Consider the following 240283-nt stretch of genomic DNA (forward strand, 5'->3'; position numbering starts at 1 on the left):
AACGGACAGTGGACAGCGCCAAAACGGGACACCAACTTTGAAGCGCAGGGAAAATGGCGCGACGCAAGGGCAGCGGTCGAGGCAGTAAGTACATTTCCCTGTTAATTATTCAAATCAAGCGTGAGTTCGAAAATATGCCAGCGAAATTCCGGGAAATTGCGTCTGCTCAAGGATATTAAGCTGTTTTGCAGTTTCCATAAAGTGCTTACAAGGAAAAGGGACCCAATATCTATCATTTCTATGCTGACTTCTCTTTTGAATCCTATTGTAAAATCGATTACCCTACTGCTTTTTTTTTGTTAATTAATAAAAGAAGTAATAGAATTAGACTTGAGCTCAAGGACGTCGAGTTTCACAGCTGCCATATGGCAAGACAGTGAGTCCTTGCTTCAAAGCAAAAGAATCTCGTCAAGTGCAGTGATTTTTTCTTGGCGGCTCAAAGGGAAAAACATGTAATTAAGAAAGTATGTATTATTCAGCCACGCCCCCACTCGAAACCTCTGGCTGTATCTATAAGATATATATTTTTTGCATTATTATTTGTGCCATGAGTGCTCCACTCGCAACAGAGAGAGAGAGAGACAGAGAGAGGGAGAGAGAGTGAGGGAGGGCATGCATAAAACATGAAACAACAGCGTCAGTAGTCACTTTTCATTGCATTGCGCCCACGCCCAACCACCCACAGCCCCCTTATCATTTCAATTCAGTTGCGTTGGCGCGCGCGCTGCAAAATGTTGGGGATTCCCTTACGTAATCCCCCAGCGCACACAAAAGGCAAACAAACAAACAGGCACACACACACAAACGCACACTCACAGGGGCAGCGGCAAACAAAACAAAAACACAAACGAAATGGGCAAAAGAAAGGGGAAAACAGTGAGCTGAAATAAAGGAAAACAGAAAGCGGGTGAAAAGCAGAGAGGCTGAAAAACAGAGAAACGTAAAAACAGACGCAAACAAGGCAGCTTGTTTGCCAGCCGCCCGTCGCAATCGGAATCGCCCCATGTAAATGGTCTGAAAATCAAGCTCAGCCAGCGTCATGAACTTTTGGCGCAGCTCACCCGCTCAACAGGCAGCCTAGCACACAGATGCGCAGATACAAAGATACAGATACAAAAGGCACACAGTCACAGATACTCGACTTGCACATCCACAATCGCTCCATAGCTGAGATACTTTGCGTCACGTCACGCCGCCTGTTAGTCAAGTTGCTGCGTTACTCATGCCACAGTTTGAACCTATTAAAAAGCCAGATACTTTCTTGTGCCCGCCCCGCCCTGCGCCATCCCCAGATACTTTTGCCAAATGAGATACAAGTGTGCTGGCTGGATTTTGATATATGCCAAGTACTGCTCGCTGGGCGGATACAGTGCGCATTCCCAGCTCTTGATGCCTGCCATCAGCTGCAGCTACATGCTTTAAATGGATTTTCTTTTCATTTCAAAACCAAACAGACTAGGCAACCATTCAATCAATCGATTTTTTAATTGCAACTTGATTTAATTAATCTATCACAACGTGAGCATTTAATTCCGCTTTTTTGGAAAAATTAGCCAGTAATTAAATATAACATTCTTAAATAAATATAAATCATTTAAACTAAATCATTTTGAAGCAATTATGCTGAAATGTAATAAATATTTATATTTATGTATCAAAATATCTTTCGAAATATTATTGTTTTAATAATAACAATATATAAAATGTAAATATAAAAATAAAAATATAAATAATATATAAACAAATTAACTTAAAATAAAAAGAAATTAACTTTTAAACAGTGAGACTTTATCTCAACTATTTTCTTTTGTAAACCATGACTAATTGAAAATACTTATAAACTTGGAGAGAGATTTTTTGAACATTCAAATGAAAGTCCTTCCATGGGAGTCCCCACTGTAGCAGGCGCAACTTGCTCAAAGAGTTTGGCTACAACTTGACTTCCAGCTGCCGATGGGTTTTGCTTTTGGTATGCAGACGACTTTGGGTATGGGTTTGAGTATGGGTGTGGGAATGGGAATGGGAATGGGAATGGGTATGGGTTTGGGTTTGGGTTTTGAGTTTGATCTTTGAAGTTGGGGAGCTGGGCCGAAACACTTAAGCTGGCTTTGGCTTTGTCTTTGTCTTTGCCTTTGCGTTGCCAGTGAGTTGGCCGTAATCTCTTTTCGCCTTCGTCTAACGACGTCAAAATTAAAATAGACTTTGCTCAGGGCTCTCGGAACCGCGCTAGCATTGCCTTTGCCTTGGCTCTGGGCCATTGTGCGGATAATTTATGGCTGGGGACTGGGGAATGGAAATGGAATCGGAAAAGGAGTTGGGTGAGGAAATCCCACCCACTCCCTGCGGCTGGCATTTCCCCGCACTTTTATTTTGTGAGTATTTTCATTCCATCGCTACCTTTGTTTCTGTTTCCCTTTGCCAACTTTGCTTGGCCCGCTCGCATTCCATTTCCTTTTTCGAAAAGAAAAGAAAAGCCTTTAGTTTGCGTAGTTATTGCCATTGAAGAGGGGTTGCTTTTCATTATGGCCGCCAGGAAGGAAGTGATGCAGGGCGTGGGCTTCGTGTTTTGGAGTCCTCTCAAGTGCTAGCTAGTAACTGCCTATGTAGGTCTAGGTGTGGCCTAAACGAAGCCCATTTCCATTTGATGATTGCTCTGATTCCGTTTGTAGCTCGGTGTTAACTGGTTTGGGTTAGAGGGAAGCTCCATTTGGCTTCAAATCAGATCGTTTCAATAGATTGATACCTTTGTGGTCTTATGTTTAGAGTCTTATCATTGTTAAATGATTCATGAACTTAACAATATAGTTTTAAGTGCATATACTTATATATTAATCTTGCTTAATTCAATTCAATTTACAAAAATCAAGCAAAACAATCCCTAAACGATTACAATTTCCTGAGTCACAGTTTACCCATTCTGCCAAATTGGTTAGCCTCTTTCTTTTTCGGGCCATATCATAGGCGTAAAACAAACACTCCACTTCTGCTTTTCCTGGGACGCCTTTTAGGCAACTCTTGTGGGCAGCCACGCCCAGAAAATTCTCTCTTCTATCATTTCGCCCGCCCACCGCCCCCTCTCGACCACTAAAAAGGTCATGGCAGCGGGAGGGCAACAAAAAAACCAAAAAAACGCGGAGGAAAACAAGGAAAGCAGCGAAAATAAAAGGGAAATAAATAAACGTGAACTGAAATCCAGGGCCCAACTTTACGTATGAGTTTGAGCAAAAATAAAACCCCATACCTGTAGCAAAAGGACCTGCTACACAGGACGAAAAACGTACATACTTACAAACAAACGTACGTACATATTTGCAGGGCAATGGCAAACAGAAAAAAAATAAAAACAAGAAATTAAGGGAAAAGTTGGCAGCTGGCAAAAAAAGCAGGCAAAAACAAGGAAGAACTCGTGTGAGTGTGTGTTAGTGTTGGTGTGTGTGTGTGTGTGTGAGTGTGCTGGCAAGCCTCTTCATCACCCAAATACATGCACAACACCCACACATTCAAGGCAAGTCTATGAAAGCGCAGGGCTTCCCCAAATGATAAAGTTTTATTTGCTTTTGCGGGCGCACATTGGATTCTTTTCTTTTTTTGTATATTTTGTGGGGCAGCTGGCGGCAGAGAAGCCGGCGTCGCTGTCGACGCCAGCAGCACTTCACCACAATAAAACGAACATTGAACGATGATGATGATGACGACGAAGATGGGGCGTTGGGTGGGTGGGTGGCGCTGGATGCGGATGATGACGTTGCCACAGAAAGACGAACATTAAACCAAGTCAACCACTGGGGAATTGCCCAGAGATGAAGCGAACTGAGGATACCCCATAAAATGTGATACATTTTAGCCAGGACACCCAAGCATTCTTATAGTATATAAATTATCCTGTGAATCTTACAAAACAGTTTTAATTATTCCTCTTTGGCTAATAAAATGTTATGTATTGAAAACTGTTGGTATATCCATATTGTTATGTTTCAAACTTTAGTCTGAGATTCTATTTTTTGACTGCCAATTTATGGCTACTAATTACTTAGAAAACTTGCCAATTCCCTAGCCACGTTGATAATACCCGTTTTTAGAAACTCTGCTGGGTAGCGACAAGCTTAACACAAATGAGTAGGCAACCAGTGAGAGAGATAGAGCGCCACGGAGTGAAAGAGAGGGTGCGACAGGGAAATGGTGGAAAATGTTGGAAAATGGGGGGTGTGACAAGGAAACGTGAGCTTGCCCCCCTTAACAACCCGATGTGTCACGGGTGCGAGCCTTGTTGGCTTGACTATGGCCAATGTAAGTTGCTGCTGCACTGAAAACAAGTTCGTATCATAAGAAGCAAATCTGTCAATAATAAAATGTTCCTTAAAGGTGTACAAAAGTAGGCAACATTATCTGAAATATGGCATGAAACTAATATTCACTGCATTTCTGTGGACAGCTTCTTAAATGCTTGCAACAATTTGAATACTTTGTTCTATATTAAATTAATATAATAAAATTATAATAAAATACAATAAAAACAAATATAAATAAATATTTGCAATTCGATTGAAGTAGTTCATGGTAGTTCAAAGGTCAAATGAACAATTTCAATGTTTTAAAAACCTTTTCAAACTGTAAGAAACCTTCCCGAACTATTTAAAACAAAAGCTTCTGAGTGCTTAAGATTGCCTTTGTGTTATGTTATTTTCGTAGTAAGTACTTCCTTATTAAGTATTAATGAACTCGACTAATTTCTTACCGTGTACGAGGTTGTTGCTGTGGCTGAAAGCAGTTCCTTAGCAACAACAAGGACCACAGCAACAGTGAGTGAGTGACGGCAACGACCGTGAAAGGCCATTTGCCTTCCACTTCAACCCTTCGCCCCATTTTCGACCCACAATGGGTGTGCTAAACACACTGTTACTGTCTATGTGTGTGTGAGTGAGTGAGTGTGGCAAGGATAACCTAATACAATTTTTGTTTTTGTTGCCTAAGGACGTGCCGGAATTCGTTCGTGTATCTCTCGATTGCTTCGTCATGGGGCTGCGGCGTTGGGTGGTGACCTCCCCGATGTTCCCGCATCCAAAAGCCGCCAAAGTGGCGTTTCCTATGGCAGCTGCCTGGGGATTGGCGACCCTTTCTGTTAGAACAGCTGGCTGGAAAGCATTTCACTTGTAATTGAAGTGCATAATTTGAAAAGTATTGCCATTCTTGGGCGGCTGAATAGTCAGCAAAATATTAAAGCAAACGCCTGGTTAATTAATGCTGTGGATTTTCCATGCAATTTTGAGCAACCGAAATGTGTAAATAATTTCTGGCTAGTATGCATTCTAACTAATTAATTGACAAAGCTAAGTTCCGGGGATTATGAACAGAGATTTCGGTTTCAATCTGAATGCCTTTTCACAGAATGCCCAATTAATTCAAATTGATGGCTACACTATTTGTGGAACGCACCAATTACGTACTTGATTTTACGAGTGAAGTGAACTGTTTATTTTCGTAGCGACTGATAACCTTTCCGCAGCATAGGTCAATGCTAAATACGGTCAATGCGTTTGTTGTTTATACGAACCCATCAAACTTGGCCAGCTTATGGCGATAATGTGCCGGGGAAGTCAACTAAACTTTAGTTGAATGTACTCATTATTCTTGAAGCAGTATCGCTTACTTATGAATTTATTTATTGAAGATAATAGCAGCGATTAGAAAGCTAAGACTAGCATAACATTGATTCAGTGCTTCACATAAACTTAGATTTATGTATCTGTGTTGTTATGTATCAGTGTTGGAAACTTCATTATTTCTAGATTCTTAAACTTTTAAACACTCTGCGCTAGATCTCTATACACTAAAATTTACATATTTTATGTTCTCTATTTATAAATGTGTATATTTGTTAAACAACTATATAAATACATTTACTATTTAACTAAGTAATTAAATTCCCCATCAAGTTCAAGCGTTTTCGCTTATCTTTGTAAATAAATACGAGTTCGGTAGTTCAAACAAGCGAAATTTCAGCCAAATCAGCTGCCCAAATAGGCGTTTTTTTAAATTTCTTTAGAAAACTACAACGAAAAGCGGGCATTGTTCAGAAAAAAGACTAAAAAAACACAAATTTTTTATGATATTTATTTCGTTTTTAATTTCTTCTAATTTCTGTTTGTCTACGCAAACGCACACAAACACAGGCACTTAAAAAACGAACGTGTTGAATTTGGGTTTACAAAAACAAACAAAACGCAAATATGCAAAGTCAGAGAAGAGCAACAATAAAACCAGCAGAAAATCAAAAATAAAATAAAACAAAAACCAAGAAAACGAAGCCCGGCATCACGTCATACCGGTTTCAGTTTAATTCAGCGTCGTCAGCTCGACTTGGCCAACGTTTATGCATATTGTGTTGCTGCTGCTTTTGGCCCGAAAGCGAAGGAAACCCGAACCAGAAACAGAAATATGGGGGAAGCTCACGAAAGAATGAATACAAACACACACACGCACACTGGGCCCAAGAACCCAAAGTCCGGCACAACAAGAGACAACCACGCGCGCACTTGGCAGCGATTTTGGCTCGCATTTTGGTTTTGGGGCATCCACGGGGGCCAAAGCGACGCAACTGTGGCTGCAACCAAGCAGCCAAGTGGTTGCAGTTGGCTAGCTGCTTAGGTGCACGATGAAAAAAACATACTGGGAATGCAAGCAAAACTAATGCAATTTAGGTGTAATTGTGCATAATCACTTTGAAATGTTTTCATTATCTTTGAGATACATTTTTTGCTAGCTTACAAATCTCAATAGAGATTTAAATTTCTATTCAAGTAAGCTTTTAAAAAGTATGTTAACTCTGAACTGCAACAAACGATTGTAAGCATTATTGGTGCAGCTTACCTTCAAACACTTTCTTATAGATCTTTACTAATCCTTCAGATACTTTCAGTTGCGTGTATCAGCTGCGTGTATCTTTTGTGCTCTAGTGAAGATTCTACTGAAGATTCTCGAACGCTCTGAATGAAGTTAGTATCTCAAACCAAATTCCCAAACTTGTATTGATCTTTGGCTGTGTTTTGATTTAGAAAATACCACTTTGATTAGTTACCCAACTATTTGTCGCTGTGTATCTGCCTTACAATGCACCAATAAAAGCACATTCTGGCACTGTTAACCTGTTTCAGCGTCACTCGACTTGCGGCGGTGCTGCGATATAGCTTAAGACTTTATTAAATCGCTCTCGAAGCTGCGGTGGTGGTGCTGGTGGTGGTGCTGGTGGTGGTGCTGCCGCCGCACCCACTCGTCCAACAAGCCCAAATATTAGCACACAGAACCGCCTGAGTGACAGGTAGTGGTGCACTGTTGTTGGCCGGATGATTCACCTGACGGCGTTTGCGTTTGTGCGAGTGTGTGTGTGTGTTTCTATCAAGTTTTTAGCTGCGCACCGCTCGACCCGCCTATTGGCCATTTTCAAACGGGTTTTATATCATCTTTTGCCTTTATTTCGCTGGGCTCTATCTTACTCACCGGCCGAGCTAACTTCAAATTATCGCAGCCAATTTCTTGGAATTTCATTTCGGCCCGTTGGGTGATTAATCGCCGTAATCAATACATTATCAGCACGTATCAATTTATTTTGATAGCCGCCTGCCAAATGCACATTTGTTGTTTGCCCACGTCGACTTGGTACTTTCGGCAGACTGCATGTTGCTCGCAGGTCGCTGCCTAATTGCAATTGGAATTCACTTTGAGTTCGCCCACTTGGTTGACATGCGGCGGTAATGAGAAACCAGAAATTCTCAGTCCAACTGAGAGTCCAAAATTGACTTAAAGGTCACTTTGCTAGACTGCAATATATGCATCTTTAAATACTTTACATTCAAGTAAGCCACAAATGTAATTTGGCCAGCTATAGATAAAAAAATCTGAATAATCCTTTGATTTACAACAAATGTACTGCATTAAATCAAACACATACTCCCCTCAATAAAAAGGAAGAGCAATCTATGAAATTGAAGCATAAATTCTCACACAAACACACCCATCCAATCGAAATTCGCAGAAGAACGAAAAAGGTGATTTCCGATAAAAAGTTAAGTGCCCCCAAAAGTCCAGAAGACAAACAAAAGCGAGCAACAGGGGCAGGTTGAAAAACTCCTTATGTGCACCTCAAATATGATTACGATGCAGTAGACCAGGCCAAGAGAAAGAGACGGCTGCTGTCGGGGAAGCGAGAGGGCGAGACAGGGTAAACAAGGTAACTCCGTCAGGTAGTCCCTTCTCGCTGAGGAGGCTGCCCAGGGATAGAATCAGGCAGAACCACAAACGCTGAGGCAACCACTCAACGCCCGAAAGCGCAAAACAATAAACAAGCCGGAATCGCAGGCAGCGAGAAAGAGTAGGAGACACTCACGCAGAGCGAGATGACATAGTCTGCACTAGTGGAGGAGACGGGTTTGCCGGCTCATCAGGAACAAAAGGGTTCTCCACTCGACCGAAGACTGCGCGATGTGAAGAGGGTCGCCACTCTCAAGTTCAAAATCGGGCATCATCGATAGCACCAACCATGTGCACCGAAAGAAAAACCGCTCACCTACCGAAAAATTTGAAAAAAAGAACTTATGATTCAAAAACGAGAATGGAAGCTATGTATATAACCTTTAAAAAGCAACTGTCTCTTTTATCAAAAAATTATTAGTTCTAAAAAGTGTGTAAAAGTATGCCACAAATGTTCGAATAACATTTAGATTTATTCATTTAGTTTGTATCTTGAAGATACTTAAGTATCTGGCATTTGCACCTTTGGTTTTTATCTGCCGTATAACATTTAGATTTATTCATTTAGTTTGTATCTTGAAGATACTGAAGTATCTGGCCTTTGCACCATTGGTTTTTATCTGCCATCTATTTCTATCTTAATTTTGCATCTGATATATGTGACTCTTGTATCCTTATCTACACTTTGTATCTGCTATCTGTGTGTCTAACTTGTTGTATCTTGTTTTCCTCTGTTGATTTGAAAGTGACAAACTTGGTAATGAATCAGACGACGACGACTATATAATCAGGTATTACGAATGCCACGATCAGTGGGGAACTATGATCTGCTCTTTTTTCCCGGTGTGACATTGATCGGCTGCGTTTTGGGTTAAAGACCCATGCATGGTGATGGTGCAATCCCCCGTCCAACTGGCAGCGTCGCCATCTCCAACTGCGACTGTCTGGCGACGATGTCGTCTTGTTGTCTGGCGACGGCGGCGTTTTCAAAGCGATACAATCCCGGGATGCAATTGGAACTACGAAATGCTCGTAAAGTGTGGACCTGGAACAGTGGAGGGAGGTGGGAGGGAGCTCTGTGTAACCAATATACGAGAATATTCCGCTCAACTTTGAATTACTCGTTACAGCAATATTATGCTTTCCGATGAAAAATGAGCCGGCCAAAAGTTTTCTTATGTAAAATACTTGCCCAGAGCTTTCAGCTAACAGGATTCTGGGAAAATAAATTTAAAGTTAAGGGGGGACGAAAGACAATGCGGAGTGGGGGGAGGGACAGAGCTGGAGGGGGGATGGGGCCTGCAAAACTTTATATTAAACGACAGAACCGCAAATTTGCTCTCTTGCCGTCTTTCTCTTACACGCCGCCCCTCTCTTTCGCGCCGTGGGCCATTTATTGAAGGAAGTCACGTTACGAATGTGGCACGTAGTGCGCCCAGCACGTCGGGCACTTCGGTGAGGCGCCAGCATTTAGAATTCTGTTTATAGACCGCTCCACGCACAGCCACCTCTCTCTCTCTCTCTCCCTTACTACCCACTCACTCACTAACAACTAAACCCCACACCCGATAGCCCCACGCCCCCTTTTGCGACAAGCTCGTGCTGCAGATACAATCGGAGCGAGAAAGCGAGTGACAGAGAACCGAAAAGTAAAGCAACGTCAAGTGCTACGCGTATCTTACAGATACAGTGAAGTATCTGACAGTGAACTATCCAATATGCAAAAAATTGTTTAGAAAAAACCTTATTTTAGCTAGGTCAGTTTTTATATTTTTTAGTTGATAAGCACATTGTTAATATTAATATTAATAACATATTACAAAAATCTTCATTATGAAGTGTCACTGTACCAGAAACAGCAGACATTGTAGAAGGTGTGGAGGCAGTTGATTTAGGATTGTCCCAAACACACACACACACACAGGGAATAGCACACACACACACACACACACACAGAGGCAGACAGATTTCGTTTTTGCGCCTTTTTCTTGTCGAACACGAAAGTTGGCAGCTGTTGCCGTTGCCAGGATGCTCCGAAGTTCGAAGTTGGCAGCAACAGATACTTTTATTTTTCGCTGGAACCTGTATCTTAGTATCTTTCGCCGGGCAGCAGATACATATACAATCGCTGTGCAGAACCGAAATGGCACGATACACAAGCGCACGCGGGCCAACAGGCAACAATGTTACCATGGCTATGACGTAGTCGTCTTAGTGTGTGCCCGTGTGATTTTAGCCAAGTCTTTGGCTTTGCTTTGTGCTTTGGCTGGTGAGCTGTAATTTATGTTAACGCAGATCGAGAAATAAATCTTTATTTATTTTTCCACGACTTGTTGTGGCCCTTTTTTTATACTATATTTCCCCCAGCCGAAGGACGCGATAAATTTCTGCACAAACAGGGCCAGCTCGAAATTGCGATTGCTGGGATAAGGTCGAGGAATACAGAATATAGTCGGTATTTAACTTTCCTAACTGGTTTTGGATTAAGAATTTTCTCTGACTACAAAAAAAGTTTGAAAAACAACTAAAAAGGTTTGGCTACGCACCACTAAAGTTAATAAATTCAACTTCAAGTTGAATAGAAGCATACACGTAGCATATACAAGATACGCCCTTAAACCATTTCCCCAAAAATGGTAAGGTTTTCAATTAATTATCGATTGCCATTAACTTGCCCCTTTGAAAGTCTTGAACTTGAACCGATTTCCGTTTGTTCCCATGCTTGTAATAATTTGTATCTAGTGAATAGGTGAGACAGCTTTAATCGGGCGACTAACGAAAAAAAGTACCCGTGAAATCTTATCGCTCGTGAAACGGAGGCAAAAACATATACTAGGCAATTAAGGCACGGACTACAACAACAAAAACAACGAACGCTAATGATAATCGACCAACAACAACAGCAATAAACAGTCAGCCGACTAGGAACAACAAATGGATTGAATATACATTCTGCTCAAAAGCTCTCTTTCAATTTCAATTTCTGCTTTCAACCAGGGAATTCCCTCTCTTTACGGTTGATCGGCAAATTGAAAGCACTTGAAAGGGAGGAGGAAGCGAGAAAGAGAGAGAGCACCATTCAAAGGAAATTAAGCATAAAAAGTGAATAACTTTTGATAATTGCGGTGTCAGCGTTTTGGCATTCCATTTTGCACTCATTCAACTAGACGAGCATAAATTTAGATGGTATATGTAGTGTATGTATTTCTGATTGCATGAGTGTGCTGAAGCGCACAGATTTGTGATGTTTTAATATTATACCTGGTACTTAGAAATCAATAAGAGTATATAAGTTTTCTGTAGATTAAGGTTGGTCAAATTCCAAGCATAAAATATAAATTCCTGTTCAATAATAATCAGCCAAAAACATGTAATGTTTCAATATGTTGAAGAATTAATTTAAAGATTTGAAACAGCTTATATAACAATTATTGGAGTACTTCTTAGTGAGCAATGCTTTTAATATAAGGTATTCCTTGGTCGGTATATTGAACTATAGATACCACTTGTTTAAATTAATAGTTTTCTAGCAACTTTTGATTATCACTTGAAGTCGAGCACTCTTCCGCTTTTTTTGGCCCCTTATCTCTTTTATCATTTGCATAGTCACATGTCCTTGCCCACCCACGCCCTCTTTTTATATTTACATATATGTAAATAAATAAACACATAAAATAATTCACTTGATATTGCCGCTTGAACCATTTTTGGCGTATTTGTGCTAATTAATCATTTCGATATGGGAATTCCAAATTGTTGTCCAATTCTTCGAGCGAAATTCAAACTTTCCAGGAAGTTTGTGGACTTGCAAATTAGAGATACAAAATTTAAAAAAAATATGAATACACCTTTGCCATTTTTAAATATATGCATATGGTTAAACTTAGAATAGATTAGTATTAAATTCTTTAACATCTACTCCCTAAACTTCACAACTTTTAATTCTAACTTTTAAATCTTTCATCAATCTGAATATTAAATACTCGATATTCAGATTCAGAAAATATGCAAAAGCTCTTAATGAAGTGTAACACGTAAAATGCAGCCAGACTGAAAACTAACAAACAGAATTCGAAATTCGCTCTTGAAGAAGGCGAAACTTTGTTAGGTAAATCCTGCTCGAGTTGCTGGTCTTATTGGGATTAGCTTTCGCCCAAAAATGCATATTAAAGTGCTGCACTCAGGACAACTAAGATCCTCTCAGTCGAAAGTTCTTCAAGGAGAAATAAAACAATTGAAATGCCGTTCAGTAGACACTTCAGTACACAAAGATAGTACCGAATTGCTCTAGATGGTGCAGCCACAAAGTCGAGTCACAGGAATTCCAGCACTCTGCTCCAGTTGCTCACCATGTCTGGGAAGTCGGAGCCATTTAATTGTCGGGCAACGACTGTGTAGTACCCCTTACCCCCTCGATTCTGGGTTGTGCCAGTCCCACACGCACACGGGCGAAATTCTTGGCATAGTTAGGCAAATAGTTCCATGTGGGTCGCACTCTAGATACTCACATGCATAGATACATATGTATCTATATCTATGAGTACATATCCAAGACCCCGCTGAAGTCACAGAGCCAACTTGAACAGCTGCCCAAAGTGGGTTTTCTGTGGCCCATGTGCATATCCATAACCATATTCTTTTCTATATCTTTTTTGGCATTTTGTTTGTCTTTAATAAAATGTGCCAGCAGCTGCAAAAAATTGGCAGGCGCAAAAAATGCTCGAAATGCACTTTTATTTGCCATTAATTTATATTCGGGTATTTGCGCTCCTGTATTTTATTGTAGCCAGCCACAAAGAACTCAACAATTGTTTGTTTCGGAGAGAGCAGAGTGTTCAAACTCGGCTGAAATAAATGAAATTAAAATGCAGCAGCACCAATAGATATTACGCAATCAACAGGCAAATACGTCACGCAGTGAGTTGCGAATGAAATTGAAAACGACGAGAAACTCAAACCGATTGCGGGTGTGAGTACTCATGAATACATGTATGTACAGATGAATGTATGTATAGTATGTTAGCGTAGGCCGATATGCAATATTTCGTCGCTTCCAATTGAATTTTTATGATCGTTCTTTGGTCCCAGTTTTTTGTATTTTTTTTTACAAACTGTCAGCTGATGATTGAGTTTCTAACACCAATCTTCTAAGGCATTTCCTTTGTCGCAAAATGAAACAAATTTATATGAATAAAAAATTCAATTATTGTATAATCTATGTACATATATTCCGTTTGGAAGAAAAACCCCCTCTGTCATCTGGAAACAATCTTGAAGTTTGTTTATAACAACAAAAATCCCACAGAACACATCTCTGCAAATAAAACGCCAACAGTAAATGGCTGAATCATTGCAGTACTCGGTAGCCACTTGAAGGAACATTACTCATACGCCCCACTGGCTATGATCGCATCGAGTTGAATCGCATTGAATCCGCATCGCATCGAATTGATTTGAATTGAATCGCTTCTCAGCTGGCTGAGCTCATGCGCTCCAACGTATGCGTAATGAGCCGCAAATGTTAATTGTTCTATAAACATTCGAGCCAGCAATTAGTAAGCCAGCAAAAAAAAATGCGAAGACCGCGCGAATGAGAGGCTTCCCCCAATCACACACACACATATACACATTCACTAGTGAATAAGCTGAATAAACTGAATAAGCTGGTAAACTGGTTGCAAGTCGTAACCAGTTTTCTCGAGCAAAAATAATTCAACCTGGTGCAAGAGCCAAAAGAAAAAGGGGCTCAAAAGGCGATGACGACGACATGGCCAATTTCAAACTGCCATGCACGCAGAAAAAAAACGTGGTAGCTTAGATATCATATTAAATCATTTAAAATGATCAAAAAGTATTCATTGAACCTAATACATCTAATACATCATTCTAACTCATTAGCTCTCTTAATACATATTGGATATGGGGTTTCTACCATTTTCCTCTATACTTGCCAAACTTTTTCTCTCTGTGTGGCGGCTGATGCGCATGTTTCCGCTTTGGCAGAAAAAAAAGAGGAGAATCCGCAGCTAAAGCCAAAGTTGGTCGCCAACAAGTCGCGGCCATAAACAAGTGCGGCAGGTGGTAAAAACGCTGAAACTTGCAGATGCGATTGGAGATGCGTGCGCAATCGGGCCGCGTTCTCGGCTTTCGCGGCTACCTGGGCCAACTTCTTTTACGTTTTCTGCACTTGGCCAGGTTTCTTGGCCAAGTCAGCTGTGCTGCCTGTCGGCCTGCCTCGCATTGCTGTTTGCCTGGTGCCTGCTTTAATTTGCATGCAGGTTTTTTTCCCTCAATATCTCGCTCTTGTATCTCTACTCTTTCAGCACAAACTGAAATTCTAGCTTGCATATTTACGGGGGCTCGGGTTTTCCAGAGGGTATCAGAAATTCTTGGCTTATCGCTGATGCGTTCAAAGTGCAGAGCCACTCGAGGCGATTTAGCTCGAGTGGCTTACAACTTGGATTCTATAAAGTTGACCACAACCGATAAGCAGTCGGCAGTGCCCATTCAAGAAACCACAATAGTTATAAAATGCTACAAGTAGGTTATTTCCTGAGTTTATAAACGTCCAAAAAATGTTTATTTTAAGACGTAAAATGTAGAGTTTTAAATTGATAATAACAAATATAGTAGTCCCCACATCGGAAACGCTGTATTTTTGGTCCCTTCATTGGGAATTTCGCCACGAATTGGCATCAGCATCTCGAGATATTTTTGGCCACTCGTCAATGCGTTTTTCACGTTCACTTTGCGCTGAAATTTAGCAAAATATTTCAAATTATATCGGTACGCGCAGAAAGAAAATTCGCCCACAAGGCGTGTGTCTATTTTAAAATTAGCAAAGAGCGCAAACGAATTGGCTGGTAAACATTTTGGGTGGAAATGAAATGGATTTTCAGCTTGGTTTGATGGCCTCCGTCTGCCGCCAGTTTGGATTTTCCTATTCCTTGCCCCCACCTACCGTGGAAATTGGCAACAGTTGGCTCTGCTTCTTTTCGGTTTTTCCCCCACGCCATTTCAATACTTTATTGACTATGAAAGTGTATAAATGTGTATCTGTGTGTCAGATGTGCTTTCCTCGTTTCGATTTTCCCCCACTCTTTGGGTATTGGTATTTTCCTGGCCTTCGTTTTTGACGTCACCAAGTGAAATGCCAGCGGCAGTTTCGCTCGCCAGCTTTGTCTCAGCTATAGCATTGAAAATGCACTTGAAAATGTGTACATTTTATACGAATATTTTCTTATATCTTATGTTTCTTATATTTTCAGAATCTACTGTGAATTCACGCAAGAGTGCTTTAGAAACGGCGCGAGAAAAGCCCAAAGGTGAGTTGACTTAAAAAATCACTTTAAAACTTATTCAAATATTTTCTAAATCAGTAAAAGTTTTTGAAATGATGTCACATGAAAACCATGACTCACAAATAGGGTTTACCAAGCATAAATTTTTGATCAGCCGCATATCTCCGCGCTAATTTTCCATTCCCAAGTGTTTAGTGTAAATCTTATTTCTTGTTTAGCTTTTGGCCTGATAACTCAATCAATTTATTTACGATAAATCAGGAAAAGCCGGCAATCTGTTGCCAGCTATCGCATATTTATTAGCCAAAGGCACATTATAGTTTTCAATCGAATCTAAAACATCTACGATAGGGAAATATTCCCGTAGATATAGGAATGACCTTCAGGGGTCTACGGGTATCAATAAAGTTTCCTGGGAAAAAAAAGGGGGGAAACGTAATGTTTGTCTATGGGCGGTCGGAGTGGGGAAAGCAGATGGGCTTCCACTCATGTCGAATAGGCGTTTAATACAGTTGTTATGGGTGCCAAGCACAAAGCAATCTCACAGATACATAAGCGAGTGCTTAGCAATATTGATAAAGTGCGTGCCCTGTACATAGGCATGAAGTAATGAAATAGAGCCGATGAGCGTTCGGTTGATAAGGCCAAATGGCGTGATTCACGACGATACTTGTGGCACATACATACATATATACTCGCAAAACTGTATATACAAATCGGCAACAATAAAGTATCTGCGTACCTTAATATGTGTGTGTGCAAGCGTATCGGAGAAGATTATACGATTATAGATACTTTGCCAAAGTCAGCCGCATTTCACTTTCATTCCGATGAGCCCGAACGTGACGTAGATGCCAATAATAAAGATATCACTGCGATAAAGTTAAGAGATTTACCTATCCAGATACGCAAATAAAAGGCTTTCTAATATAAGTCTATTTAGAGTTAAACTGCTTTGAAGAAGTTTGCTAAAACCTAAGCTAAGCTAATTTAAATTATATCCCATTTGCGAGATCACAGATACATTTGTGTGAAGAAAAACCTGGCAAGGATTTTCACCAGAAGTGTCCTAGGTCATCTATAGAACTACCTGACACTTTGGTTGTAATTTGAATTTGCTGCCGTGCCATTTTTAATTGCTGCCAGCCGAAAAGTCTGACCTGTAGGGGATTTAGGCCCTTTTGCTATTGGCCTAGCGCCAGGCTTAAGTGCGTCAAGTCAAGTGGCCAAAGTAAGCCCCGAATTATTGTATATCCCTTTTGCTGGCAGGGTCTATTGATGATTTTATGGGTTTTACCCGGGAAATTCTGGTGCACGGCATAATGATGCCATTCCGTCTGATCTGGCCATATTGTGTTTTTGTACCAACCATTTCGTTCCGGCCAGGTAAGCGCCGCCAGCAAATCCATTGACGCAAGTGATTAATTAAGCTGTCTCGGTGATGTCTGGGCCAGCAGAAAAGCAGAAAGGCAGAAAGCAGGCATAGGTAACCGATTCAATTAGCTGACATGTGAAACTATAAACAGCTGCTGGCGTATGCAAATATGCGGCCATGATGTGGCCCAACAACAAGCCCAAAAGCCCAAGCACTTATAGACAAGAAAATCCGATTCAGATACAGATTCGGCAGCAGATTCATTTTGCAGATGCAAATTTCGAGATATATGCGTATGGGCGACAATCAGAGATCTTAACATTCCACGGCATATTTTCGTTGGCGTCGCTCGTCTGCGATCGCCGCGCTTGGCGTTTTATTTACTGCTCTCGGCGCTTAATATAAAGCGATTTTATAGACGCTACAAGTACGCCGACAAGCGTCGTGCCGAAGAATGTGTACAGAAGTAGCTGTAGCTGTAGCTGTATCTGTATCTGTATCTGTATCTGTATCTCTGGCCCCCGAGAGTGTGTATCTCTAGCTAGCAGTCGCCAAACTGGCGATTCCCAATCAGCCGCGGCAGAAGCCAAAGGCATCGACTCTCGACTTGTGTGTACACAAACTTGGAAAACGGGTACTAACGAATTAAAAGTACCCTAAGTACATATATTAGGCTAGAGGCTAGATGGATTATATTCCTATATTACAAGTATCTGTTTTAATTCCTTGCCATTTCTTTAGATAGCTTTTACTACAGCTACGTATTTCCTTAATTGCGATTGAGATGGAACTACGTGTGTATGTAAATTCCACTTGATTCATAGTTTGCGACCCTCTGGGACATTTTCTGATTGTTGTTATTGGACAGTTGAGGTTGGGCAAATAAACTAAAATAACTGAAATCCGTACGGCGCGGCTGTTATTTCGCTGATTATTCCAACTCAGCCGGCGATGTGTTACTCACGCCGAGTTTTCAGCTGACTGCCAACGGCCAAAAGCCAGTGTTGCGTGTCAACAAATGAGCAATCGACAATCGTCTAATGGCCAAGTTAAGCGGCTCCCAACACCGAAAGCGGTCAGTACTGTTTGGGCCCACTATGTATATGTATATAACGTCGCAAACTTGTAGTTGGCAGTTGACTGAGGTCTGGGCGTCCACGTTTATTTATTCAGTGCTGACGCATTCAGTCACTTTCAACTCGAATTGGATCCACCATTACCACCACCACCACCAGGCAGTCTGACTAAGAAACTCTGGAACGAATGCGATAGCCTTTCCGTGGAAAGGCCACGTACTGATAGTGCGGATCGAACTGCCCAGATGGGGATGATGTTCTTCGAAATCAGCTCTGATTTTTCAGAAACATTATAAGCTTATCTCCTGATAGTGCCATGTTCTTTTTTTTGCACAACAAGTGGTTTCTTAATTCGTTGCCGATTATTTTAGTCGATTTGTTAATCTGTTTTATATACACACAATGAATGAGATACTTTTTTCTAGTTACGCTTGCAAGATGTTTTCAATTCGAGCTTGGTAGATTGCAGATGATTTATTAATATATATTTTTAGAAATAACATTGTTGCATTAGTTCTCGAACAAAAACAAAAGATATATTTAGAGGTAGAGGTATTTAGAGGTAGAAGGGTTCCCCTTTAACAGAAACCCTTTCCACACTTCATAATATTACTGAACCTTTGATAAGTAAGCAGTTTAAATCCAAAAACCCGATTATTTAGAACGCATTTTGTTAATGTTATTTGTTTTTGAAAATTATCTTGCGCATGTTCTTAAATGGAATTAATAGCCACTCCTTGGTAAATGGGAACTCCGTTGATCAACGGAAGCATTACTCCTGCCGGAGGCACTCCCAATTCGTCAACAAAGTGCTCCCTCCGGAGTTTCCGCATGGCAACCGGCTAGTAGTGATTCCCCCATATAGACGCACGTGGTCCGGCTGGCTTCTGGCAGCCCGGTTTGATCAACTTGGCATTGGGTGTGTGTAAGCGGCTTCCAAAATCGATAACGCCCATAACTATGCAATGCGTAATTAGGCTGCTTGTTATGTGCCGTGCAACTACATGTATGTGAAACAGAAATCGGTTTAGGATAAGCTACTTATTAATGTTGCATGGTAACAATAGGTAAAATTTAACATATATCCAATATCACGGTACTTAAACAATAAAAACATGTCAATTGTAGAACCAAACTCTTAAAAGTTATGCTTTAAAAATCAGTCAGCTATAAATATTTCTTAATTTTATATCTATTAAAAAGTATTGAAAACGTACGATAACAAAAAAACGATAATAATCGATTTTTATTTATAACTAAAAGTTAATGCGTTTTAGATACATTTACAATCTATGTAGGGCTTACGAGTTCAGGAAAGATGGAATTCCTTATAAATACCCTTATACCATATAATGATATACATCTATGTATATTTTTCTCCGTGAGTTTACCCAACGGCAATCCATCCTGCGTCGTTTATCTCGAAATGGCTCTTTTTTGCACTGTGCATTCAATTAGTTTTGATTGTCGCTTCGCTTTTGTATCTCGCACGTTGCCGATGCTCAATTAAAGAAGTTCGCTCTATTGATTACGTTGAATGTCGATGACGAAGACAACTACCGCCCCTCACTCCCCACCCCCTGGAACACCCCTGGCACTGCCCCTTCCATCGCTTGGAGAAGCCTCCTCCGCCTGGTTGGCGACTCCCAAAAGCGGTTCAAGTGAATGGTCAAACCTGTTTGCTCTGTGGACAGCGGAGCGGCAACATCGAATCGTGGGCAGTTGGGGGCATGTGCACGAGCGGTAATCATAACAAAGTTGGAGCCGCCGAGCGGCGACGGCGACGACGACGACGACGTCGCCAACATTTGCTGAACGGCTGAACGAACTGCTGAACGGGCCAGACATGATCACGTCGCCGTGTTGTTGCTGCTGCCCAGCTCTCTGATTGTTTGCGTTGTCTGTCTGCGCCGGAGTTTGGAGCCACACTGTTGCACTGAGAGAAAATCCAGTAATAATAGGAATATATCTTGATTTTAACATGATAACTTAAAGGGCAGAAAGTCAAATATACTTATGTATCTATATTTGTATTTTCATACTTATGTATCTAAGTTACAAATTTACATATGTATCTATATTTGTATCTTTATACTTAAGTTACAAATTTACGTATGTATCTATATTTGTATCTTTATACCTATGCATCTAAGTTACAAATTTACGTATGTATCTATATTTCTATCTATATACTTATGTATATAAATATTTCAAACTTTAAGATATCTTAAATACAATTGGTAAATGCATAAGAGTACAAATTTTTCTGCCTGTGTGGCACTGTCGCCAGTTTGGCGGCACTGGCGATCGTAGCTTCTGGTTGCAATGTTTCCAGCGTCGCCCCAGCCGCTCTCCATGCCCCTCCGCACCCCCTTGACCCGCGTTTGGCCCCGACTTCCCCGACGTGGACTGCTTTATGTAGCGCTTAATGGTTTCATTTGGCGGCTGAGCAGCGTTTCTCCATGTGTGTCTGCGAGTGTATCGATTACCCAATGCGTGAATGAGTAAGAACCCATCGGGGGCGACGTACGCTGGCTGTTGTTGTTGCTTTGCTGCACTTTTGGGGCCGGCCACTTGTGCCTATTTATGTTTGCTAGACTCGCAGATACTTGCCACTGCCACAGATACACCGCAGCGCGCACAGATACACAGATACACGGACACAGATGCCCGGTTAATTGTTGCCGTGCAGCCCAATTGCCGATCATTTGGGATGGCTTTGAGTGACTGAGAGTGTGTGTGTGTGGGTTTATATTTTTAAATCAATCGATGCGATAGACGTTTTATTGCTGTAATCAATCGTCGCGTGCATGTGGCAGCGTCGCCTGTTCGATTAATCGTACGAGTTCGACCACGAGTACGAACAATTGGTATTACACAGATACGGATACCGAATGCATGCGCCTAGAGATACTTCAGATACTTTTTTAGCTATGTGGTATTATAGATCTGGATCTAAAAAGGACTAAGCTGTGAAAACGGAATTAAACAGAGAAGAATCGATTTCCTAGATAGATAAATTTATTTATGATTACTATCGAAACCATCATAATCTTATCAAAAACTTATTGCACGATTGGGAAACCATTTCGTGATGTTTCAAAATATAAATCTGATGTCACAGGATGGACTCATGTTTGACATAACAAAGTGCCCGAATCAATGACCAATTTGTTTCCGTGTACATTTCAACGCGTATGTAGACTCGTCTACTTCTATACATATGTATGTACATACGTGTTGCTTTCATAGATGAGTGCGTACCACTCGTCCTCGCTTGATTGTGTTTATTGATTAGATTGTTTACCTTTCTTCGTGATATCATCGCCGACCAAGTGCCGAGCGTTGTTATCGTACGTCAACTGTCCAAATAAATGTACATCTGAGCACACATCGAAAACTATTCCTATGGCATGGAATATATTCCACACATCTGTATGTATGATGGATTTTCCATATTGAGAGCGCTTGTGTGTGTGATGATAGTTCTTATCGAATCGCTTCCGTTCGATTTGGCACAGAAAGTTTCAGACTTCGGGGTACTTTCAGCGTTTCTGATACCATTGTTGTTGTCAAGCTCTTTGGGCAATTCGCTGTTCTTATCGTAGATGGATTTTTAATCGCTGTGGGAAAGGGGAAAGTGATTTATGAAACGCTTTTACGGCTGCCACAAATTAATATCCATATCGAACTGATTTTGTTAACAGTTCAATGGGTGTGCTTATTGTTAACTCGAGTTTTTCATTCAAAATGCAACACAATTATAGTATGTGGAGTGTTTTATAATACAAAATTAATACACACTTAAAATGTATAACAAATATTTTGCACAATTTCCTCCAGTTTATAAATAACATTCAAACTACTCCAAAATAATTGCTGTTAATTGAATGTGACACCTATAAAGCCAAAATCAATTTCGAACCTCGCGTTCTGCAATTGCCCAACCCAAAAACAATCTTCCACTATAAATTAGCAAACAAAAACTGTACGCTGAAAATTGCGCGGAGCGGGGTAAATAGAATATAAATTGTATAAATAAACTCAACAAAAAGGCAGCGCAACAGTACGGAGGCAAAAAGTGCAAAACCAATTGATCTAATAAGCCAAGAACGCGGCGCTCACTTTATGCGTTCTTCTTCTTCTCTTTTTTCTATTTTTTTGCTTTTTTTGGTTTTATTTAACAAAAGCAAGAGCAACAATAACAATAGCACATTTTGCGGGCGTGCTTCCCTCGCTTTAGAAAAATACGCAGCGAAGAACAACAGAAACCAGAAGGAATGATACATTAGTTGCAGTCGACAGGCGAATACCCTGTGTTAAGTCCGTACTACTGAAACAACATACAAATGTAAATGTTTGTTCTATTTTCTTTTATCTTTTTATTATCACCAATTGCAAATAATTATGGTCTTAACATAACATTGAGTCAATATCATAATTTTTAAAGGGATTATCCTATTATAGATTTGAGTTAATTTGAAATATTATACCTCGCTATGCCATGGTATTGCAAGAAGAAGAAGCAGGAGAGATGATGAGAAGGAGGAGGAAAGTGATTTTGCTCATTTCGTGGAAAGAGAGCGCAACAGCAAGTTGGCCGGAAAGAGATGGCAGGCCCTCAGAACACCACAGACGCAACAGTCGCGCTCACTCACACTCACGCACACACACACAGGCACGGTGACGCCGACGACTTGGCGACGCCAGTTCACTTGTTGTTCTTGTTGTGTTCTGTTTCTCATTTTTTTGTTCTTGTTCTTGCCGGGTATTGTTAATCATTCACCCAGGGGCGGTTCAGGCGTTGTGGGGTAAGTTAACCATCCGTTGAATGATGCAACGGAATAATGTAAACGCAAAGCCATATGCTAGCCATTGAGCATAAATACCTAATGGCTATAATAAATTGTGATTTTGGGTGCAGTGCGCGAATTGATCCACAAATATTTGCCCACACTGCGACGTTTGATTGAAACAGTTGATCGGTTCCATTAACCCTTGGATGTGTATTTTATAGTGCACAAATCGCAAAAAACATAGCCTTATTTGCTAACATATGTGAAATAATAGAAATGTTTATAATATGTGCTTTTTTGTGTCGTATTTCCTAATGACTAAGAAATTATGCCATTATAAATATGAAGTCATTTTTTCATATTTTCATATTTCATATTCATATTTTAATAATAAAAAATAAACTTTTAAGTAATCCTTATATAAATACGAAAATTAAATAAACTAAATCATGATAGCCGCGTTAGAACTAGAACTTTATGATCAAGATCAACCGAGAGTTGGCACCTGCACTTCGCAGCTCTTCGAAAGTCTACACAAGGGTTAAGCGTCGCTGCCTGCTGCGCTGCCCGCGTCGCTGCCACCGTCGACGGCGAAAAAAAACAGTCGAGCCCCGCCATTCTTCGATCTTTCGTCGTTCGGTGCGGTTGTTCGCTTGTTCGGTGCGGCGTGGCTATTAGTTAATTATTCGGCGATGCGATGAATTAATTCGAACAAGTCGGAATAAACAACAACGCAGCACAACATAAACAAAAGGCAGAAAAGAAACCACAAAAGAACGGAACAATCGCGCGTGTGTTTGTGCTCAGCATACTTGTGTGTGCACGTATGTTTGTATATAATAGTGTGTGTGGGCGAGAAGTGCGAGTGCAGCCGCCACAACAAGTTTTGTATTAATCAAATTAGATCATAGCGCGCAAAAGAGTGCACAGCAAGAGCCACGAAGAGGAAAAGGTTACAGCGAAATGAATGTCATAATATGCTAATTAGCTGCGGTGCAAAAGCGAAAATAGTATACGAAAACACGCTCGGAATCAAAGTGCAAATTTCACAGTATCTCTCTTAAAAAGTAAAGGAAATAGAAAAGAGAGCGAGTGAGTAAGTGCGTGCGAGTGAGCCAGCGAGTGTGGAAGGAATTCCAAGAAAAACTGTGAAAATTCAAAATAAACAAAAGTCGAAAGAGCGATCCCCCCACCCCCTGCCCCCTCTCTCAAGAGAATACAATACCGAAGGAGAAGCAACACAAAAACAACACTCAAATCTGGGCAACCCCGCGCGGCCGGGCCGCAATATCTCTCAGATTAGTATTAGTGTTAGTTTCTACAGCAACAAGAGGAGCAACGTGTGCGGGTGAGTGGATGGATAATCTCTGCATTGGTGTGGGTAAAAAGGTGCATTGGCTGGTGTGCGTGCGCAAGCGGGAGAGCATGCTGATTGGACTTGAACTACTTTGAGGCGTTTTACCTGCCGTTTACCTTTACCTTTTCGTAAATTAAGCCGGCGCCAGGATACCTGGCTAGGTAGAAAGACAAACAAAAGGCTTGCAACGTCATTGACACGCCAGCAGCGGCGGCTGCAGCAGCAACAACAACTAGCTCGATGTGCAACGTGAGCAGCAACAACATCGATACTAATGCAACTTAAGGTGGAAATCCACTTAAGACTGCACCACGGGGCGTTCAGCCGAAATCGCTGTTGCTGTTCCTGCTGCCACAGTGTAAACTTCTAGCATGACACCAATGTGTTGCAAGTTACGAACCGAACTCACACATTTGCTGCTTGAAATCTTTAGAAACTGTGCCACAGAAGTTATATTAAGCATTCACCGATTTTTAGAAACTATATACAATCACTTAGAAATCAGATTGTCAGTACTTCAGTTTGCGGTTCCCCATGGCGGAGTTTCACTGTACACGTACATATCTCAGGGTCTTAAGACTGCGCTGCTCTCAAGTGTTTTGCGAACAATTAAACATGCAACAGTTATAATACGTTCCGCCTTTTGCTGCCTGTGTGCCGCTTGTGAGTTTTGAGGAATGCCCTGCCGCCTGGGGAATGACGACACATGTTTATCGACGGGGCAACCCCTAAAGAGCAGTCATGACCTTGACAACAGAGCTACAGAGCAACAGATACTCCGCACTCACAGCCACAGACACAGATACAGATACATATACTTTGGGTGCGAGTCTGGAAATCTGTTACCATTTTTTTTTTCACGCCCAATGCGCATGCCTGTGCATACATTTCATCGGCTCAATTCGAATCGAATCAAATCGAATCGAAGCGAATCATTCGCATAGCCCCATGAGTTGCCTACGTAAGCGCTTTGAATTTATCAAAATTTTTGTGTATTTATGGCTATTTCTTTTTCTCACTTTTTGCTAATATGCAAAAATTCACAACGCCGCCAACGTATTTCCGTCCTTCAAATGCCAAAACGCCAAGACAAACAGAAAGAAGAAAAAAAAACCGAAAAAAAAGAAAAGAAAAAAGTTTCAAGAAAGAACAACGCACACAATTTGTGAAAAATTATTTTGATGGCTTGGCGCTGGGAAACATTTTTGTTTGCGCTCGAATGCACGATTTGGAGATTCTTTTCTTTAATCGTTTGTTTTGGTGGCCTTTGATAGAGCACAAGTATTTATAAATAGTTTACTTTAATTAGCCCCCGAAATACGAAATATACGAAATAACGTGACATTAGAGCAAAAAAAAAAAATACTTTGCTTTTGCGGCGCCATAAAGTTTGAAATATCAAAAATGTTTCAAGATTCGAAATTGAATTATGATCGTTATGGGCTGCGCCAAATTGCGTAATCGAAGTGATTCGGGTTTTCCATTTGACTGTCATAAAGCATAATACAAATAGATAATATTTAACAAAAATGTGCTAACGCAAAAGGCCAATAGAGGCAACTAAAAATATTTATGCAGATATATAGACGCCAATGTGTGTATATATATAGACGACTAGTTGGCTCTATACCGTCTACTGTCTAAAATAAAACACTTGAATGTCGTCTTACGTAGTTGGAGCATTTAAAAATACTTTTCTAGCGAGGCGGCGGCACCAAAACAAAATTGAAAATCAAGAAAATCGAGAAAATCACATTCTATCAGCCAGCAGAGCAAAGTCAAAAGTCAAAGACAGTGGAAAATAAAAATAAACACAAATTATCGAACGATTTCTGTCTGCTTTTATTGATCGCTTTGTGTGTAAACAAAAAATTGTTGGCCTGGCAATTATTTAACACTTTTGGCCACGAATTCCTATATTTAAAGGGGTTCTCATACAAATTTCGCAATGGGGAGAAGGAAATAAGTCGATATTTACTTTGAACTCATTTCATATTTACGATTATCGCGCCCCCCCAAGCAATAATCATAATAATATTCGGAAATATATGACTATTCTTTTGGAAAATTTAATGTTTTTTTTTTTTAAAATTTTAAAGCTTTTCCTTTAGGCAACTTAATTAAATTAAATATATTTTAATAGTGTAAAAAGTGCTAAATTATATCGTTTAAACTGTTTTGTTTCGCTGTGCCAAAAATCAATTTTGTTTATACAGATTTTTCACCTACGTACAATGTAAACCCAGAGACCTTGGCAATCGGAAAACATTTCAGTACCGAAAGAACATGATTTCTACTCTCGAGAAATTTTTACAAATTTTCTCTGCTGACGTCAAACAAAATTTGGGAATTTCCGTGCTAATGTGAAAAGTGTATAATATGCCGAGAATTTTGTTGTGTACACCAAATCGCTTAATATATTGCTTACTCATTCGACGATAGATAAACGAAATGGATCTCCTGCAAAGAGGCTTATAGACCTAGACCCAAACAAATATTCCATCGAAATGTCTTATCTATTTACCAATTTCCGTAAGCGTACCTTGACCTTTCACTTTCCACGAATAAAGAGTCCACGCCTCGTCGATTGATAAGCCTCCGAAATCGAAATCTATTTCTTGAAAAGCACGCCAGATTAGTCAAGAAACCGACGTCAGAGCACTTTTCGAGAATTGTTTTCGCAATTCCCCATAATATATCGCCCGTTTGGCGCTGTGCTATCAGTATTGCTATATCAATATTCTGCACTGGAAACCCATTTTAAATAAATAATAAATAAATGAAACTGTATACCGATTTGGCTCGAATCGCTTTCAAACTTATCAGCAAATGACAAAGTTCTGCTCAAAGGCAAGATGTCTTTGTCCTAGCCTTATCAGTTCTTGGACACTATGGGTTGACCAGTAAATAATACTTAGTTTGTGTACATTTCAAAAGGAAAAAATTAAAAATAAATCTTATTAACTTTCCTTTTACATAAAAAACTAATATTACTGTTCAAAGCATGTTTCAAAGTATGTTTTGTTCAAAAAGATAGAGCATAGCTATACCATAAAAGTAAAAAAACTATATATAAGATAGGCAAAGGATAGACTGTAATTATCATCGTAGGGTATCAATCTTCTGAATGCCCCACTTAAGTAGTCATCTTCTATCTTCCGTCAAGAGCGATCGTCACTCTCTCTCTCTTTTTATTTTCGTTCGAGAGCGCATGCACTCGCTCTTTAATCGCCTTAATTTGATTTCCTATAACACTTCAGCACGGCTGAGTGGGCAACAACAATAACAGTGAGACACGGGTACGTCACAGCCGCCTACCCTTTCCCCTTGTCATACAATTTCCAAAGAGGGAGATGGCGCACAAAGCGCTTATCAAGCTCTTCTGTTCGTCGTTGTGTAAATGTATGTGTGCATGAGTGTAAAATATTATCGCAGTGTCCAAGCTGGAGCAAGAAGAAGAGAAGACAACGACTAGGAAGAAGAAGAAGAAGACTGAAGAAAACAAGTAGCCGCACTGAAATACATACACACACACATCCAAGCTCAACAAGCTAAACTCGTTTTCAACCACAACATCGGGCAAAATTATTAAAATTTTTAACTTGATTCATGCTCATGCCAACACACCAGCAGACTCACATGCATATAATACACAGGCATGTGTACGTAAATAAATACGGCAGCAACAACGATATGGCGGCGGGTTTCCTCGTTTCTTATGAATTGACTCAAAAGCAGCAACAATTCCCGACAGTGTTGTCAAGTTGTTTGGCTTAGTCATGTTCGCGAGCGAACCGCTATTGGCATGGAGCGGGGAGCGGGGGAGCACTGGCTCGGGCTGTGGGGCTTCGTCGCCACATGGCAGACAGTGCTGCTGACATCGAAAAGTAGCCAGATCTAAAAAAGCTAAGAATACCTGCAGATAATTAAGGGATGCCGTCTAGTAAATAACAGCTTACTATTAATGTAAGTTCGAATTTTACAAAACCAGACGTGTTTATTAAAGGACATTCCATGTCCTAAATGATATCCTCTACGATAATCCTAAATGAATTACAAAAAAAAAGGTTAGCTATAAAAAAGTTAAGGTGATACACAGATGGGCAGATCGTGCTGAATTGGTTGATTGGGGATGGAGTGGGGGTTGCTGATAGGGTTTCTCTCTCGCAGCTAATATGGCAACTCTGGCCTGCTCTCTCTCTCTCGCGCGCGATCCGTGTGCGCTGTAGCAATTATTATTTTATTATCACTTTTTCCGTTGCTTCGTTTTGTGCTTCTACGTTTTAAATGCTTTTGTTGTTATCGCGCTGTGCTTTTTAGCCTCTTTTTGCTGTTTTTTTTTCTGCCTGGTGCTCCCCAGACCTTCCTTAGTCAGCAAAATTTCGCATATTTGTGCGGGGGAATGTGGTCGCCGATGGGGTCGTTTGTTGGTGTGCGTGCGCGTGTTTTACGGAGCGCACTTGTGTGTGAGTGTGTGTGTGTGGGGTACGTAATCAACAATAGGGGGAAATAACAACAACAACAGCAACGTCTGACTGGCTGGCGACAGTCTTTCATTTCGATTCGTTTCGTTTCATTTCGCTTCATACTTCGCGTCACCTGTTGTTGTTTAATTTTTATACTTTTTTTTTAGTCTTAATTTTTGCTTGATTTGATCATTTCTCAGTGGCTGCCGCAAAATCAAAAGCTGAACAAAAAGAAGTGGCGACCCTGTGCTTACATTTGATTGACAATTGCGAATGTGTGTGAGGAGATTGAGAGCACATGTGTGTGTTTGTGTGCGAGTGTGCGGGGGGCGACGACGAAGCTGCCGCAATTATTTGATTATTGTACTTTTTTTTTTGCTGCCTGCGCTGACGTCGCGCCTCTTTAACACTCAGTAGAAATAATACATGGGTATATTGCATTTTTAAAATAGGAAACTATATTCCAAAAAATGGTTAATATTATAGGAATTATTAGATTTACCAAGAAACGCTATAGCAGGAAATCTTTCCAACTATATTTGACTACAGCTGTATTTTCAATATGCGAATAATTAATAATCTAAGGATCTAATAGAGCTACTACCGAATATTCTGGAATATAGACTGTTTTAGCATTATACAAAATTTCTTTTATAATTTTTGGGCATATAGACTTTCTTACTTCAACTTTTCTACTGGTAAACTCAAATCAAAATCGCAGAATGCAAAAACTTTTAGCCTATTACAACTTATTATACGTACATTTGCAGTTAGTATAACTTTTAGTGCCACTCAAGGGTATATTGTAGTCGACTATTGCGACTTTGGGCTTCTTACTTGTTGTTTTTGCCCCGTTCGGTCGCTTCTTCGTTTTCTTTTCGCACACACCACACACATGCACACACGCTGAGCACACTCTGAATGAATTTCGCTGGTCGCCTCGTCTAGTTGCCTTAAATGTTTCAGGCGCGTCGGTTGTCGTCGATTGTCGATTGTCGCCTTTTCGATTTCGTGCACTTCCAATTGTTGCGCTTCGAGCCAAACGAACAACAATACCAACTATGCAAAAGAGCGGTACAGGCGGAAAAATGCGTGTGGTCACAATTAAACTTGGGTATGTTTCCCTTTACCGTTTGTGCCGTTTTCGTCATTTTTGTCGGGCATTTCGCATTTCGCATTTTGGACGTTCGCTGGAATTTCGGAATCTTTTCCGCGAATTTTTTTTGACGTATTATACTATACATATGCGTTTTTGGTTCGTTCTGCTCAACTGCTGTAAAACGCTGCCTGCTAATAAATTATAAACAATTGCCAAGTGGGCGAGTGCTTAGTGCTTTTTGCACTGCGATGACGTAGTCGTCATCGTGCGGATTGAGCGAATGACCGAATGACAGAGTGACGGACTGACAGACTGACCGTCAGACAGATGTGTGGACTTTGTGGCGCCGTTGCCGCCGCACCTCGTTGATTTTGTTATTTATTTTTCATTATTTCGCTGCGCTGGTGTGGGTGTTTTTATATGTATTCTCGTTTTATTATAATTTCGAATTCAGGCAGTCACTCAGTCAAACGCGAAATGCACTTGTGACGTAGGCGAGATAGCGTGTGCTCAATATGAGCAGCAAACTTATCAAGCTTTTCTACACCAGAAACAATGCTAACGCCAGAATTTCCATATGATTCCAAAAACAAACTCTGAACAAATGTAAATATGATTTAATATAAAGTGAACATATTGTGATTAATGTATGTATTTTAGATATTCATGAAGTTTGGCGCGGAATTGATGAGTCAAAGTGGGTGTTTAAAACCTAACCTTAGGTGTTTATTAGCTGGTTAGAAGTACTTCTAATTGCAACCAACTTTTCGATATTTGTAACAGTGTACCGAGCCCTATTCGATTATTCGTGGCGCTTTATTTATTGCACTTTGAACAGGGGCAATTGTATTTCGCTTGGCTCAATAAAAATGTGCATGCAAATGAAAATGCCAATGCAAATGCAGTTCCAGTTTGTACACATGCATATATTGAAATACGTTCCCATGTGTTTCGCGTTCACTTGCCGTTTTCACGCCTCAAAATGCTGGCAAACAGGCGTAATTAGAAGCCCCCCGATCGTTAAACAAAAGTTCGTGATAAAGAAAACGTAGTATTGATGATATTGGCAAATGGATTTACCATACGTGGCTAACAATAAACTAAACGGTGGATAAACGAACTTAGGATGATCTTTAAACGTCACTATGCACTTTGCGCTTCTTGTTTGCACATTGGTTGTGTGGGTATTTCCGCATATGAAAGTATTCTGGTTTTAATTGCTGGCGTTTTTATAAGCGCCTACTTCTGATTAGCTTATCTTCTTTATTCGCGCTTGACTTTATTGTACTGTCGTGACTGTTGATGATGACATTAGTTTCGCCAGTTTCTGCAGTATAATGTATAGCCCACTTTGTGATTATGTACAGTTGAACTTCAGTAGTTTCTCGCACAGCGAATGAACACACAGATGTAAATATTATTTCGAAAGACAGATTCTGAGCGTTGTGTTATTAAACTTTATTCTGCTTATTTAGTCAAAATGCTCACACTACGCTTTTGTTTCTACATTCCTTGTAATCGCCACACATATGTATGCATTTCAATTGTGGCGCAGTTGGCGCCTTGTAATTGATCCACTCACTCGTTTTATTAATAAGTCGAGTGCATACACATATTTACTACACACGATTATGTAATTAGGATTTGTATCCCCGAACAGCTAATCGCAAGCGAATGCCACTTAATTGCCCAATGAGTTGACAATCTGATATAGCCCCTACGATTGCGAACGAATAGTACTACGTATCGGATAACTGACGTCAACGCGTCTGCACTCCGGCAAATTGGCAATCACTTGGTGGCTTACAATGGGGATCGCTTATCGTTTCTGCTCTGTTTCTGACTCAGGCGCACGATAGTCCCCACTGATAATGAATCTGGCAAACACACGTACCGAAAATACTTACTTACCGCCTGTGCATGTAGAGCTTGGCATTATCAATGGAACTTTTGGGAAATTTTTTGTCTTTTTTTTTATTTATTTATTTTTTATTTTTTGCGGTCGCACGGATCGAAAGCCTTATAGCGAGCCGTGCTTATAACAAATTGAGTAAACATTGGTACGCGAAGAGAGTCGCTGCGATCGCATAATGCCGTATAATGTGTATAATAATAACGCTGAATGCTAAACAGTCGTCGCAGTCGAGTCAATTAACGCGACCCAGCTCGGTTGCCGTGAGCTTTTTTTTTTGTGTTCAGTCTGTGTGCGATTGTGATTTGAGAACTGCCCCGGCTTACTAATCGCCCGACAGCCCAGCCGGACGAGTCATGTAATACCATCTATGCAGACAGTGGGGCTCACATAAATAGCAGCAAAAGTGGGCACTTTTTTAAAGAATTTTCCAGCTTTTTGTTGCGTTTGTCATGCACAAAACAGAGAATTTACTAGAGATTGCCTAAATTGTTTTTCAAACTGAAGCCTTAATTAATGCGAGCAAATTTAGTTCTCAAGTATCCACTCTTCTTCATATTTGGCAACACTTTATAATCCCATTGCTAATCACACACCTGCCTGCCAGCAGCTTTACCGTACTGATACGCACTGTTGTCACACATGTGTGCACGAGCGGTGATAAGGAAGCCCCCAACAACAAACGAAATGCCAGCGACACCAGTCATTACAGTTCTCTGGTCACTTTTCTTGTATTTTTGTATCTTTTGGTCGCCTGTGTCTGGTTTTCGGCAGGTTGGGTCTGAACCCCAGCTAAGTTGGGAATTCAAAATAGAAAGTTGATAAAAAGAAACAAGGCGAATATATGTACGTATATGTATTCGTATATTTTCGCCACTGTGCTTTATCGATGTTGACACGTTCACAGAGTGGGAAATTGATTTTCAATAGCGCACAGGCATTTGCGAACTTGTGATTCACCTGGCGGATTGATCGCCATGGAGAGAATTAGCGTGCTCCGTATCTGGCATTCTCGGCTACGCGTTGATAAGATTGAGCCCCCCAATTAGTGCTGATAATGGGTGTCGAAATAAAAGTGTACTATACTCGTCTTGGGAAACCCAAATGCAAACCGCACATGTACATCGGCCAGGGGGCAAGGGTGTATTTGATGAAAGTTAAAATATTACATATTTAATCATCCGAAGATTTGCAAATTCTTGGTCAGATGTGGAATAGCTAGCAGGGATATCAATGTATATAAATGGGCTTATCATGAATGTATCAATTAGCACTGCCATTTAAATTAAATTATGCGAAACACATCGAATTAATTTGGTTTTTCTCTCTCTCTTCTCGTTTCGCTATAGATGAGCCCACTGCAAATACGTCACAGGATAATAAATTCGATAATAATATGGAAAATGCAACCACCACAACGGCCAAGCATTACAAAACCGCAGGCAAACAGTACAAGACCAATAAAGTGAACAATACGCGACGTGCCACAGCAGCAGCGGCAGCAGCAGCAGCAGCAACCACAACAGTAACAACAGCAGCAACGCCAACCAAGAAGCGGACATATCGGGAAACTGCAACAGCAACCACAGTCACTCAGAGATCAACCAACAAGGCCAACATCGCTGCAGCAATTGCATTGGCAGCAGCAACAGAGGCAACAGCACCAGCATCAGCAACTGCAACAGCAACAGATGCAACATTAACAGCCTCTAAAGCTGCAGCAACAGCAGCAGCAACAGATTCTGCTAGTGGCAACAGCAACAGCAGCAGCAAACCCAGCACAAGCACACGAGATAAGCTAGGCGAGGTGCCGCTGCCGACTGTTGACAGCAACCACATCATCAGCAACAACAATAATAATAATAACAATAACAACACAAATAATAACAACAACAACCACCACAGTGATAATAGTATTAGTGAGAATAGTTATGAATTTAAGAGTAGAGATAAAGCAAGTCTAAGTGATAGCAAAATGACGCTACAACAGATGGCAGCAGTCAGCAGCAACCAGGAGCCAGTGGCTCCCAATGTGGCCAACACGATGAGCAACTCGAGCATCATCAGCAGCCAGCAGACCACCGTAAATGCCGCACCCGCCACCGATGAGGCTCCGTTGGGGGATCGGTCAAATATTTCACGCTATCTGCACAAGAAGTTCAAACGTTTGGCCAGCACCACCGAGGTGGACAGCTGGAGTGCGACGAATGGCGGCGGAGCACTGCAAGCAAGTGGCGATGCCGTTCGCACCACATCGCTGTCCTCAAACAGTTCGCTTTCACCGCCACCAACAACGCCGCTGGCCAACGGTCACCATCTGATGACCCAACAGCAAAGCCACCAGCAAGTGCAGCAGCAGCAACAGTCGCCGCCGCCGTCAGTAGCAATACATGAATTCAGTGCCAATTTTGTAAATAGCAATCATGTCAATGCCATTGGTCATGAGGAGAGCATCATCAGCAATAGTGGCTACAAAGCGGCGGGAAGAACGCGAACGCCTCTAGCCAACAGCAACAGCAACACGAACAGCACCAGCAACAGCAACCATGCAGCAAATGCCACACTGTCACCGGCCTCATTTGCCCAGCATCAGCAATTGACGCAGCCAACAACAGTGAGTCCTGGAATTCCAGGCGGAGCAGCAGCGCCAAATCCTGCATGCGAGAAGTCCGGACGATACGTTTGTCAGTACTGTAACCTGATCTGTGCCAAGCCCTCGGTGCTGGAGAAGCACATACGGGCCCACACGAACGAACGGCCGTATCCCTGCGACACGTGCGGCATTGCGTTTAAGACGAAGAGTAATTTGTACAAACATTGCCGCTCGAGATCGCATGCGGCCAGAGCGCGAGGCCTGGAAGTACCAGCCGATGCCGACGATGGTTTGTCCGATCAGGATGCAGAGCTGAGCAACAGTAGTTCAGAGTTGGTAAGTTAAATAACTGAGATTGTTATCGGAAACATACATAACTCCTTACGTTTTTGCAGCCGAGTCGCGCTGGTTCGCCTTACGACGAGCCAATCAATTCGCCCACACCCTCACCTTCCACACTGTCTGCGGCCAAGAGCGCATACATCCAACAGCCTCCGCTGCCCACTTACATGCAGCAACTGCCTCTGGGCTCGCCGGCAGCGGGAACATTGCCACCCACCACAGCGGACAATTACCACTCGGCCACTGCCCAGCATCGCCAGTCAATCGACTACAAGCCATATAAGCCCAAGTTCCACAATGCCTCGTTGTACTCATGTAGCAGTAAGGAGCTGCAACAGCAGCAGATACAGCAGCAGCAGCTGCAGATACAGCAGCAGAAACACCAATTGGCGCAGCAAAAGCTGTCCATTCAGCTTCCTCTAGCGCAGCATCCGTCACTGGCGCATCCCACACTTTCGCCAAGCACGCAGATGAAGATGAAGCACCACATTAACTCGCATCAGATCCAGTTGCAAATGCAGCAGCAGCAATCCCTGTTGGCCCAGCAATCACTGTTGGCTGCCATGCCACCTGGCGGGGTGTATTACCTGGGGCAACCTCCATACTACAACCAAGATGCAGCGGCTGCCATTCACCAGCATGCGTTAGCCATTCAGCAATTCCAAATCCACCTGGCACAGCAGCAGCAACAACAACAGCAGCAGCAACACCCACCGTTGGTCAAGCCGCCACCACCAATGCAACAAACTCCGAGTCTCCCGCCGCAACAGGTTGGTTTAGAACGGTTGTTTTTGAATGCGGAGATTAATTATAATCTATATAATTTTATTGTTTACAGCTAGTGCGTGCCAATAGCCAGATTTCCAGTGTAGCAACAGCACCAGCCACTCCCACTCCCGCCGCCAATCTCAGCACTTTTGCCAGCTCAAGTGGTGGCAAGCAAGTAGTGAGTGTTGCACTAAAAGTTTATTTTCACAGCAAAACTAAAATTGGTTTCATCCATTTCAGAATGTGGCCAAAGTGCAGGAGCACATTTCCAAGTTGATCTCTCAAAATGAAGCCATAGTTGAAAACAAGGAGATATTGCTGCAGAAGAAGTACCCCAAACAGCTTAGTCGTTCACGCAGTTTCAACAATGCCAACAGCAATAATGTTTCGCAGCACGGGAGCAACGCGTCGGCATTGCATGCAAACAATAGTCACAACAACACCAACGCCCAGATGCCGGAGCGCGAGACTAAAGTGAATTTGGCACAGGCCATCTTCCAGAAACAGCAACAGCAGCTTCAGCAGCAGCAGCAGATAACCCAGCAGCAGCAGCAGATAACGCAGCAGCAGCAGCAGATGCAGCTCGAGCAACAGAACTACTATACGTACATCCAACAGCAACAGGAATGCCAACAGCAACAGATCGAACCACCAAATGGGGTGGTTAAAAGGAATGCCTATAAGCCCGGAGCAGTGATGACTACGCCGGTGAAGCAGCAGCAGCAACTTCCGCCACCGCCATCCCCATTGCCCATGCAAACATTGCAATATCGCCAGGATCCTGCAACACCAGTTGCAAAAATTGAGCAACCGACGACGGCAGTGCCTGTTATGCCTCTGAATTTATCAGCGAAGCCTAAACCAACTCTGGTCACTGTGCCCGTCAGTTCCTTGTCCACCAGCTCTCTGGCACCGACTCCAACGACTTCTACCAGTTCGACTAGTAGCTCCAAAACTGCTCCACCACCTGCTCAGGTCAATAATTCGATAATTAAGAACCTACTACTTAATGCTCGAGGATTGGCCGTGCCGATTGGCGAAGGCGATGATGCTGTTTATTCGTGTCCCATCTGTGCAAGCGAATTCCGCAGTGCGGACGATCTGAAGCTGCACAACAGCACTTACTGTCAGGATGCGAGCTCAAGTGCACCAATGAGTCCAGCATCTTCGCCCTTCCGCTCCAACTCGATCTCGTTGAGTCTACCGGAGCTGAAGAGCCACATGGCCAACTCGAAAAATCCCTTATCTCTGGCCAAGTTGGCCTGGTCGCAGTTGAAAACCAAAAGGAGTAGTTTGGTATTAAGTCGCCTAAGTGCAGCACAGACGCCAGCAAGGACATCAACTGTAACAGCTCCCACTGTAACAGCTTCTGCTCCAGCTCCTGCTGTAGCTACGGTCACTGCTCCATCATCAGCGCCTGCCCCCCAGATTGAAGCACTCCGCTTTGTGGATGCGCCTCTACCGTCGCCTGGTCCATTGTTGGGAAAAACTCCCCTAGTGGACTATGTTCAGCAAAGTGCACCACGCAAGGCCCAGGATTCTGTGGTCATAACCAAAATGCACGAGGATCGGCAATTTGTGATTGAAGCTCAGCCCGCCAAACGCATCAAGACTAGCGATTTGGTTGTAGCATCCTCCTCTCAGCAATCGACAAGTTTCAACTTTTCTTTTAATAATCAGAATAGCAGTAGTAGTGTGCCGGTGTTGCAGTCCTCCAAGGAGGAGCGACTGCGCAGATTCACCTCTTCGGGAGGCAGCATGATACCCATTTCGGAGTGCCCAGACTTGGACAACAGCCCGAAGATGATTAGAACACCGTTGCTGTCCGGCGGAAGCTTCCAGGATGTTTCAGTCAAAGTCAACAACGAAACAGGATCATCCAGTAAGGAGCGCAAGCTGATGGCACTGGTCAGTGGCAGTGGACTTCTCGGCGTTAGCTCAGGTCCGCAGCACTTTCAATTTCCGCCCATTAACTCAATAACTGCCTTCAATCCGCTAACGCTGCCCCCGATGAGCGGTGGAGATAAAACCACTCCAGCAACACCAATACCTCATGTGCCTGGAATGCCAGGACCCGGTAGTCTGACACCACAAATGCCTCTACTGCCGCCTCCGCCACAACAGCTGCAACTACCCATTCCCTCTAGTCGAGGTCGCAGTCCAAATCGAAAGCAACCCAGCCCGCTGCTATTGGGAGGAGGATCCGGTGAACTGAAGGCCCTATCGCCATTCGGTGGAGTTCAGAATGTGCCAAGCGAGTTCAGTCGACAGCCACCAACTCCTGCCCAGCGGCAAGCGCTGCAGTGGAATAGCAAGGAGACACCGAAGAAAGCACCATTTAACTTTCTACGCATGGCGGATAATGTGAAGACCACTGATCCTGAAGTAAGACACTTTAATCTGGAAAATGTGATTGCTGGGAAACAGCAAGAGCCTCTAACCCCACTACATGTAGATACTCCCAATGGAAACGCTCCAGAAGAGACCAGTCCCGTAACCAGTTCCTCAGCATCGGCGAAGTCCAAGTTTCTGCGGCCCACTAGTTTGCCACTGAAACCCGGTACTTTTACTCCTAAACGCCATCATGGCATTACACCGACAGCTAATACATTGCCGCTGATCTCGCCGGAGACCCCCAGGCCGTCCAAATCCTGTGTGCAACTGTATCTCAATGGACACGCCTACACATATCTGGGCCTCAAATGCAGCACAAAGATGTTTTACTGTACGGTGAACTGTCCACAGCCTTCATATGTGGCAGGAATGCACAAACTATCGATGTATAGTGTATGGCAGGTTTGCGAGGAGAACCAGCCACATCCACTTGGATTCAAACTAAAGCAAGTTATGGCACTTTACGACTCCCGTCAAAGGATGTTAGGAAATGGCAGCTCCACCGCCATGGCTGGATCGGGAAAACTTAGCTACAACTTAGTCGCTTCCCAGCAAATCGTGTCCTCACCCTCGACGTCCTCCACCAGCAGTGCTTTCTATCAAGGACCCCTAAAGACCCCACCCACTGTCACGATTGCCGCTCTCAGTGAGGCAAATGTGGCGGCCAAGGCAAATGAGGAGGCACAGGCCAAAAAGTTGGAGACAAGTCCATCCGGGCAGCCCCTGGTGGGTGGCTACGAGTCTCATGAGGATTACACGTACATCCGTGGCCGAGGAAGGGGAAGATATGTTTGCTCCGAGTGCGGAATTCGTTGCAAGAAGCCGTCGATGCTCAAGAAGCACATTCGCACTCATACGGACGTGAGGCCATTCACATGCAGCCATTGCAACTTCAGGTGAGTCATTGCATTTTTTGCATACTTAAAAGATTACTTATTATAAACTTTGTACCATTCCACAGTTTTAAGACCAAGGGAAATCTGACCAAGCATATGCAATCGAAAACTCACTTTAAGAAGTGCATTGAACTGGGAATAAATCCGGGACCAATGCCGCCAGACAGCGAGTTCTTGGATGTAGATATGGACTTTGACCAGCAGTCATCCACTTCGGCAGGTGGACGCACATCATCGATGGCTGGGGAATCGGATTCCGATGACTACAGTGATAATGAATCTGAAAGCAGTGGTAAGAAAGAAATCATATACACTTTTTTGGAAAAATCACTGATTTATTAAAATCTTCTCACAGATACGGATGAGTCCAAGTCGCGACTGAAAGAGCACGAAGCAGCCAGAGGCCTACTCTCGTTGTCAATGACGCCGCCCATTCCGCAGAGCGTATCGCCCTATCCGCAGTTGCAGGATACACCCCTACCAGCGGCCAGTCCTGCAAACAGCATTGGCTCATCGGGCTCGCAACCTAAGAGATTAGTGTGCTCCTTTACATCGCCGAAGCCACCTTTCGACTACCAGAAGCAGGAACAGTATTACTCCAATCCGGAGGAGTCCAAACCGAAAAGGGGTGTGGCCAGCGAGGAGAGTGCTCCCATGGATCTCACAAAGCCGCGCGGCTCCATCTTATCGATTTCCCCCTCGCCTGTTTCGCTGCCCGTCCCCGATCTTCCCAAATCGCAGGCCCAACAGATGCACGATGTTATCTTTGGAACCTCCGGCAACGAAAGCGGTTTCATGAAGACTCTGATCTCGGTTTCGGACAAAGTGCGAATATCTGCCGAAATGGAAGAGCAAGCCAAGCACGAGGCAGAGGGCGAGGATGTTAAACTACAGACCTACATTAAGGAGCATGCGCTGCATCAAGCCAAGATAAAGCAGAGTCAGTTTAGCCGCAGCTATCTGATCAACACATTATACACAGCGGCGTCTCCTGTCATGAGCAGTAGTAGCACTCTTTTTACCGCCAACAGCAGGCCCGTTATGAGCGTAAATGAGGTGCCTAGCATCGAAGTGCACGAAGTAAAGACCCCAGAAGCCATTGAGGCACCTCGTAGTGCACCTGAACTGGCTCCGGTTATTCTTGCTCAGATTGCCCAGGAAGAAAACGAGGAGCCTAATATCGCAGAGCCACACAATGCCAATCTGCCTGCTGCAGTGCAGCAACCGGATGTCAATGATTTTACTGGAGTACTTGGAAATCCGACTGCACCACCAACAGCGTCTGTGGCTGCTACTTCAGTAACCACAACAACAGCTGCACCTGTGGCACCGTCATCCACTGCCAACTCCACTCAGCCCGCCCAGCGTACTGTGATTGTGGGTGAAGACGGCTTCAAAAGCTCTACTCCCACTAGCAAGAGCGGCGATCTCCAGCATGTATCGTATGGCAGAGGAGTGCCGCCAGCTCCCATTGCAGGTGATGCACGTCCCACGTGCACCATCTGCACCAAGACGTTCCAGCGGCAACATCAGCTGACCCTGCACATGAATATTCATTACATGGAGCGAAAGTTCAAGTGCGAGCCATGCAGCATATCCTTCCGCACGCAAGGACATCTGCAGAAGCACGAGCGATCGGAAGCGCACAAGAACAAGGTTATGATGACGTCGACTTTCGGTGTTCCAACCACCTCGAATCCACGACCCTTCGAGTGCACCGACTGCAAGATCGCCTTCCGCATCCATGGGCATTTGGCCAAGCATCTGCGCTCCAAGACGCATGTTCAGAAGCTGGAGTGCCTACAGAAGTTGCCCTTCGGGACCTATGCTGAAATTGAACGTGCAGGAATTAGTCTTACTGAAATCGATACAAGCGACTGTGAAAACTCGCTGATATCACTCAAGTTACTGGCCCAGAAACTGGTGGAGAAGGATCCTAGTAAGCTCAGTAGCTATACCACACCTTCTGGCATGATGCAACTGGCGCAGGATGCAACAGGTCCCGTCTCGCAGGATAGTGCGTCCGAGGATGGCTTTAGTGCCGCAATTGCCTCGGCTATAGCTTCGCTGGACAACGACAGTGCTGGCAATACACCCAAGCGAGCCAGCTCGATGTCCGAGGATGAAACGGTGGCTAATGGCCTAAACCATAGTCTGAAGCGTCGTTTGCCGGGCAGTTTCAGCAGTACGGGCGAGGAGAGCGATAATCCACCGGAAAGCAGTGGCGAGAAGCGGGCTCGCTCTGGCCAGGAGCTGCCTGTTCCCGTGGCCGTTCCCGTGGCTGCTTCAGCAGCGGCAAGCAACTGACAGTACATGTACATGCTGCAGCCCAGCTGAGGTTATCAGTATCCCGCGGTCTGCCACCTGGACACCAGTCAGTACGGCATCTACAATTCCAGGATCGAGGGCCGCCATGACCAAACCACCTCCAACGAGCGCATATCAAATGTCTAAGCATATCGCATTTGGGCACACACACAACTTACTCTAGAGCTAGCCTATAAGACCCACCTCTCTTCGATGATGGGCCCAACTAGTATTGGGCTAATCGCGAGTAGTAATCAAACGATAGGGGAGCCAGATAAGCGAGTCAGCTATTCCAGTGTAAACACTCTGGGGAAATTGCCCTAAAATTATCGTATACAAAGCCTTTTACGGTTTTAAAAGGCAGTCACCCCACACACAGATCGTTTCGATCTGCCTCTTAAGTATTTAGGTTAAGGAATCGTCATCAGCTAGCCCTAGTTATAAGCCAACCAACGAGCACACTTATAAATCTATCTATATTGTATACACTTAACCATAATTTGTTTTCGAAATGCATAAATGCAAAAACTCCTGAAGTGCTGTGAGTCTATCTACAAATGTAAAGATCCGAGAGCGAGAGAAGTGTGTTATTTTTAAGGCCTAGCCCCGAAAATAAACCCCTAAAACCGAACCAGAACACCCGCACACTAAGTATATTGGTTTTCTATGTCCAAATCCAAGTTTAACCATTTGAAAATCACGTAGTTCTTCCTTATTTCAAATTGTTATCACACCAAGTTTTAAAGCGCAACTATTAATGGTGAATGAGAAATGATGTACACACCTAGTTTTGTTTTAATTCTTTAAACAACGAGACCACGAGACTCATTTAATTGTTTGTTTTAATTTTGTATTTGGCAGAAGAGAAACGAAATGATGAAAAAACGCTAACTGTAAATAATCAATATGTTGTCATATATGCATTAAGCGGTAGGCTAGATAAACAAACTACACAAAGTTGATAGATATAAATGAAATATTGTACAAACTGCTATGGCAAGCGCTGCAGCAAAATCTATATATACACATAGATATATATCTATATATTTGAATGTATGTATGTGGTTAAACAACAAGAAAATGAAGTGATCTATTACATTATTGTAAAATATATCAAAAAAACTGAGAAAAAAACAAAACACAAAGAAACATAAAATCTTATACAAAAAAATGACAAAAATAAAGAAATCAATGTGAATATACAACGTTTTTTTTATTGATGAATCACATCAAAAGCGGGTTTGGAAGAACAGATATTCCTGAAAAACGAATACAAAACATTATTGTGGCAAATTATATATATTGGGAGCACATTACCAGTAGGAATGCTGATCCCAATATCAAAGCCCGCTCCTTGGCGGTTAGCTTGGCATCAGTGAAGTATATATTCGTGGTGTACTGAGACTTGCTGGCCATCCATTTGTGGTCTATGGAAGCCCTCATATTGCCTCCTGAATGGATCTGTAAGGGAATAAACAAGCTATAAATGAATATTCTATCCTTAAGTTAAAGCTACTGCCAACCTTAAAGTAACAATCTTTGGGCAAACAGAAGCAGCAGAGTCCTGAACCGACAGGACCCTCTACACAGAATACTAGTTGTCGTGTGCTTTCGTCCTCGATAAAGAACTCCGGCTGCATGAAGGTGGGTGACTGCACCACTTTACCCAGCAAATTACCAGGTGGTATCCAGATCTCTAGACTTTTTGCCTGGCAGCACAGTGATCCAAGGGCTAGTTTTTTGCGAAAAACCAGAGCTTCCTGGTGCGTTTTATCCAACAGGTGCATCTGAAAGGGTCGGCCAGCTCCCCAAACTAGTCGATCTTTTTCAGTGGAACTCTCGCTGGCCGCGAAAATGGCGTCACCCAGTGGGGATCGCACCACATATCGATTCTCCGAGGAGACGCCTGTTAGAGCTGCCAAGGGAAAACGAACTATTAGAAGCTATTCAAGATATGTTTGAGATTGTACTTACCATCGTTGAGCTCAAAGGTCTGTTCAATATGTACCGACGGCAGATCTGCTAGGCAATCATATCCGGAAAGTGGAATAAGCGTCCGGCTTCCCGTAACTGTGGGAATCGGCACTGGCAGCGGGATGCGTGGAGCCTCCGGCCTGGGTTGTGAGGTAATGCTGATATGGGAGTCATAAACTGTAGGAAAACAAACAAATCATATATAGACCATTTTCCAATAGGAGAAGAATCGTAATTATTATCTTTGAACCAAAATTTTATAAACCTTTTCCATAGCTTTAGCATGGTTTTCTAGAAGGTATAGGAAAAAATGGTATTAGATATAAGGGTATTATTTTTAATAGATTGAATTTTGTAAGTTTATAATATAAGATAATTAAATTACATTGAATTTGAATTAAATAAAAATGATTGAACTCGTAATAAAAGCTCTGACTAATAGCAATATTATTGAAAATATTTTATGGTTATAACAAATCGCTTAGATTATAACTTTAGTGGTTTTTTGATTTTTTCATAACCTAGTCACATAAACATTTTATTACTTTTCTTGGAATAGGGAAAAGTTGGTGGTTCACTATCGGATGGATCGTTGGGTTCGATCGTCCCAAACAAAGGCACTTGAGGAATCGCAGACCACAACAAAACGCTGGCCGATAAGATATAGCCAACTTGTAGCCGCATATTTGCGTCGAACTGTGTGACACACTCGCTCGCAACAATAATTAATCCGGTGCACTGCTTATCAGTTGGTAACAATTCGGTTAACCTTTTGCCTGGGTGATTCACTTGCTGTTTTCATTGGTTTTCGAAAGCCATATGCCCTAAATTACCTCTCGGTTCTGAGGGGCTTGGCTGCTGGGCCACACGGATCTCACTGTCGTATTGCAAAGTGCGCACCGCGTTGTTTTGCAACATTTCGCAAGCACTTTTCAAACTTCTTTGACAGCTAAATGAAATGGATAACGGTGGTTAGTGTGGCAGTAGCACAACGGAAGTTAAGTGCTTTGTGTGCCTCGCCTGGTCACACTTCCTGATGCGGCTGACTTAAATACTCTATTACGAACGTTCCTATGTGAAGTAGCACTAGTTTAAGAATAGTGCTATTTTGTAAACTTTATGTCATGCCAATGAAGTAGTTTTGTCAAAATATTGTTTTATGCCGTTCAAGTTGAAATTTTATTAATATATTCAAACCCAGAGCTGCCACCTTATTCAAAAAGTTAGTAACGTATTTTCTGCTTTTACGATATATACTAAACTATCGCGGGAATAGGGTGCTATCGCACTTGGGTCATACTAAGCCTTACGGTTTATTTTGCTAGCAGCAAAACAAAAATAAAACCTTTATTTAAATATATTTATTTTTATCTCGTGTGAACTTTAAATTAAAGTCCGTCACCGTGTTCTTGGACCGAAGTTTGCTAAATGACGTGGAGACGAGCAGCAGGTGAGGGAGCGTTGAAAATTGCATCAGTGTTGGCCATTTGGCCGACGATTTGTTGTTGTGGAATTTTTTGGACACAATTCGGGTTGTTTTTTTAAATCGGTTAGTCAAGGGGTTGGAAATTAAGCGGACAAAGTGCGCAGCCGCTGGAGCGGGAGCGGCGTAAACAAATGCCAGTGGGGTAGTGGTTCTCGGTGGGGCTTAATCTCTGGAGCGCGAATAGCGACAGTGTTCTCTGGGCCATCGGCGGAACCAGCTAAATCGGCGGAATCCACAAGAAATCGAAAGATAAGCGTCGGAGCGGGTCCAAGTGCAATAATCAATAAACGTGCTGTTCAAACATCGCTGCTAGGCGAAAGATAAAACCCAGTTGATTGTGAAATTCCTGCTATATAGAACGGATTGAAGGCATAAATTTGCTCCCCATTGACTTGCCTTTTGATGTAACCCCCACGAAGTGATTTTGCTTCTGCCAACTTGCAATTTGCCCCCTTGTACCTTTGGGGGGTGGTTTTCGCCCGGAAAAATCCATGAAAAGAAACGTCAAGTGCGACACGCTGGTGAAAAACTGCTAGGAGTGTTAGTTTTCGTTTTGGGGCAAGAAGAGAACACGGCATGTCTCTGGAGGATCCGTTTTTCGTGGTCAAGGAGTAGGTGTCCCCGATTTGGCAGATGGCAACTGCAACTGCTGGTGGAAAGTGCTACCTTACTTATATCTCTGTTTTTCTTTCATTTCCCTCCCCTTACCCAACAGCGAGGTATTCAAAGCTCTGAACAAAACCCGCGGCCTCTATCTGCGTTGGCGGGAGCTGGGCGAGAACGGCGGAACGGAGGCTGAATGGACCACCACCGAGCTGCGTAACTCGCTCCGGAGCATCGAGTGGGATCTCGAGGACCTCGAGGACACTATCAATATCCTTTTGCAAAGACCATTGAAAAATCAATTCGTTACCTGGTACTCAACTTTATCGAATTGCATTGGCTACTTTATTTTCGCATAAAGAGTTAAAGATCTCATTTAAATTTGTTAGATATGCTTTTTATTCGTGATTTAATTCGCTCTTTTCAGTCGTCAGTATAATAAACTATACAAAACTTGTTTCTTAGCACTAGACATATGAAAAAGAGAGTACTGGGTATCTTAAGGTCGGTAGAACCGACTTTCTTGCTCATCAGTCTCCCAGGTTTTTTCCTTAACCCATACCATTTGAACTCATACGCATCGTTGAGAAGAATCCAAGCAAGTTTCGGATCGACAACCGCGAACTCTCCAGCCGGCGCCACTTCATAGACAACACTCGCGATGAGGTCAAGCAGATGAAGGATAAGATGAGCCTGAACCGGAGCCGGGACAGAGACATCACCGCACACCAGCCGCTGCTCGACAACGATCGCCACAGCCCCAATCACAACCATTCCATTGCCATACCTAACTCGAATTCCAACTCCAACGAGTACCATCAGCATCCACACAACGATCGCACGTACCTCGTGGAGTGTCCCAACGGCAACTCGCTGATCAATAGCGGCAGTCAGGTGGCCAATACCATAGCTGGAACCATGTCGGCGGCAGCGGCAGCAGCATCCCGCCACAGTGGCACCAAGTACTCCAAGCTGGAGAACGCCCTTGACAGTCCCAGTCACTACGGGCAGACGCATCACGGAGGCATGGACAGTCCGAGTCATAGGTACGTGGGCGAAACAGTGTCCATACAGCAGCGTATGATCCAGGGACAGGATGAGCAGCTGGACATGATCAGCGATTCGATTGGTACCCTCAAGACGGTCTCGCGGCAGATTGGCGTTGAGCTTGATGAGCAGGCCGTCATGCTAGACGACTTCGGGAACGAGTTCGATACCACGGAGTCCAAGTTGGACACGACCATGAAGAAAGTTGCCAAAGTCTTGCACATGAATAATGGTGAGTGGTGCGGCACTTGGGGTATTCAAGGACTATTTTGATTGAAATATTAAAGAAGTATAAATGCTTCAGTGAAGCACAATCAAAATGACCCATCGAATACTTCTGTATCTTTTGATTCCTATTATTGAACTACATCAATCTTCTTCTACAGATAAACGACAGTGGGCCGCCATTCTCATCCTATCCGGGCTGTTATTGCTTGTGATAATTTTGTTTATTATTTTGTAATTGCTTTCGTTGTTTCCAAATCGTTTATATTTAGTGTAAATTAGATTTATTTATGACTTAGCTTGATTTTGAATTCGGGCTCTTAAAAGCAAGTGTTTATTTCAACGATTTATCAGCCAATTCCATGTAAACTCCCTTGCTGTATATACACGGAAAAATTTTAACCAGATTTATTACCAGCCTCTCTCTCTATATATATATATAATGTAATTCCAAAGCTACGGACAGATGATCATGTAAAGTCAAGTGTAGGCGGGTAATAAAAGATAACTAACTACTTACATATAAACCAAGTGCTCCAGAGTTCTGTCATTCCCTATTTGGCCAAAGGATACTGCAACTGAGCTGTACATACATCGAAGGATATATCTGCATATATATACATACACACAAAATGGACCTACCAATATCAAACGAGTTATTTAATGAAGAGTCTTAGGAAATTCCTTTAACCAAATCTAGCAAAAACTTGTATGCAATTGAGTAAATATATATACTTATAAATTAAATTCCTGATTTAAAGTCAAGTGAGGTACTTCTTATGGGTCACCTAGAAATATGCATGAGTGCACAGAGAGAAATTCTATACATATATATAAATTTTTTCGCAATTTTAAAAGCCTAAAATTAAACAAAAATGAGAAATACAAGCTTCCAAATTGTTTAATGTTTTTAAATAGTTTAGTAGGCTTAGTCTATATATTATGTTCTGATAGATCAATGATTTGGAAAATAGATTTTAATACCAAATTTTTCTCTGTGCACAAGGAGAGAGTATCAGGGCCCTTCTCATGTTCTCTCTACGCCCCAAAACCACTCGACGACAACCCACTCGATTTGCCCACTCAGCTGTGTTGGATGCTTTTGCCCCGAGCTTTTTGGCGAGCTTACAGTCTGCGCAGTGGGCACAGTGGCGCAACCAAAGGGGTATCTTCGAAAGACTTGGAACATAACCCCTCCGGGTAAACCCGACTACGCCACTGGGTCACAGCATAAGCACACAGGCAGAGCGGCACGTTTCCATGTGATGTTTTTCGGGTTTCGGCATTCAGTGTTGTTTGTCTTTTCCGCGGAGCTGGAGTTTTCCCAGCAGCTGGCATATAGTATACATATATCTCCCGATATTCCGGTAGAAATGTTCAATTGTTGAATTACTTCGGCTAAGCGGTATTCAACGTTATTTTGGTGAGTGGACAGTGCGCAGTGAAGTGAACATACCACCCATTATCACCCCCAAATATGCAGTAACCCAAAATTCGACTTCCTCTCGAATGTTTGTGGTTGGTTTTTCTATTGTGTGCAGTTTTGTTGCCGCTGAAAACCTTGAGCATTTTGTTGGCCAAAAATATATAAAATCAATGTCAAACGGCGGAAGATGGATACCGCTTCCATTTCTTTCCCCCCCAACTTCCTGCTCTTCTTGGAAACACTCAGATTTCAGGTGACCGCCAGGCAAAACCAGCTGGTCCGGTTGGCTAGATACTCCTTCTGGGATTTTTCCTCCCCGATTTTCCCACCGGCTTCCCTTCGCTGCCATGGCTATTAATAAATGCATGTGGCCAGAGGCGAGTGAACATATTCGAGGCTACATGTGTTGGTGGCCGTGTGTTTTCCTTTTCGACGACAGTGTTGCTCGTGGTTTTCAGTGCTGGGTGGGGGGAGCTTTTTCGAAACTCTTATCAAAAGTCGGACTCGCGGGCAGAGGGATTCACTCGTTCGTTATCGAAACAGATGAGCGAACGTGCCGTTACTTTTTAATCAAAAGACGCGTGTAGTTTATGTTGTCCGGGAAGTGGGCGGTGATCAAACTCAAGTGTCTGGAATTGCAATGCACCACTGCCATAAGCAAATTTCTAATGCACAGCAAGCAAAAATGGCTAAAAACCACAAAATTAATTCTGTTGGTGAAACTATCATATTATACATATATCAGCAAATTACCCGCACAGACTTTTGTTTATGCAGTTGATGTATATTATGCGATAAGTTTATTGCGAAATCAATTTACAATGCTATTTTCGAAAGTGAAAGGGAAATTTAAAAGCCATATCTGTGAAAGCAGAATGGGAATTTTGAAAAACAAATTTCCTACAACTAACAATTTTTAAAAGTGCTTGTTTAACTCACTTAAACATTTGCAATGGACGGTAAAAATATTCACGTTCGGAGATTTTAGACGTCTCAGGAAATCCATAGAGACTAAGCATGACTGGGAATAAGTGATATTGTATTATAATTTACACGCCAAACATTTTGTAAGCTTACTGTTGCATAAAATTAAAAAACAATTTTTATAAATTTCTGAATAGTTAGAAATTTCGAAAAATTTACGTATTTCTCTAATATTGTGTGTTTAAACGAAAACATAATTAAAAATGCTTTCTGAATAGTTTGCAATTTCAAAAACTTCATCCAAATGTAGTTTTCTAAATATTGTGTGTTGAAAAGGGAACCATAATTAATGTGCTTTTAAGTATACCATCATTTCTTCAAGTGTATGCTCAATTTCCAACAACCCACTTACTCACACTCTAGCGCATTCGAACTTATGGTGTTTATTATTTAATTTGCAATTCTCCTGTTGCTCTGCTACCCCTTTATTTCCACACCAGATATTCAGTTACCCGGAATGAGTGGCGCACAGCGGAATCTGGATCGCAAGATCGTTGTCATCGGAGCAGGAGCCTCGGGTGTGGCCTGTGCCACCAAACTGCTGGAATTGGGCTTCCAGAATGTGCTCGTCGTGGAGGCGGAGGATCGGTTAGGTGGCCGCATACACACTATACCCTTTGCAGACAACGTCATTGATCTGGGTGCCCAATGGTGTCATGGGGAACGGGACAACATTGTGTACGAACTGACCCGGAAACAGGATGAGGAGCTGCTGGAGTCGACGGGTCCGGTCTACGAGAACTATGATTGCATCCGGTCCAACGGAGATGTGGTGCCGGAAGAGGTAGCTAGTCGCCTGAAAGCCATCGTCGGGGATTCACTGGTCACCCGGCAACTGGAGCTGCGTCACTGCAGCGGTTCCTTGGGCAGCTATCTGACCAACAAATTCTACGACACCCTCCGGCGTCCGGAAAACTCCGATATAGACGCAGAGCTGGCCAAGGAGTTCTTTGTCAACTACCAGAAATTCGAGAACTCCGTCGAGGCCTCGGATACGCTAGAACAAGTTTCGGGACGAGGTTACCTGGACTACTGGGAGTGCGAGGGCGATATCCTGCTAAACTGGAAGGACAAGGGCTATGTGGAGCTTCTAAGGATTCTCATGCGATCGAGGGAGTTGAATGTGGAGCATGGAGTTCTGGAGCAGCGTCTGCTGCTGGGCACTCGTGCTGTGAAGATCAACTGGAATCGGAACGACGGACGCGTGGAGCTGCAAATGAGCAATGGAGAGACCTGCATATCTGACCATGTGGTGGTCACCGTTTCACTGGGAGTTCTCAAGGATCAGCACCTCCGGCTGTTTCAGCCACAGCTTCCAGTAGAGAAACAACGTGCCATTGACGGTTTGGCCTTTGGAACGGTCAACAAAATCTTTGTGGAGTTTCCCGAGGCATTTTGGGCCGAGGATTGGACGGGTTTCACCCTGCTCTGGCGGGACGAGGACTTGGACGACATACGCGGCACATCTCGAGCTTGGTTGGAGGATGTCTTTGGCTTCTACAGGGTGAGCTATCAGCCGAGGATCTTGGCGGGCTGGATAACTAACGAGAGCGGCAGGCACATGGAAACCCTTCCCGTTGATGAGGTCCAGGCAGGAGTTATGTATCTCTTCCGAAGATTCCTGAAGTGGAAAATCCCAGAACCCTCGAATTTCCGCACCTCCGCCTGGTATACGAATGACAATTTCCGTGGGTCCTACTCCTACCGATCCATGGACACGGAGCAGCTGGGAACGGGTGCACGGGAGTTAGCCCATCCCCTCACCGTGGTAGCCACCACTCCGGAGAAGGACAAGGACTCGGAGGACGAGGCGTGGCAGCAGAGTCGCTGTGATAGGCCCATTGTCCAGTTCGCCGGAGAGGCTTCAAGCGAGCACTACTACTCCACGGTTCACGGAGCAGTCGAGGCGGGATGGCGGGAGGCCAGACGACTGGCCCAGTTTTATGGAATAAGCGTGTCCCGTTCTGGAACCAAATCGCAACTCTAGCTGTAGGCGGCATATCGTAAAACATGTATAGACGACAGCGATACCTGACCCAGTTATACGTGTGGATGTGAAACTAGAATTCTGTCTTCGCACTACAAGATACAATCAAGGAAACTGATCAGTACATCCTGGATAGACTTCATATGCCTAAGCTACTAATTTACACATTCGCCATAGGTTAGCATAGGTGACAGATAATATTTACGAGTTTATATGTACGTGAGCATGTCAATATGTCAACAAGTGCGCTGCCCAATAAAGCTGTGTTTAAGTCTTCTCTACCCTAAACAAACTTAATATATAGATCATCAATTGAAAAACTAATGAACAACGCTTCCCTCTCAATCGCATTTAAAATAGTTTTTTATTAGTTTCTCACTTGTTTTCAACAATTTGTCACTACGTTTTGGTGAAATAAGTTTTCGAAATGAGACATGTCGTCACATTGTATCCAATATGCTCCAGTTTAGTGAATGTATATACAACTGAGATACAATACGATTAAGTTTAGGTTTTACGGGGGGATTAACTCTGTACTTTGATTTTAACAACGTGTAATACATACATTTATAATTTAGTCATTCTTTGAACACAAATAAATTTTGTACAACAAGTTTTTATAATTTAATTGTAAGATAGATGCTGGTTGAGTTCAAATTTCCTTCACTTTCTGTCAATTATTGTATTCATTTCTTTGTTTTCACTGTTACGCAAAAAGGTACATGTCGTGAAAAGGACTAAGGCCGGACGGGAGTGCCCAGCAGGACCGCCTACGGGTAAATAGTGTCTCTTCTCCGTTTATCTAGCAGATTGCTAAATTCGTATGGCAAAAATACTTTGGTGTTCTTCAACAAATTGCATGAAATGCTTATCCACATTTGGCAACCGATCTACTGCACCCACATGGATGGTGCCCATACTGGCTCGTTCTCGAGGCGCTGGACATTCTGGACCAGCTGCTCGAAAGCGTTGACCAGTTCGCCGTTGACCAGCTCTACGTCGAAGAAGTGTCCGTACAGGAAATCGATGCGTTCGGCAGACTTGATCATGTCCTCGAACTCTTCGTCCGTAAAACTCCTGGCATTCGCCTCGTCGAATGTGGATTTGGCACGCGCCTCCGTTCGCGTGGCCTTCAGGATCTCCAACTCTGGGGGCTTCACATGGATGAGGAAGGGCTTCAGCTGAGCTGTGCGCAGAGTCTTGATCGCCTGGTAGTGCGGACTCAGCACACATACGCATCCGGCATTCACAATCGACTTGACACTCTCCGCCGAGGTTCCGTACAAATGACCCTTGTACTCGCCATGCTCCACGAATTTTCCCGCCTCGATGTCCGCGTCCATTTTCTCGCGGGCCACAAAGATATACTCTCGTCCGGCCACTTCACCTGTGCGCATTGGTCGGGTGGTATCTGGAAAAACGAATAGGTTTTTAAAGATGGTCAAATCAAGCAATCGTAAACCAATGATGAATCGTATAATGTGAGCCTAATAAAACAAACTTAAATATACTTACACGGCACCGGACTGCGGAACTTCTCGGGATCCCGGGCTATCAGCCGGCGGCGCAGTTCATTCCGCCCCACGCCGGGTGCTCCGATGAGCACTATGGGCCTGAAGACTCCGGGCCGTGGATACAACTTGGCCACCTCCTCGTACGTGGCGATCTGCTCGCGGTCGAAGTCGTCGTTCTCTGTCAAATCATACATGATCTTTTTAGTCTTGGGCTGGCGGCAGGAGGAGGTGCTGCTACTCGCAGGCAGACGCGGGGAGCCGGGTGGGGTGGTGCATAGTGAGGCGCATGATCCAGCTGGCAATGGCAATGCATGGATGGGGGCCAATTTGAGTCGGGTTAGATGAGGGGGGCACAGATGAAGCATGAAATTAGAGCAATTTTAGTCATGGAAAGACAATGAACAGCGAATGTTATGGAACCAATGGGCTGGCAACGCGGGATGCTTACGCTTCGAGTCCAGATCGGTGCCGTTCTTCTGTGTACGGTCGTGGAGGATGCGGCGCTCCTGCAGCGCGCGGCTGGGAATCAAACCTGCTCTCGCCGAGCGCTCGTGCTCCTTGCGCGCCTGCCACCAGTAGGCATCGTCCTGGGCCACAATGTGCAACACATCGCCACGCTGGAAGGCCAGACCCGCCTCCTTGCACGGGATGTAGGGATCCACATCTGGATTGTAGTCAAAGTGGGCCCTCACCCGAACCTTGGACTCGCGCTGGGCGCCCTTGTTGTCCGCGGGAACCAGCTTAAAGGTAATGGTGCCCTCCGAGTTTTGCTGGTAATATAAAAGGTATCCAAATTACTTGAATTGCTTCAAGAATCTTGTGGAGTGTTTTTCAACCACGACTATCTATATCTGGGTTCGTCGATCGATTCTAAGCTCACTTACCAGTATGGTGAGCACATCGCCCGGCGTTTTGCCTTCCACGTTGATGTTGTTGACCTCGATGACCTCGTCGCCGACGTGAATCAATCCGGAGCGATCTGCAGCGCCGCCGTGCATGATTCTGGCGATGATTATCTTGCCCGACTCCTCGTCCGTTTTAATGGTGGCGCCCTAAAAGTAGGCAATACGTGTTACTAGAGAGTCAACAAAGGTTGCGTATGTGTGCGTGTGGAGAGTGTGTGTGTGATTGTGTATCTGTGTGGAGTGCGGCTTCCGATGTTCTAGATGCGAGTGTATCTAATGGATGCGTCACAGCGACAAGAACAACGGAATGGGAACAACGAATGGTAATGGTATCTTATGTAACATGTATCTTTGTGTGTGCACAGCTTCCTGGCTGTTGTTTGTTGTCTTCAGTGCTTGGCGAATGGGTTTCTGTTTTATTTCGTACAGTGGACATTATACGACTATGGACATTCGATTACTTACAACAATTGGCTCCGCACTCTGTGCTCCTGTCTGTGTTATTTTTTATACATTTTTCGATTTTTACATATTTTTTTTGTTAACAAATGCATATTTGTTTGGTATGGGCGAATTCGATAAATTGATTCGATTTCATTCGATTTTAACAAAGGCAAAGTTGACAAAATTGATTAGCATTGAAAAGAGTTGACATGGAGGCGATTACAGCAGTAGAACGAGTATGAATGGAGGCGCAGAAAGGAGCAGTTGGCAAAGGCGAAGGTTGGGCGGTGAAATTCGGGGCGGGGTTCGGAAATGAAAGTCGACAGTGGACGGTGGAAAGCGATGGACAGCACAAAACAGCGATCACGTCGATGAGATGGGCATGGAAATGGAAAGCGCTGGTGCCATTGGACGAACACTCACCAGGGGCTCGTTGCTCTTGACGAGCTGCACAATCTTGATGGTCTCCTCGTCCTCGTCCATTTCGACAGGCGCCTCCGGCAGGTGCGGGTAGAAGTCCTTCTGGGCAATCGCATCGTGGGCGAACAGAAGGTGCTGAAATTAATAAACTATTAATAAGATCGTTCATTTATCAAAATGAAACAGCTCACCTGCAGGTGGGAGTCCTGCAGCAGGTGAAAGGCCTCCTTGCAGTCATCGTTCAGGTGACAGTGCTGGGACAGTTGCTCCAGGACCTCGTACAGCACCTGGGCAGAGGTGGAGAGCACGGGGGCCAGGCGATCATCCCGACCCACCTTGGCCACCTTTGTGTGAACATTGACCAGGGCGTTCAGTTCCTTGGATTCAAGCAGGGCCTTTAGGAAGTCGATTTCCTGGTCATTAGACAGATTCTCCGACTCCTTGAGCGTGCTGATCAGTTTGGAAAGAGCTGCACAACGAGCGAAAGGTTAATCAATCATTTTGGACTAGCTGGGTGCGTCACTCAACTCACCAGGATCCCAGTTGATGTCCATAACTGCTTCTAGCATGTCACACAACAGTCGACGAGTCACTGTCCTTGCTTATCCTTTACAAGTTATCCTTTGGCGCTGTTCCTATAATCGAGTTAACAAAATCGATATGAGACTTTAACAACAACCGGAGAGAGACTTCGTAAATTTGCGCATAAACATGTCAACGAGGGGCGAGCGGGGCCAGGCCAAAGCCGAATGATAATTCCAGGCCCAAGGCTGCCACCACCCACCACCCAATAACCATAAACACCATAACCACCCCACCCACTGCGAAGCGACTACTTTGCGTCACTCGCCAAAGGACACCAGACACTGGGAAATGTTGTCGAAGTTTGTTTCGGATATTAAGATACAGTTCTACTTCTTTAGGTCGGGCATAAAAAATAACTGTGGATATTAAACATAAAATAAGAAGCAAACTCGATTATAAATCGAGCCCAGATTTATAATGTTCATATAGTTCTTTACTATAAATATTTCGCCAAGATATAGTTCCCTGTCATATCTTGAATACACCTTAAAGAAGTTCCACTGTTTGGTTACCATAACAACAGTTTGCGCCCCGTTGAACCCGAAACATTGGAGCTGGGGAGCCCTACTGACGACGCCAAGTCTAAAGAGCTCCCGGCCAGCGGAACGCCAATGCAATTAGCTGATATTAAGCCCGGCCAAGTGGGGCGTTCGCTGTTGTCGCCCATTGGCTTCGGGCCAGGGGGCGATATGATTAGAGCAGGCGTTGGATTTATGACCACTTTCATCTGCCCAGTGGCCCGGAATGTTGGCGCCCCTTGTTGCAATCTGCACTCCATTAACTGTTCAATGACTGCGCATCCTGTTGCCGTGCTGCAGGATTGGTCTTGGCCAGGTGCCACATTCCAAGAGGTCACCAACACGCTGCCCTATTGCATGACCGGTGCTCATTAGTGTCACGTTTTGTGGTACGTGGGTGGTGATTAGTGTCAACTGAATGGACGCCTCTGGAGCCCAAGAATAACGTCTCAAGTGGGGCACTCGCATGTCCTTAAACTTGCCGCGGCCTCTCGAGTTTCTTTTTCCCTATATGGTAATGAGAAAAACGCACATCGTGGCCCTCCGACACTTTCCGAAAGTTGGCCAACGACCTTGAACTACATACTCGTCGGCACACACAGCCACCCAACTGAAGCCAGAGATAAAACAATTTTCAGGGTTTCAGTTGCAGCGACGTCAGTGCGTGGGATCCGAGGGTTGCAGCCCCATTTGAGGGTATTTTATTCCAGAGGGTGGTAAGTTTAAGCCACAGGATATCAACCGATGCTTAAACTACCACCATCGTGTACAAGCACTGCCTTCGCACATCAATTACACTTTACTTGTAAAAACAAATGGGTTGTTTTAGGAAGCGATGTTTTACAATTTGTGCAGATTTTTGAGGAATTGAGAAAATACAAACACATCACATTGTATTATTTAAGGAATCTCCAGTTAGTTAACCAGTCTCCTTTCTCAACAATATGAGTTTATGATATTGCTTCTTTCTACAAATGATTTTATAGCTAGGTGTACAACTTTTGACTTGTAAAAGGTATGATTTTGGACAGCTTTTCTTACTTTCGAGGCAATTCCCCGTGCGGGGTTGTTGCATTTGCCACTATTACTGCTGTCAATCAGCCAAATGGCAAGCTGAAGCCAAGAAAGCGAGTCAAGACTGGCCCCAATCACACTAATTACGCTGAGAAAAGTCGAGAGGGGCCAAGAGGTCTGGCGAAAAGCGGAATAATGACGTTGCCCGGGGTTCGTCAATTACGAAAGTGGGTGGCATGGGGCGGCATAAGAGACAGTTCTTGTGGCCAGTAGATAAGGCAGGTGCCAGGACTTCAACGCCCCCCAATCTCTTCTCCTATTTAGGGTAATTGAAAACTTCAAGTAATTGCACTGTGTTCCTTAAATCCCAACGAAAGAGATAATCTGGTCATACTGAAAATAGCGGGAGCTTAAGAGAACGTCCGAAAGACATTGAAATCGCTGAGAGAGAGAAAGAGACTGACAGCTGGAGAGAGTGTTAAAAGTTTTCCCCGAGCATTCAATTAACAACAAAATCTGGCCAAAAAAAAAAGAAGAAAACGAACAATAATTCGAATGGAGCTTATCACCTGGAGTTTTTCTGGGCAGTTGGCCAATACGATACAGACGGATTTCGATTGAGTCCCAGCGTTGTTTTATTTTTAAATTTCCACTTCACTCGCAGACACTCACGCACACACAGAGGCACAAAAACACGGCATGTCTGCTATTTTCGCTATTTTCCTCGCTATTTTTAGGCCTCTAATATTGCGCACTAGTTTAGTTCATCGTTTATATCTGGATATCCTTAGACCCTTTGCAGCACTTCACATATTTCACAAGAAGGATTATCAAGGTGATGGCCACCAGAGTCCGCCAGCGGGAATCCCAGAACGGCGAATAACGGGAGCGAGAGCGACTGCACACGACGGGTAAAGAACAACGTTTAATTTCAGGAATTCATTTCCACGTCGAGGGAACTGCCATCTCGCCAATCTGTCCAGCTCTTTGAAGAGCGCGAAATTTGGTACTCTTAACGTTTACTCTTAAACTAAATTCACACACTATTGGTTATGAAAAACTTTGATAAAACTTATAGTATTGTGGATAAAAAAAATTTGTAAAATAAACATTATAATAAGCAAGCTCTGTTTTATTTAACATTTAAATGTAACATTTTGCAGATACAAATCAAAACGATAATAATAATCTATATTTTTTAAACACATATATTTAAAAAAATACATTTTTTAGAAAACATATCTATTTTAACCTATTGTAATTTGAAAAAGTGTACTGCAATGTAAACCACTGTAGTGTCTCTTTAACAGTCAAAACAAGAGTGGAACAAATTCACTGTAAAGAGCGTGCTCCTGAGATATTGAGTAAGTAGAACAATAACGGAAATGAATGGGACGAAATGCACCACCAGAGAGTAGGATATCATAGATTGGGAGAGCACAGAGCGCCAATTGGACTTTTGCTGGGGGTGGAATCTGCGCAGGTCAGCAGAAATGCAGAGCGGAAGAAATACAGGGTGTTCAGGAGCAAATTCTCAGGATTACGTTACCATATTTCGGAAAATGAATTGATGGTAAATACTACTTCTTAAGAGAATGCGTTTGCTTAGTTGTTCCAACATAAACAGTCTTATTGTAAAAAATAAACATATTTATGGTACTAATACAATTTATTAATAATAACAATGGTTATTAATCTACATAACATGCTAGTATTTATCCCAGCAGACCGCCACCAGCTAGACCCGCTCCTCCAGCAGCACCAAATCCGGCGAATCCTCCTCCAAATTTCTTGTCGTACCGGGCGCGGTATCCACCGCCGAATCCCCTCGCTCGCACACGGTAGCTTTCCTTGTAGCGTCCAAAACCTGCACCGCCTCCGATTCCGCCACCAACGAATCCACCTCCACCTGCCAGGCCAAGAGCTTGTGGCTGCTGTTGGATGAGGGGGACCTGTTGCACGACGGGAACCTGTTGGACAACGGGCACTTGTTGCACAACGGGAACCTGCTGGACTCCTCCGATGCCACCCAATCCGCCAATGGCTGCCACTCCTCCAACCGCTTCGATGGCACCTCCTCCCAGGGAATGGGCTGCAGTCCGCCAAGCCCCAATTCCCAGTAATAACAAAAAATGCACTTGAAGATCGCACCTCATCTCGACTGAGTGTCCAATAACGATGTGAGTTACCTTAACTAAATCACCTGGCTTTTAATGCCCAGGCCGGCGACCTTCAGACCACAAGCGATGACGATGACGAGGTGTGAACCACCTCACCAGCGGGCAAAACCATGATTCCCCCAATAGAACCGCCAAAACATAGATGGGGCCTTAGAGTTATGGGTTTTTTACCCGGGCGCCTTAATATGCCAATTGGAAGTGCAAACAGTGGCCACTAATTAATTTGCATAAATAAGCAGCTGGGAGTGGGGCAGACCAAACAGTTAACCCCATCATGTTGTGGCAAACGGTCTACCTGCTCGTCTTGGCGTGCGCCGTCGTCAGCACCACACCGATCCTCTCCAGCGTCGACGAGGAGAGCATTAGAAGACCCCGGCACATAGGAGGATTTGGAGGTGGCGGAGTCGTAGGAGGTGGCATCGTAGGAGGCGGCATCATCGGAGGCGGAGGAGTTGCTGCCCCCATAGTGGCAGCCCCCGCTATCCAAACAGTTCCCGTTGTGTCCACTGTGCCCATCATCACCACTGTTCCCGTCATACAGACGATACCCAGCTATGGCTATGGATATGGCGGTGGCTACCCCATTGGAGGAGGATTGGGCGGACTAGGCGGCATCGGCGGCGGCGGATTCGTTGGCGGCGCTGTTGGTTTTGCCAAATTCAAAGGCGGTTTCTTTGGCTAGATGTTTCCGAATAAATCTCAGCGTTTCTTGAGACCCACTAGTGTAAACAATGAATAAACAAAAGTACTGAGAGATCGAGTTTCATTTTGTCGAGTGTTTGGAATCGACAAAGTCGATGAGCTTGCATATTCCGTACTTAACTGGCTGTTATTTCTGGAAGAGTCTCGCGCTGCTATTTGCTTTTATATATATATCTACATATATATGTCGAATATCGCGCGAGGCGAGGCGGATGGGCTTTTTGAGTGGTAAACAACAAGCCATCAAGCGATTACAGTGGGTCAAGTTGGCTGGCCTGAAGAGCAGTATCCAATCGTTGGTTATCGGATTTTGCTAATTGTAGTCTTTATCAACGTGTGGATACTTTGGTCGATTTGTCTTTCAAAAGTCTGGTCATGTCAAGAATAATCAGCTCAAATGATATCTGATGGCTTGGTACTTCAAATATGTATCTTAAGAATATTATTACAATAACCTTGCATCATTCACAGTTAATTATCTACACATTTTAATCTCAATTAGTAGCACCTCGAGTTACAAACCAATGAGATCTAGATCTCGTTCCACGGTTGCCTCACACTTCCGCAGCATATATCATTTTATCTACACATTAAGATTGGGTCAACCTTATATATTTGTATAAGCGTTTTTTTTTGGGTTTTTCAAACCCACGATTATTCTCGGCGTCTTTGCCCGACTGCGATTGAAATTAGACGAAAAATGTAAAAAAAAGACACTCAATGGTAATCAACAAATGCCAATGAACCGCCTTTGTTTATGACACCAGGTGCTGGGTGTTCTAGGCAAATGTTTGGCTATAAATTAAAGCCCAGCTGGGCGATGAGTTTTAGTATTTGACGAAGTTGGAGAAGGAATACGACATCGAAATGGATCACAAGTGGATAATATTTTTGTTCAGCATTGCTGCTCTGCTTTTATGCAATTTTGTAAGAGCCGATGAAACGGAAACGGAAGTGGTGGAGGAGCAACCAAGCTCTATTCAGCTCCTGGAGGCCGGGGAAACCGCACAGGCTAATTCCGCAGACGAGAACGTTAGAAAAGTGCGCCAGTACTTAGGACCACCACCGTTTGGACCACCGCCACCACCCTTCTTTGGACCACCTCCACCACCGTACTACGGCGGTGGCTTTGGTGGCGGATTCGGCGGTGGCTTCCAGAGAACTCGAGTGGTCACCCGCACCCGTTATCGCGGACGCGGTGGTTACTACGGCGGTGGATTCTACGGTTAATCAGTGGACATGGATTGTGCAGACTTTGTGATACTTCTTTTGTGATGATGCCCCATTGGGTGCAATAAAATTGTTTGCCTTATGCAAGTCCATTCAATCGGTTGTTTATAAGAGTTTATTAATACTACGTTGGATTTATGGCGGGGAAAGCTGAGCTCGGAGGTGTTTATAAGGGAGCCACGAGGCTAAGCTCCAGAAAATGTTCCGCTTGCTGCTGCTGTGGATCACTGTGGGGCTGGTGGCAGCTCTGGATGAGCGGGAGTTCGATCCACAGGTGGCACCACCTCAAAGTTCAGGTAACGTTGGTTACTTTATTATATTTGGTTATTTGATTAGCTTAAAATATTCAATTCCTTTTCCAGTTCCGAAACCATTTCAGCTGTGGCGAAGTTTTGCGAGTCATGTGCGTCTTGTCTTCAGTCGCTTTCAACCAAAGTCACCAACTCCGCCCACCGTTAAGACGAGAACGGGTATAGCTACCACCACTCCCGAACCTGAACTGCAGTTCTATGGAGCTCTGAATCCCATATACCAAACAGGGAACTTTTAATGTTACTTAACTAAGCTTTATTACGAAACTCTTAGACTATAATTTGGGTGAGTGCTGTTGCTCTAGCGGAATTTCTTGCCGAATAGGCTCTTGAAGCTGCCGAGTCCACCGAAGCCGCCTCCGAAACCGTGTCCTCCAAATCCACCGCCAAAGCCGTGTCCCAGACCACCGAATCCTCCCTTCAAGCCGCCGAGTCCTCCGAAACCGCCGAACTTGCCGCCAAGTCCTCCCAGTCCTCCTAGTCCTCGTACCACTCTCTCGCCCTCCAGTTCATCCACTTGTGGCTCCTGTTGCGCCTCCAATTCCAAGAGTGTCAGTGGTTCTCCATTGTCGAAATCCACAGGGATGGCCAGAGAGCAGGAGATCACGGAGATCAGGGCGAGACTCAGGGCAAGGAACTTCATTTTAGTGCGTCTCGAAGGGATTGAAACAGATTTATGGCAGCTGATTGATGGATGTTCGCTGGATTGGTACTTAATACCAAGTGCCATGACAACTAGGTTTATATACTTCTGGTCTGGGACTTGGGCTCGTGCGAAGAGTTGCTAATTCGCAGTGTCAACAAAGTGTGGACCCAGCAACGGCTGCGATCTGCGATCTTGACCAAATATACTCGTACTTTCATTCATCCAACATTTTGTTAGACTTTTGGGATGGGTTTTTGGTGAGTTTGGTCTTCGAGTGAGTGCGTGTGTGCAAATGGCTGGGTTTGCTCAGGTCTTTAGCTTGGCCCTAACGATAGTTACATCATGTTTGCCATTGCGATTACCAGGTTGATGGTCTTGAAACGCAATCACGATGACCTTAGACATTTTTTTTTTTTTGACCAATATTCTCCACATCGATTTTTTAGAATTAGCTTAGAAATTCTGATAATTATCTGATTATCATTGACTTTAATTAAAGCGAATCAGGATTTTGCTGTCGCGCGACTTGGTGGGCTAAAAATACAAGTAGCTAGTTTGTGTCTTAAGTCTTTTGTTTATTTTGCTAATTACTAGATATACAGATTTGCTTAGCACCTAAGTAGCGGCTTATTGCCTCCAGTTTGCGAAACGTTCACGTGCTGCCAGTTTTTGTCTTCTTCTCAGATATCTCTTGTAGTATTTTGCATTGACAATGTGCTTGGGATACGTAGCTATTGGTTTCTGGTACCAGAGCCTGGAGGACTGGCGATGGCGATGTTTGCTTCTCGGTTCTTGAATGACATTGTAGCGGGTTTTCCTCACTTGATCCGGCACAAATGATCTCGACCAGGCAATGGGGTCCAGGCTGGCATCGTAGCCAGCTTCATTAGTGGGCCACCAAGGCTTGGCTTCACAGATATCCATTAAAAGTAGCAGGATGGGTATAGCAATTAGAATGCAGTTCAACGCGGAGTAGTTCATGGTGCAAAGGTTCACTGAAGACTGCCGCTCTTTGACCTTACAACTCGGGTTCTTATACCCAGCTGAATACACACCATTATCGGATTAACCCCGGCATGGGAAGGGACCAACTACCTGCGTAACTTATCAATGGCCCAGGTACTCAGATAAATGCATTGCGCAGGCCAACAAATCACTGCGGATCGTAAATCAGAGCTGGAAAAGGTGCCTTTATCTCTAGGGGAAAATCGATGGAATCGAAAATATTCAATGGCTCTGCGGGTGTAAACCAGCATGCTCGTTTCACTTTCAAAACTTGTCATTCTGGCTCCGATTGCTAAATTTGCCAAATTACCAACCTTGCACTTGACACCTCCAACAAATCACTGTGGATCGTAAATCAGAGCTGGAAAAGGTGCCTTTATCTCTAGGGGAAAATCGATGTAAACCAGCATGCTCGTTTCACTTTCAAAACTTGTCATCCTGGCTCCGATTGCTAAATTTGCCAAATTACCAACCTTGCACTTGACACCTGCTGCTTAATTAGCGTTTAAAAAGAGATTCGTCGGTTGTTTTGAAAAACGAGAGTTGATATATGACACACATTTCCATTTATCCCTCTCCAAAGAATACTCAAATAAAAGTCTAAAGACATCGCATAAATAAAAACACTTTGTTAAATCTGTTGTATAAATGTTCTTGTATTTATCGAAATAAATAAAATAAATTAGCTTATTATTTATGGAGCTTTAAGGCTCAATTAAAAGCCGGGGGCATAGCCCTGCATGTTCATGCGCTCCAGGAAACCACCGGATGGTGGATACAATCCCTGCATGTTGACCTGAGGTGCTGGATACAATCCCGGATTGGCTCCACCGAATCCTTGGGGTGCTGGATATAGTCTGGAACTGCCGCCAGCCAATCCCTGAACATTGGCCATATTGACAATATTGTTCAGCGATTGGAAGTTATCTACGGCAGGATTGGGCACAAATCCATTGGGCAGCTGGGGGTTGGGATACATCAATGAGTTTCCATACATGGGTGGCACGCCTGGATAGCCGAATGAGCCAAACGGATTGAAGCCGGGAACTGAGCCTGCCAGATTCGGATCCGGATACGAGGGATAGTTGTTGGCAATGTTCGTCGGCAGACCGGGAACGCCATTTAGACCAGGTGCCGGTGCTAGGCCAGGATAGATCAGACCCGGGTAGTTGGGATACCGCACCAACTGGCCACCGACCGAGCTCAGTGCCATCTGGTTCATTGGTACACCCATGGTCATCGACATTGGTTGAGATCCCGTCGCTGGAGTCACGTTGGCCACCATTTTAACATCTGGATCCGCTGAGCCGGCCATCTTCAGCTGACGCTCCTTTCGCACATGCTGATCCTCGATATGATGCTGTTCCCCATCCAGTGGCTTGGACTCCGCCGTGCCCAGGAGGAGCAGGGAGAGCAGCAGGATAGCTTTCTTCGCAACGAACTTGGTCATTTCGGTAGCTATCTCTAGAGGCAACTGTTTGCTTCCGGCTCGATGAAATCCCCTTTTATGCCGAGGCCGATGGTGAAAACTTTCTTTTGCAATTATCCGCCTTGGTTTTTCGCTTAAAGTGATGCCTTTTTTATGTTTTTATGGCGGCAAAAGTCGAACACAGCGGCCCACTGAGCGCCCTGTCTTCGGTTTTGTAATCTCTTTATAAACAATTCACACTTTTAGACTAATGCCCAAGGCAAATAAGGTGCGAAATGTCTCAGCGCACGGAGTTCGCCTTGCAGAAAATCGCTGCTCACCAGATGAGTCGCCTATATGTGAATGTATCTTGTATCTTAAGGGCAAAGCGGGGGCGTCTCAGTCTGAAGAAGAAATAAAGAGTCTTCAAATTCAGTTTAACAAACAGCCCAAAGGTATGCTACGAAGCGAATATTAGCCTGTCACCTCTAGAGTATCTGCCCATGTCTATATAAAGCCTGTGTGTTTCATTAAATATATTTTATTATGTATTATTAATAAGAATAGTGTAGTCTTTTCTTTTAATAATTATTTTATTTGTGTTGAATAAATAATATTAATAATATTTGTACATCTTTACAAGCTAGACCTGTTCAATTTCCCAACTTTGGGCATGGGATATTTGGGTATCCATAGAGTAAATGACTAAGTGGCAGTTCCTGATTTATTTGCCAATGCTGTCGGTGTAGGCGGCGCGTCTGGCATCAGCACGAGCCTGGCGAACGGCCAATGGATCGTCGGCCAGATAGTGGGGCGCATAGTCCTCCGAGTCGTAGGATCTGCGATTGGTTGCACCGTATCCATTTTTGCCGTACACTGCGCTCTTGGGATAGCAGATGAAGTAGTCGCCCTGGTAGTAATCCGCACTGGCTCGCTTCTGACGCACTGGTTCTCCGGTAATATCCGTGGCCGAAACGAATCCTGGATCCTGTGCATCCTTAGCAATGGGCGCTGCTTGGATCTGGCTTAAACCGAAGATCATGGATATCACAACGATGGAGATGATGCACTTCATGTTTATCGGATATTTGAATATATTTCGGGGATGGTTGGCTTTTGATTTGGAGTTTTGAGTTGAACTTGGCTTGGTATGTCCACTGGTGCTGGAGTTCCTTTGGGTTCTGTGCCTTATCCGCCGTGCGTCGTTGGTTTTTATACCCGCGAATCTTCTCCAATACGCGCTAATTGTGATGACAGACCGAGTCGATCAGCCAGATCACAGTGGTGACAGTATTGGGGCACTAATTTCATTTGTCGCGCATCTTTTGATTTAATTAGCAGGAATAGCACCGCACAACATTTCCGTCAATGCGGTTCAGCCTTTTTGGCCGGCTCACGACTCTCCTCGTGTGACGTCATTTGGGGCTGAACCCCTGTAGGGGGAGGTCTTTTTTTAGAAATTGTGGCTTAGATATTTCGCGACTTTGGTTTTTTGTTGCGGTAGGCAACGTCGAAGTGTGAATGATTCATTGGTGGAGTTGGCCCGCTCGAAAGATCAAAGTAACTTAAGATATTAGTATTGGTCATCAATTAGGCAGATCGTAGAATCTGTGAAGTATTTAGTCAAACTGATTTAGCTTAATAAGCTTGGGAAGTATATATATATATATAGGCATATATATAAACATCTCTATCACTTTAAATATACTAAGAGTTTTATTTATAATAAAAATACGTAACTCAATTATAAATATTTTATTAACCTAGTTAGTTTTTGCTGTTGTAGGATCTTTTGGAAGTGATAAATCACATTATCACTGTACCGCAATTAGTCTACAGCGTGATTGAATACTTTGCGTGTATATTTTGGGAAATATTTGAAGTTATTTTTAAAAAGCCGACAGCTTGAGAATAATTCAATTATTAATGGGAGGTGCATGTATGTATCTCGTACAACGATTTGACTAACTACAAAATATTTGTTCCCATATTGCATGAAACAATGCAAATTTGTTGTCGTAGATTGTTTTGTGGGGGAGGCGCTAATTAAGTGCACTATTGAAAACTTAGAAATAAACATGAATCATGTTGACAACGTACCTGTTTCCAAGAAAGCAAATTCCACAATCAAGAGTGCAAAATATTTGCGTTCATCAATTAGAAGTCGTGTGAGTCAGTCAGAAGCTCGTCAGTCGGTCAGCCTGAATCAAAAGCAACCTGGAGTTCAACTCCTCCTCTGGTGAAATGTTGTGCCAGAAACTTGGAGGTAATTTTCCATTAAGAGATCGAACGCAAGGCTGGTCGGGGGTGCTTTAAAACAAAACCGCAAAAACCCTGTCTCAACCCCACATATCTGGAAATTAATCGAACTAGCTATTTATTTGATTTGGCAATTAGTGTGTTGTTCGAAAACAGGTTACATTATCCCAGATTTGGCGATTCCTTTTAGTTGTGCAAGAATTTCGCAACAGTTATCAAATCTAGCCATTAAAGTTATCAACAAAAACCACCACATTTATGGTCCAGATGTGCTATTTTCAATTGAATGGGTTAGAACGAGCGGAATCTTAATCTTGGAAGATTTTTCATTTGTGGGAAAAGTAGAATATCGATCGTGTTTGGATCGTATTCATTGATTAGCGTTTCTGGACCGGTTCCATTCGATTGCGTTGTATTTTTTGCGATTATGTGCGTAAGCAATCGAACACGCCCTTTACACCGAAAGTCCCTCAATTGGCACTCAATGCAAAGTCATATGTTTTTGTTTTCGTTTCTTGACGTTTGTCTATTTTTGCCTCATTTACAGTGATTAATTATTTTTATTTACGTCCCCAACTGGAACTGGCTGAAGCTGACGCCGATGCAGATGCACTGCCTCCGCCAAATCCACCGAATCCACCAGGACGGTAGCCACCGAATCCACCAGGACGGTAGCCACCGCCTCCTCCACAGCAGTATCCTCCGCGGCGAAAGCCGCCAAAGTGACGAGCGGCCCTAACTCCAGTGCCATCATCGATTCCCGGCTGTGCTTCAGCATCTTCCAGCGTTATCTTTTGTTCCTCCAGAGGATGGGCGCTGATCATGGCCAAAACGGCCGCGAAGACGAGGGCAAGCACCAGGTACTGTTTCATATTGGACGATCAAACACTTTCTGCAATCGATGCACCCTGGGCTCCAATTTTTATATAAAAATCCAAATAACCCGGGGATGTCCCGTGTGAAGAGCAAGTATTCTATAGCGCATTATATGCTATCCAAGTATCATTAGTTACACCCGTAGGGCAATTATAATATGACGCTGATGATTTCACCAAAACTTGAGGTCAACGGAAATCCCAGACGTGTCGAAAACAATCCCCCCAATTCTTCCAGAAATTACAAATAAGTATACAAATTACACCGAGTAATAAAGCCTGGGTATATTTTTATTCAATTTGATTTTGAACTCCATGTTAATAGGGAAATTGCATAATATTAAATCGGTTTTTAAACTTATTCGTCAATTGCAAGTTTTTGAAAAAAGAAAACTTTAATTAAGTAGTTATTTTTTGCACATTTTGGTAAAAACCAACGTACTTCATTAAAGAAGCTACCTAGAATTATTCATCTCTGTTCTTCTTCAATGACTATGAATATTTGTAAGCAGCTTGAAATGTATGATTTATTTTTTTGTGTGTATATCTGAAGCATCACATTTTGAGACCAGCCCCCGGGATGGGCATTTACTTCTCCTACCAGTCAACACACTTTAAGTGATCAGTGACCCAAGATGGATTTTGCGCAGTTTATTAAGTGCATTTTACCAGAGAATTTTTACTTTACTGTCTGAGAAAGGTGTCTAAATTTCTGGACCTGGGAAGCACATTAAATTCTCAGGTGTAAATATCTAAAGGTTCTGTGAGAACCTTAAACCCGTTTGGTAACCAGCAATCGAGTCAGTCTAAAAGTAAGCGAACAACGATGATCTACAGATGAGCGGGAAAAACGAAATAAACTTAAAAGATTTTAACAAAACAAATCGTATATCATTCTCATAAACTGGTTCGTGGCGTAAGAAACATACTTAAAAGGCACTCCCTCTTAAATTACAATAATTTATTACAGTCTAACTTGTCTTTTACTGCACTGGCAATAAATATTGTAGTTAAGAGTTCCGGCTAGGCTAAGGGTGTGTGCTTTTAACTATTACTCTCAAGGTAATAATAGATTCCATAACTATTCTAGTACTTAAATCCAGTCGTTGTACGATGAATAAAGACAGACTAATATTTGTTTAAAAACAAAAATAGGTGTTTACCCGGTAGCACTGAACCTTGGAAAACCAATATAGTTTAGTCTTAAATTATATTGTTTTAAACAATCGTTTTATGTTTTGGACAATCATTTTACAGCAACACCTGGAAACAGAAACTGGGAAGACTCCGGCTCTTATACACCGCGTATAAGATGATTCACCATCTGACATGCGAACGCCTGGTGGAATGCATCTACTCAGGGGTGAATAGATTTCCAGCTCGCTAATTAACTTTACTATTGACAATCTTTATTATTATAGCCTGCGAGTATAGAAGAAACGCCCCCGGTTGTTGGCTTTTTGAATGTGAATGAAACGAAACAGCAGGCCAAATGCGAAAAAAAACCCGCGGAAGTGAGCGATCGAGTTAACGGTGTGAAACAGTTTGCTGACTTATTTGGCCAACTTTCGGCAAGGTCAATGTCGGGTGTGCTCGTCTGCGGACTGGGCCAAAACAAGATGATCTCGAACTGGGCGTGAAAGCTGCTGCGTGGCGCCAACCAGTTGATGACGTTCTGGCCAAGATTGGCGTGGTTCCGCTCGGCCTGCTATTATTATTTGCAGGTGCCGAAGGTCTTCTGGTTCATTTTTTTGCCAACTTATTTGGAAATTCATCCAAGAACTCTGTGGTATAAAATATTATTCGGTTTTTCAGTCGGTCCGCAGTTGTTAATCTCCACCAGACTGTTACGGTTACGAAATGTATCTACGCGCGCGATTGGCTCTGCTGAGCCTTCTCTTCCTGATGGTCTCCGGTCAGAGGAGTAAGTCCCGGAGTGAACGTCCTCAAGGCAGAACCTTGGGACTATTGACGCCCCTTTTACTGGGAGGTGGTGGACCGCTATTCGATGTTCCCCTGCCTGCAGGACCACCCATCAGACCAGGTGGCGGATCATCCTCTGCAGCCGGAGGAGGCACCCAATCGGACTCATACTACGGTGGCGGTTATCCTAGCTACGGATACAGGCCCAACTACGGATACGGATATCCCAACTACGGTTATAACTATGGATACCCGGGCTTGGGCTACGGCTATGGCCAGAACTACTACAGACCCAGCTACTACAACTACGGTGGATACCAGAGACCGCAGCCCTACTATGGTTACCGGCCCACTTATAGCTCCATTGGAGCTGCCGGATCAGCCGGTTATCCCTCATATAGCAGTTCATCTGTTATCTCAAGCTCTCCAACAAATTTGGCCGTTGGTTCGGCCTCAGGAGCAGTATCTGGAGGTGGAACCCCACAGCTATCCACCGCTCAGCAAGCCCAGTTAGCCGGTATTTTGGGTCAGGCCCTTGGCAGTAGTCTACGCCCTCTTCTCGCCAATGGGGGCGGGGCAGCTGGAGCGACAGGAGCGGGGGCAAATCCACAAGCGCTGAGCGGTCTACTCAGTCTGCTTGGCTAGGCCATAAGATCAGTATTATGTAACAGATAGAAACATTTTTGATAAGTTATCAGCTCGATAAACTATCTTTTTTATGAATTATTTATCTATTTTTAATTAGTTTTACTAATTGTTTTTGTTAGTCTAATTTCTTTATAAATTTTGTTTTACTAAATGCATTTACTTTTTTTGTTCAATTTGGATTTCGGTTGGCTAAGAATTCTCTTGCTTTGCCCATCCGTATGTAAATTATGTTAAATGAATTTATCGTTGGGTGTTAACCATATATAGTGGGGTCAGGGCCTTACAACTTATGTATCTTTTGCAAGTTGCGAATACGTAATAATTATAGGCACAAGAACTGCACTTTTAGAGCTATAAAAGGCAGTTCAGATCGCAGTTCATTTTAGAGTGTTTGAAATGGTCAGTATGCGGCTCACCTTCTTCTTACTGGTTGTATGGACTGTCCTGGGATGTGTTTTGGCGAATCCTGTGAATGAGGATCCTGCTGCTGCAGCAACACTAGATGATGTGGCGGATTTGGGTGGTCAGGAAGCGAAGGAGGGCGATAGACCAGCTCGATGGCTGAGCGGAGGTTGGGGAGGCGGCTGGAATACAGGATGGGGAGGAGGATGGATTGGCAGCTGGAATGGAGGATGGAATGGAGGCTGGAACAGTGGATGGAGTAATTCCTACAGCCCCTGGAGAAGCATCTATAGTAGTTACTGGTGGTAGCAGTCTCAAAACAGTAGCTTCCCAAAACTTTTGAATAAAGTGATCAATAGTATAATCAAGATATTCAAAAGTTCTGTGAAAGCTCATGAGTTTAAAATAAAGCGCATTAAGTTAATAAAAAGCCAAAGCTTTAAAGAGCTTATTAATAGCCAAATTAAATCACAGAAAACCATTTCAATTGTTTACGTGCTGGCGTTTTATGTTATCAAATAAATTTGTGCAAAGTAAACAAGAACATTTAAAATAGTAAACAACAAACAGGAATGTCAGTCGATATTTTGGATCTCGGGATCGAATAAAAGACCGCAGCTTTGGTTCCAAAAGTTACAGTTGCACATAGCAAAGATCCAAGATATCCACAAAATCACTTACCCGAAGTATCTGCAAGATGCGTGTTATCCTTCTGTCCATCGTTGGCCTCCTGTGCCTGGCCTATGCTCTCGCCCTGAATGAGTATGGAGCTGATCTCGAGGATCTGGCCAATCTAGGAGCAGAACATGCCGAAAGCGGAGTCCGAGAGGCTCGCGGTTATGGTCATGGGAACTACGGACATGGCAATTACGGACATGGCAACTATGGACATGGTCATCACGGTGGTGGTGGTCATGGACATGGACATTATGGTCGATAGTGTACTATACATATTGAAACTAATCTTGATGACAACCGATATATTTAAAATTAAATGTATTAAAATAAAGTATGTTCTCTTCAGACTGCAGTACGATGTCTTTAATAATAAGAAGAATCTGAACCAAATACTATAAATAAGAAAAAAATTCTTGTTTAAAGGAATCATAAAGCTGCAAAATAACACACCTTTTTATTTGTTTCAACACACATTTGCTCTCTTTACCCTGTGAAATGAAACTGCTGACATGATAAATTTGGAATATGAAGACTTTCAGTACTTCGGAATTTAATTAACTGTTTAAAAACTACAGTAATTGCACTATACATTTTTAGAAAAATATTTATTAGATTAAATAAAGAAAAAAGTCAAGGTGGCAATAACAAGCCCCTTTTCTACATGAAAAATGAGGTAGAAGAGCTTTATTTTTAAAAAAGCTCCAGAACGTCCGATTAAAATTTTGTGGATTTTAAGTTTATTCACGAGTAAGATCCATATCCATACAAATCAGTAGGCGTGATCTTTCTTGACTCGCACGAGCTAATTTAGTCAAATTAGTTATTTGGTTATATTTTGTTTTTATAAGTATTAGACGCCATACGGCTTATTTCGATGGGAACCCGTATGACAACTCAAGTTCAACGGCTTGCACTCGTAAATTCCTAGTTGTTTACTTTTTAGACTCTAGATCAAGCAAGTTGATCTTGACATTCATTAAACAATTGGGAGCTTATTTGCATATAAATCCTTGTGAATGAGAACTATGTTAATTGGGATTAATGAGCAGCAGACTAGTGTTAAATATTATATGATTACCACCGATACGAGTGGAAAGAGAGTATACTAGATTCATTTAAAAGTATGTAACAGGTCGAAGAAAGCGTTTCCGATCCTATAAAGTTTATATATTTTTGATAACGATCCCTTTATCTGTCCATTTATTAACGGCGAGATCTCGGAAACTATAAAAGTGAGCGGAACGACCACAAACCACCCAAAGCTGTCACGCCCACAGTTTCGACACATTTTTCAATTCAATTTTGCACTTGCACTAAGAAACGGGTATATGATAGTCGAGGATCTCGAATATAGGGTTATCTCATGTTTAACGCTAAGTACTACTATGTATTCAACAAAATGTTAATTTGATTGACATGTCATCATCTTGTCACAGCTTAGTTGATATCAACTTTAAACGATTTAATCCTACTTGTAAATGGAAAGGTTTCTGTTGTGTATACTTGGCTTTGCTGATAAATAATTAATTAAATATGGGCATTTAGCTGCCGATGCACTTTAGTAAAAACCCATAAAACAAAACAGGTCTCAATTGTTAACAGTCAACGAATCCTAATCGAATGATCTATGTATGAAACCACTTAGAAGTAGCATCCCGACAACTTTCGCAAATGAGACATTAAAATTTGGAATGATTCAGTAATGACAGCCAAAAAATACAACAGAAAAAAATGGTACACAAAATAACAAAGAGTGTAATATTTGTGTGGTGAAATATAACGACGATACAAACCAGAACCCTGTTAAAAAAGCCCCTAAACAATATATAGTACATACACAGTACGACTATGACAAAAGGTGGTGCTGGAGCATATGGGGGGGTCTTTGGAGAGACCCGACTCATCGATGCGTATGAGAACAGGAACGTCGGTCAAGTGGCGAGATCTTCGCATATAAGGCCCGCGATTGAGACGAACAAATCATCAGTTGCATTCGAGTCTGTATCAGCAACCCATTGAATCAAGCAGAAAGCAAGATGCGTCTAACACTTCTGGCCCTCATCGGTGTCCTGTGCCTGGCCTATGCCTACGCCTTGGATGATTCCGAAAACAACGATCAGGTGGTCGGACTCCTGGACGTCGCCGATCATGGAGCGAACCATGCCAACGATGGAGCCCGAGAGGCCCGATGGGGTCACCGCGGTGGATGGGGTGGCCATGGTGGATGGGGCGGCCGTGGCGGATGGGGTGGCGGTGGAGGATGGGGCGGTCGAGGAGGATGGGGCGGTCGAGGCGGTTGGGGTGGTCGAGGAGGTTGGGGCGGTCGCGGAGGTGGTTGGTATGGCCGATAGAACGACTGACGTCGCTGACCACGCCTCCGGCCAATCCCACCACTTGCCAAGTCAAAAGGATACCCTGTAACTGATGTCATGGCGTGAATAAAGAACTTTGGAGCATTTAAATCTCGATTTTTATTTGGTGGCGTTTTAAATATATTATTTACTATCAACAGAAATAGAAATAGAAAACCATCTTCAGCCTTCGGATTGAATTAACAGTAATCAGATGTCCTGGTAGCTCTTAATTATCTGCTATCCATAAGACCACTTAAAAACACAGCCCCAAATTCTTTAATGTTTAATTCATTTAATCAAACTGTAATGATAGACGGCAAAACAAAGTTGAGTGTGTCTAATTTTACTGGAGCGAAAACTTGGCTAATATCTCTGACGTAAGCCACAACCTTACCCAATTCACCACCCGCCAAGCGAAAAGGACACCCTTGGGTTTGAACGTGTTATTTAGGACTAATGAAGTATTTAAACTTGATTCGTGTTCTTGAAAAGGTGTCAAACTAGATTGGTGCATAGGCCTATTATTATTCCCTCTTAGGGGATATACTTATCCTGTCCACCTTTTTTTAAACATACGCCGCCTCACGCTCATTTCACTCTTCAACCCTCTGAACTTTTTTTCTATATTCATCAGACGTTAATAGACACGTCAAATTCCTGTTTGTCATAATGGAACATTGGCGATCAACCGGATAGTTTAGTGGCAGTAAATCTAGACCTATAGGAGGTTTCTGGATTTTGGTGCGGTTTGAAAGTGATATGCCTAGATCGAAAAATATAATTTCGCGTACAGTAGTGGACACAACTTCAAGCTTTCAATGCTTTTGTAATGACAAAAAAGTAAGGCTATACGAAATTAGAATAGTAATATATATCGCTTTAAAAAAAATAACCGTCAAAAACTACGATAAAAATTCATATTTACCGTACAGAAGCGTCGAGAGTTCGATCTTTCCGTATAAGAACTGCCGTTGAGTCGAAACTGTCATCAGTTGCACAAAAGTTTGAACTAACAATCTATCGAATCGAACTGAAATCGAGATGCGTCCAACACTCCAGGTCCTCATCAGTGTCCTTTGTCTGGTCTATGCCTACGCCTGGGATCATACCGACTGCAACGATCACTTTATCGAATTCATGGACTATCCCGATGAGAGATCTAGCTCTTATAGCGATGAATCTTCAGAATGGGATTTCTTTGAATTTTGGAGACAAGTTTTGGGCCTATAGCAATTCTGAAATCGCTGACCACGCCTCTGGACATAGCAATCACTTGGAGAGACATGTGACCCTCGGCTGTCAAGGCGTGAATAAAGAACATTAAAATTTAACCTGTGTTCTCATTTGCTATGCCTAAAGATGTGTCAAACGGAGGTATTATTTAGGCGTGATATTATACCCTTTGAAGGAGTATCCCCACCATGTGAATAAAGGTATTCACACGTCGTAAATGGAAAGAATAAATGGAACACAAGAAAATTTGAATAAGTGGACACTTTTAAATGGTGATACTACTTCATTTGCAGGTCATCAGCTTAATTTTATAATTTGATTATCAATCAACAATCACAAGATAATAAAAAATAGACTATAAATTACATACTTCATATATAATAACCATTCGTAAATGTTGTGAAAGAAGGAAAGGTATTAAGGAGCTGTACTTTCGCATCTGCATTTCAATCATTCCTAGTCAATGGAAAGGTTTAAAACCCCTGGTCTGAACACACATGACTTAGTGTGAGGCCGAATTAACCCTTGTCGACATGGAAAGTTTCCTCCAAGTACAGAAGAGCACCATTGCTCTTCTGGGTTTTGATCTCTTTAGTGAAAATCGAGAAATGTGGAAGCGCCCCTATAGAGCAATAAACGTGTTTGGAATAGCTGCCATTTTTCCCTTTATCCTGGCAGCCGTGCTCCATAATTGGATGAACGTAATGGTGCTGGCCGATGCCATGGTGGCCCTACTAATAACCATCCTGGGCCTATTCAAGTTCAGCATGATACTGTATTTACGTCGCGATTTCAAACGACTGATTGACAAATTTCGTTTGCTCATGTCAAATGGTAAGTTTTATCCTATATTGTCTGGAATGTGTAACATTTATGTACTATTTTATAGAGGCGGAACAGGGAGAGGAATACGCCGAGATCCTAAACGCAGCAAATAAGCAGGATCAACGAATGTGCACTCTGTTCAGGACCTGTTTCCTCCTCGCCTGGGCCTTGAACAGTGTTCTGCCCTTCGTGAGAATGGGTCTCAGCTATTGGTTAGCAGGTCATGCAGAGCCGGAGTTGCCCTTTCCCTGTCTGTATGTACAAATTATATATATGTTGATCAAATTTATAGGGTTTGTTCCTGAAGCTTTCCCTGGAATATACACATCATTCGCAATTATGTATTGAGCTTTATCTGGAGCGCTTTCGCCTCGACAGGTGTGGTTTTACCAGCTGTCAGCTTGGATACCATATTCTGTTCCTTCACCAGCAACCTGTGCGCCTTTTTCAAGATTGCCCAGTACAAGGTGGTTAGATTCAAGGGCGGATCCCTCAAGGAATCACAGGCCACATTAAACGAAGTCTTTGCCCTGTACCAGACCACCTTGGATATGTGCAACGATCTGAATCAGTGTTACCAGCCGATCATCTGCGCCCAGTTCTTCATTTCATCTCTGCAACTCTGCATGCTGGGATACCTGTTCTCCATTACTTTTGCCCAGACAGAGGGCGTCTACTATGCCTCCTTCATAGCCACCATCATCATACAGGCCTATATCTACTGCCACTGCGGCGAGAACCTGAAGACCGAGAGCGCAAGTTTCGAGTGGGCCATCTACGACAGTCCCTGGCACGAGAGCTTGGGTGCTGGTGGAGCCTCCACCTCGATCTGCCGATCCTTGTTGATCAGCATGATGCGGGCTCATCGGGGATTCCGCATCACAGGATACTTTTTCGAGGCAAACATGGAGGCCTTCTCATCGGTGAGTGAATAATTTCCATTGTACATGGATTAATGGTACAAGCTACTTGTCAAAACTTTTCGTTTTCAGATTGTCCGTACAGCGATGTCCTACATCACAATGCTGAGATCATTCTCCTAAATGGTTTAACCACAAGGCTTCGGATTGATTTTTGTGCAATTTTTGTTTTATTGCTGAGCATGCGTTGCCGTACGACATTTAACAATCGATCTTACGTAATTTACAAATGATAATCTCACATGTTGTTCGTTAAGCACTAAGTAGAATGTAGAATGTGAATTGGCTGTAGAAATGCACAGATGAAGCACGAAGGGAGTGAAGTTTGTAAGGGACTGGATATAAAATGGAAATGATTCTGGGTGGGTTAAAGGATCTCCAACAAGCAGTTGCTCTCTCTCCTATCTGTTTCTGGTTCACTTTCGGCCAGTTCGGCACTGACCCTCAACGAAATGATTGCCAACTTGAGCATAACGATGAAGAATTAAAACACGATTCTACAGCGGAGCGGATTACTTGAAGAATCTTCCGGGAGCGGCGGCGGCGCGAACTGGTGGCGGTGTGGGTATGTGGGCTCCTTCGGCGCGGTATCCGTTCTCATCAGCAATGTAGGTGATGGTGTAGACCACGCCATCGGGGCCGGTGTACGAGTAGGAGCCCTGCATCACCTGTATTGCAGTTAAATAAAGAGTTTCAGCACCACCGTAAAATAGGCTACAATATGCTGAATTCAGCACTGAAAAGCGCACTAACCTGAGCTTCGATCTGACTGCCCGGATTCTTCAAATAGCCAGCCTCATCCGCTCGGATTCCATTGCTTGTCTCGTAGCTACAAGTTTTAAAAATTTATAATAATACTCATTAGAAACAATTACAAAAGGTTTTGCAGAAGGTATCAAAGTATGTGGAGCAATGATATTACATTTACTGAAGAATGTTTCTCACATATCAAGATAGTAATGAAATGTAGAGAAATTAAACTGCAATTTTTAATTTAAATTATTTAACATCAGATCAAGATAGTAAGATCACACGACTTGCTTTTATCCATTCAAAATCCTGGAAAGGATACCAAAAACCCATGGACCCCACTTACTTGTACTGATAGGAGCCATCGGGATTCAGGTCGAAGTTCTGCTTGAGAATCACCGCGTTCGCGTCGAAGGAGTTGCCGCGGGGTGGGGGAAGTCCGCGTTGTGGCTGCGCCTGAATGAAACTGAGGCAGCAGAGGGCCAAGACGAGGGCTGCGGCGGTGGCGTGGGTGAGCGTCATGACCTTTAGTGGACAAAAGAGAAGATGCGGGAACCGCGCGGTGGTACGGTGGTTAAATAGAGTCATAAGTAAGTACTGCAGATGAGGTGCGGTGTTTGGTGTTTGGCTCTCGATTGAGATGCCGCCGGCGTTGTCTTTGAATGTCAAACTCGTTGCTTGGCAATTAGTATGTGATATACTCCGATTGGCTTTTGCGATTTGAAAGTTCTGCGAAATTATGATGATTATGATGGTGGAGGTCGTGGGAAAAATATCCAAACGTGATGGCTTTGATCTTTTGAAATTAACTTTGGATATCCTTTATGCAGGATCAACTCCACTTGTCTCTGCACTTGTTCGCAAGTTGTAGCTTATGTCTTTGATCTATGTATCTGTGTGTGATCCTGTGTTCAAGGAGTCACCACCGCAACTAGAACTCAAACTCACTTCGAATTCGCGACTTGATAGCGGGTACTGCGCTGGGAGGCTCGTCAAAAGTGCTTTGACTTGGCTGCAGTTGCCACAAACGTTTTTATACCGAAATCGCATTCACTGCAGCTCAGAGCAGAGCAGCGGCAGAAGCAGCATCCGCAGCCAGATGCAGTGCAGCAGCCCAGATTTGCAGATTTGGCGGCTGGAAGGGCAGGAGGAGCCGACGACGAGCGGGGGCCGAGCGGTATTCGAAACAAACAGTGTTTGTCTGCCTGACAGCAACAGAATCGGAAGAGCTGCCGTCGCTGCCAGTGCACCACGTAGCGTATGCGCAACGAGTTTGCAAATGCAAATGGGCGTTGCGCATACGCCGCGTATGCAGCTTACAGCTTACAGCTCACAGTTCTCCGCGGTGTAATTTATGTGAATTAGCAATGCGAACTTCATTTGATTAGTGCCCCCGCTGGATGCTCGACTGGATGCAATAATTCGTTAAGTCAAATATTAATTAAAAGATTACAGATGTTGCAATTGGTTTCGATTTGATGAATTGGCCATTTGGCCACATGCCTGCCAATGAATCTCTGCCGACTGACATTTGAATGGGCCGCGGGATGGGGCGTAGCCAGCTTGTCCATTTCAATGCATCGTTAAAGAGCATTATTTGTCTTTGTTTACCCTATGTAGACCGGGTGAGCCTGCCCTTTTAGGCCAATTTCGCTGACCAGGTCGAGCAGGCACCACTCCCAGCTGCACCAGTAACTCGCTCCCATTTGGCACATTTTCGCCGGCCGGCTAAGGCCTAAACCAAGGAGTTTTCGGCTTAAACTTTAAACTTTTCCAGCGTGTAGAAATGTCAGTTGCAATTCATAAAAATTACAGCAATAGCTGCTGCCAAAATCCAGCCAGCTCTGCGTTGGAAGATGATCACGAACATTATGAACATCGCCCGAGATTTTCGGCCAACTCCCGCAACCCGTTGGATTTTCCCTTTCGTTCGTTTTCCATGTTACTTGGCCAATTTGGCGGTTGCCCGCGTTTTGCTTTGGCCTTCGGGCGGCTTTTCAAATTGCTGTTTTTCGCCGAGAGGAAGAGTCGTTTGCCGCTGGCTTAGTGCATTTTTCACATTTGACATACAATTTGGCTTACTCACTTACCACTAGCCGATGCTTTTTGCACACACTCACACGGTGGCCAAGTAGTTTCCCGTGTGATGACTGATGACTGATGGATCGCGTGCGATTCGAATCCGAAACCGATATATGGACTCGATATAAGCGCACCTCAAATGTATCTTAATTTATGCCCCTTTGTCTGCTGGAGCGTGTGTAGCACTATGCTAATATGCTATGCAGTTTCCTAAACATTGGCAATCAATCAGCTTGCCTAGATATTTCGGGCACTTTAAGTGATGGATTGACTGGCAGCGAGTGAGAAACAAGTTTATGACGTCTTACGGACACGAAGATCAACCTGTCTTGGCGGGATTTTTTTGCGATTGCTGGAATTTTCGTATAACCGGCCAAAATCGATCTCATTACAGTCATCATGGGCTTTATCACTTGACCTCTGTTTTTTTTTGTTGACTTACGTTTAAGCCAAGTCGCTGAATCACAAATATGCAAATGTTGTCGCTAAGATGTGAGTGTTTTATTAAGTCACATTCTGCGCGCTTCCATAGAATTTCTTTTGTGTTTTTTCCGTTTTTTCTTTCGCTTTTGTTTTGGGTATATTTCTGTATTTTTTGGTTATGGCGTAATGGGACTGAAAGATGCTAATTCGCGGCTGCTGCGCACATTAAACGCCGGTATATAAAGTGGTTGGAAGATGTGGTAAGCCAAGTCGTCCGTCGGTTCCCGCCTAGAAAGCACCAAAACTCTCCCACCACTCTCACCCCACAAAAATAGCCAACGAAATGTTCAAGATCGCCATCTGCTTATTGGCCCTGGCCAGCGGATCTCTGGCAGCCAGCATTGGCCAGGTTGACAGCACCACCGAGAAGCGCGAGATTGTGCCTCTGCTGAAGTTTGAGACGAACAAGAACGCCGATGGCTCCTTCCACTTCAGCTACGAGGGCGGTGACCAGTCCATTCGGCAGGAGCAGGGCGTGATCGAGAACGCCGGTACCGAGGACGAAGCCTTGGAGGTCTCCGGCATGTACAGCTACATCGACGCCGACGGCAACACCGTGGAGGTGCACTACACCGCCGGAAAGAACGGATTCGTGCCCATTGGCACCATCATTCCCAAGGAGATCACCGAGTTGGCCAAGTCGGCTGCCCTTCTGCCCAAGGCTTCCGAGGATGAGCAGAAGTACCGCAAGGCTCGCTCCCAGGAACTGGACAATAAGGAGGCTGCTGTAGAGAAGGAAGCTGCTCCTGTCGAGAAGGAGGAGCCTGTGGTTGCCAAGGAATCCGTTGTGGTGGAGAAATCCGAACCCCTGCCCGCCGAGTCCCAGGTGGTGCCCGTCCAGGTGGTCCTCGATGCCGCGCCCCAAGCCGAGGTCAAGACCGCCATCGAGGCCGAGACCGAGAAGAAGGTTGAGACCAAGACTGCCTAAGCTCTCCTAGAATCTAGACTACTCAAGTATTGTTTAATTTAAAACCAAGTGCGATCTAATTTAACTGGCTAGCAATAAAACGATTCCTTATCTGAAATCCGCATCATTCTTGATTCAAATGGAGCAACAGCAGCTGCATGTGAAATGCGGATTCCGTGTTGCATATAAATACTTATCATAAATTTCGCTATGGTTAGTGCTAATTTAAGCAGAAATCTGGCCGCAGAAATATTATCTCACCGACTGCCAACTGTTGGTATGACGCTCATGGCTTATTACTTTATTGGAGAATATACAAAGATTAACGATTTTTATAATCAAGCGCGAACGGCTTGGTGAGCACAAATATTTTGTTGATTAGTAATGGGACAAAACAAAATACTTTTGGTGGAATTTGTAAACAACTCAACACTCAAAAGTTATTCGCAAAATTGTTATGGATCCCATTAAGCTGACCTTTATTAAACATTTAAAGTACTTTTTTGGACATTACTTGGTGAAATATTTTTCTTATTATCTTTGTTTAAAATCATTAAGAAAGCCTAGGGATTTTGATCAGCTCACAAGAATAAATAGTAAGGAGACTTATAAACCAAGCTAAAAATGCGTTCCGAAACCTCTTGCTCCATGGTGCACGATCTGCTGGAGTCCCAGAAATGCAAATTTGTGCAAACGACACCGGATTGTCTAATCAATATGAATTTGTTCAACTACCTGGGATGGCATTATTGCAAGGTGGACGTCCGAAATAGTTTCAATTCCTTCTGGAGTGTCTTGGGCATGTTTCTGATAGCCATTTATATCTTCTGGATGATGCAGATAACCATCAAAAACTAGTGAGTTTAATAGTGATATCAAAATGTACTGCAAATATGCTTGAACATACTCCTCCAGCTTTTGTCCAACTTTGATGGTGATCGCAGACTTATTGCGAATGAACGAGAGCACGGCTGGAGTTACCGTTTTGGCCATTGCAAACGGATCACCGGATTTCTTCACGGCGATTGCCTCGAGAGTGCAGAGCTCCAAGCACTCCTTCCTCTCGTGCATGTCACAGGCCATGTTCCTGCACATCTTTGTGGCCGGACTGGTGATCCTGACCAAGCCCTTCAATATGCAGGCAAACACATATCTGAGGGATTTCGGTTTCCTGTTCCTCAATACCGTCTACATGGACTACATCCACAAGCGACCCAAGGGAATCAGCTGGGTGGCTGCGCTGCCCAGTGCCTTCATATTCGTTGGCTATGTGGTGGTGGCCATCGTTGATCAGCATTTGCTGATTGCCCGCATTCAGAGTGAGTCCATTGTTTTATCAGTTAGCAGAACATAACTTACTCTTTATCAGAAATGGAGCAAAGACAGCTGAATGTTGCTGAGGCTTTGCAGCTGGAGGAACTAAAGCCGCAGAAGGAGATGCCAATGAAGCGCCCCGATATCCAACGACCCTCCATTGGACACGGAAGTCGAAATAAGCGAATATTTCGACAATTTTGGAACACCGTGGCCGAATTCGACAAGGATCGCTTTCATCGTGGAACCATCCTGGTGAAGCTGTATCTGATAGTGAAGCAACCCATCGACATGTTGTTAAGAATACTCATCCCAAAGGTCGACATGGGAGCGCCCCAATACGGATGGTCCAAGCTGCTCTTTAACATCCAGGTGGTTCTAGTTCCCACCTACATAGCCTATATAATACGTGAGGTTGTCTTTGAAAAGTGCCGTCCTCTTTCACCTTACGATCTGCATTTCAGTTCAGGGATATAGCATTGCGGGCATTGCCGTCTATATGATTGCGCTGATCCTCATGATTCCTGTGACTACCTTGATATTTTTTCTCACGCGCACTGACACCCCGCCCAAATTTTTTAGGGTAAGTTTTTGGTATTTCTAGCGCATATCTCAGGCACGTTCTCTTATGTCTAACCGGTTTTTCTTATGACTAAGAATATATAAATAAATATGTTATAAAACTAGGCTACTTTGCCCATTTAATCTCAAATTATCTTTCCAATATTGCAAAAAGTAAATAAAATTGTCGCATTCCGATATGATATAAAGTTAACCAACTGGAGTTTAATTTACAGTATACATCTGGCGTGGGTTTCATGGCCGCCGTCTTCCTGATCTTCTGTTTGACCACCGAGGTGAATGCCATGTTCTTTACGATGGCGACCATACTGAAAGTGAGCCAGGAATTCTCACTGGCCACGGCCATTTGCTGGGCATTAAGTAGCAACGACTTGGTGGCCAATCTCTCGCTGGCCCATCAGGGATGGCCCCGCATGGCCATGACGGCCACTTTCTCAGCACCAGTATTTGGTAAGTAATCATAAGATAGTATCGAAGGCTATATAGGATCCTTTCCCCAAAGGATCCTTTGTTTTTTTGGCACTGCCATTGGTGGTGAACTCGTTTGTAAAAGCGCCCGGTAACATATTCGTAAGTAGTAGTACAGTAATTATTGCTATATAAAGTTTTGTTAAGTGATCTGCCAGCAGCCAACGGAAGGTGGATTCGGGGAGACGGTGTGCATCTTCTTGGAGGTCGGGATGGGCTTCTCCATGCTTTCCGTACTAACCACAAACTTTAAGCTGCGACGAGCTTGTGGCTTTCTACTCGTTTCCTACTACATATTCTTCGTGGGAGTTCTAATTCTGCTGGAGAAGGGCGTGATCCATGCATACGGAGTGTAAACAGGAAGGCAGCCTATACTGGGAGTCTGAAACCTATAACATATGCAAATTGCTAGATGATTTATGCCTCATTATATAACCAATTTCATTCTTATGTTTCCCTGTTCGTTAGATCTTCATTTCGTCTTTGATTCCAGCTAATGGACGATGTTTTAGCGTGTAATGAATGATGTATTGAAACAGGTGTCTCTCTCGTTTGATGGCCCCAGGGCTCACTGTACCGCAAAGTGACCAAACGTGTGCTTAATCATCTGACGTCCCAGACTTTGATACTGTGGCAAGTTTAGGTATGTTTTCAAGGTCTCTTAAGCCGGGTATATGTATGTATTCCTTGTGCACTGGAAAAAATAACGGACTAAAGTGGTTGTTTTAAGAAAAGTAAAAAGTAAAAGATGATGATGATCAGAAAGGTTGAATAAAAAAAAGTATATTCAAGATAAAATGAATTATTTCTAAGTGCAATACTTTAGTTTGCTCCCAGAAAAGTAAAAAGTAAAAGATGATACCTTCACAAAGGTAAAATAACAAAATTGTATTCAAGATGATATGATTTATTTCTATTTATTTCTGCAATACTTTACTTTGCTCCCAGAAAAATAAAAAGTAAAAGATGATACCATCAGAAAGATTAAATAAAAAAAAGTATATTCAAGATGAAATGATTTATTTCAAAGTACGATAGTTTTACTTTGCTCCCTTTTTTCTCTGTGCATCTTCGCATGCTAAGTAAACTAAAATGTGCGATGTGTGCAAATTGAATGAATACACAGATAGACTAAAACAACTCTTTCGAATTCGCGTTGACTTTTATTTTAGTTTGCCCAGTGACAATACTCTGGACTAATCGTTTATCATATTAACTTCTACGAGATCTTATTCAGGAAACACTTTCTAAGGCTTGTCCGCCTTCTCCGCCTTCACCACCTTTGGTAGATCCTTCGCTGCTTCGGCAACGGCCGTGATTTCCGGATTGATAATGCTGCCGTAGGGAACAAATCCGTTCTTTCCCGCCGTATAGAACACCTCCACCTCCTGGCCGTCTTCGTTTATGTACTTGTAGGATCCTTTTACCTCCAGAGCCTCCTCGTCGGTACCCTTGTCCACCACAACAGCCTCCTCGTTGCGAGATATACCATCTGCTCCCGCGTAGGCGCTGATGTAGCCATCCTCGGTCTTGACGATCTCGGACTTCAGGATAGCCACGGGCTCACGTTCGGGCTCCACGGGAAGAGCGTGACAACAGGCCACCGCGACCGCCAGGACGAAAAGAGGAAGCTGCAGGAGATCATATTAGAAGCACATATTACAGCACATCCTGTCTTCGAGTTTGCATGTCCTTATATATTTCACATTCCACTTTAGCTTATAATATGTATCCACATGAGTCCACTTACGATCTTGCACATTTTGATTGCGTTTTTTTTGGGGAGCGTAGAAAGCGAGAGCTAAAGCGCGTGTGATCACAAAGTGGATCGGCCACTTGGCTTTTATAGCCACACACTCCTCCATCAGTATTTCGACCACATCTAGCTCTTTCGGCTCTTTCGCTTAAACATGCTAAACATGTTTGCATCCCGTTTTATGTGGACTTTACGTCCAAAAAGCTCCCATAATTTCATATCGTCGCGCTCCAAATGTCAAGGTCTCGGATGGGTGTCAGTTTTCGAAACTGAGTTTCAAAAATATATGTCACATTATGCTGGCGGCATCTGAGTCACATTGGGATCGGGGCGATGACGCCGGCGATTGATGACACAGATTATCATTCGGCGGCTACATTAACGGCCTCTGCAACTGCATAACATACACTGCATAACATACATTCACCCACTCGCCAGGTGTCGCGATTAATCAGTCGCACCTCGCACTTTACACCACAATCTACTCCACACCAATCCCAGAAATGTGTAAAATGTCAGCTTTGATGCAATTTATACCAGGGGTGTAGCCCCTAGCCCAGGGCGAATATCTATCTATCTATCTATCTGTCTATCTATTTGTCTATATATACCCATATCTGTAACTATCGATCGAACATCTTCTGCTGACAAATGACTCGATTCAGAATCGCAATGGGGTGCATCAGCAATTTCATTTACATTACGGCGCCATTAATTCAATCATCGGTAGTTCCGGGGCTAACGATACTAACGACCGAGTTTTTTTTTTTTCGTTACGTACTTCATGGGGTGATAAATACTAATTCATTTCTTGCACCCAACGACATTTGCCTGGGATCTGGCAAAAGGGCAATCGGCGCTGCTGCCACAATTTATAACTTTGATGGCTTAACTAATTCCAAAAATCGGTCGCAAATTAAATATCCTATTGATGAGCAAGCGATTTCAAATTCAGCTGCTGGACGCGGCACACAACAAAAAAATATAAAAAAATATATAAAAAAAAAAATATAACAAAAATTTGTATATATAGCAAAGAAAATAAAATAAAATGCAAAATATAATCTTTTAGTTCATTTTGGAGAGCCACTTTTTTATAATTTATAGTTTGAAATATTACACATAAAATTTCAATATGATACAAAGATCCTAAAAAACCTTACAAAATCAATTTTTTAAAATCATTTATATTTATACCCGTTCTTCGATGAGAAGATTCTCGCTCGCTAAAAATTTGGGTTGGTACATTTCAGATGCTTAACGACTACTTTTATTATTATAATAATACTTCTTGTTAGCATATATTTTTTGCCGTGTGCCGCTCCTTGAGTCCCAAAGCCGGGCATTCGCCCCTGTAACTGCGATTGGCTTTGGTAATTGTGTGGCTGGCTAACATTTTCAAGAATGTGTGCCCATCAAAGCTAATGGCTCTATGCGAATTGGTTTATAGGCTTCCCCATTGGATATGTACCGAACGTGGGGCAGAAAGCCATTCTTGTCCGCCGTATAGCGCACCTCCACCTCCTGGCCCCAGTCGTTGATATAGCGATAAATACCGGACACCTCGAGATCGTCGTCAGATGTCTTTGAATCGGTGCTCACTATGCCCAGTTCTTCGCGGTAGGTGCCATCTGCGGACTCGAACGAAAATAGGTAGGAACCCGAGCTAAGTTGTTCGGCCACCGATTTGAGGATTGGCACCGGCTCGTTAATGGAAGTACACTCAGCGGGGCAACTCCACAGCAGTTGGCAGCCAGTCAAGATCAATAGCTGGAAGTTCCCAAAATGAAAAAGAAAAAAATTACAGAAAAAACATGAAGAAAAATGATGCGGAGTCACTTAACGCCAGGGTATTCATGAGCAATCCGCTACTTACCAATGCGAACATGATTTATGCTAATACTAAGCGCGTAGGAAAGATTCTGCGCTTTTTATAGCAATCCGATAGACGATAGTCCAGATACATAGATACATTTCTCCACCCAATCAGCAGACAAAAGTTATGCAATGCCAGATGCTTTTTAATTGAGGTCAGTAGAAAGTAGCAAGCCGTTGTGTCTCAGATTTCTGGGGTTTGTTGAACCGCAGATTTGCAATTCAAATGGCCATTAAGAAGTGTGGAGAGCAGGTAAACTGTCATGTTTACAATGCAGATAGCATCATTGGCAAATGAGAATCGCGTGGGCGAAAGGTGCAGCAGCTAATAAAATTTGTCACAATTGTCGGCACTGCGCCAATTTGTGGCAAGCGAAAGGCGCAGAAATGGTAACGAACGACTGCTCCACCTGACTTGACTTCTACTACATGCAAATTCCAGCCAGCAAACTTTGATACAGTGGGTGGGCACCTCTGGGCCTTTGAGAAGCGGCTAACATTTATGGCAAACGGCATGCTGGCAACGGCAAGACAAAAAGAATTCAATAATAATTTCCAGCAATTTCGCAACTGGGCTGCGGCAGCAGCAGCACCACATTGCGGCAGAAGTTGCATTTTGGCATTTGCCTTGGCCCGCCCAGTTCCAATTTCCAGTTCCACTTGCCAAAACGGCCAGGCTCTCGGGCAACGTGTTAATAAATTGATTCTTGGTGGCTCCCCAGTCGGTGAGTTGGTTTAAATCCCGCGGAATCAGGTATGACTGCCAGCATGCACATGGAGAAAAATTGAGGAAACAAAAGGTCTAAAAAGGATAACATTACGATTTAGTTACATACTAAACTAAAATATTTTGATAGTTCTTATTGATTATGTTCTTGGTTTTCTAAACAAAATACAAACAAATTTTACATATTTATATTTCTTTTTACAGTGAGGTGTGCTTCGTCACTACGTGCCATTCACTGTTATGTGATTGCCTGTTTTATGTAAAAACCGAATAATTCGAATAATTTTCTACACATGCATGTGACTTTTGAAATGATTTCTGAAAATATTTCAGAAACATAAATATCAGTCTATTTTTATACGAATTTAAGGGGCGAAACAAGATCCTGTTGCATTTTTTTCGAGTGTGTCTTTGTAAAGCGGCATTTGACGCGCCTGCCACAGAAGTGGAAACTCATTAATGAAGCAGCCGCAATGCCGACGAGGTCATAATTCAGAGCTGCGACACTCTAACCTTTAGCCAAGATCTGCCAGCCGGAACCCGAAGATCCGCAGTCGCAATTTTGTTGCAGTCGCACTACGCACTGCCACAAAGTGAATCAATTAGCGCCGCTGGCGGCCATAATTTCTAACTAATGCAATTCGCAATTGCAAAATGTCAGGCGCACTCAACAAAGTAAGAAATATCTAAACCATCTCGATGCGGTGCAACTTTCTGGCTGCCATCAATTAATAACCGTCGCCTTTGCTGTCCGACTTTCAGTTGGATTTGGATTTGGGGTAAGGCCTATGGCTCATAGACATGGCACAGTCGGAGTTGGAGTCGTGGGAGGAGTGTCCGACCTGTCTTTAATGCGGTTTGCTCATCGGCCAACAACCACATTGTGTTGTCTGGTACTATGCGCTTGTTGTGTCTCGCATTTCTGCATAAATTTTGACGGGCCATTTTTATGGAGCTCCCCGCATCGCCTCGTTTTCCCGCATTTTGAAGCTTTGTTTTATGGCTATTTATACCCCAAGTTGGCGAATTATTCAAATGGCAAATCAATCAGGCAGCGGTTGGCCAATATGGGCCAAAACACATTTATAATTAACAACAGACACCTTAATTTTCGACTGCTTATTGGGTCAAAACATTTTCAAAACGTAAACAAACGTTATTTTTAGCTGCCAACAAATCCTAATCTTACCTTGATTTAAAAACAAGAGATTTGTGTTAACCAAACTAGCAGAAAATCAAATTACGTAAAAAATTCCCACGGTCGCTGATTTGACTTCGCATGTATTGTAAATTGTAAAATTGTAAGATCGATGGTTTATGTATTATACATTAACAACATAAAATATTAAAAATCACAAACAATTAAAAAGTTTAAATGAACAATAGCCATTTTAATAAGAGTAACAAAAAGAAGATGGCAAGCAGCAAAAAGTAGTTAACCGAACTGAATAAGACTCGTCTTTTATATCTAAACAATTTATGTCCTAAGTAAAAAATCAATTAGTTTTAAAATGACCCTGTTTGGCATGTGCTGAAATTTCCTAGCGAAGCGTATTAAAATATCGTGAGGGGCGAAAGTGGAACTTATTTGGATTTCAAATATTTATGTAGCATACTTTGCGGCCCCGCCTTTTATATTTCTTAGGTAAAAATATCTATTCTGCTTTTAGGCAGATATAAAATTCCTAGGCACCTAAAGGTTAATTGGCACTATTCGCATATCATTTCATTAAAATCGCAAATTCTCCCATTTTTTGGCGGGAAATGAAATTTAAGCTTTAATTTAAATATAAGCAATAGGCTTCCAATTGGGTGGTGACCCATAACCCCAACGCGGGAAGTGACCTTTGTTTCGGAATGAAAAACCTCCACAGAATTAGCATATGCAATTATAGATGAAGCTGAACATGGAACAAGACATGTTCGACTTTTAATGGCAGCTCATACTGATGACAAACGAAAATGTATCTGTCAGATACTTGGCAGTTATAAATGAGTGATGGCGACCACATCACACCTAGACATGAGCAAACCCCGTCCCATAGAGATTGATGATTAACCCCACTGGAGCGTGGAACAATGGAACACCTCGGGCCCGAAAAGCTCTCAAGCTATCCTGGGGATAAGCAGTATCTCATTTGATTAGTATGCCATTTGACAAATGATGTTTGTAGGCCAAGTTGAGGTCCGACTTCCACCTTGACCAAGGGAAAATGAAGAGGCTATCCACCATAGACCACTACCCACTGTCAGCACATAACTCAAGCAAACACCTTCGAGGCAGATGCGAAGACAAGTGCTGGAGCAAAAAGACCCAGAATTTGCATATGGGGCTGGCTCATAAACAAGTGCGCGGAAGACGGCCGGTGGGCCACCATGAAGATATCAATCAGCCCAAGCCAAAGCCAAACGAAATTCGTTTGTCCTTCTGTCAATGGCCGATAAAAAACCAATAAAGCTGCCAGCCCAGCGGCTTGTTAACACGCAGATAAATTACACTGGCCGCCCGCGAGATTACCATCGAGATGCAGTCAGAAGCCGATAGCCAGGGCACAGGAAGCGGCCAATTGTTCTGACCATAACTGAGCTGAGCTTTAGGGCCTGACGAACCGCCGGGCCCGACGATCAAGAACCGCATAAATACGGCCGCCGGTGGGAGCCGCAATTGCAGTCGTGGCACGGCTTTCGATCAGTGACTTCCAGTGGCAGCAACGGATTGGCTTCGGTACGCGATTGAATCATCAGCATCAGCAGTGTTTCCCAGCTCCATAAGTGAATCGTCGGGTTTATCGAGCGTGTAATTTGTGCTCCGTTCGCGAGATTTATGATCCACGGCACCTGCCCACTGACAGCCTAAATGTCTGTACCCCGCACCCCTCGATTCCGGCACCTCCGCTGGGTGGCCTGCCTACTGGCCAGCATCTGCATCTCCGTCAGCCAGGCTCAGTTACCAGGAACCGGCTTCCAGGGACAGCGTCCGCAGGTGCCTCCACTGCAGCCTCTGCAACAGCAAGCCAATCCCTTCCAGCGACGCCAGCCCAATCCCGTACAGGGTCAAGGACTGTTTCCCGGTCAGCGGAATCCACTGAACCCACTGGCACCTCCTCTATCTGGAGCTGCTCTACAGAATCCCTATACCCGCTACAACCAGTACCAGCAGCAAAACTACGTGCCCATCACCGCCTACCAAAACGAACTCAATCTGGATGGAAGCTTCTCCTACGGATACTCGTCGGCCGATGGAACCACTGCCCAGGCACAGGGATACGTGAAGAACTTGGGATATGGTGAGGGTGTGGAGGCACAGGTGGGTTTACTATTCAGATTCAGAAAATTATTTTCAAAAATCCCAACGAACATAAAGTTCAACTTAGAGCAAACTTGCGTTGCAATCTTTGCGGCGTTAAGCTAACTACAACTACAAAAATCTTTTCATACTTTTGGGTGTTATTTCTAAAAAACTTTATTTACCATTAAACAGGTGATTCAGGGATCGTACTCGTACACCTCACCGGAGGGCACACCCATCACAGTGCGCTACATCGCCGATGAGAACGGATTTCGAGCGGAGGGCACTGGGATTCCATCTAGCCCGCAATATTTCGCGGGTGCCCAGCCCTATCAACAGGGCTTGCTCAATCCCAATTTGAATCCATACCAGACGCCCTTCCGCCAGCTGCCACCCCCACTGCCCAACGCACCCTTTCGTCCCCAGCTTCCAGGACAACAGCCGCTGACCCCGCTGCAACAGCAGCAGCAGCAACAACAACAGCAGCTGCAACAGCAACGCGGTTTCCAGCAGCAGCAGCAGCCAAACTCCGGGCAATATCAACCGGATCAGCCGTTCAATCAGTTGCATTCCGGCAACTTACCCGGCCAGTATGCCGGAAAATTTGGCCAACAATCGTTTGGCAGCAATCTGACTGCGCAACAGGCACAACAGCAGCAGAATCTCAACCAGCAACAGCAGCTGCAGCAGCAGCAACAACAGCAGCAGCAACAGCAGAAGGAGCAGCAAAACGAGCAGCAGCAACAGGCCCTAATCACCCAGCAACTGAGGGGCAGACCCAACAACCTGGTGGATCCCTATGGCTATAATCAGTACGGAAGACGCTTCAAGAAGTCCCCAAAGAAATAACAACGAATTAATGTCATTTAAACGATTGGTTAGTTTGAAGATGTAGTCGCAACTCAATGGCATGAAATACATGCATCTGAAAAGTCAAACAAATTGTTTCAATTTCCATAGTTTACGTGGGGCAAACTGATAAGCAACTATTTTATAATAATCATTTATTTCGATATTTGCACACACACATTGTCAGAGTGGAAGAGGGAGAGGTAAGCTTATATAAATAAATTAATTGTTTTAGCGAAAGAACATTGAGGGGGCAGCTTGCACAGAAATTACATTTCTTCGATTTGAGAGATTTGATTGGCGTTTCGTAATTTATTCTGGTTTTAGTAGCTATAGCCCGTCTGAGGATTGAACTCTCCGTTGCCACGACCTCCGCCCGGCGCTCCCGGTGCAGGTGGAATGTACTGTGATCCTGTGCCGGGAGCTCCTCCCGATCCTGGTCGGCCTGGCGAGCCGGGTGCTCCGCCACCAGCCGCGGGTGGAACGTACTGGTTGCCGGGCAATCCTGGTCCGCCTGGACGTCCACCGGCACCTCCTAAAAAACAATTGAAATGATCTTTATTAAACTGATATTTAATTTATGTAAATCCTCTTTGATTAGTTGTAATTATTTAAAGCAGTCTTTAAAATTATTATAATCTAGCGACTTCAAAGGGACCGCATTCAAGCCAAAATGTTTTATTCATGAATGATCGTTAGTAGATCGTGGGTAAAACAATAGACCAAGGCTTTGCCGAACAAGAATTGTCAACATAAAAAGAACTGAAATGTGTGGGAATATCACTTGTCTAATGTAGCTCTTCACATCATTTTCTCATGAAGATGAATTAAGCTAATTCAAGTTTTACAGTTGCAATCACACGTATTGTAAAACCCGGTTTATAACTATAATGCTTCTTACCTGGTCCACCGGCACCTCCTCCATAACCTGGACCGCCTGGAGATCCTACATGAAAAAATGGAAACAGTTAATATTTACCATCCATATATTGACAAATTGGGATAGTAAAAAGCAATGATACTCACCGGGTCCACCGGGTGCTCCTCCAGCTCCACCTGCTCCACCGCGACCACCGCCGGCTCCAAAGCCGCCACCACCTCCTAAGAAATAAATATTTGTTTAATTATTATAATATTTATAACACATCTTAACTATAAGTCGGAAACTTAAAGAATTAAAGCTTTGTAGAATGCACAGTGTACTGTGACTAAATTACTAACCTTGACCTCCGAATCCTCCGCCTCCGGGAGAGCCTGCGAAAAGTGGATGGTATGATTTTAAAGCCACTAAGGAGTTGTATTAATCTACTCACCAGGAGCTCCTGGAGCACCACCACGACCGGCACCGCCTCCGTATCCGCCACCACCTCCTACAAGATGAATGTATTATTCAAAGTGAATATGCAGTAAGTCTTAAAATCCCTTACCTTGACCGCCGAATCCGCCACCACCTGGGGATCCTGGAGCTCCTGGCGCACCTGGTGCTCCACCACCACCGCGACCGCCGCCGCCGCCGCCTCCATAGCCGCCGCCGCCTCCATAGCCGCCGCCAGCACCTCCCTGGCCGCCATATCCGCCTCCGCCTGGTGATCCTGAAAATAAGCAACGTGTTATCTCTTATATAAAGTGAATGAAATCATGAACTCACCGGGAGCACCTGGAGCACCTCCGCGTCCGCCGCCACCTCCGTATCCTCCGCCACCACCTAGAAAGTGTATATAGTTTTAACTTGAACCACAATGTCAGGCTGGATCACTTACCTTGACCTCCGAATCCTCCAGCTCCAGGTGATCCTTTAGTTGAAAAAAGTGATTAGTTTGAGTATCTATGGAGTAAAACTATTATTTAACTTACCGGGAGCTCCTGGTGCTCCACCACCACCGCGACCTCCGCCGCCGCCGGCTCCATAACCGCCGCCAGCACCTCCATGACCACCGAATCCGCCGCCGCCTGGTGATCCTGAAATTTAAAAAAAAAAATTTAATTTATGAAGTGAATTAAGGCGGTGATTTTTTAGAAACCAGTAAGTTCATCTTGAAAAAGGACTTACCAGGACCTCCCGGAGAACCACCGCGACCAGCTCCGCCACCTGCTCCTCCATAGCCTCCACCACCTCCTAAAAAGTAAATAATATTTAGATCCAAGTGTAAGCCATGGGAACATAACTTACCTTGACCTCCGAATCCACCTCCTCCTGGCGCACCTAAAAATGTAAAATAATTGATAAAGTATTAAATCAATTTGATAGGGGTTAAATTTTTAAAAATTGTTTAAAGAAATCAGTCGCTAACCTGGACCTCCTGGTGCTCCTCCACGACCACCGCCGCCTCCTAAAAATAATTAAAGTTATAGTTAAAGGAAGACAAAAAAGAAAAAAATGGTTTGGATTAGTATCTTACCTGATCCATATCCACCGCCACCGCCTGGCCCACCTCCGCCTCCACCGGATCCTCCTCCTGCGCCGCCGCCTCCAAATCCTGATCCGCCACCATATCCCGAACCACCGCCTCCGCCGCCACCTGCTCCTGCAATCAAAAGTGAGCAATGAAATGGTATGAAAATCCGTAGCTCATTACTTAGATACTTACCCTGTCCTCCAGGACCTCCACTGTATCCACCACCCGGCAGAATGGAGATGCCCTGGGCAGCCAGAGATTTGGCTATCGCTTCCGGAATGGGCGGTGGCGTGGGCAGGGCATTGCCCGAGGGCACAAAGCCATTCTCATCCGCCGTGTACATGATCTCGACGAGTTCGCCCTCGGGATTAGTGTAGGAGTACGAGCCCATCACGGATGGGATTTCATTCTCAGATCCCTTGTTCTTAACGGTGCCCTCCTCCTGGGCCTTGATACCATTTCCGGTCTCGTAGCTAAAGCGGTAGTTGCCATCGCCGTCGTTCTCGTTGACAAATGAGAGGATCGGAATGGGAGGTCCAGAAGCTGGTGGCGCGCCACCTGACGGACTGGGGCGTGGAGCCGGTGCACCCCCGCCGCCGCTGCCGCCAGGAGCAATGGGTCGTCCGTTTGCGAAGCCACCTAGTCCGTTGTTACCACCACCGAAGCCGCCAGCTCCACCACCGCCTGCTCCTCCGGCACCTCCCCCGAAGCCGCCAGCTGGTCCGCCTCCGCCGCCTGCTCCATAACCTCCACCCGCTCCGCCGCCACCAAATCCTCCACCGCCACCACCTCCGCCGAAGCCACCTCCTGGGCCCTGGAGCCCTGCTCCCGGACTGCCGCCCGCACTGGCCGCACTTGCGGGTGGGGGCAGGTATTTGTTATCCAGCTTGGCTGCTTGGGCAACCACCAGCGTCGTGATCACCAGAGCCTGAAAAAGATCGATGCAGGTAGGGATTGCCCGGTAAGTTCACAAATTTATGCAAGCACATGGAAAGTTCATGCGAATCCAGCATCTTCCATCGCGATCCACGCTCTCAATTTGGCCTGAAGAGAATCTTTGGCGTGTTGACTTATTTGATTGCAAAATAAATGCCAGTGAAAAATCGCAGGGATGGCTAATTGTTTAAAATTTAGCTTCTTTAACTGCGGCTAATTCATCTGAAGACAACATGAGAAAAGGCTGCTAAAAGTTATGAAATACTTATTTAACGACCGCCATAAAAAGTGGTATTCGAATAAACTATTGTTGGTTGAGCACAAGGACGTAAAGTAACCGTCTAAAAATTATTATTTTCGATTTATTCGTATTAAGAGATAATTTTAAACGATTTTAAATGTCTTACTAAGATAATGTCATTTTTTACAACTGTAGTTTTGTCATGATAGCATTTTGGTAATTATTTGTAATAAATGTGTATTTTAAGTTGAAAAACAACTGTTCGTTCCAAAAATAAACGAAAAGCATTTTCAAAACTTTAAATTACAAGAAGAACCTTGAATTCTTTCTGCTGTTAATTAAGCCCTGATACACATCTCGGCCAAGTGGGTATCATGACCCCGCTGGGAACCTCCAAAGGGGTCAAGAGTGTGGCCAAATGTCGGCCATTTCATCAATGAAGCATATGGCCATTGACAGAACGGCGCAATTCGATCCGCTCACGTTTTTCATTGTTGCAACCGATCGTCGTCGCCCATTAAGGCTGCAAGTGCAGCGGGGACTCTTGACTATAGTATCACCATCGGGCTGGCTCATCATTGTCTCAGCCTGAGGCGAACTCTGATATTTATGGACTTCTTGTTAGACAGAAGACGTCTGAAGATGCAGCAGCGTGTGAACCCAGAGTGCCACAGAGAATTGCTGGCTGGGAAGGTTGGCTAAGCGGAGCGGTCCAGCGAGTGTCAAGTTGAAGTTTAAACCGTTTACGGATTCCATTGGGCCATAAACCTAACAGCTCCATTGATTGGCACGATGATGAGCTCACTTGTCGCCGCAGCCGAGCAGTTTAATAATGTAATATTGTGGAAATTCTGACATTTGCCACACTGACTCATCCGGCGACTGGGGCACATGCAACCGAAACAACCAACGCCTGCCCCTTGGGCCGGAATATCTTGAGGAGTCTGTGAGAGCCTCTTGGAGTTCGTGACCACCTAGCAGACATCTTCGACAGCGTTTCGCAACCGCAAATATAATTGCGGTAATTGCAAATGGGCTGCCAATTGGGTCGCCACTGCTTCCATTTCGATGATCTGCATTGGAGGCGGGGAGGATCGGCCACGACCGATCCATCTTGGGCAACTTTGCGTGCCATCCACCATCTCCGATTGCAAATGGGCTGTTAATTTATGCGTTTCGCGGGGATTTCTCGCTCTTTCCAAGATAATCGGATATGCTAAGTGCAATGAGGAAACCCTTGTCTATTTAGCACTCCAAGATGGGACACTCCAGTGGCCTATTTTTTAGGCATGTTCTTTTTCACAGAATTTTATAATTCGAGAGTGGACAACACACTGATTCACTCATAGTTTCCTGAAAAGGTTTATTCTCATAAAGAATAAGAAAATTTAATCTAGATTTCTGATAAGACAATTCCCTTGACTAACTCAATTGAATAAATACATTGATTTATTTATTAGTAAAATTCGTAACTTTACTTTTATTAAATTTAAATTGGGTAATGAAATCAATTTAATTAATTTTGTAGCACTAAGATCTTTTCATTCATATATATTTAGTAATAGAAAATAGTTTAGATTTTACAAAAAAAATCACAAAAGACTAAAAACTGAAAATATGAATATGAATATTATATTCAAATATTCAAATATACTTTTGAATCTATGTCCTTATCTCATGAAGGAATACTTTTCAGGATAAATTAGTTGTGCCCATTAATATGTTTAACCACAACAGCATATGGAGTTTCAAAGGACTCTCCCGAATCATTAGAGCATTTGGATCTCATGAATTTTCTAATCCAAAGATACGTTTCTCTTTCACTGAACTTACCCACTTAAGAGCCATGACAGCAATCTTTTAATTGTTTAATTCCGATCGACGATTAACAAGAAGAATCCTTGACGCACCCACAATGTATCCACTGTTTAATGTATCCACAAAGCTGAGGTAATCCACGTGAGTCCTTTGCCGCACCAGCGATGCAGTGCCTCCGCGTGTCGTGTTGTGGCTCCTCGAATGTCACGGTACTTGTGTGCCGATCGCAGCCCAGGTTCTCCAGCTTTTATACTTGGTTTGGCGCCAAATGCAATCAAATGGAATGGAATGAACGAAAACTGCAGCCGGAGTTTGCCGCTTGCAGCTTGGAGCTCGGAGCTGAGCGAGTGCTGAGATTTTGATACTTTATGGCATTTATTGCAATCGTGTGCAGCTGTGGTAGTGATGGTGGTGGTGCTGGCTGAGGCTCCGTCCCCAGCTGGGCCAGAAAACAATCGCACGAAAAAGGGAGGAGGAGGTGCTGCCCCCGCATCCTCATCCGCGAGCCCATGCATTTTGACTATTGTCTCAACGGCGGCATCTCGTTTACTCAATGTACCTTGTCTTGTTAAACAAACGCTCTCAGCCACATCTCTCCTCGGTCAGTGGGTAAAAATTAGCAAGCAAGCAACTGCTGCTGGTGGTGCTCGTAAATTGGAATCCAATCGAAACGCTCAACGCTCGAGCGCATCATCATCATTCAGCTTCATCTCCATTGAATTGCACGTTTGGGAAACCGTTTTAATGCGCTCGGTGTCAAGAATCGCATGTTGAGAAGTCTGCCCAGGCGGATGTCAATAAATCTGACACCCAACGGAATCCGCCGCATTTGCAGCTCTTTCACAGGGCGTCCAGGTCCAGTCTGTGACCTTTCACCTAATGATTGGGTAAAAACTGAAAACTGGATTTGAAGCGGTAATAAATATTACTAATATCGACACCCTCCGGCGAAAGACTAAGGATTGCGCAAAACGAGTTGCTCCACTTGGTGGCAACATCCAAACCCCAACATCCACATCGATCTGCCCCCAGCCCCTTCTCCTTTTTTTTTGCTAACTTTTCAGAAAGGGCAGTTGCTTCTTTTCGCTGCTTTTGGGAAAACAAACTCACTGCATGTCGCGGCGGCCAAGTTTAGCGTAAATGCTTGACATCTTTTGGCAACAAGGAGAATGCTCATTGACATTTGCCAGCCACATGCATAGCTATGATGTACAACATTGGCTGGCTGTTTGGAAAGGCAAAAATCTAGCAGGTTGTCAGTGGGCCTTATTCTGCTTGGGATGGTCACAGCTGTGCGGACCAGAACGCCAGCCAAGTGGCAAATGGAATGTGCACGCACTGCCGCAAGCAATGGCGGAAAGATTGAAACAAAGAACTCCGCATGCATCTGGCCACGTTGCGTATGCACAACATGCATCACTCATACGCCGGGTGGCCTTGCCAAATTAACACACAAATGAGCAGAGCCGCCACGCCCACTCCCAGCCCATTGCACAAACATCGAAATTTAATAATAATCCACACGCCAGAGGGTGGCAATCGGCAATTAAGATGACTCAACTCGGATGCAGATGCACTGCAGCCATAGAATGTTTGCCGCGCTTTGGGTTTTTCTACTCAATCAGTTCCTGAACGAGCGGATTATTTATAGCGTAATTATGATTACTCAATCGTAGAAATAAAATACAAAACGTTTATTCAAGCCTAGGGTGTTGGGGGTAGACAATTATGAGATACGATGGGTCCACAAAGCTTACTCGCCAGTCATCATTTCCATGAATTCTGTAAATTAAATTAAAAAGAATATTATTAATTAAGTGTTGATAACTAAAATATGGGAAATTGGACCACTTAAAACAAATTTGTTTCTTTTCAAACTGGTACACCATTCGAAACAATTATAAAAGGCGGAAAATATGAACGGATATTGTTTTAGGAATAGTAAAAAGCCCCTTAAAATCTGGGGCAAAATGATCTGCTTGTTTCTGTGTAAAGATCTAAGGAACTATAAATAAAGCACCACAAGGGCGTCTCCCCTCGTCGGTGGGAATGGGGGAGGGCGGTGGCTCCATCGCAACAAATTGATATAATTTGTGTGGAAAATACCAAGGCAGCGGGCCAAGGAATCCAAGATCTTTATAGCCCGACTGACGGCGGCTAATTGGTCCGCGCACTTACCATCAAAATCAACGGTGCCAGAGCCGTCGGAATCGATTTCCTCAATCATGATGTCGAGCTCCTGTTCGGTCAGCTGGTCGTCCAGTTCCTTGAGGATCTCCTTCAGGCAGGAGGTGGGAATGTAGCCATTGCCCTGCTTGTCGTACAGGCGGAAAGCCTCGCGCAGCTCCTTCTGCATGGCCTCGTCATCCTCCTCCACGATGAACTTGGCAGCCAGCTGGACGAACTCCTCGAACTCCAGGCGACCGGATTCTGCAGGAGAATCGTGGATTAGTTTTGAGTACACGGCAATATACCATAGGCTTCGAACACTTACTGTCCTCATCGACCTCGTCGATCAGCTCGTCAAGGATCTGCCTGTCGAAGGGCTGACCCATAAGACGGAGGATATCGGCCACCATTTCGGTGGGGATACTGCCGGTCTTCTGGTGATCGAAGCTGTTGAATGCCTTCTGCAGAACGGCAATCTGCTCGGGGGTCAGATCTTCGTCCTGAGGAGAAAGTTCCATGAATTTCCATACATTACTTTGCTTGTAATTCGAAATAAATCCTTAACACTGCTTTCAAGTGCAAGGAGTTACCCCTAAGGGTTTCTATAATCCAGTGGCACTCACAATGTTGTCCATATTAAATCCTGTGCTAGTTGTTCACCAGATCGATCACCGCTAACGACTGAATCAGTTCCCCACTTCTTCATTCAGCTCTTGAGATCCCCAGAGACCCCAGAAACACCCACACACAACGCCAGGCATTCCAAAAGTAACAAGCTAATTTATGGTTTTCAGCAGCATTTCGAAAATAAAACCAAGCGAAATAAACAAAAGAAGTGAACGCGCACACACGAAAATGTGTTTTTCTAATTTTCGTGGAGTGAAAAAAAGGAAAATACGAAAAGCACTGTAAAACCATTGAGCATTGCCGAATTTACTGCGCCTGGGCACCAGAAAGCAGCAGCACCACCAATGCCACCGCCACCACCACCACCAAGAGCAGACGATCCGAACCACATCCACCCACTACAATACGATTTTGTAGTGGTTTGCTAAGCTTAACAATGACTATTTTTACCCGACACTGCGGGAAAATCACTATCAGTTTCGTTGGCAGCTGGAATCATTCTAAATCATGCTGTTGATAAACCAGTTTCAAATGCGCTGTCACCATCTGTTAAAATTAAGCACGCTTAATGACGATAAAAAAAAGTCTTAAATAAACTTATTTAAATAAACATCTCTTTTTATACATTTGGGAAGGAATACTGGTCTTTGTTTTTAGTCAATTAAATAACTACAAACTCCGGATGAAACTAAAAACCTACCCTGTTCTACGGCTTTTGAATTTCGGTTTCGCTTTTATTTGTAAATTACCATACGAAATGAGTCAGTGAAATTCCACACAAAATTGTTTAAGTAGTAGTAGTTATTGGCAATTAAATTTCGCCCAGTGTACGCTTAATTGGTGCTCATTTAAATATGTATCAGATATTCCCTCATAATTGGTTCAAATCTGATCATATTTTCCAGCTGGCAACGTGGTGACACGCTTTATGAATCAATCACGACATCAAATCATTTTATAACTCGACCAAATTAACGAGCAATTAAAAACCCGACATTAATTAAGAGGATGGAATCATTCCACACACACAGACATGGAAATATCAAACGGGCAATGTGTTAAAACATTTTTATAAACGATTCGAATATTGTCTTTTGCGATTCTGCTTCCCATTCGCATACATATATTCACATTTAAATCAGCCATAATATTAATTCTCGCTTCGTTTAATGCCATGATATGCAAATTGATTTATACATTTTAATAAAATAGCAGTTTGTGTGGCACACACGGAACCATCCAACGTATTTGTTTATGTGGGCTATGGAATATTGGGAAAATCGAGGAAGCCAAATGTTTGTTGCTTTCCAATTATGACAGCGCCAGCCAAAGCAGCCGCCAAAAAGTTGACGTCACGCTGACATATTGACCATTTGTTTATGCTCTTATTAATTTATTAGCAAGTAATATATGCGACACATATATCTCAAAATGCCAGGAATTAGTAATGGTCAACAGCTGAGCGGGAGAAAGGAATCCTTGGCGTGCCGCAAAGAATCCGGAAAATCTAATTGAGTTACACGGAGGAAATAATATGGTTTTGAACGTTAATTTAAAGCAAAAATATCTCAATCAGTTCCAATTTGAGTTACAAACCTATATTATTAAAATATAAGTGAAGTACTGCTTACAAATGATTTTAACACATGTTATATACATTTATAAAGTCATCTAAAAGTCTAAAGTCTCTTTTTTAAAATTCTCTTTATAAACTAAATGTTTATTCATATGCTAGAGCATTTTCCGGCAGTGTTTCCCGATCTGATCCCCGACAGTCTAGGTGGCATATTGACATCGCCCTCTCGCCATCTCAATCCATCATCGTTGAGATGTGTTTTCAACGCTAGCCATCTGTCGGGTTTTCCATGTTGTGCTTCCAGAGCGATTAGCCCCAACGACCCAGAATCCGAATCCAAATCAGAACCAGAATGCCGATTTGGCGGCAAATCGGTAACCGGAGCGCGCAGGCTTTTCAATGTTATTTTGACATTTGAGAGCAGACGATGGTTAGCCTTGATCGTCGGCGGATCGGGCACTTCAGTTACCTCGGATACTGCTACTTCTGCCCCTGGTTGCACCACGTAATTTACGATGGCATTCACTTTGCCCGTCGACGTCATAATTGCAGTGGCATAATCTGCATCGCACAACTTAAACGGTCGCATCACTTTCAAAGACCGAAAGCCTAACATTTGCATCGCAAATTATGACAACAAAGAGCCTGATTATCCCATCGCGATCACGTGACTAGATAGGGAGGGATTGCTAAATGTCTTCGCACAGATAAAAATGAACAATAACCTTTTCATTTATTTTGAATTATTGGTAGCAAGAAAAGAATAATATATGTCTGTGAATAATAAAAAACGAAATGCATACTTCATTCTAATATATGGAATTTCTTATTCTGAAATATGCTAAGGAAACAAGTGAACTTCGATTTCAAAACTGCAAAACCAGGTCGATAGTATGGTATAGTTGCAAAACTGATCAAAAACGTGATAACGTAACACGCTCCTAAGTGATCCTAAGTGGTGGTGGCACACAAACGGGGGAAACCCCTTATCGAAAAACGCAATCGAAAGTGAAAACTCCCTGAACGACCCCAAGTTCAGGAACAGCATGGCGTACCCAACAATGACCATCTGTCAGACCTATATATATTACGTACTAATATTTCATCTGTCTGGTTGACCCTGACCAACTAGTTTCTGTCCGCTTATACGATGGGTACATATGTTTGTCTACTCGGTTTAAGAAGCGACAGTCCTTTTAAAATGAAATTAAAAGTCTACGAAAGTAAAGTTCAACACATTTATTTAACATTATTTATTCCTTGGGGGGGTGGGCGCGGATGTACTCCAGAGAACGCTGGATGGCCTCTGGAATTGGGGGTGGGGTGGGCAGAGGAGGGTTGGCAGACACCACATTGTAACCGTTGGCATCGGCGACATATTGGATGCTTACTGGCACACCTTCGGGAGATGTCCACGACTGGGTTCCCGACACCACCCACTCTTCGCCGTTAAGGTCACCCTTCTGCTGCACATTGACAGAGTTGTCCAGCTCAAGAGCGTACTTAAAGTTGTCCACATTCACTTCCTGCTCGGCACGGAGAATATTGGCATCTTCGTTGGCGACGGCGACGGCCAACAGACAGGCGAAAGCAATCTACAAGGATTGTAAATAACCAATCAGCTAGAATCCTTTAAGGATCAATTTGTGATAAAGCGACTTACGAAGAACTTCATGTTGATTGTTGAAAGACTTGAGAAGGCTTACTGATATCGAACTGGAACTTCTGTCCGCTTTTTATATGATACTGATGCTCAGCTTACCTCTGCCGGTGGCGCCCAAGTTCAAGTCTATCGACGCGTAGGATTTAATTTCATTAATTATGCATAAGATAAGACAAAATACATGTTTATGTGTGCCTCGTTACTGTCGTTCAGTTAAAGTTCGCAGTGAATCCCATAACAGTGCCCAAAACAGACGGAAGACGAGTTTGACGCGGAGACATTAACTAACTATGTGTCAACTAGCAGACACATGTAAAGATATAATTAATTCTCGAATTATTTTTGTCAAAAATCTCGAATTAGCATAATATTTGGCTACGGCTAGCCAGCCAACGACCGGTTTGCGTATCTCCGGTGCGTATCTCTATTCGAGTCTAGCTTGGGGCGGTCACTTGGCCAGTCCACCTTGACATCCCTCCTAGGAAAACGTATGCATCTGATAAATAATTCGCTTTATTATTCGTTCAGTATTAATCTACATCTAGGCAGTGCCGCTCATCAGTTTCTGGACAGCACGATCGAACTTCCTGCAGATATAAAGGTGACGTATTATGAGTATGTTATATATTCAATAAGGAGGATCCCGCTTACTTTGAAGTCAGCGATTCGCCGGGAATGTAAAAGGGATTGCAGATGGCATCAGTGTAGAGTAAGTGGAGATTTCGGAAGATCTGGAAGATACAAGGGGTACGAGCTATAGGGGCTCTCATTTAGATAGTAAGATTGAAAACCCACCGCTCGAACTTCGTTTTCCCGAAGAGCAACGTTGCTGGAGTCGATGACCACTATGAATTTCACCCGAGTGTTGGTCACAAATCCGTATCTGTAATGAAATCAACCATTCAGTTGGAAATTCACCAGCATGAGCAACCAAGTACATTTTCTGGTTCTCTGTCGAGTAGAGTAGTCCCAGGTACAGCTCCTTGGACTCCGGAGAACCCTTGCCAATCAGACACTTCTCCTCCACGACGTCTAAGGCGGCGTTAACATGATATTGCAAGTCCAGTTCCTGCTCCATATCGGAAGTTGTCAGGTACAGGGGGGCGTTCTGTGGGAATTAGTCATGCTATTAATTGTATTCAAATGGAAAATAAAACTCACATCCTTGCCAATAACTGCTATGCAAAATGCCATATTTTGTTACTTCTGGGTGTTTATTTGTTTACTTTTCGCTAGAGGCGGAAGCAAATCAGCTGATTTACCCCTTATCGATAAGACATTCATCGAAAGTGTGGCCAGCTGCAGCGACACGCAGCAGGAAAAATGTTACCGTAACTGATAAGAAGTGAATTTTATCTATACTTGTTGTTAGCTTGTTGTGTTTTGATTCAATCCAATTACCACGGCTTGTGCGAACGAAAAACAACGAAAATTGATTTGGCAGCCATTGCAGATCGGCTTAGCACGCTGCTAGAGATGGCGCTCCAAATAGCGCAGAACAACCGCGACGGCCAGCACCTGGTGGGCGCTGATCAGGGAAAGGTGGAGGTGTACGTGCTGTTTGCAAACACCACCTACCGCACCCTGGATCTGTACTGGGTGTGCGAGCGGGATCGGGAGAACATGTACCTTACCCTCAAGCCCTTCGAGGAGGTGCGCGTGAACACGTTCACCACGCACAGCTGGCTGTTCCGGGATTACTACACGGGCGAACGGATGCACGTACGCTCACAGAGGATCTTTCAGCCGATACGGGTGCGGGTGCCAAAGAACCAGCAGAGTCCGGATCAGCTGGTTGATGTGCGCAGCGAAGTGCTGATCCATTTTCCGATGAGATCGCTGCGCGAAAACTGCCTCTGGCTGGTCGCCCGCTGGCTGATTCGGACAAGCAATGCGCCACGAAGGATTATCCACGGATACCACATACCCTCGACGCTGAAGCAACAGCTGCTCAGCCTGCTGACCTGCATCGAGTCCTATTCCCGAGTGGCGGGCACCCGACGTCGGCGTTAGGAGCGCACTCCTAGTTGTTAGTTAAGAGGGCGGGTAATCATCTTAGGGACTGAGAGACAGGCTTGATTTCCAAATTTAATAACTTTAATTGATTTTCATCCTGGTTTTCGATTTTCGCTTATTACTTATGTACAAATTGGCTTGCATAGAGCTCTTTACAAGTTGGGCTACTACCATTGCATTGATTTTTCTGTATATTTAACAGATTTCTTATACCTATGTACAAGTATGTACTATGTAAATAATTATGTATAAACCTAATGTGAAACAAGTGTGAATATTACATACATACATATATGCGCAATACTCTAGGTCTAGTTGCTTCAGATGCAAATACGATTTAATGGTATGTCTGCAGTTACTCCCTTGCAATGCTTATCTGCGTGTGTGTCGCAAGCTTAATTGTTATAAGTCTGAATCTGAAGTACATATTTATTCCTAACGAGAAGTGAACAAACAAAAGTACTCCGGTGCACTTTTAAATTTAAAGTTAACGCTCGTACAGATTCTCCTTGAATGTGTTTGTGTTTGTCAACGAGACGAATCGCAAGTTAACTCAAATATATTGCAAAATCAACTTATAAAAATATAAATTGTTAATCGATCTGCTCAATCTCGTTCTCATTCAATAATGCATCGGTACTGCTTCGGTTAGGCGGGAGATCACTTGCCAGCGTTCAATACTTGCGCGTCACGCGCTCCAAGCTATCCCCGATCGAACCTATGGGGCGGATATATATAAGCACAACTCTCGGTTAGGCAATGGCAATTGCAGAAATCAAGTATGCGTTGTGTTTGTGATAGGAGTTCTTGTGTTGGTCTATGCGTGGGCTCTCTTATTTACCATCGTAGTTGAAATTCTGTTTGGTCTTGTACTGAAACGTTAGATCGGTCGACTGCTTCCAGATAAAGTGGCGCACCGTGCGCAGGTCCATGTTGGGGTCCACAACCTTTAAAGGAAAGACGGTGAACGAAGGCCCTTAAATGAGATTTGTCCATTTGTCTTACCACATCGTTACACCACAGTTCAATTCGTTCCTCAGCTGGCAGTTGGGATCCCTCCGAATTAGCATCGCTCTGGCTATTCTGCAGTGAATTGTTAGCATTGCCCCCACTTGGAGTGGTTTCCGCATTCAGCACCTTTTCAAGCACGTGCTCGCAGACCTTGCGACACTGAATAAATTCATTAGCCACCAGACGATCCTACAAAGTGAATATAAATCGTGTTAGAACATGAGTTTGGTTTGGTATCGAGGACGACTACCTTCTTCGTTCGTTCAGGCTTGGTCATTTGCGGGTGAGGTTGCAGGAAGAACGGTATTTTGAGGAACTTGGGAATGTTCTTCTCGATCACCACGTCGGTCACCCACTGTGGCGCCGTTTCGTGGAGCAGGGTACTTTCGCTATCTCCAGCTGCATCGCGTACCAAAAGTCGACAAACAGTGCGGCCGCCCACTTCACTGTTTAATTTAGCCAGAAATTTGAGAAATTAGTTATGGTGCAGATAAGGTTATATCGCAGCCACTAACCTAAAGATGACGGGCGTGTGCTTGGGCACTTGGAAGTAGCCATTGCCGTGCATATCGGGTTCCATTTCGTTTGGTGGTATGCTATGCGGTGGTGTCCAGTACTCTAGCAGGGCCTCTAAAAGTAACTTGCCATAGTTGATCTATAAAAAACAAAGCTTTTTAATAAGCATTTAGTTTGTGAAAGGGTCTGATGAGCGATCAACCTTAATCTCTGTTGTGGGATCGACGCACTCCGGCAGTCCAGCTTCAATGGAAACCCAAGCGGAAAAGCAATCGACTTCCTCCTGGCCCAATACAATCGTTGGCATCTGCAAAGTATTATTAAGTTAAACGAACTTAAGCTTCAATAGAGGTTAACTCACCCCGGTTTTTAGATCAACAGTGAACCAGTTTGGAATGTAAACCTGCTTATTACGCTTCTTCACCTCCGCTTCGTAGTCAACGGCGCCCAATTGCTCTTTTTTGACAACTCTCAGCACATCGTACACCACGACCTGATCTTGTGAGTCCTTGGTTATTATATAACGCTTGTCGTTCAGCACCGCGCACTCTTTGATGGCGGCTCCACCTTTTATGCAGGCCACCTCAGTGCCGCCCTGTGTCCACTGTGCGTCCATTCCGCCCGAGGAATTCAATGTGCACCTGTCGTACATGGGCAGCTTCCAGCAGCGAATGTCCGAGTTCCAGGTGGTGGCCCACACCCCAGTCTTGTCGATGTTGTAGCCCAGACTCAGCACGGGCGCCTGCTCCTCGCAAACAAGCGTCTTGTTACTAGGGTTCCGCATCTCGGTCACAATGATGTTGCGATCACGGCTGCCGGAGATGATGTACTGGAAGTTCTCGCTCATCAGCAGCGACCACACGCCCTCTTTGTGCACGTGGATGGTTTGAACACAGCGCTGTTGGCCCAGGTTCCACACCTTGATCGTGCCGTCGGAACTGCCAGACACCACCTGGTTTCCATCGGGCGACACCACCAAGCAGCGCACGTTCTCCGTATGGCCTCGCAGCTTCATGATGCGCATACAGGTGCGGGGATCCCAGATACGCAGTATATTTTCCGTGGACCCGCTCACAATCACGGTGCCCGATGGATTCATGGCCAAGCTGTAGATGGAGTCCTTGGACCCGGTTAGACTAGAGGTGGTAACCGTGTTATTGCTCGCCGTGAGCGCGGTCAGTGTGTTCACGTCCCACAGGAAGATGGCCTTGTCCAGCCCAGCGCTGGCCACCTGCTCTCGATCCTTGGCGTAGGCCAACGCCTGTACGTAGTCGCGATGGGTCCGCAGGGTGGACATGCAGAAGCCTTTCTGGGCGTTCCACACCTTCACCGTGGTATCACAGCTGGCGCTAATAACTATGAGTGCGAAGGATTGAATGATATATGAATGGCTAAACTGATCTGTGGAGCAACTCACGGTTCCTGCCATTGCAGCAAAGTACTATGTCGTTGACCCAGTCGTTGTGGTGCTCCATCGATTGTATGTACTTCTCGCTGGAGTCCGTCCGTGTATTCCACACACGGATGATGGCGTCTCGACCGGCGGAGTACAACTTGCCGTTATTAGCATCCAGCTGCAGAGCGTTGACGCCATTCCGGTGCTGTTTCTCCTCGGCGTCCCGTATCACGAAGGAAACCTGGCGTCCGGCGGTTTAATTGAATTAGTTTGGGCTTTGGTGTCCGCTTTCCTTTCCGTTTTCATTTGGCGCACTCACCTGCATTTTCTTACGTGCCTGACAAGTTTTGTGCGTCAACATGTCGTTCACGGATCTGCTTCACTGTGGCTCTCGTCGATATCTCTGGACTGAAGTGCTTCAGGAGCTGGTGTTGGTTGTTCTCTGCTCGCTAGGCGCGCACATTTATCGACGTTGCTTTGGGGCGGCTGATATTTACTTTTTGCAAATTTAAATCGAGGAATTTCCAGGCAACTACAAATTTTTCGCACCTATTTCGCTCTCTGTCTCTCCCCATTCGGTCCTCCCACCTCTCAGGCACTCCTCCACTCATTCTCCTGCGCCGGCTGGTGTTGCCACCTGGTTTTGCACACCGTGCCGGCTGTTCAACAGAGTTGACACTTCTTGTTCAAAAAGGTGACTCGTTCCGGAACCACTAATATAAATAATTTGAAAATTTTTAAAAAACCAGCCAAGAAAATAGGTGTAACCTTTGTTTTTATTATACATTCACCAAATATCAGGGCTAATGTTCTGCTAATACGCCCACTCATATGAGCCTTCCATGCGTTAAAGCCTTTGAAAACACGTACGCCTCACTGTCAAATGTGTACATTAATATATTAGGAACACTCAGACATTGACATATATTGGCCAAAACATTTACATCTTTACACATATCTACCTAGAACCAGTGATATTCAATTTGCAGATTGTCCGCGAAGCCCGGCATAACTTTCACATATATCGCGACCTGGCAGCCCTATTCTTTACATAACAAGAAGAAGAAGACTCGTCGACCTCACCGGGATCCAAAAACTTAATTGCATTTTCACCAAAAATAATGGCCGGGACACAGTCAAAAGACGCCTGCAGCATATGCGACAAAGTGGGACTCAAGCCCTTTACCCGGGATAATGTGTTCAACTACTACATACCGCTGCACGGCCTGGTGAGCTACGGAGCCCTTGCGGTGAATGTTATGAACCCCCAGATCGTGCCCAAAATCCTGCCCAAGAAGGACCTGACGAACGTGTTCCTCATCTCTGCGGTGGTGGGCAGTGCCTTCTACATTTACGGCAGGCCCCATCTGAAGGACGTGAAGAACAACAAGCGAGGTGCATATGCTCTGCTCGGCGCCACCCTGTTCTCCATGGGATCCGTTCTGGCCTGGGCGCTCATCAAGTCCGCCCTGCCACAGGACAATGCGCTGCTGGCGACCCTGGCGGGCTTGGGAACTGGCGCCGCCATCGTGAAGGTCGGCACTGATTACATTCAGGACGTGGACAAGCTTCAGAAGAACTAAATGATCTGATCGATACGATATAGGACTGAGGTATCCGAACCCAAAATTGGGTTCGTACTGTTATTGCTGTCTTGGCCGTACATAGCTCGTAATGCAATATTATCTCCCGCATATTTGAATAAAATTATACTATAAACCCGACGGAGCGGTGTGTTTTGCTGTCAAGAGATAATGCCGGGTGTAGATTGAAAATGTTTGCGTTTATTTTAAATTAAATGTACCTTTAATTGCCGTCTCTTAACTGCTATTAATGCTTAACAATTGAATTGTTTTAATTTATGTTATGTATGTGTGGTATATGCGTTACCTTTATAAATGGTTACTTTTTTTTATATAAAAACATCCAATCGGAAAGTTTTTCTAACGCCAATATGTACATTCTTGTCGGATTAAAACATTCTACAAATTGCCTTGGCGACTTTGAATTGACGACTACTTTATGGTAAATATATTCTTTTTGTATTGCGAATTATACACTTTAAACTTATTTTAAATTCTTGTATACATACTTTACAAACGCTCAATGGTCGGACTTAACTATCAATAATTCAGTAAATATATATATATATATATATATATATATATATATATACCATCATATATACTAAAAAAAATCATTGAAAATCGTTGCAACGGTTGTCTTCGAAAGGAAATGATTTTCGCGCTGCAAAAAATTCGAATCAACTTAGCTATGAATACATATTGCATTTACAAAAGGTTGCTTATTCGCACAGCATCTAATGCGGGCACATCCACAAAAGGGAGAAACTCACTGCTGCCGCTGTGCAGAAGAGAATACTATGCTAGTACAGTAGTTACGCTCTAGGGCCTATTAACAAGATAAGCATTATTGGAAGATGCAAGCGATTGCAAATATGCAAATATTGCAATATGTTTGCGGACTACATTACAAAATCAACAAAGCGCTAAACGCCTTTCGCGCGAAGAGGGATGCAACAATTTAAATTACATTTAAACTTGGCCCGCCTGATCAACAATAAAACCGATGTGTGGATTTGCCCACTGACTGGATTAGTTGCTCCCGCTGCTGCTCTTCAGCTGCACCCCCAGAACCTCCCGGAGTTCGCCTAGCTCCTGCGGCCCCTGCATTAGCCGCTTGACGCCACGCGGCAGACCACGGCACGATGCCAGGTTGATGGAGCTCATATTTTGGCAGTTCGTCAGTATTTCCTTTACCGCCTCATCGGAAACAGACGAGCCGCACAGATTTAAATGACTGCAGGGCAGAAATAAATTGAAATTTATTAGCACACAATAGATACATTAGTTCAATATATACTCACGCCAACGGCGAATCTCTGCCCTTTTCTGCTAGGGCGCGCAACGCATTATCAATGGGCTGCTGCATATTCGCCCAAGCCAAATCCAGTTCTATGAGACTGTGCGCCCACTTTGAGGCAATGAGTTCCAGACCCGACCTTCGTTGGGAAAACTTTTCATTAGACTGTGTTCTGCATAATAATACTTATTAGACATACCCCATATCCCGTGTGACTGAGCAACCTGACAGGAATAAATGCTTGATATCCCAGGCAGGCAGGCGGATTAGGCTCTCGTGCGTCAGCCGTGTGCAGTTGCGTACGTCCAGTAGCTTTAGCTTGGAGCTGCTCTTAAGGATGCGTTGCAGATGGTCGTCGCTTATGATGCGGGATTCATCTGTTAAGGCAGCCACGGACAGTTCTTCAAGTTCTGGGAAGCCAGGTGAGTCCATCTGCAAATGTTTTCTTTTAGAACGTATTTCGTACATTGAAATGCGAATCTTACAATTTCCTGCATTGATGCCGTGCTTGGCGTTATATGAGAGTTTGTCACACGCAGGACCTTTAGCTTCTGGCAGCCACGCTGTAACTTCTCAATGTGGAGTACACCGTGTGATGTGGCCTGAGTGGTCACGTTCGAGAGATCCAATAATGTTAGATTCGGACAGTGCGTCTGCAATATGAAAAAGAAGCCAATAAGCCATACAAAATAAATGGTAATAAAGCGTTGTACTCACCGAAAGAATTCCGACTATTTGTGGTATTCCTGCCAGACGATTGTGCGCCAAATAGAGATGCGTTAGACGGCTGCCCATAGTCTGTAGTGCATTACATAGGGAGTTGACACCCACGGCGCTCTTGCTGGCATTCATCTCAACCTGTGATACAAATTTGGATCAGATATAGCTTCGCAACCACAGGCCACAACATACATTGATGGAACTTAAGTCCAGGCGCTGCAACTTGTGCATGTTATCCACCAAATACGTAAGATGATCCGAGGTGAAACCTTTCCAGCCGGAGAGCGTAATGCCTTGGAGATTCGGGCATCCGCTTGACAATTTGGCAAGGAAGCAATTTATGTCTGATATTTTCCAATTGGCTGAAAGGAGATATATTCAAATTAAATTATAGTCTCAAGACCATTCTTTTCAACTTACAAACATTCAAGTCTGTACAGGCACTGCAGCGGTTGTCGACAAACCACTTGAGCTTGAGTTCGGTGCGATACTTCTCTTTGACCCATGTGGTAAGATCCATGGTGCGCCACAGAGTAGGCCTAAGAGAAACCTGTCGCCAGAGCGAGCAAACTCTGCCAAGCCGAAACAGGGTGGGCAGGCAGCCCTGTGTATCCACAGCATGCTCAAAGATCTGTAAAATTAATTCATATTACGAACACCATTTATATGCTGCTTGGTTTAATTCTCACCCTGAATAGGACTTCCTCGGGCAGCTTTTGAGCCCAGACACTCTGCTCGATTGGCTCGCCAGCCGCCTCCGCAGCATCCGGACTCGTTGAAACCTTCTTTTCACCGCCACTACCACCTCCTCCGCCTTTTTTCTTGCGCGGCTCATACTCGGCCTCATCGCTGTCCTGTTGCTTTGGTTTACGGACGCGCTTGCGCACAGTTTTTGTTGCTGCGGGAACTGTAACTGGCGGAGATGTGACACCAGCAGGTGCGCCTTCACCGGCATCAGATTTCTTGATGCACAGTTTGATACCCATCTTGTTGTCGCTGATTTCGCTTTCGTACATGGGCAGCGCCTTGGTTTTGCGGCATCGGGATGCACGTGGTGACGTAGTGGCCGCTTTGCTGGTCTTCTTGCCGCTAAGCGCTGTGGAGAGTGGTTTCCCCGACTTTGGTACGGAGCCATTGACCGGCTCCGCTGGGGCCTGCGCCTGTGGCGGAGGTGCCGATGACTGTTGCTCCGCCGCCGGCGACCGCTGACCGTCAGAGGCTGGGGAGCAGGACGTCGATGTTGCCGTGTTAGTCTCATCGGTTTGAGTTTCTGACTTGGGCGGGGACAGGATGTTTTCCGGAATGACGGCCGTGCTTCCCGATGTGGCTGTTTCGCCGGCCAGCAGTTGTGGCGGGGTTTGTGAGGGCGTCGAGGGAGTGAGTGTGTTTATGTCCACCGTGGCAGATTTCTCCTTATCCAACAATTTACTTTGCTCCGGCTGCTGACCACCAGCATCATCTGCCTCCACTTCCATAGCCGTTTCCGCCGAATCTTTGGCGGTGGACACTTCAGCTTTCTCTTTTACACCATCTTCATCGGACACCTTGGTCTCCTCCACTTGAGAAGATAGAGATTCGCTCATCACTCTACTCGCTCTTCTGTAATTGGAAAAGAGTGCAACCGTTACTATGTACCTGCTTCTCAATGGAGTATTACTGGTTCCGTTATATTTCTAATATTATCTTTCTGTCTCAATTTCACTGTTTTAATTCACTGTTTGTTTCGATTGCACAATGCACTGTTAATGTCCTTCTCGTACTTCAATGGACAAGGAAGAAGCGAACAAAAACATTGATTAATAAACAAATATATGTATATAGTTGCACTTTAACTATTAATTATATCGATATACGGCGTTTTAAGAATGGTCTATATATTACATTTCAAGTTATAATATACACTAATACATTTTCCAAGATATCAAGTTGTTAGTTATGTATTTCTTTTAACTATTTAGTTTAATTCATAATCGGTTAAAAACCACAATTTGAAATTTTCTCATTCCGGCCGGGAAAATCGATGCAAAAAGAACTCAACCCATTTTGGCGGTTTTTCACGGTTTCCCATTCGCCCCCGTTCTCAATACGAAGAACTCTCTCCTCTCCGAATTCAACATAGAGTCGTAAATCTCACCTGCTACAACAAATTACATATATATTTTTGTTTTTATTTTTGTTCGTTTGTTCGCTCTTAATAAACAAGTCGACCGCAGTTGGGGTCGCACCGACTTGTTAGTGACCTGTGCGCACACTCCGTTCGAGTTCCCGCCATAAATCTCGGTTGTGAATAAGGGGGTGAGAGGGGAGTTCTATAGGGATCTGTGCAGATAGGCAATTTGAGTTTCCAGGGGGTTTCCTGTTTCACTATACTGTTCCTTTTTTTCGCGGCTGTGCACTTCACTTATTGCATACAATGCTCGGCGCGACGCGTGCAGGGTGCATAATCGGCATTCAACTCACCACTTGAAAGAGAGGTATACAAATGTATGTTATCTGCCGAGACACGGGTCGTTTCGCTCGCACGCACTGCGGTACTGTACTCTACGGCGGTGTGTGAACGGTGCAGCACTACGTGTGTGTGTTTGAATTGTTCGAATTCGATTCTAAAGATTTTTCCTTTGGCGTTTTATGGACACTTTAGGCTTCTTTTGGTCCCCGAACAGCCGATTTTACACTGGTGCCAACTATTAGAGGCACTACACTGCAGTTGGTCACGGCATTAGCCACAATTCGTACATTTTAAAGGCGCACAATCAATTAAAACTTATTTATTTGCTGCAACGAACGACGTAGATAGAAAGCTGGAGATGTTGTTGTTGTATCGATACAACACAACAATCGCCAGTGGGACCAGATGAGACAAGGACAATAAATGCTGCACTTGCGATGTGGGGTGGCAAGGCTTTGAAAAAAGCGTTACAATTCGAACATGCCCAGAGGAAAAATACCCGCAGGTGGATCTCCTCAATAGGCGTAATCCAGATTGGCCACCTCGGGCAGCACGGTAAGATTCTTGTGCACCTCCAGCCAGCGCTTCGCATCGTAGGTGGTCTTGGCGTAGGTGCGTCCGAACTTGTACGTCTCTCCGGGAACGTGACCCGCATAGTTGGGCACCATTCCGCTGTCCTCGTGGTAGACGACGAAGTGTCCCACGGGCGGGCAGGTGATGGCCGGCCGGCTGAGATCCTGGCCACAACACCACGTGTCCCGCTTCCGCTTGTACATATAGTCCGAGAAGCTGCACAGTGCTCGGTTGGTCAGCACCTTGTTGGACTCCCCGAATCGGGTCACTGACATGGGAATGTGGCCGGAGTAACCATTGATTATGAACTTGTCGGCATCTTCATCCTCCAGGAAGTGTGGCGATGTGAACTTGCTATAGCAGAGTTTCTCCGTTTTCGGCGGACACGACTCATCCTTAATGCCCTTGGACACTCCGGTCACCGGGATCAGGGGCGATCGGTAGTAGGTCTGTGGCAGCAGTCTTTCGTTGATCTTGCGGTCGAAGAGACCGTTCCCACTCTCCAGCAGATCACGATGCCTGAGCGTCCGGTTCTCGCACCGATACAACTCCATAAGCGTCTCATGCCGAGCTACTCCAGCGGATGCGGCAGCAACATATCGCTTGCCAATCTGACTCACTTTGTTCGGGACAAAGCCGGCGTAGCCTGGTAATATGGGATGCCGGTAAACGGAGTCCACCAAACCCTCGCGAGTGCGCAGAATCTTCAGCTCCTGCTCTGTGGGATAGTCCTTGAGGCCGCGCTTGGCATGTATGGGAGCCACTATCAGTTCGGGTGCGTGGTAAATACAGGGGTCTATTAACAGCTTGTGCGTCTGACGGCCATAAGTTCGGCCCACTCGGTCGCGATTCTGGGCGCAGTGACCCGTGTAACTAAAAGATAAAGCAACATCTTTGATAAATTCATCCATCAGTGGAGCAATTCAATTTGCTTACCCTGGTACCAAGTGCGGTTCCGGCGTTATAGCGTGGTCCATTCTCGTAACTCTCTATAATTTATCTTCCACAACAAATTTGGATACTAGAGATTTACAATTGTTTTATAAATGACTTGTATATTTACAACAAATTACAAAGGCCTCAAACGACAGATAAATAAAGAAAGCTAGATTTGTTCTAAAAGGAAACTATTGTCAACCGCAACCCATGGAATACTGGCATCAGACGCCAGCCACCCGTAACATTTCCTCAATGTTAACAATCTTTTCGCGCGGCTTTCCCTTGGTTTTTCCCGCTGCGCTTTCAACATCATTAATTCGCTGCCAGCCATCCCAAGTAACCACTCGTTTGCCATCCGCATCGTATCCTGGTTTGACAGAACTGGTGTCCAGAGCATTCGTGTTTATGTCATCGCAGATGGTCTTGGCTACCGCAAAGGCGCCGTTCATGGTGGTCACAATAACGCCAGTGGGTCCAGTTCCTAGCCAGCCAGCTACATAAAGTCCAGGGTCCACCTCCCCCGTAGCATCATCCTTGAGAATCCGACCATCAATGTTGTGAACGCGACCTCGTCGAGTGTCAAATTTGATGCCCGTATCCACGCAAGTCGATTTGTAGCCAATGCTGCGCAGGATTAAGTGCGAGGGAAGACGCTCTGTGGAACTGGTGGGCACTGCTGCTTCCTGATGCAGTTCCGTGACGGAAAACTCCATTTCCCCTGGAGCTATCGCCTTCGGAGCGCGCAGAAAGATGGGCAGGAACTGTTTTGAGCCGGAGCTCCTGCCCTGCTCCTTTAGACTCTTAAGCATCAGTTCGGTGAGTCTCTTGCGAGGCCGCTGAAGTTTATCCAGCTGCATGTCAATGCCTTAAAAATAGGACGTCATAATAAATAAATACGACTATTTACTTCACAATTCTCACCCGAGAAATCCTCAGTACGCCATCGAGTGTCTACATTGGGAAGCTTGAGCATCTCCCGCAGCTCCTTGATGGTGAAGGCGGCTTGCAGAGGACCTCGTCTGCCAACCAGATGGACTCGTTCCACTTGGCTGCGAGAAAGCGCTTCCAAGGCATACTCAGTTGTGTCCGTAGTCTGCAACAATGCACTTGATAATCTTCGATATAAATGGGTATTTAAAAGAAACTCACCTTGAGAGCATCCAAGGGACTAAGCAGCATCCTGGCCACATCCACAGCCACGTTGCCCTGACCCACAATTGTTACATCACGACCACTAAGATCCGGAGCCAAGTTTTCCGCACCCGGCAATCCATTATACCAGGCCACAAATTTCCGGGCTGATATCACATTATCCAACTGCTCGTTCTCCAGCTCTAGCTGCCGATCCTGGTCCGCTCCGTAGGTGAGGAGCACGGCATGGTATCGATCTCTCAGCTCCCGCAGACTGACATCCGTGCCAAGCGATATGTTGCCATAGTAACGCAGACGCGGATGCTCGGCGGTCTTGGTGAAGGTGTTGATTACGTTCTTGACCTCCGGATGATCGGGCGCAACGCCAAAGCTGCAATGTGCGATTTGCATAATGGGACAAGTCGTTAGTCGATAAGTGCGATGGAATGCCGTGCACACGCAATAGTGTGCGGATATAAGCATTTGATTTCGGAGTGGTTGTCACAGTTTGGCTTCCAAGATGCAGGTGCTAGGCGGCAATCCACTCAGTTTATTTCTCCTGGTGATCATCACTCCGTCACTGATTGCAGCCAATCCCCTGTGGAGTCTTGACCAGGTGGGAGGTATGTATTTGCATTAACCCCGGATTTCTTGCAAGGACTACACACTTTTCGTACACTACAGCATACTTCACTGGCATCTTCCGCTCCGTTGTGGGTCCAATATTTGGCTTTGGCCTGGCAGCCAACAGCACCGCCTTATAAAGATAGTTCTGCTTACCGCACCAGTCCGAAGGGAACCGGCAGCTTCTCGACCACGTCCACCACGCAATTGTCCAGCTGCTTGAGGATCAATTGGGCGGCATAGAAGCCGGCGGGTCCGGCGCCCACGATGCATATCCGCTTGGTGGGCGTGGCGCTTTGGATCACCTGCAATCGGGCGGAACTCGTGTGGAGGCCACGTCTGAAGATGTTAAGGCAATTGATGACCATCGTGGATCAGTCGCCGATCTTTGCTACTGCGAAAGCAGCTCGTTTTCGTATATTACAGATTGCTAACGATGATTTTGTATTTACTCTATTTACTGTATTTCTCCCGGAAGACTTTCGCCAGCTGCCCCCAAAATACCCAACGAAATCCAAACAAAACAGTGTATTTACCCCTCATTGCGTGTTGGTAACACTAAGTGATAGCGGATTAATTTAAATTTCACGATTTTCTTAGAGGGAAAGTCCTAAGAAAGTTTTTAAAATATGACCCCAAACACTGATAGTACATTAGTAATAAAAAGGAAAGTAACGAGCGCGGAGTAAGAATTCAAATTGCGCGCCTATTTATAATTGTAATAACTTTGTGAAATATTTCGAAGAATTACGTCTTATTCCTAACAATTTTATTTTTATTATACAAAAATATTGAATATTATTAAATATGAAATGTAGTAAAAGACAAATAATAAATTAAATACTTTTTGAGATTTTATTTTTAAAGTTTTCGCGTGCATTCAATAATTATAGTTATTTTCTTGTAATTTGTTAGGAGAAAAGTGTTTTTGGCACCTTGCGTGCCATACCAAATATATTCTTATCTAAAGTTAAATTCATTTTATTGCTCGAAAGAGCTATCATAAATTAGATGTGCTTTTCTGGGAAATTTGGATTTGTATGATTTTATTTCTATTTGCCATATTCTACAGGCTTTTACTGCATACGATTTATTTCGGGTGCTTCTGTAAGCGTAACACAGCGAATTTGGTTGGCTAATGGTGAGCTAGTGTTCCGATAACTCGCTCCTCAATCATGATTGAGGGCCAGATGACGCTTGGCGTCGATGGTGGAACGGCCATAGGTGTTGCCCACACGAAATTTGTTGCCCGGAACGTGGCCGCCGTAGCGTGGAATCATGCCGACCACCCGCGGATAGATCACGCCATTGGGATTGGCAAAGGAGCGGCCCACGCCTGCCTTCTCCACGGGCACCCACTCCGCGCTACGGATGAAGTGCATGTCGTTCTTCGGGTAGCACCATCCCTCATCCGGCAGATGGAAGTCGAAACCAAATCCTGGGACGGCATGTACACACATTAGATTGATATTTACGCCATGCGCGAGCTTAACTTACGGCTGGAATAGGACATGTTTTATATTTCCGCAAAAGTTGTTGATCCCTCCAAGTGTTGCTGCTTAACTGGGTAACTGGAAACTGAATCTAACTAACTGGCCTGACAGGAGAAGCTTCGACAAAACGACCCCGTTTCCCATGACAACGGAGGCCAAGATTGGACGGATTGCCCGCGCGGATTGCCTAGATGGCAGCAACAAGTTAGGTCACGACACCGATTTGCATTTCCTGATGCCGTACTTTAATGGCAATTAATTAGACTCGTCGTAACAACACAATTACCGTGGCATTTAAAAGAGTTATGGGGTACGGTTTATTTTATTACGTTTACTGGTTTATGATTTAGTCATTTACAAGGCGATTGTATTGATTAACAAGATGGAAGGTCTCGGAGCCGGAAAGTACACTACGTCAATGATATCCTCGCCTCCATCTTCTTCAGTTGGACTTCTTGGCCTTCTTCTGTTGCTTGCTCTTGAGTTTCTCCTGCTTCTTGAGCTCCTTCTCCGTCAGGGATTTGTACAACTTGTAGCCAAAGAGGGCTGTAATGCGGAAAGAAGGCAGACGGTTAATAAGGTGACTTGCTTACATTATGCGAACAAGGGAACTGAGACCGAATATGGAGACCAGAAGAAAGATCCCCGCCGACACTATGGAACTGGAGTAGGTCTGTGCGAAATTGGCGTGCTGCACTATCCGCTCCTCGATTCTGCCAATTGTCTGCTGGAACTTGTCCTTCATCTCGGCGAGAAACACATGCCGATCCGTTTCGGCCAGGGACTCCAGCTTGCTCTGCATCTCGCCGATCCGCTTGATCAGATCCTTGGAGAACTTGCTGCTTGGCCCCGTTTTGGCCACAATCGATTCCACGGACTTTTTCAGCTGCTCGATAACGCCGAGCTCGTCACTGGAAGCCGACCAACTCATGTTTTGGGTTATTCGAAAAAAGGGCCTAGGTGGTGTCAACTACAGGCCGGCATGGGTCTCTGGCAAATACTGCTCTTTTGGTTCCACTCTACCTATGTCTGAGGTGGATCCTACGCTCACCTACTGGTTATCTTATCGAAAATCGAACGCCTATAAACGAAGCAAACATTCTAGCTGAGGCTCGTGAGCGAGTGAGTGCTTCGACATAGCCGCCTCCTAAAACCTTATCGCCCTTTAAGCAGAAACCCAGGTGGGTGCGGATATCGCGCCCGATAAGGGTTCGTTAGTGGCTCGTTCCGGAGGACGCTTACCAAAGACAATGAGTATGAGGGCCAGCATCACGAAGAACACCAGGTACTCCCGGGAACTGTGGCCCGGATGCCCGTACTGGCGCATAAAGTCCTCCGGCGACGGCGGCTTCGGGTTAAAGATGCTCTCGCGGAGCTCGGCTCGCTCGTCGTCCGAAATTCCCTCCATGCCCTCGACCAGCTTCCAGATTTCCTCGGCACTGGGCATCTTATAGTCGGGGTGTCCGGGCTCGGGACCGGCAAAACCGCCGGCTCCTCCAGCCGCAGCGGCAGCTGCCACGTCCTCAGCGAATGCCTGCTGGTTCACCGGATCCTCAGCCATGATCTAATCTCTGTTTGCGGCTCTAATTTACGGGCTGTGTTCTGTGGGCTCTTTGGCCTTAGCGGTTCGCGTCTGAATGGATAGTATATAGGAAATCATGGTATTCGGTTTATGGTTCTACTTTCAGCATTTCAGCATGCTACTGGGGGGGCAAACAAAATCACAGAAACAAACAACGTGGCAAAACAAACGAATCGGATTCGAAAATGGATTTTGATTATCTATAACACAAGTTTGACACGCGGCATGCAGAGATAATAACGATTGTACAAATCACATAAACTACGATATTTAATCCCCCAGATCACACACTTTCCAATATTAACTAATTTTGGCGCTAGATCGCCGGTGCTTACGTGCTCCGGCTTTGGCTGTTTGGGAGGACTGAATGAGTCTCTCTAAAATTGATATTAAAATCAATATGAATATAAGCCGCCACTCGTGTGTAATCAGTTGCTTGTATTTCATTATTCCCAGATATGCCCACTAGTTGACTTTTCGCTGCGCTTTTCGGTGTGCCTCCTGCCATCGTCAGCATATTTCCAAAGGTGATCGCAAAGAAGTTGGCATTGCGGAGAGCATACGTGTGCATGTGCGATAAGGGAGAGCCACTAATCAGTGCCGGACACACGAGTACATAAAGACAAAACCCCAGTAAAGAGACCCGTCCCATTCGCGAGAGATAGATGGCTACAATGTTACAAGATCGCCACCATATAAACGCCTACAGTTTTAATTGCTCAAGACGCACATCGAGAAATGTTTTTTAGAACTTTTGTTAATTTCTGCAATATCATGACCAAGCACTAGAATTGGAATTCAATGTTTCAGCTAATATAACACCTCTAATCTTTCTCCCCATAAAATATTTACAACGCTCATATAGAAATCGTGTTTTCAATTAAGTTACTTTTGGAAACAATATGTTTACTTGAAGAAAAATATGCGAGCCATGTTAGAGATAGGTTCGTTTTGCGGCGGAGGTTTGACTGTACGACAGAGTCTATTGAATGGTGGCAGGTCGATTCCTTATCAGAGGGCCATTATCGCTCTCGAGAACCAAAAACTTTTGACTACGTACGCAAGAAAACCGGAATGAGACGGACTGTCCAAATGGAACACGTAGGATAAAGTTGGCAAAGGCAATCCGAATCGAGGGTATCTCAAATCAAAACAGATAAGAACGAAAAACCAAACATCCAACAGCTGTGCATTTAAAACGGCCAGCAAGCACTCGACTAAGTTGCTCGCTTGGTGAAAGTCTTTCGACCCATTTAGTCGCGGTTTCGCTACGACTATAACGATATTGCATGCATAACACTGGGGAAAGGAGGGGTCTAAAGGTGGTAGTTATAAATGTGGTGTGGGGTGGGGAGGGGATCATCCGCAACTCACCTGCCAGGGTAAAAACAACAATTGCCGGCACGTAGAAGGCGAAGTCGGGAATGGATTGCTGAAACGGCGAGCCGGCGTCGGTGAGATCAACCATGTTGGATAACTGCAAGATTGTCTTTATGGTCTCTGGAGGAGCACTTGTGCGTCTGCACTATAGTTCGGGCGTTCCGATGGCGACTTTATCTCAACAATTACGAAAAAAAACGATTCGGAGAAGAGGAAGCTGCGATTGTCAGACGAAAATGTTGTACTCCCTACGATTCATCGATATGTTGATATTTGTGCACAGAATAGGCTAACAGTGGTCCGGTCACACTAACAGTCGATTACAAGTTATCGCTACATACAGCTCGCCGCAAAAATTTAAATCTCGTCGGTCAACATGTATAATTGTATATTGTATATAAATGTATATTGGCGTACTTCTAGAATTAACAGAAAGAACAACAATATAAAATAGCATTTTCTTCATATTTTATTTCGAACTTAAACAAAGTGAGATAATCTAAAAAACTGTACATATTTCGCCACAAGTTTTAATTCAGATCGTTTGTAAATTTCAGGTGCGATCGTTACTTAATTACTACCTCGTTAATTAGTTCCAGTGATCCAAAATTATATGAATATAAAAAGTTAATTTGATTCTTATTTAATGACTACTTTTTATAAACGTATGTACATTGTACAAGCACCATCTCCATCAGGTCGTGATTTTAGGCACCCAAACCGCACTGCGTCACGTAGGCTTTGGCCAGAGCACACTGGGCATTTGGAGTCCACCGATGATCGGGGCAGTTCTTGAAGTACTCCATGTAGGTGCACCCAAGTACGATGGCTGAGAAGGGGCTGCATCTTGGTTGTTGCTGCTGGGGCTTTTGCTGCTGTGCCTGTTGTTGCTGCTGCATGATCATGGCCAGTCTGCGCTGCGATTGTGGCTCACACTTGGAGTACGCCATGGTCATGGTTTCCACGTAGAGGGTATCGTTGGAGAACTTGGCGGAGAGATCACTGCGTATGTTGGCCAAGTTAAGTTTCTGTGGTTCATCAAGATACTTGGAGGATGTGAGGATGCACTCAGCTAGGCACTAAGTAAAAAATTTATTATGCAATGCAGCTTAATAATTTCATAGGCTAAGATTACTCACTGCTGCCGTGTCCAACGATGGAGGACCTCCTGCCTTCTGTCCATTTGCTGCTCCTAAAATCCGCTGGGCGCACTGCTCAGCCACCTGGTCGCGACCCCCATCCTTGCAGCAGAGTGCGGGATCCTAGAAAAGTGTTGAAATATCTTAGGAATCACCTTCAAATTCCAGAAAACCAAACTTAAAACCCACCACTAGTTGCGGTGGTCTTTGGCAATCAATCGTGGTTTGGCCAAATACTAGACGAGTAGTTAGGGCCAGCAAAGCGAAGATCACAAGAAGCTGACTGGGCGACATAGCTGCGATTGAGTGAGCAAAATGACTGATATGAATATGAAATCGCAAGGCCCATTTTATATCCCTCACGCAGCTCCACATCTAATGGAACGAAAAGAGTAATGGCCACTTAATAGTGCCAGCCACGCATGACCAAAAAAGCCCAGCAAAAGTTCATTGTTGCAATCTGGTGCTGTTTGGGGCCAATGTCATAAATAATGTCATGTTTTGGGCCATTGACATTGCAGTAAGGTTATAGTTCGTTATATAAGCATAGAACGTTCTTCGCTCAATTAAACATCAATTGCCGAATAAAACTGTGGCTGGGAATGCCGCTGCAAAGTGTGTCATGGTATTTGAAATGTTCCATAATTGCGGGAATTATGTTCAAATTCGGTAAAAGGAACATGATTTGGCTTGAGTAATTTAATATATGTAAAATAATCTATGGGCTAATTAGATTTCCTTTACAAATTCTGGCGCCCAATCAATGCACCAAGTTGGCAGTACCAAAATGAGGAAGCTGCAATCGATTGCTCAGTTATCGATAACCATGGACGCGGGCACCAAAATGTGAGTAAAATACATGTTATAAATAATATGAATTAAGGGTTTAATATTGTTTATTTCTCCTAGCCTAGTTGTGGGCGATGTGCGCGGTCGCTTCAAGCAGCTATTTCAGCGCGTGGAGCAGGTCAACAAAAAAGCGGGACCCTTCGAAATCCTTTGCTGCGTCGGGGACTTTTTCGGCGAGGACAAGCAAAACGAGGAACTGATTGCCTACAAAAATGGCTTTAAGCATAGTAAGTAAAGTGGAATTCAAGCATGTATCATTCTCTTAACCCTCTGCCTGTACTTAGTCACCGTTCCCACCTATATCCTGGGTCCAAACCAACAGGAGCATGGAAAATACTTTGAAAATCTGTCGGACGGTGAAATCTGCACCAATCTTACGTATCTTGGTCGACGTGGGGTCTACACGCTGAGCAGTGGTGTTAAAATTGCCTATCTAAGTGGCTTGGAGGCACAGGGCGCAGATTCCGCTGGCTCGGAGCACGAGTTCACCAAAGCCGATGTCATCGCTGTGAGGAACTCATGTTTGGTGTCCAAGAACTGTTCCACAGAGTACCGCGGGGTGGATGTGCTCCTCACATCGCAATGGCCATTCGGCATGCAGGAGAAGGAAAATGTAGGTATATATCTAAAGCCTTTGTTACTATGTAATTAACCAATTCCACTTCTCAGGTCACAGCATCGAAGTTGGTATCATTTCTTTGTCGTGAGATAAAGCCGCGCTACCACTTTTGTGCCATTAATGGAACCCACTACGAAAGCGCTCCCTTTCGGATGCCCAAAGATGAGATTACCCAATTTGAGTTGTGCACTCGCTTCATTTCCCTCGCGGAAGTGGGAAATGCCGAAAAAGCCAAGTACATCTATGCACTCAGCCTGAAGCCAGTAGACAAATCACGCTTATTGGACCTGGTGCAGAAGACAACAAATGAAATTCCATGTCCCTTCATTGGCTTGGACTTGGGCGGAGCTATTAACAAGAATGATTCGGTGGGTAACTGCATAACTATAAGTACCCCAAGTTACTAAAGTATTTACCTTTTCAGTCCGAAAGCCGACAATACTTCTATGACATGGATGGTGGCAGACGCAAGCGACAAGGCGGTGATAATAACAAGAGAGATAAACGTCCTAGAATTCCGCAGATTGAGCAAGGTTTGTCTAGTGATTAACTTTTAAAGGCGCATCGTTAATACTATTCCTATAATTGTAGATAAATGCTGGTTCTGTTTATCCTCACCTGACGTGGAGAAGCATCTGATTGTCACTGTGGGCGAACATTTTTATCTGGCACTGGCCAAAGGGCCTATTAACAAACACCATGTCATGATATTGTCCACCAAACATGTGCCCTGCGCTGCCCAACTCAGTCCAGATGATTGGGAGGAGCTCAACAAGTTCAAGGCAGCCTTGCGAAAGTTCTTCAAAACGTTAGGTCAAGTGGTGTGTTTTACTGAACGGCACTACAAATCGGTTCACCTACAAATCAACGCGCTTGCCTTTGAAGAAGGCTATGCCTGGAAGATAAAACATAGTTTTGAGGTATGCTCAGGACATTCAACCTTTAATGAAATATGATATATATCCCAACACATTGCAGGATAAGGCGGAGGAATTTAATCTGGAATTCGAGACACTTCCGGCATTGGATTCTGAGAAAATGCTGCCTGAAATGGGACCTTATTTCCTGGCCGAGTTACCCGACGATAGCACACTTATAACGCGGCAAATGAAACACTTTCCCATTCATTTTGCAAGGTGCGTTAACTTCTCGATTTATGCTACCATCTCTTGACTAAACTCATCTTTTCAGGGACGTGTTCTGTTCGGAGAATCTTCTTAACTGCGATGAGAAAGTCAATTGGAAGGATTGCCTTCTCGATAAGGACGAAGAAGTGGCGTATGTGGAAGATTTCCGAAAGGCTTTTGCGCCCTTTGATTTTACAGACGATTAAGCAAAGAACATTGTAGGTATAGTAAAAAGTTCATATCGGTTGTAATTGCTGAGCCCTTGCTAACAGTTCATCCATGTAAATGCTAAAACTACAATTTAATTAAAAACGTATCCATAAGTCGTTGCGCTCGAGTAATTTAGGAGTCACGTTGGTAGATTTTGTTGAGTATTTGCAGGAAGGTCTGGTGAGGCACCCCGCGCGAGGTTTGTTGTATGTGCGTTTTAATCATGTTGTAGGATTCCTCCTCGAAAATGGCATACGTGGATGGCAGTCCAAGTTCCTTGTATAGTTCTTTCACTCGCTCTACTTTAGCTGGTTCTAAAGGTTAATAATCAATAGTCAATGTCTAATTGTGATGGTCGGTTAAGCCAGTGTTACCTTCTTTGCCATAGCAATCGACCATGATTTGCTTTTGCTCGACATTGGCACGCTGCATCGCCACCACTGCAAGCCACGAGCACTTGTTGTCCTGAATGTCGGTTCCAATTTTACCAGTCACTTCCGGATTACCGAAGCAGTCGAGAAAATCGTCTTGAACCTGGAAAAAGTTGCCCATTTCTAGGAGAATGGTCTTAGACTGACGGAAGGCCTCTGCGTCCTTATAGCTAAACAATAGAGGGTTAATAAGCGGAATCTTATATATGTATGGCCATTACTTACCCAGCCATGTGCAAAGCAAGTGCGAATGGAAGGTAGAAGGAGTAATAGGCTGTCTTATTTTCGACAATTGCTTTGTAGTTTTCCATGGTGAATTCCGAGACACAGCGGTTCGAGTTCAGTTGGTCCAACGATTGTCCGCAGGTAGTGATGTATGTGATTTCGTGGAAGAGCTCCATTAGGGCGACATAGCAGTCCAAGTGGCTGAAGTGCTTCTTGAGAATGGCATACATGGCGTTTTCGATCATAAGAGCATCGTTAATGGCAGTCAGGCCCACATTCTCCACCTTGTGCCAGCAGGGTTGACCGCGTCTGGTGGTGCTGTTGTCCATCACATCGTCTGAGATGATGAAAAAACTTTGGAGCTGGAAGATGACGGATAACTTTGTAGTAGGAAAACTACTTAGTGCGTTAAACTCCTACCATTTCCACGCACCAGCCCAGATACTGGGCCAGTTTTATGTTCTCGGGCGTGAGATCCTGGGCGGGCACTAGATTCTTATACGTGAGCACGGTGAGGATGCCGCGGTTCTTCTTGCCCCTGGGTACATTGTACTGGAGGACTTGTGCGAACCATTTTGCTGCATCGCTGCAATTGTATGCCTTCGTCACGGTGATGATGTCACGCACAAGATCTGCAAATAGAATTAGCATTAGTATTTGCATGATAATTGGCATAAATAAACAAATCTCACCTGGGAACACGGCCATAAAGTCGCGACTCTCATCTTTTGACACCGTGACGCGAGCGGCAATGGGAACCGAGTGATTTTGGAGTGTCGATAAGGTTCTGTGGACAAAACAAAAGTTGAGAACAATAGAGTCTAGAACTGACACCACCACCCGGCACGCACACATACATACACACATGCACGCATCTCTGGTCTACGTGACTGCATAAGTGGCTACGATACAAACTTTCTCCCCCACTTGCAATCGAGAAAATAAGACCCCGAAACTCCGCATCCAAAATCACGCCCAAATCAGGCATCCGATACATGCATACCATGCCCATGCCCATACCGGTCGAAACGTAAACAAAACAAACAGGCAAGGCAAAGGTCATGTGCGAAAACCGGTAGATTGATTACCTGCTAGTCTTCTTCAGCTTCTGTTCGTTGACCAGTTCGGTGGGGAGGCCGCCAATGGTGTCCATGGACTTGAGGATGGGCTCTGCGTTGACCTCGTCGCTGGTGGAGATCAGGCGCTGCAGGCGCAGCGGGCTGGCCAGGATCCGCTGCTGCGGCAGGAGCATACGGGCCAGTTTGAACATTTTTATTTATGGTTATCGGCAGGTAACTATCCGCTTCGCAAAACGGCAATTCGACTTCGGGTACAAAATTGCCAGTGTGACCGAATCTCGATTCGCGAAAGAAACCACTTTAATATTTGAAATAACCATAAAACGTTATAGCAACTATTTTATAGCAGACTTTTATTTTTTGTTAATTTTGTGAAGGTAACATAAGTTAAATTTTTAAAAATTTTTATTTATTAAATGTAGGTACCGAAAATTATTTACTTTTGCTGAAATCATTAATTTCATTTGCGTGGTTAGGTGTTAATAATTAAATGTATTTGCCGAATTTAAACAATATCAATATCATCAATATCTTCAGACTCTGCTGCAACAGTTTCGGTCACACTGTTTCAATGTCTTCATGAACAGTGTTGGAAATGGCCTGACATACACCAAAGGCAAATTGGCAGCTGAAAACGAGAATTAAACTAAAATGATGGATGAGCAGCTAATTGACGAGGTAGCACAGCACGGAGTGATCTACAACCGGCAGAAGTACTACCTCAACGGCGGCGCCAATGGTGGCAAGTACGAGACGAAGGACGAGGCCTGGCAGCTGATTGCGATGAAGCTGCGCACGGATGGTGAGGAAGAGGCGCTCCTCCGGCAGACCCTCTATATAAATGTTGTCCTCCTTTCCAGTGGACACGTGCAAGAAGCGGTGGAAGTACCTACGCGAACGCTACGTCTCGCAACGGAAGCAGGGCGATCCACCTGTCTATGAACACCTGTCGCGTCCATACCTAGAGAAAATGAAGTTCTTGGACCAGCACATCCAGCCGCGCAAGTCCTACCGCCATGTGCCGAACTTCCTAACATCTCCGCAGTCCGCCAACAGCTCCGGCTACAATGAATACCAGGTTGATAAGTCCAATGGCTCCATGAAGAATGTGTCTCAGTTTGGCAGCTCAGGGCAAAGTCACCTTTACCACCAGCCGGATCAGCAACACGCAATGACTGCTCTGAGTAACGTCGCTGCATCTGCGCTGGAAAACGTCAATGGACAGGTGAAGATAGAGGCGGACCAGGTGTTCAGAGATTTCGCTGCTGCCGTGGCCTCACAGCAGCTCCAGCACATATCACAGTCACAAATGCAGCAACAGGCGGCAGCCGTTGCAGCTGTGATGGCTGATTCCTCGCAAGGTTATCAGGATCAATACAAGGATGGCTCCGTGGGCATGAACGGGGCCCAGAACAGCGCTGGCAGTCTGACCTCAACATCATCCTCGATGAAATCACCGCTGTCGTCGCCGCTGCAAGGAATTGGGGCAGGAACCCATCATCCTCAGCAGCAGGCGCAACAACAACAACAGCAGCAGCAACAGCAACAAGGGCAGCAACAGTCGCCGGCATCTGATCAGCAGCTTCCGGTGGTACATTCCTCTTCCAGCGCCACAGGCGCTTCCATCGGTAACAGTTCCACCCTGCAGATGCAACAGTCACACGTCTATAACCCCAAGGGCGATGGACTAGACTCTTCGTCATCCAGCCATTTCCATATGAAGAAGCCCCGTGTTCAGCTAAATGGCAATGCTCACAACCAGATGACCAGCAATGGTAGTCACTTTGGCAATGACTCGGACGACGAATCCGATGAGAACAGCCATGATCTAATAGAGCCGCAGGTTATGATGCAGCAGGAGAATCACTACAGCAATTCGATGCCCATGCAGCGGGGCAATGGTAATGGAAATAATAGTAGCAGCAATAGCGGGAGCAACAATCCCAGCGGCAATAATAGCCACAACAATCAGCAGCAGCAACAGCACCAGAACATGTTTCCGTCAAACACGGACTTCCTTTTCCAGTTATACCAGCAGTTCCCACATCAGGCCAGCAGTTCGCATCCCGCAAACTTCGGGAAATTCCAGGCACCGCCCAATCATCCGGGTGTGCAACGGTTGTCGGAGCATTTGCTGGGAGAATTAGTCACCACGGAGCTGCTGAAGATGAACAAGGAACGGAAGAAAAGTGCACAGAAACGGATCCTAGAAATACTATTCTTCGACGATTAAAGGGTATACTAGGTATTTGTAAATAATGTAATCTATTATCCTTAACTTATGTTATTCGTTAGACGGTTGTCAGATAATAATATTTGCATCGCTTTGGTCAAATTTCCCACCAAGAAGTCATTTGCAAAGCTCTACGTTCTACCGAACACTTTTCAAATGTGCTAGTCAAGACCAGCAATTGGGATTCCATATCTGCATTAATTTATTTTTATATATGTTTAGGAACTTAATGATCGGTTTTAATTTATTTAAATTCTTATTAAAATGTACTCAATGGAAAAGTGTCTTTCCAAAGTGAAAACTTGCTATTTATGTGTAGTTGGGCATTTTTGTTATGTATCTGAGTTCAAATGGGGTCATGCATGGATGCTACGATGCTTTGTGGGAAGTTCTCCCCGGTTTACAACGACATATGGGAAAGTAATTAGCTGCAGTGTGTAGCCATCATAAAGAAAGTATTTCCTAATGATATGTAAAGCATCGTGACCCACTGAGGTCCAATTTCAGTTATGTTCAGTAGCCGTCCTGCTGCTTGATTTACGAGTGGCCTTTGACCATCCCTCCGGATTGACCACAGAGCGGGATGCAAGTGCAACTACTAAGCCCCGCTGGCTACTGTCTGCAACGGAAACTGCCACTGCAACTGGCAATTGGCCTAGCTCGTTAACCCTCGACTGGCCAAGCGGCCATTCAATGTGCCACTGCAACTGCAATCCTGTACGTTGATTAATGACCAGCTTTGCATTCCTCTGGGCAGAACGAAAGTCGGTGGTGATATGAATAAGTTTAGGCTTTATTGCGTTTCATATCTTAGCTGGTAGAGAGAATAATTACTTGATTGTGTTTTCTGGTTTGTTAGGCTTAGATAAATGATGGTAAATAGCAAAGATCATAATATTTGGATACTGGTCAGTGGTGCAATTCTTAGGCTACTTGATGGACCACCGAATATTCGAGGGTCCCACGCATTTGGCTAGCGTATGTGTTTACTTGTCGGATTGCCTTTGATTAACTGAAGTTAAAAACCTTTAGCTTATTTACAACTAATCACAGGAGACTTGGAGTTGCAATCTCAGACCTCCTGATTGTCCTCGGACTCGGCCACCATGGTCAGACTTCGCAGCGATCTGTGAACGAAACAAAACACGTCCATGCGTTAATCAGCTAGCTTAATATTATTATTCCAAATATTTCGTAAGAGAGCCGACGGAGTGATGAGTTCAGATTCATTTGACTGATATGGCTTGGTTTATCGCCTTCGCAGCCAGCTTGCCAGCTTTTTAGTCGAAATCTGACAACTCACCAGCATGGACTACCTACGCGTCTGTCTGCTTATTTTGTTAGTCTGTTTAGTCGGTGCCCATGCAAGTGAGTCTGATTTGAGTTGGAGATTGTGCCTAACTTGGGAGTTAACTTCTGGTTTAGTTACAGGTGAGATGCCCACGTTCCAAGGCCTGTGCCAGTTGCAAGGCGACTGGTGCACTACCAACTGCCAGATAGCCGGTGGACGGGACGGACTTTGCAACAAGGTGGGCCTCTGCATCTGCAGACCCTTGTAGTGGTGGTGCTAACGTGACGTTTAGACAAATCGGAATAAAGGCGAACATATTTACAATTGCGAACGGTGGTCGTGTACTCATTCTGCGGATCTGTTACACCATGGCCCGCCACTTGCCTGGAACGCTCGAAGAGCGAGGGATCCGTGTAGATGGGCTCGCTGGGATCCTCGAACTGGTGGCTGCTCTGGTTGGTGCTACGCATCGGATTTATCACTGGCAGCTGGCACATGCGCGCCAAGTTGCTGTAAAGACATAAAACAAACACCCCATAAGTGGACCGGTTGGACGATTGGCGACTCGCCGTTCCTCACCCCGTGGCAAATGTCTTGTGTAATGAGCCGCCGAACATGGACATGTTGGTGCGAAAAGCGTTTGAGGCCCGATTCGATGCGCTCTGATTGGCTCCGCCCCCAGTTCCTGCTCCACCTCCACCTCCTCCTCCACCATTCAGGTTGGGCATATGTCCGATCTCTGTGAAGCGCTCATGGGTGCGTATGGAGGAATGGGAGTGTCCGAGCGAATGGATCGGTGAGTGTCGGTCCACGAGTCGGTTCTTCGAGATGGATTTCCAGTAGCGTCTGTAAAAGGCGCCAATTAGCACTGATCTCTAGCACGTTGAAGACATCCTACCTGTATCCCAGGCCAGCCACCAGCGTGATGCTGAATAGCAGGATCATTAGCAGGATAATGGCTGTGATTAGGCCATGATACTCAGCCGGAGTCATGCACACCGTTTCCACCGGGGCCACTAGCTTGCGGGGATACGACTCCTTCTCAATTTCCTCGCGGGTTTCAAAGACCTTAATCGATTTCGTTAGCTTATGCAGAATATCCCCTCCCACCAATCAAACACTTACCTCAATCATTTCCCGCACTTGCTCGGGTTCCTCAGTCTCCTTGGTCTTCTCCCCCGGTTGAGTCTCATTCAGGGCAGCCTGACCCAAAGTGGCACTCACGGTGGTGCTGTTCACGACGGTGACTTCATCCAGTGTGGATGCCTCCAGTTGGCTGCTACCCTCTAGAGCCAGTGCTTCCGGTTCGGGTATCTCGGTAGTGTTTAGAGATCGACGCCGGCGACCAAAGGAAGGTTCCTGACGACCCGCAGGCCCAGGACAATAGGCCGGCTGACATCCTTCGCGACAGGAGCGAACGGTGGCCTCGAAGACCAAGAAATTGGACTCGGGTATCTTGAAGGCATTAAAGCGGGCTTCCAAGGTGTCGCCATCGCGCAGCTTGTCCAGTTCGGGGAAAACAAATGGATCCACGGGGCATCCAAAGCGATCTATCAGCTGGATACTGCGTCCGGAATAAGGATCCCTGGCCACCACATTGGTGGCAAATATGTCAGTAACGTGGTTATAGCCATCCTGTGCCTCCAACCGGAAGGTCAGTGGATCACCCACAGCTATGGTGGTAGTGGGTCTGCCCTGGTACAGAATACTCAAGCGCACCTTAGAGCTAAGAGTATTCTCCGCTGGTAGATATTCAATGGGGATTGGACTACCGGACCTGGAATAGAAATGTGCATCAGAAACTTTGATCGTTGGATCGAGTTTCAGCATTACCCTGCTCCTATGTAACCAGAGCTGACCACTGCCTCTCCCGGACCACGGAAGATGCAGGTGAGGTTGTATCGCTTATCCCTGCTTGTCTGCACATTGTCCGAGAACTGAACCACCACTATGTTGGTTAAGGTGTCACCATACTGCCAGATACAAATTTAATGATGGGTCTTAGAAATATTGAATGAATCACTAAAAGGCTCTTAGTAACTCACCCGCTGAGTTCCACAGTCTGGGTATCCCTGTGGTCCACTGAGTCTCAATACGTTCACCGTGCCGCCATTTCCACGGAAGAAGCAGCGATCGTAGAATCCATAGGTGTATATACGTCCCAAGAAGCCCTCCGGCGTGCGGATCGTGAATTCCATGCCCTCCTCGTTACACGTTTGCGTGACTAGATATGATCATTCGAACAATACATTTTATTTTAATATAACAGATCTACATTTCAATAAGGTATCCACCAACCGTCCATGCACTCGCCATCGCTGCGTCCAATGCTGCGCTCGTAGAAGTCATAGTTGGAGGCGTCGAAGGTGCCCGGATCGTGGATGTCCAGCTCTCGCGAGTCTCTGTCGCTCAGCTCGCAGTTCGGTGAGTCCCGGTCGCGATCCCTATCTCTGTCCTCGTAGCCGGAGGCAGTCGAGTCTCTGCAAATTGAAATTTACAATGTGAATTTGTAGCGGCTCGTGTACCGATTATCTTGCATCTTCAATCCCAGTCCACCCCACCCACCTGTAGTTGAAGCTGCGGCACACAAAGTCCCGCGACTCGATGCACTCCCTCTCACACTGGATGAGGCTGGGGACGATAAGAGCTCGTCGCACAAAGTGGCGACGCATCTTGTGCCTGGCGGCTATTTGCTTGAAATTGTCGCTCTCCTCGCAGCGGGTGATCGGAGGTCGCGGGGGACCCGAGTTGACACCCACACCAACACCCACATGACTTCCACCACCTCCTCCGTACGGAGTGGGTGGATGGGAGAGACCCAGGCCAGGCAGGGGCAGGGGACGATCGTCTAGGCCATTACCACCATAGGGCCGGTTAAAGGGACTGTCGTAGCGTCCATAGGGACCACCACTTGGTGGCCTTCTACCCGGCGGTCCATCGTACTCCCGATCGTATGGTCCATATCTATCGCCATACCGCTCCTCGTAGTCGTAATCGTAGAAGGGAGGTGGCGGACGCTCCAGACCTAGTTAGGTATACTGGTTAGCATAGGTCACATTTCATCTGCACTTGCCACCAATTGAGTTACGGGTTACAAGTTGGTAGTTGGTTAGTCCCTTCCCAAAGTACTTACCCGGTCGCCTGCCAAGATCATTGGGTCCCGGCCGGTTGCCATATTTGTAGATGTCAATGGGATAACGATCGTTACCTACTGGAAACCGGTTCGGGGTGGAGGCGTACTTGCTGGCGCTGCCCGTTGGAGCAATTGGCGCTGGCCGATATCGTTTGGCCGAATCGGGTTCGGGCCTCCTGGCACTATGCACTATATCATCATATCTGCCCGGTGGTCCCCGCGAGTCTGGCAAATAGGGATACCTTGGAGAATCCATCGACGAGGGACGGTAGCGTCTGTCCGGGAATATGCTGTCGGGAGCATCCCTGCCTGTGTAGCCACCCACGGGATCTCGTTCTCGGCTGGGAGGGAATCGAGGAGGGTATCGGCCTTCGTATCTGTTCTCTCCATAGCGACCGCCTCCATATCCATAGGGCCGGAATGGAGCATCGTCGTCGGTGGGATAGGGTCGAGTATGCGGCAAATCACTGGGAAGGCTATTGTCATTGATACCGGGATAGGGCAGTGGACGGTATGGCAACCTATCACGGTCGCGATCTCTTTCCCTATCCGGATACCGTCGATCTCCGTATCTGTCCGCATAACGCTCTGGCGGATAGGGCTCCGGATAGCGATCTCTATCCCTGACACCTGGATACCGATCTCTGTCTACAGCGCCTGGATAGCGATCTCTGTCACCAACTACTGGGTAGCGGTCTCGATCCCTTTCGCGGTCTCTATCGCCATTGACACCCGCACCCGCTGGATACCGATCTGACGTGGGGTTAGTGAATTAGTTGTCAGTAGAATTATAATTAGAACGATGTGATTGTGTATTATGGTCGTGGGATTATGGGTTACAGAACCTTTACAAGTAGTAAACTTACCATAATCATCAGGGAAACGATCATAGGGCCTGTTGTAGCCAATTCCATCTCCTCCAGTGGGATATCGGGATCCATAACGATCTGGGGGATAGCGGTCTCTATCGCGATCTCCGCCATAAGGATTACGATCTAGTTTAGGAGTATATTAGCAGTGTGTTTAAAGATCATAAAGTGCACTGCCTACCATATTCATTGCCAGCAATGTCCGGATAACGATCGTATGGCCTGCCATAGTCAACGCCCTCGCCCGGTGGCAATCTTGAGCCACCAGAACCCGTTCCGCCATGTGAGCCACCACCGCCTGTTGACCCACCCGACCCGTAGCGATCATCGTGCTTATTAGGCTGTCTCCAGTTGCTGCCCGACTGATCCCCGGGTCGCTTGCCATCGCTGCTGCCACCGTGCCCACCACCATCGCCATCGGCGCCTCCGCCCACCACATTCACTGCAAGAGAAGAACCAGCAGCTATGTCAGGGATTACTGGCCCGCTATTAGCACCTCCTCTAACCACTTACACATCAGATTCTCGTAGTAATCATAATCAGCATCGTATATAATGCGCATGCCGTCCTTTTGATTGTACCGACTCAGGCGACAAGTACGAAAACGATCGCTGTACACCGCAGACCTGTAATTTGCGATAGGATGGAGTGGTTGGGTTAGTGAGGCAGTAGGAGAAACAGAAAGACTGTAATGCCTGGCATCGAAGATAGTAATACACTTAAAACATATCTAGACTATCTAAGCTACTAAGTATTGCCATTATATGTGAAGCAATTTAGAAAGATATTTAAGAGCTATGTATTATTTTTGAAATGGCATGGTCTTGTTGAAATAAGATGATCTTTAGCAAGGGTATTGAAACAAGAATGGCAACGGCAACTTCTGAGGCTGAAAACGCACCTGCACTGGAAGCTCGTCTGGCGAAGACACTCGTCCAGGCACTCGCTCAGCGAACGGCCCGTGATCTCGGAGTGAAACTCGCCGCCCAGCCTGGAGTTGCGGTACCGCTGGAATGCTGTATCTGGCCGCCGGCCGCTGGAGAAGAGGTGCGAGGTGACTGAGTTATCTGGATAATCGTTGGCTCGTTCTGCAACGGGAATACAACATAACATAGACGTAGAAGTGGAAGTGCAGATGGTTGGGGCAATGGAAGTGGATGCAACCGTTGTGATGGGATGCACCACTGTAATCTTGTTGTCGCTGTTGACTTTTCTCGACTCACACGAGATCGTCTTTACGGTAGCCACTTACGATTATCGAGGCACACCAGATCGTAGAAATGGTGTGTGGGACTGGAGCTGATGCTAATGTCATCCTTCTGCGATATGGAGTCCTCCTCCGAGAGGATGCACTGTTTGCTTTGGTCGTCAAACTCTACGGATCGACAGAAGTATCTGCGGGAATGCGGTGTGTGCAATTAGCTTAAATGACGCTGAAATAGAGATATTATTCATATGCCTTACTTCTCGGCCCGCAGGCACATGGTCTGACACTCCTCCAGCGTCATGTTATTGAATATGTCCACCTCGAAGGGGCCACCCAGGCGCTTGTTCTCCTCCTTGACAAAAACGGCCAGTCCATCGCAACGCCTCTCGGCTAATCAATGGTTCAGAGAGTGAGTCCAGGCACTTGGCTACTATAATCTAGACTCACCATTTAGGCAGGTGTTCTCCAGGTAATCAGAGTTGGGATCGTCTTCCATCAGTTCGGGATGGGTGCGTCGGGTGAATCTGCTCAGCGTGCAGGAGCGCATGGTGGAATCAAAGTTCGCCGATCGGCAGACAAAGGAGAACTCATTCAGGCACTTGTCCTCACAGTCCGAGCGATTGGCAGCCGTTATCTCCTTAATATCACTTATGGGCAGCTTCAGTTTCTTGCGGGGATGTCTCTCGAAGACGTATCTCCTACTGGGACACTCCCTTTCCGGGCGACTGGCTGCGGATTCAAGGATATCATAAAAATATGATCCTATAAAACATCGTAGGCACTTACAAGTCAGGCAAATCTCGTTAAAGTGCACACTATTGGGCACCAGCATCAGACTGCCGATGCCTTCGGGTCCCGCCTGCTCGGATGTCAAATAACACAGGGACTCCTCGTACTCGGAGTTGCCACCAAAGGAGGTGATTCGACTGCCTGGCTGGAAGTCAAAGCTGGTGCACGTGCGCACCAGATTATTGGAGCCGGATCGGTCGCGCAGGCACAGATCCTGGCACTTTTCCAGCACACGGAATGGTGGCGCCGTATCACGTACCACATCATCGTCGTAGCCCTGGAGCTGCTGGTTGGGCAGTCTTTCATAGAGCACTCGGCCTAGGCCATTCTTACAGGTGGTTTGACCTGCACAGGAGAATTAATTATATCACTATGCTATAGTAGCTCAAGATCATATTATCACAGATGATTTATTATATCGAAGATATATTTCAAGGAAATTTAAAGCTACTTTTGAAAAAGAATGAAGTTAGTTAAAGTTAAATGAGGCACAAAACTAGACGGTATTGGGACACATAACGTACTAAAGTTAATGTACATAGTTTAAACTTACCATTAATTTTACTGAGGCTTAGACTAACCACTAGGGTCGCCAGCAGCAGGTGTATTCCCTTTCTAGGTCTCATGCTGTGTGATCCACAATGGTTTGATTTGGAGTACTTGGAAAGGGATTTTCTAGCTTGATCGCGGCATTTTCACCGCAACCTGGCTTTTGGATTTTGGATATCGAAACTATTGCGTGTTTAGCGTTTAGCTGGAAACAGAATTCGTGGTTAGTCGCGCTGGTTTATCCGACATGATCTAATTAGTTCATTGGCCAACAAAATGACATGAAGTATGCGACCTCAATAGGGAGATTTTCCCCGCGGCGAGAAGTGTGTGGCGGGTGGAGAATGGGAAAATCACATGAATAGTTAAATATATTTCTGCCTTTCTGCCGCCATAATGTGCACAATGCGTAACGCGAATTTGGATCATTAAACGAAAATCTAGCCGAGCTACGTGTCGCCCCACTCATATCGATCCGCAACTCCGGATGTCGCTTCCGGCTTTTTGTCCACCCAACTCTTTATGCTCTCCGCACAACCCCATCGCCACTAAAGCCAACTGGGGTTTCGGAAAGCGTTAGCTATTGACCTCAAGCGGTGGCTGTACTTGGAAAGTGTCGCTTTGAACTCCGAAAGTATTTTTCAGAATTGTGAAATTGGCTATGAAAGGTTACAACTTTGGTGGAGAAAGAAGGAGGATTAATGATCCTAAGGGAATAAAATATAAACGGATATGGTGAATCGATGGGAGTTCATGAAATCGAAGTGTTCAGGAGAAATTGGATCTTAGCGGAAGTGGAGAAACAGATCGAATCGAATTACAAAGGATCATGAAGAATAGAAGTAATTCTACACTTTAAGTTCTTAGTCTTTTTCCAAAAAAAGGAAATGGCTCAAGAAATGTTGGTTTATACGAAATATGTCATAAATGTTTTGTCCTACGATAGTTTAAGTTTATCCTTTGATAATCCTTCGATTCACTTTAATTAATAGCCTACACAAAAGCTTTCATATCTTCTCTCGTTTCCCTGTACCAAATGTCCTGGAAGGTTTATATTCTATGCAGGATTAGGTGTATTCCTTACGACACATTAAGTAATGATGCATTAAAATCACTTGTAAGTTCAAACTCATAGTTGAAGGTCACTTGTTAGGCACTTAATAAATTTGAATACCGTTTATTGCTGCAAGGATATCCGGTTAATGGTATTGTTAACTGAAACGATTATGGGCACAAATGGCTTATTGGGGACCGAACCCGACCGATCGTTAGAATATGGCGCGACAAACTGAATTCGAGAACCCAACTTGGCGGCTGGTCTGCAGTCGGATCGGTGGTTGGACCATTACGATTACCATTACCATCGCGATTGCCAATGCGATTACCACTTGCGGGGGCAGCGGCCCCGACTCCATGGCAACAATGGTCGAAATGGGGGAATTAATTAGATGTGGAGACAGCAACAAAGAGCCATGGACACAATGTTCTAAATGCTCGTACGTGGATTGCCATTCAAATGTTAATCAGTGCGGCGAGCAGACCGAAGTTGACAAAAGACCATCTCCCATCGGCCAGCCAACGAACCACCCACTTCACCCTCCAAATTGGGGAGTCGCCGGTACACCAAGAGAAAAAGTTAAAAAAAGCATTAAAACATAATGTCACAGAATCCTTCAATGGTGAGTACTTGAAACGAAGAAGTACTGGGAGCTGTCAAATAATGACAGCAATTAATATGATGGAAAATAAATTGAATAAATAATAAAATTAAACAGAAATAGGAATGACATTTGTTGACAGACAGATATTTTTTTCTCAGTGCATAAGAACACGCACCCGCTAAATTGGGTGTGTTGTTGAAGTTCTGAGAGTGGTGGAGCTATTCGTTCTGGCCGAATGTGCACATGGCACATAATGACATTTTGGCCGGTCAACGTTTCATGGACACGGGCGACTTTCCCACTTGTGAAGGGCATGGAGCAGCATCTGCTCCAACTCCAAATACTAAATACCAAATACTAAACGATCACCGCTCCTCTTTGTCTGCCGTTGGGTCAGATCATGACAATGCGTTTCACGTCTGAATAAGTTAGAGGCTGGCTCCAGAGGCACTGCATCATGGGCTCGGGCTCGGGCTAGGGCTCCTCCTCAGCACTTTGCAGCTGGGTTGCACCTGTCGCCGCTGGGTGTGCGTGGGCCGACCCCATTGTTGAAACCGAGTGTCAATGGGCGCGGCGACAACCCAAACGAGCCATGCAAATGCAAATGGCCAGAAAAAGTTCAACTTTTATTTTCACAATCCATAAACACTACAGACTACATCGATTCTTTCATCAGGGCCAGCAAACGATAGCAATTCTTCAGAACCTGAAAATGAACGGTTGATATCGTGATATCTTTTAATATATATATTTTTGTATCCTTACAAGCATATAGGTTCCCAGGGTGAAGGGCAGAAAGGGTTCGGCCACATACATCAGGGGTTTCTGGGCTCGTAGTATCACAAAGGATATATCCCTCTGGATGCCTGGCGATTTGGTGTGCCAATCGTTGATGTCAAAAGCAGCCTGAGCCACCTCCACAGACTGTTGATGAAAGTAGAATTTGGAAAATCTTAAAATAACTAAATTTCAATAAGGTTTCAATATCTAGTGATTGTTTCTCATTCGTTTATTCATTTACCTTAAAGTTTTTAAATGACATACCTGAGTATAAACCAAAGTTCCAGAGACGCACCAAAGCGACAGTTGAATGAATGCCACCACCATGAGTAGCACGAACTTGGCGGCCATTTTGGGATCGACAGCAGCTGCAGCCATGGTCTCGAAAGTGGATATGGAAATCAGGGAGAAACTGGCCATCATCTGTGCATTGAAGGCGCCATTGAAAGCTCTATTGGCTTTCCCCACCAATCTGCCAAAAAAAAAAAAAACAAATCTAGTACTTGTAACCGGGCACATTTAACTCACTTGATAATGTGCTGGTGGAAGCGAACCACACGACAAAACTCCTCGTGGAACCTCTCATCACTGACCTCCATGTCCCCCAGCTTCCTCATCTCGATGCATAGCAACTTGAGATTGAGCGCCGTCTGGAGAAACATGGATATGCCCATCATGTCCACCATTAGGATGCTCATTAGGTTGTGCTGCGAGGTCAGACTCTGCCAGATGTAGAGGAACCAGAACGTGTAGGGATGCAGATCCAAGCGATGCCATTGAAACGGATAGACGCAGTGGAAGGGCAGCTTTCCCTCGCCCAACAGAGGTTGCAGGAAAATAGCGGCACTGAAGAAGTTGACCAGGCAAAAGCAGTTGATATATAGACCAGATTCTATAACGTAGCAAAGTCTCTGCCAACCCAACACCTCCTCATCGATATTATGGGGTCTTAGCTCCCGGTTGTAGTAGTCAAAATCCCAAATAAGTTCATCGATCTCGTTGCAGCGGAAATGCATGTAACAGATCTTGGTGAACACCAGTGCCATCTATCACACAGAAATAGCCATTAGTTTGTTCATTTGCAAGTGGGTGAATCAGTAAATCTGACCCCCGAAATCCAAACCAAGTCGTCGCCCATTTCGATCACGTTCTTCGACTCGGGCAGGGCCACGAACATGGTCCAGAAAGTGGTTATCACATTGCACATGATGAACAAGTTGATCCATCGGTACAGGGGCAAGCTGGCCAACTTCTTGTTGGGATACTGGCAGAGCAAACTGTGGGTATGGCAAAAAGTGGATTATAAAGATTGGAACGAGTGATGGACGATGCCAGACTCACCTCAGGAAGGCGCGAACATAGTTTAAAGCCAGGCGTGGGATGAGACCGGGACTTTCCTGCCGCATAACCGATCGGAACTCGTCGAGGAAAACCCGCAGAAGGCTGAGATTTGATTGATTACCCGAGTCGTTCATGGCGCAAAAGTATGAAGTGAGCTCCAGGCGGGCGGTCAGTTCCTTTTATATGGACAAGGAGGCCTCCAGGGTCTAATTACCATGTTTATAAGCAATTGTTTTGCAAAAAAACGCCCACCGAGTAGATTTCCTTAAATGATTTGATTGCATTGGGAACATGTGCTGCAAATCGCACTGCTCCGATCGATTTTCAGCTACTCATCGGATGATATAGTTTGATGGACCCTTCGGTCACATCGCTCCACATCGTTCAATGAACCCAACTTCGCCCGGCTTCGCGTGACTCAGGTGCTCCATTAGATCATCAGCATCATTAAGAACAATGTATAATATATTGTATATTGCATAAATGGCGAATTCTGTTTATTCACAATTTTTGAAGCGTATAGCAAAACATGATCATCGCAAAGTGCTCCTCACTCCACCCAACGAAGCAAATAGTTGCGCTGGGTTGGGTTCAATCAACCTGGCTCATAAACTTCCTGTAGCATATCACTTCCATGGCTGGACCCCATCTGCATAACTAAACGGTGTACAATGAGTTATGTCTTAATCAGGATCTCCAAAGGCCCCGCAGAGACACCGATATATGTATGAGCCGGAGGAAATCCAGTTCAATATTCAAATTTCGCCAGCACACTTTTCGTCATAATCCAGACGTGGCCTGGTAGGTGGCTCCATACTGGTTCTGGTGTCTTTGATGGACCACTGGATATCCGCTTCGATGCTAACATGCTAATGCCACCGTCTGATGGCTGGACACGGGCATTTAGCAAGGCCATTGGAATCAATCTGGGATTAGACCAGACCCCTGAGTCCAGCGAGTCCAGGGAGTCCAGGCAGTCCATGCAGTCCATGCAATCCGAGTCAATAGCCCCACAGTTGTTGGCCTGTTGGCGCGCGACGCCCGTAATGCTTGTAATAAAGTGTGTTTTATTATAACCCACGGACTAACCATATAATGGTACCATAATGGGCCGGCCATTAAAACAAATTGATATCAATTTTGCAACAATATGTGCACAAGTTGCGTCGATGACTCCGCGCCTCGTCATTGAACTCCATCCCATTCCATTCCATTCGATGCCATGCCATGCCATCGTATGCTATTCCATCCCAACACATCCCATCCAAACTCATCCCATCCCATTCGAAGCCAGCCAGAAACGTTTGCAACCACATGCACCACCTCATCCACAGTTGAATAGTTGAATTGTGGATGGGGTTACTGGATAGTGGATAGTGGATAGTGGTGCTGTAGCACTAACAGTATAGACCAGTTCCGAGTTGGCAAAGCGCCGTTTGATGCTCTAATTTATACAGCATACTGATGAGTTGACCGCTGTTCTGGAATTGTTCTCCTACGGGTTTGGGTTCGGTTCGTTTCGATTCGTTTCGGATTGCTTTGGATTGCCTGGCTCTGGTCACGAAAAAAGCTGCAGATCAGAGCACACCTGACCAGACACGGGAACCAGCAAACACACACGGTATCAGTAACTCAACTCACCCAGAAATGGAAATATTCGTAGCGGTTAGCGTTTAATTGAAATGCATTTGGCTTGTTGTCTGTCAATCAACCGTTGCGATGGATGGATAGGCTCCGGAACTCGGCCGCCCAAGGCCCGAAGGGTAATGGAGCTATTGGATCTTGGCCAGGATGCACACGCAACCCCATGGCGCCGTCATACGCCACTTTGCCAAGCCATCAAAACGGCAGAACCACATCCATAACCTAACCACACGCAATGGGGATTCTTGGTAATGAAGATTTGCCTCCTGCTTGGGGAGTTTAATTATTCAATCTGGGCAACGAAAGTAATAACAATTATCAGTGTGTTTGGCGAAATTACCTCCGATTGACACCTGATGTTTAGTGCTAGTTAAAGAGTTTTGGACATGAGGATGGCTTGGCAGATGATAAGCAGACTTTTTAATTACTCTACTTAACTTGGGTGGACAATTATTTCTGCGATGGTCATAAAACTTTAGAAGCAATTAAAAGTGACGCAGCGTAAACGGTAGCCATATAGATTATAGTTTTACCCCTGATTTTAAGTACCCATTAAAAGTTGCAGAGGAATAAGGCACACCGTTCCGTATTTATAAATAATTAATGTGCGTGATGTGTGTTTAATTACATCTGGTAAAGGATAGAAAACACTTGTCATACAACTTTTAGAAAATAGTTGACAAATAGTTGATTGTGCAGAATTATGAGTATTTATGCTTAAGTTAAGTTATTCTGGAAGCAGTTAAACCATTAGGGCCAACTGAACCCACCTACATTCCCATTTGACCAAATTCAAATGGCAGAGTTGGTCTACAAGTAGAGAGCTCTAATAATTACCTACCCTGGATAGCTGGACAGATACTCGCATCCTCCATTAACCGTTATGGACTCCGGACTCGAAGTGGACCAAGTTCAATGAGCGCATTTTCATGTTTATTGCAGAAGCAATTGGTAATAAGTGCGCGACCGCAGACGTGGAAAAAAGAACACATTTCTTAATCGTTATTTATGAATACAATTGCGAGTTTGTTTAGCTCGGCCGGAGGCACCAAACACTCCACTCCGCCACCAGCGTATCAATAACAAGCCGAGATGAGGCGGAATGCAGGGAATTAGTGGACAGAGGGGGGTTCACCTAACACTTTAAAAAATATTAGGAAATTCTATTAACTTATATTGCACAACTTTGGTTTAAACAGCTAGCCAATAAGACAAGTTGAAAGGGTATACCATTAGGCGTTTGAGTACTAACACTAAACTAACATAACAGCTTAGGTTATTTAATACTTCAACACTCCCACCATGTATCCCCTCGACATTCCTATCTTTTCTCCCTGTGTACGCATCCCAGACGTGAACTGGTTTCCCAGTTTTCCAGCAGCAGCAGATCAGACGACTCACCGCAGCCGGCGGCCAACCAGCGACGTGTGCCCAAAGTTTGCATAAGTTGGACCACGACATGGCGTGGACATGGACGAGGACGATGACTTGGATGTGGATGTGGATCCGGACTGGAGCGAAGACCTGGACCTGGACCCCGATCGGGCTTATTTTTACAGTTAAAGATTTATGGATCATGCATGGGTAAATGGCGAACAGATACGCGGTCAATTGTGTGTAGGTAACGCAACGCTAAATCGACCACAAATTTATTCCAGCCCGAGAGATAAGAAGAGCCCAGAGGAGCAGGAGCACCACTGATCCAGAGATTCCGAGCTCCGAATCCGATTGACACAGAAATACAAATTCGAACAGTGAGCGTCATAAAATGCAGATAGACACAGTCATAAAAGTATAAATAAACGATCGAAGGACCATTGAGTACTGTATTTGGACGATAATGTGGAGTAGTGGCTGCAAGAAGGCGGGACGCTGGGTATCATTAGATGGAGATCTACGAAACTAAAACTTTCTAAATGACGGGCGGCAACTTTAGCGGCAAAAAAAAGACCAAAACTGTAAATGCAGCCAAAGCAAATAGTTGCAGCGGCGTCGCCAACTAAAGTATAATTATTGGCCAGACGCGATGGGAATGAAGACGAAGACTGTAGACTGTAGACTGCGGACTGTAGCCTGCGTATTGAAGACTGCAACAAGCTGCATACTGAAGACTGGCGTAGCTTTGCAGTCTCCAACTGGGAAACTGCACGTACGCAGCTCCGGCAAAAGGAGATGCCAATATTTCTATAAATTTCTATATATATTTTTTTTTGTTTTTTTTTGTCGTTTTGTGCCACTGCTTAACTGTTTTTAATTGAAACCCGTTTGCGGTAATTGTCTTTTTGGCTTGTTGCCCCGACCGCCTTACTATATATGTTATAACTTGCTTATGTCAAACAGATTGGCTGTGTAATTTGAGGCAGCCCCATAACTCCACCTGCCGTGGAACTTTTCGAAAGTTTTCACTTGTTCTGCTGCACGGATCTCCGGATCCATGGTTTTTCCGATCTAAAGATCGTGAATCTGCAGATCTTGCAGATTCCATGAAGTGCAGCTGCACTCGAGCGCAACTAAAGCGAGTAAATTGTCATAAATTGAGTTGAACCAATGAAAAATGACGTCTTTTTTCTTGGTCCGCAGCTTTTATCAAACTGGAGCGTGAATCTTCGAACGGTACTGGGGATTCCTGTCATTTCTACCGCCGGCCACACGGCGTATGCGCGATGCAGAACCTGTCCCAGTCTTTGTTAATTAGTCTACAGTTAGAGATCTTCGCCTTCACACATCACAACACGCAGCTATAGCCAGCAGTTGGCTGTTCGGCTGTTTGGTTGTACAATTTGTCAAAACACAAACGGACCGAACTTATACTTTCAAGATATAAGAGCGTGGAGCAGAAAAGAAAACTCGTTTAAGAGCGCACCGCCTCTCTCCGGAACTTTTCTTCAGGCTTCAGTCTACAGTCTTCAGTGTTCGGATTCGGCTTTGGTTTCTTTGAGCTGCGATTGCTTTGGCAGTCGCTCCACCGACGGCGACCTTGATAGACGTCTTAGCGGTTCGAAAGATATCGAGGAAAATCCCACGAGCCCCCATTCGCGAAGAAAAGCCGCCGCTGCCTTCGCTTTCTTTGCGGCCAAAACAGAGGAAAACAAAAGAAACCGAAGCGAATTTTCTAAAAACAATAGTTGTTTAGTTGGTTGTTTATGTGTTATTTAGTGTGTGCCACGAGATGAAGATGTTTCAAAAATGCTGAAAAACGTGCAGAAAATGCTGCCGAAGAAATGTGTGAAAATGCCAGCAGATGCAAAGTGAAGTTAAGCAAGTTAACCAAGTTAAAACCGAAAAAGAAACCGCTTAAGTTTATGTGCGAAAAGTAGTCCTGATTGTGCCTTGTCGGGAAAATTAACGGCCAAAGGTGTTAATTTATTCACCTGAACTGCAACCGGGCTCTGCAATGTGAGTAAATGACATGAAACTAAAATTGGAATATCGCGCGAACAGATCTAGATTTTGTTTTTGTGCTGGCATAAAGGGCTTGGTTTGGCCCTTGGCTCCGGCTAATCAGACCATTGCCAATTGAGTTTAGGTCACTGGGCATGGGCACTCTCCCAAATTGAAAATCTTTTTTCTTTTATTCGGGAGAAAGTAATTTGGGCTAGAAAAAAACGCCAAAGCAAAACGCCGGGCATTGCACCGTCGTAATTCGGTCTTAACAAACGGCCGAAACCGTTGAACAGCCGGCCAAGTCCAAGTTGGCCCTAAGTTGGCGGGCCTAAGTACGTATTAAAGCACATTAAGGCGGCGAGCAAATGATGCGCTCCTCTGGCCAGCACAATGGACTGCGGAGCCGGGAGCCGCTAACACAAAATAATAATAATAAAAATAACAGCGGAATAAATTTGAAATTTGTTATTGCGCTGGAATGGCTGGGATGATGCTCCAGAGTTTCCAGCTAATCGGCTGCCTTCATGCTGCTCCGCTGCTGCTAGCGTGTTCTAAGTGTTAAAAGTACGCCGAGTGTGACGTCGACTGCACTCGGAAGTGTAGCGGCAGCTCCGGCCAGACAATGGGCCCATCATCTGGTGCCCGGAGTTTGGAGTTGGAGTTGCAGCCAGCGCCAACTCCAGCTCCAACGCCATGGTCGGTGCATGTTCATGTGAATTGCAATGGCCAGGTTAGAATGCGTTGTGGTAATTTCTACACCCTTGCAGAGCACGTAGCTTTCTGCGGGGTATGACCAACTTGTGCCCAGTTCGAATATAGTATAGTATACTGTTTTAGAAAATAGTACTCATTTAAGGTCTAGAAAAGCGCTTAAATGACTTGGGTGATTTTCACAAATTGAAAGTTATTTTTATCCGGCATTAGAAAGCAAGCCATTGAAAGTTTAACTGTTTCAATGGGCTAATAATGAACCCTTTTAAAATGCTATTTTTTAACTTAACTGCGCTTAGACCAGCAATCGTAAACAATAAGTTGGCCATTAACTAACCATTAGCTGACTGGTTGCGTTTGCCAAAAAGTGACTAAAATCTTGAACAAATTAGTTTTTATTTATTTGGTTTTAGTTCATTACATATAAAATTAAATAAAGAGGAGCGAATATAAGAAAACTCATCTTAAACTCATCTAAACTTCTTAGAATATAAATATTTGCTCGCTAAATAAATAAACCACAATTCGCTTCCGAGCACACCAAATCCAATCCAGTTAAGGATTTGGTGCACTTTCCGCTCCGTTGGTCAAGTCCAGAATTTTAAGGGTATGTTCCGCGTCGATCATGTAGGCTTTCGGACAACTGCCACTTGTTTATTATGGATAAATTTATGCACAGACTTAGAACAATGCGCACACGCTCTTTCGTGTTGCCCAATAATTAATGATCGCGTACATGGCGGCGGATGATGGGCTGCAATGGGCTGAAATGAGATGGAATAGATGGAATATGGCTAATTTATGCAGTTGGGTTCAATTACCTGTTAATTGAGTTTAGTCGAGTGCGCAAGAGTCAAGACCCTGCACAGGTGCCCCATGGAGAAGTAATCCAGCGACTGCATATGGCTACAGACCACAAATAACAGATCTCAGAATTAGCAAAAGTTTTCTTCTTTTTTTTTTGTCTTTTTCCCAGCATCATCAAAATCGCATCAGTTTCAGTTGGTATTGCTCTGTGAGCGTTGCTGATGTTGCAGTTGGAAAAGCGAAAAGCAGGTCATTACTGCCATTAAATTCGTTTCGAAAATGCAGACAAGCCGAAAAGCGAGACTAGATAACCCAAAATCAAACCAAATCCGAATAACTATGGCAAAGTCGTAAACATATTGGAAAAGAAAGAGAAATAATGGAAATGTTATTGTTGTTTGTTTTTAAATGCCATAACTGTACAGCAGGTCGAGTGATAGATGGAGATGGCGATGGAGCTAGAGCTGGCTAAGCTTGTAGACTCCAATGTAGATGGATGGCGATTATGATGCCAGCGCTGCTCAATCAAAAGACTTAGGCAACGAACTTTTTTGCGCTGCTCGTCGTTTTTGTTGCTGTGTTCTACTGCGTTTTGTAAAGAAATTTTACTTTCAAATTAGGCCGCAACTGTTGCTTTTTATCGCTTTCTTCTCTCATTCATTCGCGCGAACATTATGACTCCAGATAATATGCCTTTACCTCTACGCAACCGTCTCTTTTGTTCTTCTTTTGAAGAGCCAAAAAAGCCAAGCACAGAACAAAAAAAATAAAAAAAACAAGCACAGTCTTCTGAGATCAGTAGAACTCGTAGATATGAACAGTTAGGAGTCCCCAATAATTTTTCTGTGGTGCCTTCGCGCGCTGTGTGTGTGAAATATTTATGTAAATTGGCCTGGCCGAAAGCAGCTGCTAAAGTGCAACTGATTAGCGGTATAAACGGGGTGTTCTGAGCCAAGTGCAGCAGCAGCGGCCGCAGCGGGGCTTTTGGTAACGGTAAACGCTATACAGTTTTCCCACTGCGACGCACTTGATCCAGTGCAGCATTATGCCAGCTCCTCGCCGTGTCCCAACCAATAAGTATACACTTGCCGCCAGAACGAGTTTTAATTGCAACATTTGTTTAAATGTTGTCCGTTAGCCACCGGCAAACTAGCACCAACTGGATGTAGATGTTGCTCCATTTCAGCATTTCCAGCAAAACGGACCAAACAATTTCTGCCTCATTAAGCGGGGCCCCAAAGAATGTCAACTGGCTAGCTGGTTTCGTTTCGCTAGCTACGAATTTGGACTTATTTTTAATTAATTAGTGCTTGTTTTCTTTTACTCCACTCCACCACCACCCACCCTCCTTCACTCAACCAGTTGCAGCTGCGACGTCGAATCCCCCAGAGTGCGTTCCATCCAGCTATGTTGCTGTTAAGATGCGGCTCCAATCCTTACCGCTGCTCCTTCTGCTCGCTGTCGTCACCCTTCCGCCTGCCACGCCCACTTCGGCTGCCCGACCGCTCGCCCACCCGAGGGCGAGGAACCACTATCCCAGCGAAGATCTCGCCGAGGAGCCACTGATGCCGGCCAGCTTGCTGCTCGAGGAACTGCAGCAGACCAACGGGCAGCTCATCAATCTGACACGACAGCACGACGGCGATACCTTCCACACGAGCGGTGAGTTAACCACTTGGAAATAGCTGGAATATCAAAGAACAACGGTCTCGAATTCATTGATTCATTCATTGAATGTTTTCACATTAGCTTAGCTAGAATTCGACTCATCCACTTCTAAATTTATGTGGCTATTTAAGCAATGTTTTAAATTAAGAATATATTTTACTTTAGAACGGAACACACCGTTATTATGGCGATAGATGATCTATAAAATGTTTAACTTTCCTTTGCTTAATAAAAATGTTATTTTCAAGAGCAATTTATAGCCACATTTTCCGACTTTATTATTTTGCTCATATATGGTAAGCGTATTGGAGAGTCTTGCGTATTTTTCCGATCGCAGTGCCAGTGTCACTGTCATTGGCCAGTTGACTTGGCATGTGGCTTCTTCGACTGGATAATACGTCGGTTTTTCGTGGCTGATCCGCTGACAGCAGCATTAATTTTGCCAGTAAGGGTGGCCCGGCCCGGTCCGGTCCGGTTGGGTCTGATTAGCCGTCAATCGGTTGAAGATGTTGTGAAGTCCCGACTCAATCCATCTTAATGTTTTCTCCGCGCAGGTTTAAGCAGCGCCTGCAACGCGGACACCTGCATCGGACTCTCAAGTGGCACAGCGTCGCTGGTGCGTTCGACCGGCGATGGAAGCAGTCAAGGCAACGGTAAGCGAGAGATTAGCATGGTAATGTGTGCCTGTCATAATCCGAGAAAATCCACCAATCCCCATAGATGGACTCAATCCGGCGACCTCGTCTTTGGGCGGCGGTCAAATGGAGCTCCTGACCCGTCGCCTCAAGTTGCAGAAGGGTCGCGGTCAAGTGGCGAACGGGGATGCGAGCGGCGAGACTGGGTGCACCTGTCGATGTCTTCCCTATCAGCGGGCCTATCGCGAGGATCTTGGCATTTGCGTGGACGACATCCATGGTGAGTGTGCATTGCGGAAGCCATCCAACGATTCCAAAACCAAATTGTGTGCTCCATTTCGCGGTGGGAGTCGCTCCCACATGTGAGACACTATCCATCCATCCATCCATTGTTTTGTCATATCCGAGCACAATGGTTGCCCAACTAAAAAAGTGGAGAAAAAATCGAAAAAAAAGCCCAGCCGAATGAAAGAAATGCTGTAATAAGCGCCACTGAAATTGTGCAGGGCTGCAGAATGAAAAAAAAAAAAAATGTTATTATTATTGAACAAATCGCTTGTTTCCCCGCTGCTAATGAATGAAAGGAAACTTTCGCCCGTCGTCTGCCAACATAAACAATCTGAGACCGCTGCCATTTCGGGGTCTAACTCTAACACACAGGCTTGGAATCCGACCCGAAGATCGGAAATGGAGTCGGAGTCGGAATTGGAATTGGAATTGGACTTGGAATCGGACTCCAAGTCGGACCGAAAGTAAGAGCTGGGCTGGCCGGAAAAACAACAGCACAGATATGTAGTTTCACTACCAATTCCGACTCGTAATTGATAAGCGTCGATCGTTATCGCTGCCATTTGAACGTACTTTCCCACAACCTCCAGCACCTAATCGCTTCCCATTTTTCCGCTCATTGTTACAGAGTGCTCCCTGTCGCCATTCGTGAGTGGTTCCTCCTCGGAAAAGATACCCTTTGTCTTCCTGCCGCTCAAGGGTCAGATCATCTATCCCAGCAGGGAGATCAGCTTTGCCAGTAAGTAGCTAGAGATCACAATACTACATTTCAGTTGCTATAATAATTGTAGTATCTCAGATATTACTCCTTTATATTCACAATTTGAAAGATACTCGATCTTAAGAAATAATAATCAATAAATTACATACAACTGGTTTCTAATTACTGTTAAATACCAATTTTTAAATAAGTTTTATTGATCAATATAGTTGTAAATTTTATCAAGTAAACAGTTGGGGTAAATTTGTGAAAGTTTGTGTATTCTTTTGGCTCATAAATGGCATTTACTGTCATTTTAAACTTTTTAGGCATTCACACACCCGTTTGCGCGGTAACCGGAGCCCAGTACCTGGGTTCCAATGGCTGGTCGGATCTGCGGAACCCCATAGACACCGACTACCCGTTTCGCATGTTCCGCGATGAGGGACGCAGCTTCCTCCTGTGGCTGGGTGAAGCTGATCTGCGCCAGAAGATGCAGGGTCGCCTGATTGTGGTGCATCTGGTGTGTCGCGACATGACGGTGGCCCTGAATGCCAGCAGTCACGTCAAGGGTGAGCCCCTTATGCCGCCCAGGAATGTCCACTCACCGTGTGTAGCCTTTAGAGTGAATGGCAGTCCTGTGAAATATGCTCACAGTGAGTATTATTAATGAATAATATCAAAGAAATCCAATCTTATCCTAACCTCGTTACACAGATGTCCCCGAGGTCTTTTTCCAACCAGCCAACTCCACCACTTTGGCCTCCACTTCGGATGGCATGACCATGCGGGAGTACGTGGTCATTGGGATCTGCAGTCTGCTCTTGGGTCTCATCTATGTGGCCTCAGTGTTTCTATATCTTTACATGAAGAAACGAAAGCGGCACAGCTCTCGTCATTCCCTCGACAATCTGACAAACGACATCAATTACCCTAAGAATGATCAGGTTACGTATGGAGCACCCTTTAGCCGAGTGGGTAGTATATACTCCTCCAATAGCATGGGTCTGGGGAATGGAAATGAGTCCAATACACGTACGAGTATCGGCAGTTTAAAGGAGGATATGGGCATTGTGAAAAATAATCCCTTGCTGCAGCATTTTCCACAATTGAGTGAACGAGAACACAATTCCGGTTTTGCCAGCGATATTTCAAATTCGAATTCTGAGTGCGAAATGGAGGAAAAGATCAAGGTGGGTTGGCTATATAATTCTGATTGATGAAATATTCAGAACTATAATTTATAGACATCTGTGCTGGTGCATCCACAGCTCAGTAAGTCGCCGAAACCGTCGGGTGGAACAGATAATGCCGCAATGGATGTGGATGACTTCCTGCAGGACAACGAGTGTCTGCCCGCTGAAAATGTGGCCGTAATCGATGAACTCATGAGCGAGGAGAAGCTGGAGAATTTGCGTGCCATGGTCAGTGGCAATGTGCGCAAGAAGCTCTACTTTAATCCCGCTTATTTTGAGCCTCATCTACTAGCGGTATGTATTACTTTAAAAATACATGAAAATATTTAATTTTGAGGGTTAAAAATAATTGAAACCTTAAAGAACTTGGTGAAAATTATTAATAATGATTTATTGCATACCCGTTGTTTTTTTAACAACTTTTCAGGAACCGCCTCAAGCTGCCATTGAGTTCCTGCAGAAGATTCGCGAGGTCATCGCCATTGCCAAGTACAAAATGGCCTCAAAGCGTTACCAACCCTCTCTGAACATAATTCCGGAGGAGCAGCACCCGGAGTCCAGTTCCAGTTCGCCCACCATGTTCAATATTCCGCTGCAGCAGAGTCTGGCGGGAAAGGGAATGGGCGACAAGCGGAACAGCATCGAGCAGTGGCTGCAAAGTGTACCCAACTCGGATGCGACTCCGGCACAGAAGACGCTCGACAGACCTGCTTCACCGACAGCAAAGAAGCCATCATCCGGATCTCCCAACAAGGGCTCATTGAGAAAGGAGATAAGCGCGCCCAAGGAGCGACCACCACCGCCTCCAATGCAGAAATCAAAAGCAGATGAAGGTAATGGAAAGTCATCTTCTCCAGCGTCTTCGGGTCCACACTCTAGCCGAAGCACCGGAAAGAGCAGTCCAGAACAGTCACCCAATCCGAAGACAAACGTGGGTAGCACTTATGAGGGATTCTCTGCCTTTTCCGTGGCCGCCAATGTTTATGGATTTGCTGAGACCGGCGGGGAAATCTACAATAATCCCAAGTTCATGCTGGCAGACTCACCTGCGGCCTCATTGCGCAGCGCCTCCAGTCGCTCCAAATCGATGAAGAAGCGTAGCGAGGTTCTGGATCAGTTCGCTGCCGCCAACTCCACACCCACCTCGCTCACCTCCTTCGATCGGCAGCACTACAACATGCTGAGGAACATGAAACCGGCGGAGGTCATCTACGATTCCTTGAAGCGCGAGTTTGCAGCGCATATTCCAACGCCCGATTACGATAGCACCATAGAGAAACGAATCAAAGACATATATAGCAGTACGCAGAGTAGCATACCATCGGTGCCCACTCCGGATTACAGCTCCCTCAGCCGTAAATCTCTTAAACAGTTCCAACCCGATTCCCCGATTTATAGAAGGAAATCGCCGCAGTATCTGATCGTGGACTACGAAACGGATAGTCTTGAACGTCTGGAACCCAGCAAACGCAAGAGTTCCCACTCGTCCAGTTCACCGTCATCCGATGTCAGTTCCCAATTGAGTCCAAGCTTGAGTACCGCTTTGCCGCTCGAGGAGGAGATGGAGATCAGTCACACCGTTTACGATCGTATGGACGGATTTCGCAAGGAGGGCGAGATGAAGAAGCGTCTGGCTGCAAAGCACCAGCATCCACATCCTGGACAGCAACAAAGGCAGAAGGAGGCGGCAGCTCGAATCAAATATGACACGCCCTTTCGGGGAAGCATGACCATCGAGGTGGAACATGAACCCCCTTCCGATCTGGAGCGAACGGATAGCGATCAATTCGAGCCGGATACCCTGGATCGCAAGCCCAAGAAGCAGAGCTTCTGCGACATTTCAGCTTGGGATGGGCATAAGCCAGTCGACTCGGACTTCAGCCAGATCAGTTCTCTGCCGGATTTGAGTCGACAAATCAGTCCTGCACCCAACCAGGGCATTAAACCAAGGACCGCTTCCTTCATCCTCCGATCCAGCAACTCATTTAGGAACTTGAGAGAGATCTATGAGTCGCCTTTAATCGCCCAGGAGAGCACCAAGTACGAGAAGAAGGTTGCACAAACACCGGAAGAGGAGGGGCGTATTCTCACCCTGGAGGCCAAGCACTCTCGTCGCCAGCGTCTGATGGAGACCTCACCAACCCACTCAGTGATGGACATCACAAAAGTAAACAAGACCACAATTACGATTTCATCACCGAAGCCGGCGGATAAAGCTCCTCCTTCTCGACCAAAGGTCAATCAGCATTACTGTCCACCGTTGGTGCAAAGCAAAAGACCACTACCACCTCCTCCCCCAAACTCATCGGAACATCAGGCACCAGATGAAGATGCCTACAGCCTGCACAGTGAGATCACAGGCACCTCGGAGTTCGAGAACTCCTGCAATAATACCATGTCCAGTGCTATATCGGCAACCACCGAAGAGAGAACTCATGCAAAGCGTTCCAGATCCCCCAAAATCAATGCTAAGATACCGGAAGAGGACTACGAAGGGATTTACAACAAAAAGATCAACAGCCTGCGCAATGACTACAGTCTGACGAAGTATCTCAATCGACGGAAAAGTCAGCGGGAGGAGGTTTCAAAAGCTGGTCCGGATTACCCAAAGGACGTTGCCCCCGAGCCAGAATTCGGTGGCAGCAATAAGAACCTAAAGGAGGTGGATGTGGCCCAGTTCGATGCGCTGTCCATAAGCTCCCGCTCGAATCGGAGTAGCAGTCATCTTTCTGAGCGCACAAAGGAGATGTACAGGAACGCCGGAGTTCCAGTGGGCATTGCCTATCCCCAGCGAGCGGCAAGTAGTTCCGGAAATGCTAGTTCCGGCGGAAACGTTCAAACTGTGTATCGCTGCGAAATCGAACAAGCCCAGCTCACGGCTGGAATGCAGATTGCCATTGGACTAAAGGATCGCGCCAAAAAAGCCAAGGACCTGAAGAATGCGTGGCGAAAGTTTGTCACCATGGCTGCCAACAAGTTTAGTCCCAGCCAAAGTCCAGCACCTACATATGGTAGCAAAAATGCTGCCGGATTCCTCGAGGATGACGGCATTGCCTCCATTATCGAAGATGCAGCTCAGTCCGCTGGTATGGGACAACCGGGTAGCCAGACGTATTACGAGCAACGCTTTGGTCAACTGGACAGCGGATACATGAGCACCGATTCCACGGAGCTGTACAAGCGAAATGTCTACGATCGGTATAATTTCAAGATGCCGTGTGGGCGCGGACAGATCATTCGGGTGGACACCATCGAGGACAATGAGGAGGAAAGCGGTCCGAATGACAATCGGTTCGAGGACCTCGAGCACATGGTCTCTCCGGGCCACAGTCGTCGATCGCCGGAAAACAACGCAGTCGTTGCTTGTGATCTCAGCGATGCGGAATCTGATAAAACTCTGACCCGTTCCCATTCCGAAACGAATTCCCAGGAGCGAAACGTGCGGGGCAGCACCACCACAATGTCATCGTACTCCTCGGATGAAAATGGACGGGGACGAAGCACCTGCTGTGGATCTTCGGAAACGGACGAGGAGACCAACGCGGAGGACATGTGGGAGTCCGGGGCAGAGAGCATAGAAACGCACTCCGTGCTCTACAAGATGATTAGGAAGAGTTAAAATAAGCATAGCCGAATGCATAAATAGTTTCTAGGGTCGTGCAATATGAAAAAATGACGAAAGACTTACTTTTTAAGACTTAAGAAACGCAATAGTAACAATCAGTGCAATAACTTAGAGATTCTTGCCAAACCACAAGGTGCAATTTTAATACATCTAAGCTAGCTGATAATCTTTAGTACTTAGGAACGTGAAACCCTGGGGAACTGCATCCAATACGCAAAGTGCAGGTACCAACAGTATATCAAAATAGAAGAAGGAATCGAACCCACGCCCTAAGAAATGTAAGTGCAATCAATCAACATTATATATCGTTTAGTATCGTAACGGATGCGTATTGTGATAAATGTCAGCAGTCTTGGGCCGGAAATGTGCAATCTTAGTGTTAGTGTCAGTGTAAATGTATTATACTTAAGCTATCGTAATAATGTTATACTTATGTAAAATAATAAATATTTTATATAAAAAGAAAGAAGGTGTAGCCTGCTTTTGGGTAGAAATAAATTTACCAAATCACCAAATATGGACATACTTAAATAGCGATAGTTAGTAAAAGCTAGTTAGAAAAGCGAGATAATCAATGATGGGTTTATTGACTTACCGAAACCAACTTGCAAGGTCACCACTCATGGATAGACCAGAAACGTAATCTGGGAAAAACGCCCGAAAGAATTGTGGCCAAGATTTATGACTAGCCATGGTTCTTGTCTGTTTCTTGATTACGTAAACTATCATTAGATTACCAAGTAATCGGCAATCCAATCCCAATCTACAGTTGATAGATAAGGATACGAGTATTCTATAAATGTACACATAGCGCTACTTTGTCGTTCAGTTGCTCGAAAATGTCACGGATTTTGGTTGTGTTTCTGGTGCTCGGAGTGGGCTGCTGCCTGGCAGATCCTATCAACCGGAGCGAAGAGGTTCAAGTACCGAAGCTCGATGGACGCATTGTAGGTGGACAGGACACGAACATCACCAACTATCCGCATCAGATCTCGATGAGGTACAGAGGAAATCACCGATGCGGAGGCACCATTTACAGATCAAACCAGATCATCAGTGCTGCCCATTGTGTGAACACGTTGAGCGGACCGGAAAACCTTACCATTGTGGCTGGTTCCTCGAACATCTTGTTCCCCACAGGTCCGCAGCAGGAGTTGGCCGTCCGCGAGTTCATCATTCATCCCAAGTACCGCACTCTGAACCAGGACTACGATGCGGCAATTCTGATCCTGGATGGGGATTTCAAGTTCAACGACGCAGTGCAGCCAATTGAGTTGGCCAAGGAGCGGCCCGATCATGATACACCCGTTACCGTGACGGGCTGGGGAAACACCAGCGAAGGTGGAACCATCTCCGACGTTCTGCAGGAGGTCAGCGTAAATGTGGTGGACAACTCGAACTGCAAGAGGGCCTATTCCATTATGCTGACCAGTCGTATGCTTTGCGCCGGAGTCCCCGGAGGTGGAAAGGATGCATGCCAGGCAGATTCCGGTGGTCCGCTGGTCTACAACAACACACTCCTGGGCATTGTGTCCTGGGGAACGGGATGTGCCCGTGAGAAATACCCCGGAGTCTATTGCTCCGTACCGGATGTTCACGATTGGCTGGTGGAGACCGTTGCGGATAAAGAGAGTGTGGGCAAAATCGACTTTCTGTAATAATATTAAGTCAAATTACCATTCAAACGTCTTTTAACTAGCCGCGACTCAAAACCTTTTATATCTTCAAATTGCGTAAGAAATGGCAAATGCAGACGATAACGTAGTATATAGTTTGTTTGATTACGGTTTTATTATTAAATTAGGTAGCTCTATCCGGCAATAACCACTTGAAGATAGCGTATCGATTGGCATGAAAATGCCTATGTTTATTGCCCTCGAGCAGCTGCTATGGTTTCCTCGATCCAATCCACAAAGCTGGCCACGTAGCAGTAGACGGTGGGGTAGTTGGGTCGGGCACATCCACGTCCCCAGGACACCAGGCCCACCAGCTGACCATCGATGACCAGGGGGCCACCGGTGTCACCTTGACAGGCGTCACTGCCTCCTTGAGCTACGAATCCCGCACAGATCATCCGCTCGGTGACCTCGCCAGCGCCGTAGATTTGAGTGCACTGCTCTGAGCTAACCAGTGGAACTTCGGTCTGCTCCAGTTTGTAGCTGGAGGGTCCCCACTCCTCCCTGTAGCCCCATCCGGCTACAGTGGCCAGTCTACCCACTGCAGGACGCTCCGGGCGGATACCAATTGAGCTTATTCCGAAATGCGTGAGGTTGAGGGGTGTGTCCAGGAGGAGGACACCTATATCATTGTCAACTGTCACGGGATCGTAGTTCGGATGATGGGTCCAATTGGCTACTGGATAAATAAATCCATCGGTTCCACTGCGGGTGTTTGCTCCGGCCACAGCCAGCAGTTTAGTTTCCTCTGGCAAGCCATAGAGGCACTGAGCACTGGTGATCAATGCCTGCTCCGAGATGATGACACCGGCACATTCGTGCTTGTAGCTGGACTCCTCATCCCGGCGATAGCGAAGGGAGACAAGATATGGATGACGGGCAATATCTACCGTAGTGCCATTAATTATCCTGCCCGCCGGTTGGCCGGAAATGGATATAACGGAGGTGAACCCAATGGCTAACAACAGTAGCGAGATGCACATCGCACGTTCCATCGATTCGCACGGGTGCGAGGTTCCAATCGAACTGATTACGGATTTCAATTTAGACTTAGCTAGGTTGAACATACCGATTGACTTAATGGTCGGTGCTCAAGATAGCTTTTGATAGCGGTGTGAGCACAGGGTCCGACCAAGATAATGTCATTCCAAGTGACACATTATTGGTATAAATAATAAGTTAATCCTTACTGTTGCTCTTCGGAGAAAGCTTATATTTAGGCCAAGTGTTATAACTAAGAATGCCTTTATTGGCCATATAAATAACTAGGCGCCAATATTAATCTTTAAGAGCGTAGAAAATCCCAACACTTGCCATATCTTATGAACTTTGGTCCACTCTAAACCTAAATTTATCGGCATTGCATACTTTTGAGGATTTGTTCAAATGTTTTTTTTGAATCGGTTTTGATTTCTTGGAAGCCAGACAACCAGCTGTGGTCAATGCTGACCCTCGGACTAGAGTCAAAAGAAGACTCAAGCGACACCACCCTCATGACCTCCCTGACCTGGTTTTGACCTAGAAAGTCTTAGTTTTAAAAATTCATTAGAATAATCAAATAAATAGTAATTATTATGTTATATCAACTATTATAATTCTCCCTATCATTTTTAGGATTAAAAATCTGTTAGTCTTAAGTAACCAAGACATATTGTAAAATAAAATAATTTAAGCAGATCAAATTAAGTTGCCGCATGGGTAACAGTGCGTTGATCAAATAATAAAAACATCATCGTTCAAATACTGAAAAAAAAAAAAACCCATAATCCACCCGCTCAAGGTTCATCTAATCATTGATTAAGCTGATTTTATTGCGAAAAGATTAATAAAAACGTTCAGTTTGGAAAACCCCAGGGCACGTGGCAGCAGAAGCCAATTTATTTATATAAATTTATATGGGTGATATAATTAATTTAGAGCCCCGCCAGAACGGCATCGATCCAAGGCCTCAGGTTCGCCACATTGGCATAGACGCCGGGATAATTGGGCAGTGCGCAACTGTTACCCCAAGACACGACTCCATAGAGCACATCGCGCACCGCCAACGGTCCTCCGGAATCAGCCTGGCAGGCATCCGCACCACCGACACCCCGTTTCCCGGCACACAACATGGCCGATGTGATGTGGTAGGTCTCGTCGCCGAAGTCCTCGTAGTCCTGGTCACAGAGCTCGTTGCTCACAATCGGGACATCGACCGCGAGCAGTTGGTACGAGGTGTAGCCGCCGGGAGAAGTGGTTCCCCATCCGCTGACCTTGCTGACCGTTCCCTCAATTGGTTGTTCCGAGGCCAGCTTAATGGCCTTGATGGTGAAGTTGTTGAGCGGCAATGGAGGATCCACAAACAGAATGGCAATGTCGTTGTTGTAGGCAGCTCCCGAGTCGTACCCTTCGTGCATAACGATCTGCTTGACATTGGTGATAACGCCATCGGAGCTGGTTTGGAAATTTGTTCCGGCCACGACCTTATATTGACTGGCCACCGTTCCTACGACGCAGTGCGCCGCTGTCACTATTGTGGTCTCATTGAAAATGGATCCTCCGCAACGATGGCGATAGGGATTCTGCGGCGTGCTGATAGCCTTGTAGCGCAGGGAAATCTGGTACGGGACCTGCGCTATGTCCGTCGCATAGCCACCCACAATGCGACCTCCCGGAACGTTCTTCTCATCCAGGTCCTCCAGAAGGGGAAGACCTTGAGTCAAGGTCACCAAACTGACGAGAAAGGCCAAGAGGCAAACCAGCCAAGAGCTCGACATGTTTACAAAGGCAAGGAGAATAGGGAACTGAAGGCCCAAACCTTTTGGCCGGCAATTCCATGGCTTATCTAACGGCCGATTCGAATATAGGAATCATAAATTTTATAATAGATATGCATGGTCATTCGTTACTACGAGCGATTAGGATTTATAGGCTACCATAACACTGGGTAACATAATTGGGATTGATTTGGAATCGTTTAACATGTTAAGTTTATTCTATTTAAGTGACAATACGTGTAAGCTATTTTCTTTTATGCAAGGATATGGCTACAATTATTTTTTTGAATTTCTTTGACTGAAACATATAATATTTCTGTTAATATCTAAACGTAAACAATGATTCGTTTGAAAACTGAACTGTGGACTTATTGGTCAGTATTTCCAATAAAAAGTTTATTACCGAACTTATATATGCTTCGATAACTGCAGTTTTTTAATCGGGTATATAAGTTGTCTGAACTATAAAGACGTTTTGCGTTTTTAGTACGTTCTTTTATTTGACATTATATATAATCGGCTAGGTATATTCCCTCGCTTATACATAAGATGCTCGCTGTTTGGCTATCCAGTCCTTAAAGTAAGCGACATTTGCGTAAACGCCGGGATAATTTGGACGTGCGCATCCTTCTCCCCAGGAAACAATGCCGGCCAGCTTGTTAGCAACAACCAGAGGTCCTCCGGAATCTCCCTGGCAGGCATCCTTTCCGCCCTCCGATAGTCCGGCGCAGAACATGCCCTCGCTAATTGGTCGCCAGTAGTAGGCTTCCTGGCACTTTTCGGAGTCGACAATCGGTACCTTAACCTGCTGCAGTTGGTCGGAGGACAAGCCATTCTCCTTGGTGTAACCCCATCCACTGATTGTGGCCTGAACTCCATCGGCTGGTTGCTCCGAGGCGATTTCAATGGCTTCCATTGTGCTAAAGCTAGCCAAGGGCAGAGGAGGATCCACAACCACCAGGGCAATGTCGTTATCCATAGTGGAAGAGTTGTACAACTCGTGGGGAATCAATTTGGAAACTCGCACCACCACGCCATTCATACCCCCACGGCTGTCGTCTCCAGCCACCACCAGGAAATTCTCCGCCTCGCGGTTGTAGACACAATGAGCTGCGGTTGCTATTGTCACCTCGTCCAGGATGCATCCACCGCAGGTTTGGGCGTAGGAGCTACTCGAAGAACTGCGCCTGCGCAGCTGCACCACATATTTGGTATAGTAACTGGATGTATCTCCACCACCAACTATCCGGCCATCTGGTTGCGCCGATACTGCATCGATTCCCAGAAGAAACAGCAGCGCAAGAATGCGTAATATGACTTTGTTCATTTTGTTGTTCGGAGAGTGACTAAATCGAATCTTTTACTTTGCTCGAAATCAACGAAAAGCTTTGGCTCATATCGCAAATTGGTCAATAAACTGCTTTTATTTTAACACCGATAAGATGACCATCCATCCGAGAGCGGTAGCTGTTCTCTTGAACCATAGCTGACTAAGAATAAAGCCCATCAATTAGTCTTAGTACAGGCGTATCGGGGTGATCAAATATTTAATAGCTACTTGAAGCAATTAAAAGCTTCGATTGGTTAAATAAAATGTATATCAAACACACACTAATTATACTGAGACACATACATTGGCTAAAAGGCTTAAAAAAGCAAAAACCAAATTTGCTATAATCCATATGAAACTTATAAACAATTGGAATGGCTTGGAAGCTTTTTGATTTCTAGTCGCTATATAATCCCCGAAAGTATACCCTCTTGTATGCCAGTCTAGTTTATTAGTTATATCTACAAAGTTTCGGTTGCATTCAGGATCCACTTTCGCAAAGTGGGCACATCGGAGTAAACACCGGGCAGTAGGTTGGAAGCACAGGCATATCCCCAGGACACGATTCCCACCAGAGTGTTACCGACCGCCAGAGGACCACCGGAATCTCCTTGGCAGGCGTCCTTCTTCTTCTCATAGGCACACACCATGCTGTCGTAGATGATCTCGCCGTACTTGTACTCATCCGAAGCGCACGTCTTCCAGTCCACAATGCTGACGAACACCTCCTGGAGCGTCTTGGGCAAGGTCATGCACCAGAAGTAGCACTTGGAACCCCAGCCGGTGACCACAGCGGTGGTGCCAGTGGGCGGAGTTTCCGTGGCCAGTTCGATGAATCGAATGTCTTCGGTTTCCTTCACCTTCTCGTCCAGCTTCAGTATGCCCACGTCGTTCTACATGGTCTTAGAGTTATAGTCCTCATTGTAGGCCAACGCCCGCACAGCGACCACTATTCCACCCTCATTGTAGAGCGTGGAACCGAGGCGCACGAATACCTTGGAGATCTTTCTTCCCACCAGACAGTGGGCTGCCGTGACCACAGTATCTTCGTTGATCAAACTACCACCACAAACTACTACCGCTCGAAGGGATCACCATTGGAGACCACGACTGTGCCGGCACAGGCGGAACCCACAGCCAGGCAAACTAAAAGAACCACTAATCCGTGCATTCTGGAAAAACACTGACCAATCAGCGAACCGTGGCAGACATTTATAACTTTCCATCAGGCGCGTATAGGCTGATGAAGTGGGTGGAATTTTAACCATTGAGTGGCCAGCTGACAGTATCGGTCGATCTTTTGATCCATGGAACTAGCATACCGTGCTTTAGAAGGCAGTTTCTTATCAATCGGACGTGCTATCAATCAGCACCAGTCAAAACTCGGAAGTCGGCACTTCAACGGGTTTTATTAGATATAGATAGATAAATAGCTTGTCCTCATATTTTGACCTTGTCATTCTAGGTGATTAGAGGAGCTTTTAACAAGACACACCTTTATAATATTCCAGATTAAAAAATAAGCGATGACCCAAATAAAACATTTATGGCTTTTAACGATTATTGTCCAAGTACTATGTGCATAAATACATTTTGTGTATTTTACTAGGATTTTTACTACTACTACGATTTATTTGATTTCATACCAAATGTTCTGACATACTTTCTTAACGCATAATTAAATATTAGATATGGATTTGTGTTGATTGTCACTTGACTTTGGGGTTCATGAATATGTGAGTCTTAGGCAAGACACTCCTTCACCTAATTGAGGTTTACTGAAAATTTCACATGCAAAGATATAACTTTTACCACATTTCCGAAATGAAAAAGGTGATTCCTATGACACGTAATTCCCAAAAAGTAGGTTAAGTCATAGCAGATACAATTTTAATGGGTCATTAAAAGCACAAACGTCACCAATGCTACGTCGAGTTGGAAATACCCGTTAAAGTAAGGGGTGGCTATATGAACGACCCTCTGCCAATCAAAATTTCTACTTAAAAATGGAACTTTTTATAAACACCATTATCGGCTACAAATATAGCAAATTGTTTATTGATTTGCAATTGTTGTTGCAATTAATTCACAAATATAAGAAAAAGAAGACAATCCAATTCTACCATCTATTCACACTGCCCAGTATTTCACCAGTCATGGTTCACCAAAGCGTTCAACTTCAAGTGTCCAAATCTGCGACTTATCTATTCCTTTTTTTCCGGCTAATTAATCTTGCCACCGCTGTCCAGACCATCACTCAACTTATCAATGGAAGATGAATTGGAACCCTAGCCACGCGATGCACTCGAAGTTGATTGGATTGGTCCTGGACAAATGTTTACCCTTAGCCACTTGAGCCCATTGAAATCGGTCGGAGAAATCACAGAAGGTGCGTCGAATTATCGTACTTTATGTGAATACCCGTGAACCCTACAAAAGATAAGACCTGTGACGTGGGCCACCTTGAGAAGTGTTTCCGTATTTCAATGTATGGTATGTGTAATACATTTAACTTCCTCTAGCTTTTTCTTTAGGCTTAACTTAAACTAGAACTTAATACACAAGCGAGCTGTTCATTTTGTAAACCCTCTTATGTTAAAGTACCCACACCAAATACAAATCATCTACGTTCTGAATGGGAAATATTTATTGAAGAATTTCGAAACATCCAACCTACAGGCTATCCGCTTAGATGCTGTTAGCAGTGCTCACCACCCAGGAGCGGAGGACATAAACATCGGCGTAGACACCGGGGTAGTTTGCGTAAGCGCATCCGTATCCCCAGGAGACAACACCGACGAGAACTCCGCCGGAGACCAGTGGGCCACCGGAGTCACCCTGGCAGGCATCCTTGCCGCTGGCAGCAGCGCAGATCATGGTGCTGCGGATCTGGCTACCGTATCCGTAGGTAGAGGAAGCACACTTGCTTTGGCTAACGATGTTCACGTTCACGTACTGCAGCTGGGAGGGGATGAAGCTGGATCCGGACGACTGGGTACCCCAACCGGAAACGGCGGCAGAGGCTCCGTTAGCTGGGTTGTAGGTGGCCAGGCTAATAGCCTTGATGTTCGAGCTGAAGCTCAGGGAAGAGCTCAGTCGGATGACAGCGATGTCGTTGACCATGGTGTTAGCGTTGTATCCCTCGTGGTTGCGGAAGGCGGCGACCTTGGAGACGACGCCGCCAGAGCTCCAGTAGGTGGATCCAGCACGGACCTGCAGGACGGAAGCGGACACGGACTGCAGGCAGTGAGCGGCGGTCACAATGATGTTGGCAGAGTAGATGGATCCACCGCAGGAGTGGCTTCCACTGCGCTGCAGTGAGATCTGCCAGGGGAAGCTGCTGATGGTGGTAGCAGAGCCGCCGACAATGCGGCCGTCCAACTGGGGCAGGAGTCCCTCAGGGATGGTGCCTCCCAGGGCGCAGACCACCGCGGACAAGAGGATCACGATCTTCAACATGATGGGCGTTGCTAGCAAGTGCTGCCTTACATGCCGCCCTTCCAACCTTATATACAGCCCGCGCTACAGTTCTTATCTAGCCGCAAGTTCGAGGGCTTTACACCTGCGACGCAATTGGGTCCAAATAGAGAAACACATATCAATGCTGATTCAATTGTGATTTATGTTTGTCCGTCTTTACACCTCCTCGGCGGTCCTCTCGATCCACTCGTGGAAGTGGGCAACGTCGGCGTAGACACCGGGGTACCTCACATCACCGCATCCATAGCCCCAGAACACAATACCGACAAGGCGGTCTCCGGAGACAAGTGGGCCACCGGAGTCACCCTGGCAGGCATCCTTGTTTGGAGCATAGGCGCAGAGCATGGTGTTCTTGATCTTCTTTCCGTATCCGAACTCATCGGAGCGGCAACGCGACACATCGATGATCTCCAGATTAACGGCAAGCAGATGATCGGGAATGGTGCTGCCACCGGACTCGGTGGTGCCCCAGCCGGAAACCACGGCGGTGGCGCCCTCACGAGGGTTGGAGTCGGCAATACGGATCTCGCGGATGCTGGAGCGGAAGCTCAGATCGGACTCGATGCGAATAATAGCAATGTCGTTGACCATGGTGCGGGCGTTGTAGCCCTCGTGGTTGCGGAAGGAGCGAACGGAGTGGACACTGCCGCTGGAGCGCCAGTAGGTGCTGCCCACACGAATCTTCAGCTCCTTGGCCTCAATCGACTGCAGGCAGTGAGCGGCGGTGATCACAATGTCGTGGGAGTAGATGAATCCACCGCAGAAGTGGGATCCATATCGCTGCAAGGACACTTGGTAGGGATGGGCGTCGATGCTGGTCTCATAACCACCGACGATACGACCATCCAACTGGGGCAGCAGGCCATCGGGGATGGTGCCAGCCAAGGCGCAGGCCAAAACGGAAAGGAGTACCGCGAATTTCAACATTTTAATCGGTTGTATAGTGATTCGCTGATCAAAACCCCTTTTACACAGTCCCCGCAGCAAATATCTCCACTTGATTGACAGCTGCAACTTCAGCATAATTGTTGCGTAATTTTCACCATCGATATAGGCGGGGTGATATTTAGAAATAATCAGCTTATCACACGACGACCACTCCACGTCGTTATCCACTTTAGCCACGAGGAATATCACTTGCCCATTGATTAAACGCCTCCCGAGATAGTGACCCCCTATAAAAGCACACTTTTCGGTTCGAAGAGTATTCATTCAATCGCATCATGCTGAAGTTCCTGATCCTGTTGTCGGCTGTAGCCTGCGCCCTGGGAGGCACCATCCCTGAGGGTCTCCTGCCCCAGTTGGATGGCCGCATTGTCGGCGGTACTGCTACCACCATCAGCAGCTTCCCCTGGCAGATCTCCCTGCAGCGCAGTGGAAGCCACTCCTGCGGTGGATCCATCTACTCTGCCAACATCATTGTGACCGCCGCTCACTGCCTGCAGTCCGTGTCCGCCTCCTCCCTGCAGATCCGAGCCGGATCCAGCTACTGGAGCTCCGGTGGCGTCGTCGCTAAGGTTTCCTCTTTCAAGAACCACGAGGGTTACAACGCCAACACCATGGTCAACGACATCGCTGTGCTCCATCTGAGCTCCTCCCTGAGCTTCAGCTCCACCATCAAGTCCATCTCTCTGGCTAGCTCCAACCCCGCCAACGGCGCTGCTGCCTCCGTCTCCGGATGGGGTACCGAGTCCTCTGGCTCCAGCTCCATTCCCTCCCAGCTGCGTTACGTCAACGTGAACATCGTCAGCCAGAGCCGCTGCGCTTCTTCCTCCTATAGCTACGGAAGCCAGATCAAGAGCTCCATGATCTGCGCTTTTGCCAGCGGCAAGGACTCGTGCCAGGGTGACTCCGGTGGCCCACTGGTCTCCGGCGGAGTCCTCGTCGGTGTTGTCTCCTGGGGATACGGATGTGTTGCCAGTAACTACCCCGGTGTCTATGCCAGACTTGATGGTGGAGCTGAAGGTCAGGGCGCCGTTGATCTTGATGATGGCAATGTCGTTGACCATGGTGTTGGCGTTGTAGCCCTCGTGGTTCTTGAAGGAGGCCACAGCGAAAACGGCACCGCCGGAGCTCCAGTAGGTGGATCCAGCACGGATCTGCAGGACGGAAGCGGACACGGACTGCAGGCAGTGAGCGGCGGTCACGATGACGTTTCTGGAGTAGATGGATCCACCGCAGGAGTGGCTTCCACTGCGCTGCAGGGATACCTGCCAGGGGAAGCTGCTGATGGTGGTAGCAGAGCCGCCGACAATGCGGCCATCCAACTGGGGCAGGAGTCCCTCGGGCACGGTGCCTCCCAGGGCGCAGGCTACTGCAGACAACAAGATCACGAACTTCAGCATGGTGAGAATCCAATGAGTTGACTCTAAACTGGACATCCCTTTTATACAGGGACCCTATCTCTTTGTGGGCTCTTATCAGAAATTTCAATTATTTTTATCACTTGCGTGTCAGGGAAATCCAAATGTGACCGACAAATAGATTTCGCGAATAAGAAGTGTTTTTCTATACGTGAACAATCTCCAGATTTATGCCTAACTTTTTTTTTTGCAATGAGTTGGTCATTTAAATTGCTTGAAAAAGAATGCTTAAAAGAATTCAAATCAATAAAAAAACTATTTAAATAAACTATAGACTATGTTTTAAAAAAAACAAAAAGCAATATTTGTAAGCATATTTTAGCTTATTCAACTTAGTTTTTAAAAGAGTTGACTAATAACCAGCATTACCAGAAAAAATCATGTCATTACAATTATTGCAAGGGCGATTAAATTGTTCTTAAAATTAATTCTTTTACAAAATTTACAAATAAAGAAGCTAAACAGTTATTTGCTTGTGCAAGGCCATAATAATAATAGTTATGTACGCAACAAGGCCATAATATTAATAGTTATGTACGCAACTATGTATAATAATTATCCTATCCTGTGCCCTTCGAAAAAGTTCGATACTTGTTGAAAGTATGTCCCATATAAAAAAAGGTTTTATATAATATATAATTATATTTTAGTAAGGGGTATCCGGTAGTTGAGGCATTATACTATAGTTTTCGTAGTCTACTCTAGGTAAAATCATTTTTATTATTTTAAAATTTGTCATTAGATTTATAGAAATTAGATGACCGTATTATAGAAAGGAACAAATTTTAAGGGATCTTTAGTACGAATCTACATAGAGTATATATTAGTTAGTTTCCTTTTATGGGTAGAACATTCTTTCTATACTTTATTATGCAACTCGCATTGGCTTTTATTATACATATATAAAATATTATAAGTTTCAACCATAATGGATTAGAACAAAATTAAGTTGAATGACAACCATCCACTTTTGAAAAATTCCAATTCCACACAATGCGCTTACGCCAACTACCTTGGTGTCTACGCCAGCGTGGCTGACCTCCGCTCCTGGGTTATTAGCAATGCCTAAGAACTTCGCGAAATAAAACGAATATTCTGACTATAAGCTTGATCTTTTAATTTTATTGCGCAATTAACAAATTAGTCCCGTGCCGCCGAGTTCCATAGTCGGTTCTTCGTCTTAAAATTGGCCTTGTCGCCCTTGGTCACTGGACGAAGATGGGCCGCATCTACTATGTTCCTAATGGCATTTGGCTTATATGCATTTTCCAAGTTTATAAATGTTTATATGGATTGCTTACTTGAATTCTTCGTAGCTCTGGGTGTTATAAACAGCCCTAAGTTTGGCATCGTTGCGAAGTTCATAGAGTTCTCCATTACGGATGCACTGCAAGCAGCTCTCCCGCAGACGGATAATCTCCTCCGCGGTTATCTTCCAATTATCCATGTCGATATTGCCTCGCAAAAGTTCTTTGTTCGATACTCACAACTTCAAAATAAATTTGTTTGGCAATAGTTGCCTGGGCAACGTGATTTCATATCGAACTAGAGAACCGGGTAAGGAGTAGTGCTGACCAAGCCCAATCGAGGGTATCAGTAATACATACTAACGATAAGCCATAAATTAGCCGAAGATTAACTTTTACAGCCCTAGTAAAAAGCCCGCCATGAAGGGGTTTCGTGGACAAATACGAGTAGTTTGCACTTGGCTTTCGGAATGGCTGTTTACGGAATAGTGGCTACGGTGCTGGCCCTTTTGCTGCTCGGCGATGCGTCAGATGCCGAGACCACTGGACGAATTATTGGCGGAAGCGACCAGGTGATTCGTAACGCCCCCTGGCAGGTGTCTATTCAGATCAGTGCGCGCCACGAGTGCGGCGGAGTCATCTATAGCAAGGAGATCATCATCACGGCCGGACACTGTCTGCATGAGCGATCCGTGACGCTGATGAAGGTGCGTGTGGGTGCACAGAATCACAACTACGGCGGCACATTGGTTCCTGTGGCGGCGTACAAAGTCCACGAACAGTTTGATTCCCGCTTCCTGCACTACGACATTGCCGTGCTTCGTCTGTCCACTCCACTGACCTTTGGCCTCTCAACCAGAGCCATCAATTTGGCCAGTAAGAGTCCAACGGGTGGAACGACCGTCACTGTCACCGGTTGGGGCCACACTGATAATGGAGCCCTCGCCGATAGCTTGCAGAAGGCCCAGCTGCAGATCATCGAACGCGGGGAGTGTGCCTCGCAAAAGTTTGGCTACGGTTCGGATTTTGTGGGCGAGGAAACAATTTGCGCTGCCAGCACTTATGCAGATGCCTGTACAGGCGACTCTGGAGGTCCTTTGGTGGCCAGTAGCCAGCTGGTGGGCATTGTATCCTGGGGTTACCGGTGTGCGGACGACAACTACCCCAGTGTCTATGCCGATGTGGCCATTCTGCGTCCTTGGATAGTCAAGGCGGCCAATGCCATATGAACAGATTTTGGAAAATAAAGACCATGATCAAAAAGTTTAAGAATACAGCTCCATCATTTATATTCGCCCCCCAGGTGGAATCGAACCACTTCGACGCAAATCGACTACGGATTTGAAGTCCGCACCCCGGACCACCGAAGCTCAGTGGGGCATTTAGCATGCTAGAGTTTCCCTACTTATATGCACGTGGTGCTGAATAAGCACTTGGGAATTTTAAGACTACGTGTAGAGCAGATTCCAGTAGATCTGAGGGCAATAAAGATAACATCGGAATTCACGAATCTCACGTATAGTGTTATATGTCTTCTTTGGTCAATGTTTTATCGTATGCATGGTCACCAGGAACGCCTTGAGTTGTCTTGGGTAAAAATTTAAACTATTCGCATTCAAAACGAAAGTCTTGAAATCTATAAAAGGGATAAAGTTTATTACAAAATATTAACTCAGAAAATCAGCATTTTTAATTTATGGAATGCAGTGGCAAATGCATATATAAAACATAGAGTAAATATCGCATTCACAGGCGATTTAAATACCGTTGAGAGGACTCGTAGAATTTCAACAAAAGATCAAAGAGATTGGATAATGATAAGAGTTATTCGGCCGGAGTCCGCATCACTTGCGTGGCTGCTGGATGTGGATCTGGGGCTTCTGCTGCACTGCAGCCGGTGGCTTGGGCGAGTGGGCCACCTGGGCGGAGGCGGGCGTAAAGTCCGTGTTGCCCTTGACGGGGGCACCGCTCACAGAGCCGGAGTTCACAGCAATGGGTTGCTTTGGATTGGAGGATAAGTTAGTTTCAATTGAATACCACATACTTATGTCAGTAACTCACTGTCAGTCCAGTGCAATCCTCTGCATCCTTGGGCGCGCGTTCCGCCGTCGGCGCTTTGTGCTGCACAATTCGCATGCCACCAGCCTTCACTATAATTAAACAAAATATATATACATAAATATATATTGAATTATATATTGATTAAAGCCATGTTTACGTAAAGCGGGTATCAATTTTATTCGAAATTTAAAGCTTTAAGTCTTAGAAATGTACACTGTACGAAGATGATTAAGACAATGACATTTTTATAAACGTTAATTATAAAATATAAGGTGTTAAAAGCAACTTGAAAAAGTAATAAGTCCCTTTTTAGGTAACGGTATTATTTAAATTGCATCTGACGTCAGCATAAGGTACAAATACAAACATACATTCCTTGAAAGCTATGCGTTTGCTTGCGTGTGTTCGCTTGTTTGTTTACTTATCAGCTTTGGCCGAAACAGGTTAAGATACTGATAAGGGCGCAGATATTCTGGCAATTGATTGGATTGGGTGCATTATTGATTGCCAGCAAGGCAATTTGTTCTTATAAGATTCAATTGCTGCCAAAAAACGAAAACTCGCTGCACCCACACACACCAATGCAAGTGCACTTACATGCAGGTGGGTGTCCGGCCACAAGATTTGGTTGTTCATCTGCCATTTTCTCTGGTTTAGTATGCTGAGGGTCGGGAAAGGTGAATAAATTAACGGCTTGTGCATAGTTAACAACAAAATGAGACCTTACCGCTCTTCTGGTTGTAAATAAATGCGCGCACTGCTGTGTTTTGCTTTTGCGTTCTAATTGTGACACGTCTGACTGTTGTCTATCGAATTTTTAGCCTTTTCTCACTGGATGCGCAGTTACTCATCGATTGCTGCAACGCGTTCTCACTGCGAACATTTTCACAAATAGTGGTAGACGAAATACAACTAGTTTAATAATAGTTATTCCAATTAGTACAACTAATTTATTTTATTACTCGATGTTTTTTTGTAACGTGTTTCTATGTGCAATCTAATGACCATATGCTATATTTATTTTATTATTTTCCCTATTACACTTCAGCTTGTAAAAACGTTGAGTACGGTAACACCATTTCGACACCCCAAACAAATATCATTGTTATCTTATATCTAAGAATATTTATTTACTTAACCTAAGTGCATGCTTGGGAAATAATAAAACCTAATGCTACTAAAACTATCAATCAGCCTGCGAAATGTTTTGCGCGGCGCTAATTAGAGTGTCGTGTATATCCTTGGCGGACTGTATGTGAACGCGGACCGTGTTCAAGTACGTGGGATACGAAATGGGGCCGGCGTTGTCCGGCATAAAGGTCTCCATGCGCATTGGCGTCACCGGACCGGGGAGATAGTGATTGGAGGAGTTCTGCTGCTGGAGGCACTGCATCGCCGTCTTCAAGTGGATCTCGATCTGGTCGCAGCAGGCGTAAAAGTCTTCCAAGTGCTTGTCGAACCGCGGAACATGGTGGGCACCCGTGTCCCTCTTCAAGTTGTCCGCGAGATTGTTTTGCTGCAGCGTGAAGGCACTCGACCGGATGGTGAGGAACATGGACTCCCGCAGTGGTCCCAGCAAACTCTTCACCCTGGAAATGTTGTCCAATTTTTCGGCCTGCTGCTGCTGCTGCAGTGGCTGTGGCGCCTGCTGCTGCTGATGCTGCACCGGGCCTGGGGGTCCTGATGGCGAGGATTGCATTACCTGCATCATTTGTGGCCCAGACATGGGCATCATGTTCATGTTTGGATTCATTTGGCACTCGAAATCGATGGATATTGGGGGTGGAAAATATTACACAGCCGCGAATTGTTTTATTTTTCTGAAGAACAACCCGTTAGGAGATTTCTCACATTTGCGTTCCCATGACCAATATATATATATATCGTATATAATATAACTATAACTAAAAGTCGCTAAAGAATTTAAAAGTTCTACTGTAAAGTTAAAAAATTCATGAAAAAAAACTAATTTAGAAACAAGGACTATCCAATATTTCGGATTTTTCAATACATAACAAATTTAGCTATAGTATTACTTACTACGAAAAAGTTTAAGCAACACTTTGTTTTGAAATTCAAAGTATGCCATTATTCTAACTCTCAAGCAAGTGACAGCTACTGTCAACCGACCGGAAAAAACTTTCAGCTCATTCAGTGTATGCATATGCCAAAAAAAAAAAACGACGGGTAATGTTTCATTTAGCATCGACTTTTTTTTAGTTCTGTGTTAATTAATTTATTTTTGTTTGCTTATTTCTTAAAATATAGTGAGCAAAAAAGATTAGTTTGCTTAGATATGAAAATCGAATTCATCCTGCAATAAAATAGCTATTCTAGCCGGCGTCAATAACCGATAACGATAACTTGCGACCAGCAACCCGGACAATCAGAAACAGCTGAGGCGCTTGAAACACATTTTTCTATTACAATTTTTGGCGCAAGGCGCGATACTAAAGTAACTGGAATAGTACAGACAACATGACTAGGTGAGTGGGTATCTTTGACGGCCAATTGGAGGATTGTGACTGCAGGAGATGCCCCGGAATCATAACCTAAAAGTGCCGCTTGCTAACCTATCTTCCTACCCTTTCCCGCCTGCAGGAGCAGCATCGAACTGGGAGACGTGACGCCCCACAACATTAAGCAGCTAAAGAAGCTCAACACCGTGGTTTTCCCGGTCTCCTACAATGACAAGTTTTACGTGGATGTCCTGGAGGCCGGCGAACTGGCCAAATTGGCCTACTACAACGACATTGTGGTGGGCGCCGTCTGCTGTCGCATCGACAACACCGAGAACCAGCGGCGCCTGTATATCATGACCCTAGGATGCCTCTTCCCGTACCGGCGCCTGGGCATCGGCACAGTCATGTTCGAGCACATTATGAACTTCGCGGAGAAGGACGGAAACTTCGACAGCATTTTTCTGTAAGAAAACTTATCACTAAGATTCGGGTGTTTCCGAATCCCCTGGGGAGCAATGTAGTAGATTTTGTTCGGTTTTAATGTAACCCATCACGATTTAAGTGGGAGAGTATAATTCTTGCCTTCTTCTTATATAGCATATATTTGATACATAATCTAATATTTTCGGCTTAGAAGTTGTTACACCAAAGAAATAGGTTTATTTCCAAAATTCTTTGGAGAATGTTTATTAATACTGGTTATAATTTTAGACATGTGCAAATCAACAACAACGGAGCCATCGAGTTCTACAAGAAGTTTGGTTTCGAGATTGTTGACACCAAGGAGCAATACTATAAGCGCATCGAACCGGCGGACGCTCATGTACTGCAAAAGACGCTACGACGCACTGCACCCAACTCAAACAGCACCGCCACCAGTACCACCGCGAACTCAAATTCCCGTAGTAAAGCACGCCAGTTCACATTTGTTTAAAGAAGAATTTCAATATGTATAACAAGCAGACATGTAGAGACGGCCAAAACGATGTATTCAATTAGTCCGATCATATCTATGTGTAATCAATAATAATTACCCCTGCGCGGGAATAAATAGCTCTATGCGGCTTGGCCAGTCGAAACTAACATTACTTGGGCAATGCAGCGCGACGATGGCTTTGTCTACTGTTACGGAAACTTGTACAGCCTCCTGCTCTACTGGGGATTGGTCACAATCCGGGTGAGAAGTCCTGATCGTGGAGGAGCGGTCTCAAATAGGTGGACTGTGTGCTACGCCCTGTTCGCGCGCTTCTTTATGGTCATCTGCTTTATGGCTAGCGTGATGACTAAGCTGAGGGATCCCGAGATGTCCGCTGCCATGCTTGGACACCTCAGCCTGTTGGGCAAGGCGATATTCATCTGGGAGTGCCTCAGCTGCTCGATCACCTACATTGGGTACTGCCTTTCGCTGGACTCGCAGAGGAACAGGCACTTGAAACTCCTGGCTAGGATGCAAGAGTTCGATCAGTCTGTTTTGGTGGTGTTCCCTCATGTTCAGTGGAACTATCGACGCGCTCGCTTGAAGTATTGGTATGGCACTCTGATTGTCGGCTTTTGCTTTCTCTCCTTTTCCGTCTCACTGATCTTCGATACGACGCGTTGCACATGCGGCATACTGTCCACCATGCTGATGGCCTTCACCTACCCCTTGCTGACCAGTTCCGTAGGATTGCTGGGTTTCGTGCACATAGCTATTATGGACTTCATAAGGGTTCGTCTGCGTCTGGTGCAGCAGTTGCTTCAACAACTTTACCAAGCGGATGACAGTTCAGAGGTGCACGAAAGGATTGCTTATCTTTTCGAAATGTCCAAGCGCTGCTCGTTCGTCCTTGCGGAGTTAAATGGAGTTTTTGGATTCGCCGCAGCTGCTGGTATCTTTTACGATTTCACTATCATGACCTGCTTCGTGTACGTCATCTGCCAAAAGCTGCTGGAGAGAGAGCCCTGGGATCCCGAGTACGCCTTCATGTTGCTGCACGTGGCCATACACACCTACAAAGTGGTCATCACTAGCACCTATGGGTATTTACTTCTGCGGGAGGTGGGTGACCTTATTTCTGTGTGCAGAAATGTGAATCAATATAGAGCCTTCTGGTCATCTCTAGAAACGCAACTGTATGCATTTGTTGAGCCAATACTCCCGATACTTCTCCGGACAGGATGTAGCTCGCCGGCAAACGGAGGACTTTCAGCATTGGCGCATGCACAATCGGCAGGCGGCAATGGTGGGCAGAACAGCTTTGCTCAGTGTTTCTACCATCTACCTGGTGGGTGACACCCTGACCCGCGGACACGCCTGCTTTTCTAATCTTTTACTTATCCTAACAGGTGTACAACGGTATGGCCAACTATGTGATTATCCTTGTGCAACTGCTATTTCAGCAACACCAAATCAAGGATCACCAGTTGACATCGGGCAAAGATGTGGACATTGTGGGGCCAATGGGACCCATTACTCACTTGGATTAAAATAGCTGCTATTGCATTGAAAAAGATTTTCTTATCTTTATTGTCCATTAATCTGTTGCAATAAAACAATTTGGTTTATTACTTCTTTAAAGTTTAGTTGATTGCTTCCTTCGGTACTGCTTGCCAGCCGAATCCTTAGAAGAGGATCTTGATCACCGGCTCAAAGTCGAATGGTAGCCTCTTATCCTCCGGCCATAGGACTTTGAAAGGATGCACAGTATGCAATGATTAAGAAATCGATTTGTTATCTCATCCTATTACCAATATCCAAGCATTTAAAATCAAATGGGAGATCAGCAATTCATTAGCCATGACTACACTAACTAAGTACAAAGTCCGAGACAGCAACAACATCGCAATCCTTCGCTTTGCCGAATAAACCGGCGGCCATGTATTTCAAATATTTTTTAAATGTGGAGCCCAATTAGGTGTTGGTTTTAGCTAGCTAGTGGGCTAGTGGGAATAGAATAATATATTATAAAAACAAAACATGAAACCTGGGAATATAATAGTTTATAAAACATGAAAAGTAAGTAAAGCCAAACAAGCTTATAAATGCCATTTTCTTAGATACATTACGCATTATTTAAACTATGAACCAATTTATAAAGATCTTGGAACCTAATTTACTAACTTTAGAACAATGTAATAAAACATTAATGCTGAGTACTTCGTACAAATTAGGATGGTATCTTTAGCTAAATTTCACTAAAAGGTTAATATTCAAGATATTCTTTAGAACATTTGTTATTCTGGGATTTGTAAACGATTTTTAACATGGTTGTAACATATAAGGATTAGATGCATACACCTTTACGCTTAATTGTTGATAACGATCCTTTGACAAATGCATATATTAATACATAAATAAAAACTGAGGAAGGGTATTTAGACATGGGCACAGGTAAAATATATTTGTTCTACTAAGGACATTTAACAGATAAGTATGTGAGTTGATATCACAGCGACTTATGCTGGTACAGTCTTCTGAATTCTATTGATGTCTTCAGAAAACTTTAATTTGGGGCTTAATCGATGTTGCAGATATGCCAATTGGCTGGGTCAGCACAAAATACAAAATAGTTCCTGGGGGTCAATCAATTGGGTGTGGAATTAAGTAAATATGTATTGGTTGCAGATTGCATCAAAACTCCGTTAGGCGGTGTTCATATAAAAATCGCCTACATTAGGTATACGCACACCAATGGACGTAGTATATACATATGTACACTTCTAGCGTTTGCATATATAGCTGTATGTACATACATACATATGTATGTGTGTAGTATATAATGGCGGCCGCATGTATATGTATGTTATACATATGTGCACACGCAAAGCGTTCGCCTACTCCGCAGCCCGGACATCGTTTATCGATTTGCGAAAGGCAACAACACACAGCGACGGCAGCTACTACAAAAACAATCAACAACAGCTACAACAGCACAGCTTTACCAGCGGCGGTAGGCCGCTCTCCCCCGCTCGCCAGCCCCCCGCTCGCCAGCCCCCCGCTCCGTCCAGCCAGCTAGCTGGCATAGACCATAGCCCATGGCCCGTAGCCCGCCCCCCTTCCAGGCAACAACACCACAGACCCCCACAACACCCCACCCACTCTCTTTTTGCGGCACGGCTACACACAGCAGCGCATATACACACACACACTGAGAAGGAACGGCCCACACACACTCATACATACACACACGTACAGACTGGCAGGCCTTCGACGTCGAACGCCACAACGCCCAGCGACCCACTACCCGCCCGCCTCTCCACACCCTCCCTCTTTCCACTCCCCTCGCCCCCCACCATTCCACTAAATGCTGCTGCTGCTGCCACTGATGCCTTTGTTGTTGTTGTTGCTTTCCCTGCTGTTTGGGGGCTGGCTGTTGGTGATGATGATGGTGATGTTGATGATGATGGCGGTGATGATGACGTTTGGAACTGGCAAACCGGGAGCTGTGGGTGCCAGAGGGAGGGGGTGGCGATGGCTGAAGTGAGAGGGACGGTTGGGGGGTGGGGGGTAGAGCAAGAGCCGGCCGCCAGGACTTGTGCTGTGCCAAAAGAGTGAGTGAGAGAGGGAGCGAGGGGCACAGAGGCGGAGACGTCGCTGCTGCGAGTGCGAGTGGGGGCGGGCAGGGTGGTAGACGGAGGGAACGAAGAGGTTGAGGAGGACGTGGAGAGGCAGGGAGAGGAGGCGAGACGAGAGAAAAGCGAAAAAATACTTATAATAAAAGCAACAAAAAACCCGCACAAGCTGAAGAGATACAAACCTACACACGCAGCCAAAGCGCACAAGCACACACACACATACAGGCGCCGTCGTCGTCGCCTGGCTAAATATTCGCCAGTGTGTGTGTGTTTGTGTGTTAGTTTGGAAGGAGCCAAAGCGGTAGGTAAGTTAACTGGTCGTAGGTTCGCAACAACAAAACCAGAGTCGCAGCAGCACCAGAAGCAGCAAAAGAAAAAGAAGAAGAGGAAGAGGGTAGCGAGCGCGGGGAACGGGGTGGTTGCTGAGGAACGCGGATCGATGGAGCCATTTGGCTGAACCAAAAGCGAGTCCAGCAGCAGGAAAGGGGGCCCAGCGGCCGACTGTTCGCGCTTAAAGAATTTAAGGCTAAAGTAGCATCAAGAAGAGATACTAAAGGCATTTTATTTTTAAGCAAAAGTAATTGGTTGCAAATATTACTGAGCTACGTACTTGCTTTCAAGATAACAGGGTATACGATAACTTGTTCGCATATTTTTAGGGTACCCTCCACATGGTGCTCCATGTACACATGTACATACGCCCCTGAGCAGGCTCGCCCACTCTCCAATTTTGTCCGTCCTGCTCCCCCTTCCTTGCTGCAACACTCAATTTCAAACAAACCTCTTGCGCTCTCTTCTCACATCTTTCACTCTCTCAAAAGCGGCTGTCCTAGCGGTACCAAAAGCTCTGCTGAGCCAAACTGATAAGGATAAGCAAAGATCACTCTCTTGAAGCTCTCTTTGCACAATTCTCAATCGTTATGATATCCTTTCGATATGCCATTGCTTATGCTGTGACCTTGAACTTGGCTGGACGAGACGGGCACGTGACAATCAACAGTTCCATCTTCTGCATTTTAAAATGCATTTAAGCAGCTCTTGCAGCACATTTCGCCTGCCACAAAGTGCGGGCAGCATCGCAATTTTGTCGCGCTTGGGTTTCGTGTCCACACATATACATATGTATATATGCATGTATGTATGTACACAAATACATATGTATGTACATACCTAGCACTATAGTGCAACTAGCCCTCTGGTTGCTTTTTCCTTGTGGGCGGTTAACGCTCAAGCGGTGCGAACGCCCATGTTGCGCCCCTTCCCTGCCACCCACCTCCGTCAGCTCTCTGTTTTTTCGTCATGATGAGCTTGCCTGGCTGCCTGCTTGTTCTTGTTCTTCTTTACACGTCCTCCAACGACGTTCGCTGTTGGGGCCCCGCTTTTGCTGTTGCTGTTGCTGTTGTCGCTGGTGCTGCTGTTGCTGGTTGTTGTTGGTTCGGGCTGTCTATGCATGTATGTGTGAGTGTGCGTTCGTGTGTGAGTGTGCGCGCGCGGCGGTAGGTGGGGGCGGGCGGGGCAGGGCGAAGCAGGGGCGGTGCGGCCAGGGGGAGCGGTGGAGTGGGGAGCGTACTTGTGTGTGCATGCAGCTCTCGGCGGCGTCGTCGTCGTCGTCGTTTCATTCAAGTGTCCAACGTTTGCCGGAGCGGTCGCACACAGAACGGTAGTCGGATAGTCGGACGGTTGGCAGATTCCGATTTTTGCGCTCGCTCTCCCTTCCGCTCTCTCTCTTGCTCTCTCGTTCGCCCGCGCTCTCTCCTGCTGTGTACTGTTAGCAAGGAGGCGACCGAAAAATAAGAAGCTTGCCGAAACCGTTAGCAAAGCGCCGTTAGCATGAAGGATGTGAAAGTGGCGCGCGCAATTAGCGAGTCCTCGACTACGTCAGATAACACCTCCGATTTCATCGAGATCGTGAAGAAGTACGATGTGGTGTACAACAATCACAATCCGGATTACAAGAACGTTGAAGTGAAGCTGAAGGTGTGGACGCAAATCGCGGATGAGATAGGTCTTTCAGTGGGTAGGTAATAATTACAAGTAGCACCACCCCCACGTCAGCCCGGCCCACCACCAAACCCCCTTCCACACAGCATATAAGAAGGAGGCGCAGGAAATTGAATTACGTAGAACCCACGCACACTTCTGCACTGTATATACACATGTACATATATACAACCTTTGTATATGTACCTGAAAGCGGCCAAACTCAAACCGCCCGGCCTGATATTTTTCGTACGCTGGTACATATACATATGTATATAGAAACTGTACGTACATATGTGTGTGTGTGTGTCAGTTGGAGTGCGGTCGGCAAATTGCAGCGAGAAGCAGAAACAAAAAAAATAAAAGGAAAACACACTGGCACGCAGAAAAAACAAACAAAAACAGTCGATGAGCGAAAACTGCGCGCTCTCTGATGCTGAGAGAGAGAGCTAGAAAGATAGTGACCAGGCCGGAAGGGGGCGGTTGTGGGAGTGGGTAGGCGAGACCTTTTCAAAACAAAAACATTGCGCACGGCGTTGCCAGGTGCGAAACTGTTACCCAAAACAAGCAACCACCTGTGCTTCACATTTTAATAATTGCATTGCCTATATAAACGTTATTTTAACTTTTAGTCAAATATAAATACATTTTTTATATCATACATTAGTTCTATTTTAAAGTGTATTCAGTCTTAATAGATCACCCTGTGTTCTTTCAACGCCGGCTTAATTTGGGATTGTTTTTAATAAAGCAGAAATTTACTGCTTTTGAACCATACCTCTAATTAAAGTCGTGGAAGATACTAAGCATCGCTTTGCTTTTATGTATGTACAATAATATACAAAACAAGTCTCATAATTCTCAGAAATGACATAAACGTGTAAATCTAATATAATGTCTTACCAGCAATTAAGTTATATTTTGTATATGCTGTTGTCACTAGGAATACCTTTTTGAATTGAATTTTAGAAAATCAAGATTAAAATTATCTTTATTTGCGGATTTATATTCACAATATTGACGCGCAGCTCGCTTATTGCAAATTCTAATGACTTATATTAAAAACTTCAGTACGACTGCATTCGCTGGAAAAGTATTTCGTTGGTCATGAACGGCGGTCACACTGACCGAAATTTGAATTTCAAACTCGACCCACTCTACCCACTATATGTAAAAAAAAGGAAAATAATATCTAAATCTGTGTTGAAATATGGTTGAAGTATGGCTGATAACGTATTGAGCCGCATCCTTAAGAATTAGCAGTCCTGATAATAGAGTCAGCGATAAATTTGTCTTAGCTCAAAGCTTATTTTATCCTTAAAGATTAAATAATATCTGAAAATAATATTCATCAATAAACTACCAATTTTGCCATGTTGTATACTACAGTTCTATGGACCAAGTGCATAGCTTTTCAACTACTTTGTAATGTACTAACTAAATCTAAACTAATCTTATTGCATTTGATTTTCAGAGGCCTCCAAACGAAAATGGAAAAATTTAAGGGACAGTTATACAAAGTATCTTCGCTCGTTTCGCGTCGGCACAAAGACGTCCAAGAAGTACCAGTACTGGGCCCATGCGGATCACATGGATTTCCTAAAGCCCTTCCAGGGACCGGGCAGGTGAGTACTCCACACTCCAGCTCATTTGTATAATCGCCTAACTGACATTTTTTAGGAACTCTGCGAATGGAAATGGAAAATCCAACGACGAGGACGACACAGAGTGTGATTTTGGCTACCAAGTTTTGGCCAAGGCGGCCAGCAATGGAGGCGAGGATGAACTGAAGATAACCATTGCCACTGCATCGGCTGGTTGCTCATCCATGGGGACGCACACGGTTAATACCTATACTACCGCTTTGAGCAGTACTTCGGCGTCCGGCATAACATCAAGCTTGGGCGCGGCCACGCCCCCGAATATGATCTCTCCAGGCAGCAATTTGGGCGGAACAGGAGGAGGTTCTGGGTCCGTGGGACCGCAAATCCACAACAGCAATAGCAACGGCAGTGCCACCGGAAGTCTAAACTGTGCTGCAGTGGCACCGCTCAGTTCGATGACTCCACCTGCCACCAGTGGCAGTAATTCCGCCGTAGTCCTGCCCCTGCCCATCTCACCCGCATCCTCAGCCGCTGCCGCAGCTGCTGCTGTCAGCAAGGCCAATGCAAATGCCCTGGCCTCACTGGCTAACCATCTGCCCATGGGCTTGGGCGTGAGCGGACTGGCCCAGCAGATGTTCCCGCTAGCCACGCTCAAGGCGGCGGCAGTGGCTGCTGGTCTTCCCCTGCCACCCACGATCACGCCGCCTGGTTGCAGCACCGGAAGCGCAACCAATAGCAATGTCGGTTGTCTGATCATCGAGCCGCATCTCTTTGCGGCGGCCGACAACTTTAAGAAGGAACTGACAGCGGCTGCGGCTGCTGGAGCACCTCTGGGATTGTTCCAGAACCTGGCCAACCAAGTGCAGAACGCCAATCGCTTGAACGGCAGCTGCCCGAGCTTACCCATGGGCAATCCCACTCCTCCGCCGCCGCCACCAGCACCACCAGCCTCCAAAGTGCGAAGGGTACAACCATCGCCGCAAACCACGGCCATCAACCTAAGTTGCTCCGGAGGGAATTCCGGACAAACGCAGCCGCAGCAGTCAATGCAAATGCCACAAATTCAACAGCAACAACAGCAGTTGCCCGCAAAAACGCGTAAGATTTGCGATCCACGTTTTCCCAGCGATTGGGACGTCTCTGCCGTGCTGCAGGCCAACAGGGAACTCGACGCAAATACTCTTTTCTTCTTAAGTCTGGCGCGGCAGGTGCGAGCTATGCCCATGAAATTTCAGTCGCTCGCCAAGATGCGTTGCATGCGAATCGTCAGTGATTTGGAGCTAGAGCTGGAGAACTTTGATTGCAACGGGGGAGCGCCACCGCCGGATGATTCAGGCGGAGGAGGAGCTGGGAATCTAAAGTACTGCAGCATAGATACTCCGCCACCGCCACCGCAGGACGGATCCGTGGTCATACCCCCGCCGCCAGTCGGCCCCGAGGGCTCCACGGAGCACTTTGTGTATGTGATGTCGCCGTCGCGTGTGGAGAGCATGATAGACATCTCCTCCGACGAGGAGGCGACCATGAACGGAGCGCCCTCCACGGGCCAGGTTTAAGCGTATTCGTACAAGTTATCTCTTAAATTAAAATTAAATTAATCTCAGCTAGGTTCCTTCGGTTGGTCTTTCAATCAGTTTATTTTGGAGCGGCGGGTGATCCGATGCTTAGGTGTACAAAATGTGGAAAAATCTCTGGGACCCGGCAATTTGATGGTACATGACTTTATTGCGAATGAATTTCATTCAAAATCTCGATGACGAAGGCATCCTCTACTTAAGACTGCACCTTGCCCTTGGTGGTGAAGGCGAAGTAGGCGAATCCGCCGACTAAGAAGGCGGCCAGAAGCTCAGCCTTGATCCAGGGACCCTTGTAGGCACCCTTGGTGGGCACGGAAATGTCGAGCAGCGACTTCACCGATGAAACCTTGTCGCCATCGCGCTGAGCCTTGCGTACATTGGCATAGCCGTCCTCGTCGAAGAGACGCACCTGAACATTGCCGCTGCTGCCCTGCTTGATATCCTCCACCCAGCTCACCTAGTGCGGAACAGAGATTAGCCTTTGCACAAAAGCTGACGCGGCTGCTACTGGCTCACCTGGTACTTGTTGTCGCCCACCTTGGCCACCGGCACCACCTTGCCGCAGGGGAACTCGGCGAACAGGCTGGCGGGAGCGGCTCCGCTGCACTGCAGCGTGAACTCGCCCACATGGGCCAGCTGGGTCAGAATCGTGGCATCCTGGGTGCTGAAGGAGCTCACGGTGGCCTTGCAGCTTCCGTAGACGCCGGACGCACAAACGGCGGCAATCAGGCAAATGGCGAACAGTTGACGGGACATCTTACTCAAGTTTTGAGGTGGTTTTTATTTAGTAATCAGTGGAATAAGGCGGAACTCTGCGGCTATCCAACTCGGCGACCAGCGACTTTCTTTCTCTCTGCAAGCGAACGCCACGACAGCACCGTACATACGTCACGTCACTTGACAGCTACGAAAATTGCCGAAGTCGTTCCAGGTCGATGGTCACACTGGTTGTGGCCAGGGCTGAAAGCACTCAGTCGAGAATAGCTACAAAATAGCTAGTAGCCCGTGTTAAATGTTTCCGATTTTTACGTGTTATTACTGAAAATACTGTTTTAGAAAGCGGTTTTAGATGTTTTAAAAACATTTATCCACACCTATGTAAAATCTATATGTTAAGATAGCTCAAGAAATGTTAAGTTAAGGAGAGATTTCATTTGTTGTTTGAATATATTAGCAATTACTACGTATATGTAAACAAAATATATAAAATTCCTGTTTGCCGTTTAAAAGTATTAAGAATTAGTACTTATACATAAAAAATATATACAAATATGGCATTTTATTTGGAAGAAAGTAAATGAAATCTTTTCTAATAAAATCTGTAGATTTAATTTCCTCCCATATCAATTCAATTTCTATGGATTTCAATACCACTGAAATATCTTATTTTAAAATAAAGAAAAAGTACATTAAAGTTTAATTTAAAGAAATAAAATTAAAATCATATATTAAAATTGGAATGACAATTTATACTTGATTAGCGGGTTAAATCTCTGTAGTCTCATTTTGCTTGAAAGAGTGAAGTTCATATTAAATTCTATATTACATTTATATGTACATATATTATACATTTAAACAAAATTGGAATGTTTCAAGCAAAAATTTCTCAGCTACGATCGAGTACCGAATGCAATTCATCAGTTTGGAGGATGCTGCTTCAGATCGCTATGGCCGATATAGAAGTCGAGTCTTAAGGTCATACATTTCAAAAATATTGAAAGGAAACTAGCCTCAGATCAAATAGAACTTTTATCCGATTGGTGGCTTAATTTTTATTTAGGCAAATCCATAAAGTTCCTTTGTTAAAACGATTTTGAGGCGATTATATTTGCAATACATTTACGTGGGGCTGACTTTGAAATATATAAGTATCTATTTCATTTAAAGTCAATAGATAAAGTCCAGGCCGTTCCAGTCACAGTAATTTCGTACCGACTGCACTTCTAATTAAAATAAGTTTTCGTCTGACAGTTTTGCTATGGTGCCGTTCTGTGATCGGTTACGACTTAGTCCAATATTTATGGCACTTCGATTGCAATTGATTTCGAATTGCAGCAGTCAGAGGAAGCGAGAGTCCTGTCCAAACGGCAGGCAGTCTTCAAAGTCGGGCCATAAGCATTGAGTATTGGCTGGTGGCAGTGATTAATGCCCATCCAACTCGAATGGGGCTTTCAGCTTTGTTTTAAGTACATTTTATTGGCAATCGGAAAATCGGATACTATCGTACAAATACTTTGGCTAACAGGCATACGAGTGTATGTGGCTGTGACCTTGAAGTGGGCCTGATTTGGTTTTGCTTTTTTTTCGGTTTTATGCCATTTTGTGTTTGTGTTTGCCGCCACCGCTCGAGTCGGCTCCACCATTCTGCTATGTTCGTTACTTTCCTTTGATTGCCACCGCGCACGGAACTTTTCCACCGAACTTTGCATGTCTTTGATGAATTTGAAATTGTCACAAATGTGAAAGTTTTTCACTTGCCATCCCGTCCGGTGCCCATTCGCAGATACAGATACTCATACTAATATCCGCATTGTGACAACAACTGAATTTGCATCTAACATTTCGCTGACATTGAGCGACTTGTACGCATTTCTCCTTCCTCCTCTCACCTTCTTCCCTTTTCCTGCTTTTTTTTTGGCCACTATATTCATTCATTCATGACCGGATTTGCATATTGCCAAAAAATGCCGTAATCCTTTCGATTAAGAGGCGCTCGGTGGGTGGTCCGCAAATGAAAACAAAAGTTCGTGCGGGTTCATTGAGTCGCAGTCGAAAACTTGCCAGACCCACCGAAAGTGCACGTGTCTTTGGGGGCAGGAGTGGGTTGATCCGGGGTTGGCAGGTGGATCAACGGGTGCATTGCGCAAAATCAAGTGCACTCTGACCGGAAACTAAATTGGTACTTAGAATGCTAAAATAGAACCAGACATGATTGTGTATAAGCCATGTTTCGGCATTCTATATTGATTTTCATAGTATTTCAACAACTCGAGGGTAGCCATATCATTAAAATATTACACTAAACATAAGTTTTTTAAAATTTTTTTTCATATATGAAACGAACCATTATTAACAGGAAACATTTATTAATCGAGCACAATAGCTCACATTTTTTTTTTTAATTTTTCCTAGATCTCTCCCATTTCTTTCAGTGTATTTCGGTGGATGGTTGTCTGACTTGTGGGTGTGAGCAGGAAATGGAACAAAGAACCGAACTGTAAGGAGAGCCTGAGCCAGCATAACAGGCGACTCCTTGCCAACGTTGCGATTTTGTTGATTGTTTGTTGGCAACATAAACGAACCACCTCCAAAAAAAAAAAAAAAACCGATTCCGATTCCGGTTCGGATTCCGAAATTCTTCATTCACAAAACGCAGTCGGTGCAGGGCATTCGAGCCAAGTGGACGTGGAAGCCACCTCGATCTCGGCCAGACGGGGATCGCATTTGCAAAGTGGCTTTCGCTTTCGTGACGGATCACGGTTTACGGTTGGCGGCTCGTTGGTGCCTCGCTCGTGGGTTTCCATTTCAGACCGTCTGCTTTGTTGACAAAGTTATTGCCTCCGGCTTAATGACTTGGTAATTGATTTGCATTCGATGTGCCACATTGATTGGCAATCGAATCGTAAGGCACCCCTCTTGCAACTCCGGCCCAGAAGCTCTTCACCATCGAGGGCCCACTCCATTCCGGCAACCGCTCATTGTCACCGTTGCTAATCAAGGTTATCAAGGATAAACTGGCTGTCACCATGTCGCTGTCTGTGGCCAGCCGTCGTCGCCTCCAGACGACAAACGCTGCATCGTCCGTGGTGAACCCATCCTCATCCACTTCCGGCGGGCGCTATCACCTGCCGCTGTCCGTGCGGAAGCAGCACTCCTTCATCGAGCCAACGTCCAGATTCTCGACCCAGCAGAGGGGCTACCTCTCCAGAGGACTCTCCGTCGGCCGATCCATCGAGAACATCCGCCAGAAGCTCTATCCCGTGGGCAGGCAGGCGTCTCTGGCCGTCGAGGAGACCGCGCCGCGTACTGCACCACGCATCACAGCGTCACAGGTGCAGGGCTTACGGCTGCGGGATAGAAGTCTGGTGGCCTGGTCTTCCACTTCGTCATTGCTAAAGGACCAGGAGCCGGAAAGGGCTGCACAGGTGGAACAGCCCGAGGACAAAATGTGAGTACTGTAACTAGATGATATGATGATAATATGCTGAATATGAACAGGAACTTGTAGCTTTATCTAACTAAACTAACTAAAGGATTATTTCTAAAGGGTTAGTTTAAATTACCTATAACATTCCTGAAGTGTCGAAAGGGTCATAAGCTACATAAATTTGGTGGATTGTCGCACCTATGGAAACCCACCGGGGATCCCATTGTTTGACCTTCCTGCCAGCAAGTTGGGTGCGTATTGGGTACCACCCACTGCCTGCGTATTCGTAATAAGCCCCATGAATCCGGCCGTAAATGCTGTCCCGATATCATCTATATAAATATGCCGAAAGTGACACTTTCGATATGGGCGTCGCGTCAAGTTGTGTGTGCAATTTGCATGCTTCACGCCCAAATCAAACGTCTAAAGTTTTATGTTCCAGTGCATAACACACGCTAGACATGCTCGAGGTAAGGAGCCAATGGAAGGAGCCGGCGACTCCCACGCAAAAGACCGACCCACCGCCTGGCGGCACACTTAAGTCGATCATTGGCTCGAAACGCTGACAAGATAGCTGGCTGAAAACGGAAAACTTGCCTGATAGCAGCGGCGGCGGGTTCAACGGCCACCAGATTCGTCGACTCACTTTCATCGGGCCGGCTTTTCGGGCGCCAATTGGCAACGTAATTGACATGGTTTCCTTTCACCCGTGCCCGGTGGGTGTGCCGGAACCCAACACCCAATTTAATTTCTATTTCTGTGCCTTGCATGATTCGGAATCGAGAACAGCATAAATTGCCCCGCAACTAATGCCAAATAATTTGATTTAAATTTAGCCGGGTGGCGGGAGTAGGTCACTCGAAACTTTCCATTTTCATTTCCCACTTCCCTCATGCTTTTCCACATGCATTTCCATTTCCAATTCGATATCCGTTACATTCTGTAGCTCCTATTTTCATTATCCGTTTGCAGCAGCGCCAAGGCGGACAAGAATCGCATTAATCTGAACATAGTGCTGTCGCAGACCATAAGGGCCACCAACGAGAGAGAGCAGGAACCGGAACCGGAAGTGGACGCGGACCTGGAAGCGGAGCGAGCCAGCGACATCGAGGGCAGCCATCCGGTGGAGAACCCGGACATCCAGTTGAGCATCTCGCCGGCTCTGACCGTCCAGAGGCGTCCGCCTTTGGTGCGTGCTATGTCCGCTCCGGTCCGCGGACTGGACGAGAGCAGCAAGGGCGTCATAGCCGCCAGCAAGCGCAGCCAGCAGAAGTTGCGCAGACGCAAGATCTTCACGAGAACGCCCTCGTCCTCCGTACCGCTCGATGTCATCGGGGACAACTCTACGTCCTCCGTCGCCGGAAACGCCTCCAAGAAGGCTTTGAATCGGGCGCGCAGCGTTGTTGCCCCCGATGTGATTACCCTGGTGTCCCTGTTGAGTTCCGAGGGCAGCGACTCCGAGAGGGAGGATAACAGTTCAGTGGCGGTATCGTCGCCGCCAACTGTCGGATCGGAAAAACAAACATCGGGCGCCTCGCAGCGAAGGGCGCCTTTGTTGAGGAAGACGGGCAAATCGGGTAAGTGCCAAGATCTGCTTTGCCACCGGTTGGGGGATCGGGTTAAAATCTGGCCATTTCAAGGTCTATAAACTAAACAATTTCAACTAAAGAATACATTTTTCGTTGAACTGTAAAGCCATTGAAACCGAACTAAAGCTTTCTGGCAGTCTCGTTTCAAGACAGCTATCCGCCCACCTTCCAACTGGCCTCCAAGGAGTACTCGCACATGATACGCCGAGGATCGATAGCACCTCTGGCCGCCCGAATCCGAGCCAATCGACCGCCCACGGCGCCGCCAGTTTCCATTTTTCTGACCGACGTCCAGGCCAAAATGGACCAGCAGCCGAAGAAGGAGGGTGGAGCTGACCCACCCGTTGCCACCTTGTCGCCGGACGAGGCCAAGAAGGAGAACAACAACAATGCGGCCAACTGCGAGGACCAACAGCCGCAGCCGGATCACAACTATCCGGCGTATGTGCGCAGTCTGAAGGAACGCGAGTGCTGGAAGTTGCACCAGAAGATGGGCGCCAAGGGCGTCAGTGTGAGCTATGAGACGGTGTTGAGGGGCATGCTCACGCCCACGGAGTTCCGGCACTTCCAAAAGCAGCGGGAGCAGGAGGAGGCCCGGATCCTCGAGGAGGCGGAGGCCGCCGAAGCGGCTGCTGCAGCCGCAATCCTCGAGAGCGGCGAAAAGGAGGGTCGCAAGCCTCCAGTCACGGCCATCGAACGCCTCTCGGAAGCTCTGCTCCAGAGCAAGTAGGGAACTGACGGATGGGAAACCAAGTTCCAGTTCCATGGAACCCGACCATTAAATTGCATTTGCCCCTAGAGGATGTAGTAGTAGTAGTGGAGCACTCGTTAAAACGCAATCGCACCCCGCTGAGACACCATATCGGCGTCCACCCGTAGTTCTAGACAAACCGTAGATCCATTGAACCCGTATTTACTGTATGGCGGAACTCAAGCTTACGTGGACGCTGAGCCTGGCCAATAATTGTAGACCCAACGTAGATCCTTAACAATAAAGAGTACTAGAAGACACCTAAAAGCCAGAGATGGGATAACTTTTTGGGTAATATTTATTGATAAATATGGATAATATTTATTCGATATTACAAAGCAACAATTTTCCATGTATTCGGTCGCAGATGAAGAAAAGGTTGTTTTTACAAAAATGCATTATAAAAGATAGATTTTGGAAAACAATAAGATAGATGGGGTTTTGAAAGTAACTTTTGGAAACTGGGTTTAGCGACGAAAATGATTTAATCTGATATGCGTTGTTGCGTTTTTCATATATGTATGTGTATATCCTTCGATTTTGAGGGTAAGTTTAATGGATAAGGGTAATGTAAAATGAGCAGAATTCAACGGTGAAAGAATTTCAACTATATAAAATTAGACAGCTATCAATTATATTTAGGGATACACTCGGTGTAGTTGCTTCGATGGGTATTACTTGGCCCTCTCCTGTCGAATGGAGTTGGCCAGAAAGCAGGCCAGAACGATGCCCAAAATCTGGATAAAAGCAATGCCGATGCCCACACCGATCAGGATGATGGCGTTCTTCTCGATCCGATCCTTTAGCTTGCCAACACAGCCGTCCTGGAAGTACTTATCCTTGCCGAGAGCCGGTGAGTCCAGGCAGTGACCCACGGTCGTGTCGATGAACTGCGGCTGACAACAGCTGCCCGGCAGCGTTTTGTTCGCACTGAGTGTCCTCCAGTCCGCCGGAGAGTCGACTCCGCAGCACATCAGCTTCTGCTGGATGTTGTCCCAGGCCATGGTGTCTTCGCTGTTCGATCGCTTGATGGACTCCTGCAGCGAGTTCTTCACCATTCCCTCCAGATCCTTCTTGAAAACGCTGGCCGCAATACCGACGGCCAGCTCCACAATAAAGATGACGGCCAGAAGGACAGCGAACTGTTAATGAAACTCGAATGGGTAAGGATTTATCTTGGGAGCTTCTTTAGAAGACGTACCGTAATTAGAAGCGTTGGTGACTCCTTGATCGCTCCGAAACAGCCCAGCGAAGCTATCAGGAATATGATCAGGCCGGTGACTATGAGGACAATCGGCGGCGCAAGGACTCGACCCTCGACAAAGTGATTGAATTCATTCACATCGGCCAGGACAACGGCACCAGCTATAAGAATTCCCAGGCCGGAGATCTGTAAGACATATGATACCTCCGATTAATCGAATCGACCTCCAATGGAATCGTTAAGCAATTTAGTTAATGGCTTCCAATCATGTCCTAATTTGCCTTGGCAGGCATTTATATTTACATTCCCTATTCTAATTGAACGATAAAAATCGCCCACGACTTGGTCAATGGCATTTCCATGTTCAAGTCGGTGCCGTCATTGAGAGTCGCCTGTTTGCGCAGTTGGTCAATGCGAAGGACACACGATGTCCATGTGCTTTGGAGCACGCATACATCACTTGCATGTCGTTACAGGCCATCGCGTTTGAACATTATCCGATTTTCCGATTTTCCGATGGGGTTAGTACCAGTCAATGGCGAGTGAGAGTGCCATTTTCCAGCGATACTTATCTAAATGAGGCAGGCAAGCGTAATTATAGTGCTTATGGCGAATTAGAACTAATTACGAGCAAAAATAAATCAAGCAGATTGGACGAGGTAAAATATGTGCTTTCAGAGCTTCCATTCAATCAGTTTCATAATTGAAGTAACAGTTTGCATCTCGAAAATTCCCAGAAAATGATTATGTAATTTCAAATAATTTTAAGATTCGTTTTTGAGATTGGCATATAATTTGCTAGGAACAAGGTGTTTCGGAGAATGATGCAATGTATTTAACTGATTTATCATAATATTCTCAGTATCCTTTAGATATTTTACTTATGCATCACTTGCACTTACCGCAAACAGCACATTAAAGGCGAATAAGACATATTTAATTAAACTCGGACCGCAAGAACGCATTTTGAGATTCTAATTAAAGTTATTTCAACTTTAGATCAATTCAAATATATATGACTTGGGGATCCCGAGCGATGGCCCGATTCGACTGACCGCACTGGAGTTTAACCGCGAACTGACCGGAGCGACGGTCCGGCCGGGCTTTAGAAGGGCCCGGTTCTGTTGTGGCCACTTGCCACTGGCCGGGTTGGTGGTGGCAACGGATCCGGAATCCGGATTGCGGTTGGGGTACGCTAGCAATGGTTAGCGGCGGAACAAAAGCGAAAGCGAGTGAAATTCTTGGAGGCCCGTTTCGAATTCAGGCCAGGCATGATTAGGCTGGAATCGGAATAGGGATCGGGCATGGGCCTATGAGGAACTATAGGGGCTGGAACTCCCCGGCCTGGCTTATTTCACTGTTGATTTAGCATTCGATACCAAAGAACTTTGACCAAAGCACAGGCGAGGCGATTGGTTGCGTTTTGTGGGTCGCCCGGGGCTTACCTCACTTCGCCCACGAATGGCTCCACCGCCATCTCCAGCTGGATTCCGGGTGGGTCATTGCACTTATTACCATAAAAATTGAGCTGGGCGCCCACGTCTATGTGTTTCCCTTTAAAGTTCAGCACTTGGCACTTGGAGCTCGACCGGGCCCAAGGCGAAATTAATTGCGTGCTTTCGTGCGCGGCAAAGAAAGTTGTAAATGCTTTCTCTTTCATGGGGACTGTGCGAAATAATTAAAGACGCCTGGAAGTATGCCACAGTTTTTCGGATGATGTTAGTGTTGCGTGCCGGGAATTATGGCCCTAAGTTTTCTAGAATTTCACCGGGTGGTGACCCATTCGCTGGCTGACCATATCTGGTCGAAGAAATCTAGAAAAAATAAAAACAAAAACTGTTGCTTGACCATTAGTTGGTGGCTTGGAATCGGAATCACTGGGAAGTGCACTTCTCTGAATGATTGGAGGACAAATATTTTCTGAAGTCTTCCGCAATTTAAAGCAAATTGTGTCTCTAAGCTGGAATTTAGCAAAACAAAGGTAACTGAATGTTGTATGACCCATTTGCTGGCACAGAAAATTGTATAGGTAAGAAAAGCTTTGATGACGTCGAATTTCCATAGGATACGCCAGTTCTAAATATAGTTTTCCTACCAACTTTGAGTGTTCATTTATTTGGTAACCTATTTTAGGGAACAAACAGCTATTTGTCCTTAGAAATCAACATACTTAAATGAAGTGTTATTTAATTCTCTTGATAACTTACTAGTACTTTGATTTTTCGAACAGTAAAATTGAAAGACTTTGTCTAATCTTTTCTATAAAATTAGAGCTTATCTGTCGTTCATTTTAAGCAACTTTAGTTACTATCTAAGCACGTACAAATTGCAAACACCCGAAATACAAATAACAAACTGTATTATCGATCAATTCAAACACTTTACAAGTAGCTTAGTTAGTTCCTTTGAGTTCTCTATTTGGGTGGATAATGCTGGAGTATTATAATTACTGTTGTGGTGGTGTGCGAATTATGGTTGTGTTTAGTGTGTAAGTGGGTATGCAGATTTCTACGATGGCCAACAATCCCATGCCACATGCGTGCATACGATCCGATCCGGGTGCATGCTGCGGGTTAGTCAAGGCTGCGGGCCATGATGAAGGCCACGATGACGGTCAGGATGGAGAAGGAGTAGCGCAGGGCGCCGGCGCCGCCATCGCGACATGGCCACTCGTCCACATCCGAGCTGCAATTAGAAGGTGGAACAGGCGAACGGTGTAGTCTCGCGATCTCACAGATACAATTGGTGCGACAACGGATACGGATAGGGGTATGGCTGCGGATATGGATATGGGTATGGGTATGGCAAGGGATAGCGCTGGAGTGGATAGGCAACATGATCTTGTGGCTCCCCATGGGGCACATAGTACAGTGGCTGAGGGCGTGGTGTTGATGGAGCAGGTGCAGGTGCAGGTACAGATGGGCCACTGGAAAACATACAATGTGAGTTTGATTGAACCCTGGTTGGACATCAGTAAACTTCCGATTCCAGCGGCTGTTGTTATTCCAATAGCCCCTTCTCTTGGCCAACCCACCGACTAATGCTAATGATATTAGTAAAAATGAAAAGGTAAGAAGGCTCTCTATGTCATACCTACCCACTCAGAAAAGCAACCCCAGCAAACCGCGACAGTTTGTTTAGGCCATGAATGAGGTGGTAGAACACAAGTGGTACAGAGTATGCTAATGTTTAGCTTAGATTTCGGTTAATTTTTGTTGATTTTATTACACACAAACACACACACTAGCTAGCAGGAAGGGAGAATCGAGTGAGTCAGTGAACTGAGACAGTTAATTGAGGGAAATGTGTAAGCCAAACATGTAAGGGTGAGTGTGATTGTGGGTGGGAAAATTTGGGAAAATTGGGAAAACATTTCATTAGTTACTGGGCCTGGAGTTACACAACAACACATAAAGTATTCGAGCAGCATATTGATTTGGCTGACACATAGGAAGGGATATTTACTTGACGCCAATAACACCACAGGCTGAAAGAAAGGTTTAAAACAAATATTTATATTAATTTTTGCAATCACCGTTCTACACTGACTACTTACCAATGCGGCCGCCTGCATTGCCGGTCTTCTTGGAATCCGTATGGTTGCCCAGACCGAGATCATCCTCCAGTTCGTGGACCACAACTCCCCTGCCAATGATGCCCAGCTTGCCAGTTAGGGTGATCACCTGATCCGTGTATGTGATGTCGATAATGCCCGTGGAGTTGGCCTCCAGGTTGCCCAGATCGCCAACATGACGCACCTCGTGATCGGGGCCACCGTGATCAACCTGAGACATAAAAGTCATATTAGTGATATTATAATTAAGACACCTAATCCTCACCTACCTTATCGGGGTTATAGTGACCACCCATGCTGAGGCATCCATTGGTCAGATCTCCCTTCTCGTGGACGTGGAAGCCGTGCTTGCCCTCCTTCAATCCCTCCAGCTGGACGCGCACATGGACATTCTGACCACAGTCGTTCTGCGTAAAGGTCACGTTGCCCTTGACCTGGGTATTATCCGATTGCACGGGTCCGATCAGATAGGCAATGGCTTGAATGGGCATATTGCGCTGCAAAGTAAGTGCAGTGTCCTAATTATAAGTGGATTTTCAAATTATCGAGATTTTATATATCTTACCGTCTGAGCAGCAGAGCAAATTGTGGCGCAAAGTGCCAGGCTAACAACAAGATATTGCATCATTTTGAACTGCAAGGAAATCATAGTTAAATTAGACACGTGTCGTCTGATATGTTTAAATATCTATAATAATAATTGAGTGGCACAAGCATAGAAAATCCCAGCAGGGATGATGTACTGGACATAGCTACAAATTAACTTAATGATAATCCTATTCATTTGAGACTGAGATTTGGATAATTGATATGATATTAAGATTAAAAACACCTTCCAAACTTCTTATATAATGCTTTTTACTAAAACTTTAAATGATTTGTAGCCCAATTCTTCTATGTGAGAAGGGCTTATGTCTTGTAATCCCAAATTCCGCGATGCCAGCTCATCTCTGGCACTTGAATTCCAGCTCATCTCTGGCTTGGACGTCATCAGGTGTACATTCTCTTGATTCCATTTAACCCGACAGTTGTGTGAGGAATTGAAGCGCCTAGCCTCAATTTATGAAACGATTTGTGGGTCATATATGATGTGCGAACGGGTATTATTACTTATGTGTGTGAATAATGAGCGATACCCAAACGAAACTAAATGCAAACAGCCTTTTTCACAGGGTTAAGTGTGGCTGTGGGAAGGTCAATCAACAATCTCTTTTTCGTACGCACTTCGCTTCCAAAGTTCCATGAATGAAATGGATGGGGGTGTCACTACTTTATCGTGGCAATATTTGTTTATGGGTCCGGTTTCCTTACGGTCTTATCAATGTGTCTGCGATATGCTGGCGATCTTGCACGCTTCAGTTCTAAAGCGATCTTCAAACGCGGTCAGTACCTGCTCTGCACACGTATCCTTATCTGCACTTGAACTCGGTCCCATAATTTACGATTCTCACGCTCGTTGAATTTCGGCTCTATCTCGCGAACTAAAAATGCCATTGTCATTACCTATAAGTATTTTAATCTTTTTTTGCTAGCTATTTACTTATTCTGGTTCAAACTGTCACGAAATGGGTCACAAATTGCAACTAATAGCCACTGCTTGTCCATCAAATGAGGTTTATTAGGGCTCTTGCTTGCTGATTAAATATGATTGATTTGAAAATAATAACTCAGTTTGAGTTTTACCTACAAACGATATGCTAATGAAGATGCCTATATGAAAAATTTGATCATGAATTTGCAAACAATACAGCAAAGATTACTTGATTTCACTCACATAGTGACTTCGCGTCTAATTTAAACGCCGAAGCTATGCAGTTTTGAGATAAGAACAAGACATAATTTCCATATATAAAAAGATAGAATATCGTAAACACTTGTTTAACCAACTGTTCACGATTGGGAATTGAAATTTTTATTGAAGTTTTAAGCCGTGGAATGTGTGGATTGCAATGGATATGTATTTTTGTCTGGTCTGAGGTGCATTTTTGCCCACTCATTTTTCTGGATTAATAACTGGTTACAGCGAGAGAATCAAAAATCAGTGAAGTAAACTGCGTTTTTGCGGAAACTGGTTTTTTTTTTTGGTAACACGCAATTGTGTGTAATATATCTAAATCTGGTTCTAAAGCGTAAGCAAACCAATGAATTATGAAAGCGTATAATTATCGCAATTAACTTCAACTTCAGCTTAACCTTCACCCAGTATTCGCAATTCCTAGCCCTTGATCTTCTTTTTTTCGCGTCCGTTGCAAACTCACCTTGTTAGCAACTATTTAATAATTGGGTACTGATTGTTTTTTGCGAGAATTAAGCGATTGCACCTCTGTACCGTTGGAGAACTGCGACGGAACTGTTTCGAGCCCCTGGCATTGCCATCGCAAATCGACTCGCTGAGAGAACATTGGGGCAGATTTGGCGAGAGCGAGAAGACCGCAGAATAGAGAATTGAGAGCGCCACCAGGTGGAGCGGCGGGTATTGCATTTGGCGGTCAGCACGATCGCTTGGGCGAGAGTTCCGCTCTCCGGTTTATCTCGGGCTTACTTCATCGCTCTATCTCCCTCGTTGAGTTTTTTATCAACTGCAGATTGATCATTTGATATATTTATTATCCTATTAGCTGCCTTTTATAATTATATCCAAATTATAGCTATTAAGTAATTCTTTGAACTTACTTAAAGCGCAACTGAAACACGCTAACGTGCTTTTCATTTGAATACCTTATCACTGTGGCGTTATAAAATATGTGCCGGGCTCGTGCCTACAGTGGAGGTCGTAAATATTGGCATGCTTTCCAGATAGGGGAGGTGCAATTTGAAGAACTACTGCTACAAATTCTTTTCAAGTGAGCTGCCATAGGTAATAGCTTTGATATGCCAACCCATACCATGAAATTGTAGTTACATCACATTTATAGCAGGCCGAGATCGAATTTTTTAAATAAATGACGCATTTGAGTAGGTGAAAATATTCGTGTATTCACATTTGTAAATTGTGCTAATAAAATCATCGTACATACAAAAACTCTTAATTATTGATTCTCTCAATACTAAAGGTTGATAGCCAAGCCCTACTTATAGATATAGAATGTAAGTACTAATACTACTACATAATAAGAAACTTTCCACTTGGAAGCTGGTTAAAATTATATTGCCTACTGTAATTTTGCACATGTCCGCCTGTTTTTGGGTTTAACCGCCGGTTAAGATCGGTCGTGGATTAAGCTACTTCGATTAACAATTAGTTTTGGTTGCATTGGGATCGGGTTTCTAGATGAGCTTGTGTCTGCCGAGGGAGGCCGTGTGCATGGGACTGCAGTTCTCGATGAGCATGGTCTGGCCCTCTCCAGTCGGTGATCCTCCACCTTTGTTGTTGTTGTTGTGGTGGACCCTCTTCATGGGCCGCTTTCGTTCGATATCCGCACAGGGGTGCAGCTCTACGGTCTGCAGACTTTGGGCTCGTTGCAGCGACAGTCGGAGGGGTTTCTTGGGGGGAGTGGGTCTAGTGGTACGCGTCTCAGTCGCAGGCTTCGATTCGTTTTCGCTATCGAAATCCAGGGATTTTACACTCCTCATATCGCTAGGCAGGCGGGCTCGAAGTGTGTTCGACTCACTTTGTCGGGGCGTGTCACGGCGACGATCCAGTCTGGAATGGCAAAGAAGATTGTGGAGATTAGTTAGGAAAATTAAATCTATCTACTCATGAATTTCTGAAAGTGCGAATAACCTACCCATTGTAATGATTCAGGTGCTCCACACTGCGTGCGTGTGTGCTCATGAGATGTTCGCGATGCAGTTGTTGCTGTAGCTGGAGAGGATCTCTGGGGCGTTCCCGGTGCTGGCGATCCCGATGGCGCTCCTTCTCACGCCGATGGTGCTGCATATAGGCAGAATCGCTGTTAATCGAGATCTTCGAGGCGGACAGCGACTTGGAGGGCATGGAGTACATGTGCGACATTCGATCTCTCAAATCGATGTGGGTATTCTCCTTAATCAGTGTTTTGGTTACATGTCCGGGAGGGGTTTGTATGGAGGCCATGTCGTCACCCATCAGCTCGATGGGTTTGCCACCCACCAAAGTGGTAATATAGTTGCCGCGCTGGAAGATCAGCGGTTTCTCGGGCGGTGTTGATGGAGGTGATGATATGCTGATGCTAGTCACATGCTGAGATTGATTCGAGGATGTCTGCTGCGGATTTTGCTGTTGCTGCTGCTGCTGCTGCTGGTGCGATGGATGATGCTCCTTGACTGTCTGTAGTTCCCGCACCTGCTCCTCCAGGTACGATATGCGATGCTGCAGCCTCATGTTGTTCTCCTTCTCCTGGTCGAGTTGCTTTTGTGGTATAGGTACGGACTTCTTGCGGAGTACCACCATCTGACACTTGCCAGAGTTTCCTACTTGCTTTTGCAGCTCTTCCTTGGATTTTCCGGTTACCAGTCGTCCGTTGATCTCCAAAATGCGATCGCCCTTGTACAAGCCATCGCCCTCTAAAGCCCATTCTACGTAGAAACCAGGCTGGTCTGTCCTCTGTTGAACTGCCCATCTCCCAGAGGTGGCATGCACGGCGTGCAGACTCAGGGAGACTCCAGAGCTGATGATGTTGTAGAGGGTCTGGGCCTCGGGCTTGGACTTTTCCAGACGTGCCTGCAAGGCGCGAGCCTCCTCCACAATCGAGAGCATCTGGAGTTCTTCTCTGCCGAGTGCGTATTCCAATTCAGCTTGACGGATGCGGATGTCTATGTTGCTGTGGATAAAATAAAGTAAGTATTAAATATCGTCAAACTAAATGTTAAAACATTCTACTCACTCTGTGATGTCCAGCTTCTCCAGGGCGCTCTTTAGATTCTTGATCTTAATTCGCTTATTCTCCGCCTCGGTCTTCAGTCTGTTTAGTTTTTGCTCAGCCGCCGGCTTCTCCGACTCATCCAGCGGTGGTCCCGTGGGACGTGGCAGCTTGCCCAGACATAGCTGGATACGCAGATTCTGGATAACAGCCTCCCGATCCTGGAGAGCCGATCGCAGTTCCTTGGATTCGCTGCGCGTCGATCGCGAGGAGAGAGTACCGCCCAGGGAGCCACCCTTGCGCCTTCTTCCGGTGGTGGAACAATGGGTGGAGGTGGTCGTGGTACTGGCAGTCTCCTGGTTCGTCTCTGCAGTCGAGTGCAGACTGTACTTGACGGCACTGCCACAACCCTTCGGATTGAGAATGGTCTGCAACAAAAGAAGGCGAACAAAGAAGTGAGTTTTTTAAGTTTATCGTATTAAGCACAGAAGTCAGGGAGTAAATGAGGCTGTCATAGCTTGATCGTGATAAGATTATTATGCTTATTTATTTAAAAGATTACAAATCTCTTGAAACATTATTATATAAGCTGCGTATATAGTGTTTGCAGGGGCTGGAATTATTCCTTGGGTATATCGTACACTCCGCACTCTCGATTGGCGGGCAGCGAGGCATCTAAAAGATATTAAACTTAGTATAAGTCTTAGTACTTAATATTGGAGATCCCCACCTATTTTCTTGGGATATGGTAAATTAAGGTTTTCCATGATTTTGACAAACTCGTCAATATCCTTAGTCAGTCTGGGGTTATAACGCTTCTCCTCCCACACACTGCTTTCCATTTGACCTCTGGAAATGGCCGTCAATAGATATATATCACATAACTTTCCAGATCCCACTCACTTATAGTCGTGCGCCGGATATATGCGGAAGTTCTCCGGGAGAGTGAAGATCTTGCTGTGCACATTCTCGTAGAGATTACGTGGGCAGCCTTCCTGGAAATCGGTGCGTCCACAGCCTCGGATCAGGAGAGTATCTCCGGTAAAGACACAACCCTGATCCTTGATCACATAGGTCATGCAGCCATTTGTGTGTCCCGGAGTGGCCAGAGCATCAATCACATGGGTGCCGAAATCTATGCGATCCCCCTCCTTCAGGTGGCGATCCGCCTTGGCTCCACTGGCGGCAGCAATCACAGATTGACACCCAGTTAGCTTCCTCAACCAGCCACTGCCCGTTATGTGATCCGCATGCATGTGTGTGTTGACTTGGGGAATGGGGAAATATTGTAGTGCCATGGTGAAATTATTATCCAATCATCTATCCATAGATAGAGATCTCTCTGACTTACTGGCATACTTCAGCTCAAAGCCCAGATCCTTGACCAGCTGGGCATCTCGTTTCGCCTGCTCCAAAACGGGATCAATGATCACGGCCTGCCCATTCTTCAGATCGGCCAGAAGGTAACTATAGGTGCTGCTTTCTCCGTCAAAAAGCTGAATGAAGGCTTGTCACTAGAATATTTCAACGTAGTTCATCCGATTACGTACTTGACGGAAGAAGAAGTCTGGAGAAAAGGGCTGGCGCTCCGGCAGGCTCATGGTTCCAAACGAGCTCAGGGACCGGATGTTACTGACCAAGGTGGGGGGTTGGTTCGTTGATAGCCGCTTGAGGGCTGACAGCATACTGGATCCAACTATTCTCATTTTGGACTCGTATTTCTATCTGATTGAGGTTCGTCTACGCGATAGGTACGCTTCGGGTGTAATTGTTTGCCTCGTGTAGATTTCTATTTACCCCTTAAATGCGATAGTCGATTATTGTTGTTGCACTTTCTTATTCCTAGTTAATCACTATTGAGCTGACTTATGGCACCTGATAAAGTTCCTAATTTAATAAATTACTGATAATTGAGCACTTTTTTTTTGTTGCGATTACAGTCTTTTGATTATCACAAAATTTACACTTGATCAGAGGTAAAGCATATCACTCGCGAAATGGTATTTGTAAACAAATAAAGGAGCATTCCGTACAAATTACTTAGTAATAAACACAGTTTGCAGAACACAGAAAAATGAAAACATCACGGCACATCAGCTGAAGTGTTGAGTTCAACTGTGTTGAATTAGGGTGTGTAGCGGCAAGCTTTTGCAATGAGCTTTTGGGGAACCTGTTGCTTTGACGTAGCAAAAGCTTTCCGTCGCGACTACGTGATTAGCAAAATAAGCGTTTCAATGCCAATATGGCTCTTTATGGCTCATATCTAAACCTTTCAGATGTCATTGGTATGGGGATTACTTTGTAGGTTCACCCTAATTATCATCAGATTACTATATCCAATAGTTGCATGGCAACTTTTTAATTATTTTAAATTTAATCAGCGGACTTGGACCCAGTTTGGTGTACGTTTTAAAGGATTTTCCAAATAATTGCTTGAATAGGAAACCCTATGGGGTTGCATTTTGAAACATTTTAATATTTTCTTAAGTTCTTGAAAAACACTCTTATGTGCTTTCAGCCAAAAGCCGTTACAACGCCGCTTCTCAGCTGCATTTACTTATGAGCTCTTAAAAACTGCAACAACCACCTTCTTATCGCATTTTAGGCTTTCTTGCACCCCTTTGACAGCAACCCCTAGATTTAATGTGCCACCTCAAGGAAGTTGCAGTTGTTGAGAACGTTTTTTTTTTTTAATTATTAAAAAGGGAAATCATTACCGACCGGACATTGTCCACTACTCGGGGCGAACGTGAGAAATTCTTTGACCGCCGGATTTCGTTATAAATTTCTTGACTTTTCTCTCAGATCATAAATAAATTTGCATATCTTACGAGGTGAGTTGCATTCATTAACAGCTCGGGCTGGAAATCTTTTCAGTATTGGCGTTGAGTAATTGGAGTAATTTTGTGGAGGGAATTAATTGACCGTACACGGTTAGGTAAGGAAATCTGTCGAAAGCAGAAGGGTGAGGATTTCATAGGGTCTTTGAATAGGGAAAGAAAAGATATCGATTTCGTTTCACTCTGCCTGTGATTACTTCACATTCGGTGGGAGCTGTTTGTTCAGCCATTTGGTTATGGCCAATTTGCTGTAGCTATTTATAGTTGCTATTACCATTGACAAAACTCCCCCGAGAAAAAAAAACATGACTAAACACCTGTCATTTAATGATTCGCATCGATGCTGATGTTGATTTGTATTGTAACCCAAACGAAACTTATTCGTCACTCACTTTTGCTTTCAACATTTCGCTGCGAGTGAAAGTCGCATTGTGGTGGCTGACTTCTTTCTACTAATTTGCCAAGCAGCCATCATGTGTGGATCTAAAAAAATCTTTTTATTTTTGCAGTCACAAAGGCTTAGCGAGGAGGTTCAAATGGCCGAATGTTAAAGATTAGTGGGGTCATAAGCAACTCATTTCCATCGTATATTACTATGGCTTTCTTCATCGCCCGAAAAAATGTGCAAAAGTTAGTCCATATTGCATTATATTCGCTTATAGGAAATTCAACGAACACGTGGAATTCTGCGTGTCTATTGAATTGTAATTTCTCTTTTCTCACACTTACCAATTCCACTCAACTTCCTCCACATATAAAACATACATACGAATATTCCCAGCCCGGCAATGCAATCTTTCACACATAATATCTGCTAAAAGTGTTTAGATACTCGAACTACCAATCGTTTGAATCCAATGGCTGGAGTGACTCTGCATTGTGGGCCGCGTGAAAGTGTTGCTTAAAAATGCAGTCAAATGGATTTGCAATTAATTGTCGTAATTTGTTTTGAGATCTTGTTCATATTTTATGCTGTTTTCAACGCTTTATTAATATGCATTTATTTGGTTTAAAGCACGAGTGTGGATTTAATGAAATTGCAGCTGTACACTGTACAAACTCAAACTACTAGTTATAATAAGTATTGAAGGGGATTTAATAAATAGTAATCAATTAATAATCGCCTTTAGCTTCAGAGTCTAAAAATAAGTAACAAATCTTCGGCTTATGTTATTCGCTTCTTTTTCATCTGGAATTCGCCTGCTTGTATCTGCGATTTATGTTTGCCCATTTGCGAATTTCGTTTTCGACAACTTTCTAGCGTGTAGCGATGCAAAGTATCTGGGCTGAGTGCTGCAGCTTTTGGCTAATGCCCGATGCTTGTTGGCCTGTGCGTGTCAATATCTAATTAGCGTAGATAGCATTCGCGCACTTACATAATCGAATCAGACAAAGGGAGGGCGGGGCAGGCGGTTCGCAGCCAATGGATGTTGCATTAATTATGTTAGGTCTTATACAATATGTCTATGGGTGCATAGGTCTATGCTCCTCTTTTTATGTTTGCAATCGATGTAACTTACCATGGAGGCGGACTTCTGTTTGGCGAAGGCGCGATGATGCGCGGAAATCGGTTCACTAACCACACTTCCGGTGTCCATGATGCGAAACCCACTTGGTCTTCGTTTGCAGCTCTGAAATGGAGTAAAAGATACACAGACTTTAAGATGCAACCTCGATTTGAAGTGATATATGTTTTAAGGTGCACTTTGAACCCATCGCCAGCAGATGGACAGCCCCACAATTCAGTACTAGACTTCAGCGCACTTCAAAGTCAGTTTAATTTCGCGTTCCGCTTGGCAAGGTAAAAACAATTGGGTTGCAATTTTCGGTTCGTCGGTTTTAACAACTTTGGCACGTTACATTTGCGATTCGCTGAAGAGGCCTTAATAAGCCGATGGCACCCAGAACCTCCTTTCAGTTCCCATTTCATCAGTCATATGGCGGCGAAAGAAATGCGGCTCACATGCAAATGAGATGGTCACAAAAAAAAAAGGAAAGGGGTAAAAAAGACAACGCACTTTCGGTTGTTCAGGAGACCAACAAAGAAATGCATTCGATATGCAGATCTGCACAGCCGCAAGATACACACTCGCCATTGCGATTGTATCTTGCGGATGAGGTTGCATAGATCACATTACTTAATGTGCCGGCAAAGGCAACGGAGACTGCTCATTTCCCTCTTTTCCGGCTTTTCACTTGTTTGCCTTTTTTGTCTTTGTCGGCACTCGAAGACAAAGCACTTCATTCATACTGTAATTGTCATAGATACTTGTGACATACAAAATGTATCTCACAGGGCTAAGGGCCCAAACTCGTACCGTTAGCTTGCTTTTTATTGAGCGCTAAAGGAGAACAAGTTCTATGGAAAATCATTTCCCAGTGGTTAGTTACAGATTTTTCATCCATTACAAATGAACTGCTAAGATTAAAGGCAAACTTTCGATGAGAACTCCATGAGCATATGAAAAAGCAATGATTGTTAATATAGGTTTACACAAACATCTTCTTTTAACTTAAGGTCTAAGTTGTTAATACTTTAGCAGTACACACCATTAGAAATTAATGTAATGGCCAAAGAACTGCTTCCTCTGTTTGGAGTCTTTTGAGATAAGCCAACGAAGTCATTAGTCTTTGAGAATAATTATGATGCTGTTTCTGCCGCGAGCAGCGTTCTACAAAACTTAACTAAGAACTTCATCTACATCCCGCCTGGCCCCATCTTTTGGGGCCTATCTCTCGGCTTGCGTGTTGGGGCAGGAAATGGGTAAAAGGCCGAGGGGGAACCTATGTTTTGGGTTAGCTTACCTTGCCCAATGTGGGCCTACCATTAATCTAATTTCGCTTTAATGCTTAATTGTGGAACGAAGAAGGGGGAAGACCTGCTTAGGGAGCTTTGAATGAGAACTCCGACGAGTGCTCGCACATTAGCGACTGGATTTGAATCTATCTTTTCTGGCTGATTGTACTTTGCTAGAACGCTTTGCTAATGTGCTGAAATTATGGGGAACTAGGGAAAAGAATCTGTCAGGAATCTACAAAGTATCTGCCATCCGCCAAATTGCACCAGTGTCAGTTACAATTCTCAATTGGCTGTGGGAAAAGTCTGTCAACCGTGAAGATCGTTCAACTATACCCTCTTCAGCATACTAAACATATACACATGAGACCCAACTTATATGCATGTAATTATTATTCTTCAATTTGCGTGCCCAGCTCAGAAGGGTTCCTCGTGTCTGTCTTTATATTTAATAGGAACGAGAGCAAGTGCAGCGAGACCCAAAGACCCTGGCTTCTTGCTCAGGTGCTTCCCAGGCCCGGGGCTTCAGCATGTGGGCGCTGAAACCGCTGAGGCGCAACCAGACCAAGAACAAGTACTTGTACTCCATAATAAAGTTATTAGGGAGGGCTACGTGAGGGGGCCGCATGGGTTGGAAACCTATATAATTAAACAAATTTTGAGTCAGCTACATCAAGTGATCTACATTTATAGTTGAAGCTAATTAAATAGGGGGAAGGGGAATGCTTAAGCCAAGTTACACAAAAGTTTAGTTTTCATTTTGCGAGCTGACTTCAAACCATACATATACACAATAGTAGTTTCATAATAATTTGCGGTTTGACCAAATATCTTTGAGTAAATAAACCACTTTTGTATCCCACACATCTTGCCTCACGCTACCATCTCTATTAGCCAAAGCACAGAGTTAAGCCCTGTAATCATTTCCATTTGGACTTCATTTATGTTGTGCGCGTTTCCGGCGTTTCTGCCAAGTTCTTCTAACTTCTAGAGGAGTGAAACTGACAAAAAGCCGAGTTTATGAAGCAATTTGACTCAAGGTAGCGCAACAATGTTCACCACTCACTCAAGAACAAGCTGCGAATTGCGGTATTACTGTTACTCCTAAATTCAACTTGCAAATTGCATTTTCGATGCTGATGGCCACGCAAGTGGAACGATGTCCAGCGATTTTTTTTTATCTGTCTAGTGAAACTTGTTCAGATGCTATTTTTCCGGTCTAGCCGGGGGAATCTCACACGAAATGACCCAAAAAGCAGCGAAATGGTGACAAGTTTATTCAGCTTTTGATCATTTCTCTTCGGCAGCGAATGATATTGATGTCACCAAGGTCCCGCGGGATCAGGGGACTTAACTCGAATTCAAACGGGGATTTCGCTTGCTATAAATTCCAATCAGCAGAGATCTCGATCTCGATCTCGGATCCTCAATTAGCCATATATCAAATGCATTCCGTTCGGATGTCGACAGTTTGCTGCGCGTATGCTAAAATCTTCTGCCCACACAGCGAATGCTGGATTTTATGTAAATTGAATAGCTTGAAAATCAAATCAAATTTCTGTCTATCTCACGGGGGGCGTTACCAGCCCGGCCCCTCTGCTGTTACTTGCTTACTATTAATACTCTTTCAAGCGCGCCTACAAAATTGTTGCGAGATGAGCTCAGTGCGCGCCCACAATTTGTTGGAACAATGCAAAAGTATTTTGCTCAATTACTTAAATGGAGATGACACCTGGTTCTAATATATATATATATAGTTGTTTATATATACGCGTAATAACTTGATTCGATGGCTGTTACGCCTGGTTTAATGCAAATGGAAAAAGCCAACGGCTTCTGCGCTGTTAGAACTAGCAGATAAGGCCGCTGTTAATTCTTTCCAGCTGTTAGAAGCGTTCTGACTGCGGTAATGGGTATTGGGCTTTGGCCAGCGTTTTAACAGAGCCTCTTTAGCTCAGTGGCAGAGCACTGGTCTTGTAAACCAGGGGTCGTGAGTTCAATCCTCACAGGAGGCATTTGTACGAAACTATGTTTTTATTTTATTTTCGTATTTCACGACAAGGTTGAAACAATTATCAAAATTAACTTAATTCAGTTTCACTAACATTTTGGCGTTATAATTACCTTTATGAATAAATATTTGCCCCCTGGGCTTGCCGCCAAATAAGCTTTGTTTTTGTTATTTACGAACAACGTGGTTTCCCTATAAACCTTAACCCTGCTTAGTTTGTAGTTTCCCAACACCTGCAGCTTGTCTGTTATCTTGGCACTAACACACAGCGGCTGCTCACAAATTAGCCCAGCTTGACAATTGGCCTGGCTTGTCGGGCATTATTATGTGTGCACAAGTGTCACAAGCGCAGCCCCGACATTTTAATCGCCCCGGAGGCTGCTCACTACATGGCCAACCCAATGGACCAGACTGGGCTAAGATGGCCCCACAACAGGCCAAGAATATGCTTAATGGACTTGACATAAATATGGAAATTTCTTTGTTTTGGGGTTTATATCTTTCTTTTTGTCTTTCTACTTTGAGAGACTTCTGAAGAAAAGGTCGTTGGTTTGTTTATTTGGCAAGCAGTTCTAATAAACTTTTTATTATATCATAGACGGGAAAAGTTTTGTTCTCTTTTTTAATAAATTGATTTTCAGCTTTATATTTCTATCATTTAAAATATCTGCGCGACTTGATATATACATTACGAAACGGCTCAGACTTCTGTTTGATAATTAGGTTAAAGAACTTGTTTCGGACCATTTGCAGCAGACGCAGACAGTCTTGAAATTGACCCCAAGTTCACCACCAAAACATATAGATTTCCATTGTTTGTTTGCGGAGTGATCACTGTACGGGCTGTGTGCTGTGCAGCTGTTGCCATTTCAGCTGATAATTGCCCATCATTCAGTGGGCAATTAGTCTCGGGCATATTTTTCCACAGAGTGTGTGTTTATCGTTCACAGTTAGAACGTCAGCTGTCTTTAGACCGAGATGCAGATTGGGGTCGCGAAAGTCTCCGCACTGGACAAATCACTTATGCAAATCAATTCTAGAAAGTCGGCCTGCGATTAGGCGCTATAGGAAAGTGCAAATTGCCCTGGTCAGATGATCGGAAATACGATCGAAACGAAAGCGAAATTGATGCCGATAGTTTTGCCTTGGTTTATTTTAAGAAGATGAAGAGATTTGCAGCTCTCGTTTTAATTGTTACAGCGCCTCTTTGAATGAAAGTGAAAACCGCAACCGAAACAGTTACCCCGAATAGTCAACAATCGCAGGTCGGTCGACGATGTATGCAAAGTTATCTAGCCAAATCTCGGCTTTCTATTCCCACTTAATGGTTGAAGAAGACGAAACAAAAGTCAGCATAAATGCGTTGATGCACCTCAGTCCACACATGGGCGAGAAATCACGACATGAAGCCCACATAAAAATAAAATACAGTCATTCGAAAATTAGCATATCCAACAAATACCCGAAAAACAAACTCTGATTAGGTTGTTAGCATTGAAAAAATCGAGAAACAGACAAAAGTCACAGACGAGCGGCCAAAAGAATCCGAAGAATATGTAAATGACACTCTAGAGACCCCAAAGACATCCTGCCGATAAAGGGTTTGGCATTTCAATGAAGAAATGGAAGCGGAGAATACATTTCGACTTAGAGGGCGATCAATTGTTATTCAAATGCAGCCAGTGACTCCCAAAAGGAAATATCTAATTAAAATTAATGACAAAAGCAAGATGGGTGAGATACAGCCGAACCAACAGAACCTGCCACTGCATTTGAGCCACGATTCGAAAGGGGTCTGTAGAACGTATTAGAATCGCAGATTGTGATTCAACCGCAAAATTCTCAGACGTAATTATATATATGGTCGGTTAGAGATCGAGTCATTTTTGACTGATTGATTGTGGCTGCTTTGAGGAATTCTATTAGAAATTCGAACCTAATTTTTTTGTATTCTACGACCAGACTTTGAACTTGATTGTGGCATAATGAGCAAAAAACCATGCTATTTACTGCCTTATCTGCGCCTCATCAACAAAGCAAATCGCGTTTTAATAGGCGCCTGACTAACTAATTTATTTTCGAGCCTTCAATTTTCCCTGCCGCTTTTGTTATGATAGGAAAGAGTTATACAACAGTTCGAAAGTTCCTCCATATTCAGATATCAGAATTGTTTTTCAAGCGGATTATGCAAGACAAATTCCGAGTAAAGATGAGGAGCGGCCTTCTGAAGATAAAAAAACCAACGAGATAAATTGCCCCATCATCATTATTGTTTTGTCTGCGACGACCCCGTTTGCTCTAAAGAGGCCGCACTGTATTTTAGAATGCAACCATTGAACGCTGCTTAACCTTTCGCTTTCCGCAAGTGATTTTCGCTCTTCATTTGCTGCCATTGTATTGGGCGATGAAAACTACTTACCAGCTTAAAGTAGCACGGATCCCAGTTAAAAGTCAACCGATAACTCTGAACAATGGCAATGTGCGCAAGTCAATGGCAACATTTCATTTCATTGCATTTGATTGGATTGCTTTGGCGGAGGGAGGGAAGCCACAATTTGGTGTATTGTATTGTGCGAATTATTTACACTTGGGACACAAATCAATGATGCCAATGCTTAAATCGATTGTGTTTGAAACCGCATCGAAACCGTTGCTAAAACGCGATCGGCACATTTAGTTTTAATTTTTTTGTTAATTATTTCCGTTTGCAGCGACTTAATAACTCATACTATTTCCTCTGTGCACTTCCTCTGTTTATGCAGGATGCAGGAAATTTGCTTTCAAATGGACCAAGTAAACAAGTAAACAAAACGCACAAATTCACGTAGGTTCAGGTTGATTGAAGGAAGGTCCACGAATTCACGCAGGCGCAGAGGGCTAATCACAAAATCGGCTTCGGATTACACAGAGAGTGCGCGCACAACCGATCGCGTCGACGATTGGATGAAGTCTGAACATCGTGACTTAGCGGCAGACGGGCATTACATGAAACCGCTCTCTCGGCTTTCCACTCTCCGGCGCTCACCGCTGCACCCTCTCTGTTTGTTTATCGGTGTTGTACGGATTTGCTAATCAGAAATAGCTAAATAGCTAAAAAGGTCTGTGGACAAATTGACAAATATGAAATTGTGCGTAAAAAATTGAGATAGATATCTAATTTGAATTATTATAAGGTGGCTTAATAAAAAGCTCTAAAATTTTAACGTTCCTAACTCGAAGAAGGGCTTCTATGTTATACTCATATGTACAATGTATATCCATATTTAGCTTAAAAGTAGATAGGTGTGTTGAACTGGTGGTGGGTGAGTGAGTGAGAGAGCGGTTCTGTAGAGCGAGTACTGGCGAAGTGCACTGGTCCCTGGATTTGGATTTATTGGGTTATAGTTGGTGCGACCGAGACGCTGCGATCGTAATGGGTAAGATGGGTAGTGGCAATAGAGTTCCAGTGCATTGAACTCCACTCCCTCGATTTTCGGTGGGTGTCTTTGGCTATTTTGACAGCTGCCGCTGCATCTGAGATTTTACTATGCAGCGATATGTATCTTAAACTGCTCATTTGCCTGCTGATGCAGTTGCATCACCGCGATCGGCGTCATCGACATATGGCACTCGGTTTATATTGTGCCCTCTATCTGCCCTTTATCTTAGGCGCTTCGGTCCGATGAGTTCGCTCGTGCGCAAAGTCAATTAAAATGATCACAACAATCCCGAAAAAACCCTTTGCCCTGTGCCGAGGGTAAAATGCGCATGCGTAGGGGTTGATGGCGTTGATTGTATTTCCCTTCATTAAATGCAGCCCAAAATAGATACACAACAGAGCCGAAATTCAAGAGCGGGCATAAATCAAAATTAAACAAAAATTAAAACAGGAAATAAAGGATTACGCATGCGCTTCTCGTGCGCTTCAAGTGCGCCATACTTTAACCCTCTGCCCGCCTAATTGCGAAACTTTCTGCGGGCTGATATCGTTTCGATTAGCTAATGTGAGGCAGGGCCACTGGCTATAAATCAAATCTTGCGAGTGAAATGTGCTTTACCGTTAGACCGAGTCTATTACCAAATCTGAAAGCGGATGACTGCTCATTTCCATACGCGTTTGTGACTTCAGTCTTTCGTTTCTTCAGCGAACCAAGACAAAAGACCCAGAATGCGGAGAATCGAAGAGATATTTGGTACCTGTCGAATAATAAAAACGAAAAAAAAGAAACACTTCCTCTCCGAAAAGAAAAACAAAGGAAAATCACTTGACTCTGTCAGTTACGCGAAGCCACTTTTTATGGTTTTTCATCCCGAACAAAATAAACAACGACACAACAGAAAAAAAAGAAACGAAGACCGCAAGTGGCTGGAAAAACTAAACTTGCCTTGGGTTTCCCTCGCTTTTCCGAGAATAAGATTGAGTCGGGATTTGGGATCGGCTCTGTAATTGAGGATGAGGTCGGGGCCAAAGGCCAGGCCAAACATTATAAACTCGAACATTTTGTGGCACTTGAAAAATTGAAAAACCGAGGGAGAGCCCAGTTTTTCGTAATTTATGCCAAGTGGATGAGATTTCAATGGCCGAACAAGTAGCCGCTTGCAACCTCAATTAAAACCGAATTTATGCCACCATAAAGAAAACATTGCGTCGCGCTACCTGGACGCACTTTCCACTGCCGATCCTCGTTTTTTCCATGTTTCCTTAGAGGTGTGCGTGTCCATGGAGCATTTCCAAGATCGCGAGACGACATAAATTGTCTCATCAGCTAAAGAGCAATGGGAGCGGAACTTGATCGCGTTTTTGGAGCGCCTAAAAGTCCTTGCTCAGGTGACAGGTGCTCTCGATTTAGGGCAACGCGCTAATTTAGTGTGCACATTGCGCAGGGAAATGAAGAATTTTAACAGAAGAAGAAGAAGGTTTAAACTAAGGGTTACTATCACGCAACCCCATTAAAACATAGTTCCCTGTGAGGTAATTCTATTATGGTTTTACATAAGAATAGAGCATGGGGTTAACAAAACATTATGTATCTTAAAGGTGGACTCAATATCACATGTGTATAAAAAGGCAGATATCTATCTTATAGGTTGCCCTCAATGGCTTGAAATCGACAATCCACGCAGTTATTAAAGATACTTAACATATTAGTAAATCAATTGGTTCTAATCGTAGAAGGCTTCATATCTATAAATGTCATAAAATCTTGCTATTTGTACTATTTTCACATGAAGATCACAGTTCACAATGCTTCCAAAAAAGTGGAACTCCCACGCAACCCCAGTGCTACCTGGAGCAGTTGGATGCCTCCTGTGAGGATTGAACTCACGACCCCTGGTTTACAAGACCAGTGCTCTGCCACTGAGCTAAAGAGGCCCGCGTTTTTAGCGCGCCCCAGAAGCGAATTTCAGCCGCTGGGTGAGAGCTTGGCTTGCACCGTACGGTTGCTATATCTTTGTATCTGCTCGAAGAACACAAAAGATAGCTGTCGCAGAACAAGAACATATGTTGACACAGTTGGAGCTGCTCTCGTTCTTGTTCCATTGCTGTCATCGAGCTGATAAATGCTTTCAAAGGCAATTAAGAGAAATGGCAGTGGAAAGGTGGAGTGAATTGGAGATGGAGGCACAAGGTCAGGCCGACCGGATATTAATTTCACAAAAATTACACACATTCAGCGGATAATCAACATTAAGATCGGCTCTTGGGCGCTGCGCTTCAGTGGCCCATGACAATTAGGGTCAAAAGAAAGAAAATTCGGCAGCCTGTTCACCTGTTGCCAAGGTGGAGCCATTAGGGCCTCCCTGAAAGCCCAGTCGACATGCTTGATGAGCAAATATTTTCACATCATCATTTTGATTACCACGCATCTGCGAGATACACACTGCACATATATACGGCTTGTGTTGAGTGCAGTTCGATTTCAGTTTCGAGGCAGCAGTGCGTGCAAAATGGATCAACGATCTTTGCGCTCCGCTACCAGCCGTAAAATCAACTGCGGTTCGGGTCGGAACTATTCCCCAGAAACTACGATCGATTAGGTTCCATATGTTGACCCTAAAATCGAAGATCTTACACACACTCACGCACAGCAGGACCGGGCCAGGAAAAGACGAGCAACTGTCGCGTGCTGAGTTGTAAATTTTAACAGCTGCTCTTAATGTGTCGGGGGATAGATAAATTGCCTAAAATTACCCAAGGTGCCCAAATTGCCAACAAATCGCATTAAAACGAGCACAGCTAAACCGCAAAAAGGATTTGCTATAGGCATTAAGCTGACTAATACTCCCCGTCTCTGTTTTTTGTTACCAATCAATCCGAAAAGTGTCAGGCCATAACAATGGGCACAAAAAAATTGGGTAAAAAATTGCCTGATTTAGTGTAAAATTGCTGGAAAAAGAGACGCCAGAGAGAAATATGAGGCTAATACGCGCTGACAGGCAAAGGACATTACATCAATGGCACCGTCGTCATTAGCATCCCAAAAAAGGATCGCAGACAAAAAGCTGCATATAACCAAGGGGGGAGGGGGTTGTTGTAGAGGGATTCCGCTCGAGGCAATTCGTCACAGTCTGTCACTTCGCATCCTCAACCCCTCGCACCAATCAATCTCAGGTTGTAACTGTATTACGAACGGCTGCTGGATGTAACAGCTTATGATCCCGACCTAAATCGAGATCCTGCGCATGCGCCACGTGCCTTTGCCGCTCTCCCCCTTTTTCCCATTCCCTTTTGGCCATCTGCCGCCGCCGACGCCGCTGCTCTTCATCGCAATTGGGATTTTCAACCCCCTCATCGGCTTGAAAATTCATTTCATTTAGCTTTTGTTTTCCACTTGAGCTGAAGCACTTTCCATTGTTTGCCTTTGTAAACACACACATTGCAGTGCATTTTGGTTCGTGTTTTGCTTTCTTTTCGTCTATTTTTTATTATTTTTAGTTTTTAATTAATTTGAACTGATTTCGGTCTGAAGAGTTTTCCACGCAATGCGTTTACACTAATGGAACTCAAATTGAATTAAGGCTTTTTTTGTGCACTTCCATTGACCCTAGCGACATTTTCAGCGAAGAAAGAGGGGAACTCATGTGGAGAAGAGGGTTATTGGTTGATCGGGAAACGCATAAAGAAGTCAGAAATCACTGGGAAGAAAATTCTCGCGAAGAAAATGTTTGTACTTCCATTGAAATGCAGCCGAAAGAGTTGAATGAAAATTCAAGCAGAGTATTTAATTGAAATTTGATTCCTTCCGTTGATGGACAAGTGACGGCTCAGGAAAAAGTACAATGAAAGGCACATTTGAAAAACCCCAAATCAATGAGTGTTGATTGAAAATCTGAGTGAATAGTGCCATGCCGATTTCAATCACACATGTCCTATTGACTTTATCGTTTGGAAAGAATTGCATAGCACTGCCCGCCCTAAAATTGAATTCAAATCTCATGTTCCAACACTTTTCCCAGAAAAACAAAGTTAAACCAATATTTTATTTCCATCTAATCTTTAAGTCAGCATTGACTTTATTGTCACAAATTTGTTGAAGCAGGGTCTTCGGTGTGATTTACCTTCGCTCAAATCATTAAAGATTAAGATGAGACAAGAAAAAACTAAATGGTCCAGATCATCGACTATAAAATACCCATTACTCACATAGTAAGAGTGCAAAGGAGAAATTTCAAAATTTGGTGGGCTTACAGAAATAAAAAAAAACTAAAATTAAAAGGAATAAAAACATTTTTCAAAGGGATTTTGCAGGGAGTTGCAAGCGGTTGGAATCCCACCTCATTGAGAATACAAAATGTCAACTAATCTATTTTGCCCTTTAGCCCAACTAATAAAGGGTAAATAATCTTACAAATCAGCCAAATATGTATATCGGCCGAAAACAACTTGATTCCGATCACTTTGGACCTTAATTTATTTAAATGCTTATCCGATCGTTCAAAATTAATTAAGTGGCACACTTTAATTTGCATAAAAACCAACTTGGCACATAAACAACGAATAAGACCTAGCTGGCAATCAAGTACAAGATCCAAAAAATCCATTTTCAAGACTTTTCAGACAATGGCCAAAATGCAAAAGTCTGTTATAAATTATTTATGACGTTTTCCAAATGTCAACAGCCAAATGCGTCGCCCACCAAATGACATTTGACGGCAATTGAAATACATGTGGCTTAGGAGAGAAAAATGGTTTTTAATTATTTTAGCAGCGTTTTTTTTTCTGGTGACAAACTGAGGCAGGAAGGTGCTCAGCCTGGCTTAAACACAATTTAGTTACTGCAATTAATTTCGGTTTTATTTGATTGTTGTCTGCGAACGGGCTGTGAGTTTTCAGTGCAAATCAAGTTGACATGAATACCTGAAAACAAAACTCAGACAAATGCACAAAGTTAACAAAAGCAGACATACAAAATGCGAAACGGAAGTTTAGTATATTGCAAAATAAAAAAACTCAAATGCACAATGCAAAAGAGTGCTTAGTTTATGTAAGCCGATGGGTTGAATACCCTTTGGAAATATCAATTCATCATTTGCTTAATTTTGTACATTCTTATTGTGACAAATCTTTCAAAACTTACTTTATTGAATGTAAAATGTATTGTACTTATCAATAAGTATATTTATTAGAAGTCGTCATAATGTAAAGCAATGCCATCAAAAATCAATTTTCGAGTCAATAGCTGGTATTAACAAACAATTGACAAATATTGAATGTGTAAAAGGAGAAGGCAAACAAACTGGATGTTCTCCCAAAAGTGTTTGGCGACAATGAACCCCATAGAAGGGTATAAAAACAAACAAAAAACGCAAATGCAACGGAAGTTTGATAAAACATATGTGTGTGAGCGACCGAGAGGCATAAAGAATAAAAAAGTTGGGCTAGGGAAGAGGAAATAACAAAATACACTGTAATTAACGGGCGGCTCTTAACAAAGAAGGGAGTTGGGGGGATGCATCATTTATTCCGCATGAATTTGCATTCGCATTGGCCAGTTGCAGGGGCAAACCAGGGTCAAAAACTGGACGAAAGCGATTCGAAGTGCATTGAAAAATCCAGAAATGCAGTGCCACTATGACGGGGTGATTAGGGGTTGCAACTTTGAGGATGCAACTCTCGCAGAGTGATAAATATTTTGCGCCTGGGATGACAGCCCATAAACATTGCGATTACGACTATTGACAATGTTCAATCAGGACCACACGGGGCATCCTTTGAGTGGCTCTACTGTACTACAAGCTGCTGTGCGTACAAGTGACAGCTGCCGATCCGCTGTAAGCCCTGATGATTACATTGTTTTTGACATAGACACAGACATAGACCACCCCTTCATTCCGCCATGATTGATGATTGATGACAGAGACGAGATGTACGAGCTGTCATGTCCAGTTGTCATCCATAAATGTGTACTTTACAACACTACTGCCTGGAATCGCTTAACTCAGAGAGAGGGATCTCTTTAAAAAAAGGGGTTACAAATGCGCAAAGTCAAAAGCGGGGCGCTATTCAACAGCTTAAAGAAATTTGCATACTTGTATAGCATAATGTGCACCCTTACCATAGGTATTGGGTTTCGCTTTCCTTTGCACATAATGAATTTTCACGGCGGGACACCCCGAAAAAGGCGGTTCGAATTTTTACCAAAGTGGGCGTTGTAATGTTGACACTGTAATTTACGCATTTCACCTTTTCTTTAACGCATTTGCATACAGTTTAAATGCCAAAGGGCTTAGCAAAGGTAATTCGATATGGGAAACATTTTTGAACATCGAAGTACAGTTGTGTCTTGGGCAAATGTGCAGTGAAGTTCAGTTGCAGCCCAGTGACACAATTTTGTGTTGCATCTACCACTTCCCACGTCAATTCTTCTCATTTTACCCATAACAAATTGCGGCTCGTAGTTGCACACCCGCAACTCTCTTTGAACTTCCACTTGTCTTCATTAGCCATAGAAGTATAGCAGCTTGCTGTTCCCTCAAGTGTCGCGATGCCAGATAAGGGCAACATTCATTTCCTTTGTCATGGAGCTAATTTCTCAAAGTACTCGGCAATTATAATTACAACTTTTTGAACTACCCGCGCCAAGTAATCGTTGGCAGACAACAACAATGCTAGCGCTCGGCTCTTGTTTCAAGTTACTTATTTGCCAGCCGCCTTGCTCAAGCCTCTTTAGCTCAGTGGCAGAGCACTGGTCTTGTAAACCAGGGGTCGTGAGTTCAATCCTCACAGGAGGCAATTATGAAAACCTACTGGCTTTTTTTTTTACTAATTTTACGTTGCTATTTATGTTTTTGATATATATTTCGTATGCTAATACTTTAGTTGTTGAATAAAATTTTTCGTTTAAAAAATAGTTTAGAAGGATATTGTTTTAGAATATAGTTTGAGTATATTAAAGTTAACATATACTAAATATTAAAAAGATGTAAATACATATAGTTTCTTGAAAATATAATTTTTGTATCTTCGTTAGGACATCCATTTCTTGCGCCTTGCCAAATTGTTTTACTTATTAAAATTAAATTTATGATCATTACTTATTTTTAAAAGTGGTTCTTATTAGTGGTACTAAAAAAAATCGCAGTTAATTCATTATGTATGAAGCCTTGATCCACGAAGTCTACAAAAACAACAAAATAAAGGACAGGTACGAACGAAGTCAAATATTCAGATTTCCATCTGCCTCCTGTGAGGATTGAACTCACGACCCCTGGTTTACAAGACCAGTGCTCTGCCACTGAGCTAAAGAGGCGAACAACCCGCTGTTGCCAAAAATCTCATTTGGCACTTTGCAATTTTCTTGCTAATTTAGTTGCCCATTTTAGAATGATTTCTAATTAATCTTAAATGCTTTTCCTTGTTCGGTAAATTCATCCCAACCCAACAACTTTGTTAGTAAACAAACGCGGGCGTTCTCTGCTCTCATCATTTTTCGCCGCTTTCTCAATTTCTCTTTGGCACACTCTCTTCTTCTAAAAATAAAGTCCCCAAAAATGCTGTCTTTATACCACACGCTGTAGTCGAATTTTCCCGATATACCCATTCAGTTCATCTGCAGTTTTCTTGCCGAGAGTACAGAAATAATTCTGAAAGTCCATAAACTTGCATAATTTAAAGGTGAAAAATATAGCTAAAATGAAAACTCCACTTAGCCAGAAGACAGGCTTCTTTGCCGAATACTATCTGAAGCTTAAGGATCAGGCTGGTCCAAATTGCGAGTCGGACATAGCTAAGTTATCAGCGTGCAAGAGCGATGAGGAGCGAGTGGCCTATGTGGAAAAGTTGCCCTGGGTGCAGGCGGGGGATGCCAACCTGGTGGTGAACCAGGAGTTCGGCGGAAAGAACGCTTCTCTGGCGGCGGAGATCAAGGAGCGGGCCACCGCTGCATTTAAGGCTAAGAAGTGGCTGGAAGCCATGGTGCTCTATACCAGAAGCTATGTGGCTCTGCCCAGTGAAAATGGTGAGTGGTTGGCACATTCTTATTAATTTATTTATTTTAAACACACGTTTTTGGTTCTTCTTCAGTGGCGGAGATACGTGTTGTTTTAGCCAATCGCTCAGCTACCTTGTATCACATGCAGAAATATCAGTAAGTAGTTTAGGAAAATTTATTTATAAGAATTTGAGATTTTCATTTATACAATTCTAAAATACATATGCGCTTCCAGAGAGTGCCTGATTGATATAATGAGAGCCCTAGATCTATGTTATCCCAAAGATTTGATCTATAAGCTGTACGAACGACAGGCCCGTTGCTACATGGCCCTTAAGGACTATCCCCACACCATTGATTCATTCAAGTAAGACTTGTTAGCTTTTAAAACGTATCCCATAACCACATAATTATTACCAAAGAAAGTGCATCACCGCCATGGATGACTCCACACTGGCCTCTGACAAGCGTGCTAAGCTGAACTTGGATGCCATGACCATGATTAAGATGCTGCAAAACGATCCACGCACTGCCAAGCAGGAGGCCAAGCAGCAAAAGCAGAAGATAGCTTTGGATCTGGCCAAGCCAGTCAAGTTGGAGAATGAGTTCGTGAGTCCTCTGGTGAGAATTGACAGCAATCGACAGGAGGGTCGGTTTGCCAGAGCCTCAGCCGATGTAAAGCCAGGCGAGGAGCTCTTAGTGGAGCGACCTTTTGTCTCTGTGCTGCTGGAGAAGTTTGCCAAAACGCACTGCGAGAACTGCTTCATGAGGTATTACAACATCCGTTAATACCTTAAAATATTTAAAACCTTCCATATCTTGTCTAGAACTGTGGTTCCTGTGGCATGTCCCCGTTGCGCTGATGTACTATATTGTTCGGAGCAATGTCGTGAGGAGGCCTCTAAGAAGTATCACAAGTACGAGTGTGGGATAGTGCCCATTATCTGGAGATCGGGTGCATCCATTAACAATCACATCGCTTTGAGGATCATTGCCAGCAAGCCCTTGGATTATTTCCTCAAGCTGAAACCCACTATTGATGAGCAGCTGACCCCTGAACAGCTTATCAGGTGTGTTTATTTATTTAAGATCATACGTTTAAATAAACCTATTCCTTAATTTAATTTTTTTTCAGCCTGCCCAAGGATGACTTCCGAAGAGTGGCTCAACTGGAGAGGCATCAGGGTGAACGTCAGCCATCCAACTTCTTTCAGCACGTCCTGATGGCCCGTTTCCTAACCCATTGTCTACGGGCAGGGGGCTATTTTGGATCGGAGCCCAAGCCCGATGAGGTGTCAATCATTTGCTCCCTGGTACTGCGCAGTCTGCAGTTCATCCAGTTCAACACCCACGAGGTGGCAGAGCTCCATAAGTTTAGTTCCTCCGGACGTGAGAAGTCCATCTTCATAGGCGGCGCCATCTATCCCACTCTGGCCCTGTTCAACCACTCTTGTGATCCTGGCGTGGTGCGATACTTCCGCGGCACCACCATTCATATCAACAGTGTCCGACCCATCGAAGCAGGATTACCGATTAATGAGAACTACGGACCGATGTACACCCAGGACGAGCGCTCCGAGCGCCAGGCGCGTTTAAAGGAGCTCTACTGGTTCGAATGCTCTTGCGATGCCTGTATTGACAATTGGCCCAAGTTTGATGATCTTCCTCGGGATGTGATTCGTTTCCGCTGCGATGCACCGAACAATTGCTCCGCGGTAATTGAAGTGCCACCCAGCTGCAACGACTTCATGGTCAAGTGTGTCACCTGTGGCGAGATAACCAACATCCTGAAGGGCCTAAAGGTAATGCAGGATACCGAGATGATGACGCGCACAGCCAAGAGGCTGTACGAAACAGGGGAATACTCCAAGGCGCTGCCCAAGTTTATTGATCTTATCAGGATTATGTATGAAGTTCTGGCTCCTCCTTTTCCCGACTTCTGCGAGAGCCAACAGCACCTCAAGGATTGCTTCCTCAATTTGGGTAATGTCTATACTTTGGATTAGCTAGGATTCTTTAATAATTGATTTAAACATTGTTTTGCTACTGAGTTTAATTTGCAAAAATACATAATGAAAAATTCTGCAGAATCACGCTCCTAACAATATTCCCATCTGAGGGCATTATTGTTTCTTAAAGCGGTTTTACTCCAGTTAATATGACCTATTAAGCAAATAGAAGAAAATGGGAAATGTTCTTCGAAAATGCGAGACATGCACTTTTTGGCGCCATCGAGAGTTTGGTGGACAAACCAAGTTTTTGTCAGGGTTAGTGTCTTAGCTAACTATAAATATATACATATGCGATTTGGCACGTTCCTACGCTATAAATATTCTAGTAAAAATTGCTTAATTTATTTATGCAGTAATTAATATTTTATAGCATTTTAAACAATATTTCAACATTAATTAACAAGTATGAAAAATATTTAAACGTGTTATTTTCTGAACTTTGTCTTAAATTTTCGAGAATAAATTATTAAAACCTTTTCTTTGTTCGACACCCTATGCAACAATTTCTTTATTACAGAAATGTACAGTTTATATTTAATTTCAATGTTAGGGCAACTTCTAAAGTTATTATTTAATACTCATAGAAATTCGGAGATATCCATCGAGCATAATCGTACCACGAACACCGTCCTCGGTGAACTTTACTGCATCCGGCGATTCTGTTATGATCGTAGTAGCAGCAGCGGTAACAAATTGTCATCGGACGCCAACCCACTCCTGCAATTTAAAAATTACACAAATGATGAATTTGATTCTTTACCATACATACCATAACAATCACTTCTGTACTCCTGCTGATTTCTCAGATAACATTTTACTGCCGGATTGCCATTGTTCCAGATCCAGGAGTTTGTGGGAGAATAAGAAGGTATCCCTGAGGTCGAGGGTCGCACGTAGGGAGGTCCGTAAGTCGGATATATTGGATCTCCTTGTGTTGTGGAAGCTGTTGTGGCTTCCGTCGTTGTAGTTGTGGAGGGTTCTAGTGCTGTAGTTGTGGTGATTGCTGTTGTTGTTGATGGGATGTTCTTTGTTGTTAAAGTTGTATAACTGGGTTCGGTTGTCGAAGTGGTGTATATTTCTGTTGTTGTAGTTGTGGCAGGCTCGGTTGTTGAGGATGTGGAAGTGGTCTCAGTTGTTGTAGTTGTCAAGGACTCTTCTGTTGGCTCCTCTGTTAAAGTGGTCGTTACAGGAGCTTCTGTGGTCGTCGTTGTTATAGAAGGCGGAGGTGGATAGATGGGAACTTCTGGCTTTGTATCCTGAGCCCACGTTGCAGTCGCGATGAAGAACACGCAAATAATAGCGGACTTCATTTTAAGCGTGATGTGTTGACGTGAGCGGATTGAATCGTGTACTGAAACTGAGTAGCTTGTGCTTGGGTTTTAGCTACAGAGCTGCAGTCATTAACACAGTAACAACCGACCCACACGCAAAAGGTGAGGGCTGATAACAGAACAGTAGGAAGACAGAAAAACCCAACGCCAAGTAATTTCATAAAAATAAGATGCTGGCACTTAAAAATGTTTGGTTGAGTAAATAAATGAATTTGAAAAGTAAGTGCAAGTATTGCTAACCAAACCAAAAAAAAATGTTTTATTTCCGGCGCTCTGCCCTTTGCAAAAATATATATTTTTGAGAACTTCAAATTTGACCGATTAACAATCCCAATAGTGAATAGAAGTCTTGTGCTTTTAAAACGCTCAACCTATATAATAACTGGTTGCACAACAGCATTTCACTGTTTTTATTTCTGTTCCTGCTTAATTTCTTTTTACAATACTTGTTTCCAATTTACGTGTACTTTCAGTTTGCTATAATCATACCGCACACAAGGCCCTTGGTGAAGCTTACTACATTCGGTGATATGGCTGTCGTAGTAGTAGCAGCAGCGATAACAAGCGGCCCTCGGTGGGACTGGCCAGCCTGCAAATTGAAAAGCAAACAGATGAAATGTGATTCACCCAAGGTCCGTCCCCCTTCATCATCTCGTCGGAATTCCCATCGCACTTACAAGTATTATACTCCATTTGATTTCTCAGAAAGCATCTTTCTAGCGGTTGCATCCACACCCCAGGAATCTCGGTTGTCCGAGTGGGTTGTTCAAAGGGAGGCCTTTGTGTGGTTGAAGTCCTGATCTGTTCCGTTGTTGTAGTGGTTGTGGTATGTTCCGTTGTTGTAGTTGTCGTGGACTTTGTTGTAGAAGTTCTTGTGGCATCTGTTGTTGTTGTTGTCGTGGGCTCCGTTGGCCTAACATCTTCTGGTGGCTCTGGTATAACATCCTGAGCCCAAATGCCTCCCAACAGAAAACAGAACCAAAACAGTGAAATTACTTTGCCGCAATACATTTTTTAGCGAGCGGTGTTAACGGGAGCTGATTAGCTTAAATACTAAAACAGATCCTCAGCTTCGATGTTTAGCTAGTCTTTAGCTACCAAAGAGCTTAGGACTGATAACAGAAACCAATCGACAGAGAGGCTTTAGATGCTCAAATAATGCTACAAAATGAGCGGTTGAGCAAGCACGCTGAATATTTTGAGCAGTGGGTTCGGAAAATGCTTATCAGAATTTAAGGCTAAAATGGCATTTTGGATCGCTGCAATTACTTGCGGGTTGGTAAGCACGCATGCGCAACCTACCTTGTAACACTTTATAATTCGACTTTTCGTCTTTATAACCTGGCGTATAGCAAATAAAGTGAGTAAGAGTAGTTGAAAATTATGGTTGAAAATAAAATTGTGATTTAAGAAGAGTAAAGAAGTTTTATTTCGGCGGTACTATTATCTGCAGGAAGAAAACAATTACAAAATTCGGTAGAATAATTTTACATTACGCTGCTTTTAGCGCCCTCTAGTGTTAGGCATTGACATTTTAAAATTCCTTATTTAAAAGAAAAAGGTTTGTTTCTCGGCTAACTGCGTGTAACATACATTTATATATGTAGAAAATAAGTAAATTCAAATGAAAAACAAACCGACCAAATATAAACATAAAAAAATAAATAAAAAGTAAAAGAATGTGGTTTTTAATGTTCAACAAGTTTTCATAAAGGGCCCGCCCGTATTCATTAACACAATACTTATTAAGAATATTTTATTGTTAATAAAACTATGTCAAAATATTTTGTGTTCTTTTAATGATCGTAAATGGTAATGGCATAGTTAAGCGTCCTTTTCGTCCATGATGCTAAAATCAAACCTGAAAATAATTAACAGTTTAAAATACCGGTGGAATATTGAAAGAAATAAAAACCCAAAAAGAGAACCAAAATACCTTAATATCCTAATTAATACACGTATCGAGATCCAAGTTATGTTTGTGTGAGCACGCAGTACATCATCAGTAGTATGCAAAGGATTGAAAATGCGAACCAAGCCATTACAGGGATTCTGAGGGCATCTAGTGACCACAATGATTCATGACCTTGAAATGGGTTACAGCCCTTCTTAAGCTGAAATGTATACATTAGCATCCGCACAGAAAGATACCCAGGACACGGCTCAACGCCCGCTTTATACTTATTGCAAAACCAAGCGATTTCCATTGAATGATCTCCTTCCAAATCACGGAAAACTATACTCAATTTCCCGAATTAGTTTATTTCCGAAAGCAGCATAGGTCTAAACTTCATAGTTATTATAAATGTCACCAAATGATTGCCAGTGATGTATTGGTAAGCCCAAATGCTAGCATCAAATTCCAGATTTCTGGACTTAATTAAATAAGATTTATACCAGTTGCTTTAAGAATGGCGTACAAGTAAAAATAGTAATTATAAATAGTAACTAATAGTAACTGATGACGATTGACAATGAGTGAAGCCCCAGGACATTCAGACAAAAATGAACATTTGTATTTTCTTTATATTTTTTTATTACACATAGTCATAATACAATTCGCAGGTGCTCAGCAAGTGGCGATCAACAGCGTAGGTAATCCACCTGTTCGCCGATTTGGAAAATGATTTCCCAGTACAATTTAGTTAAGCTTCAATACAGTTTTCCTTCGATTCGCGTAATGATGATGTGCATATAATTTAGCTTAAAATTACTCAAATACAATATTGCATATTTTAAAGTGCTGGCTTCGCGGTACAACTAAACGATACATTTGCTTTCTTATTGTTTAAAAAATAAAATGGTACAATTGCGTTGAAAATTCAGCTTGGTTGTGATGGTGGAGCAAACCTAAACTACGAGAAATTTCGGCAAACGAATTCGATGTGAACCTGATTTAATGGAAAGCGAATGTGTGATGGGAATGGAAAGCAGGTGCGGACATTTACAAAAATACATATATGGTATTCGGCCACTGTCTAGAAGTCGTACGAGTCGGTCTCATCATCGCCCTTGCGTACCTTGAAGATTAACCTGTAGATGATTCCGGCCAGCAGGCCGCCGGCAATGGGACCCACCCAGTAAACCCAGTGATAGGTCCAGACGCCCTGCACTACGGCGGGACCAAAGGACCGGGCGGGATTCATGCTGGCACCGCTCAGTTTGATCTGTAAATGGTACACTTGTTAACCTACAGACGGAGAACTCCCTCACTTCGTACTCACTGCACACAAATGGCCAGCGGCGATGGCCAAGCCAACAGCCAGTGGCGCTGATCCCTTGATATCCTGGCGTCCAGGATCCGAAACAGCCTTGACCACGAAAACCAAAATAAAGGTGATCAGCGCCTCGATGAGCACCGCCTGTCCACAGTTCAGGGTGGGATCAAAGGAGGACACGCCCAGTTCGCCACCAGCCACTCCATCGAGTGCCACCTTGATCACAGCCGCTCCAGCAATGGCGCCCACGCATTGGACGATGATGTAGAAGGCAGCCTTCAGAATGCTGATCTCTCCAACGATCAGGAATCCAAGGGTGACCGCCGGATTAATGTGGCAGCCACTGAGGTGGCCCAAGCCCTGTAGAGAACAAAATAAAAGGATATTTAGGAATATATTTATGTTTATGAGTGAGTAATCCAAAACGGATAACGTTTTAGACATGATTATTAAAGTATTAAGATCAAATTCAATTTATTAACTTTAAGTTTCTTAGAAGCCCAAATCAAGGAGGTTAAGGCGAACATAATGAAGATAATGGCCTATCTCCAGCTGCATCGGGGCTGGCAAACGTCGAGTTGACAACGCAACATCTTAACCATCTTCGCTCGAAGTTTGCCCTTTGCCATGAAGCTGATTGTGCGATTTTCCGAATTTTCCATTGCACAATATCGTTGCATATCGAACTGCCAGCGGATACAAGCAATTTGTCAGACGTGAGATGCACTCGAGTGCATTTATTGTGTTTAGCGTGTCTGCAAAGTTCAGGTCGAGCTGGCTGGAAAGTAAAAGTGATTCGGGGTTCTGTTGAGTCATTGCCCGTGAAGAGGTCACATGGAACCACTTAAATGGAAATCGCATCGCATCTCATCGCATCGCATCGTATTGGATTGGATTGGATCAAGTGTTATGAATGGAGCCCGAAACGCACTGCTCACTCTGCGCCCAAGGTCGATGTGCAGGCTTCTATGTTTGATATCTCTTTCCAGCCGTGTTTCTGTACGGTTTGGTGATACGAATTCGATTTCGATATGGATTTCGCGGTTCGCAGTTCGCATTGGCCGCACGGCCAATGTCGTGCGTCGCATTGCGTTTAATTAATAAATGCGCAAAAAAAAAAAACCAAGCGTGTTGGCTGTTCGGCCACAAAACGCTAATTACAAATGCCGCCAAGAGCAAGTTCGAGTCGCGTTTTGCGGCCCAAACGGCGGCAATAGGCCACAAATCCGAGCAGCCACTACAACTCGAACAACTTCTTGACATTTTGGTTATGCGCATGCGTGCAGCGCAATTTAGACTTCGTCTGTAATACTAAGTTGCCGCCTTTGCTGCTGCCACTCAGCCTGACCTAATCGCTTGGATCTAAAGTTTTTAGCCACAATGGTTTAGGCCTATTGTTCTCGACTCAATGCCTCCACTCGTCTAAGCTGCACACACTCGAAGAGTCGTGAAATTAATCAAATTTATTGTCGAGCCCGACACCCATAATTAAATTTAATATATGCAACGAAAGCAATCGCGATCGACGGACGGACCGGCTGCATGTGAAAACCGCGAATGACGGACTGACTGAACTTAGACGTGAGTCATCGATGAAATATGTCTATAATCGAGTTAGGCCTATGTGATTACGCTGCGAGCTTATTACGCATTTCGAATGGGTTAATTACGCTATGACTTTTTTGTTCTAAGCGACTCCTGCCAAACTAATTAAACATTTTAAAATAGATTTTTCATTTTTATGACACCTTGCATTATGTTTTTCTGTGTATGCAGTTAACTATACCCACATGCTGCGCAAAGCGATAAGGCGTACATGGGTACTATCTCTTATCATGCAGCGTCAGATTTTCTGTTTCTTTCTTGGATTGCTTTCTAATATTTTTGCTTTCGATGCATTTAAGTCAGTCTGTTTTTGCCACTCGGTTTTAAAAGTTCTCAGAGTCGCAGCAATGCAAAAATCTATTATATTTTTGGTAATCTCGTTGTGCCTGGGTTCAAGTTATTCAACAACCTGCAAAGTAAGTGGAGTAGAGAAGCGGTTTGGAAATGCTATATACTTGAATTCACATCTCTTCCCAGGGCGATGAATGCGATTCCCAGTGTGCTGCATATTGCTACGGGGTCTTGAATCCCTGCATGGCGAACCTGGGCACTTTGCAACGAAGGATTGAAGCCTGTGAATCGGCTGTTACAATAGCGAGAATAGCCCTAAATGACCGAAGACTGGACAACTTTGGCACTTCAATGAACTTACAGCTGGAAAAGCAAAATACTTCGCAACTACTGCTGACACACGGTACACCAATGGCCAGAAAACTGGAAAAAAATGACACTTTTCAACAACTGGGAAGCAAATACTACTACATCGAAAAGGAACAAAAGCTAAACTGGCACGATGCTTTGGATAAATGCCGCAAAATGGGTGGCCATCTGACCAGTCTGCAAAGTCAGCAGGAATTGGATGGATTCAATAGCCAACTTAATGGCCTGAATCGCTACTGGATCGACGTGACCAGTCAGTTCAACGAAAGTGAATTCGTGTCTGTAACCAAAGGATCGAAGGCAAATTTTTTGAGTTGGGCTGAGGGTGAACCCACAAAAGATGGAAAGTGTGTGGATATCAGAACATTCAACGGAAAAACTACCATGAACGATAACGCATGTTCTGCCAATCTATTTTTTATTTGCGAAAAATCTTTTGAAATATAAAACCAAAATATTTATCTCTTTTAAGTTAATAGTAGTTTTTGAATTCTGACATATAACACATGGTTTATAGAGGAAATTAGTATAAGGTATATTGGGATACGACTTTATTTACGAATATACATATAATCCTATATGAACTGACCACTTTTTCATTATTTTGTGTCAGCACTCTCCATGCTCTCAAGGTTTTCCATTGGCTACAAAAAGTCTGGCAAGACTCTTCCCCCGATCGCGATATATATATATGTACACATACGATATAGAGATCGATTGGCTTACGCATGTGCAGTGGAAACCGAAGCTCGACATTTACGCTTAAATCATATTTTATGGCTTTTCAGCTGAAAATCGAATGCTAACTTGTTTGTTTCGTTCTGCTTTTCAGCGGCATTTTGGCGATTGTTGTTGTGTTCTGCTTGTTGGCCAATTCAATTCAAGTTCGCATCGGGCCAAAGCCAAAGTCGAAGTCGAAGTCGAAGTTTGTTCAACCAACTCGATTCGATTGCGATCGCGATCGCGAATTGAAAACAAAAACGTGAACGTTGCACGCACCAAGTTAACTTGTTTTTCTTTTGTTTATTTGGCTTAACTACGTCTGCATAATTAAAGCCAGATAATGGGCATGTTAAGAATAAACTTCATTGAACTATGCATTTAATTCAGAACTTAATTTTATTACTGATGATACCATTAAACAATTGTCGGTACATAGTTTGTTAGTATTTGTTCTGTAAAATTAAGCTTTAATTTCAGCAGCAAGTAATTTTCCTATACTAAAACAATGTGTTTAATTGAAGCCCCTAATAAAAGCCAATCCCTCTAGCTGAATTTTCGATAACAATCGGTTAACATGACATGACAATTTACAACCCACATTCAAATCGGTTAATATGAATTTTTCCATGCACGTACACAATTGTTGTTTGCTATTTTCTCTAAGCTTTTTCAGCTGCATTAAATTTCATTTTCTTTGATTAACTTCCTCTTTGCCGCCTTTCGAGCGATCGCCGCATGCAAACTGAATACAAATGTGGATCTTCTAGAGATTTGCATTTGAAGTGCCGATCTCGAGGGGTAACTCAATAGCCCAAGCAGATGCCTTGTAATATCGTATTTCTTGACTTGTTTCTAGCACTATTACTGGACTAGCAATTCCACGGCGCTCGATCGCCGGCAATTAGCACGTTTTCCAATTTGACGCCACGCGTCTTGCTCCATTGAACACCTTTGGCAGTGCCTTTTGGTTCGGCGATGGCGATAAGGATGGCGATGACGAACGAGCATTGTCGTCACACTTGCTGGCGAAATTGGCAATGCATATGAATACCTGGGCTTTTCTTGGGCTCGAGCGGAGCCAATCGATCGCCACTGCAAGTCATGGTAATGTGGAAAGGCTGAAAAGTCTGCCGCTTGTGGCAAGCACATAACGGATCTGTTCACGTGATTCGGCTGGCGACGGGCAACTAATTTGCCACTAATAACGAATGTGTTGCAAATGTTTTCGTGTTTTCCGCGGGAAAATGACAGAAACAAGCATCCATTATGCTGCCAATATTGCTAATTGATTTCATTGTGCAAATTATCAACGCTTTCAATTTGATTATTAACTTGCAACTTTTCAGTCGTAAGCGCTTTCAGTTGGCCAAGCCATATTAGTCATACGACATGTAAGACCAGTATGCATAAATATATCTAGCGCCCAACGTGGGGCACAAAGAAATGGATACTTTTTACTTGCTTAGATTATGTAGCAGAAGTAATCGACCTTCTTAGGTAGAGCTCTTTTAATACAGATAGTTGTTCTTCAAATTACCACTTGCGTTGATTAATAGTCATGCAAAGATGAAAATCAAACCGAAGAATTTCCCATTCATACTGGCCAAGCTAATGAGACAGGAATCTAAAAATAGAAGCCCATAGAAGCCTTTTCGTGTTCTTGATGGATTCGGTTCGTTGAGCTTGACTTTTGTAGTGCCATAAATCGAATAAATCGAATGCAAAGCACAGATTGCTTTAAATGCTAAGGCACAGCATAGCGTAATTAAACGCATAATAATCTAATTGCATATTTTGCGTGTTGATTAATGTTAATTGCCAGCGCAGACGCTTTTGCTGCGAGCGCGCATTTATTATCCGCACTGCGAGTGTGCGTTTGTAAATCTGTCAATTTTCTAAATTACATTCGCACGCAGTCTTGAGTTTTGAGTTCTGAGTTTTCAGTTCGGTGTTTTGAGCGGCAACCGGCAAGCTCGAGCTGCATTCGCTGGCCATTTGTTTTTTTTTCTAATTTTTTTTTTTATATATGGCGGGCCCGCGATGTTGTCGCTTTTAAATGCCAATGTCTCTTGGCCAAAAACGCTGCGTTTGTGAATGAGCCGAAAGTGTAACGCGGCGGTGGCGTGTCCTTGAAAATGCCCGCCGATCGGCGCACGCACCGCGGACTTCTGGCCTGAAATCTCCGACTTGGCCAGCAGATCTCAAATCTCGAATCTGCAGCTCGATGCGTTCTCTTTGTATGAATGTTCTGTATTGGGCTTGTTAGGGTGGACCCAAGATTCACAAGAAAAACTTATGAAAATGTTAATAGAATTTTGAATTTGTTTTTGAAAATGGCATAAACATAACGAATTTAAAACTAACAACTTTAAAGCATTGTCATTTGAATGTAACTTCTAGTAAGCTTGGCCTAAAAATTAATCATACGCCCTGTTGAGCTTCGATCTTTGAGCTTCCGAACGACTTTGGTCCATCCCAGCTGCAATTTATGTGCGTATAGTTACCTGGGCGATGGTGGCCACCGTCAAGCCAAAGGTGAATGCGATTTGTGGTACACTTCCGCTCGTCGTGCTGCCAACGCCGACGAAGATCAAGAAAAATGTGCCCACCAGTTCGCCGAGCAGCATGCGCCAGATTTTCTTGTTCTCGGTTATGTCGGCAACGCCAACGAATTTCGACATTTCTGCAAATGGAAAATACAGACCAAACAGATTAGTAATCGCAACGAATCGCCGAAGTCAGAGATCGCAAAAACAGTTGATTGATACTTGCGCAGCGCATGCCAAATCATTATTAATTATTACTTTTTGTCAGCTTATTGTCCGTTTAATGCAATTCTTAGTCAATAAAGTCGCAACGGAAAACTCAAAAACAAACCACTGGGGAAAAATCAGCAAGCTAATTAGAATATAATTAATTTCATATCTTTTTTTTCGAATTTGCAGTAAACTTAAATGTGTTTTTGTATTTTAATTTAAAATTTAATTGCAGTTTACACAAGGCAACTGAAAATATAAGGTATTCGACGTTTTTATGTGACGTTGTAGGCAATAAAAAAGCTTGTAAATCTGCACGTTTTGCGCAATTACGTCAAATAAGTTCTAGTGAAATTTCAAACCTCATTTTGTTGAAATGCCTAAGCTAGATTTATATAAACAAAGCGAAGTGCATTGAAAAATGCCTAAGTAGCATAATTCACGCTTCACATTGTTTACCCTTTGTTCAAACTATTTACGCCTTGCACCGTCTGTTCAAACAATTTGCATCGATTGATTAATTAATTTGTTTAATAGCACTCTGGTGTTTGCTTCCTGACAAAAGCCTTTCATTTGTCATTATTGCCCGTGCCAGGCGTCGTTGGGTGCTAATGAGTGGGTGTTAATTAATTGTCCTAGCAAATATTTGCGAAAGTAGCCCTCACTGCGATTGCAATGCCAATAAAACTACTTATAGGCATGATGCATGCCTTTTAATTTAAAATAAAATTTAAAATAAGTGCAGCTTATCAACGTAGCCAAAAAAAGTGGCTACTAACCCTGTTACTTAAGCCGCATTTAAATAGAAATATTTTTATGGCCTGCCACTCGACCAAAACATCACATTAAGTGATGAACACACAACGCCTCTTTTTCAGCTGATAAGTAAGGCGATGTTATCGCCAGGTTCGCACACTTCGCTTAATACGGCAATAATCTGGCGTCCCATGACTCTGAATGTCAGCGATAGTGGCAGTGGCAAGGAAAACCCCATAAACATCTCGGTGTCAGCAAACAGTTGGGTTTTGCCACTGGCATCGGTTCAAAAAATTCAAAAACGATTGATAACTGCACTGTGCTCTTAAAATTCAATTGGAGTACGTTGGGTGAAAATATCAAATGGTCAACCAGACCAGCAGGACAACGTGATCTGAATGAGCGGAGATCCCCGAGGAATTCCCCCGATCAAAATGCCAGGAAACCCATAAATAACTTGAGCTGACACAGTAACTAGTTATATTTTTGGCGTCACTTTTTATCGAAATAGAAATAGTAACTGATACTGAGCGATACAAGCGAGGACTTATGTGGTGTCTAACTGCCTTTAAAAGTGACAGTAAATTTAAGAAATCAGTTATCACTATTTCGGTCTAAATATTTTAAGCCCAGGAAGTGGCCATTAGAGAATATTAGAAGCAATAACCATTTTATCAAGTGAAATACGATAGACGCGACACACTGGTGGGCGCTGGTACGCCCACACAAGTTCGTAAATAATATTGGAAAATGAAACCAGATCGACCTGTTGACAAGAATCGCAATTGGCCAAAACTCAATTAGCATAAGAGTGCAAAATTTATGGTCTATTTGCATCGAATGTTTGTTTGATTCAGGCGGTGTGTTCTCTCTATGTTAATTTGCCGAGACAAAACAAATGTAAATTGAATTTAATTAAAGATAACGAAATGTCAAACATAATTACACGATCATTGTGGGACGAACAAACACAAATTATTGCCGAACTGAGCGTCTCCGTTTGACAATCAATCAATGCGGCGAGCAGGGGAAATTAATAACTTCATCTGCCAGATATTAATCATGGCAATTGAATTGAAGATTGAGATTCAAGTTCAATGTAACCCCGGCATCATTAATAAGCAATTTGTGGGGCTTTCATTAAGGTATTGGGACGTGGCACTTGGCACTTGGCTCGAACGCTGTTAGCCAGTTTAGTTGACACTCAGATTGGCAGTAAGTTTGGGACGAATTCTACAAATAGGAACATCGTTGGGGGCTGACTAACGCCCTGCAATCAGTTCTATAATTGATGGGCTTTATATCTTGGTGTTGCTAACTCAACAGGTCTCCATAAAGATAAAGTAGAGGCTGCTGCCTGAAAATAAACCTTATCTCTGACGTTTGCCCAACTTAATCTAAATGGCCCGTGTGTGCGATTTGCTTTGGGCCTTAGCAACCTTCGTAGGCCTTCTTGTCAAATCCTTGGGAGATTTCGGCTAATGCTCAACAACACACATCTTGATTTTGCCATTGAAAGTGGTCTGAAGAAAATAACTTGGCCCGGCCACAATAACACATTAAAAATTGTATTAACAAAAAGAGAAAAAAATCATAATAACAACAATTACACACAATAGTCATCAATTGGAAGGTGAGGGCGTGACGACGTCGAGGCTTTCGGCTGGATTTTGTGTGTGTGTTTAAGCAAAAAAACAAATAGACATAAAAACAATCCGTCAGCAAGGCCAGCCGAGATACATTTGCGAAATGAAGATTTATCTCTGTTAATTTCGCCTTTAATTTGTCGAATACAATTTGATATTGTTCAAAATGAATGGTAATTAATTTAATTAGTGAGAAAAGTTATGCTCGCTATGGCTCGTTGAATTCTAAGTAAATGCCTAAAAGGTGTGTTCTAAATAAACTCGAGCTCTTGGGACCACTTCATCAATTTTTCCAGCCCATCAATCAGAACACGACATTGTCATTGGCATTGCCATCGACACGAAATTAATTAATGGCGGGGAACACATCAAAAGTAAACTTGCTTCGCTATCGCAAATGGAAACATAAACAACCAAGTACGCGTACATAAAACATTAAATTTCTATAGAATCGCAAAACTCCCGCAGTATGCGTAATATTTAAGAGCTCCTAAATCGTTCTGTCGTCTTTTGGGCCATCAAGCAGTTGGCCGGGAATCGCCTGACCCACATACCAAAATGTACCAGTATTCTTAAATACCACTTGTATGCATCTTTACCACACATTTCGTTTTGATTGCTTCGTCCCGTTTGAGATTTTTTTTTGCAATGCCAGGCGGAAATTTGAAATTCAAAGCAGGTAAAGCGTGGATTCGTTTCGGGCTTTGTGTCACTTTGTTTTCTTTCTCTTCTGCTTCCGTGTTTGAATTAAAAATAAAAAGTTTATAAACAAAATACGGCGAAAATTTATTATTCGTGCTGGAAGTGATTGAAATCGCTTGTCGACTGATTTTCATACTCAATATTTTACGCAATATTTTTAAAATTTATTTGGACGTTAGGGTTCTTAAAATTTACTATACTTACTTTATATATTATTATTATTGTTTTATAACCTTTTTACGTTTTATAAACTTTTATCTGAAACGTAAGCACTTCCATTATTCGACCAGCCGATCTTAAAATAAGGGCATAGAGAATTCGTTACGCCGCTGAAACCCACAACTTCCATTATAATGTCAAGGTCGCTGCGCTTTTCCCAACCCCATGGGCTAAAGAATCGTTCTTAACTAGCAGGTTTGATAAATCACGATCTGTAGTGGCCACATTTCCTACCACTGAGAAATTTCACTTTCGCCTTTTCAGAACCTTCCCCACGATTTAAGTGGCCACCGTAGTATTCAACTATTTCGCAATGTGCGAGATATCATCTTCAATTCGCTGCCAAGTACTTTCAGTCCAACGATTTATGGCTATTGCCTGAACTGACTGAATTGCTGAACGATAAGATACCAGGTGAGTCAGGTGAGCTGGCTGCTCCCAGATAGCCAGACGGTTTTGGATCCCCATCTACGGTTTGAGGTGGCTAGCCTGCATATAATTACGGTGTTATTAGAGGCACCGGGGCACTGGGAATCGTTGAGGTCCCAGACCCAAATATAGTAATCTACATTGTGTCCGAATCGGAATCTATGCCAAGTTGGCCTGGAGAGTCATGTGCATGTCTGGACCCCGGGAAAAGCGGGATGCACTTCCCCATAAACTCGATGTTGCCGCGGATGTCCGCTCGACATGGTCTTCCACCTGTGCTCACATCCTGAGCAGACACTGAGAGATATAGGGGTAGATTCCAGAAGGGAAAGTATCTAGTACGTGGTAAAACTATCATATAATAATTCTGAATAACACCATTCGCTTTTAACGATAGGGTTGCCCTTTTTCATATGAGCAGCTATTTATTGTATGAACCAGCATTTGCGAGTACACTTTTCTCTCAGTGCCTCTTGTGTCCAACCTTGGCTGAAGCGAAAATCAAAGTGTGGGCTAGTGGTGGAGCACACGTGCCCATGAATAGAGGCCAAGTCAAAGGCTTGGCTCTTCGGAAGCCGCTCCCAAGTCCTGGCCACGAATCACTTGGCTGGTTATGTTGATTGGCAAACTGGGGTTGGGTCAGCCCATGACTTATCTGCGTATTATTAGAACATGAGCAATGTCATCGCCTGTCGCCTTTTCTCACCTCGTTTTGCTTACCCCCAAACTCATTAATGTCATCCTGGCACGCAATTTTGGCATAAGTTTCATAATTTATGGCCATTTCTGCTCATATGTTTCCCAATCATTCAAAATGAGATGGGAACTGAAGAAAATGGCTGAATGGCATAAGGGATTCTCCAGAACTTGCTTAATGGCTTATGATAGTTTTTGAGGCGTATCAAGTGGTAATTTTCTTGACTGACGTCACTTGGACACGTGTGCAATTATAATCGACAAGAAAGTTGAATAAATTAGTGAAGTTTTAAGACTTTGTTTGGAACGCATGAACAAAGGACTAAAAGGGAGTGTCTTAAGTAATGTTTATTGGGTTGTATAAATTTACAAGCCTTATTCCTTAACCACAAATTCAAAATTATGTTATTCTCGTTCATCTGAAGTTAATGCCAAAGCACTGGGCATTAATTTCGCATCTGTAAGTGCAAAACAAAAGGTTCTGGCATATTGTTTTCAATCCATTTTTTCGTCTACAACAATTAATCAATTTAATCGGATTATTAATTTCGGCTTTGCGCAACTCTTGGGCACTTTTGTTCGGCAAGGTGATGATTTTATTAATAACAGTCGCGTGAAAGATCGAAACCTGTTCGCTGGCTATTAAAATCGTTATAAATTAATTAGTCAGATGGGCAGGGACTATTCAGTTTTCGTTTGCTCATTTGCTGTGCGGGAGGAGTACGTTCAAACTCACTTATTATCTTTATGGGCTTTTGCTCCAAGCGAATTTATGTCGCTTAACTCGTTTACAATGCACCATAAATCAGAGGCAATTTATTGGGGTTTGTGGTTTATGACTAACTTTGGAAGTTTGTCAATTAATGGCGATAATTTAAGACGACACGATAGGGAAAATCGGGAGACTGAAAGGCTGTTTTTCAGGCAAATAATTGATGGCTTTTTAAAAGGCAACAAAGTTATATTTCTTTCGGATTGCATTTTAAATTTGCAAAGGAGGCAATTTGAATACCCAAGCGGACTAAATTTTCGGTTGGCATACAGTCAATTCTACATCAAATCTACAGATATATGAACATTCAAATTTTTTCCGTAAATTTAATTGATCGTTACGTGAATCAAAAACTTTCCATGGGAAACGAACATCTTCGCTACTGTGCATCTCAATGGCAGCTTATTATCTTATTTATAAGCTATCCGATTAACAAACAAGTTGATCTTCCATTGAGAACTGAGCTCGCTTGGCTGGAATTAAGTTACTGGGGATGTTAGTGCACTAACTGTGCTAAATGTCTAAATGTTCTGCGGTCGTACCAAAACCACTTCCTGGCCTTAAGTGTGCTACTGTTTTAAATGCCAATTTCACCGTGATGTCATGTCAACTCCGCGCACGATTATTACTGTAATTTTGTTATATCTGCGAATCCGCAGCTACTAACGTCAGGTGGAAGTCTATCTATATATATATATAGTATATATATATATGTATATAAACTGTTGTTGGTCCAAGATGACAACGCATTGAATTATGAGGCGGGGAAGACGACGTTAAGCGAAAGAGGGATATCAAATTAGCCATACGTTTGTACAATAATTTGCAGAATTTCAGCGCCAAAGGGCCGCGAATTTCTCACGCACCTCACTCGACCATTTTTAAACGCTTACTGGTCTAAAAGTTCCACTCGAGCCAAGTTAAGTGAACGTATTTAATATCCAAATCAAATATTGAGCCCTGTATTTAAGCACTTGATCAAATAGATGCTCAGGCGTTGACATTAATTAGCTGGAATCGAGAATTCTTGGCTGGCAAATGAGTATTCAGTGCCAGGTAAATATTATGGCCATTATCACAACGATATCGGCGGAACAGGCGGCGAAAATGACGCCAGAGATGGGCTTTAATTTTGCTTAGCAAACAGAGAATGCAATTAGGTTTTTAATTAATTGGCTCTTGAGACCGCACAAATAAAAGTTCCTATTTATTTGGCTCTTAGGCTGCTTTTCTTCAGTTCATTCACTTGACTTGACTCGGTTCGGTGTGGTTTTATTGCTTTCGTTGGGGAGTCATCAACATCATCATCGCATAGATTGCCTCGACCGGAGTTTCCTAGCTAAGTTTTCTCCTATCTATCTTTTTTTCTTTCGAGGCTTTTCTGTCATGCAAACTTTCAGTTACAGAAATCATCATCAATCGCCACGGAAGCTAAATCAAAGCAACAAAAAACTACGTCTAACTATAAAAAAATAACTCGGGGCTAATTTGCTGTCTTTGTCATGCTGCGCCAGAGAAATTATTGAAAACCAATCATCTCGTTATCGTTATCGACAGGCGCGCTACGCTTTAATTCGCCCAACCACACAAAAAAAAAATTGAAAAAAGATGATTTATCAAAACATCTTTCGATGGCTTATTAAAGTTGATTAATTGTGAAGGAATGATTAATTTAATGCAAATTTTGGGTTACTGTTTGTTTGCTTCGAAAGTGAAATCCAAAGTGCGGACTTATTTTCCAATAAACAAAATGCGTGCTTAATTAAATTAAAAGTAGATTTTTTTTTTAAAATTGTATCCATTACAAATTTTATGGTTTAGTTTTAATCGTTTTAATTTTATGTAAGATAACATAAGGATTCATACACTCGCATTAGGAAATTGCAAACGATTTCGGACAATAGTTTTGGAAATTATACACCCACATTTGTTTGTTATATTATTCAAGAGAAAGAGGAAAGCCCCGAAAGAGTGGGATTAACTTTCGCACAAAACCATAACAATTTGCCGCACTCTCGCCCCCAATTTTGCTCGCAATTAACCTTCGCACACACGCATACGCATAGTTCGCATTCTGCAGCCTCCAATCGCCAATCACTCACCTGTTTTCTCGACCATTTTGCTGTCTTCTGTCTTCGGTCTTCTGGCTGCGGTCTACTGTCTTCTGGGGGCTGCCACTTGAGATTTTTGGCAAGCGTGGGGGGTTTCGATGCGAACTTGTGCTTTGCTTTCGTTTTCAAAGCGTGCTTTTTGCCTTATTGCTTTTTGCTGCGGGTAAAAGTGAGTTAGCGCGCACTCGAATCGAACTGAATTGTGCCAATAGTTTTTTGTGGCCGAAATATAATTGTTAAGGTTAAGAGTCTTGAGGTTGCACAATTGTCTGCCACTTGACCACACGGAGTCGAATATGGGCGGAAAGCGGCGTTTGTTGTCAATTGAATTTCACTGGGCTACAATATTTTCAGATTTCCATTCGAAATGGGAAAGCGCAACGTGCAATAACTCGATTTTATTATTATTATTATTATTATCGCCAATTAAACTAACCGCTCCGAACTCGATTTCCTTTCTTTGGATTTTCGAAACTGCCGCTTTTCTTTCTCTCGCAGTTTGTACTGTAGTGCTGTAGTGTTCAAAAAGCTGTGCTACCACGTTCGCTGCTCGAGCGCAAATAAGCGTTGCCAACGCTGCGACTGTAACTGATATACTCTCTGCCGCGGTCGCCGTCGCGGTCGGCGTCGCAGTCGCGTCGGCGTCGCTGCCACAGTCAGATTTTTTAGTTTTGGGGCTTGGCCATCGCGGAGCTCCACTTGTCCCCCACTTGGATACCAAAGGATCTAAGCTCGGATGACTTAATCGAATGGGGGCGCGAACATGTGGCTTTTGATGGCTCTGTTTTGCCAAAGTGAGTTGTTAGCCAAATACTAAATCCCTTCGAAAATAGCTCTCATTTAGTTCTGAATGAAATTAGGCAGTATGATTTGTAATTGTAATTGTTTAAAACAAAAGTATGAGTAATGATTTGCGTCTACCCCATAACACCAAACATTTTCCAGTCATGGTGTTATCAGCTAACCGTTACTAATGATATATGGAATCTCCCCCAAAGTTATTCTATAACCAATTGGCATAACATCGGTTTAAGTCAACTGTTTCATATCCGAAAAAGCCACTTCAGAATAGTCTTCAGAATAATCACACAGATATAACATAGATAAGATAGACTCACATGTACATATATCTATGTATTAAATATATATATACAATATAACATGGTGGTTTGTCTTAGTCTTTGGTGAATATGATGTCTAATCACACAAAGCTCCCAAAAAATAGCATTGCTATTATATGGCGCCAATTAAAAACCAATCAATTTCAATTAGCCGACAGATGGCCAAGTTCATAAACGAATTGTTATTGACCAAGGGGAAAGTTCACAGCCATTTTGGGTTTTTGCACACCGCCTAAGAACTATTATTCGCCTGCCATTTTGTTCAGTTGATATATGGACACTCAAGGAGCCATAAACTCATTTTTGATTAATCTAATTGCGCTGGTCATGCCGAACCTCAGACGCAATTATCGCATAGCTTAGATCTTATCATTCCATGGGGTTTTGACTTTTGGTAATCCACAAACGCTGCACGTGACAGATTGAACCACCCACCAAACGGTTGTACTAGACCTACCAACCATCCAACCATTTCAATGCCGGAACAGTTTTCATTTTATTTTAATGGCACCTTATTGCAGCTTTTCCAACTTAAAACGCGGCTAATGGGTTATGGACGGTTGGGCCGTTATCAGTTTCACTTTTAAACAGCTTTCCACCAACTTTAATATCCCATATTGATTGCGGGGCTTTGCTGGTGAAAAGGGCTTTTACCTTGTCGCGCTATTTTTATCTCTTAACAGAGCAACAGTTGCGAGTTATTGACAAAACAAGTGACAAGCCAAAATAACAGGGGACTCGCTGCGATTTTGTTTGTGGGGAAGCGTCTTGGCCCATTAGGAAAACAAGAGCCAAATCGCAGACGGACTTATTTGTGCCTTCGCATGGGGAAGTCAAGCGAAGTATGTACATATGTATGTACGTGGCGGGGCTCTGTTGCTTTAATGAGTAATTATATTTAATGGCAGTTAAGCATTAAAATGGCACGAACTCTGGCTAAATGGGCGAGATAATAATCGCCGATGTGGAGATGGTATATGCCTGTCGAATTACCAATAGATCTTGGCTCCTTTTCAACTAGGGTTTCATTCACCAAAGTCGCTTCTATGAGTTTGCCCAAAAAAACCAATTAAAAGTATAATTTTATCGAGTAACTAGATGGGAATAGTTGAAATCATCAAATTAGAGTCGCTTTAGTTGTTATTAAGCAGTTTCAGATTATCTACGATAGGTTTGTAAAAGATATTTAACAAAATAAAGTTTTTTCATAGAAAATACAAAAAAATTAATCATTGGAAACAATTATTGTTAATGGTACTTACAAATAGTAAGCAGTTGTTTGGGTAAATTACCAAAACTGTTCCCTCTCTAGAACTTATTCTAAAAATATTATTAAGCTATCTTTCAAGTTATTAGGATCTACTAGGATATAAAAGTGGTATTGAGTAAGTGACACTGGAAATCCCGCTGGTCTCCATAGGCTCATCCCAAAATCCAATGAACCGAATCCAATTTGTGCAAGACCCATGCAAAACCATATAAATCATTCAAATGCTCGCTGCAATTACCAAATTCAAATTAAATTTAATTCAGTTTTGTGCAATTATCTGTTTTCTCTGCACTTGGCACTTGTGATGCTTCGAAAACAATTCGAAATACGGTAACAATAATAACCGTAAGCGAACTCCAGTGACATTGAAAGATTGGCAATTGTAACTGAAAATGACGGACGATAGGCAAGTGGATCGAAGAAAAAACGAAGATTGATAAATATAAATATAAAGTAAACAAAAATGTATAAAATATAAACGTGTAAGCGCGCACAGGGAGAAACGATGATAATCTCGAACCGAATGGGTACAAAACTCAGTCGCCTATGGGGGCGGCTAATAAACGAATGGAAATGATTTTTTTTCATTTTGGGGCACAATAAGCGCCAATGAGTCGGTAGAAAATTAAAAGCCCCGAAATTGGTTCAATCAGGTGGCAAAAACTTGGAACCCCTGATTGATTTGGCCCGAGCCGAGCAGCCAAAAAATGAATAAAGGTCAATGTCGCAGTCCACCCCCTCTTCGCCTTTTTTCTCTTTCCCAACACTAGCGATGCTCTATCTCCGCCATTTGACACTCCATCAATCTTGGTTAGTGGTCCGGTGTAAAACTGTGAGTCTTCGCGATGCGTGAGTGCCCAAGTTGAAAACTATGGTCTATGCAAATTTAGATTCAAATGGGTTTTCTAGGTATGATATATGGTAGACGTGAGGTACAGTGGTCTTGGAAGTTCTGCAAAAATATAAGCTATACTCTATAATATTCAACAACCA

At 44.3% G+C, this 240283-nt stretch overlaps 73 protein-coding genes, 2 long non-coding RNA genes and 4 other non-coding genes across 106 annotated transcripts; 34 read left to right on the plus strand and 45 right to left on the minus strand.

Moving 5' to 3' along the window:
* Positions 1 to 23409: 23409 nt before the first annotated feature.
* Positions 23410 to 41731, plus strand: LOC6608596. 2 transcript variants are annotated; one of them, XM_032717144.1, is made up of 7 exons: positions 23410 to 24140; positions 32976 to 34555; positions 34615 to 35331; positions 35400 to 35507; positions 35570 to 38619; positions 38685 to 38911; positions 38975 to 41731. In XM_032717144.1, the coding sequence occupies exons 2-7, from the start codon at positions 33023 to 33025 to the stop codon at positions 40924 to 40926; spliced, it is 7587 nt and encodes a 2528-aa protein (XP_032573035.1). In that variant the 5' UTR covers positions 23410 to 24140; positions 32976 to 33022; the 3' UTR covers positions 40927 to 41731. The 2 variants fall into 2 exon arrangements, with proteins under 2 accessions (XP_032573035.1, XP_032573034.1); XM_032717143.1 differs by lacking the exon at positions 23410 to 24140 and adding an exon at positions 29566 to 29729.
* Positions 41732 to 42114: 383 nt separating this feature from the next.
* Positions 42115 to 43861, minus strand: LOC6608597 (phospholipid scramblase 1). Of its 2 annotated transcripts, none has more exons than XM_002033295.2 (5): positions 43734 to 43861; positions 42901 to 43077; positions 42450 to 42841; positions 42244 to 42387; positions 42115 to 42185 (listed from the first exon to the last, which is right to left on the minus strand). In XM_002033295.2, the coding sequence occupies exons 1-5, from the start codon at positions 43816 to 43818 to the stop codon at positions 42156 to 42158; spliced, it is 828 nt and encodes a 275-aa protein (XP_002033331.1). In that variant the 5' UTR covers positions 43819 to 43861; the 3' UTR covers positions 42115 to 42155. The 2 variants fall into 2 exon arrangements, with proteins under 2 accessions (XP_002033331.1, XP_032572272.1); XM_032716381.1 differs by lacking the exon at positions 43734 to 43861 and adding an exon at positions 43446 to 43707.
* Positions 43862 to 44262: 401 nt separating this feature from the next.
* On the plus strand, positions 44263 to 46792 carry LOC6608598 (syntaxin-10). Of its 2 annotated transcripts, none has more exons than XM_032714835.1 (4): positions 44263 to 44350; positions 45102 to 45259; positions 45567 to 46268; positions 46423 to 46792. In XM_032714835.1, exons 3-4 carry the CDS (start codon positions 45665 to 45667, stop codon positions 46497 to 46499), a joined length of 681 nt encoding a protein of 226 aa, XP_032570726.1. In that variant the 5' UTR covers positions 44263 to 44350; positions 45102 to 45259; positions 45567 to 45664; the 3' UTR covers positions 46500 to 46792. The 2 variants fall into 2 exon arrangements, with proteins under 2 accessions (XP_032570726.1, XP_002033332.2); XM_002033296.2 differs by lacking the exon at positions 44263 to 44350 and adding an exon at positions 44578 to 44997.
* A 730-nt stretch (positions 46793 to 47522) lies between these two features.
* Positions 47523 to 51271, plus strand: LOC6608599 (spermine oxidase). Its single transcript, XM_002033297.2, has 2 exons — positions 47523 to 47684; positions 49112 to 51271. The coding sequence occupies exon 2, from the start codon at positions 49129 to 49131 to the stop codon at positions 50656 to 50658; it is 1530 nt and encodes a 509-aa protein (XP_002033333.1). The 5' UTR covers positions 47523 to 47684; positions 49112 to 49128; the 3' UTR covers positions 50659 to 51271.
* On the minus strand, positions 51004 to 56984 carry LOC6608600 (MAGUK p55 subfamily member 7). Of its 4 annotated transcripts, none has more exons than XM_002033298.2 (9): positions 56628 to 56984; positions 54474 to 54576; positions 54133 to 54410; positions 53945 to 54076; positions 53543 to 53572; positions 53057 to 53224; positions 52621 to 52942; positions 52174 to 52467; positions 51004 to 52069 (listed from the first exon to the last, which is right to left on the minus strand). In XM_002033298.2, exons 2-9 carry the CDS (start codon positions 54508 to 54510, stop codon positions 51549 to 51551), a joined length of 1782 nt encoding a protein of 593 aa, XP_002033334.1. In that variant the 5' UTR covers positions 54511 to 54576; positions 56628 to 56984; the 3' UTR covers positions 51004 to 51548. The 4 variants fall into 4 exon arrangements, with proteins under 4 accessions (XP_002033334.1, XP_032570724.1, XP_032570723.1 ...); XM_032714833.1 differs by having other exon boundaries at positions 52174 to 52350; positions 56628 to 56983; XM_032714832.1 differs by lacking the exon at positions 53543 to 53572.
* Positions 56985 to 57714: 730 nt separating this feature from the next.
* LOC6608601 (glycine-rich protein 23) lies at positions 57715 to 58241 on the minus strand. The gene has a single exon (XM_002033299.2). It carries the CDS (start codon positions 58212 to 58214, stop codon positions 57774 to 57776), a length of 441 nt encoding a protein of 146 aa, XP_002033335.1. The 5' UTR covers positions 58215 to 58241; the 3' UTR covers positions 57715 to 57773.
* A 256-nt stretch (positions 58242 to 58497) lies between these two features.
* Positions 58498 to 58990, plus strand: LOC6608602 (glycine-rich cell wall structural protein 1). The gene has a single exon (XM_002033300.2). It carries the CDS (start codon positions 58513 to 58515, stop codon positions 58918 to 58920), a length of 408 nt encoding a protein of 135 aa, XP_002033336.1. The 5' UTR covers positions 58498 to 58512; the 3' UTR covers positions 58921 to 58990.
* A 788-nt stretch (positions 58991 to 59778) lies between these two features.
* Positions 59779 to 60267, plus strand: LOC6608603. The gene has a single exon (XM_002033301.2). It carries the CDS (start codon positions 59808 to 59810, stop codon positions 60168 to 60170), a length of 363 nt encoding a protein of 120 aa, XP_002033337.1. The 5' UTR covers positions 59779 to 59807; the 3' UTR covers positions 60171 to 60267.
* A 77-nt stretch (positions 60268 to 60344) lies between these two features.
* On the plus strand, positions 60345 to 60743 carry LOC6608604. The gene is made up of 2 exons (XM_002033302.2): positions 60345 to 60466; positions 60533 to 60743. The coding sequence occupies exons 1-2, from the start codon at positions 60370 to 60372 to the stop codon at positions 60718 to 60720; spliced, it is 285 nt and encodes a 94-aa protein (XP_002033338.1). The 5' UTR covers positions 60345 to 60369; the 3' UTR covers positions 60721 to 60743.
* On the minus strand, positions 60715 to 61185 carry LOC6608605 (glycine-rich RNA-binding protein 2). Its single transcript, XM_002033303.2, has one exon. It carries the CDS (start codon positions 61122 to 61124, stop codon positions 60783 to 60785), a length of 342 nt encoding a protein of 113 aa, XP_002033339.1. The 5' UTR covers positions 61125 to 61185; the 3' UTR covers positions 60715 to 60782.
* A 569-nt stretch (positions 61186 to 61754) lies between these two features.
* LOC6608606 lies at positions 61755 to 62142 on the minus strand. Its single transcript, XM_002033304.2, has one exon. The coding sequence runs from the start codon at positions 62106 to 62108 to the stop codon at positions 61755 to 61757; it is 354 nt and encodes a 117-aa protein (XP_002033340.1). The 5' UTR covers positions 62109 to 62142.
* Positions 62143 to 62768: 626 nt separating this feature from the next.
* LOC6608607 lies at positions 62769 to 63610 on the minus strand. Its single transcript, XM_002033305.2, has one exon. The coding sequence runs from the start codon at positions 63580 to 63582 to the stop codon at positions 62848 to 62850; it is 735 nt and encodes a 244-aa protein (XP_002033341.2). The 5' UTR covers positions 63583 to 63610; the 3' UTR covers positions 62769 to 62847.
* Positions 63611 to 64065: 455 nt separating this feature from the next.
* Positions 64066 to 64745, minus strand: LOC6608608. Its single transcript, XM_002033306.2, has one exon. It carries the CDS (start codon positions 64613 to 64615, stop codon positions 64265 to 64267), a length of 351 nt encoding a protein of 116 aa, XP_002033342.1. The 5' UTR covers positions 64616 to 64745; the 3' UTR covers positions 64066 to 64264.
* A 1553-nt stretch (positions 64746 to 66298) lies between these two features.
* Positions 66299 to 66703, minus strand: LOC6608609 (glycine-rich RNA-binding protein GRP1A). Its single transcript, XM_002033307.2, has one exon. The coding sequence runs from the start codon at positions 66669 to 66671 to the stop codon at positions 66360 to 66362; it is 312 nt and encodes a 103-aa protein (XP_002033343.1). The 5' UTR covers positions 66672 to 66703; the 3' UTR covers positions 66299 to 66359.
* A 768-nt stretch (positions 66704 to 67471) lies between these two features.
* Positions 67472 to 69362, plus strand: LOC6608610 (prisilkin-39). 3 transcript variants are annotated; one of them, XM_032715906.1, is made up of 4 exons: positions 67472 to 67590; positions 67645 to 67736; positions 67932 to 68037; positions 68096 to 69362. In XM_032715906.1, the coding sequence occupies exon 4, from the start codon at positions 68535 to 68537 to the stop codon at positions 69240 to 69242; it is 708 nt and encodes a 235-aa protein (XP_032571797.1). In that variant the 5' UTR covers positions 67472 to 67590; positions 67645 to 67736; positions 67932 to 68037; positions 68096 to 68534; the 3' UTR covers positions 69243 to 69362. The 3 variants fall into 3 exon arrangements, with proteins under 3 accessions (XP_032571797.1, XP_032571796.1, XP_002033344.1); XM_032715905.1 differs by having other exon boundaries at positions 67472 to 67581; XM_002033308.2 differs by lacking the exon at positions 67645 to 67736 and having other exon boundaries at positions 67473 to 67581.
* A 264-nt stretch (positions 69363 to 69626) lies between these two features.
* LOC6608611 (uncharacterized protein F12A10.7) lies at positions 69627 to 70134 on the plus strand. Its single transcript, XM_002033309.2, has one exon. It carries the CDS (start codon positions 69642 to 69644, stop codon positions 69954 to 69956), a length of 315 nt encoding a protein of 104 aa, XP_002033345.1. The 5' UTR covers positions 69627 to 69641; the 3' UTR covers positions 69957 to 70134.
* Positions 70135 to 70178: 44 nt separating this feature from the next.
* On the plus strand, positions 70179 to 70677 carry LOC6608612 (kininogen-1). Its single transcript, XM_002033310.2, has one exon. It carries the CDS (start codon positions 70345 to 70347, stop codon positions 70585 to 70587), a length of 243 nt encoding a protein of 80 aa, XP_002033346.1. The 5' UTR covers positions 70179 to 70344; the 3' UTR covers positions 70588 to 70677.
* A 1608-nt stretch (positions 70678 to 72285) lies between these two features.
* On the plus strand, positions 72286 to 72787 carry LOC6608613 (neuropeptide-like protein 32). The gene has a single exon (XM_002033311.2). The coding sequence runs from the start codon at positions 72362 to 72364 to the stop codon at positions 72674 to 72676; it is 315 nt and encodes a 104-aa protein (XP_002033347.1). The 5' UTR covers positions 72286 to 72361; the 3' UTR covers positions 72677 to 72787.
* Positions 72788 to 73634: 847 nt separating this feature from the next.
* On the plus strand, positions 73635 to 74010 carry LOC6608614. Its single transcript, XM_002033312.2, has one exon. It carries the CDS (start codon positions 73721 to 73723, stop codon positions 73907 to 73909), a length of 189 nt encoding a protein of 62 aa, XP_002033348.1. The 5' UTR covers positions 73635 to 73720; the 3' UTR covers positions 73910 to 74010.
* A 336-nt stretch (positions 74011 to 74346) lies between these two features.
* LOC6608615 (odorant receptor 47a) lies at positions 74347 to 75839 on the plus strand. The gene is made up of 4 exons (XM_002033313.2): positions 74347 to 74746; positions 74802 to 74991; positions 75045 to 75660; positions 75730 to 75839. The coding sequence occupies exons 1-4, from the start codon at positions 74446 to 74448 to the stop codon at positions 75778 to 75780; spliced, it is 1158 nt and encodes a 385-aa protein (XP_002033349.1). The 5' UTR covers positions 74347 to 74445; the 3' UTR covers positions 75781 to 75839.
* Positions 75805 to 77459, minus strand: LOC6608616 (endocuticle structural glycoprotein SgAbd-2). The gene is made up of 4 exons (XM_032715965.1): positions 77356 to 77459; positions 76754 to 76932; positions 76411 to 76486; positions 75805 to 76325 (listed from the first exon to the last, which is right to left on the minus strand). Exons 1-4 carry the CDS (start codon positions 77455 to 77457, stop codon positions 76170 to 76172), a joined length of 513 nt encoding a protein of 170 aa, XP_032571856.1. The 5' UTR covers positions 77458 to 77459; the 3' UTR covers positions 75805 to 76169.
* A 1722-nt stretch (positions 77460 to 79181) lies between these two features.
* On the plus strand, positions 79182 to 79997 carry LOC6608617. The gene has a single exon (XM_002033315.2). It carries the CDS (start codon positions 79256 to 79258, stop codon positions 79898 to 79900), a length of 645 nt encoding a protein of 214 aa, XP_002033351.1. The 5' UTR covers positions 79182 to 79255; the 3' UTR covers positions 79901 to 79997.
* Positions 79998 to 80391: 394 nt separating this feature from the next.
* Positions 80392 to 82616, plus strand: LOC6608618 (mitochondrial sodium/calcium exchanger protein). The gene is made up of 7 exons (XM_002033316.2): positions 80392 to 80736; positions 80795 to 81198; positions 81249 to 81602; positions 81658 to 81776; positions 81991 to 82225; positions 82278 to 82345; positions 82405 to 82616. The coding sequence occupies exons 1-7, from the start codon at positions 80504 to 80506 to the stop codon at positions 82597 to 82599; spliced, it is 1608 nt and encodes a 535-aa protein (XP_002033352.1). The 5' UTR covers positions 80392 to 80503; the 3' UTR covers positions 82600 to 82616.
* Positions 82617 to 83386: 770 nt separating this feature from the next.
* On the minus strand, positions 83387 to 84095 carry LOC6608619 (endocuticle structural glycoprotein ABD-5). The gene is made up of 2 exons (XM_002033317.2): positions 83994 to 84095; positions 83387 to 83874 (listed from the first exon to the last, which is right to left on the minus strand). The coding sequence occupies exons 1-2, from the start codon at positions 84003 to 84005 to the stop codon at positions 83491 to 83493; spliced, it is 396 nt and encodes a 131-aa protein (XP_002033353.1). The 5' UTR covers positions 84006 to 84095; the 3' UTR covers positions 83387 to 83490.
* A 1151-nt stretch (positions 84096 to 85246) lies between these two features.
* On the minus strand, positions 85247 to 85889 carry LOC6608620 (cuticle protein AM1274). Its single transcript, XM_002033318.2, has 2 exons — positions 85876 to 85889; positions 85247 to 85769 (listed from the first exon to the last, which is right to left on the minus strand). The coding sequence occupies exons 1-2, from the start codon at positions 85885 to 85887 to the stop codon at positions 85398 to 85400; spliced, it is 384 nt and encodes a 127-aa protein (XP_002033354.1). The 5' UTR covers positions 85888 to 85889; the 3' UTR covers positions 85247 to 85397.
* A 3369-nt stretch (positions 85890 to 89258) lies between these two features.
* On the plus strand, positions 89259 to 90826 carry LOC6608621 (putative mediator of RNA polymerase II transcription subunit 26). Its single transcript, XM_002033319.2, has 2 exons — positions 89259 to 89908; positions 90083 to 90826. The coding sequence occupies exons 1-2, from the start codon at positions 89459 to 89461 to the stop codon at positions 90737 to 90739; spliced, it is 1107 nt and encodes a 368-aa protein (XP_002033355.1). The 5' UTR covers positions 89259 to 89458; the 3' UTR covers positions 90740 to 90826.
* Positions 90827 to 90975: 149 nt separating this feature from the next.
* On the minus strand, positions 90976 to 96996 carry LOC6608622 (glycine-rich cell wall structural protein 1). Its single transcript, XM_002033320.2, has 15 exons — positions 96146 to 96996; positions 93328 to 94063; positions 93139 to 93264; positions 93031 to 93069; positions 92910 to 92942; positions 92790 to 92855; positions 92594 to 92698; positions 92500 to 92532; positions 92388 to 92444; positions 92167 to 92331; positions 92053 to 92109; positions 91961 to 91993; positions 91766 to 91840; positions 91641 to 91685; positions 90976 to 91274 (listed from the first exon to the last, which is right to left on the minus strand). The coding sequence occupies exons 1-15, from the start codon at positions 96158 to 96160 to the stop codon at positions 91063 to 91065; spliced, it is 1797 nt and encodes a 598-aa protein (XP_002033356.1). The 5' UTR covers positions 96161 to 96996; the 3' UTR covers positions 90976 to 91062.
* Positions 96997 to 97803: 807 nt separating this feature from the next.
* LOC6608624 (troponin C) lies at positions 97804 to 99030 on the minus strand. Of its 2 annotated transcripts, XM_002033322.2 has the most exons (4): positions 98923 to 99030; positions 98625 to 98799; positions 98309 to 98560; positions 97804 to 97912 (listed from the first exon to the last, which is right to left on the minus strand). In XM_002033322.2, exons 1-4 carry the CDS (start codon positions 98932 to 98934, stop codon positions 97884 to 97886), a joined length of 468 nt encoding a protein of 155 aa, XP_002033358.1. In that variant the 5' UTR covers positions 98935 to 99030; the 3' UTR covers positions 97804 to 97883. The 2 variants fall into 2 exon arrangements, with proteins under 2 accessions (XP_002033358.1, XP_032571764.1); XM_032715873.1 differs by lacking the exon at positions 98923 to 99030 and having other exon boundaries at positions 98625 to 98832.
* Positions 99031 to 101726: 2696 nt separating this feature from the next.
* On the minus strand, positions 101727 to 102268 carry LOC6608625 (cuticular protein 47Eg). Its single transcript, XM_002033323.2, has 2 exons — positions 102166 to 102268; positions 101727 to 102097 (listed from the first exon to the last, which is right to left on the minus strand). The coding sequence occupies exons 1-2, from the start codon at positions 102175 to 102177 to the stop codon at positions 101756 to 101758; spliced, it is 354 nt and encodes a 117-aa protein (XP_002033359.1). The 5' UTR covers positions 102178 to 102268; the 3' UTR covers positions 101727 to 101755.
* A 392-nt stretch (positions 102269 to 102660) lies between these two features.
* On the minus strand, positions 102661 to 103437 carry LOC6608626 (trafficking protein particle complex subunit 2-like protein). Its single transcript, XM_002033324.2, has 5 exons — positions 103327 to 103437; positions 103104 to 103273; positions 102961 to 103048; positions 102817 to 102896; positions 102661 to 102752 (listed from the first exon to the last, which is right to left on the minus strand). The coding sequence occupies exons 1-5, from the start codon at positions 103357 to 103359 to the stop codon at positions 102707 to 102709; spliced, it is 417 nt and encodes a 138-aa protein (XP_002033360.1). The 5' UTR covers positions 103360 to 103437; the 3' UTR covers positions 102661 to 102706.
* A 70-nt stretch (positions 103438 to 103507) lies between these two features.
* Positions 103508 to 104782, plus strand: LOC6608627 (protein Vhl). The gene has a single exon (XM_002033325.2). It carries the CDS (start codon positions 103642 to 103644, stop codon positions 104176 to 104178), a length of 537 nt encoding a protein of 178 aa, XP_002033361.1. The 5' UTR covers positions 103508 to 103641; the 3' UTR covers positions 104179 to 104782.
* On the minus strand, positions 104245 to 107712 carry LOC6608628 (WD repeat-containing protein 48 homolog). The gene is made up of 9 exons (XM_002033326.2): positions 107424 to 107712; positions 107126 to 107345; positions 106070 to 107064; positions 105911 to 106015; positions 105708 to 105847; positions 105443 to 105638; positions 105187 to 105381; positions 105023 to 105128; positions 104245 to 104899 (listed from the first exon to the last, which is right to left on the minus strand). The coding sequence occupies exons 1-9, from the start codon at positions 107463 to 107465 to the stop codon at positions 104856 to 104858; spliced, it is 2043 nt and encodes a 680-aa protein (XP_002033362.1). The 5' UTR covers positions 107466 to 107712; the 3' UTR covers positions 104245 to 104855.
* Positions 107713 to 108137: 425 nt separating this feature from the next.
* Positions 108138 to 108828, plus strand: LOC6608629. Its single transcript, XM_002033327.2, has one exon. It carries the CDS (start codon positions 108226 to 108228, stop codon positions 108685 to 108687), a length of 462 nt encoding a protein of 153 aa, XP_002033363.1. The 5' UTR covers positions 108138 to 108225; the 3' UTR covers positions 108688 to 108828.
* A 40-nt stretch (positions 108829 to 108868) lies between these two features.
* On the minus strand, positions 108869 to 113528 carry LOC6608630 (F-box/LRR-repeat protein 6). Of its 2 annotated transcripts, none has more exons than XM_032715393.1 (9): positions 113444 to 113528; positions 111397 to 112306; positions 111128 to 111338; positions 110900 to 111069; positions 110705 to 110845; positions 110473 to 110640; positions 110187 to 110419; positions 109992 to 110126; positions 108869 to 109924 (listed from the first exon to the last, which is right to left on the minus strand). In XM_032715393.1, the coding sequence occupies exons 2-9, from the start codon at positions 112288 to 112290 to the stop codon at positions 109720 to 109722; spliced, it is 2157 nt and encodes a 718-aa protein (XP_032571284.1). In that variant the 5' UTR covers positions 112291 to 112306; positions 113444 to 113528; the 3' UTR covers positions 108869 to 109719. The 2 variants fall into 2 exon arrangements, with proteins under 2 accessions (XP_032571284.1, XP_002033364.1); XM_002033328.2 differs by having other exon boundaries at positions 113168 to 113523.
* On the minus strand, positions 113461 to 114756 carry LOC6608631 (UPF0605 protein CG18335). The gene is made up of 2 exons (XM_002033329.2): positions 114666 to 114756; positions 113461 to 114602 (listed from the first exon to the last, which is right to left on the minus strand). Exons 1-2 carry the CDS (start codon positions 114704 to 114706, stop codon positions 113672 to 113674), a joined length of 972 nt encoding a protein of 323 aa, XP_002033365.1. The 5' UTR covers positions 114707 to 114756; the 3' UTR covers positions 113461 to 113671.
* An 8-nt stretch (positions 114757 to 114764) lies between these two features.
* Positions 114765 to 117062, minus strand: LOC6608632 (NADPH:adrenodoxin oxidoreductase, mitochondrial). Its single transcript, XM_002033330.2, has 4 exons — positions 116580 to 117062; positions 115818 to 116190; positions 115590 to 115761; positions 114765 to 115533 (listed from the first exon to the last, which is right to left on the minus strand). The coding sequence occupies exons 1-4, from the start codon at positions 116789 to 116791 to the stop codon at positions 114890 to 114892; spliced, it is 1401 nt and encodes a 466-aa protein (XP_002033366.1). The 5' UTR covers positions 116792 to 117062; the 3' UTR covers positions 114765 to 114889.
* On the plus strand, positions 116253 to 116580 carry LOC6608633. Its single transcript, XM_002033331.2, has 2 exons — positions 116253 to 116422; positions 116484 to 116580. Exons 1-2 carry the CDS (start codon positions 116320 to 116322, stop codon positions 116561 to 116563), a joined length of 183 nt encoding a protein of 60 aa, XP_002033367.1. The 5' UTR covers positions 116253 to 116319; the 3' UTR covers positions 116564 to 116580.
* A 390-nt stretch (positions 117063 to 117452) lies between the features above and the next one.
* Positions 117453 to 118031, minus strand: LOC6608634 (protein FAM166B). Its single transcript, XM_002033332.2, has 2 exons — positions 117921 to 118031; positions 117453 to 117861 (listed from the first exon to the last, which is right to left on the minus strand). Exons 1-2 carry the CDS (start codon positions 117934 to 117936, stop codon positions 117593 to 117595), a joined length of 285 nt encoding a protein of 94 aa, XP_002033368.1. The 5' UTR covers positions 117937 to 118031; the 3' UTR covers positions 117453 to 117592.
* A 178-nt stretch (positions 118032 to 118209) lies between these two features.
* On the minus strand, positions 118210 to 121118 carry LOC6608635. 5 transcript variants are annotated; one of them, XM_032715397.1, is made up of 3 exons: positions 120873 to 120960; positions 119159 to 119549; positions 118210 to 118462 (listed from the first exon to the last, which is right to left on the minus strand). In XM_032715397.1, exons 2-3 carry the CDS (start codon positions 119475 to 119477, stop codon positions 118359 to 118361), a joined length of 423 nt encoding a protein of 140 aa, XP_032571288.1. In that variant the 5' UTR covers positions 119478 to 119549; positions 120873 to 120960; the 3' UTR covers positions 118210 to 118358. The 5 variants fall into 5 exon arrangements, with proteins under 5 accessions (XP_032571288.1, XP_032571289.1, XP_032571287.1 ...); XM_032715398.1 differs by lacking the exon at positions 120873 to 120960 and adding an exon at positions 120559 to 120680; XM_032715396.1 differs by lacking the exon at positions 120873 to 120960 and adding an exon at positions 119834 to 119938.
* Positions 121119 to 121392: 274 nt separating this feature from the next.
* Positions 121393 to 122326, minus strand: LOC6608638. The gene is made up of 3 exons (XM_002033336.2): positions 122207 to 122326; positions 122018 to 122140; positions 121393 to 121957 (listed from the first exon to the last, which is right to left on the minus strand). The coding sequence occupies exons 1-3, from the start codon at positions 122309 to 122311 to the stop codon at positions 121586 to 121588; spliced, it is 600 nt and encodes a 199-aa protein (XP_002033372.1). The 5' UTR covers positions 122312 to 122326; the 3' UTR covers positions 121393 to 121585.
* Positions 122327 to 122780: 454 nt separating this feature from the next.
* Positions 122781 to 124935, plus strand: LOC6608639 (CWF19-like protein 1 homolog). The gene is made up of 8 exons (XM_002033337.2): positions 122781 to 122863; positions 122927 to 123093; positions 123151 to 123479; positions 123536 to 123853; positions 123910 to 124018; positions 124077 to 124405; positions 124464 to 124621; positions 124677 to 124935. The coding sequence occupies exons 1-8, from the start codon at positions 122781 to 122783 to the stop codon at positions 124816 to 124818; spliced, it is 1635 nt and encodes a 544-aa protein (XP_002033373.2). The 3' UTR covers positions 124819 to 124935.
* Positions 124836 to 126748, minus strand: LOC6608640 (farnesyl pyrophosphate synthase). Its single transcript, XM_002033338.2, has 6 exons — positions 126567 to 126748; positions 126171 to 126265; positions 125899 to 126110; positions 125479 to 125840; positions 125197 to 125423; positions 124836 to 125136 (listed from the first exon to the last, which is right to left on the minus strand). Exons 1-6 carry the CDS (start codon positions 126746 to 126748, stop codon positions 124955 to 124957), a joined length of 1260 nt encoding a protein of 419 aa, XP_002033374.1. The 3' UTR covers positions 124836 to 124954.
* A 385-nt stretch (positions 126749 to 127133) lies between these two features.
* Positions 127134 to 129091, plus strand: LOC6608641 (transcription factor mef2A). Its single transcript, XM_002033339.2, has 2 exons — positions 127134 to 127359; positions 127418 to 129091. Exons 1-2 carry the CDS (start codon positions 127209 to 127211, stop codon positions 128788 to 128790), a joined length of 1524 nt encoding a protein of 507 aa, XP_002033375.1. The 5' UTR covers positions 127134 to 127208; the 3' UTR covers positions 128791 to 129091.
* A 471-nt stretch (positions 129092 to 129562) lies between these two features.
* Positions 129563 to 138103, minus strand: LOC6608642. 2 transcript variants are annotated; one of them, XM_032715391.1, is made up of 20 exons: positions 137803 to 138103; positions 136633 to 136833; positions 136077 to 136424; positions 135738 to 136019; positions 135548 to 135680; positions 135336 to 135478; positions 134985 to 135171; positions 134597 to 134709; positions 134265 to 134525; positions 134081 to 134209; positions 133215 to 133967; positions 132647 to 133106; positions 132380 to 132561; positions 132127 to 132305; positions 131915 to 132054; positions 131207 to 131858; positions 130980 to 131149; positions 130661 to 130927; positions 130404 to 130591; positions 129563 to 129917 (listed from the first exon to the last, which is right to left on the minus strand). In XM_032715391.1, the coding sequence occupies exons 2-20, from the start codon at positions 136703 to 136705 to the stop codon at positions 129901 to 129903; spliced, it is 4677 nt and encodes a 1558-aa protein (XP_032571282.1). In that variant the 5' UTR covers positions 136706 to 136833; positions 137803 to 138103; the 3' UTR covers positions 129563 to 129900. The 2 variants fall into 2 exon arrangements, with proteins under 2 accessions (XP_032571282.1, XP_032571283.1); XM_032715392.1 differs by having other exon boundaries at positions 130466 to 130591; positions 137803 to 138076.
* Positions 130056 to 130412, plus strand: LOC116800440. Its single transcript, XM_032715400.1, has 2 exons — positions 130056 to 130158; positions 130216 to 130412. Exons 1-2 carry the CDS (start codon positions 130098 to 130100, stop codon positions 130347 to 130349), a joined length of 195 nt encoding a protein of 64 aa, XP_032571291.1. The 5' UTR covers positions 130056 to 130097; the 3' UTR covers positions 130350 to 130412.
* On the plus strand, positions 132432 to 143892 carry LOC116800441. 3 transcript variants are annotated; one of them, XR_004361390.1, is made up of 3 exons: positions 132432 to 132505; positions 143406 to 143638; positions 143713 to 143892. It is a non-coding gene; the product is annotated as an uncharacterized LOC116800441 (long non-coding RNA). The 3 variants fall into 3 exon arrangements; XR_004361391.1 differs by lacking the exon at positions 132432 to 132505 and adding an exon at positions 140717 to 142302 and having other exon boundaries at positions 143425 to 143638; XR_004361389.1 differs by lacking the exon at positions 132432 to 132505 and adding an exon at positions 140720 to 142302 and having other exon boundaries at positions 143713 to 143891.
* Positions 138897 to 140565, minus strand: LOC6608643 (odorant receptor 47b). 2 transcript variants are annotated; one of them, XM_032715395.1, is made up of 6 exons: positions 140411 to 140565; positions 140268 to 140346; positions 139598 to 140115; positions 139334 to 139541; positions 139055 to 139213; positions 138897 to 138995 (listed from the first exon to the last, which is right to left on the minus strand). In XM_032715395.1, exons 1-6 carry the CDS (start codon positions 140542 to 140544, stop codon positions 138945 to 138947), a joined length of 1149 nt encoding a protein of 382 aa, XP_032571286.1. In that variant the 5' UTR covers positions 140545 to 140565; the 3' UTR covers positions 138897 to 138944. The 2 variants fall into 2 exon arrangements, with proteins under 2 accessions (XP_032571286.1, XP_002033377.1); XM_002033341.2 differs by having other exon boundaries at positions 140178 to 140346.
* A 1164-nt stretch (positions 143893 to 145056) lies between the features above and the next one.
* On the plus strand, positions 145057 to 155487 carry LOC6608644. Of its 2 annotated transcripts, none has more exons than XM_002033342.2 (9): positions 145057 to 145450; positions 148319 to 148618; positions 149179 to 149277; positions 149345 to 149539; positions 150176 to 150286; positions 150577 to 150903; positions 150965 to 151440; positions 151495 to 151737; positions 151871 to 155487. In XM_002033342.2, the coding sequence occupies exons 2-9, from the start codon at positions 148378 to 148380 to the stop codon at positions 155060 to 155062; spliced, it is 4884 nt and encodes a 1627-aa protein (XP_002033378.2). In that variant the 5' UTR covers positions 145057 to 145450; positions 148319 to 148377; the 3' UTR covers positions 155063 to 155487. The 2 variants fall into 2 exon arrangements, with proteins under 2 accessions (XP_002033378.2, XP_032572195.1); XM_032716304.1 differs by having other exon boundaries at positions 151519 to 151737.
* Positions 155488 to 155887: 400 nt separating this feature from the next.
* Positions 155888 to 156835, plus strand: LOC6608645 (trypsin-7). Its single transcript, XM_002033343.2, has one exon. The coding sequence runs from the start codon at positions 155908 to 155910 to the stop codon at positions 156724 to 156726; it is 819 nt and encodes a 272-aa protein (XP_002033379.1). The 5' UTR covers positions 155888 to 155907; the 3' UTR covers positions 156727 to 156835.
* Positions 156836 to 156837: 2 nt separating this feature from the next.
* On the minus strand, positions 156838 to 157790 carry LOC6608646 (trypsin eta). The gene has a single exon (XM_002033344.2). It carries the CDS (start codon positions 157737 to 157739, stop codon positions 156936 to 156938), a length of 804 nt encoding a protein of 267 aa, XP_002033380.2. The 5' UTR covers positions 157740 to 157790; the 3' UTR covers positions 156838 to 156935.
* Positions 157791 to 158578: 788 nt separating this feature from the next.
* On the minus strand, positions 158579 to 159530 carry LOC6608648 (trypsin zeta). The gene has a single exon (XM_002033346.2). It carries the CDS (start codon positions 159498 to 159500, stop codon positions 158658 to 158660), a length of 843 nt encoding a protein of 280 aa, XP_002033382.1. The 5' UTR covers positions 159501 to 159530; the 3' UTR covers positions 158579 to 158657.
* A 443-nt stretch (positions 159531 to 159973) lies between these two features.
* LOC116800501 (trypsin eta) lies at positions 159974 to 160855 on the minus strand. The gene has a single exon (XM_032715850.1). The coding sequence runs from the start codon at positions 160825 to 160827 to the stop codon at positions 160039 to 160041; it is 789 nt and encodes a 262-aa protein (XP_032571741.1). The 5' UTR covers positions 160828 to 160855; the 3' UTR covers positions 159974 to 160038.
* Positions 160856 to 161115: 260 nt separating this feature from the next.
* LOC6608649 (trypsin theta) lies at positions 161116 to 162001 on the minus strand. Its single transcript, XM_032715851.1, is given in 2 exon segments — positions 161116 to 161908; positions 161911 to 162001. Coding segments are annotated over 2 exon segments (708 nt in total). The 3' UTR covers positions 161116 to 161291.
* A 1454-nt stretch (positions 162002 to 163455) lies between these two features.
* Positions 163456 to 164415, minus strand: LOC6608650 (trypsin alpha). Its single transcript, XM_002033348.2, has one exon. The coding sequence runs from the start codon at positions 164287 to 164289 to the stop codon at positions 163519 to 163521; it is 771 nt and encodes a 256-aa protein (XP_002033384.1). The 5' UTR covers positions 164290 to 164415; the 3' UTR covers positions 163456 to 163518.
* A 17-nt stretch (positions 164416 to 164432) lies between these two features.
* LOC6608651 (trypsin epsilon) lies at positions 164433 to 165353 on the minus strand. The gene has a single exon (XM_032717172.1). The coding sequence runs from the start codon at positions 165331 to 165333 to the stop codon at positions 164467 to 164469; it is 867 nt and encodes a 288-aa protein (XP_032573063.1). The 5' UTR covers positions 165334 to 165353; the 3' UTR covers positions 164433 to 164466.
* A 154-nt stretch (positions 165354 to 165507) lies between these two features.
* LOC116800706 (trypsin beta) lies at positions 165508 to 167742 on the plus strand. Its single transcript, XM_032717175.1, has 2 exons — positions 165508 to 166240; positions 167688 to 167742. The coding sequence occupies exons 1-2, from the start codon at positions 165534 to 165536 to the stop codon at positions 167740 to 167742; spliced, it is 762 nt and encodes a 253-aa protein (XP_032573066.1). The 5' UTR covers positions 165508 to 165533.
* Positions 167743 to 167773: 31 nt separating this feature from the next.
* LOC6608654 (coiled-coil domain-containing protein 103) lies at positions 167774 to 168255 on the minus strand. Its single transcript, XM_002033352.2, has 2 exons — positions 167975 to 168255; positions 167774 to 167913 (listed from the first exon to the last, which is right to left on the minus strand). The coding sequence occupies exons 1-2, from the start codon at positions 168118 to 168120 to the stop codon at positions 167814 to 167816; spliced, it is 246 nt and encodes an 81-aa protein (XP_002033388.1). The 5' UTR covers positions 168121 to 168255; the 3' UTR covers positions 167774 to 167813.
* Positions 168256 to 168369: 114 nt separating this feature from the next.
* On the plus strand, positions 168370 to 169189 carry LOC6608653 (trypsin iota). Its single transcript, XM_032717173.1, has one exon. The coding sequence runs from the start codon at positions 168391 to 168393 to the stop codon at positions 169147 to 169149; it is 759 nt and encodes a 252-aa protein (XP_032573064.1). The 5' UTR covers positions 168370 to 168390; the 3' UTR covers positions 169150 to 169189.
* Positions 169190 to 169555: 366 nt separating this feature from the next.
* LOC6608656 (death-associated protein 1) lies at positions 169556 to 170831 on the minus strand. The gene is made up of 4 exons (XM_002033353.2): positions 170709 to 170831; positions 170579 to 170642; positions 169982 to 170070; positions 169556 to 169920 (listed from the first exon to the last, which is right to left on the minus strand). The coding sequence occupies exons 2-4, from the start codon at positions 170622 to 170624 to the stop codon at positions 169765 to 169767; spliced, it is 291 nt and encodes a 96-aa protein (XP_002033389.1). The 5' UTR covers positions 170625 to 170642; positions 170709 to 170831; the 3' UTR covers positions 169556 to 169764.
* Positions 170832 to 171078: 247 nt separating this feature from the next.
* LOC6608657 (mediator of RNA polymerase II transcription subunit 29) lies at positions 171079 to 171810 on the minus strand. The gene has a single exon (XM_002033354.2). The coding sequence runs from the start codon at positions 171732 to 171734 to the stop codon at positions 171168 to 171170; it is 567 nt and encodes a 188-aa protein (XP_002033390.2). The 5' UTR covers positions 171735 to 171810; the 3' UTR covers positions 171079 to 171167.
* A 518-nt stretch (positions 171811 to 172328) lies between these two features.
* On the plus strand, positions 172329 to 173515 carry LOC6608658 (probable N-acetyltransferase san). The gene is made up of 3 exons (XM_032717174.1): positions 172329 to 172467; positions 172583 to 172906; positions 173155 to 173515. The coding sequence occupies exons 1-3, from the start codon at positions 172460 to 172462 to the stop codon at positions 173375 to 173377; spliced, it is 555 nt and encodes a 184-aa protein (XP_032573065.1). The 5' UTR covers positions 172329 to 172459; the 3' UTR covers positions 173378 to 173515.
* A 17-nt stretch (positions 173516 to 173532) lies between these two features.
* On the plus strand, positions 173533 to 174914 carry LOC6608659 (putative gustatory receptor 47b). Of its 2 annotated transcripts, XM_032717171.1 has the most exons (3): positions 173540 to 174481; positions 174546 to 174707; positions 174769 to 174911. In XM_032717171.1, exons 1-3 carry the CDS (start codon positions 173540 to 173542, stop codon positions 174907 to 174909), a joined length of 1245 nt encoding a protein of 414 aa, XP_032573062.1. In that variant the 3' UTR covers positions 174910 to 174911. The 2 variants fall into 2 exon arrangements, with proteins under 2 accessions (XP_032573061.1, XP_032573062.1); XM_032717170.1 differs by having other exon boundaries at positions 173533 to 174707; positions 174769 to 174914.
* Positions 174915 to 174920: 6 nt separating this feature from the next.
* Positions 174921 to 180046, minus strand: LOC116800707. Of its 2 annotated transcripts, XR_004361571.1 has the most exons (3): positions 179881 to 180046; positions 175171 to 175362; positions 174921 to 175109 (listed from the first exon to the last, which is right to left on the minus strand). It is a non-coding gene; the product is annotated as an uncharacterized LOC116800707 (long non-coding RNA). The 2 variants fall into 2 exon arrangements; XR_004361570.1 differs by having other exon boundaries at positions 174921 to 175362.
* LOC6608660 lies at positions 178611 to 182188 on the plus strand. Its single transcript, XM_002033357.2, has 3 exons — positions 178611 to 179014; positions 180452 to 180602; positions 180658 to 182188. Exons 1-3 carry the CDS (start codon positions 178828 to 178830, stop codon positions 182135 to 182137), a joined length of 1818 nt encoding a protein of 605 aa, XP_002033393.1. The 5' UTR covers positions 178611 to 178827; the 3' UTR covers positions 182138 to 182188.
* An 11-nt stretch (positions 182189 to 182199) lies between these two features.
* LOC6608661 (translocon-associated protein subunit delta) lies at positions 182200 to 183036 on the minus strand. The gene is made up of 2 exons (XM_002033358.2): positions 182675 to 183036; positions 182200 to 182615 (listed from the first exon to the last, which is right to left on the minus strand). Exons 1-2 carry the CDS (start codon positions 182912 to 182914, stop codon positions 182355 to 182357), a joined length of 501 nt encoding a protein of 166 aa, XP_002033394.1. The 5' UTR covers positions 182915 to 183036; the 3' UTR covers positions 182200 to 182354.
* Positions 183037 to 185554: 2518 nt separating this feature from the next.
* Positions 185555 to 188912, plus strand: LOC6608662. 3 transcript variants are annotated; one of them, XM_032715210.1, is made up of 3 exons: positions 185555 to 186326; positions 187278 to 187882; positions 188032 to 188912. In XM_032715210.1, exons 1-3 carry the CDS (start codon positions 185905 to 185907, stop codon positions 188622 to 188624), a joined length of 1620 nt encoding a protein of 539 aa, XP_032571101.1. In that variant the 5' UTR covers positions 185555 to 185904; the 3' UTR covers positions 188625 to 188912. The 3 variants fall into 3 exon arrangements, with proteins under 3 accessions (XP_032571101.1, XP_002033395.1, XP_032571102.1); XM_002033359.2 differs by having other exon boundaries at positions 188044 to 188912; XM_032715211.1 differs by having other exon boundaries at positions 187281 to 187882.
* A 261-nt stretch (positions 188913 to 189173) lies between these two features.
* Positions 189174 to 190935, minus strand: LOC6608663 (CD63 antigen). The gene is made up of 3 exons (XM_032715212.1): positions 190752 to 190935; positions 189847 to 190035; positions 189174 to 189787 (listed from the first exon to the last, which is right to left on the minus strand). Exons 1-3 carry the CDS (start codon positions 190812 to 190814, stop codon positions 189320 to 189322), a joined length of 720 nt encoding a protein of 239 aa, XP_032571103.1. The 5' UTR covers positions 190815 to 190935; the 3' UTR covers positions 189174 to 189319.
* A 1084-nt stretch (positions 190936 to 192019) lies between these two features.
* LOC6608665 (extracellular superoxide dismutase [Cu-Zn]) lies at positions 192020 to 195788 on the minus strand. The gene is made up of 6 exons (XM_002033362.2): positions 195682 to 195788; positions 193989 to 194057; positions 193693 to 193920; positions 193406 to 193634; positions 193315 to 193336; positions 192020 to 192534 (listed from the first exon to the last, which is right to left on the minus strand). Exons 2-6 carry the CDS (start codon positions 194049 to 194051, stop codon positions 192423 to 192425), a joined length of 654 nt encoding a protein of 217 aa, XP_002033398.2. The 5' UTR covers positions 194052 to 194057; positions 195682 to 195788; the 3' UTR covers positions 192020 to 192422.
* A 591-nt stretch (positions 195789 to 196379) lies between these two features.
* Positions 196380 to 208802, minus strand: LOC6608666. Its single transcript, XM_002033363.2, has 5 exons — positions 208272 to 208802; positions 202565 to 202675; positions 198229 to 198632; positions 197152 to 198165; positions 196380 to 197066 (listed from the first exon to the last, which is right to left on the minus strand). The coding sequence occupies exons 2-5, from the start codon at positions 202640 to 202642 to the stop codon at positions 196691 to 196693; spliced, it is 1872 nt and encodes a 623-aa protein (XP_002033399.1). The 5' UTR covers positions 202643 to 202675; positions 208272 to 208802; the 3' UTR covers positions 196380 to 196690.
* On the minus strand, positions 198723 to 200298 carry LOC116800439 (persulfide dioxygenase ETHE1, mitochondrial). Its single transcript, XM_032715387.1, has 5 exons — positions 199755 to 200298; positions 199556 to 199700; positions 199108 to 199471; positions 198935 to 199053; positions 198723 to 198879 (listed from the first exon to the last, which is right to left on the minus strand). The coding sequence occupies exons 1-5, from the start codon at positions 199908 to 199910 to the stop codon at positions 198824 to 198826; spliced, it is 840 nt and encodes a 279-aa protein (XP_032571278.1). The 5' UTR covers positions 199911 to 200298; the 3' UTR covers positions 198723 to 198823.
* Positions 205785 to 205856, plus strand: Trnat-ugu. The gene has a single exon. It is a non-coding gene; the product is annotated as a tRNA-Thr (tRNA).
* A 2331-nt stretch (positions 208803 to 211133) lies between the features above and the next one.
* Positions 211134 to 211205, minus strand: Trnat-ugu. Its single transcript has one exon. It is a non-coding gene; the product is annotated as a tRNA-Thr (tRNA).
* Positions 211206 to 215993: 4788 nt separating this feature from the next.
* Positions 215994 to 216065, plus strand: Trnat-ugu. The gene has a single exon. It is a non-coding gene; the product is annotated as a tRNA-Thr (tRNA).
* Positions 216066 to 216510: 445 nt separating this feature from the next.
* Positions 216511 to 216582, minus strand: Trnat-ugu. The gene has a single exon. It is a non-coding gene; the product is annotated as a tRNA-Thr (tRNA).
* Positions 216583 to 216875: 293 nt separating this feature from the next.
* LOC6608671 (SET and MYND domain-containing protein 4) lies at positions 216876 to 219365 on the plus strand. Its single transcript, XM_002033364.2, has 6 exons — positions 216876 to 217290; positions 217356 to 217419; positions 217499 to 217630; positions 217686 to 218033; positions 218091 to 218333; positions 218399 to 219365. The coding sequence occupies exons 1-6, from the start codon at positions 216966 to 216968 to the stop codon at positions 219267 to 219269; spliced, it is 1983 nt and encodes a 660-aa protein (XP_002033400.1). The 5' UTR covers positions 216876 to 216965; the 3' UTR covers positions 219270 to 219365.
* A 327-nt stretch (positions 219366 to 219692) lies between these two features.
* Positions 219693 to 220635, minus strand: LOC6608672 (integumentary mucin C.1). 2 transcript variants are annotated; one of them, XM_002033365.2, is made up of 2 exons: positions 220057 to 220635; positions 219693 to 219992 (listed from the first exon to the last, which is right to left on the minus strand). In XM_002033365.2, exons 1-2 carry the CDS (start codon positions 220583 to 220585, stop codon positions 219847 to 219849), a joined length of 675 nt encoding a protein of 224 aa, XP_002033401.2. In that variant the 5' UTR covers positions 220586 to 220635; the 3' UTR covers positions 219693 to 219846. The 2 variants fall into 2 exon arrangements, with proteins under 2 accessions (XP_002033401.2, XP_032570834.1); XM_032714943.1 differs by having other exon boundaries at positions 219699 to 219992; positions 220045 to 220633.
* Positions 220636 to 220961: 326 nt separating this feature from the next.
* On the minus strand, positions 220962 to 221852 carry LOC6608673 (coiled-coil domain-containing protein 80). Its single transcript, XM_002033366.2, has 2 exons — positions 221284 to 221852; positions 220962 to 221195 (listed from the first exon to the last, which is right to left on the minus strand). Exons 1-2 carry the CDS (start codon positions 221615 to 221617, stop codon positions 221044 to 221046), a joined length of 486 nt encoding a protein of 161 aa, XP_002033402.1. The 5' UTR covers positions 221618 to 221852; the 3' UTR covers positions 220962 to 221043.
* Positions 221853 to 222348: 496 nt separating this feature from the next.
* Positions 222349 to 237468, minus strand: LOC6608674 (aquaporin). Of its 4 annotated transcripts, none has more exons than XM_032714941.1 (6): positions 237336 to 237468; positions 236891 to 237056; positions 229317 to 229495; positions 223831 to 224184; positions 223627 to 223773; positions 222813 to 222981 (listed from the first exon to the last, which is right to left on the minus strand). In XM_032714941.1, exons 2-6 carry the CDS (start codon positions 236904 to 236906, stop codon positions 222862 to 222864), a joined length of 816 nt encoding a protein of 271 aa, XP_032570832.1. In that variant the 5' UTR covers positions 236907 to 237056; positions 237336 to 237468; the 3' UTR covers positions 222813 to 222861. The 4 variants fall into 4 exon arrangements, with proteins under 4 accessions (XP_032570833.1, XP_032570832.1, XP_032570831.1 ...); XM_032714940.1 differs by having other exon boundaries at positions 236891 to 237238; XM_032714942.1 differs by lacking the exon at positions 222813 to 222981 and adding an exon at positions 222349 to 222467 and having other exon boundaries at positions 236891 to 237466.
* On the plus strand, positions 225735 to 226565 carry LOC6608675 (C-type lectin 37Db). The gene is made up of 2 exons (XM_002033368.2): positions 225735 to 225845; positions 225907 to 226565. The coding sequence occupies exons 1-2, from the start codon at positions 225777 to 225779 to the stop codon at positions 226534 to 226536; spliced, it is 699 nt and encodes a 232-aa protein (XP_002033404.2). The 5' UTR covers positions 225735 to 225776; the 3' UTR covers positions 226537 to 226565.
* Positions 237469 to 240283: the final 2815 nt, after the last annotated feature.

This window comes from Drosophila sechellia, chromosome 2R (assembly GCF_004382195.2).
Source record: "Drosophila sechellia strain sech25 chromosome 2R, ASM438219v1, whole genome shotgun sequence".
In the NCBI taxonomy this organism is placed as follows: Eukaryota; Metazoa; Arthropoda; class Insecta; order Diptera; family Drosophilidae; genus Drosophila; species Drosophila sechellia.

What these genes read in the sequence shown, in the direction of transcription:
- LOC6608621 (XM_002033319.2), top strand. Translation starts at nt 89,459, where the DNA reads ATGTCTGTACCCCGCACCCCTCGATTCCGGCACCTCCGCTGGGTGGCC. An exon ending in GTGAGGGTGTGGAGGCACAG is followed by an intron (nt 89,909 to 90,082) that starts GTGGGTTTACTA and finishes ACCATTAAACAG; the next exon opens with GTGATTCAGGGATCGTACTC.
- LOC6608646 (XM_002033344.2), bottom strand. Translation starts at nt 157,739, where the DNA reads ATGGAACGTGCGATGTGCATCTCGCTACTGTTGTTAGCCATTGGGTTC.
- LOC6608640 (XM_002033338.2), bottom strand. Translation starts at nt 126,748, where the DNA reads ATGTTCAAACTGGCCCGTATGCTCCTGCCGCAGCAGCGGATCCTGGCC. An exon ending in AAGCTGAAGAAGACTAGCAG is followed by an intron (nt 126,266 to 126,566) that starts GTAATCAATCTA and finishes TTTTGTCCACAG; the next exon opens with AACCTTATCGACACTCCAAA. An exon ending in CTTTATGGCCGTGTTCCCAG is followed by an intron (nt 126,111 to 126,170) that starts GTGAGATTTGTT and finishes TTCTATTTGCAG; the next exon opens with ATCTTGTGCGTGACATCATC.
- LOC116800440 (XM_032715400.1), top strand. Translation starts at nt 130,098, where the DNA reads ATGGACTACCTACGCGTCTGTCTGCTTATTTTGTTAGTCTGTTTAGTC. An exon ending in TTTAGTCGGTGCCCATGCAA is followed by an intron (nt 130,159 to 130,215) that starts GTGAGTCTGATT and finishes CTTCTGGTTTAG; the next exon opens with TTACAGGTGAGATGCCCACG.
- LOC6608609 (XM_002033307.2), bottom strand. Translation starts at nt 66,671, where the DNA reads ATGAAACAGTACCTGGTGCTTGCCCTCGTCTTCGCGGCCGTTTTGGCC.
- LOC6608617 (XM_002033315.2), top strand. Translation starts at nt 79,256, where the DNA reads ATGTTCAAGATCGCCATCTGCTTATTGGCCCTGGCCAGCGGATCTCTG.
- LOC6608638 (XM_002033336.2), bottom strand. Translation starts at nt 122,311, where the DNA reads ATGTCGCCCAGTCAGCTTCTTGTGATCTTCGCTTTGCTGGCCCTAACT. An exon ending in AAAGACCACCGCAACTAGTG is followed by an intron (nt 122,141 to 122,206) that starts GTGGGTTTTAAG and finishes ACACTTTTCTAG; the next exon opens with GATCCCGCACTCTGCTGCAA. An exon ending in CATCGTTGGACACGGCAGCA is followed by an intron (nt 121,958 to 122,017) that starts GTGAGTAATCTT and finishes TTTTTTACTTAG; the next exon opens with TGCCTAGCTGAGTGCATCCT.
- LOC6608632 (XM_002033330.2), bottom strand. Translation starts at nt 116,791, where the DNA reads ATGGTCATCAATTGCCTTAACATCTTCAGACGTGGCCTCCACACGAGT. An exon ending in GTTCCCTTCGGACTGGTGCG is followed by an intron (nt 116,191 to 116,579) that starts GTAAGCAGAACT and finishes CGCACATTGCAG; the next exon opens with CTTTGGCGTTGCGCCCGATC. An exon ending in GCGTACTGAGGATTTCTCGG is followed by an intron (nt 115,534 to 115,589) that starts GTGAGAATTGTG and finishes CCTATTTTTAAG; the next exon opens with GCATTGACATGCAGCTGGAT.
- LOC6608601 (XM_002033299.2), bottom strand. Translation starts at nt 58,214, where the DNA reads ATGAGGTGCGATCTTCAAGTGCATTTTTTGTTATTACTGGGAATTGGG.
- LOC6608629 (XM_002033327.2), top strand. Translation starts at nt 108,226, where the DNA reads ATGGCCGGGACACAGTCAAAAGACGCCTGCAGCATATGCGACAAAGTG.
- LOC6608605 (XM_002033303.2), bottom strand. Translation starts at nt 61,124, where the DNA reads ATGAAGTTCCTTGCCCTGAGTCTCGCCCTGATCTCCGTGATCTCCTGC.
- LOC6608657 (XM_002033354.2), bottom strand. Translation starts at nt 171,734, where the DNA reads ATGAATCCAAACATGAACATGATGCCCATGTCTGGGCCACAAATGATG.
- LOC116800501 (XM_032715850.1), bottom strand. Translation starts at nt 160,827, where the DNA reads ATGAACAAAGTCATATTACGCATTCTTGCGCTGCTGTTTCTTCTGGGA.
- LOC6608624 (XM_032715873.1), bottom strand. Translation starts at nt 98,817, where the DNA reads ATGGAACTTTCTCCTCAGGACGAAGATCTGACCCCCGAGCAGATTGCC. An exon ending in CGACGAGGTCGATGAGGACA is followed by an intron (nt 98,561 to 98,624) that starts GTAAGTGTTCGA and finishes ATTCTCCTGCAG; the next exon opens with AATCCGGTCGCCTGGAGTTC. An exon ending in TGGCACCGTTGATTTTGATG is followed by an intron (nt 97,913 to 98,308) that starts GTAAGTGCGCGG and finishes TTTAATTTACAG; the next exon opens with AATTCATGGAAATGATGACT.
- LOC6608674 (XM_032714941.1), bottom strand. An exon ending in CCGCTGGCCATTTGTGTGCA is followed by an intron (nt 223,774 to 223,830) that starts GTGAGTACGAAG and finishes TACCATTTACAG; the next exon opens with ATCAAACTGAGCGGTGCCAG. An exon ending in TCTACAGGTTAATCTTCAAG is followed by an intron (nt 222,982 to 223,626) that starts GTACGCAAGGGC and finishes TATTTAATTAAG; the next exon opens with TCCAGAAATCTGGAATTTGA.
- LOC6608604 (XM_002033302.2), top strand. Translation starts at nt 60,370, where the DNA reads ATGTTCCGCTTGCTGCTGCTGTGGATCACTGTGGGGCTGGTGGCAGCT. An exon ending in GGCACCACCTCAAAGTTCAG is followed by an intron (nt 60,467 to 60,532) that starts GTAACGTTGGTT and finishes TTCCTTTTCCAG; the next exon opens with TTCCGAAACCATTTCAGCTG.
- LOC6608602 (XM_002033300.2), top strand. Translation starts at nt 58,513, where the DNA reads ATGTTGTGGCAAACGGTCTACCTGCTCGTCTTGGCGTGCGCCGTCGTC.
- LOC6608673 (XM_002033366.2), bottom strand. Translation starts at nt 221,617, where the DNA reads ATGTATTGCGGCAAAGTAATTTCACTGTTTTGGTTCTGTTTTCTGTTG. An exon ending in TCAAATGGAGTATAATACTT is followed by an intron (nt 221,196 to 221,283) that starts GTAAGTGCGATG and finishes TTCAATTTGCAG; the next exon opens with GCTGGCCAGTCCCACCGAGG.
- LOC6608613 (XM_002033311.2), top strand. Translation starts at nt 72,362, where the DNA reads ATGCGTCTAACACTTCTGGCCCTCATCGGTGTCCTGTGCCTGGCCTAT.
- LOC6608648 (XM_002033346.2), bottom strand. Translation starts at nt 159,500, where the DNA reads ATGTCGAGCTCTTGGCTGGTTTGCCTCTTGGCCTTTCTCGTCAGTTTG.
- LOC6608606 (XM_002033304.2), bottom strand. Translation starts at nt 62,108, where the DNA reads ATGAACTACTCCGCGTTGAACTGCATTCTAATTGCTATACCCATCCTG.
- LOC6608661 (XM_002033358.2), bottom strand. Translation starts at nt 182,914, where the DNA reads ATGTCCCGTCAACTGTTCGCCATTTGCCTGATTGCCGCCGTTTGTGCG. An exon ending in TGGGCGACAACAAGTACCAG is followed by an intron (nt 182,616 to 182,674) that starts GTGAGCCAGTAG and finishes GTTCCGCACTAG; the next exon opens with GTGAGCTGGGTGGAGGATAT.
- LOC6608642 (XM_032715391.1), bottom strand. Translation starts at nt 136,705, where the DNA reads ATGAGACCTAGAAAGGGAATACACCTGCTGCTGGCGACCCTAGTGGTT. An exon ending in AAGCCTCAGTAAAATTAATG is followed by an intron (nt 136,425 to 136,632) that starts GTAAGTTTAAAC and finishes TCTCCTGTGCAG; the next exon opens with GTCAAACCACCTGTAAGAAT. An exon ending in TGCCGCAGCTTCAACTACAG is followed by an intron (nt 132,562 to 132,646) that starts GTGGGTGGGGTG and finishes TTCAATTTGCAG; the next exon opens with AGACTCGACTGCCTCCGGCT.
- LOC6608633 (XM_002033331.2), top strand. Translation starts at nt 116,320, where the DNA reads ATGCAGGTGCTAGGCGGCAATCCACTCAGTTTATTTCTCCTGGTGATC. An exon ending in GAGTCTTGACCAGGTGGGAG is followed by an intron (nt 116,423 to 116,483) that starts GTATGTATTTGC and finishes CGTACACTACAG; the next exon opens with CATACTTCACTGGCATCTTC.
- LOC6608615 (XM_002033313.2), top strand. Translation starts at nt 74,446, where the DNA reads ATGGAAAGTTTCCTCCAAGTACAGAAGAGCACCATTGCTCTTCTGGGT. An exon ending in TCGTTTGCTCATGTCAAATG is followed by an intron (nt 74,747 to 74,801) that starts GTAAGTTTTATC and finishes ACTATTTTATAG; the next exon opens with AGGCGGAACAGGGAGAGGAA. An exon ending in ACATGGAGGCCTTCTCATCG is followed by an intron (nt 75,661 to 75,729) that starts GTGAGTGAATAA and finishes TTTCGTTTTCAG; the next exon opens with ATTGTCCGTACAGCGATGTC.
- LOC116800439 (XM_032715387.1), bottom strand. Translation starts at nt 199,910, where the DNA reads ATGAGAATAGTTGGATCCAGTATGCTGTCAGCCCTCAAGCGGCTATCA. An exon ending in CAGACTTCTTCTTCCGTCAA is followed by an intron (nt 199,701 to 199,754) that starts GTACGTAATCGG and finishes GCCTTCATTCAG; the next exon opens with CTTTTTGACGGAGAAAGCAG. An exon ending in CTTTGAGCTGAAGTATGCCA is followed by an intron (nt 199,472 to 199,555) that starts GTAAGTCAGAGA and finishes CCATTCCCCAAG; the next exon opens with TCAACACACACATGCATGCG.
- LOC6608599 (XM_002033297.2), top strand. Translation starts at nt 49,129, where the DNA reads ATGAGTGGCGCACAGCGGAATCTGGATCGCAAGATCGTTGTCATCGGA.
- LOC6608651 (XM_032717172.1), bottom strand. Translation starts at nt 165,333, where the DNA reads ATGCTGAAGTTGCAGCTGTCAATCAAGTGGAGATATTTGCTGCGGGGA.
- LOC6608616 (XM_032715965.1), bottom strand. Translation starts at nt 77,457, where the DNA reads ATGCGATTTCGGTATAAAAACGTTTGTGGCAACTGCAGCCAAGTCAAA. An exon ending in GATGGCTCCTATCAGTACAA is followed by an intron (nt 76,487 to 76,753) that starts GTAAGTGGGGTC and finishes TAAAACTTGTAG; the next exon opens with CTACGAGACAAGCAATGGAA. An exon ending in GCAGTCAGATCGAAGCTCAG is followed by an intron (nt 76,326 to 76,410) that starts GTTAGTGCGCTT and finishes ACTGCAATACAG; the next exon opens with GTGATGCAGGGCTCCTACTC.
- LOC6608656 (XM_002033353.2), bottom strand. Translation starts at nt 170,624, where the DNA reads ATGGCAGATGAACAACCAAATCTTGTGGCCGGACACCCACCTGCAT. An exon ending in GGCCGGACACCCACCTGCAT is followed by an intron (nt 170,071 to 170,578) that starts GTAAGTGCACTT and finishes GTTTAATTATAG; the next exon opens with TGAAGGCTGGTGGCATGCGA. An exon ending in AGGATTGCACTGGACTGACA is followed by an intron (nt 169,921 to 169,981) that starts GTGAGTTACTGA and finishes TCCAATCCAAAG; the next exon opens with CAACCCATTGCTGTGAACTC.
- LOC6608622 (XM_002033320.2), bottom strand. An exon ending in TGGAGGTCCTGGAGGACAGG is followed by an intron (nt 93,265 to 93,327) that starts GTAAGTATCTAA and finishes TTTTGATTGCAG; the next exon opens with GAGCAGGTGGCGGCGGAGGC. An exon ending in CGGAGGATTCGGAGGTCAAG is followed by an intron (nt 91,841 to 91,960) that starts GTTAGTAATTTA and finishes TTTATTTCTTAG; the next exon opens with GAGGTGGTGGCGGCTTTGGA.
- LOC6608627 (XM_002033325.2), top strand. Translation starts at nt 103,642, where the DNA reads ATGGCGCTCCAAATAGCGCAGAACAACCGCGACGGCCAGCACCTGGTG.
- LOC6608603 (XM_002033301.2), top strand. Translation starts at nt 59,808, where the DNA reads ATGGATCACAAGTGGATAATATTTTTGTTCAGCATTGCTGCTCTGCTT.
- LOC6608614 (XM_002033312.2), top strand. Translation starts at nt 73,721, where the DNA reads ATGCGTCCAACACTCCAGGTCCTCATCAGTGTCCTTTGTCTGGTCTAT.
- LOC6608598 (XM_002033296.2), top strand. Translation starts at nt 44,963, where the DNA reads ATGTCTCTGGAGGATCCGTTTTTCGTGGTCAAGGA. An exon ending in GGACCTCGAGGACACTATCA is followed by an intron (nt 45,260 to 45,566) that starts ATATCCTTTTGC and finishes TTGAACTCATAC; the next exon opens with GCATCGTTGAGAAGAATCCA. An exon ending in AGTCTTGCACATGAATAATG is followed by an intron (nt 46,269 to 46,422) that starts GTGAGTGGTGCG and finishes CTTCTTCTACAG; the next exon opens with ATAAACGACAGTGGGCCGCC.
- LOC6608635 (XM_032715397.1), bottom strand. Translation starts at nt 119,477, where the DNA reads ATGGCTGAGGATCCGGTGAACCAGCAGGCATTCGCTGAGGACGTGGCA. An exon ending in CCTCATACTCATTGTCTTTG is followed by an intron (nt 118,463 to 119,158) that starts GTAAGCGTCCTC and finishes TCCGCATTACAG; the next exon opens with CCCTCTTTGGCTACAAGTTG.
- LOC6608645 (XM_002033343.2), top strand. Translation starts at nt 155,908, where the DNA reads ATGTCACGGATTTTGGTTGTGTTTCTGGTGCTCGGAGTGGGCTGCTGC.
- LOC6608663 (XM_032715212.1), bottom strand. Translation starts at nt 190,814, where the DNA reads ATGCGTTCTTGCGGTCCGAGTTTAATTAAATATGTCTTATTCGCCTTT. An exon ending in CCTTTAATGTGCTGTTTGCG is followed by an intron (nt 190,036 to 190,751) that starts GTAAGTGCAAGT and finishes TATGTCTTACAG; the next exon opens with ATCTCCGGCCTGGGAATTCT. An exon ending in CACCAACGCTTCTAATTACG is followed by an intron (nt 189,788 to 189,846) that starts GTACGTCTTCTA and finishes TTTCATTAACAG; the next exon opens with TTCGCTGTCCTTCTGGCCGT.
- LOC6608662 (XM_032715210.1), top strand. Translation starts at nt 185,905, where the DNA reads ATGTCGCTGTCTGTGGCCAGCCGTCGTCGCCTCCAGACGACAAACGCT. An exon ending in GAACAGCCCGAGGACAAAAT is followed by an intron (nt 186,327 to 187,277) that starts GTGAGTACTGTA and finishes ATCCGTTTGCAG; the next exon opens with CAGCGCCAAGGCGGACAAGA. An exon ending in GAGGAAGACGGGCAAATCGG is followed by an intron (nt 187,883 to 188,031) that starts GTAAGTGCCAAG and finishes GCTTTCTGGCAG; the next exon opens with TCTCGTTTCAAGACAGCTAT.
- LOC6608650 (XM_002033348.2), bottom strand. Translation starts at nt 164,289, where the DNA reads ATGTTGAAGATCGTGATCCTCTTGTCCGCGGTGGTCTGCGCCCTGGGA.
- LOC6608672 (XM_032714943.1), bottom strand. Translation starts at nt 220,585, where the DNA reads ATGAAGTCCGCTATTATTTGCGTGTTCTTCATCGCGACTGCAACGTGG. An exon ending in GTACAGAAGTGATTGTTATG is followed by an intron (nt 219,993 to 220,044) that starts GTATGTATGGTA and finishes TTTAAATTGCAG; the next exon opens with GAGTGGGTTGGCGTCCGATG.
- LOC6608653 (XM_032717173.1), top strand. Translation starts at nt 168,391, where the DNA reads ATGGCTGTTTACGGAATAGTGGCTACGGTGCTGGCCCTTTTGCTGCTC.
- LOC6608659 (XM_032717170.1), top strand. Translation starts at nt 173,540, where the DNA reads ATGCAGCGCGACGATGGCTTTGTCTACTGTTACGGAAACTTGTACAGC. An exon ending in GTGTTTCTACCATCTACCTG is followed by an intron (nt 174,708 to 174,768) that starts GTGGGTGACACC and finishes TTATCCTAACAG; the next exon opens with GTGTACAACGGTATGGCCAA.
- LOC116800706 (XM_032717175.1), top strand. Translation starts at nt 165,534, where the DNA reads ATGCTGAAGTTCCTGATCCTGTTGTCGGCTGTAGCCTGCGCCCTGGGA. An exon ending in TGTGTTGCCAGTAACTACCC is followed by an intron (nt 166,241 to 167,687) that starts CGGTGTCTATGC and finishes CGCCAACTACCT; the next exon opens with TGGTGTCTACGCCAGCGTGG.
- LOC6608618 (XM_002033316.2), top strand. Translation starts at nt 80,504, where the DNA reads ATGCGTTCCGAAACCTCTTGCTCCATGGTGCACGATCTGCTGGAGTCC. An exon ending in TTTCTCAGCACCAGTATTTG is followed by an intron (nt 82,226 to 82,277) that starts GTAAGTAATCAT and finishes CTTTCCCCAAAG; the next exon opens with GATCCTTTGTTTTTTTGGCA. An exon ending in AAGCGCCCGGTAACATATTC is followed by an intron (nt 82,346 to 82,404) that starts GTAAGTAGTAGT and finishes ATCTGCCAGCAG; the next exon opens with CCAACGGAAGGTGGATTCGG.
- LOC6608641 (XM_002033339.2), top strand. Translation starts at nt 127,209, where the DNA reads ATGATGGATGAGCAGCTAATTGACGAGGTAGCACAGCACGGAGTGATC. An exon ending in GATGAAGCTGCGCACGGATG is followed by an intron (nt 127,360 to 127,417) that starts GTGAGGAAGAGG and finishes CCTCCTTTCCAG; the next exon opens with TGGACACGTGCAAGAAGCGG.
- LOC6608639 (XM_002033337.2), top strand. Translation starts at nt 122,781, where the DNA reads ATGCACCAAGTTGGCAGTACCAAAATGAGGAAGCTGCAATCGATTGCT. An exon ending in AATTCCGCAGATTGAGCAAG is followed by an intron (nt 124,019 to 124,076) that starts GTTTGTCTAGTG and finishes CTATAATTGTAG; the next exon opens with ATAAATGCTGGTTCTGTTTA. An exon ending in TTTCCCATTCATTTTGCAAG is followed by an intron (nt 124,622 to 124,676) that starts GTGCGTTAACTT and finishes TCATCTTTTCAG; the next exon opens with GGACGTGTTCTGTTCGGAGA.
- LOC6608630 (XM_032715393.1), bottom strand. Translation starts at nt 112,290, where the DNA reads ATGAGCGAATCTCTATCTTCTCAAGTGGAGGAGACCAAGGTGTCCGAT. An exon ending in CCGAGGAAGTCCTATTCAGG is followed by an intron (nt 111,339 to 111,396) that starts GTGAGAATTAAA and finishes TTAATTTTACAG; the next exon opens with ATCTTTGAGCATGCTGTGGA. An exon ending in TCAGTCACACGGGATATGGG is followed by an intron (nt 110,127 to 110,186) that starts GTATGTCTAATA and finishes TTCCCAACGAAG; the next exon opens with GTCGGGTCTGGAACTCATTG.
- LOC6608610 (XM_032715906.1), top strand. Translation starts at nt 68,535, where the DNA reads ATGTATCTACGCGCGCGATTGGCTCTGCTGAGCCTTCTCTTCCTGATG.
- LOC6608666 (XM_002033363.2), bottom strand. Translation starts at nt 202,642, where the DNA reads ATGGACACCGGAAGTGTGGTTAGTGAACCGATTTCCGCGCATCATCGC. An exon ending in AACAGAAGTCCGCCTCCATG is followed by an intron (nt 198,633 to 202,564) that starts GTAAGTTACATC and finishes CTTTTGTTGCAG; the next exon opens with ACCATTCTCAATCCGAAGGG. An exon ending in CACCTGAATCATTACAATGG is followed by an intron (nt 197,067 to 197,151) that starts GTAGGTTATTCG and finishes TTGCCATTCCAG; the next exon opens with ACTGGATCGTCGCCGTGACA.
- LOC6608612 (XM_002033310.2), top strand. Translation starts at nt 70,345, where the DNA reads ATGCGTGTTATCCTTCTGTCCATCGTTGGCCTCCTGTGCCTGGCCTAT.
- LOC6608660 (XM_002033357.2), top strand. Translation starts at nt 178,828, where the DNA reads ATGAAGGATGTGAAAGTGGCGCGCGCAATTAGCGAGTCCTCGACTACG. An exon ending in TGAGATAGGTCTTTCAGTGG is followed by an intron (nt 179,015 to 180,451) that starts GTAGGTAATAAT and finishes TTTGATTTTCAG; the next exon opens with AGGCCTCCAAACGAAAATGG. An exon ending in CCCTTCCAGGGACCGGGCAG is followed by an intron (nt 180,603 to 180,657) that starts GTGAGTACTCCA and finishes GACATTTTTTAG; the next exon opens with GAACTCTGCGAATGGAAATG.
- LOC6608644 (XM_002033342.2), top strand. Translation starts at nt 148,378, where the DNA reads ATGCGGCTCCAATCCTTACCGCTGCTCCTTCTGCTCGCTGTCGTCACC. An exon ending in TTGCGTGGACGACATCCATG is followed by an intron (nt 149,540 to 150,175) that starts GTGAGTGTGCAT and finishes TCATTGTTACAG; the next exon opens with AGTGCTCCCTGTCGCCATTC. An exon ending in TTGAGCCTCATCTACTAGCG is followed by an intron (nt 151,738 to 151,870) that starts GTATGTATTACT and finishes ACAACTTTTCAG; the next exon opens with GAACCGCCTCAAGCTGCCAT.
- LOC6608600 (XM_002033298.2), bottom strand. Translation starts at nt 54,510, where the DNA reads ATGCTAGAAGCAGTTATGGACATCAACTGGGATCCTG. An exon ending in GGACATCAACTGGGATCCTG is followed by an intron (nt 54,411 to 54,473) that starts GTGAGTTGAGTG and finishes CTCGTTGTGCAG; the next exon opens with CTCTTTCCAAACTGATCAGC. An exon ending in TGCAGGACTCCCACCTGCAG is followed by an intron (nt 54,077 to 54,132) that starts GTGAGCTGTTTC and finishes TATTAATTTCAG; the next exon opens with CACCTTCTGTTCGCCCACGA.
- LOC6608611 (XM_002033309.2), top strand. Translation starts at nt 69,642, where the DNA reads ATGGTCAGTATGCGGCTCACCTTCTTCTTACTGGTTGTATGGACTGTC.
- LOC6608597 (XM_032716381.1), bottom strand. Translation starts at nt 43,584, where the DNA reads ATGCGGCTACAAGTTGGCTATATCTTATCGGCCAGCGTTTTGTTGTGG. An exon ending in CCAAAGATTGTTACTTTAAG is followed by an intron (nt 42,388 to 42,449) that starts GTTGGCAGTAGC and finishes ATTCCCTTACAG; the next exon opens with ATCCATTCAGGAGGCAATAT. An exon ending in TGGGATCAGCATTCCTACTG is followed by an intron (nt 42,186 to 42,243) that starts GTAATGTGCTCC and finishes TTCGTTTTTCAG; the next exon opens with GAATATCTGTTCTTCCAAAC.
- LOC6608608 (XM_002033306.2), bottom strand. Translation starts at nt 64,615, where the DNA reads ATGAAGTGCATCATCTCCATCGTTGTGATATCCATGATCTTCGGTTTA.
- LOC6608607 (XM_002033305.2), bottom strand. Translation starts at nt 63,582, where the DNA reads ATGACCAAGTTCGTTGCGAAGAAAGCTATCCTGCTGCTCTCCCTGCTC.
- LOC6608626 (XM_002033324.2), bottom strand. Translation starts at nt 103,359, where the DNA reads ATGGCATTTTGCATAGCAGTTATTGGCAAGGAT. An exon ending in TAGCAGTTATTGGCAAGGAT is followed by an intron (nt 103,274 to 103,326) that starts GTGAGTTTTATT and finishes TAATTCCCACAG; the next exon opens with AACGCCCCCCTGTACCTGAC. An exon ending in GGCGAATCGCTGACTTCAAA is followed by an intron (nt 102,753 to 102,816) that starts GTAAGCGGGATC and finishes TTATATCTGCAG; the next exon opens with GAAGTTCGATCGTGCTGTCC.
- LOC6608628 (XM_002033326.2), bottom strand. Translation starts at nt 107,465, where the DNA reads ATGTTGACGCACAAAACTTGTCAGGCACGTAAGAAAATGCAG. An exon ending in AGCCTGAACGAACGAAGAAG is followed by an intron (nt 105,382 to 105,442) that starts GTAGTCGTCCTC and finishes TTCACTTTGTAG; the next exon opens with GATCGTCTGGTGGCTAATGA. An exon ending in ACAGAATTTCAACTACGATG is followed by an intron (nt 104,900 to 105,022) that starts GTAAATAAGAGA and finishes TCCGCCCCATAG; the next exon opens with GTTCGATCGGGGATAGCTTG.
- LOC6608658 (XM_032717174.1), top strand. An exon ending in AACTTCGACAGCATTTTTCT is followed by an intron (nt 172,907 to 173,154) that starts GTAAGAAAACTT and finishes TTATAATTTTAG; the next exon opens with ACATGTGCAAATCAACAACA.
- LOC6608675 (XM_002033368.2), top strand. Translation starts at nt 225,777, where the DNA reads ATGCAAAAATCTATTATATTTTTGGTAATCTCGTTGTGCCTGGGTTCA. An exon ending in GTTATTCAACAACCTGCAAA is followed by an intron (nt 225,846 to 225,906) that starts GTAAGTGGAGTA and finishes ATCTCTTCCCAG; the next exon opens with GGCGATGAATGCGATTCCCA.
- LOC6608643 (XM_002033341.2), bottom strand. Translation starts at nt 140,544, where the DNA reads ATGAACGACTCGGGTAATCAATCAAATCTCAGCCTTCTGCGGGTTTTC. An exon ending in ACTTGGTTTGGATTTCGGGG is followed by an intron (nt 140,116 to 140,177) that starts GTCAGATTTACT and finishes TCTGTGTGATAG; the next exon opens with ATGGCACTGGTGTTCACCAA. An exon ending in TTCCACCAGCACATTATCAA is followed by an intron (nt 139,542 to 139,597) that starts GTGAGTTAAATG and finishes TTTTTTTGGCAG; the next exon opens with ATTGGTGGGGAAAGCCAATA.
- LOC6608665 (XM_002033362.2), bottom strand. Translation starts at nt 194,051, where the DNA reads ATGATGCAATATCTTGTTGTTAGCCTGGCACTTTGCGCCACAATTTGC. An exon ending in TTTGCTCTGCTGCTCAGACG is followed by an intron (nt 193,921 to 193,988) that starts GTAAGATATATA and finishes CTTACTTTGCAG; the next exon opens with CGCAATATGCCCATTCAAGC. An exon ending in GTCACTATAACCCCGATAAG is followed by an intron (nt 193,635 to 193,692) that starts GTAGGTGAGGAT and finishes TTTATGTCTCAG; the next exon opens with GTTGATCACGGTGGCCCCGA.
- LOC6608671 (XM_002033364.2), top strand. Translation starts at nt 216,966, where the DNA reads ATGAAAACTCCACTTAGCCAGAAGACAGGCTTCTTTGCCGAATACTAT. An exon ending in TATCACATGCAGAAATATCA is followed by an intron (nt 217,420 to 217,498) that starts GTAAGTAGTTTA and finishes ATGCGCTTCCAG; the next exon opens with AGAGTGCCTGATTGATATAA. An exon ending in ACCCCTGAACAGCTTATCAG is followed by an intron (nt 218,334 to 218,398) that starts GTGTGTTTATTT and finishes ATTTTTTTTCAG; the next exon opens with CCTGCCCAAGGATGACTTCC.
- LOC6608631 (XM_002033329.2), bottom strand. Translation starts at nt 114,706, where the DNA reads ATGGACCACGCTATAACGCCGGAACCGCACTTGGTACCAGG. An exon ending in GAACCGCACTTGGTACCAGG is followed by an intron (nt 114,603 to 114,665) that starts GTAAGCAAATTG and finishes TTTATCTTTTAG; the next exon opens with TTACACGGGTCACTGCGCCC.
- LOC6608596 (XM_032717143.1), top strand. Translation starts at nt 29,573, where the DNA reads ATGTTTCAGGCGCGTCGGTTGTCGTCGATTGTCGATTGTCGCCTTTTC. An exon ending in CGAGTCTCCCGCCGCAACAG is followed by an intron (nt 35,332 to 35,399) that starts GTTGGTTTAGAA and finishes TATTGTTTACAG; the next exon opens with CTAGTGCGTGCCAATAGCCA. An exon ending in TGCAGCCATTGCAACTTCAG is followed by an intron (nt 38,620 to 38,684) that starts GTGAGTCATTGC and finishes ACCATTCCACAG; the next exon opens with TTTTAAGACCAAGGGAAATC.
- LOC6608654 (XM_002033352.2), bottom strand. Translation starts at nt 168,120, where the DNA reads ATGGATAATTGGAAGATAACCGCGGAGGAGATTATCCGTCTGCGGGAG. An exon ending in CAGAGCTACGAAGAATTCAA is followed by an intron (nt 167,914 to 167,974) that starts GTAAGCAATCCA and finishes AAATGCCATTAG; the next exon opens with GAACATAGTAGATGCGGCCC.